Source organism: Dromiciops gliroides, chromosome 6 (assembly GCF_019393635.1).
Source record: "Dromiciops gliroides isolate mDroGli1 chromosome 6, mDroGli1.pri, whole genome shotgun sequence".
In the NCBI taxonomy this organism is placed as follows: Eukaryota; Metazoa; Chordata; class Mammalia; order Microbiotheria; family Microbiotheriidae; genus Dromiciops; species Dromiciops gliroides.
In genome coordinates, this window is record NC_057866.1 from 263,153,400 (window position 1) to 263,431,158 (window position 277,759).

Genomic DNA, 277,759 nt, shown 5'->3' on the forward strand with positions numbered 1-277,759 from the left:
AAAAAAAGAAAGAAAAAAAATGTTCCAAATCACTAATAATTAGAGAAATTCAAATTTCAAAACTCTAAGATTCTAACTTATACCCATCAAACTGGCAAAGTTGACCAAAAAGGAAAATGACAAATTTGGAGGGGCTGTGGGAAAACAGGTATATTAATGTACTCTTGCTGAAGGCATGGACTAATCCAACCTTTCTGGAGAGCAATTTAGAACTATGCCCCCAAAACTATTAATCTAGGCACACCCACCCTTTGACCCAGAAATACTGCTACTAGGTCTATAACCCCAAGAGATCAAAAAAAGAAAAAAGGTCATGTGTGTGTGTGTGTGTGTGTGTGTGAGAGAGAGAGAGAGAGAGAGAGAGAGAGAGAGAGAGAGAGAGAGAGAGCGAACTCTTTGTGTGATTTTGTAATGGCAAAGACTTGGAGATTGAGGGAGTGCCCATTAATTGGAGAATGACTGAACAAGTTATGGTATATGTACCTGATGGGTATTTTGATGTAAGAAATGATGAAGGGGATGGTATCATAACCTAACCAGGAGAATAATTTATACAATTTCAATATTATAAAGACAAACAACTTTGAAAGACTTGAGAACTGAGCAACCCAATGACTCAACCATAGTTCCAGAGAACAAATGATGAAACATGCTATCAGTCCCCAGATGGAGAGCTGGTGGGCTCAGAATGAAGTTTGGGACTCTTTTTTTTTCTTCTTTGGGACAAGGTCAGTGTTGTTTTGCTTGACTATACATATTTGCAATGTTTTCCCCCCTTGCTTTCTCACTGGAAGAAGGAAGGAGATAGGGAGATAATGTGGACGTAAAAATAAAATAAAGTTGAACTAAAAAAAAAAGAAAATGAGACTGTTGGACTGAAGAAAAAACAACTGAGAAACTAGTTTCTACCAAAAACATGTGGTTTTGATTTTGTTGTTTTGTTTTTTAACCCTTGGCTTGTGAAGCTTATTCAATACCTTAGGGAGGACATCAGTTATAGGAGGTCACAGGACTTGGATCTAGAAGAGCCATTAGAGGTCATCTAGCCCAAGAGCTTCATTTTATAGTCCCAAAGAGGGTTGGTGACTTGCCCATAGTTGCATAAGGAGCAAGTTGTTGTTGTTGCTGCTGCTGCTGCTGCTGCTGTTGTTGTTGTTGTAGCACAGCTGGGATCCCCATGCAGGTCCTCTGGCTCTACACTCCATGATCTTTGTTTTCTTTTCTTTTTCTTTTACTCAAGATTATGTTGTTAAATATTCCCTCATATAGGGGTAGTAGATCAGGAGAATTTTGATTGATCTGATAAGTCCCCCAATTAGCTGTACAATATCGAATTAGTTATTTAACTTCCATCTGCTTCAGTTTCCCCATCTATCTATAAGTCAAGAGAATAATAGCATCTACCTCTCAGGACTGTGGTGAAGATCAAACAAGATAATATATGTAAAGCACTTTTGCAAACCTTAAAGGGTTATGTGTTGTTGTTGCTTTCAGTCCTGTCTGACTCTCCATGACCCCATTTGGGGTTTTCTTGGCAAAGATACTAGACAAGTTTGCCATTTCCTTCTCTAGATCATTTTATAGATGAGAAGATTGAGGCAAACAGGGTTGAGTGACTTGCCCAGGGTGACAAAGCTAGGAAGTGTCAGACCGGATTTGAGCTCAGAAAGATGAGTCTTCCTGATTCCAAACCTGGCACTCTATCCACTGTACCACTTAGCTGTCTCAAAGTGGGACAGATAGATAGACAGATAGATAGATAGATAGATAGATAGATAGATAGATAGATAGATAGATAGATAGATAGATAGACAGACATATACATGTGTATATACACATGTGTACATAGATAGATGTGTGTATATTTATATAGAGACATACATACATGTAAATTATATGTGTAGTATATATATACGTACACATACATAGCATATATATATGCTAGCTATTCTTGCTATGACACTATATCCCACTGTTCCCTGTACTATACTGCAGAACCTCTTCATAATCTGGCCTCAAGTTATGTTACCTGAAAGGTATCCCCATTACAACCTGCCTGACAAGTGGTTGACCAACCTTGGCTAGAAGACCCCCAGGAAGGAGAACCCAACACCTGCCATGGCATCTCCATTGCATTGTGGGATGGCTGCAGTTGTTAGGAAGCTTTTGCTAAGATTCCAGCCCAAATTTATCTTTTTCTACCTTCTATCCATTATTAATTAGGATAATGCCATTGAACGAGATGACTGCTGGGAGTAGGAATGATGGGGACTTGGAGGGAAATGACCACTCCGTCCTCCAGTTTGTGATAAAGGAAAAGGAGATTTGGGCATGGAGTTTCAAAGTGTTCAGAAGGAAGATAAGTAGGATCCCATGGAGGAAGGAACTTTGAGGGAAATCAGCATAGAAGAGATAGAAAATGCTCAAGAATGAAATTCAGAAAACACAAAGGGGAGGGCAGCTAGGTGGCGCAGTGGATAGAGCACTGGCCCTGGAGTCAGGAGGACCTGAGTTCAAATCCAGCCTCAGACACTTAACACACACTTACTAGCTGTGTGACCCTGGGCAAGTCACTTAACCCCAATTGCCTCACTAAAAAAAAAAAAAAAACCTTGCCCTCAGCAAAATTCAAAGTCCAAGTCCTTTCATACAAAGCCACAGCACATATTCCATGGGATTGTCCCCACTACATTTACTTATGAGAGGTATCTTGCTGGAGGAGCATCTTTTAGGTTACTTTTTACTCTATCACATCACACATACAATAAGCACAGTAGAGTGTTGTATGCTCTGCAACTTTCAGTCAGTTATGTGACTGTGAAAATGTAGTAAGCTATAAAATACTGTTTGTGAAAGCAGCTAGCTCTCTTCTTATACCTTTATCCAGGATATGCCTGATATATGTGTAGATAATTTTCATAAAGATGTTATAAAGAGGAGAAAGGCAAACAAGTTAATAGGCATTGCTATTCTCTCAATTACTTTTCTCTGTAATAGGCTCTGTTATTTTTCCTAAGTATTTGGTAGTCTACATACTACTCCTTTTTAATTAAATACAACAATAATAGTAACATGAAAAAAATGGAATTAGTCAGAAAAGAAACAATATGGATACACACGGAACTCACCAACCAACTTTGGTTTTTAAATGAATTGTTCAGAAAATGAAAACATGTAAGAGCATGATATTAAAATAATGTGAGGAATGCCAAAGGTCAGCATGCACTGAGACTGGTAAGGGAGGCCAAGGACAACAACAATGGATTTGGGGCTCTATGTTGGAGGAAAAAACAGAGAATCAAAGAAGGGATAGGATCAGGAAGTTGAGATGAGCAGAGCATTCTAGGCATGGGGTACAGCCAGGGGAAACATCTAGACTTGAGAGATTATCTTTTTTTTTTTTAATCATATTATTTTCTAGTTACATGTAGAGATAGATTTCCACATTTGTTTTTATAAGATTTCTAGTTTCAAATGTTTCTCCCTCCCCCCTCCCCAAGACAGCAAGCAATCTGACATCAGTCATATATGTACAAGAGGGACAGCAAGGAGGCTGGTGTCACTGGATCTTAGGGTAGCCTTGTCAGGGGGAGAGTTGTAAGAAGACTGGAAAGATAGGGTGGGAGAACAGCTTATGAAGGGCTTTGAACATCAGAGGATTTTATATTAGATTCTGGAGGTGAGAGGAAGCCAGTGGAGTTTATTGGGTAGGGGGAATGACATGGTTAGACATGCTTTAAGAAGATCTCTGACATCTGAGTGGAAGATGGCTTGGAATGGGGAGAGACTAGTGGCAAGGTAATGATGAGCTACAGAATGTCCAGAGGAGGCAATCAAGATGCTAAAGTTCATGTCATATAATGGTTGGCTGAAGGATTTAGGCTTGTTTAGCCTGGGAAAGAAAAGACTTGAAGGGGGTTTGGAGGGGTGGAATCATTTGGGGAGAGGAATCCCATAACTGTCTTTAAGAGTTATGGGGGGGGGGCAGCTAGGTGGCGCAGTGGATAGAGCACTGGCCCTGGATTCAGGAGTACCTGAATTCAAATTTGGCCTCAGACCCTTGACATTGACTAGCTGTGTGACCCTGGGCAAGTCACTTAACCCCAACTGCCTCACCAAAAAAAAAAAAAAAAAGAGTTGGGGGTGCAGCTAGCACCGGCCCTGGATTCAGGAGGACCTGAGTTCAAATCCGACCTCAGACACTTGCCATTTATTAGCTATGTGACTGGGCAAGCCATTTAACCCTCATTTCCCCACAAAAGAAAAAAAAAGTTATGGGGGAAATTGATGGGGGCTTGGGATAGGGGTTCTTAGGAATTCCTCTTTAAAGAGTTACACCCAGGGGCAGCTAGGTGGGGCAGTGGATAGAGCACTGGCCCTAGATTCAGGAGGGCCTGAGTTCAAATCTGACCTCAGACACTCAACACTTACTAGCTGTGTGACCCTGGGCAAGTCACTTAACCCCACTTGCCTCACCAAAAAAAAAAAAATAGAGTTACACCCTCTTTCACACAAATCCAATTAGAATAAAATAATAGTTTATTTAGGGGAAAGGAAACCAAGAGAGAAGTCCTTGGACTTCTCATGGCAAGAAGGCATGGCACAGAGGCATGGCTCTCTGAGATACCTTTCTCCTCGAGCTGGAGATAGGCAGATACTTTTTTTTTTTTCAGTGAGGCAATTGGGGTTAAGTGACTTGCCCAGGGTCACACAACTAGTAAAGTGTCAAGTGTCTGAGGCCGGATTTGAACTCAGGTACTCCTGACTCCAGGGCCAGTGCTCTATCCACTGCGCCACCTAGCTGCCCCCTAGACAGATACTTTTATAGAAGATTGATAGTGGTCCCATGAGGTGATCATCTGATTGTGGAAAGTTCTCTTTTTGGGGAGGACTATCCCCCACTGGTGGTGGCTGGGGGAAGTTGGATAAGGGGCAGCTCCAGATCTCTCAAGCCATCTCTCTCCCCCTCTCACCACAAAGGCAGCAGCCACATCTAATCTTATCTCCCTGAGGGGTAGGGGAGACTGGAATGAAGGGTGGTGGTCCTGGAGTTATCTCAGTTCAGATCTAGGGCCACTCATCTCTTTTGGTGTGTCTGTCCTTTGATTTAGTTTCTCTAGGAGAAGGTTCTTTAATTTCCCCCAGAAAACTTCTGAGGTATCCCAGGCCCATAAAATGATTTGTAGGGTGGTCATATAGAGGAAGAACAGGACTTGTTCCATTGGGCCCAGCAAGAAGAATAAGGATGAAAGTTGAAAAGAAACTAATTTAGGCTCAATGTAAAGGAGAATGTCCTAACAATTACAGTTGTGCAGAAGTGGAATGGATTACCTAGAAAGGTCAACCAAGGTCTTCAAACAAACAGGCTGAATGGCTGCTTGTTGGCTATATGATAGTGGGGATTCCAATCCGCATGGGAAGGACTTGAAAACCGCCAAGGTTCCTTCTAACTTTCAAATTCTGAGCCTGTGAATCATACTGGATTCCAAAGCTGCCCTCTTTTTTTTTTTTTTTAATCTAGGGGACTTCTAAACTAGAGTATTTGGGATAGATCGTTCTTTTGTAGTTATTAGAAAGATCAGGGGGAAATATTTCTGGGCTTTGTATTCAGCAGACGTTGGGGAGCCAGGAGAAAATGGAGGCTGTGCTCAAGTGTTATATTCATTGGCCAATAATGGTTCATTGACTAATAATAGAGAAGATTCTGCCAGATGAATAAGTATATAAGGCACTTTCAAAGGGTTTATTATCTCTTTTGAATACTAGGGTCCCAGGAAATGAGTCCATGATTTCTTAATAGTTGTTGCTCTATGAGTGGAAAAAATAATTGCCTCTTAAGTCTTGCCTTCCTTGTCTCCAGGCATAACTGTTCCAATAAACACTGCACATTCTGAGAACCTCAGGACAAAAGCCATCATTTCAATGGATATTTCTCTTTAGGAATTAGACAACCTGTTTCCGGTGTTAAGTGAATTAGATGCAAAAATAAGTAAGGTTTGTAATGGCGAAAGGGTTTAGGGTCCTTAGGTATTCCTCTATAAAGAATTGTATTCTCTGAGCATGGTCCAATTAGGATTAAGATGGTCTTCTTTTGGCACTAGAGAAAGTGACTGAAGGGTGAGTCAAAGTCTTCACCCCCAGAAGAAGGTGAATTGAAAATTATGTAGGAGGCAAAAAAGGGGTTAACAGAAAAACCAAGACCCAAGCTCTAATTTAGATCTGAGCTCTAAAAGGGATTCAGACCCCAGGTAATGGATAACTTAAGACTAGAGTCTTCATTAATACAAGTCAGGGTCTAGGTTCCTAGTTACCCACATTAATCAGCACCCATAACAAGAACATAAAGAGTCAGGTCATAGAGACCTTAACCATAACAATGATACATTGACAGGGCATAGAAATTCAACTGATATGAGGGGATGCCCATCAATTGGGGAATGGCTGGACAAGTTGTGGTATATGAATACAATGGAATACTACTGTGCTGTAAGAAATGATGAGCAGGAGGAGTTCAGAGAAACCTGGAGGGTCTTGCGTGAGCTGATGATGAGTGAGATGAGCAGAACCAGAAGAACATTGTACATAGTATCATCAATATTGAGTGTTGACCTACTGTGATGGACTAGATTCTTCTCACCAATGCAATGGTACAGAAGAGTTCCAGGGAACTCATGATAGAAGAGGATCTCCAAATCCAAGGGAAAAAGAAAAAAAAAAAGAACTGTGGAGTATAGATGCTGATTGAACCATACTATTTCTTTTGTTTTGGGTGCTGTTGTTTTTTTTTTTTTTCTATTTTGAGGTTTTGCATTACTGCCCTGATTTTTTCTCTTATAACAGGATTAATGCAGAAATAGGATTAATGTTATTATGGATATATATGTGTGTGTATATATATATATAGATATAGATATAACCTATATCAGATTACCTGCTGTCTAGGGGAGGGGGGAGGGAGGGGAAGGAGAGAGAAAAATCTGAAATTGTAAAACTTGTATAAACAAAAGTTGAGAACTATCTTTACATGTAACGGAAAAAATAAAATACCTTATATGTAAAAAAATAAAAAAAGAAGAAATTCAACTGATAAATGAAAATATTTTGAAACTGGACATGGGAATCAGAAAGAGACATGCACAGAAAAGGCCAAATTTGTCCTGATTCACCTTATGACGTGTAAACCCCAAAACACACCTCCACAGAAAAAGGTACCTGCCTCAGGGGTTGGTTTAGGACCCCAGGAACTCCAAATTAGGATAAGCCCTCCCCTGTACCTCCCTAAGGTGGAGATTATTATAATGAGACTGATAATTTATCCATACTATAAATATAACTATCTTTTCTTTCCTTATTCGAGAGATACCTTTCTATATGTCTTTTGGTTCTCTCCCTGTGGTCAACAGTCTTTCAATAAAACTTGGGAAACTGAGTCACTGAGTCTTGTAATTCTTTTGGGATGACTCGAGAACAATTTGACCCTAATTCCATCCCACATCATTAAAACATCCTCCTCCCAGAACAGAAGGAAGGCAAAAGCTTTTATAGAGGATAGATGGAGTGACCACCTGAAAATAGAAAGTTCCTTTTTTGGGGTGGGGTGGGGAAAGCCTGGATGCTTGTCATACTCCTGAGAGTCTAGGGGCATTTTTTTGAAATGATGGTTCTGACCTCAGGGGTTATCTCTGTCTCCTAGCTCTGGTCCGGTCGTAGCCACACCTAACTGCTTTCCCTTCTATAGAATTTTATCTCTCCTTACTTCTTTGGTGTGTCGGTCTTGATATCTAGTCGGTCAATCTAAACTTTGATTCCTTCGTGTGTCTTTCGGGTTATCTGGTCATCTTTGGTTTTGCTTCTCACAGGAGGAACTTCTTCTGGGTTATCCTAAGCCCCATGTCAGGCTGGTAGGTTTTATATTTCCTTCCATGCAACAAACAGTAGACTCCAAACAAGTTGGTACATTCATAAGAAAAGCACCATTCATTTCACAACAGAGTAAAATTACTACTTGGTTGAAATGAGGGTGAAATTCATAAAGCAATTCTGATTCCCAAATGTGATTGTATTTGAAAAAAAAAAGTCATTTAATGACTAGCTGAGTTCTTATCTCCAAGATGGAAACTATTACCAAAAAAAAAAAGTCCTCTTAATTTTCCAGAACAATCTATTTTTATTTGTTTTGTTTTGTTTTTTTAGTGAGGCAACTGGGGTTAAGTGACTTGCCCAGGGTTACACAGCTAGTAAGTGTTAAGTGTCTGAGGCCGGATTTCAACTCAGGTACTCCTGAATCCAGGGCGGGTGCTTTATCCACTGCCACCTAGCCGCCCCCAGGTTTGGTTTTTAAAAATAGATTGTTAGGGGCAGCTAGGTGGCGCAGTGGATAAAGCACCGGCCCTGGATTCAGGAGTACCTGAGTTGAAATCCGGCCTCAGACACTTAACACTTACTAGCTGTGTAACCCTGGGCAAGTCACTTAACCCCATTGCCCTGTTAAAAAAAAAACAAAAACAAACCTGAATGCCCTAGATCACTCCTCAGTTTAAAAAATATTTCTGTCTTCCCATCCTCCCATCAATGAAGCAGAATGTTGCTTTTCCTAAAAAACTAAAGAAATTTCTCAAGGCATTATGGTTAATATGAGGATTCTTCATAAAAAATGGGTATTGTGGGCAGCTAGGTGGCACAGTGGATAGAGCACTGGCCCTGGATTCAGGAGGACCTGAGTTCAAATCCAACCTCAGACACTTGATACTTACTAGCTGTGTGACCCTGGGCAAGTCACTTAACCCTCATTGCCCCACCCCACCCCCCAAAATGGGTATTGTAAAAACAAACAAAAAATTCCTCATAGCCCTGCAAAAAAATAAAAATAAAAACAAAAATGGGTATTGTATCCATCTGATTGTTATGGGACCCACCTCCAGTATGAGGTATGGCAGGACATGACCCCAGTATTCTGATAAGCAATAATATCAAGGTCTTCAAGATGATATATAAGACATGGATGGGTGCTGCATACCTTACAGAGGCCACATTATCCCCAAATCCCCTCCCTGTTGTTGCATTTCCCTCTAAATTCTTTATAATGCCCTTCTCTCCCTTTTGTCTGATAAAGATACAAAGCACCATGTCTTCTCTTACTCTAGCCAGACAGTCAGGAAGGTGATCTATTCCCCCGTCGGTCATATATTCCTCTCCTAATAAATCTATTTTTATTTTATAAGATTCATGATGAGCCTCCAGTTCTTTGGGTGAGCTAGACCCCCAATCCAGGTCACAAGTCCCCCCAAACATGGTAACTTCTATATTACAGTGGTAGTACCCCTTCTGGACTCACTCCAATTTACAGGCAAAGGTAGGGTCCCTGAAAGGGAGAGTGATATTCTCAGGGTTTTAGGGGTAATCCTCTGGGGTTCAACCCCTAACACTGAGCTCACATTGCTATATTTTTCATTTGGAGGCGTCATGGTACTGTGGAAAGGATACTGAACATGTAGTTGAAAGGCCCATGTTCCGAGCTAGCTCTGTGACCCTGGACAAGTCATTTAACATCCTTGTACACAGTTTTCCCATCTCTGAGCAACTAACAGGGCGACTCAACTCTCAAATGGCATAGAGAGGACAGTTGATATAAAATATTCTCCCCAAAAATCTGGGATACAGTCACCCATAAATCCATACAGAGTTGAGAGGTGGGGCAGAGAGTGGATACACTCAGAGTACAATGACATCAAGGTTCTCATGTGGCGAGCGTATGTGGCCATGGTAATACACAACCTTAGAACTGCAGGGCCCCAATGTCCTTTTCCTCTCCTCATGGAGTCCACTATGGGGCATGCCTTGAGAGTGGGCAGACTGCTTTGCTGCTAGGCTGGGCCGGCTCTTCACATTGCATCCTCTAGATTTACTCTTCAATGGGAATGTGCAGTCTCCACCCTACCCCATCCCACACCTTAGCCCAGTGTTATTGTGAAAGGGTAGAAATTCAGCCCAAGATTAGCAGGAGTCTCTCCAGTTCTGTTCCCCCAGGGACTGGGCTAAGAGGTTTATGTCACCTTGGGCAGTTATAACCACTCCTTCTCTCGTATTCTTTCTGGTTCTGAACTGGGTTCCCTCACTGAGAGACCTTAACCTAAATTCATTTTTTCTTTAAATTTTGAACTTAAACACCAAAAGAGGAACATTTTGACATGTGTGGAAGAATATAGAAGATTTTGAATGAGACTGTGACTCTTGATTTAACTATATGATAAAGTCTACATGGTACTTTCTTTCTTTCTTTTTTTTGGTGGGGCAATGAGGGCTAAGTGACTTGTCCAGGGTCACACAGCTAGTAAGTGTCAAGTGTCTAAGGTCGAATTTGAACTCAGGTCCAGTGCTTTATCCACTGCGCCACCTAGCTGCCCACTACACAGTACTTTCAAAGCTATACTACTTGTTTGAGCTTCCTTATAAATTTCCTTCTGTTCACTTCTGTGCATTTAAAAAAAAGTTTCCTACCTTTCCCCCCCTTTTTGGCATCATTACTGTTAATCTCCCCTCCTCTCCAACTCTACCTCTCCCTTTAAGATCTAGAAAAAAAGAGGGGGGGGGAACCCTTGAAACAAACAAGGACAGTCAAGTAAAAAAAAAAATCCACACAGAAGCAATGCCCAGGAATCTATGTCACAGCTGCTGGTGTCCATCATCCCTGGAGAAGAGAGTTATATGCTTTCTCATAAGTCCCCTGGAGACATGATTGGCCATTTTCTTGATCAGAGTTCTTAGGACTTTCAAAATTGTTTTTCTCTACAGCATGTGGTCCAAAATTATCCAATCTGCAAGAAAGACCACTGAGGCAAAACTCTGAGCCATTAACCAATGATTAAAGGGGCCATGCCCCTTCAGTGAATGGAACCTCAGATCTTCCTCATGATTTGAGATGCCCCCTGGTCTCCAGGGTGGACCAAAAGTCACAAAGGGATTTCAATATTTAGTAACTTTTTAGATCTTGCTTGATTTCTTCTGTTTTCATTTAGCTCTTGAAGAAAGTCCATTTTTGTTGTTGTTGTTGTTCCCTTTTAGTCCTTACTTGATGTTGGCAGTTACTCTTTCCTTTGGGGGATTTTTATATTTTCAAAATTTTTTATATTGTTTGGTATTTTCTTTGACTTAGTCATCTCCCTGGCTTTAGTTCCTGAATAGGAGCTTTGTGCAGAGCTGGCCTCTACAACCTGCTGTGTTTTGGGGTAAGGTGGATAGCCCTGCTTTGTCTTATCCTACAAATCAGGGTTTGTTGATTATCTAGACTTAAGAAACTAATGGAGAAAATGTTAATAATGATGATTAAACCTAAAAGTGTCATGGGTGTACTTCCCCTACCTCCAGAGAGCTAGTTGTTAAACATTTACTTGGACATCCCAAGGCGTGCCCTTTGAATTTGGAGGCAGAGGACCTGGGTTCAAATCCTGGCTTGGCTACTCAACATCTATGTGGTCTTAAGCAAATTCACTTCCCCTTCTTGGTCCTGGTTTCTTCACCTGTAAAGTGAAGAAAGTGAATGGGGCAGCTAGGTGGCACCATAGTGCACAGAGAACCAGGTCTGGAGTCAGGAAGACTCACCTTCCTGAGTTCAAATCTGGCCTCAGACACTTCCTACCTGTGTGACCCTGGGCAAGTCACTTCACCCTGTTTGCCTCAGTTTCCTCATCTGTAAGATGAACCAGAGAAGGAAATGGCAAACCTGTCCAGTATCTTTGCCAAGAAAACCCCAACTGGGGTCATGAAGAGTCAGACATGACTGAAAAATGACTAAACAACAACAAAATGAAGGTATTGGCTTCAATGTTCTCTGAGATCTCTTCCAACTACACACGTATAATTCTATGACCCCCTCCTTACCTGCAATCCATAGCAGAGGCCACATGTGATCAACTTTTGTTTCCAGGGCATCTCATAAATATAAGCCCATTATAAAAGTTGAACCCCACTTCACTCCTAACCCCCAAAGCACTGCTAAGAGACAAACATGAGATAAAGTTGAGAACACAGGAAAATGATACAGGGCAGGCAAAGAAAAGCTTGACACAATATATAAAGAAAAGTTTTCTTGAGTGCAAGCAAAGCAAGAAAGCAAGAAGGAAGGGAGGGGTGAGAATGACAGAAGGGAGGAAAAGAGGAAGAAGGGGCAGAGAGTGCTGAAGGGAAGTTGGAATCCAGGTCGAGGTTTTGTCTTCACTACTAGCATTTCACTTGTCCTGCCACAAACATTCTCTTTTCTTTCTTTCTTTCTTTTTTGTGGGGCAATGGGGATTAAGTGACTTGCCCAGGGTCACACAGCTAGTAAGTGTCAAGTGTCTGAGACCGGATTTGAACTCAGGTACTCCTGACTCTAGGGCCGATGCTCTATCCACTGCGCCACTTAGCTGCCCCTTTTCAACACTCATTTTTATAAGATTTTGAGTTCCAAATTTTTCTTCCTCCCTTTCCTCCTCTGTCTCCCCAAGATAGCAAGTAATCAGACATAGGCTATACATGTACAATCACATTAAACATATTTCCACATTAGTCATGTTGTGAAATGTGAGAAAATAATTATTAATAATGTATTTCTTGGGGGGACCCAGAGATCAGTCTTTTATCCCCCTCACTCGAGAAAGTCCAGTTCTTGAAGAACTTCAGCAAATCTTGTCTGGGAGAAACCCAAGGGAACAAAAGAAATGGAGACTGATTCTTTTATCTAGCTCAATGAACTGAAGGGATCAAACCACACCTAGATACCTGACTTTGCCTTTGCCCTTCATTGAAGGTCTTTTACATTCTTCCTGAGGTCATCTGTAGAGTTCATTATAATTTAGACCATCCTCAAGTCATGTCAACCAATGGAATTAAATGATACTAACCAATTAGCTTTGATCAATGTATAATGACTGCCTCTATCAAAATAAATAAATACTTCCCAAAACTGGTGCAATAGCAGTTTAATTCATAAAACATAGTTTTAGCCTAAATTTAAAAAAACACAGAAAGAAGAATCATAATAAAAGGAAAAAGCCTCAAGAAAGAAACAACAACAAAAGTTAAAATAGTATGATTCAATCTGCATTCAAATTCCACAGTTCCTTTTTCTGGATGTGGAGAACATTTTCCATCATGAATTCTTTAGAATTGTCTTGGATCATTGTATTGCTGAGAAGAGCCAAGTCTATCACAGTTGATCATCACATGGTGTTGCTATTACTGTTTACAATGTTCTTCTGGTTCTGCTCACTTTACTTAGCATCAGTCCACTTAAGTCTTTACAGGTTTTTCTGAAATCTGCCTGCTCATTATTTCTTATAGCACAATAGTATTCCATTACATTGATATGCCACAGTTTGTTCAGCCATTCCCCAATTGATGGGCATCCCCATAATTTCCAATTCTTTGCCACCACAAAGAGAGCTGCTATAAGTATTTTTGTACATGTGGGTCCTTTTCCCTTTTTTATTCTCTCTTTGGGTTATAGACCTAGTAGTTGTATTACTGGGTCAAAGGGTATGCACAACCCCACAGCCCTTTGAGCATAAAAACTAGCATTAATCGGGGCAGCTAGGTGGCGCAGTGGATAGAGCGCCGGCCCTGGAGTCAGGAGTACCTGAGTTCAAATCCGGCCTCAGACACTTAACACTTACTAGCTGTGTGACCCTGGGCAAGTCACTTAACCCCAATTGCCTCACAAAAACAAAACAAAACAAAACAAAAAAACTAGCATTAATCACCTACTATGTGCCAGACAGTATGCTAAGCACTTTACAGATATTATCTTATTTGATCCTTACAACAACTCAGTAAAGTAGGACCTATTATAATTCCCACTTCACAGTTGACGTAGGTTAAGTGACTTCATCCAGGGACAAACAGCTAGTATATCTGAGGCTGGATTTGAACTCAGATCTTCTTGACTCCAGGCCCAAGAAAAGACTGAAGCTGCAGGGCATTGTGGTCTGCCCCCTCATTAGTATGGAACTGGGGTTTTTTGTTTGTTTGGGTTTTTGTTTTTGTTTTTAGTTTAAGGAGTTAAAACTCACAAAAGAATCAATCAGATAGCTATTTGAAGACTATGAGATGATGAAGTAAGAACTATTAGTTTTGCAATAGGAAAGGAGAGCATTTCTCTCATAAGGGAAAGGTGAGACCCTGAATATCTGGAGGCTCATTTGAGCTACTATCAGTAGTGAATGATTTGGCTGGAGTGGTCAAGAAAAACCAAGCAGGAGAGGAGAGCCCAACAGGAGGTGGACAACAACAACAACAACAACAATTGACAAGAACCCAGCAGGGAGTTGAGAAAGCAACTGACAAGAGCTGAGTGAAGAAATTGGTAATGGGAGAGTCAGTCCTAGTCCTTTAGAAAAAAGGATAAAGGCTGACACTCAAGGCTTCCAAAGGGCTTATTGTTCTCTGCTGCCCCCCCCCCCCCCCCCCCCCCCCCCCCGTGTCAGGGGAAAAAAAAACAGCAGAAAGGGCTTTGCCACCAAGCTGCTATTGGTTGACTGACAGCTGACTGGACCATTGGATTGCCTGAAAGCTGATTGGACAATGTGGAATACAGCTGGAGAGAAGAGAATTTTCAGCTTCCAGGACTGCAGATGTTCCTGAATGGGACCTTCTCCACCTGCTGTCCTGGGTTATGAATTACTCTTGGAAGAAGGAGTTGTCCTCATTCATGTGCCTCTCTTCAAGTTTCTTCCCCATTCATGCTAAGTGCAGATATGGGTGAATGTTACCTAAGTTTACATATGGCCTGGCATGCACTGATTATTCCTTTTACTTAAATGAATTTCTATGATGGATTTAGAAGAGCTAGGTGGTGCAGCGGATAGACTACTGGTCCTAGAGTCAAGGAAGGTTCATCTTCATGAGTTCAAATCTGACTTCAGACACTTAGTAGCTGTGTGACCCTGGACAAAATGCTTAACCCTTTTGGCCTCAGTTTCCTCACCCATAAATTGAATTTTTGCTGTATTCCTATTGTTAAGTGATTTTGCTGAGGATCTAATGGTGTCACCATTATGAATGGCTGGTTGAATGGTAAATAGAAAAACACTGATTGAAGAGCAAGAACTAGGAGAATAGGGAATGTATATTCCATACTTTCCTAGGGTTACCCCTGGGAATCTGAGAGTTTGGGGTTTTTTTGTTTTTTTTTTTAGTGAGGCAATTGGGGTTAAGTGACTTGCTCAGGGTCACACAGCTAGTAAGTGTTAAGTGTCTGAGGCCGGACTTGAACTCAGATACTCCTGACTCCAGGGCCGGTGCTTTATCCACTGAGCCACCTAGCTGCCCCAAATCTGAGAGTTTTAATGATGTGGTGTTGGTTCTTCCCTGGAAACTAAGTCCTGCCAGGTTGATGGAAAGGCTGGGGTGAGCAAGCCAACCCAGAGAGAGAGTGTGAATGGCTCAGGCCCCATTTGTGAGCTCATTTTGTGGGGTTCCATGCCAGGAGCACTCCATGTACCCATTATATTGAGATTTCTCAAGTTTCCTTGAATGACAGTCATGCCATTCTTCAAAGATGGGTGTGGATTTGAAGGGTGGGGATTATCTCTTCATTGTGGCAGATCACAACTCTTCTTTGACACAGAAGATAGAAAAGTTACTGTGGCCAAAGACTCCCTCACCTAGTTGCCAGTTTGCTGGTAACAGGCTCTCCAACTTAGGTACACCAGTCCTCCAACAGCAGATTTAATGATCTTTTGGAGGACCTCTAGACAAAGCCCTTCCAGCTTAAGTATTCCAACCAGTTTCTGATTCAGTCACTTCTATATTACAGAGCCTTGAGGCCCCACCATAGTACTAGAGTGGAGGACTGACTGTCTAGAGCGCCATACCTGTGTTGTGATTTCTTATTTTGATGAGAGGCTGAGGCACATCATCCCAGAGTTCACCAGTTGGTGACATCTTTGGAACTTGTATTTGTGGGTCTGTGTTTTTGGAGGACTACTGAGAGAGGGAAGCTGGAAACTATAATGAGGGGCCATTCTGATTCTCTACCACATGGGGGAAAGATGGGCAGGATCCAATAGAAAGCCCAACCTCTGAGTGTCACCTCCCTTCCTTGTGTTCTTCACAAACCCAGGAGTTGGAGCCACAGGCAACAGGAAATGGAAGCTGGAGAGGCACTCACTGTCTGTCTAATCTTCTCCCCCTATCCCCCCCTGAACCATGACCTCATTTAGGCTTCTCCCTCTGGAGAACCAAACCAGTCCCCAAATCTCTACCCACATTAGCATAATCACACAGATAAAGATGAACAGTTACCTGATTTTCTTTTAAATCAAGAGGAGAATGAAATGATAGCAGTGAGAGGACAGTGAGCAATGGGAGGAGTAGTTCATTTAGATGTGAAGAAGCTGGCACCAATGCCACTGAGAGCTATAGCAGAATCATCTTTTCCTTCAGAGCTAAACCTTTTCCCAAGGGGAGAATTCCTTCACTAGCTATCAAAAATATGAACTTTGGGGCAGCTAGGCGGCAGAGTGGATAGAGCACCAGCCCTGGAGTCAGGAGTACCTGAGTTCAAATCCGGCCTCAGACACTTAACACTTACTAGCTATGTGATCCTGGGCAAGTCACTTAACCCCAATTGCCTCACCAAATAATAATAATAATAAAAACCAAAAAAACCCATTTAGATTGCAATTTTCAAAAAAATTTTCAAAATAAATTTTAAAAAAGGTTGTAATTTTCTCAAAAGTAACAGTGGGCCTCTTAATTGTAACAACTAAAATGTAGGCTCTGTTGGGTAGAGAAGGACTCTGTCAATGTTATCCCAGAGGTCAGTATTTGGTGAAGTGTTTGGAACATGGATTCCTGAGACTATTTTCAGAGGATTTCTGGGAAAAAGAAGACAGAATAAGCAGGCCTTTTGATTCTTCATCTCACAGGAGGAAGTTGAGCAGGGTAGAGAAAGATACCTTAAGTCTTGAGGCTAGCCGTCCTCCCTCCATCCTCTACAACTCATTAAGCTTCAGTCTTATACTATGGAAATTAGAACCTGGGGATCAAAGGCCTCTCTCCCCGCACCCTGGAGACTGAGAATTCATCCCGCTGGTGAGACCATAACATTAATAGGGGGAATTGTTCTTTTCCCTCCATTTGTCTATTAAAGAGGGATATTGTTTTGAAGTTCATATTTTTAGCATTCTTTTTTTTTTTTGGAGGCAATGGGGGTTAAGTGACTTGCCCAGGGTCACACAGCTAGTAAGTGTCAAGTGTCTGAGGTGGGATTTGAACTCAGGTCCTCCTGAATCCAGGGCCGATGCTCTATCCACTGCGCCCCCTAGCTGCCCCGGGGTAGGTATTATTATTACATTCCTCATTTTACAGCTGAGGAAACTGAGGATGGGAGATGTTAAATGATTTGCCCATGAACATGCAGATAGTAAGTGTCTTGAGGCAGGATTTGAACTGAGGTCTTCTAGGTGGCACAGTAGATAGAGCACTGGGCTTAGAGTCAGGAAAACTCATCCTCATGAGTTCAAATCTAGCCTCAGACACTTACTAGCTGTTCAACCCTGAGCAAGTCACTTAACTCTATTTGCCTCAGTTTACTCATCTGTAAAATAAGATGGAGAAGGAAATAGCAGAACACTCCAATGTCTCAGCCAAGAAAATCTCAAATGGGATCACAAAGAGTTGCATACAACTCAACAACAACTTCCTGATTTCAAGTCAGGCCCTCTTTCTATGACACCAAAGATATTTGGGGAGACAGGCTGATGGAATGGAAAGAAATCTCCAATTTGATCCTGAAGACCTGCCTTAGAAACCTGGCTCTGTCATTTACTACCCTGATGATTTTGGATAAGTCTTCAAATTTCTCTTAGACTCAGCTCCTTCTTGCTTAAATTGAAGAGATTAGACTGGATGATCCCTGCCTGAGGTCCCTTTTGTCTCTAAATCTATGATCCTGTAATTGGAGATTGTAAAATCCGGTTGGTTTAATCTTCCACAGATTTATCAAGTAAGTCTTCTCTGCTTGCTTAAAGTCTCTTTTTTAAAAAAAAATATTTTAAATTTATGGAATAAAACAAGCATTTCTATAACAGTATAACAGAAAAGATGATTGCACACAAATCTGTAAGTCAACTATGTGCAATTTGCTATTCCTTTTAAATATACAACAAAATTATCATGTGATTTTTTTTTCTTCCCTCCACCTGTCCTTGATGGCCATCATTCAAGTTTCTGTACAGAAACTATCAACCATAAATGTCTGTGCATCAGTGTCTTTATTTGTTAAAAGAGGCTAACAGTATTTGCTAGTTCTCAGTCTCTGCATATTCACCAAAGCAAAAAGAAAGAAACTCTTTTTATTAGGTGTTCCAAAAGCCTGGGTGATTTAATCACAAATCTATAGCATTATTAATTCAGGGCTAGTAAGGGACTTTAGAAATCATTTAGTCAAAATGAAAAGACTCCATAATTCTCCCCCCCACCCCAATGCCTATGTTATCCTACATTTGAGAGAGAGAGAGAGAGAGAGAGAGAGAATGACCATATAGATACACTTCATCTGAGTAGACTTAAATGGCTGTCCATGGGAGAAATGTGGCTACCAGGGAAGAGCAATGAGAAGGAACAGACTGTTCACTAAAGCAGGCAGACCACAGAGGTTCTAAACAAAATCCTTGAGCTTGCAGCTTTGCTGGATCCATTTGTTATCAGATAAAAAGAATGAGGCTGTAACCACGTAGTAAAATTCAGCTCTTTGTCTTCACCAACCCATACTGGTCTCTCCATTCTCTTCCCCCTCATCCTCTTCTCCCTTTGATCTTGGCTGATGAATGGTACTGTAGACACCTTTAAGGCACACAGGAATTCATTACCATTTCTTTATGGTACCAACACTTCACTTCCTCTTTCCTTTTGCCATCCCAGTCTGATGTTGACTTGGAGGGTTTATGTTTTTCAGTTTCTTTCAAATGCAGACCAGGCGGTAAGACCTGGAACCTTTTAGGACAGCTTAAACTATCACAGAGCACAATGGTTCTGTGTACTTCTTCAAATTGTGCTATGTAAAAAATAATTTATATACTATATTATCATTCATGAATCTTCAAAAAATGACTATATATGTCTAGCTCTGCAGGATATAACTTCATGTTTTCTGGAGACAGTCACAGATTAATGACATCCCTCTGTCTCTGACTTTTGGGATAGAGACTTGGGCTGAAAATTGACTACTGCAGGCATGACTCCATACTAATGCTTAAAGCTTAATTCTGATGGAGAAATCAATCAAGAAAATTACATTGAGTTGTAAGGAAAAAGAAAACTTTGGCTGCATGGTTCTTTATTGTTGATCCACCATAAACTTACTTGCCTCTGGGCTGAAGGCAAAAGACTGTAGATGCCTAAGGGAGGAATAGCTCTGGCCACAAGATATATTAACTATCAAGGAAAGGTAAAAAGGTTACAGAAATCTTCCCTTTGCTTTCTAAAATCCAGATGGCTTCTTTGCCATAAATACCAGATGGCTACCAGGGAAAACCATGGAAAATTGCTTTGCTCTAGCCATTCCAGAATACAATTTGGAGTACCTCCCAGCAAAAATACATTAAACTGTGTATGCCTTTTGACTCAAGAGATACCACTGCTGGGTCTATACCCCAGGGACATCAAAGAAGGAAAGTAACACATATGTACAAAAAATATTCACAGCAGGTCTATTTAGGGGTGAAAAACTGGAAATTGAGGAGGTGCCCATCAGGAACCAATGCAGAGTAAAGTGAACAGAACCAGGAGAACAATTTATACCATAGCAACCACAATGTAAAGACAATCAACTTTGAAAGACTCAGGAACTTTGATCACCACAATGACCAACCATGACTCCAGGGCACTAGTGAAGAAAAACATGTTACCTACCTCCTGATAAGAGAGGTGATGATGGACTCAGTGTTCAGAGTGTAACATATTTTGGGACATGACCAATATGGGAATTTGTTTTGCTTGACAATATCTGTGGTGGGGGGTGGGGAGGGTTATTTTTTCAATGGGGGTGAGGGGAAAGAGTGGAAGGGAGAGAAGGATATTTGAAAAAAATGAATTTAAAAACTAAAATAAACAAATAAAATGAATAAAAAGAAAGAAAACGGATTTGTAAAACAATTCCCTGGAAGCAAAAAAAAAAAAAAAGCTAACATTTATATAGTACTTTTAGGTTTACAGAACACTTTACAAATAGTATCTTGTTTCATCTTCACAACAACCTGGGAGATAGATGCTATTATTATCCCCATTTTACAGATAAGGAAAGTGAATTTCAGAATGGTTGAGTGACTTGACTGGGGTCACACAGCTAGTAAATTCTGAGGCCAAATTTGCACTCAGCTCTTTCTGATTCTAGGACCAATCAATGTTCTGTTCACTCTGGCACCACCTAGTGGTCTGGACATTTTAATTACACATAGGCATTTCCTAAACCCTCATGCAGTGAAGCTAGGCTCTCAACTACCCCTATTTTCCCATTACTCGGCCTGTCAGAATTTACATAAATGGTTATGAATGTTTTCATGATGCTCATCCCTCTCCTGGTTCTCCTCTTACTTGCCTGAGGGCTCCTCAGTTTCTGTTTGATCTTTATCTAGGTCTTGTCCACTAGTTGTGAATATCCCCCAAAGTTCTGTTCTGGACCCTCATCTGCTTCTATACTATCTTCTTTGGTGATCTCAGTAGTTTCTATAATTTATGTAGATGATTCCCAGATTGATATATCTAGCCCTAACCTCTCTTGTAAGCTCCAGCCCCACAACACCAACTGCTTTTTTGACATCTCCAACTAGATGTCCCACAGGCGTCTCAAACTCAATGTGTCCAAAGCAGAATTCATTATTCCACCCCCACCCTTTCCCAACTTTCCTGTTACTCTCAAGGAAGGGGCAGCTGGGTGGCACAGTGAATAGAGCACTGGTCCTGGAGTTAGGAGGACTTGAGTTCAAATACAGCCTCAGACACTTGACACTATCTGTGTGAGCCTGAGCAAGTTATTTAACCCTGATAAACTCAAACATTGGGGGCCATCTCCAGTCATCCTGATGTACATCTTGCCACTGGACACTGACGGCTTTGGAGGAGAGAATGAGGTTGGTGACCTTGCACAGCCTTCCCTCACTTAAACCCAATTCAGTGTAAGTCATGACAACAGACTTGATGGAGGAAGTTAAAAGGGTTAATAGATAACCTATGAACTGTAGCTAAAAAGGGTTAACAGGTAACCTAAAATTTGATCAATAGTAGCTAAAAAGGGTTAACCAACAACCTAAGATCTGAGCTCTAAGACTGGAGCTCTAAAAGGGGCTGATAGATAATCCTTCAACTGTAGCTAAAAGGGTCTAGTAGATAAACTGAGACATGAGTCCTTCTCAATAGTACCTGAAAGGGTTAACAGAGAAACTAAGGTTTGTGTTCTTACGGTAACCAAGAGGGTTTGTCCCTGCCAACCAATACTATCAACAGAAGCTTAGACAGTAACCAGGGACCATTAACCATTAATAGCCATTAATATTCCTAGATGACAGGATACCTAGAAACCAGATGTTAAGTAAAGAGACCCTCTGGGTCTAACAAGTTTAAGCACGTCTTTAGGAATATGTGCAGAAAAGGCCAAATGTGTCCTTATGTTCACCTTATGATGTGTGAACCCCCAAAACACACCTCCAAGGAGAAGGTACCCTCCTCAGAGGTTGTCTTAGGACCCCAGGAAGTCCAAATTAGCATAAGACCTCCCATGTACCTCCTTAAGGAGGAGATTAAGATAATGAGGAGATAACCTGCTTTTTCTCCGTATAAATATAACCATTTTCATCTCCTTATTTAAGACACCTTTGGGTGCTCTCCCTGTGGTCATCACAGTCTGATAATAAAACTTGGGAAACTGAGTCACTGAGTCTTGTAATGCTTTGGGATGCCTCAAGATCAATTCGATCAATTAAATCCATCCCTCCCACATCACACTGATGTTATAGTCCTCTTCAAGAATGAAAGATGAACAACAACTCTCAAGGACACCACCATCTTCACAATCACCCAGGCTCCCAGGTTTTGTGTCACCCATGATTCTTCACTCTTACCTCATACATCCAACCTTCTGTCAAATCATATTTCTACCTTCACAATGTTTCTCTTGAAAGTCCCCTTCTGTCTACTCCTACACTCCAGTTCAGGGCCCTTTCTCCTGGACTATTCTATTGCAAGAGCTTCATCTGCCTACCTGCCTCAAGTCTTTCTGTAAACCAATCTAGCCTCCACTTAGGTGCCAAGGTGATTTTTCCCAAGTGAAGTTTTTTGACAAGTCACCACTCCCTTCCCCCTTGAAATAAACTTCAGGGGCTCCCTATTACTTCCACGATCAAATATAAAATCCTCTGTTTGGCATTTAAAACCTTTTACTATCTGGCCCCTTCCTACCTTTCCAATCATTGTATTCTTTACTCTCTTCCAGTAACACGTAAGACAATCTATTTCTAGACTCCATGCATTTGTACTGGGTCTCTTCCATGCCTCGAATGCTCTTCTTCCTCACCTCTCTGCTTTCCTAACTTCTTTCAAGACCTCTTAAACCCCACCTTTTGCAAGAGGCCTTTCCTGGTCTCTCCCTCTCCAACCCTCTTTCCTTTGAGATTACTTCCCATTTTCATTGTATATTATAATATGTCAGTTATGTCTGACTTTTCTTGACCTCATTTAGGGTTTTCTTGGCAGAGATACTGGAGGGGTTTGCCATTCCCTTCTCCAGCTCACTTTACAGTTGAGGAAACTGAGGCAAACAAGACTTGCTCAGTGTCACATAGCAAGTAAGTGTCTGAGGCCAGATTTGAACTTAAGAAGAGGAGTCTTCCTGACTCCATGCCCAGCACTCTATCTACTGTGCCACCTAGCAGCCCATATATATGTACAGGTGATATAGTAAGGGGATAGATTTAATTGATCAAATTGATCGTGAGGCATCCCAAAGAATTACAAGACTCAGTGACTCAGTTTCCCAAGTTTTATTATCAGACTGTGATGACCACAGGGACACACCAAGCAGAAAAGTGTCTGGAATAGGGAGAGGAAACATGGTTATATTTATAGTGAGAAAAAGTAGGTTATCTCCTCATTATCTTAATCTCCTCCTTCAGGAAATTGTCCCCAGATTCACCTTATGAAGGGTAAACCCCCAAAACACACCTCCACTGAAAAAGGTACCTGCCTCGGAGGTTGGTTTAGGACCCCAGGAACTCCAAATTAGGATAAGCCCTCCCCTGTACCTCCCTAAGGTGAAGATTATTGTCATGAGACTAATAATCAATTTATCCATACTATAATAGAACTTTCCTTTCCTTATTCAAGAGATACCTTTCTATATTTCTTTTGGTTCTCTCCCTGTGTTCACTCACAGTATTGCAATAAAACTTGGGAAACTGAGTCACTGGGTCTTTTTTGTGTGTGTGTGAGGCAATTGGGGTTAAGTGACTTGCCCAGGGTCACACAGCTAGTAAGTGTTAAGTATCTGAGGCTGGATTTGAACTCAGGTCCTCTTGACTTCAGGGCGGTTGCTCTATCCACTGTGCCACCTAGCTGCCCTGAGTCACTGAGTCTTGTAATTCTTTTGGGATGACTCAAGATCAATTTGACCCTAATTCCATCCCACATAACTCTGAGGGTCTTCCTCTTCTCCCCCACCCATTTATCTATTCATTTATTTTCTTTTGACTAGGTAAAAGAGGCCTTGCTTTGCCTCATTTCCTACCTAGTCTTAATCACTAAATGGGCATTGATTGCCTCAGGCAAACTGAGACTTGTGAAAGATCTTAGCTTAAAAAGGCCAAGGTCTCCCACTGCATCAGGGCCATAGCATTGTGGATGGAGCCCTGGCCTTGGAGTCAGGAAGATCTGAGTTCAGATCTCACCTCAGACACTTACTAGCTGTGTGACCCTGGGCAAGTCACTTAACCCCAATTGCCTCAAACATCTGGGGCCATCTCCAGTCATCCTGATATATCTATCTTGCCACTGGACCCAGATGGCTCTGGAGGAGAGTGAGGTTGGTGACCTTCACAGCCCTCCCTCACTTAAATCTAGTTAGCTTGGCCAACTAGATATCACTAGACTGACACAGCTAAGAAGTAAGGGGAGATAAGATTTTATGGCAGGAAAGTCAATTAGGCATGGCTACTACCTGAGCTAGGAGACAGGGATAACTCTAGGGGTCAGGACCATCCTTCTGTTATGGGGAAAGAGGGTGGGGGTTCGGGATAGGGCTAGGGGTAGGGGTTTGGGGTCCTTAGGAATTCCTCTTTAAAGAATGACACCCTCTTGCACACAAAAGCAATTAGAATAAGATAATAGTTTATTTAGGGGCTGGGGAAGGAAAACCAAGAGAGAAATCCTTGGACTTTTCAGGGGGAGAAGGCACAGCACAGAGGCGTGGCTCTGAGATACCTATCTTGAACAGGAGACCAGCAGGTACTTTTATAGAGGGCTGATGGGAGTGATCATCTGACAGTGGAAAGATCCCTAATTGAGGGAGGACCATCCCCCACTTGTGGTGGCTGGGGGAGTTAGGTGAGGGGGAGCTGAGGATCTCAAGCCATCTCTATCCTCCTCAGGCCACAAAGGCAGCAGTCACACCTAATCTTATCTCCCCGAGGGGTGGGGGAGACTGGAATGAAGAGTGGTGGTCCTGGAGCTAGCTCAGTCCCAATCGGGTGCCACTTATCTCTTTAGGTGTGTCTGTCCTTTGGTTTAGTTTCTCAAGGAGAAGGTTCTTTGATGTGCCCCAGAAAACTTCTGGGGTGCTGGGCCCATAACGCTTCCAAAAAAGAATAATCCCTCTCTGTTCTCAGGAATGACAAACTTCCAAGCTTTCCCCCCTCCCCCCAAAGGAACTTTCCATTTTCAGGTGGTCATGCCATCTATCCTCTATAAAAGCTTTTGCCTTCCTTCTGTACTCAGAGGAAGACGTTTCTTAAGCCATCTCCTCCCCTTGAGGCTAAGTCTTCTACTTGCCTCTCGGTCACTTTCTCAAGTGCCCAATAAAGGACCATTTTAATTCTAATTGGACTGTGAGAATGTCATTTTTTTTTTTGAGAATGTCCTCCTTTACCGAGGAATACCTAAGGACCCCCACCTCCCTTTTCCCCTGGCTGTCTCAAGAATATTTCACTTCCAACTTCCCTTTCTGGGTTGTTTTTAATGAAAACTTGAATTTTTCAGTCTTAAAGCTGGTAGGCAGGTAGACAATAGTAACCACTTTTTCTTAACTTTCTGATGACTATGATTCAGTTACAATCCTGACTCAGTTGATTTCCTGAAGAGAAATAACTTGGATTTGTTTAACCTGTTTGGTTAACAAAGTCTTTCCACATCTATTCTCTCACTCGATCCTAACAATTACACTATGGGTAGGCAGGAAGCCTTCCATTATTCCCATTTCTAAGATGAGAACTGTGAGGATCCCAAATTTTCAATGACTAACGCAAATCACCAAGCTATGATCTAATGCACATTGAATACAGGTTTTCTTTAAGTCTCTGACTGGGGAAAGATGTGCCCTTTGGGGGTACAGGTATCACAGTGCTGCAGTTGAAGTTTGATGGGCTCAAATTCCAATGCTGACCCTTTTTAGCTGGATAAGTCACTTCAGCTTTCTCAGCCTCAGCTTCTTTATCTGTGAAATGGGGATAATAACAGAACCCAGTGAGATAACCTGTGCACAGCATGTTGCAAAATGTGTGTAGTAGGGGGCGGCTAGGTGGTGCAGTGGATAAAACACCGGCCCTGGATTCAGGAGTACCTCAGTTCAAATCCGGCCTCAGACACTTGACATTTACTAGCTGTGTGACCCTGGGCAAGTCACTTAACCCCCATTGCCCCGCAAAAAAAAAAAAAATGTGTGTAGTAATAGGGAGAAAGATGTCTATTTCATTAGGATAGGGAATTCCCAAGTCAGGAAACTCCCTCTACCAATGTAAGTTGACACCTTTTGTACAATTTAAAGTGCTGAAGAGTTTGCTCAGGGAATGGTTCTTACTGGTTTCAAGGCTAAATTTTTCTATCCAAGGTCCCACTATCTTTGATATGATCAACAACAATATGTAAATGTGAGCTATCATTATTCATGCACAAGAGCCCAATTCAGCCACCCCCAAAGGAAATTTTACACAGGGATAGGCTCTTCCAGGAAAATGTGTGATTACCCTAATGTGAAAGATAGCTGTGTTCAGAGAACCAAAACCACATATAACCTAGGCCAGTGTGCCCTATGCTGTGGTTCCTTGTCCCAGTTCTTTTTTTCTCTTACATAATTCTTCACTTCAATCAGTCAATTCACAGATACTTATTAAGTTTCTATTCCGTATTACCCTGGCATTGTGCTATTCCCAGGGAAAACAAGGACAAAGAAGGCAACAATTCCTACTCACAAGCAGTTTGCAGTCTATTAAGGCAGACAAAGGCATATACAGAATAAATAGGAAGAGGATGAGTTAATCGATAAGAATTTATTAAGGGGTCTACTCTGTGGATAAATACAAACATATGCAATGTAGTTAAAACAAGCTAGTTCCAGGACAGAAGTATGGGTTGGGGCAATGAGGAAATGTTTCATTTACTTCCTATTTGCCCCCAATAAAGCTTGAGGTTTGCTCCCTCTTCCCACTGGATATATGTAACTGAACTGGTCCTTTCAGTTTCTTCCTCATGATACTCCATCTTTGCCCTGGCTGATGTCAGTGCCTAGAATTCTTCCTGACCTCAACCTCAAAGAGTCCTCCTCGCTTAAGGTTCACAGCTCAGACACAAGTTTTTGCACTGAAGCCTTTCCTGAGCCCTCCAATTACTACAACTGCCCTTCCTTCCTAAACTATTTTACGTTCACATGTTTAATAAAAGTCATATTCATTCATTCATTCATTCATTTGAATATAAGATCCAACCAGTTAGGCACTGTTTCATTCTGTTTTTGGATCTTACTGGCTCAGCGGAGTGCCTAGCACAGAGTAAGCGCTCAATAAATCCATTTATTAGGATACAAAATCCCTGCAGGTAGGGGCTTTTGTTTCGTTTTTGTGCTTGTACCCTCAGCGCCTAGCACAGTGCTTTGCACACGAGAAACGCCTAACAAATACTTGCTGATGGACTGACTGCCTGCAGAAAAGCAGACTCCCAAAGCTTGTGATTTTCCCTTCCCTCCCCCTAAGCCACCTGCAGGAAAAGGGGAGGCCTGGAAGGTGCGGCCTCTCGAATCCCTGAATCTCATTAGCACACACTGCGGGCTCCGAGCGCCGACCCCTCCCCCGGGGCGGGGCCAAGCCAAGTCTGGCCCGGCGCCGGGGTGGGGCCCGCCGCTCAGCCGCTCGCGCCAGTTTCCCCCGGCCCCGCCCCCGAGGCGGAACCAGGGCGGTCTGTGCTGGCGCGAGAGCGCGCGCGTTGGGCCCGCTGCTCAGTCACCGACGCCAGCTCCTCCAAGGCCCCGCCCCCAGACCGATCTGAGGCGGCGCGAGCGCGCGCGCGTTGGGCCCGCCGCTCAGTCGCTCGCGCCAGCTCCGCCCAGGCCCCGTCCCTCCGTCGTAGGCCGCGCCCCCAGCACGGATCTGGGGCGGGGCCAGGGCGGTCCGCACCAGCGCGCGCGCGCGCTGGGCCCGCCGCTCAGTCGCTCGCGCCAGCTACCCCCAGGCCTCGCAGCGCATGTGCCCGGCGTCCTCTGCCTGGCCCTGGATTCCACTCCCTCGCAGTTTCCGCCGCCCCTAGAGCCCGCGCCGGCCCCGCCGCCCATGGCCGGGACCCGCTGGGTACTCGGGGCCCTGCTCCGAGGCTGCGGTTGCAACTGCAGCAGCTGCCGGCGCACGGGCGCCGCCTGCCTGCCGCTCTACACGGCCGCCGGCGCCTTCCCCGCGGGCGTGTCGGGTCGCCGCCGCCTGCTGCTGCTGCTCGGGGCGGCCGCCGCCGCCGCCCAGACGCGGAGCCTGCAGGCCGGCCGCCTAGTGGGGCCGCCGCCCCCGCCGGCTCCGGCCGCTGGTGCCGTGGCCGCGGCCGCCGCCTCCTTCCAGGCCCTGCGCGGGCCCTTGCTAACCCCCGCCGTCCCCGCCGCCGCGCCTCCGCTAGGCCGCGGCTACGGCAAGGTACGCGGCGCGCGCCGGACTGGGCCGGGGAGGAGGGCAAGGGGGAGCGCCGCGGGCCCGGCGTGGGGGAGGGGGCCGCTCTGCGCGCGCACCCCGCTTGCGGCTCCTCCGCCGCCCTCCGCCCGAGCGCGCCGGGTGGGGGCCGCGTGCCGCCTCCCCCCCTCCCCCGAGCGCGGCGCGCGCCCGGCTGCCCGGCGGGGGGCCGAAGGGGGAGGGGCGCGACGAGCTGGGGCGAAGGTCACGGCTGCCCTTCGCGGTCCGAAGGCCCGTGCGGGTGCCGGACCTGTGAAGGACAATGGGCCTCCCGGAAGCTGCCGGTGCTGCCCATCTCTCCGGGACCGGGGGCGAGGAGGGGGGGCGGCGCAGTCCAGCGGGAGCTTTTTGCTAAATTCCGGGTGCAGCCAGACCCGGGGGAGCCTGTCTCCCTTTTCTGGGACTGTGGGAGGGTCCTAAGGCCTTCCCAGGCCCCTCTGACCCCGACGGGGTTGTTATGCCTTAGGATGTGATGCTGCATCCAGCAAGGGACCCCCGGGCATCCAGCCTGACCCCCTGCTTAGGGACGTGGGGTCCCAGGTAGAGCTGGAAAGGACCCCCCCCCCAGGTAGAGCTGGAAGGGACCCCCGGGCATCCAGCCCGACCCCCCCTGCTTAGGGACCCCCAGGCATCCAGCCTGACCCCCTGCTTAGGGACATGGGGTCCCAGGTAGAGCTGGAAAGGACCCCCCCCCAGGTAGAGCTGGGAGGGACCCCCGGGCATCCAGCCCGACCCCCTGCTTAGGGACGTGGGGTCCCAGGTAGAGCTGGAAAGGACCCCCCCCCCAGGTAGAGCTGGGAGGGACCCCCGGGCATCCAGCCCGACCCCCTGCTTAGGGACGTGGGGTCCCAGGTAGAGCTGGAAAGGACCCCCCCCCCCCAGGTAGAGCTGGGAGGGACCCCCGGGCATCCAGCCCGACCCCCCCTGCTTAGGGACATGGGGTCCCAGGTAGAGCTGGAAGGGACCCCCGGGCATCCAGCCCGACCCCCCCTGCTTAGGGACATGGGGTCCTAGGTAGAGCTGGAAGGGACCCCCGGGCATCCAGCCTGACCCCCTGCTTAGGGACGTTGGGTCCCAGGTAGAGCTGGAGGAACTCCAGGCTCCATCTCCCTCATTTTGCAAGTGAGAAAACAGCCCGGTGATTTGCTAAGATCACACAAGTAAGCTGTTGCAGGAAGGATTTGAACCCAGGTCTTCTGACCCTTGGGCCAGTGTTCTGTAGATCAGGTGCCTCCATGACTGAGCTGCTCCAGGTGACCCAACTTGGGAGTGGGCTTCAAACTTGTGTCCTCCCGATTCCAAACTCTTGGCAGGACCGCCATTCAGTGCCCCAGCTTTTGTAGTTCAGGATAACCCCAGAAGCCCAACAGTGGGGAGGCCCAGGGCCTTTGGAAGAGCTGGGTGCTCACCGGTCAGCCTCCTCTGCCAGGCTTGTGATCACCTGGGTCCGAATCTCCTTGGAACTTTGCCTTTGGGTCTTAGTGGGCGGCCTTCCCCCAGCATGCTATTAATTTTCTGTGAAGTCTCCTGTCCTGGTCACTGGCAGTGTCCTTGAGGTCAAGTTCTCTGGCCTCATTATTTTTGTAGAATGGTCTCGTACTTAGTAAGTGCATATTGTCTGTTCACTGATGGTGAGGCCCTGCTGCCTCCCAGCTCCTTTTACGGACAGATTCCCTGACCATCCCTGGCCTTTTGTACCCTCAAGTCTCCCAAAGGTGAGACATTTCTTGTCTGTGCAGGTGTGGCACATTCTTGCCCCTTCTGTGACTCTTAGTCATATTTCCATTAATTTGATGAAGTGGGGGGGGGGGGGGAAAGGGAGGCAGGCAATCAGGGTTAAGTGACTTCCCCAGGGTCACACAGCTAGTAAATATCTGAGGCTGCATTTGAACTCAGGTCCTTCTGCCTCCAGTGCTGGAACTCTATCCACTGCACCACCTATCAGCCCCAGGAATATGGTAAAGCTCTTTATTCCAAAACAGTCTGGAGTGAAGTTCAGGCCATACGTGACTTGGTATGCAGGGAAGGAGGGATTGGTCTTAATCTGCTGCTACTTTGTTTCTTTGATCTTTGGTTTCCAGAAATGTTCCTATAAAAAGGTTACAGAGAAACCTACTGAACATTTTCCTTTGTCTTTGAAGGACTCTAATACCTATTTGGAAGAACTCCCACAACTCCCTGAATATGACTCGGCTCCATCCAAGTTAGAAGGGGAGGAAGATGATGTCTATCTCATTCGAGCCCAAGGATTGCCGTGGTCCTGCACTGTGGACGATGTGCTGAAATTTTTCTCTGGTATATTTTACACCTGTTTTAAAGACAGTTCTGTTTCATTAGCATCTACATGGAGTTTGTACCAGTAAAAAAACCCCCATAAATCTCAAGCATGTATTGGGACATGCTGTTAAGTACTGACATAGCACAGGGGAAGATGGTGTTCTCTTTAATTACACGCATTTATTAAGAATGATCTTGCGTGCTATTTTAGGGAATTAGGATATGACAGAATGCATTTAATGCTCAAACTACATTACATTGGACACTTGTTAAGCGATAGGACGTTTGGAGCCTCCATAGCTCTCTATACAGTGAGGGCATGAGACAGAACTGCCCGTCTTGGGCTTGTTTCTGTTGGCTCGTTTCAAGAGCTTTTGGTCCCTCCTGGCTGGAGGAACATAATTCAACTTTTTTAAAAACACTTCACAAGATGCTTTTTTGGGTGGTTGTTCAGCAGTATCAACGAAGATATCACTGTCTCTGCTGAAACTTGCAAGCGTCCATTTAGATTTCTGATTGAAGGGTGACAGTTTTTACTGTATTGTCTGATTTTTTTTAGAGTTGGTGTTCAAACACACATGGACATGAACACTCGAATACTCACACACACAATTGAAGAGAGTGGTAAACTAGGCCCAAAAGAATGCTTACTGTGTGGAGAGCATGCCATGAAAATACAAGATAATTGCCAAGTAGCATAAAATCCCTTTAAAACGTCCTGCCTCTAAAGTTTTCTTTTGTGTTCAAATCTCTTCATTAGGACCCTAATTTTTCGTTGTCCTCTTAAGGAGAATGTACTGCTTTTAAGAAGGTGCTTCTTAAAAATACTATGATTTAGGGGGCAGCTCGGTGGTGCAGTGGATAAAGCATTGGTCCTGGATTCAGTAGTACCTGAGTTCAAATCTGGCCTCAAACACTTGACACTCACTGTGTGACCCTGAGCAAGTCACTTAACCCCCATTGCCCCACCAAAAAAAAAACCCCACCTTTGATTTTATTGAGTATATTTAACGCTGACATTCATGTAATTGTACTAATTAAACATAAAGAGCTATTCTAACATAGTTTTTATCTTCAAGTTGCCACTTACAAAAATTTTTTTTAAGCTTTTTGGTTTTGGAGACAGTTGGGGTTAAGTGACTTGCCCAGGGTCACACAGCTTGCAGGTGTCTGGGAGGCTGGATTTGAACTTGGGTCCTCCTGATTCCAGGGCTAGTGCTCTATCCTCTGTGCCACCTAGCTGCCCCACTACAAAAAAATTAGTAGATTTCTGGGTCAGAAAGCAAAGTGTTTTACCTGGCTCTCCCTTCCCCTCCTTTGGAGGTGGTTTGCTCAGGTGTGTCTGCTCACCTTGGCTCATTGAGCTCCTCTGAGACTATGAGCACCCCATGGTTCTTTGTACACCTAATGTGGTGTATGGGGGCAGGATGTCAGTCCTCTGACGTCCTGCTGACCACCTGTGCTGGGGCGGGCAGTCTGGCTTCTTGAAGGCCGTGTCAGTGCAGTGTAATCAGCTCTGCTACAGCCTTCCAGAATCTCGGCGCCTTCACCTTGATGGAGATGGGGTGCTTAATAAAGGTTTGATGTTTATTATTTCATTATTATTTGATGTCCAGCAACTTCGTTTGTCTGAGCACTAGAGGGGCACACTCCCCACCCCCACCCTTGGGCAGAAATGGATTCTCTTGACCACAACAATTAATTAAACTGTTTACTAAAGCCAGGTCTTTGGAGTGTGCACTGTTCATGAGACAGAGGCACTAGGTATTTTGGCTAGAACTCAGTTGGGAGTTAGGAGTGTGCATGAGGGATGGGGGGTAGTTCTAGAGATGAAATGAATGGTAGTTTTGTGTTTGGGTTTTTCTCTTAACTTCTCTTTTTTGGTCTCCGTTTTAGACTGTAGAATCCGAAATGGGGAGCATGGGATACATTTCCTCTTAAATAGAGATGGGAAACGCAGGGGAGATGCCTTGGTTGAACTGGAGTCAGAACAGGACGTAAAGAAGGCCTTGGAGAAACACCACCTGTACATGGGTCAGCGTTATGTAGAAGGTAAGGGGGGTCTGGCTCAGCGGGCCCTTGGATCCTGGGGGGGTCTTCACCAGCCCCTGTGTCAGAGGCCACCAGGACATGCGCGATGGTTACCCAGTGAGGCCCAGAAAGGATCAGTATCTTGCCTGGGCTCACAGAAGGAGCCTTTGGGGCAGGCCCCAGAACCAGTGTCATGGTTCTTTTTCTCCGCTTTTACTGTGATCCAGTAGTTGATGATAAAGGCTGAACAGAACAGGAAAGTTTAGCAGAAACTCATAAGAGGACTTATTCTAAATAAACCATTCATTAAAAAAATTTTTTTTTTGGTGAGGCAATTGGGGTTAAGTGACTTGCCCAGGGTCACATAGCTAGTAAGTGTCTGAGGCTGGATTTGAACTCGGGTCCTCCTGACTCCAGGGCCGTTGCTCTATCCACTGCGCCACCTAGCTGCCCCATAACCTTTGATTTTTAATATAGTTATGATGGCTTAACCACTAATTTATTTTGCGGGTCATTTCAGACCAGACCTATAATTGCATTGGTAGAAGGGGACAATCCCTGGTGAGGGAGTTTCCTTCAGGGCGTGTTGGCATCTGCTCTGCTCCTTATTAGAGCTTGTGCCAGGACTTGCCCAGGGTCACATAGTTAGCCTGTATTGGAAGTGGGCCTTGAACCCAGGTATTTCTGACTCTGAAGCTGGCTGTCCTCTAAGCCATTTCTTTTTCCCTTTCATGATGACTTTGGTTTGCTTTCTTGATGCCTTTAGCTTTGTAAAACACTGAGGCTTGAAAATTTTGGAATGTCACCCAAAATATTTCCTTCCCTCTGTTTATTATAGGTGTTTCTAAACACTATTTTGTTTTGGTGGGTTTTTTTTAAGCCCTCTTTGGAATTTTGGGTCAGTCTTAGAGGAGAAATTAACTTGTCATAAGAGTATTTTATTATTTTCCAGTTACACGTAAAGATAGTTTTCAACATTTGTTTTCATAGGATTTTTAGTTCCAAATTTTTCTCCCCCCCCCCCCCAAGACAGAAAGCAATCTGATAGAGGTTATATAGGTACAATTGCATCAAATTTTTTTTTTGAAAGTATCTTGGGGGGGGAGCAATGAGGGCTAAGTGACTTGCCCAGGGTCACACAGCTAGTAAGTGTCAAGTGTCTGAGGCCGGATTCGAACTCAGTCCTCCTGAATCAGGACCGGTGCTTTATCCAGTGCGCCCCCTAGCAGCCCCCTGAGAAATTAACTTGTAAGAGACAAATATTCCTGTCTTGACGACTGTTGAGTTTTGGTTTAGTCTGCTTCTTGAAACTTTAAAGGTGGGTGGATGCCTCTGAATTCCAGAGTAGTGGGAGTTTAGGGGCTGTTTTGGAGTTCTCCGGTGACCTGCTGAGCGCAGACTCAGTGTCCTCTTGCTTTGTAGCTGGTAAATGTTTCTGTGTCTCCTGTTGTTGTTTCCTCTGTAGTTTATGAAATAAACAATGAAGATGTGGACGCCTTAATGAAGAGCCTGCAGGCCAAGTCAAGCCCTGTGGTAAACGACGGAGTGGTGCGTTTGCGAGGACTCCCTTACAGCTGCAGCGAGAAGGACATTGTGGATTTCTTTGCAGGTGCCTGGCGTCCTCACCTTGTGTCTGGGCCCTTGTCTTGCTCCTCACCACCTGCTTTCCCCCTTGGCACTCAGCTGGGCCTTTTTCTAGATGAATAGCTTGTTTTCATGAGGGGAAGTAATTGCTGGGACCGCAGTTGCTTTTGGAATGGTAGCCAGTGTTGTTTTCCTTTGGAATGACTACTTCTCATAAAGCTGTTTGTTTTTCAGTCCCCATTAAGACTTTTCATTCTCTTTGTCCCGCCCCCCCCCCCCCCAATAAAAGCCCTCTTTAACAAAAAAGCACAGTCACACAAAATAACCATACGCCAGCTGTGCCTAAAGTGTGTCTCTAGTCCATGACCCCTCTACCAGAGCTGAAGACATGGTTAGTCAGTGGATCAGGTGTCATCATCAGCTCTTCCAGAGCGGTTTTCCTTTACGCTGCTCTCGTTCTTGGTTCTGGTTCTGCTCAGTTTGCTCTGCATTCATTCATCCTAGTCCTCCTGGGCTTCTTTGGATCGGTCTGTGGCACAGTAACGGACCTCGGTTTGTCCAGCCGTTCCCTGATCGATGGGCCACTGTGTTCTTAGCTTTTGGCTGTAGTGAGAAGTCCTGCTCTAGAGTCTTGGGAACCCAGGGGCCCTCTGTCGATTTGCTCTCTTTGGGTTGTTTGCTTGTTAGGGACATTCCTGGGCCAGAGGGTTTGGCACAGCTTTCCGGGATGGCCAGACAGATTTGCAGCTTTCCTTGTAGTGTTAGGGTGCCTGTCCTCCCACAGTGTCATCCATTGTCATTTCCCTTTTTGGTCCTCTTGGTCAGTTCTCATGGGTGGATAGTGGGGCCTCCTCCTTGTAATTCATGCAGCAGCGTTGTTTCCTGTGGGGGTGGTTTTTCAGTTTGCTTCAATTAGGGTGGAAAGTTTGCTCACCCAAATTCTCATTCACATTTTCACAGGGGTTCTTCCCATTGCTTTAAAACTACTAATAATATGCCACTAAAAATCTTACTTGTTACATTGAGACAGCAGGAGATCTCAGGAGGCACTGGAGAAATGAGTTCCAAAGGTCCATGTAGCACTTGTTAATCTTTAACTACATTTTCTAGAGGAAGTCTGATAGGAAAAGTCGTGATTTGAGAGTGGCCTGTGTTAGGCAGGGAAGGGCTGAGAACACGTGGTGCCTAGCTGTACCTGACATTTTGTAATGCGGCAGGGGCTTGCTCTGTTTTATTTTTACCTTGTGTTTACTCAAGTATTGGGGTTTTGTTGGTTTTGGTATAATATTTCACCCCTCTATTTCCCATGTAAGTCTCCCTTACTCGGTTATCTTGGATTGGGACAGCTGCTGGGTCTCCCTGGCTGTTAACTTGACGGGGGAGAGAGAATGCATAGATAGCATGGAGAGGTGGGAGGGCTTTGAAGTTGGTGAGTCCAGTTTCCTCATTCTAAAAACGCAGGCAAACTCAAGGTTGCAGAGCCATGAGGTGTCAGGCCTAGGGATCAAAGAACAGGTCTTGTGACTCAAGGTCTGAGTTTCCCTGCAGGCCATGCTGGGGGGGGGGGGCCGAGCCCGTAGCCGGTCTGCTTTTAGTTTAAATGATTACTCTTTAGTTATTGCCAAGTGACTCCATAAGCATTTCCACTTAGACTGAACAGGAAAAGGGATTGTACCCACATGAAGCCGTGAGTCTGTCAGGCACAGGCTGATTTTTTTTTAATTCGGCACTTTGGATTCACAGCCATCCTGTCTGTCCTTGTCTCTTTCTAATCTCCCCGTTTTCTTCTGTGCATCCTTTGAAATGCTGTCATGACCCTTTGCTCTTCTTTTTCCTTATTTTGGATGTTGCTGTTGCTTGTCATTCTTCCTCCACTAAAAAAAAATTCTGTAACAAGCGAGCAGAGCCAAGCAAAACTTCTCCCCTTGTGGCAGAAAAGTGGCTGCCCAGCTTATCCAAGTCCCTCCCATAATGATGTCGTGTCCCATTATGGAGGGGTACACATCAGGGGCTTAATAAAGTGTTCATTGAGTGGGCAGATCATTCAGGTCCACAGCTAAAGGCAGTAGTGAGAAGCAAAGTGACTTAGGCTAATTTTTTCCACATAAGTGTGACTTGGGGCAATAGATTGGAATTATTTCTTGGTTCTCAGGTCTGAATATAGTGGACATAACATTCGTCATGGACCACCGAGGGAGAAGGAAAACAGGGGAAGCCTACGTGCAGTTTGAGGAACCAGACATGGCCAACCAAGCTCTGCTGAAACACAAGGAGGAAATTGGGAACCGGTGAGTGAGTGGGGTCACGACCAGTGGGGAGGAGGCCATCCTTCTGTCTTTCCCCAGGACAAGGGCTGGGCTGGCCCCAGACCCTTCCAGGTTTGTTGTTTGTGCCAGTCGGGGAAGCCAGACCGGCTCCGGACAGGTGGGTGGGCAGTGGCTGCGCCTGGGCTGGGGGGAGAGAGGAGGAGCTTATTGGGGCTCAAAGGGTGGTCTCTGCTGGACCTCCACTGAACTGTATTTAAAGAGCTCTTAGAGGGCTGCATTGGGCGGATTCTTCTATTTAATAAACACCTGGGGTTGATTCAGAGGAAGAAAAGGGAACCTCAGGTGTCCAGCCTCCCCAGCTGCTCTGCCGCCTCCTCTCTTCTCTCTCCACGCTGCCCCGCACTGGCCACAGATGCGATCCACCCGCCCACCGGCGCAGCACCCCCCAACCAGCTGTCCACGCACCACCGTGGGGCCTGTCGGGGGCAGGTTGTGTGGCCAGCTCTTGGTCTTCAGTAACATTCAGGCCCCGCTGATGAGATCGTCAGGTTTGGCTGATTCTTTTATTCTTGCTTGTGTTTATGGGGAGTGTTGTCTCAGAAGTCTTTGTGCCTTCACAGCACCAGGACTTCTGGGACACACACCTCTTAAGTAGAATCAAGCAAGAGAGCAAAGAAAAAGGACCTCCCTGTGTCCCCTTCCCAAAGATGTCATCGGGTGTCTACCGGTGTGGTACATGTCTACGTACATACGTGGTGTGTGTATGGTCTTACGCAGGATGTAGATGTGCATTGTAGTATGTGTGTATGTTCATGTGTGGGGTTTACGTACATGCATATGTATAGCCAAGGGTGTCCCAGAAGTCTCAGTTCAGTCTTACTCTACTACAGCCCAAAGCCGCATCCGCTTCGGGGCTGCCAGACTTGACGTGCTGGGGGCTCTGGTCCTGCTGACCTTGCTTGGGGCAGGTCTTTGCCCGTTCTCTGGTGTTCCTCGTCTTCACCCCTCTTGTAGCACCAGGTTCCCCGTGCAGCATATTGAAGTGTACCTGTTTCTGTGGACTTTTGAATCAGGTACATAGAAATCTTCCCGAGCAGAAGGAACGAAGTCCGAACACACGTCGGGTCTCACAAAGGAAAGAAAGCAGCGCCTTCTACAGCCAAGTATGGGATCGAACCAGAACTGAACTTTGAGGAGCACGAAGCGAGTGAGGAGCTGCGGCCGATCACCGCCTTTGAAAACGAGAAGGAAGTGGGTGGGTCTCCACAGCCACACGTGGCTGGGACAAGTTTGTTGCTCATATGCACCTGTGTGCTTTGGTGCTTGGGGGGGGGGGGGTGTTGAAGAGGTTCCCCAACCCTTTGCAGCCTTGGGCTGTTGGCCACCCAGAAGCCCAGGGAAAGTAGTGGACTGATGGTTAGAGCCTTGCCTATGGGCCCAAAGGAGTCTTTCACGGTCTCTTTAGGAGTGAGTATCCCCACTCTCTTGCTGACGAGAGAAGTGCTTAATGACCACTTCACGTCTGACTCTTTCTATCGTCTGTGAGCCAGAAAGAGTTGCCCGGCATTGTCTCTCCTCAGAGCCATCGGCCCTGTTCCCTGTTGTCGACAGTCCCGGAAAGGTGACCCCCAAATGGCGGGCATGTGCCGAGTTCATTGACTCAGCCCGGGAAGGCCTCAAGAAGGTGGTTGAGCCTGACCCGTTCTGGGGGGGCTGTGGCACATCGAGGTGGCCCATGTTTCCTTCTCTCCTCCCCAGTGTCCCTCATCTGCTCATGCGCATAGTGTTTGGGGTTTTTATGGGAAGTCTCCATCCTGGGGCTCCTCTGGCTTTAGGGCTGCGGCCCTGGGATGCTTGGACCTACAGACGCCCAGTTTGGGGTTTATTTTGAAGGGGGGTGGGTGGGCATTGCTGATGTTCATAAGTCCTGACACTGCTCTGGGGGTTTGTCTCCCCCAGAATTACCCAAGGAGGCACCCGAGAAGACTCCCGAGGCTGCTGATTTTGGAACCCCGCCTTCCCAGCATTTTGTTCACATGCGAGGACTACCTTTCCAGGCCAACGCCCAAGACATTATAAATGTATGTGGCAGTAAGCCCTCGTCAGGCCTTCACAGGCGGGAGCGGCAGTGCTTGCTGGGACCTCTGGGCGCGTGTCCTGAAGGACCTGGGGTGGGATGTTGTTTAGTTTTCTCTAGTTGGGAAGTAGGTTTGCCTAGGAGCGGGGGGTGGGGGGGGGTGGGGGGTGCTTTTTCCCCAGGCATTTGTGTTGTCTTTACTGGGGGAGGGGGAGGGGTTGAAGATAAGGAAGACCATGGGGGATCTTTGAACCTTAAGGGAAGTGGAATGACGGAAGGAGAGAGGAAAAGGAGCAGAGGGCCACAGACCAAAGCCTCATGGGATCAGGGCCTGGAGGGGACCCACAGGGCATCTGGAGGGCGAGGAATGAGGGGAAGGCTGGCCTTTGGGGAGAAAGAGGCCACCCCTGGCCTGGGTCCCGGCCGTTTCAGGAGGGTGGGTGGGGATCAAAGCCAGGCCTGGGGCCAGATCGAGCTGAGGTGGTAACGTCCAGGTCAGGGATGTTGGGCACAGGGGGCGGGAGGGTCATGCGTAGGAGTCTAGTAAGACCCAAGCAGGACAAGTGGAGGTGGAGACAGGGACAAGAAGTGACTGTGAGGCTCAGACAAGGATGTGGGGAGAAGAAGAAGCCAGCTTTGACGTGGTGCTTTATAATACCTTCTTTGACCCTCAGAACCACCTCAAGAGCTGGGGCCCAGTCTTGTCCCCGTCGTACAGATGAGCAAACTGAGGCAGCAGGTTAACAGGGAACGCCCGGGGTCGTGTAGCTGGATTTGAACTCAGGTCTTCCTGATTCTAGGCGTGTTGTTCTCTGCACTGCAAGTGATGGGGAGGTCCAAAGCGTGACTACAGCCTGGGTTGTGTCTGTCGCTGTTTGCACTGGGTTCTCCTTTTATGGCTGCTGAAGAGTCGGGCATCATGAGTGGGTTGTGGTCGTCCCCACCGCACCTGAGCCCTGGAGTTTTTCTAGTCAAACCCTCACGTTTCCTTTTCATGGCTGAAGAGACCGGCCGGAGAGGCTGAGGCGATGGACCGTTGTTAGGAAGAAAGCTAGGGGCAGCTGGGGGGCGCAGTGGATGGAGCACTGGCCTTGGATTCAGGAGGACCTGAGTTCAAATCCAGCCTCAGACACTTGACACTAGCTGTGTGACCCTGGGCAAGTCACTGAACCCCAATTGCCTCACCGAAAAAAAAATGTATACAAGGAAGAAGGCTAGTTGATAGCACAGTCCTGTGGATGCTCTCTCCACATGCTGTCCTTCCCCTTCCACCCTGGCCTTTTAGACAAAGAAAACGGAAATCGTGTTCATTTGGTGCGTGTTGTCATTGTTTGGCAGGCCTGTGTGTGGGTGCGTGTTTGCTCCAGGGTCCTGCTTTCTGCTTGTAGTTAGGGAGGGCGGGGGACGCCTTCCTCACTGTTTAACTTGAGGTGGAGGACAGCCTCGAATTTGGGCTTCGAGCACAGGGGCAGGAACGGTGGTGGGCGAGATACTACATGTTAGAAAGAGGAGCGAGTGAGCTAGAAGTAGAATGCGTGGACAGGAGTCACAGGGCCGGCAGGACGGCCGATGGATGCTGGGTGGGTGCACGCCAGCCCTTTGGTGTCCCTTGTCTTTTCCATGCAGTTTTTTGCTCCGCTGAAGCCTGTTAGGATCACCATGGAATACAGCTCCAGCGGGAAGGCCACGGGTGAAGCCGACGTGCACTTCGAGAGCCACGAGGACGCCGTGGCAGCGATGGGCAAGGATCGGTCCCACGTGCGTAAGTGGTGTTCCTGCATGCGCCGCTGGAAAGGGCTGGGCTGCTCAGTGCCTTAGGAGAGGCCCCAGGTTCTTGTTTAGAAAACTGTGCCCTGGGTGATGTGGCACGGAGTGGGTTGTGTTTTCAGAAGCTTCACTTAATGCCTTGGCATACTGCTGTTCAGAATCTTACCCTCAGCTGGTGGAAGGTTTTCTAGCTCTGGAGCTTTACTTCCATTTCTGTGTTGTTGAAAATCTCTGCTTCTTTTATGTCACCGTCATGTCAAAGCAGACCACCCTCCCCAGGCGTCATTCCTGGTTAACAAAGAGCCGTCCCCCCGCTGTGCTAGCGGCGGGTTGTCTGCTTTGTTGGAAGTGGGCCTCACTGTGCCCACGCACAGTGGGAAGGGAAGGAGAGGTCTCCTTGGCTCTCCCACCCAGCCAGGCTTAGTCACCATGCCCATATCCGGTGCTTCCTTTGAAGTCACTGTGGTCACCACTTCCCTGACTGCCTCAGTCTTACCTGTGCTTTCTCGCTGGGCCTAGCAGTGCTGTGTTAGGGTCATGTGTGACATATGTGGACGTGTGTTTTAGCCATTCCCCAGTCTACTTTGTTCTTAGCCCTTTGCTACCCAAAATATTTGGGGGCCTTCTTATCTTTGACCTCCTTGGCATGTATACTGTTTGTGTTATAGATAGGTAGGTATATACTAGGTAATAGGATACGGAAAGTATAGTCATGTTTCATTGTAATTGCTGATAACTTTCCAGATTGGTTGGACTATTTCTGCAGCCCCTCTAATACCATTAACATTTTTGGTAATCTTTGTTAGTCTGCTGAGCGTAGGGTGAAAACAGTTGTTCTGATTTTTATTTCTTTTATTAGAGATTTGGGGTCCTCTTTCACATGGGTAATGGTTCATTCTTTTGAGAACTGTTTGCTCATTTGCTTTTGACCACACTCAACCACTGAGGGGCTGCCTTTAAAGATTTGTTTTGGAACCTAATGGCAGGTGTTCAGATGTCCTTGACGTGAGAGAGTGCTTTAAGACTACAAAGTCATTACCGGATTGGAAAGAATTTCACATACTGTGGTGGTTTTTGACAATACTTTTTTGCATCAGAAAGTTTTCATATTTAATTCTTCACTTTATAAACTTACTAGGTAGACCTTACTGGAGAAGAAAATATTATCATCTGTATTTGTTTGATGAATAAGCCCAGTGGGGCATTATATTGGGTTGCAAAAAGGCTTCTGGGCACATTCACATATGTTAAGTATAGATAGAACAAAGCTGGCTGTTATTAATAGAAATATTTGGTGCTGAGAAGCTAAGGAACAATCACTAACCTCAAGGAGCTGACATTGTATTTAGGGGACGGTGATAAATAAGCTTATAAATATACCCAGAATTAAGTACAATGTATTTCTCGTTCAGGCTTCTTAAAAAGGAAAAAAAATGGAGACAAATTTTAGGAAGGCCTGGGTTGGTGGCTGAGCAGTGGGAGACCCTCACTTATTTGTCTTCCCCTTTTAATCAGTGCTTTATTCTTCTTGTTTTTTGGGTGCTCTTCAGAGCACAGGTATATTGAGCTGTTCCTGAATTCTTGTCCAAAAGGAAAATCGAATTTCCAGGAGCATCATTGAATCCATATAACAAGGTAAATTTAAGATCATCTTGTGTGAGAGTATTTCTTTTTGGTAACATAATCATGACTTGGGAGAGTCCATAAATTTGCAACGAGGTAAAAAGTGTCCTCCTTGATGAGCTGGGAACACCCACCATTGAGAATCAGATCTGGGAGGCATGCTGTTAGGGCAGAACCACATTAGAACACTTTCACAAATGGTTTATTAATGGAAAGAATTCATTGTTATTTGAGGTTTTTATGACCCCATCTTTTGGCTAGAATTTTTTTTTTAAAACCTTGGTGTGCACTGGCCTCTGGGGCTCCGCAAACCGCACAGTGCTCCACCCACTGGTTGTAGCCGTCGCCAGGGTGCTGGCACTTCCCGTCATCACTACTCCCCGATGCCTACATGGGCTTGGCAAAATGATAATGATTGGAAGCCTACTGAGGGCAGTCATGTGACTGTCAGAGCGGCCATCCCATTGGCTGGGGGGCTGCTGGGGTTTGCTGGGAGTGGGGAGGAGAATTCGCCATTCTAGCTGGAAGCTGGAAGGCGACAGGAGCGCTGCTGTGTATTCTCAGCTGATTCCTGGGCAGTGGTATTTTTCAGGTTGTATAATTTCCCTTTCCCCATTTTATTTCCTTTCCCTTGATCCTGTTTGTGTTTTTTTGTTTGTTTGTTTGTTTTGGTGAGGCATTTGGGGTTAAGTGGCTTGCCCAGAGTCACACAGCTAGTAAGTGTTAAGTGTCTGAGGCTGGATTTGAACTCAGGTCCTTCTGAATCCAGGGCCGGTGCTCTGTGCACTGTGCCACCTAGCTGCGTGGCTCCCCCCCTCCCCTTTTTTTTTTCTTAAGTTCGTTCTTGTTAAAATAAATCTTGTTCTGTTTTGAGGGAGGCTGCCGGTCTCCTTCCTTGCCCCAATATTGCAACGAGCTGCTTAGCTAACACTCCCCAATTAAAAATTGGTCCCCACATTACCAAACATTGTTGTGGGGGGTTTGGTTATATACTACATTAACAGTGTGGCTGCAAAATGAATTTTGTCTTGGCAGCCTTGTCATGTTTATGTCATGTCTGTGGATGGATTTGTGATCTCTGTAGTGTGAATGTTTCCCTCACAGATGGAGATTGCAACCATTTTTACCTCTGTGATTCTCATCCATAGTCTTCTATAAAGGATCCATCCCCAACGTTTAGGAAAATGTTGGGCAGAAAAGCCATGTCTCAGGAACTCAGGGAGAGATGGTGGGCAAGTGAAGAAGAACCACAAGTTGGCAGGGCAGGAGTGTCTTCTCAGGCTCCATTGGGACCACCATGGGAGGCTGCGGGGTGTGGTGTGGTGTGGTGCTTGACCACTTCAGGTATAGTCAGTGTTGTGGCCAAGTCTGGGGCGCAAGAGATTTTTGGTCTTGAGATCTATCGAATCTCTTTTTCTCCAAAATTGTATTTTAAGTTGAAGCCTCCCTTTTGGTATTGCTTGCTATGACAGGCTTACGTTTTTGTTAGTATGTGGCAGCTCTTGGAGGGAGGTGCACTGCCCAGTTTTCAGTTTATTAAGTTTTAAGCAGTTTGTTTGCTCCTCAATATGGTCAAGGTACAACGTGTTTTTCTTCTGGTTTTATTTTCAGGATGAAGCAAGAAGCATTTCATTTGCACACCTGTCTCGGACATGGAATCCAGAGTTTTATCAGCAGCTTTGTCTAGGACAACTTTTTGGGTTTTTGGGTTTAATAGCTTTGAAGAAAAATTCCATAGCTGACTGTTTAGGGAAGAGAAGATTCAGTTTGGGATTATGAAATAAACCTCACATTTAAATTTTTGTTTATTACACGTCTAGGATCTGAAAATCTGATCTGTTTTATACGCCCACACAGCTCGATGGGGAGAGAGAACGTAGCTCCACTCCTCTCCATTCTTCTTCAGTTAACCTTGTTTCTATAACTTAGACAAAGGAGAACCCTCACGCAAAGCTCCTGTTTTTGAAGGCGGTGGTCGTAGCAGAGCACTGACTGCAGCCAGACGCTCCCCAAAGCAGGGAATGGGTTCTGAACTTGGGGGAGCCAGGGAGGTCTTTCGGCTTGCTAGAAGCAGCACGGAGGGTGGCCGCCCAAACTGAAGATGTACCTGGTTGTTAGTGGAGGCTGTTTTTTTAATATAAATGTTGTGGTCCCTTAAGCCTTATGATATCTAACATTGGTGCCTGGTGAATTTACAATGGTAATTAAGCAGTGCTATAGATTAAGGGAATCTCAGCTTCATCTTAAAGGTGCCTGAACTTTAAAAACGCACACCCCATGTGGGTTTAGTTTTGAACCAAGTAAAGCAAACAGAGCTCGTAAGTCCAGACTGTGGAGGACAGTGACTTCAGGTGATAGCCAAGCAGGCTGGCCCTCTGTTTGTCTGCTGTCAGCCAGGCAGTACCTCCTGGGCAAGACATGCTTTTGTCGTTCCCTCCCGTCCGTCCGTCCTTCCCTCCGCAGGCACAGGTGCATGCATGCGGTCACAAAATGAGAGGTGCGGCGGTGGCTCCCTTGCGTGAAGTGTGGAAGGGTTGGTAGACAAAGCTGCCCTCTTCTCACACTGGCAGTATTTTCTGGTTTACTGTTTTAAGTAGCTCCTTCGCTTAACCATTCAAAATAGCCGCAGACCCCAAAGTTTTGTGCTTCACCTAAGCTGATGTGCACCTGTCCAGGTGAATCCAAGTGCTGTGTACTTTCCCCTCTCCCTGGCTGCGCCTCTTGTCAGGATGCAGTCATGTAGTTTACCAGGACGTGCAGTCACATGTCTGGAAACGAATTACCCCAGGACTGTGGAGATGGTGTCTGGGAGAGGGGAATCTGTCTTCTCTCACATAATACGTTACCATATGTAATTACCAGCTAAAAATAGCAAATCACTGTACTGTAAAGGTAGTCAATAAATGAAGGCTTATTTCAGGCTGAAGAGTATTTATTCGTGGTGTCTGTGTAGATGCGTTTTGATTTGCGTTTAGCAGCTGAAGAAATAAATGGATGCCCCCTCCCCTCATCAGACACCTTGCTTGTGGTCGCTGTTCCTGGGTGCTCATTACTAAGTGGCATTCATTTTGGAGCTTATGCCCAGAAATGTAGCATGAGTGACTTGTGCTACACCACAAACACGACCCTTACTCAACCTTCCATGCAAAGTCCTGTTTCTGGGGAAGGGATAAGTCAGATTTTCTGAGGTATAGCAAACTGCTGTTTTTCCAAGTGAAGCGGGTAACCTGCTAAGGAGCTTCCTTCACCCCAAGCGGCTGAGTTCTTGAGTTAGAATGTGATGGGAAGAACGTGCTTACCCCACCTTTGGGCAATCCCCATAGCATCTGGTCAAGAATGGGGATTTGGCTACAAATGCCCAGTCATTTGGGGAGCCAATGAGTGTAAGTAGTGGATCTGCTGCACCATTCAACCTTAGAATAATGTAAAATATGGTAACTGGCCCCAGCCCAATGGAAATATACAGGTGCTTAATTGGGTAAAGACAATTCTGTGCCGCTGACATCTATTTATCAAAGGAGGAATAAGGAAAACGCTTAACTCAGAAGAGGGAAATATGCCCAATATTTTTTTCTTCGATATTGAGCAAGGCCTCCTGTGGGATAATGTATTCAAATTCATGAACTGCTATGTGGAAGGTGTAGTAAGCTGGGAGTTGTAACACTCTGATGAGTCTTCAAGACAAGAGGTACCAAACATGATATAATGGGATTGTATAAGTCTAGGGGAGCAAAGACAGTCCCTTCCGGACAGGTCACCTTTAAGGGCTTTGGGTTTATATTAATCTGTTCACAAAAACAAAGTAGCTTTTTATCCCATTTGCCCAAGGGTAAAATGATTATATATGTGAGTGAAGGTAAGTGGAGCGTTTTATCCTGTGACTTTAGGAAAAGAGACAACTCTGTCCAGAACACTGCCATAGTTAATTATAAAATGATTCTGAAAGCTTTCTGGTTAAGGGTGATCTTTCAAGTAGAAAAGGGATAGGAATGTAGCCAAGGAACAAACACCAATCAGGAAACATAATCGCCAAATAAATTTATTTAAGGACAAAATTCTTCTACAGCCTTCAAATTCAAGCAAGTCTAGGGAACACCCTTGAAGCCCACCCAGAACCTACATGAATCCTTGCTGCCAAAAGGAACCCTGAGATCTGACTGAGCCTGTGAGTTAGCTGACTTACAACGGTATTGCTGAGTCTACTAGACCAGAAGTGGAGAAAACCCCTCCCGGGGATTAGGCAATGAGCAGTTTTCATTCACACACACTGGAATATTGAAGGGCCAGCTTCATTCCTCTTCTAATAAGCTTCACTCCAGTTTTTGCAGCAATGACAGCCTCAACAACCTTCACGGCCAGCCCCCCCCAGGGGCCTACTCAGACACTCTGTTACTCTAAGACCATAAATGGCTACTTTTATTAGGAGCATTTGAGATCTTTGGATTTGGGGTCCTCGATCAAGCAGGTAGATCAATGAATGAAGGGAACAAGGGCAATTTGTTTAAAAAAAAGGAATTAAAATTTTTTTAAAGTTTATTTAGTCAGTGCAACTCTGATACACCTAATTGTCAAAATACTGGATTGGGGCGGGGAGGCAGATAGGGACATCAGTAATCCTTGGGTTTGCTTGTGGAGATAAAATTTTTTTCTACAAGAATCAGTTGGAGAGATTTAATCCAGAAGAGATTTTCAGAGTTTAGAAACTCAGAATAAACTGCTTCTGCACATAAAAGCAAGAATTTTCCTTTAGTTGTCAATTCATTTCATAAGGTCTTTTTAATGGGCACTACAGACCCTGCACTGGCAGCAGGTCATCTAATACAAAATGGAGCCAGATTAGACCTGTGGAGGGATGCAGGTCCCCCACCCCCACCACCCCTACGTATGGCAAGCCAACCCTTTATTGGAGATAATCTAACTTGGGGCAATTTGCTGCAAAGTTCAGGGGCTTCAGTCAATTCTGGATCTCCACTAGGCTGAACTAGGTGTCACATTCTGTATTTTAATTCTTCCAAAGAAAGGCAGTATTGCTAGTAATGCTAATCAGTTTGTTTCTTTAAAATATTGTACTAATAACCATCACCCAGATTCCATTAGGGGCTTTATTTAAAAAAAAAAATCAAAACAAAACCTCATTGAATAGATATAGGCCCTGAATGAGGAATTCACTACCTCCTTCTTAGGGCTGACAGATCCCATTCCCAAGAAGCCTAGACAGAAAATCGAGTAGTAATAAACACAAAGGGAGAAAAAAATCCTGGGCCAGTCTTCTCTTCCCTCAGTCATCTCAAATGCCAACCTTACCAAGCGGCACTGTTAGTTTTCTAAGGAATTTTCTTAACCCTCTTTAAAAAAATAACTACTCTTCTCAGACCGCATATCCTTTCTAGAAAATTGGATTTTTTTTTTTTAAAGCATCCCCGGACTAAGTTATTTCTCAAGCGTTCTAATTCCAAGTAGAATGTTCATTCTGCTTCTCAGACTGCAGATGACACAAGATCACCTAAATGCTCTAGCTCTCACAATTGTCCGACACATTTTCTACATGGAAAACATTCCACGCTCTACCTCCTTTCTACCAAGGGTTGCAGGACTACTGTCTCATCGAGCCATCAAATAAAGGGGACCACTAAGGCCAAACTCTTGTGTGCTCTTACAACATGTTTTATGTTTCTAAAACACTGGCCCAGCACAGAGAAAGGGACTCTCAGATCGGCTTGAAGTCACCGTTATTTCAGAGCCATTCACTCTCAGCTGTGAACAAATGAAATATGGGTTGAACCAAGGCTAGTTCTCTATTCCAGCTAAAGTCCTTGTACTTACCCTCCCTACACTTTTCAACTGATGCCTTTTCATTTTACCTTTGTTTCTGAATGGATCCCTCTCTTAGCCCTGGTGAGCGGTCCTCTATAACAAAGCTTAGGAAAGGAAAGCCAACAGTGTGACCTTTCACACTTATAGTCCCCACCTCCGTAAGGACTCCCCATAATTTCCAACCCCAACAGGTGTTGTTGAGGACACTGGAGTCAAATATCCTTTTTATGTGGGACTGGCTTTTTGAAATTAAGAGGTTGGCCGACAGGTGACTCCAGGGGAGGTAAGGATTTGGGGAATAAGATGTAGCCATATTCCTAACTTTATCCTCACTTTACTTTTGCTGTTCTGGCAGAAAGAATTTAGGCCAACAGCAGGAACCTCTTGGTGCTAAAAGTAGATTAAAGAAATCACCACCTTGTGCCAAGTACATTCAGAATATATAACCAGTATCCCTGAGGTCAAGTTCACAGTTTGACAAAGATGATTAGAGAATGGGAAAATGAACTCATCAGCATTTGGTGGTAGAAAAAGTGACCTTTATCATTTGCTCTTCCTTAGACCTGCCAATTCAACAGGTCTAAAGGAAGCTCGGCTGTCATACACGCTAAATCATGTTTCTCTTGTGGTTTGAACAATTCCTTCATGAAGTCACCCTAAGCTAATCCGATCATCTAAAGTAATTTTGTACAATAAATATACTCTTGGAGGGAGGGCCCTCTGGAGGAGACAGGAGAACCGAACTTTTATTTGTCATCACTTTGCGAGGAGGGAAGGCCGTCTGGGGCACTCCTAACACCTACCATCCCTGCCTGGCTTCCATGATTTCAAAGGCTCTTCCTCTCCAAGTCCCGGCTGATTCTAAGGTTTGGCCTGTGGTGCAATACCCTGACCCTTAGCCCAGGTGTACACCAGCCCCAGAAGAAGCAATCATCTGTCCCCATCCTGGTCCCCAGACTTAAGATGGGCTGACCGAGTACTGCTTCAACAGGAGGTCATGACAAGGGTTGCAAACTCGCTCGGGGTGGATGCTGGAAGGAAGCGGCAGCTCGCTGGCTGAGCAGGCCTCGCAGAAGGTGCCGCCGCAATTCTTGCACACGTTCTGAAACGGAGAGAGAGAAGATGGAGTTAAGACAACCAGAAATCAGGAGACAGAGGAATACTCCCAGGGTCCCCGATGCACACTACTGTAGTAGGAAGCACATTAGGGCCAGCTCGGTGGCACAGTGGATAAAGCACCGGCCCTGGAGTCATGAGTACCCCAGTTAAAATCCAGCCTCAGACATTTGACACTTACTAGCTGTGTGACCCTGGGCAAGTCACTTAACCCCAAATGCCCTGCAAGAAAACTAAAAAAGACCTTTATCAGGAAGCACATTACCTGATAGGTCCTGGCTATCCCACTACACTAGTAACTTGCCTTAGTTCCTCATCTGCAAAACGGGGACAACGACAGATGCATGTGCTTACCTGATGGGGCCGCTGGGGAAAGAGTCCTTCATAAACTTTAATATGCCATCTACAGAGGCAGTGTGGAGGAATGGAAAACCAGAGCCAGGGAGACCCAGCTTCAAGTCTTGTCTCTGACATATACTGGATGGTTGTGTGACCCTGGGCAAATCATTTAACCACTTAAAAGAACTGTATTTATTTCATTAAATATTTCCAAATCACATATAAAAAAAGTCTTTTTCTTTTTTGGGGGGCGGGGCAATGAGGGTTAAGTGACTTGCCCAGGGTCACACAGCTAGTAAGTATCAAGTGTCCGAGGCCAGATTTGAACTCAGGTCCTCCTGAATCCAGGGCTGGTGCTTTATTCACTGCACCACCTAGCTGCCCCCTTAACATTCTTCTAAAAAAAAAATTTGAATTTCAAATTCCCTCCCTCCTTCCCACCCCTTGAGATGACAAGTAACAGGACATGCAAATCACTTAACCTCTTAGCTCCCAAATAACTAGGAGTACCAGGTGACCACTGATGGTTCCTATATGGATGAAATGAGATCTGGCCCCAAACCAAGAGAACACCAAAGGTTTTATTTAGATGGTTAGAGGTGTTTAGCATGTTTATAATAAAAGTTGAGCACAGATGGTCCTATCATCTAATTAGTATCAATTTTCCATTATTATTTACACTAATAGCAACAAGCAGTAATACAGTGAAAAGAGGCAGTTAACTTTTTTATCTGGTCTTACACCTACTTATACCTCTCTAGATTAGGGGGATCTAATTATGTTTATCTTCAGCTAATGCTAAAATTAGCTTCCACTTCCTGAGCATACATCAACTAGTGAGGAAGGAAATGTTTGAGTTATCATGATCTGAAACTCAACACCTCCTTCAACGAGTTAAGTGACCCACTGGTGGCAAAACAGGCAACGTCCAAACCAGGATTTAGAATTGTATGTCCTGGCTTTTTCCATAACAATCTACATCTCTTAAAAAAAATATATATCTTTTAAGAAAGAAAATTAAAAAAAAAACTGGGTTATGGTCAGTAGCTGGCCTGAAGACTATTTTTTTGTTTGTTTTTGCGAGACAATGAGGGTTAAGTGACTTGCCCAGGGTCACACAGCTATTAAGTGTCTGAGGCTGGATTTGAACTCAGGTCCTCCTGAATCCAGGGCCAGTGCTTTTATCCACTGCACCACCTAGCTGCCCCCTAGCCTGATCACTTTTAGCAATGACTTAGAGGAAGGCATAGAATGAATTGCTATCAAATTTAAAGACTATCCAAATTTGGAGCTAGGAGGGACAGCAAAGCCAGATTCCCAAAAGACCCAAAGCCTAGAACAAAGGACTGATTATGAGATAAAATTTAATTTTGAATGCCTTCCTGAATCCAATGTAATGAAATCCAACAGAAAGAAATATTAAGTTTAACACTTGGTCCCTGCCCCGCCCCCCCCCCCCAAAAAAACCACCCACCACTCGCTCCTTGTATTAGGGGAACAGTTTGTATGAAAAAGATCTGGGAGTTTTAATGGATTGCAAGGTCAGTGTTGCCCATGATGTTTGAGCCCCCTCCCCCCCAGTAATGTGATCTCATCTGCACGGAGAATAGAGGCATGGGGAGCCAAGTGCTCTGGTGAGACATCTGAAGGGATGTGCTGAGTTCTAGGCTCCAAAGAAAAGACATCAGTGGTTGGAAGAGTATCCAGGTGGGTGACTGATGGGCGAAACACCTTGAGATCACACTGTGTGAAGACTGGATAAAGGAATTGGGGAGTAGGCTTACACGAGGGAAGAGAAGACTCAGGATGGACATTATAGTTGTCATCTGGTATCTTAAGAGGAGATCAGACTGGCTCTTCTTGGCAGAAATTAGAAGGGGTAGAAGGTACCCAGGCACAGACTTTGGCTTAGAGTAAGAAAAATCTCTTAAACGTTAGATCTGTTCAAAAGTAAAGTGGGTTTGGTCAGGAAAACATGAGGTCTCTCTTTTCATTGGAAGATCCCAAGCAGACTCTGGGGAAGCACACATTAGGGGCCCTGGTTGATCCCAGATGTCTTCCCCAAACTCTGAAGTGCAAGCGAGTGAGTCATCAGGGCAAGATGCCCAATCCTCCCTGAGAGGTTATTACCTTGGACATGCTGCCCTCCTCATGGCACAGCTGACACCTCTGTGGCATTACCAACTGGGACGGCTGATCCTAAGACACCAATACGGACAGCTGGTTAGTCATTCTCTAACGTTCCCTGCTCTCCTTCCACCGGCTGTTCCTGCTTTCTGACTGGCCCCTCTACTAAGACTCAGACTAGCCAAGGTGAGATTTACAACAAGGGTGGTTGTAAGGATCAAATGAAAAGCTATGTGGAATGTGCCATAACACATACACCACCATATAAAATGCCAGCTCTCTCTCTCTCTCTCTCTCTCTCTCTTTTTGGGGGGGCAATGAGGGTCAAATGACTTGCCCAGAGTCACACAGCTAGTAAGTGTCAAATGTCTGAGGCCAGATTTGAACTCAGGTCCTCCTGAATCCAGGGTCGGTGCTCTATCCACTGCGTCACCTAGCTGCCCCTCTCCAGCTCATTTTACAGATGAGGAAATTGAGGCAAGTAGAGTTTAGTGACCTGCCCAGGGTTACACAGCTATTGAGTGTCTAGTGAGGCCAGATTTGAACTCATGAAGAGGGGTCTTCATTACTCAAGGCTCGGTGCTCTATCCACCGGGCCACCTAGCTACCCTCCATGTTGTTAATAAATAAATAATATAAACAGAAATGGTAAATATACTAAGAGCGCCAGAGATGCCACCAACACATGACGTCCGCAGGGTTGATGGGCCAGCTGTAACTGGTTAAGTGAGAGGAACGCATCTTGCTTTTGGCTGCAGTCTGTAAGCCTGACTCGGTGCAGCGACACTATGCCCACGGTGGGCTGAAGCCCCGTGTCCGCCTCCCACACCATCTCACTTTCTAGCTGGATCTAGTCCAGCCCGCAGGGGTTGCGAAAGGCTCTCCATGGTCAAGAAAAGAAGGGTTACCTGCTGATCGTCAGAGGGAGGCTGCAGTCTAGAAAGGAAGAAACCCAAAGGGGGAGTCAGTAAAACATCACCCACATCTGGGCAGATGAGAAGAGCTCAGAAATCAAGGACAGACTGTGGTCCCTTCAGGCTGGTGTCTACTGGGCGTCTCGGTCCTAATTTCACCCACAGAGCAGCAGCGTTGGTGGCTCCCTCCGTGGCTAAGACCGACGGGTGGAACGTGGGCCTCTATCTGAGCCGATGGCTGGTTCCCTTTCTATTCCATCCTTCTCTCCCAACAGCAGGACTGGTTTTCTGTTGAACTACGGAACATTAAAGCTGAGAGCGATCTCGGAGACTATTTGATCCAACTCCCTTATTTAAAAATGAGGAAACTGAGGCCCAGAGAGGAGTCATGATCTAGTTAAGGACAAAGAGCCAACTAATGGCAAAGGCAGGATTAGAATCTGGGTCGCCTCACTTGCTTATTTGAGATTGACTGCCTCCTGTTCTCCCCTGAGAGGCCAGTCCCGGGCTCCTACCTCCCATTCAAGGCCCTTGGACAAGTCACCTGCCTTGGATACTGTTTCTCCTGGCAGCAAAAGACATAGAAAATAATGAGAAGAAACACAGTGGATAAGGGAGGAAAGTGAGGAGGGTATCGAAATAATTGGAGAAAAGAGGGAATCTGAGGAGGAAAATTTTATTTAATCTAAAAAAGCTAGCAGCCAATTTTCCTATCACCTGCTTTTCTATTTTCCATCCTAGAAAACATATTTTAACACAAGAAAAACAAGTGTCAATGGATACATAAATAGGATAATTGTACTTTAAAATAAAATTTTCATCCCACTAAATGCTATTTTCTTTGCTTCATGGATAAAAAAAAAAATGCACTGAAACAGTAGACCAACCTTCGTCCTTCCAAAGATCTTTACAGTTCTGGTCATATAGTTCTTGTGTTTATCCTGGCAAGTAGACTCCCAAGTATTTTATATTGGCCACAGTTATTTATTTATTTATTTATTTATTTATTTATTTATTTATTTATTTATTTTTTTGCGGGGCAATGGGGGTTAAGTGACTTGCCCAGGGTCACACAGCTAGTAAGTGTCAAGTGTCTGAGGCCGGATTTGAACTCAGGTACTCCTGAATCCAGGGCCGGTGCTTTATCCACTACGCCACCTAGCTGCCCCCCCACAGTTATTTATTTTTGCGGGGCAATGAGGGTTAAGTGACTTGCCCAGGATCACACAGCTAGTAAGTGTCAAGTATCTGAGGCTGGATTTGAACTCAGGTCCTCCTGAATCCAGGGCTAGTGCCTTATCTACTATACCACCTAGCTGCTCAGATTTTTTTTGTTTGTTTTTTTAGTGAGGCAACTGGGGTTAAGCAACTTGCCCAGGATCACACAGCTAGTAAGTGTCAAGTGTCTGAGGCTGGATTTGAACTCAGGTACTCCTGACTCCAGGGCTGGTGCTCTATCCACTGCGCCACCTAGCTGCCCCATTGCTCTAACAAATACATTATCAAAATAATGAATGATGCATAAATAGAATAATTTTACTTTAAAAAAAATTATCATCCCACTGAATGCTAAGGGGTCATCAAGACCCTTCCCAAGGTTTCCATCAAAAATTCTGTTATCTGACCTCAAAAGAAAGGAAAGCATTTCATCAGCAAAAGATCTAAGACCCCGCTCATCAGTGATTCTGAGTGAGAATGAAATGAGGATGAGCGGGATCTAGGTTTGCTGGGGCAGCTAGAGAACTGGGGCTGGAGTCAGTGCCTTAAATACTTACAGGTTGTGGGACCCAGGGCAAGTCACTTCACCTGCTTGCCTCAGTCTCCCCAACTGTAAAACATGGGGATAATAGCACCTGCCCCCCAGAGTTGATGTGAGCTAGTAGAGTGCCTGACACATAGTAGACCTTTTATAAATGCTGGCTGTTTTTATCATGATTATTACTGAAGTTCTCAATCAGATTGGACCCCAACGTGGATATCCTTATTTTGGGCTTGGCATATACTTTGGGTCCCCTTGGGGGACAGAATAAAGGCCCTTCCAAATTCCTTTTCAATTCTTCAGAGCTGGACATCTAAAGGCTTCCAAAGGCAGTGTGAGATTAAGATTCTGAGGAGGCTCACTTAGGGCTAGTTCTAAGGACCCCCAGAATCAGCCTGGACTCTGGGTACAGCCTGGCGCCTCTGGGCGATCCTCTTCCCACAGGGCTGTTTTCACTCCAGATGACAAGACTATTCTATAGACTAAAGAAAGGACAAGAGAGAGGGGAAAAACACAAACCCTGGGCAAGAATAAGCATCATCTATTCTGTAACTTTGTCCTTTTGCCTTCTTTTTATATTCCTGACTGGCCCATGGGCTCGCAGAAAGCACAACCACAGTTTCTAAGTACAGGACAGTCATGAGAAGCTGGCCCTGCCCTCTCCATCCTCACCCCCCAATACAGAACCCATATGCCTTTTGGTGTCGAAGAAGACGGAAAGCCAAGAGAACAGAGCCATTCTAGAGAGCTGAAGAGAAAGGAGGGAAGGGGGCACATGGTGTCTGACAAGTCACTTCACCTATCTAGTGGGCAACAATGGCAGGCCCTGAGAAGCCCCAAATGCTCCTGCTCAGTTTCAACCCGACACCTACTGAAGGTCCTTGTTGAGCTCTTTGGGGACAGACATAAAAATAAGCCCAGAAGCAAAGTGAGGCGACAAATAAGTTGCCTTCTTGCCTCCTAGAGCAGTCAAGGGGTGTTTGGTATGAGCCCTGAGGCCCAGGGGCAGAAGGGGGATGTCCCGGGGACCAGCTCAAGCCATTCTTGTAAGATTATTATTTATTCCCCGCATCTCCAAAATGATTTTCTGGCCTATAAACATGAACACAAAGGTCAGTTCCTGGTTTATTCCAAGAAGAACTATGAACAGACTCTCCCACCCCCAACCCCCATTAAAGTAGAGTTTTGTAATTTAGTCAATACTTGGTAGGGAGAATTGTGTGGCCTTCTTCCAAGGGCTTTTTTAGTTGATCATTTTCCTCTTGGATTTTATGCTTCCCGTCCTGCCAAAAGAAAATAGCCCAATTTACCAATTAATCAGGACAGTACCCAGTGCTGCTGAAGACCTTTCTTATTTTCCCCATGTGCCCTTAGCCTGAGTATGAATCAAACTAGCTTAGGGCAGAAATCCAACCTCCAAGAATGAGCTCTCCAGAGCAGGGGCCCATCTATACCTTGTGCTCAGCTGTGGCAATATTCTGACAAATTATTCTATCATATTTTGTATCGACTGAGAGCAGGTTCTTTGTTGGTCCCTTTAGATTCAAATAAATTAAAATAATAAAACCCACTTTTAATAAAATACAATAATAAAAATAAAACAAACAATAAAATTAATATATATACATATATATATACATTTTAAAAATAACAAAAATGCTTTCATCCATTTATTTATTTTTGGGTGGGACAATGAGGGTTAAGTGGCTTGCCCAGGGTCACACAGCTAGTAAGTGTCAAGTGTCTGAGGCCGGATTTGAACTCAGGCCCTCCTGAATCCAGAGAGGGAGGCTTTATCCACTGTGCCACCTAGCTGCCCCACTAAAAACACTTTTAAAGGTAACACAGTGCCTACCTCCTATTTCAGAGGAAAGGCTTGGGGATGCAACCACCTCCCTGGTGCCAAAAACTGGAATAAAAGGGCAGGGGTCTTATATGGCTGGCCTTCTTCCCAAGTGAACCCCACTACATACTCAGCAGGCAAAGCAATGTGGGGAAATGCAAAGAGGCTGCGCAAAGACAAGAGATACTTGGGATTAAAGCCCATCTCTGATACTCAGTAGCGATGTGACCATGGGCATTGCATTTTTAAGTCTCTGAGCACTTAGTTTCCTCATTTATAAAATGGAAGGGAAAAAACATTTATCGAGCGCTTACTGTATACAAGGCACTAGACTAAGCACTGGAGACAAAATAAGGAATAGCAAAAAGGGGATAAGAATGTGCAGCCCCTACCCCATAGGGTTATCATGAGGTTCAAATGAGTTAATGTACACAAGGGGCTCTGGAAACCTTAGAGTACTAAATAAATCTCAATAATCATCGGGTGATTAAACAATATTTGTGAAGTCCTTACCATGTGCCAAGGACTATATAACTAGTGGTGCTAGGGAGACAGACAAACATGAAGCATCCACCCTAATGGAGCCTCTTCTGTATTGAGGGAGCAAACATTCACCTGTGAGTATGAATGCAAGGTAATTGACAAAGCAAGGCTGGTTGGGAGGGAAGAAGAGGCAGCAGCACCTGGAGGTAGGCCTCCTTTGATCAGGTAAGAATAATGTTACTATTGCTTTCCATGGCTCTGCCTCCCTTTCAGATTCTTACACTTACATGACTGGGGTTTTCCCCCTTTGATAAATATGAAGGATCAATAATAAAAAGTTCCAATTGGCTTTTTTGCAAAAGAATGGCTACCACAGGTAAGGCTGTGCCCAGGGTTACCTATACCTTTGCCTGCCTTTGGATACAAGGATGTCCAAATATGGATCTATGGTCAAGTATAAATTTTTTTTTTGGGTGAGGCAATTGGGGTTAAGTGACTTGCCCAGGGTCACACAGCTAGTAAGTGTCAAGGGTCTGAGGCCGGATTTGAACTCGGGTCCTCCCAAATCCAGGGCCGGTGCTCTATCCACTGCACCACCTAGCTGCCCCTTTAAAATTATTTTTAATGTATTGTCTTTTCTTTCTTTCTTTTTTTTTTTTTTTGGTGGGGCCATGAGGGTTAAGTGACTTGCCCAGGGTCACACATCTAGTAAGTGTCAAGTGTCTGAGACTGGATTTGAACTCAGGTCCTCCTGAACCCAGGGCCGGTGCTTTATCCACTGTGCCACCTAGCTGCCCCCTTAGCGCCTTTTATCTTGTTACAGATTCTTAAGCAAAATATATTTCTACACTGGTCACCTCACAATCCTTCCCTTCTCTATCAGGAGGTGGGTAGCATACTTAGTCACAAGTCCTCTGGAATCATGGTTAGTCATTATGCTATTCTGAGTTCTGAAGTCTCACAGTTGATCATAATTACAAAATTGCTGTTACTGTATACAATATACTGCTGGTTCTGTTCACTTCACTTTGCATCAGTTCATCCACCCCCTTCATCTTTTTTTCCAGTACAATAATATTCCATCACCTTCATATACCACAACTTGTTCAGCCATTCCCTATAACTGATGGGCACAGCCCTGATTTCCAATTCTTTGTCACCATAAAAAAAGCTGCTATAATTGTTTTTGTGCATCCTTAGAGTTTGTTTTGCTTGGGAATAATCCTTCTCTTAATCTATTCTCCCTTTTAATAACCTTTTTCCCTTCTCCTTTTTCCTCTTGTTACTCCATTGAGTGAAATGTATTTCTGTACACCCAAGAGAGTGTGTGTGTGTGTGTGTGTGTGTGTGTGTGTGTGTGTGTGTGTGTGTGTGTGTTTACCCTTCCCTCTGGTTTGGATGACACCAAGATTCAAATCTCATCCATTCCTCCCACCTCTGTGTTTGGGTGGCCTTCTTACTGGCACATCCTGAGAATTTTTCTTAACTTTCCTCTCTTTCACCCTCATGTATTATTCCTCTCGCTCACTCTTCCCTTTCTGTTAAGATCATAAATGTATAACAGAATCACTCCCAAGCCCTCTGTCTAAATACCTTCCATGACCCTTGATGATGATAGGATTTTGAAGGGTTAAATGTATCATTCCTACATATTGGAATGCAAACAAGTTCATCTTTGTCAGTCACTTGATTGATTGATTGTTCATTAGTTCTTACCATTTTCCTTTGTCCTGACTACTGCGCTTACATTTCAAAGCTTCTATACAAACTCTGGTCTTGTTATCAGGAATTCTTTGATTTCCTCTATTACATGAAAGGTCTATTTTTTTTCCTGTGTGAGATAATACTCAGTTTTGCTAGGTAAGTTACCACTGGTTGTAAGGTTGTATCTTCTGCCTTCTGGAATACTGAACCCTAAGCCCTCCAATCTTCTATAGTGGTGGCTGATAAACTGTGTGATCCTGACAGTGGCTCCTCCAGCTGCTTGCAATATTTCTTCTTTGACCTGGAAGCTCTGGATTTTGACCAGAATATTCTTTTTTTTTTTTTTTGGTTTTTGGGTGAGGCAATGGGGGTTAAGTGACTTGCACAGGGTCACACAGCTAGTAAGTGTCAAGGGTCTGAGGTTGGATTTGAACTCAGGTCCTCCTGAATCCAGGGCCGGTGCTCCATCCACTGCGCCACCTAGCTGCCCCCTAAGTTCTTTTCAAAAATCTTGCTTCATCTCTTCCAAGAATTCGAATTGAATTTGTGCCCAAGCTGTGTTTTCCTCCAAGGCTTTACATGTGAATGTTTTGGAGTCACTCTTTTCTGAGTTTGTATCTTCAGAGTTCCAGTCACTGTAAAAGCTTTTTTGTTTGTTTGTTTGTTTTGTTTTTTTGCGGGGCAATGAGAGTTAAGTGACTTGCCCAGGGTCACATAGCCAGCAAGTGTCAAGTGTCTGAAGCTGGATTTGAACTCAGGTCCTCCTGAATCCAGGGCTGGTGCTTTATCCACCGTATCACCTAGCTGCCCCCTGTAATAGCTTTTTATGGTGGGACTCTTTTTTTTTTTTTCCTGCTCATTCTTCCTGACTTTGGATTTCATGTTAAAGCCAGGCTCTATTCACTTCTGGAGGGAGTGTCCAAGTTTGTCTTCCTGCTGCTTTCTTGGGGTATGGAGTATTGTTATTCCAGTCTCAGGAGAGCTGAGGCTGGGGACCTGCAAGCTCTCAATGGTCCCTATGTGATCTGATCCAGGGCAAAGTCTGATTTCTGTCCCCCTGATCCAAGCTCTACCGGTTCCTGACCTGGGTTTGGGACTGAGCAGAGACCCGTGGGTTTCCTGAGTTTGGCGTTCCAGCAGACTGCTGTTGGACCTGGCCACTGTCTGCCATCTGGAAAGCTCTGTTGGATCAGTAACAGAACCATCAGCTCCCCTTTAATGCAAAATTCCTGCCCTCGTCCTGCAGCAAGAAGCTGGAACTGAAACCTCTGAGGTCTGGAGTCCAAACCACACAGTGGCTGCTTTCTTCCAAACCTGTTCCTTACTCAGTATACAGCCTAAGGCGCCCAACTATTCCTCATTCTGAAATGAGAGCCCTCCCTGGGTCACTGACCCAGAATGCTGCACCTGGGACCCCTCCATGGCTTGCTTCTCTCCATTCTTCGGAATACTCTTTTCTTTTTCTTTTTCTTTCTTTTTTTTTGAGTGAGGCAATTGGGGTTAAGTGACTTGCCCAGGGTCACACAGCTAGTAAGTGTTAAGTGTCTGAGGCCGGATTTGAACCCAGGTACTCCTGACTCCAGGGCCGGTGCTCCATCCACTGTGCCACCTAGCTGCCCCCCCGGAATACTCTTTGTGACACACTCCTGGTCAATTCCCACCCCCTGTGCAGGCAGACCCCTGTTTTCTTATGCCAGCTTGACTTGGGAAAATGACTCACTGATTTTCTTTCTTTTTTGATTTCTTGACAAGGATTTAGTACAATATATTTCTTAGATCTCTCTGGCATAGTAATGGACACTTCTTCCTAACTTATCATGTTTTTAAAATGGGAAACACCTCTGGGAAAGAAAATAAAACACTATAATAATGAAGACACAGGTCTCTAAATGCCCCAGAGGAGCACGTTCACACAGAGCATCACCAGCTTCATGCTGCAGAGATGAAGAGGACCCAGACAGCAATGGAATAATCCTCCATGGAAAGATTCTGAAGGGTGGGCCGAAGAGATGAATAACTTATCTGTGCTCTCTTCAAGCTCAAGGCCGTAAGAGAAAAGTTGGTGACTCTGACTAGGTACACTGCAAGACACCCCCTCCTCTGCCTGGACTCCCCCCAGCCCCACTGAGAGCTTCTTAAAGGCTAAACTGACATGGTTAAAAAGCTAAAAGATGAGGCTGTCGCTACAGGTATTACCATTTTGGGCTCTGCCTTCGGTGGGGTTTTCTCTGGAGCATGCTGACTATCTTGTAGTCTTCTTTCTCTTTCCCGTTTCAGCTCTAGCTCAAGCTGGCTCCTGGCAGAAAAGGAGAGAAAGATTAGGAGGAGAAGACTGGGTTTCTGTAGAAAGAAGATGAACCCATCAACCCCCCCCCAAACCCCTAAAGATTAAATATCTTGTTCACCTAACCAAAAAAAGGAACCCCAAAACTTTTCCCTCTATCTTTTCTTTCTTTTTCTTTTTTTGGTGAGGCAATTGGGGTTAAGTGACTTGCCTAGGGTCACACAGCTGGTAAGTGTTAAGCGTCTGAGGCTGGATTTGAACTCAGGTCCTCCTGAATCCAGGGCCAGAGCTCTATCCACCGTGCCACCTAGCTGCACCTAACTTTTCTACAATGAAAAAGAGACTTCCCTCCCAACATTCACATAGTTTTAAAATGAACACATTTCCCCTTAAAGTGAGAAATTTATCATTTAGAAATGATGTTTTCAGGGTATAGGGAATAAACCAATCAATTCAAGTGTGTGCTAGGATTTAGACTTAAAAAAAATTCTTGGTTTCAAAAAAAAGTGTACTGACTCTTTCTCTCAAATTACAATCAGTACAAAAGACTTGCCATTAGCTGGTTTTGTCTAATCATAGATTCTAGGGAGTAAAAAGTGATGGGAGACACATGACAGTGGATCTGTGAGAAATTGCTATACAAAATTGCTAAATAACAGGAAGCAATAAGACAATTATGAACATAATTTAGTCTTTCTTTAATGATCCAAAAGGCACTCTGGGATCTCTAAGGGCTTCAGGGCTACCAGGGAACATTATCAAGGGGTAGAAAATGGAGAGGATGCTGATGTTACGGTTCCTAAAATGCTCGATAAAAGAGCTTATAACTCAAGGCTATAAAAATACTAGAGAGAACAGGCACGTCATCCGATACAAAAATGTCATAGTTTCACTTTGTAATAAAAATCCTTTTTCTTCGAATTCTTATGAATTAAAAAAAAATGTGTTGTGTTAATGGGTACAACTCAGTCCTTTGAGATTCTTTTTTTGTTTTGTTTTGGTTTTTGTGCAGCAATGAGGGTTAAGTGACTTGCCCAGGGTCACACAGCTAGTATGTGTTAAGAGTCTGAGGCTGGATTTGAACTCAGGTCCTCCTGAATCCAGGGCTGGTGCTTTACCCACTGTGCCACTTAGCTGCCCTTTGAGATTCTTATATTCCCGTCCTTCTAGTGTTAATTTGGCGTCTATAAGCTTTCGAATTATTTTGTTCAATGCATTTCACTATGATTGGTTTCCTTTGTTATCCTGTGTATTTAATTTTTTTGCAATATGAACAATATTCTGAGAAGAGGTCTAGAAGCCTCACCAAGCTCCACCAGTGAGGCTTCACCCCAATGCCAAGTGGGGGGAAAAAAGGTTAAAATCCCTTCTACAATAGCATGTAGGCCTTTTCAGTGACCTATGATAAGAAAATATTGTTCCCATAGCTTCATTTCATATCATTAAGAGAACTTTTTCTTAAAGGAATCGATCCCCAAGACCACCATACGCCAATTATCCCAAGTTAATTATATAGTTCACAACACTGGCCAGAGCCAAAACTGAGACTCCCATTGTATTCCCAAATCTGTCTCTGACACACTTCTGGTTCTAGGAATGTAAATGACTCAGCTTATCTTTTCTTATCTGTCTTTGATGTCCAGTGTTGCTGGCTAGAGGCTGGATGAACAAAGAATGCTGAAGTCTCCTGAACTTGGAGAAAGACCCTCCATCACTCTTCCACCTCCCCGCCCCCCCCCCCCCACCCTGCCTTGCCATTGAGTTCCCAAGGACCACCCTTCCAACCCCATGGCTCCAGAGCCCTCTCTTCACCGCTGCCTGAGGAGCGCCTCCACTTCCAGCTGCAAACTGTTGATCTTGTCCCCAAAGTCCTGCTTGAAAAGGCGGTTGTCCTCCTCGGCAGACTGGCGGCCTCGCTCAGCCTGGCGCAATCTGGGTGTGAGCCACATGAACTTAGATAAAAAACAAAAGCCATGGTGGGGAGGAAGACCAAGCATAGACCACAAAATAAAAAACAACCCAGAGAGAGAAAGGGGGAAGAGAAGAGGAGATAGAAAGAATGGAGAGAGAGATGAGAGAGAAGAGAGGATGGGGGGGAGATAAAGGAGAAAGGGGGAAGAGAAGAAGGGAGAGGGGGAGGGAGAGAAGGAGGGAAGGAGGAGCTAGAGAAGAGGAGATAGGAAAGAATGGAGAGAGGAGAGAGAGAAGGGAAAGACAGAGAGACAGAGACACAGAAGGGAATAAAGCATAAGTTATGGGCAAAAAAGAAAATAAAACAATGGGAAAGACGAAAAAGCATTCTGAAGAAAGCAAGATGTAGGTGAACCAGGCAGAAGAGGAACTGATTTTCCAAGGATTTTTTTATTCTATTACTACATTTTACAGCCATTAGATGATCAACAAGAAAACATCACTTTTAAAAATCCAAAGCAAACCTCAAATACACAGTCAAGTCAAATCTGCAGTTTTCATTTATCTTCTAATAAGGTTCTATGTTACATTTGAGCTTTACAAGCATACGTACGTAGAACTCGCAACATCGGGCGGCCCTCCTTAGACACTCCCCACCCCCACACCCCAATCATCACAACCTGGCTGAACGTCACTGGCCTTTCTATGTCAAAAACACCTACTGGGCTCTGAGATCAAGATATAAAGAAAAGATCTGTCCTTTTTCCACTGAGGAGGAAAACCCTCTTTTCACCCTTGGAGAGTACACACAAGCCTGGCCTCTCTGGGCCCTCCCTCGGCTACGACTTTGTACCCATAGGGCCCTGACTCAGGAGAGACGGCAGAGCGCCCCCACGAAGACCAACTGAGCAGAATGCCCCTGACCTAGGAAGGTTCAAGTGATAACATCACAAACGACAGACTTCTCCCTCCTTGCCTCCACCCCCCCAAATACACTATATATCTCAAACTGAGGCTAATTTAAATTCACCACCACAAAAGGCTGATGAGGACAACTGAGGAAATGAGTGTCACTGTAAGTAAAATTACAGGGATGAAATGAAACAAATTCAAGACCAAAGGCTCTCTCCCCTAGAGGGTCCTTCCCTGTCAATACGCTTGACCACAAGTTTATATGCCCATGGGATAACCTGTGAAAAGGTATGGGCCAAAACATTAGGGCATAAAAAAGCCTTCTCCCAATCCCCAAAGGGAGGTGGAGTGCTCCCAGTGAGGACCTCTTTTGTATTCTAGCAGTGTAAATCTCTCACTTTGCATTCAGCAAAACCAAGCTAAGGAAAAAATGTCACCAATGCTTTTTGAAGGAATAAAATGCTTATGCAAAGCCTGCCCCCCAACTCAAACCACATTTCTTAAAGCAATTTATTTATAGGATTATTTACAAGCTAAATCCAAGAAAGAGCCTTGGTCTGTGGTCTCTTTTTAACATTAGAAATTAGAGACCTGTTAATGTTCCTTCTGGAAACCTACTAGGGATGGGGAGCATTCTCCAGCCTCTACCCCTATTCCCAAGTTAATAAATTTTAAAAAATGCAATTGTGTTAAAACTCTGCAATTCCTTTAACTCCTTCCTGTGTTAACATCTGAAATGTTTGCCTAAGACGTAAATGATCTTTTGTTAGCTTGCCAGGAGCCCCAGTAAATTCCTATGTCGATTAGGTGACAAACTCAAGAAAGCCAAAAAGTTAGAAATATTTGACTGAAAGGCAGCGATGTCATTTCCCCCTATGATCTGCCGGCTACTCTGAGACAAGGACTGGAGGCTTAATGGCCCTCCGTGAGGCTACAAGGGTCCTCCTGACCACAGGAGAAATCACAGAGAGAGTGTGCAGCCTGTCCCTTTCCTAGAAGGGGAGGGTTCTAAGTACAATAGCCCCTCTGTGGGATTCCTGAAGAAAGGAAAAACTGCTGTAACTTCTAGAGGGGAGAGAGGTAGAAGGTATGCAAAGGTAAGAAGGGCCTTATTGAAATTTCCGTGGTTCATGTTACTCTAAGACACCTAAGCTGTTATAGCTTGTCTCTATACATTGTAAAGGAATGTTATGGATGCTTTCGGGTTTTTTTAAGTCACTAAGGCAAAAGAGTCGCGAGCAGTCTTAGTTATGGAGGACAGGACCGTGGTGAGATATCTTAGTCTTACTCGATTAAACGTGATGAACAAAAAGCGAAAGCGTGAGGATTTAGGACACGCACACACATACGCACACACACACAACTAGTCCCAGGAACACTCAAGGCTCCAAATTCTCCTTCTCTTATTTCACGACAAACGATGTGATGAGAGAACCGAGAAGATGAGTCTCCTGCACCCTGACATGAACACTGCACCTAGGGTCTGATACCTTCAGAGGCTGTGATGCCAGTGATATATGCATCAACAGTATACGTACAGCCTCCAATTCCTTATGCCTTATTTTATTGTTGTTTTTTTTTAATGGTGTGTTTATTTACTGGCCAACTCGGATGTCGTTTAACAAAGTTTATTGATAAGTAATCAGGGAACTTATACCAAATTTTCTAGTTCTGGAAAAAAAAAAAGAGAGAGAGAAAGAAAACCCAACCCAAAAGATTTTTAAAAATTCAACAAATCCCAAGTCAAGTTTGGATGACATTTTTACACAGGAGCTCCAAGTTGAAACTTATAACAAATTCTCCAATTTCCCTCTTTTGCAACTAAGTTGTGTCGTGAGAGTTGTGAGGTGACCAGCTGCAAAATCCCTAATAATGCTTTGGAATCAGCTTACTGGCTGCACAATTTAAGGTTTTTGCCTGTTTCACCAAATCCTTTTCGCTGGATTAGGAAGAAATCATAATGAAAATGGAAGAGAAAAGGGAATATGAAAACGGACAAAAAAAAGGAAAAGAAGAGAAAAGAGCAAGTCAGCTTAGCGTTAGGAGATGGAAACTTTCTTGTTATTCAGCTTTATTTGCTACATACCAGACCAAAACTGATTGCATGCAATAATCCATGGCTATAAGACACTAAAAAACCAATCTGGTTAAAAATCACATCCAGAAGCATGTCGGCAGTCTGCATTCAATTCCAAAGGGCTTTCTTAACCTTCATGCCACTTACATTACGTGCATCAGACTTCTCTACCAATTTGGAACTATTCAATCAATTACCAATGCTACCTATATCGGTAATCTCCCCAAGTGGGGATAAGCAAGGCAACCCACCAGAGCATGGAAAAGAAAATGTTAGAATTTCTATTTTTTTTTTTAAATTTAAAAGGACCAAAACCCCCAAAAAACCCAAAGCAAATACTTTACAAACATTTACTATATTGATGACACTAGTGACCCTACTTAGTTTTGTTTTGTTTTTTTTAAAGTGAGGCAATTGGGGTTAAGTGACTTGCCCAGGGTCATACAGCTAGTAAGTGTTAAGTGTCTGAGGCCGAATTTGAACTCAGGTCCTCCTGACTCCAGGGCCGGTGCTCTATCCACTGCACTACCTAGTTGCCCCTTTCTCTACTTAGTTTTTATGTCGTGTTTCATGCATAGTATAAAAGGCAGCAGGTAGCAAGAGTGAGATTTCCACATGCAAAAGGGATTGGTAGTGGTTCATTTATTTGACTACGGTGTACTGTGGCATACAATAAGACATTTTACAATGTGAGAGTTGATTCACTCCTAAAGACTACAGATATTGTTACTTCTCTTTAAGAATAAAATGGCAGTCTGAATGGTTAGTCTGAAAAAAAAAACTGCTGAGAGTGATAACTTGAGAGAAATTGAGGTAACTTCCTGTCACAGCTGGAGAGCAGCTGAAGACTACAGAAAAAAGAAGACGGAAGTATTTTCTTTCCTCATAAAACTATATTTACCTTTGTCTTTCTCACATGATGAAAAGGATTATTAAAGAATTTTGTTTATTTAGAATCTTGAGTGAAATGAATGGTAGAACTGTGTTTCAAAAAGGAAGAGAAACTATTTCCAGCAGTTAAAGTAATGGTTAGAAGTCACACTAGCTGTGATTATTCTCACAGCCAAAACATTGTAAATATTTATGCCTTTGTGGTGATTACCTATGTAATAAATTATATAGACAGTGTTAATATTTATTTAATTCTGAGAAACGGGTTTTTATATAGAGAGATATACAACTGTTTATGGGGAAAGAAGTTTCTCCAGTTTGTTAAATTAATAAGGCCCTAAACTAATTATTAATTGATGGAATTATTACAATTTAGTGATGAATTTCGTATCAGGTGGTAAGGAGTCAGGAACTAAAAGGTTCCTGACCCCATAAAAACCCTATAGGATTTTTGGTATCAGACATATTATGAGAACAATAATGATTAGGCAAGAAGTCAGCCAAAAATATCAAAATTATAAAGATTATTTGAATTACAGATTTATATCCATTATTATTAACAATAATAATATTCACTCTAAGGGAATATTGTGCCTTGAGATATTAGTGATTGATAGAATGAAGCTATAATGATTGTGATTAGAAAAATGCTTAAAAACTAAGCTCTGTGGTTAAAATGTGTCACCTATAAAAAAAAACTTCATAGATGCATACTTAAAGATGAAAGAAACTGAATTCTCTAACCAGTTTGCAAGCCTCCCCCCCCCCGAAAGAATGGATTTTGAAATCATTTGTTAAAAATCAAAAATAAATGTCATATCTTCCAATTAGCTTGTGAAAGTAAATGATTGACAGGAGGGGGTGACAGAAATTAACTAGCTAAATTTCAACTAAAGCTTGTATATGATTGGTAGATTATATCATAAAAATCAGCATCAGCTTAAGACATAGTTCTTCCATTTGAATCTATGTATGTTTTCGAGGTGTGTCTTTTTTTTTTCTAGGCATGACAGCCATTACTTTTTTTTTAAGTAAAAAAAATTTTTTATGACAGTCATTAAAACCATAAGTTGAACTAGAACCAAACTATCAAACTGCTACATATCATAGTGTTAAACTAAGATTTTCTATTCAACATATTTAACCACATTGCTCTAGCTAAATTATATGGACATCAATAGTTTTGTTTTTTTGGTTTTTTTTAGTGAGGCAATTGGGGTTAAGTGACTTGCCCAGGGTCACACAGCTAGTAAGTGTTAAGTGTCTGAGGCCGGATTTGAACTCAGGTACTCCTGACTCCAGGGCTGGTGCTCTATCCACTGCGCCACCTAGCTGCCCCTGACATCAATATTTTTAGTGAGAACAAATAAGGCTTTTTCTATCATTCATGTTTAATTCAGCTTTATCTTATTCTTTTAAAGTTTCTTTTTTGTATGTTTATAAAGTATATATTTGTATAATGGTACATATGTAATTGTATATTTACAAATAAGCAAACATATAATTGAGGAGGTATCCACAAAATTTAAAAAAACTTATTTTTATCAGAACTATTTGGAGACCACTGCTCTAGGGTTCAAGGTGGTGAACGTTTTATTAAAAGAAATGTAAAGAATATTTAATGGTCAGCTTTTTCGCAGTATCATTGCTTAACAATGCCAACATATCTCAGTATTATAGAGATGCGGATTTAGCTCATGGGCCAAAGAGTCAGATAAAGTGAGGTTCACTGGGGGGCAGCTAGGTGGCGCAGTGGATAAAGCACCGGCCTTGGATTCAGGAGTACCTGAGTTCAAATCCGGCCTCAGACACTTGATACATACTAGCTGTGTGACCCTGGGCAAGTCACTTAACCCCCATTGCCCCACCAAAAAAAAAAAAAAAGTGAGGTTCTTGAGGTGAATCATTTAAACTAAGCTGCAGAAGAACTGCTCATTGACATTAGGAAAGGGAGTTTCCTCATGGGAAGCCCCCTATATGGATAAAAATAAACAGGTATATTTGCAAACTCCATGGAAAAAGATTCATTTTCATCACTGTTATAAGCTTTGGTCCCTTGAAACAAGTATAACTAAGTGAAATTCATCACACTGATTAATCTTGCTATTAACCATATTGTACAGAACACCCACAGATACATGTTTCTTAAGAATCTTTTTACGAAAATATCTTGGAAAAAGCACCAATAAACTTTAGGCTTGTTATCTTAACTTGCTTCCTTTGGTTTAATTATTTGACAAATACATGACTTATCAACCAATCAGAATTCTCACATTTAAAAGGATCTCGTGTTACTTTGTCTAACTTTCTGGGAAAACAATGGCTGAGCCAGGCCTTTATTTTAAGTACACAACCTCCATTAACCTGACCAGCGATGCCAGGATATTTTGTTAAAGAAAAATCACTTTTACCTCTGTTCCAGTTGTTTAATGGTAGCAGCCATCTGATTGGTCTTCTCCTCCAAACGACTGTTCAATTCGCTTTTTTGTTTGACTCCCAAATCTGAACTCTGTTAATTAAAAAGAATTGAAAAAAAAAAGCTCAATGGAAAGTAAAACCCCCAAAAAAGTCTTTGGGACTGAACAATTACATGACAAGTAGAAACCAGGCCTCTTCTTATGGGTGGTAAGTTCCCTATGGGAGATGTTAAATGGTCAATCAAATATAGACTGAAATACTGATAGAAATCACATTTTGCCGTAGCATAGGAGTGGAAACAAAAAAGAAGATACATATTAACTGGGGAATGGCTAAACAAACATGAATGCAAAAGGGTATTACTGCAACATAAACAATTACAAAGAAGCATGAGGAAACTTTTATGAACTGATGGAGAGTGGTGAAAGAAGAATCAAGAATCTATATCCGGGGCAGCTAGGTGGTGCAGTGGATAAAGCAGGATTCAGGAGGACCTGAGTTCAAGTTCAGCTCAGACACTTGACACTTACTAGCTGTGCGGCCCTGGGCAAGTCACTTAACCCTCATTGCCCCAACCCCCACAAAAAAAATCTATATCCGTGATGAGTCCAACAATAGAATGCAAAGAATAAATTTTTTTAATTGTCATTATAATGACCAACTTTGACCCTAGGCAAGAGGAAAAAAATGTACTTCTCCTATTTTTAGCAGTGAGGGACAAACTGTGTGAAACATTACACAAATTGTTGAGTTGTTTTGGTTGTTTTTCTCAAGTGCTTTTTTCTTGCTTTATTACAAGCGATGGCACTTTGGGGAAGGTTAGACAGAGGTCTACATGGAAATAAAGGCAAAATGTAAACAAAATAAATTAAAAAGAAAAACCAAAGCAATAAAAAAAGATCTATTAAGCAACTAACACATTGTGTGCCTATTTTGTGCTGGTTGGCTTTCCTAGGCAGGGGAGAAATGGGGTAATTAGGTACACGGTGAACTGGTGAAGGGATCAGCAACTGAGAGGATCAGTTAAGAAGGTGGGACCTGGGCTAGGTCTTGAACCTTGAAGGAGAATAGGGAAGCACATTGTAGGTATGGGGGAGAGCCAGGCCAAAGAGCCAGGTGGAGCTCTGTGGATAAAGAATATAGCAAGAAGGCCAGACTGGTTGGCTCACACTGTACATGTACCATAAGGCAGGTCCAGAAGACTAGGAACGGTCTGTGTTTAATCCAGAGGCATCAGGAAGTGCCACTAGAGTTTAATGAGGAGGAGGACATCCATCGATGGTCAGAGCTATACTTTAGGAAAAGCAGTGTGGCGGCTGTGCAGTAGATGAAACCTGAGACACGGAATCTAATGAAGCGGTAGTCACAGTGGCCCAGCAAAGAGGCTGTAGAGGGCGTGCACCAGGGTGGCGGCTTTATGAAGGATGAGAAGGGGACAGATGTGAGAGATTCTGTGGAGGACGGAGGGAAGCAGCAGCAAACACCAGAAGGGGCTGGACAGGGTTTTCCTATCTGCATTTAGAAAGCGGTCACTACAGGACTCTGAGAATTTCTCTAAGGGGCTGGCAGGCCTCCGAGCGGAATCCAGGGTTCCCTTCATGACTCATAACAAGCACTCAGACCCTGAGCTTCGAGTACGATCTCTAGGGACGACGGTTTCTGTACTGTAAGGAATTAATTGTGATCTGGGGTTTTCATAACCCTATCTTTGCTCCGTTATGGAAAAGCCCAAGAGAAGATGGGGGTGTACTTTGGGAGATAACTGAACAAACAAGAGGAACTCTGACCACAGGGAACATTTATTGAAAGTAGTAACTAAGCCTCCCCGGTAGCCCCCCATGCCCACGTGGGCCAGATTATAATGGGGACAGCCCATGTGGGTGTGCTGAGCCAACTGGAGACTCAGCATGGCTAAGAACCGCCCCTTCCTGTGGGAAAGGCAGGCAGAGGCAGCTAGAGGCAGAGGGAGAGGGGAGTTGTTCTGAGGAGAGTGTTCTGAGAGAAACGGGGAAGGAAGGTAGACAATTAGAGGAGCTGCTGGTGTTTGACCTTCGGACAAAAACAGAAGAGACTGCAAGCTCATTCTCCTTAGAGCTACAGATTTCGGGGGTTGGCGAGTTTGTGTTTTTGAGGCAAAGCTAGCTCTTTGGGGCTGGCTGGGCTGGAGGCAGGTTTGGGGTGCCTGGGGCCTTTTTACCCCTGAGATTTTATACATTGTTCCCAGCTCTATTAACCTCACTTGTGTTTTAAATTTTTTCCCATTAATAAACCTGTTTTGTTTTTGAAAGAGGCTGTTTCTTTTCTTACCCCAATACTATTGTCGAGCTGCCCAATTAACTTTTCCCATACTAAATTTGGCCCTTACAGTACCTCTGAGGGTCCCTCCCTCACCTGCAGCTTAAAGGAAAGCTCATGTTTCAGGGCTCTGAGATCATCCAGCTGCTGCCTCAGAGACACGAGGGCATCTTGCTTCTCGCACACATCTTTCTCGAGCATCTTCATGGCCAACTCCATCTCCTGTCGCATGCTGATCTGCACCTCCAATTCTTTTTCCACGTCCTGCCCGGAAAGCAAAGGAGTTAACTAATCCTGAAGCAAATAACAGGGCAAAGTAATCAAACAGGTCCATTGCAGGTAGAGGGAGAACCAAAATCCTCAAAGAATGAGCGTGAGATCATGGAGTAAGAACCCTACCTGCACGAGGCATTCATCTTACCACAGACAAATGGAATCCAAAGCACCTGCTAGCTACAAGTTGGTAGCACTCAAGCACATGGCCAAAGGAGATCTATTTTTAAAAATAATTTTCATTCTTGGTAGTGTCCCCAGTAAGACTCTCCCAGCTCATTTCATTCCTCTGACCTAACTCTAAAACCATGTTGTCATGATGCTTTCTCAGACCCCCAGCCCTCTCAAACTTCAAGCTTTCTTTCTGCTTTTTCACATTAAAGCTTAACTTGGGAGCCACTGGAGGCGATGACTTCTCGCCCTGGCTAGATGGGAAACTCTAAACACAAGGATGGGGTGTGAATCATATCCTGCAGTTCTAGGCATTTGCTAAGGACTCGGCAGGTATCTGCTGAATACAAATGAACTGACAGATTAAAAAAACCTATATGTACTGCATTAGGGGCTATGTTTTCTGAGAACTGAGTATATCCTGATGAATAAGAATGGTTGTTCTGGTTAACTGAAAAACCTTTATCAACTATGGACAAGAGCCACGCAAAATTGAGCTGTCTCTATCTTTTGGTACAAATTTTTGCATATGTACATGGATATTCTGTCTGTATATCAACATATTATATCTACATTTATATCCATATCTATATGTAGAGACACACACACGGTATCCCCTCAATATTTAGTGAGGTTTTAAGCTATTAGAAGCTACAAAAAAGTTAGGCATAACTAAAAGTTGTAGGTATAAGTTTAATTAAAATATTATTATTAAACTATATTAAATACCGATTCTTAGTTGATATAATATGTTAAATATATAAGTATAATTAAAAGCTACAAGTAAAAGCTATACAGTAAGACTTTTGGGGGACACTATGTATATGTGTTTATACACATGTTTGTATATATACACATATCTGTGTGTGTATATATATATATATACACACATACACATATAACACACACAAATATATATACGTGTATGTATATGTATATATACATGTATGTATGTATGTATGAAAAACAGGAAATCAGCATTTTTAACCATCTGTCTTTCAGGTCCTATGCTAAGCACCGTACTATGATTATCTCATTTGGTTTTCACAATATCCTGGGAGGTTGGTGCTATTTTTATCCTCATTTTTACAGAGGAGGGAACTGAGGCAAAAAGAGATTAAGCACCTTGTCAAAATGCTATCTTCTTTTAAAAATGAGTCTTCTGCAGACTTTAATAGAGGTAGAAAAAAACAATTTTTTTTAGTGAAATAAAAGTATTATTTAAGTTTTATGGCTATTAATTTTGATGTTATCAATATGAATATCACAAGAGATTTTTAAAATCAATAATGAAAAATCTTATGTCATTCTTATCACATAGTTAAGAACTGTGTATTATAAAATACAACAGACTTTTTATACATATATAACTATGATAATAATATAACTGATTAAATAAAATTTAAATTTCATTAAAAAAAATAACCTGCCCATGTCCCACAGTTAGAGTGCAAAGACCTGATATGAACTTGGTTCTTCCTGACTCAAGGTACAACACTCTATCCACTATGCCAACACTATGCTATGTATACACTATATCTTACTTTTGTTGCAAAATACAAATGTGTGTAGAGATAGCTAGGCAGACCAAACAGATAGATACCTATAGACAGATATATAAATTGTTTTTTATATAGGTCAAGGATTCTTAACTTCTCCGGCAGTCTGGTGAAGCCTATGGGCCCCTTCTCAGAATAATGTTGTTAAGTGCATAAAATAAAATACACAGGATTACAAAAGAAACCAAATATACTGAAATAGAATTGGATAATATATGCTATATATCATATAGATGAATGTACATAAAGTTCTTGGGTATAAACATATTTGCATATATATATGTATATATATATAGATACACTAATATATAACATTTAGAGTCATTAGATAGACCTATTAATGTACATTACAACCAGATTTTCTTCTCCATTTTTTATTGAAGTAGAAAAAGGGCAAAACCCAAGAAATAGTCTATAAAAACAGGATACAGGGATGACTTCCTGGGTTTGGGTCTGTCCAAGAGAACTCTGGGTAAGCTGTCAGACATGAACACAAGGCTAAAAGTCTAGCAATCAAGTTTAGTTTACCAAACGTAATTGTGTCTCCTCTTTTAGATGTTTTCTGGCTTCACTCAGTGCCTGCCCATCTGCAGTTCTCTCTTGCTTGGTGACCTTGAAATAATAATAATAATAATAATAATAATAATAATAATAAATGAACCAGTAGACTTTAAAAGAATAACAAGTGTTCAGAACCTTCAATTAATAACCCAATGCATGCAGACTGGGGTTGCCGTTCCAATGGTGACAAAGATCAAATTCAGATATGTGAGACATTTTAGGGCAAGGCTTTTTGAAACTTTTTTGTATTATTGATGCCTCCCCCTCTTTTTTGGAAGTCTGGTCAAGTCTATGGCTCTCTTCTGAGAATGATATTTTAAAATACATAACATAAAATACATAGTAATATAAAGGAAACCAATTATATGGAAATACAGTTCTCAAAACATTTTTTTTACAAAAGTTCACAGTTAAGAACCCCCCTTTTAGGGTCTAGTAAATTGATGTTATTTGATATTTAAGAGATGAAGAGTTTTTGTGCCATTCTGAGATCATAAGATAGTTTTGTGAAAATAAAAACAAGTTTCCAAATCAGGCTTCAAAAGCAGAGAACATGAAGTAGACTCAAGATGCACTCGGCAACCCCTCATTTATCCACCTGACAGCATTACTGTCTACCTAGAACACAGGAGAGCCAAGAAAGCTGTCCCTTCCTGCTACTTTCTCTCTCTCTCTCTGTCTGTCTCTCTCTCTTGTGGGGCAATGAGGGTTAAGTGACTTGCCCAGAGTCACACAGCTAGTAAGTGTCAAGTGTCTGAGGCCGAATTTGAACTCAGGTCCTCCTGAACCCAGGGCCAGTGCTTTGTCTACTGCGCCACCTAGCTGCCCCCTTTTGCTTTTTCTTTAAACAAATATTTTTGCTCAGCACTTACTTATTCATTACTTAATCACAAAACAAGTTTGGTTTGATGCTTTTCTACAGTATAAATAGAGAATTTGGGAAGTAGAATATATTTTTATTATAATGAATTTATAACATATAATTAATATATACAATATAATAGATAATGTACATATAGGGCAAGGATAATGAATATATAACACATAATTAAAGTAGTAAGAAATTACTGCAAATATTTAATGGAGATACAGAAGAGAAAAAGAGGACAAAAATGATAAAAATCTGGGCCCTTTTAGAGGCAAATTGCTCCACAATAGCAATTGACGATTTTTTTTTTTGCATCACTGATAGTTTAGATATAGTTTTGTGTGTGTTTGTTTGTTTGTTTTTCTTTTTCTTTTTTTTTGTGAGGCAACTGGGGTTAAGTGACTTGCCCAGGGTCACACAGCTAGTAAGTGTCAAGTATCTGAGGCCGGATTTTGAACTCAGGTACTCCTGACTCCAGGGCCGGTGCTTTATCCACTGTGCCACCTAGCTGCCCCTAGGTATAGTCTTATTCTTCATCAGCATAGTCTACTCCTCACTCAACATTTCTTAAGTGCTTAATATGTTTCAGGAATGGTGCTAAGCCCTTCCAAGGAAGCATAAGGCTTTTCTTCTACTTCATGCATGTGTTCTTCATTCTACTTGGATTATCCAAGGTTAGGATTCTACGGACATTTTACAGGTACCACAGGACTCACCTTTCTATTGGATTCCAATATGTACGAACTTTCCTCTTTGACACGTTCCATTTCCTCTTGGAGTGTGATGATCCTGTTGTTGGCAACTGCCAGCTGTGAAGAAAATCCGACAATTTGATGGTACTCCTGAAACCTTAAATGCCTCAGAGCATCATCTATTTAACCATTTATCACTGATAGGACTCCCGGAGTTTCAAATTAGGCTATATTCAAGATAGTCTATGGATTTAATTTTCTACTCACAACTGGTATCAATCACGTATCCCTTTCCTACCAAACTTCACATCACCTAATGACTTAGATAGTCGGAAGCCAGGTTCCCTGCTGTTAGCTTAATTCGCTTTGCTTTGGAGTTATGTTCATGTTTGCTAGGTAGTAACAGCTAGGTGCTATTCTTAGTTCCACTTAACACAAAAACAAGGCTTCTATACCAAATGTGTCAACAATGTCTAAGAAGTTCAAGTGGAAAAAGAATGGAATGATATGGGGAGGTAATTTTGTTCACTATAAAGAATGGGAGAAAAATGAGTTTCAACCCCATTAGGAACTTTTAAAGGGAAGTTACTAGAATATATGACTTAAAAGTAGCATTTAGGGGGCTGCTAGGTGGCGCAGTGGATAAGTACTGGCCCTGGATTCAGGAGGACCTGAGTTCAAATCCGGCCTCAGACCCTTGACCCTTACTAGTTGTGTGACCCTGGGCAAGTCACTTAACCCCCATTGCCTCACCAAAAAATAAAAATAAAATAAAAGTAGCATTTAGAATTTCAAAGAAAATGATGAAAAGGAATAATGAAAGGGGTCTAACATTACCATATAACAAACTAAAAAATAAAGCAGCATCCATGAGGACTATCCGGTATTGGATTAAAAAAATAGAGCAATGAAAATGACTAGGTAAGTAAGCAAAGACAAATGGTCATAGCAGAGCAATATCCAATAAATCTAAGAACACAAATCACTAAAGCAAATATTCACTTGACAAGAACTCCTAGAAATCTGTAAAGGATTTAGGAGGCAAATAGAGTTAGACCAGTAACTTACACTACATAGTATGATAATCTCCAAATGGATAAACAACCTCTGGGTAAAATATTACATAAATAATTCAAAGAAGAATGGAAGGAGATAATTTTTGCAAACAAATTTAGGTGAAGAATTCATAATAACGATACAAAGGAAATCACAACTTTAAAAGATCTGCACAAAGAAAATTAAGGCAACTAAAATAAGAGGAAAAAGGCCTTTCCTACAACATCTCTGGTAAAAGTTTGATTACCAAGACCTAAAGAGAAAGAGAAACTTATTAAAACCCAGAGCCATTACCAAGAGTTAAGCAGTCCAAGGCTACATAGACAAAGAAGTTTCAAAGAATTTCTGTCAAATTATAAGCAACCATAATACAAACACATAAAAACTATTCCTATCATTTAACTAATGAGAGAAATGGAAGAATAAAGCAATTCTGAGATTTTACCTCATGAGATTATAGATTTAGAAATGGAAGGGACATCAGAGATTGCCTGATCCAAACTGTTTATCTTACAGATGAAGAAACTGAGGCTCAGAGAAGAAAGGTAACTTCTCCAAGGTCACACAGGAACTATGTGGCAGAATTGGGATTTGAACCTAGGTCATTCGATTCCAAATACCACACTCTTTCAATTATACTACCTCACACCTATCAAATAGACTAAAAAAAAAAAAAGACAACAAAAGCCAGTGATGGAGGGGGAAGGAGAGTCTATGAATTGGTCCAAACATTAAGGAAAAAAAAAAGAAAAAAATATGCATACCCTTTGACCCAGTAATATCCCTACTTAGAACATAATGCAAATATGCCAGTGAAAGTAAGATCCCATGCAGACTTTAAAATAATGTAAATGAAAAGCAATACAAAAAGGTTGCTCTACTCAGCTTAAATACAATTATCAATATTCCAGAGGATGGTTGATGAAATACCCTACCCTCTTCTTGATAGAGGCATGGCAGACAGCTGGGGTAGAATGCTGCCTGGCCTGTCAGATGGCTTTATTTTTATTTTTTAAGTAGCAATAAAAGGAAAAAGATGAATAAAATTACTTTTTAAAGGTTTAAATTTGAAATTTAAAATGATTTAATTTCATTGAAATTCATCCAACTAAAACAGATGTGGGGAGAAATGAGGATTTTAGAAATCCCTTTTAAACCTCTTATAAAATAATGTTAAGATGTATTCTTTTTTTTTTTTTTTTTGCAGGGCAATGAGGGTTAAATGACTTGCCCAGGGTCACACAGCTAGTAAGTGTCAAGTGTCTGAGGGTGGATTTGAACTCAGGTCCTCCTGAATCAAGGGCCAGTGCTTTATGCACTGCGCCACCTAGCTGCCCCCAGATGTATTCATATTAAACAAAATGAATCATTCTAAGAGAGAAACACTAATACCAGCACTGCTTACTCTATTTTCTGTTGATTTCATTGCAAATAAATCTGTAATTTGAGATTTGGGACTATGCATATCTTGGATACTTGGAATGTTGTAGATATAAGCACTTAGCCTCATGGGTTATATAAAAATTGTTTTCTGAAATATCTATAAAGAATTTTCTAGAAATCCTTTGAACTCCTACAAATGCGTCTTGTCACAACTAAGATGTCTATGAAAAGTTAATACAAATATTCTCATATTACATAATTATAGTTCATGTCACAAGATCCTATCTTAGATCACAGACTTATATCTAAAGGGGCCAATAGTGGTCCCTAAAGACCAATATTTTTCTTTTGCAGAGGAAGACACTAAGGCCCTGAGAGATTAAGTGACCAAATCACATAGGAACTTTCAAGTCATAATAACCACACTATTCTGCCCGTCAAGAAAGTGTGCACAATTAACCCATTTTCGGGTTTTTTTTTTTTTTTTGGTGGGGCAATGGGGATTAAGTGACTTGCCCAGGGTCACACAGCTAGTAAGTGTCAAGTATCTGAGGCCAGATTTGAACTTAGGTACTCCTGAATCCAAGGTTGTTGCTTTATCCATTGTACCATCTAGCTGCCCCCAATTAACCCATTTTCTTTGCAGAGGTGGTCAACTACAGATGATGAACACCGCATATTTCCACTATTAAAGGAAAAAAGGCAGGAGGGAGGAAGGAATAAGCAATTATTAAGTGCTACCTGTGTGCCAGGTACTGTGCTAAGCACTTTACAAATATCTCATCTGAAGGGAGGGGGGAAGGACGTATTTGTAAATGAAGGTTATGTGAAAACGAAGGCAGTTACTGATGAAAATTAAAGATAAAATTTAAGAAGAGTGTTTAATTAGTCAATCCCTACATCAGTCTAAGGAAACCCATTTCTAGAATATTACCAGGGTGGAGGAGATCTGGAGAAGGAAGAGGGGTCTGGGGGAGAGTCCAAATGGAGGGTGAGGTAAGAGAAATGAAGCAAAGCAAATGAGGAGATTCTTGTAGGAGTCTTGAAGGCTACTCCCTATAATTAGAATGGGGACAGGGATAGAGCCCAGAACTTCACTGATACTGAATGCTTTCAGATGAGAAAAATCTCCTTTACCAACCTAAGTCCACATTCTCTGTGACCTGTAGGCTCAAGACAATTTCAGAGTCCACTGAAGGGTTAACTGCCCGGTGTAAAAAAGCCAATATAGGTGAGTCAGGATTTGAACTTGGGTCTTCTTGGCTCCAAGGCCAACCGGTTATCCACTATGCATGCTGCCTCTCTTCTACCTTTTTTTTGGGGGGGGGCAATGAGGGTTAAGTGACTTGCCCAGGGTCGCACAGCTAGTTAAGTGTCAAGTGTCTGAGGTCACATTTGAACTCAGGTCCTCCTGAATCCAGGGCCGGTGCTTTATCCACTGTGCCACCTAGCTGCCGCCTCTCTTCTACTTTAGAGTATAAGGTATATGCCTTCTAAAATGAAACCTAGTCTCCGAGTTCATATAGAAAATGTACCCTAGTGAGAACATACTTTTGGTAGAAAACCATATTCAGCTAAATTTGATTAATGAAGTAATAGTGTCATGAACCCCAGAATGTCATGGTTGGCATAGATCTCAGAGGTCATATGGTCCAACCCGCATCTGAATATGTTCTCTATGTTATACTAGACAAAGGGTCAACTTGAGCTGATTGAATTTCATTGAAATTCATCTAGCTAGAATGAGTGAGGTAGGGGATGGGAAGTAAAGTCACCTTTTAGAAGCAGGATCATAAAAAAGTTATTTGGGCATTACTCATATAAAATATTCAGAAAATCCTCTAATAATGTCTTAGGAGTAATTTATAGCCCAGGCCTGATTTTCAAGTAAAAAGAAAACTAAAATTAGAGGGGAAAAACCACTTTCTTTTCCCCTTGCTTGTTTATTTTAGGGACAGACGGGAAGTTGTGCCTAAGACACACTGATGCAGAATGACACAGCATACTGTCTAGCATCATTTTTAAAGGCATGATTAAGCACAGAGTCTATCCTACTTATCGCTGAAGACACTACATCCATAAGCAAAGGGCAGCGACACACCAATTGGCCACTCCACACCCAGAACCTCCATGGGACAAAGGAATCCAAAGCGTTTGGACAGCTGGGGATAACCCACATTCTCTGCTCAGGTGTTCTTTCCACGAGGGCCTTAGGACACCCGTCACTCATGATAGGACGCGGCTGCTGAAGAAACTGTACTGGGAATAGGCAGCAAGACTGAAGAAACTGAGGCCAGAAAGGACCCGTGCCAGCCATCTAAAGCAAGCCGTACCCGAAAGAATGCCTGAGAGGTGGTCAGTCATCCAGCCTCTAAGAGGAAGGACCCTCCAAGGGCTGGGCAGCCCACAGGGCAGCTCTAATTCTTAGGAAGCTCATTCTAAGCTATTCTATCACGTCTAAACTGGCCCCTTTGTTCTTGGCTCTCGGGGCCAAACAAAATGAGCCGAAGCCATCTTCCACTTGAGGGACCTTCAAATCCTTAAGACAACTATCATATCTCTCCATGAATCTTCTCTTCTTCCAGCTAAGCGTCCTCAGTTCCTTCTACTCATCCTTCCTGTTACTGTTCAGTCGTGTGTAACTCTCCATGACCCCATTTGGGGTTTTCTTGGCAAAGACACTGGAGGGGTTGGCCATTTCCTTCTCCAGCTCATTTTATAGATGAAGAAATGGAGGCAAACAGGGGGAAGTGACTTGCCCAGGGTCACACAGCTAGTAAGGGTCTGAGGCTGGATTTGAACTCATGAGGATTTGTCTTCCTGATTCAAAACCCAGTACTCTGCCCATATGATACGAACTCAAGTTTGGGGGCAGCTAGGTGGCGGTGTGGATAAAGCACTGGCTCTGTATTCAGAAGGACCTGAGTTCAAATTCGCCCTCAGACACTTTAAACTTACTACTAGCTGTGTGACCCTGGGCAAGTTACTTAATCTTCATTGCCCTGCAAAAACCCCCAAAAAACCAACAAAAATCCCCTGACACACAGTACTGAACAGCGTCCTCAAGATGAGGTTTGTCCAGGTCAGAGTGCCGTGGCTGATCACCTCCCTCTTCCTGGAAGCTGACCCTTTAAATGCAGACTGAATTAACCTTTTTAGCTGGCACATCACGCCGCTGACTCACAAGGCTTGCAGTCCACTCAAACTCCCAGTCTGGTTGGTTTTTTTCCAGATAAGCCGCTTCCTAATTATGTCTCTCTTGTACCTGTGAAGCTGATTTTCTGGGCACACAAGTGCATTTATCCCTACTGAATTTCATCCCATTACATTTAGTCCAATGTTCTGGGTCACCAAGATCTTTCCGAATTCTGAAGGTCATTCTCCTTAGCAAAGAAAACAGAAGCGAGACAAGGATCGAGGACCTTGGCTGTCTCTCTCTCTGTCGTGGGCTAGCACTGTCCTATCTACACCAAAGATCCCATCCTTTCCATGGCCCTCATCCCCCACCCCTCCCAAATACAGGCTAAAGAAAAGACCCCCCCCCAGGGCAATGAGGGTTAAGTGACTTGCCCAGGGTCACACAGCCAGTTAAGTATCTGAGGCTGAATTTGAACTCAGGTCCTCCGGAATCCAAGGCTAGTGCTTTATCCACGGCGCCACCTAGCTGCCCCCTAAAGAAAAGATTTTGTTGTCATCCTGTCCCTCACCAGTCCCAGCTCATTGTTAGCTTGGCCCATGACACTGTTTTAATGGAACAATCCATGCTCATATTCGTCCTTTGTTACCTGATCTGGATTCCATTTCCTGAACCATTTCTTTTGTTTGTTTTTATTTTTTTTGTGAGGCAATGAGAGTTAAGTGACTTGCCCAGGGTCACACAGCTAGTTAAGTGTCTGAGGCCGGTGCTTTATCCACTGCACCACCTAGCTGCCCCCTCTGTACCATTTCTTTTTCAGAATATAAGTTGTTTAGTAGCTTCCTGTGCATCCACATGGGTTTATTCAAGCATGTTCTCTTTTTTCCTCAATGAAACAGACTCATTTTGTATTTTCAAAAGATCCTCTTGAGCATCACTTTCCAACTTTCTCTGCAAAAGTTTCACCCCTGGGATCCTATTGATTCTTCGCTTAGACCCTCTGAAATCTGCTTTCCCCAAAGCTAGGTTGAACACCAGACTATGGATTTCCCCTCCTCTATCAAAAATTCTAGGAGACTATGGTCACTTCATCACAAGGATCCCACTGCTTCTATCTCAGCAATCACTTCTTCCATAGTAGTGAGAGTCAAACTCAAAAGAGAAGTTTCCCTTCTCGGTTCCTTCATCTTTGAAGACTGAATTTGTTAGTAAGGCAAGTCAGGACATTTTTAGCTGCTTTGCATGAGAACTCCATATATACCAAGGTTCCCCTATCATGTCACTTTGAAAAGCCTGTTATTCAGTTCCTAAATTGCTCACCTCTTTCACTGTTCTGTCCAGGTAGCCTATAGTATAATCCGATAGTATATAGTAAAAGCCTATAATATAATATAATATAATATAATATAATATAATATAATATAATATAATATAATATAATATAATATAATATAATATAATATAATATAATATAATATAATGTTTTTCTTTCTCCCTCTACTGGCTTTCACGTAAATGCTCTTCACCTCCCCTCTGGTCTCTGGGATTTCTCTGAACATGCCTTCTTAAAATACAATGCTATCTACCACTATCTTTCCTTTCAGCCATCTCTGTTTCCTTTGAATAAGGTTATTATATTCATTCAGAACCATATTCAAACCAGGGTTTTCAGCTGTCCAAATCCTAGTGATCCCTCTGAGGTCATACAGGCCTCCTTGCATTAGAACCATTTGCTCAATGTTTAAACTATGGGCATTTGTATGAACATTTTTTTTGGTGGGGGGGGAAATGGGGGTTAAGTGACTTGCCTGGGGTCACACAGCTAGTAAGTGTCAAGTGTCTGAGGCCGGATTTGAACTCAGGTCCTCCTGAATCCAGGGCCAGTGCTCTATCCACTGTGCCACCTAGCTGCCCCTGTATGAACATTTGAGGCTAAAGGTTCTGTTCTTGGCTTCTGTCTCTTGCAAACATTTCCATTAGCTTTCTTGTTCCTTTCTTCCTGCATTGCAGCTATGCCCCATAGTATCAGGCTGGGGGCTATACAAAAGCAATCTTTTTCCTTTCCTATCCTTAAAGCCATTTTGATAAAATCTGTAAGATTCCAGAAAAATGCACTCTTTTAAAAAAATCAATAATGAGTTAGAACATTTTTTTAATATGGTTATTAGATAACTGATTATTTCATTTGAAAACTTCATATCTTTTGATCATCTATCAACTGAGGAATGGCTCTTATTTTAAGAAATTTGACTCACTTCTCTACGTGTTTGAGCAATGAGGCCTCTCAGACAAACTTGCTTCAAATTTATCTCTTTTTGTTTTAAAAATGCACTCTTGGGGCAGCTAGGTGGCGCAGTGGATAGAGCATTGTCCCTGAGTTCAAATCCAGCCTCAGACACTTGAGACTTACTAGCTGTGTGACCCTGGGCATGTCACTTAACCCCAATTGCCTCACTAAAATTAAAAAAAAAAATGCACTCTTGCCATAGCCATCTCTAGGTAAAAACATGCCATCCCTACATCTTAGGGCACAAATCCCATTCTCTGACACCGTTTCAGAGTCACTTCCCCACACTGATTTTTCTCTCCTTCCCTTCAATGGGAAAGAGTAAGGAAAACACAGCCTGTGCCTCTATGGTCTTTATTTTCTTGCCCAAGGCTTTATAATCTTTGTCAATACTTTTTATGTTTATCGACTCATTCTGGCAGTATCTTTTATGCCCTCATCAGGCATCACCAGTTGTTATTGATTTTGATCACTCTTGGGATGTTCTCGGCTATGTCACAGATATATACTCTGGGAAGAGAACAGAGTTCTCTGCTTGTTGCCCCCGGGTCTACACAAATCGCTGCAGCAGGATCTAGGCCCCAGTAATGACAGCTCCTTACTAGATAACCCACCTCCTTCCTCAGAGTCTATGACTCCACTACATAATTCTCTGGATAACAATGGCCTTATTCCTCCAAGGACATCCAGCGCTCTCCTCCTACACTAAAAAGAGCCTCAGGTTGGCTTTTAAGATCAAAGTGTACAGTGAACACTTCTTTCTTTCTTGCCTCAGGATAACATTCTTCCACTTTCCTTTTTTTTTTCTTTTTTCTTTTTTGGTGAGGCAATTGGGGTTAAGTGACTTGCCCAGGGTCACACAGCTAGTAAGTGTTAAGTGTCTGAGGCCAGATTTGAACTCAGGTCCTCCTGTCTCCAGGGCCAGTGCTCTATCCACTGAGCCACCTAGCTGCCCCTCTTCCACTTTCCAACTCAAAGAAAAGTCCAAGTCTTCTAACCTTCAAATGAAGACTCCCCACCCCCACCCCCACCCCCACCCCCCAACACACTTGGGACACTGAGTAGTCCATTGACTGTGGCAGAAAAACAGACACTGTACACAATCCAGTCAATACACAGTTTCTCCCTCCCTCCACCATATTGGTTAAGATTTTCAGCCTTTGCTTGTTTGTTTCTTCTGGTGCAGGGCAATGAGGGTTAAGTGACTTGCCCAGGGTCACACAGCTAGTAAGTGTCAAGTGGCTGAGGCTGGATTTGAACTCAGGTTCTCCTGAATTCAGGGCCAGTGCTCTATCCACTGCACCACCTAGCTGCCCCCAATTTGCTATACTTTTAATTAATCCACATATCTTTTTGTACTTACTTTGCCTTTTCTTGACAACTAGCTTATATTTTTACTTCTTGAACCTTCCTCCTTAATCAACCTTGATTTCCATTAAAGATCCTCATCAGAACTTAATGAATCAAAGCTCATTAAGCTCTGATTTTGCTCCTCTCTCATAAGCCCCCAAAATGGAATCTAGACCAGTATCTGCACTGGGAGACTGTTCTAATTCTCTCCCAAATCAACCTCTAGCCTCCTCCATTAGTCCTTCAAAATCATCTACACAATTTCCTTCTCATTTTTGAAAACATATTCTTCATTGGAGAAAACTGCCTTTTCTTTACAATACAGTGGAAGAATACAAGTTCGGATTTCCTTGATGACGGGTTTGCTCGACCAGATAAAGAGCCAGTATTTTCTGGCATGCCTGTTCCCCTGTGTAACCCCTAGGACTTAAAAGAACATTTCAGAAGATAAGACCAGCCTGGAAGCGACTCAGTGACTGAAGAACGGGGGAAACGCATTCACTCAACAGGTTTGAATGCTGTGATTAGCAATAGTATAACATGTCTCTTAAATTCTCTGCACAACAAAAGCTCCTGAACCCAGAAGTTCTAAGGCTCCTCAGAAGCCTCTAATTTAAGTTCTTCTAGGAAGGAAAACAAGGCTAAATGCAGAATTTGCAACTGGCCAGGAGGAGACGATGGAGCAAAACCAATTTCCCTGCTTCTGCCTGGTTGAAGGCAAGAGGGGGAGGAGGAGAGGGTTGGGGAAGGTTTTCCCTCTTGCTATGTTTACATGTTTATTTTTATAAAGATAAAATTATAATAAAAAAGTTTCAGTGCTTAAAATGTATTTAGTTTATAGTAAACTGCTTTCCACTTTAATTTTTCCTCCTCAGGAAAATAAAAATCGAACCTGTAATGTTAACTATATGCTAGTTTGATATTTGTTTGGAAAGTTTTAGGAAGTTTCAAGAAAAACTGCAAACCACGCTCTTTTCTTCTTCTGTTAGGGAAGTGAAAAACTGAGAAGGAGCTTCATTTTTTCCAGTGACTTCGGTGAGCTTTTGTTCTTAATCTGTTTCCTTCTTTCTCCCCCAACAAATCATAAAGACCTAATGAAGAAATCATTGCTCCCCAAAATAGTTTGACATTTCATTTGATAATTCTTCCAAATTCCTAAGCCCAGAAGCAGGGAACTTTGCATTTGAAATATGTTTCCTGACGTTTTAATAAAAAACAAAAAAACAAAAAAACTTTGGGACTAGCCAAAGTCTTGACTCAGTCTTCAAAATGACTACCAGGCATGTTTTTATTCAGGCTTGGAAAGTACCTTTTAAATCCCCCTTCTGCATAAAAGCACCCACAAAATCAGGCATATGTATGAGCTTTTTGCTGAATTTTTCCCTCCAGTTCATACTGTTACAGCTGAGTGTACTTCTCTATTGCTATTTGCACTGAAGGAAAGATGGTACCCACAACACTGTCAAGTTTGGTGCATGGCACGGGTTTGGGTTGATCCACCTGAATACCCTTTCCTGATCTCACTGGGCAGCTCCAAGTTATCTCACCAAAGAGTTCTAATAATAAAGCCAGGCGGGGCAGCCAGGTGGTGCAGTGGATAAAGCACCGGTCCTGGAGTCTGGAGGACCTCAAATCCAGCCTCAGACACTTGACATTTACTAGCTGTGTGACCCTGGGCAAGTCACTTAACCCCCATTGCCTCCAAAACAACAACAACAACAACAACAACAATAATAATAATAATAATAATAACAATAATAAATAAGATAATAAAACCAGGCAAGAGAGCATGTTTAGAGAGTGCTCTGAGGTTGCAAAGTACTTTCATTACATTATCTCAGTGGATCCTGACCCATGAGCTGGGGGTTTTAATTATCCCCAGTTTACAGATGAGGCTTTCAGAGAGGTTCAAATCATTTTATCCCATGTATATCTGATGTGGCATGGTTAAGAGAAGCTTCTAAGGTTTTCTTTGCTGGGTGTGTGGGGTTAATGATTAAGTGATAGGAAAAATCTTCTAAAGTTCAATGCCAACTACTCTTATTACTCATGTAATAAGAGTCTGACCAAAAGTACTGACTCAGCATAAACGATGTTCGATCAATCCTGCATGAAAGTCAATAAATGACCAGCCTCTCTCTCATTGGCACGAACTCAGCATCCTCATAAACACAATGAGCAGTGTCCTCCACCTGATCAGCCACTGTGCACAAAGTCATGGACAAGAGTCCATGAATATAGGGCAGCTAGATGGCGCAGTGGATAGAGCACTGGCCCTGGATTCAGGAGGACCTGAGTTCAAATCCAGCCTCAGACACGTGACACTTACTAGCTGTGTGACCCTGGGCAAGTCACTTAACCCCAATTGCCTCACTAAAAAAAAAAAGAAAAAGAAAAAGAAGAGTCCATGAATGTTTTCTTAGATTGAAAAATTAAGACTGGATGGGGCTCTGGAGGGCAAGTTTCCTTTCCAAGTTCCAAAACTCAAAAGTCTCGACCAAAGGAGAGTGAGTCTAACTTGGATCCAAGAGGAATCACTTGTGCCTGGTAAGCACTGCACACCCAGGGCCAACCACCCCAGGAATGCCCCACCACACCTACCTCTTCAGTCAGCTTAGTGTTAGACTTCTCTAAAGCATCCACTTTGGCCTGAAGGTTGTTTACTGTTGCGCTGTCAAACAGGAAAGATAAAACAAGGCACATCTGAAAAATGGTCATCGTAAACCAGCAAACACAACTTTATCATTCAACGCCAAACAAACATTCCACCGAAGTCTACTACAATACAACCAACCCGTGTTAAGGAAGAACGGTCACAAGGTCATTAATAAGATCTTGTTTACATTTTGCACCATCATCATTTCTTAGCTTGAGCTAAGAGTAGTAATGATTATTTGTGAGAAATCTGTCTTTACAGATAATATTCTGTAAGAAACCCTAGTGGAGAAATTCAGGTCGCTCAATATTGGGACATAATGAAAGTTGAAAAGGAGGTGCTGGGCTAACTTAACAAATTATTGTCCTTTCATTCAACATGAATTCAACAAATATGATGACTATGAATATCACTGTGCATAGTAATAAGAGTGATCAATAAGAGGTTGGTTGGACCCTACCCTCACAGGGAATATAATTTAGTAGAGAGACACAAGGAAACTCCATCAGGACTCTGATTACTGTGATAACTGATCTGACTGAAGACAGCTGGTTTCTGTCCCCTCCCCCACCTACCTTTCCCCTTTCCCATCTCTTATCCCACCTCCAACAGCCACTTTAGGTTTTAACAAAAGCATGCCAAATACTCTTATCAGCCCTCCTTCCCCCCAAGATCCAACCAACCACTCCATTCAGCATTCATTAAATCGAGTTTGTATTTAGAACTGATGGTGGCCCATCTATATAGTTTTACAAAGCACCAAGTGCTTGAGGTGTATACCCATGGGGAACACTACCGGCAAAATTGCTGGATTAGATGGTTACTCTAATCCATAAGTAAAGATGGAGGACTGCAAAGGACAAAGAGACAAAGTAATTGACCCAAAGGTGAAGAAGAATTGTGTATAAATCCTCAGGAGGCTAAGCTACTGACTGACCCACTGAAAGAAAAGGCTTCTCTTCCTTGGTCAACTGCTTAAGTCATACACCTTTACAGTCTTCATCATCCCTTAAAAACACCAGGTGAACCACATATTGATAAACCTAGAGTTGGGGTGAAACAATAATGCCAGGGGCACTTGGTTCCACAGTGATTGTAAAAAAAAAAAAAAAAAGACCAACCCAACGACAAGCACTTACTAAATACCTACCATATGCCAGGCGCTGAGGATTTAAAGGAAACAGTCCCCCCAAGCCCAGCACCGGAGCCCCTATCTATCTCCCATTGCCTTTTTTAGGAGGAGGGCAACCATTTAATCCAGATTATTAAATCACCTTATCATAGTTCCGGGTACACAGTAGGTGCTTAATAAATGTTTGTTGATTAAATTGACCTGCTTATGAAAAATACTTAATAAATTCTTTGTAATATTTAACCACCAAGGGGGGGGGGCGCCAAGAAAGACTCCACTGGGCTGAGTTGGGGGTCTATTCCAGGTACTGCTGAATCACATTTTAATCAAGGGCCCTTTGGGAAGATTACCAATGATTGTGAGATGCTTTTGGATAAAGCACCTTTAAATGGGGCACAGTCTGTCTCTAGAACCTTTCAGCCAATTATGTTCCTTTTCCCTCTGTTCCCCCTTCCCTCCATTAAAATTTAGCTTATGGTAACATTATTTATTCATTATTTACTTCAAATGTCTGTTGAGTTCTTCCACATAGTTCTTCTGGTCCAAAATAGCAGTAATTTGGCCATCTCTGGGAAAGAAAGAAATGAAAATTACCCAATAACATAATAAATATTACATATAAAATAAATACTTAATACAAGAGAGATGATTCCCCTCCTGACTCACACAAAAAAAATGAGGATCATGATGCAGAGACAGGTTCAGAAAAGGGAGCTGGGTTCCCAGATGCAATGAATGCCCTTTTGGGTTCACAGCTGGGCAGCCTGGTGTCCTGCCTACATGCCTCAGCACGGGGTCAGCAGCAAGACCTAGATTCAAGTCCAGTCTCTGATGCGTACTGGCTGTGTGACCACGGCTAGTTATGGAAAAGATGAAAGGGAGTGTCCACGATTCATCAAATCTTTCTATAGTTTGAGAAATGTGAACCACGTGGGTTCTTGGTTGGTATGAAGGAGATATTCTTTAATTCTTTAGCTGAATCGCTTCCTCCCTACAGATATGGACTTCCATTCTTTTTTTTTTTTTTAAGTGAGGCAATTGGGGTTAAGTGACTTGCCCAGGGTCACACAGCTAGTAAGTGTTAAGTGTCTGAGGCCACATTTGAACTCAGGTACTCCTGACTCCAGGGCCGGTGCTTTATCCACTGCACCACCTAGCTGCCCCCATGGACTTCCATTCTAACAGCCACAAGACTCGATTTAGTGACAGTCCATTTCCCACTTGTAACAGGGTCTATTCCATTCTGCCCATCAATCAATCCACAAACATTTAGTAAATACCTACTATGTGCTAAATACTGTTAGGCACTCAAGATACAACAGGGTTATGGGACTTTGAGGTCATCATTTACTGTAATGACATAATGGTTGTCGTTTTTCTAATCCAGGAGGACCAAAATGACATCACTATGTCAGGGTCCAGGAGCAGTGTGTCTGACTGTGGCTGGTCAGACTGATAAGAGCTCAGAATGCTCTACCACAGGTGGGACACAAATAGTCCCTATGACATCTGGAGTGGAGATGGCTCTGAATTCAAACATCTCATGTTTCCAATATTTGCATGTTGTTTCTACCATACATACACCTAAGTCGTGACAGTTTAAAAATTAATGGATTTGAGGATTGGTTCAAATTTTGGCTTTGACATGTACAACCCATAATGTCCCTTAAATTTGAACTCAGGTCCTCCTGAATCCAGGGCCGGTGCTCTATCCACTGCACCACCTAGCTGCCCCAAAACAGATCTTTTTCTTAAGACCTAAGTATTCCAATATGTACAAAAGTAGACACATCCAGATTTTAATCTAGAGAAAATGGAGCATCACAAGACTGTCCAAAAATACAGCATGACCATTATAGAATTTCAGAACAGAAAAGTCATCCTTCCTCCTCAGTTTAAAGATGAAAACCAGAGAAGGGAAATGACTTATGCAAGGTCACACAAGGGTCAGAATGAGAACCCAGCTCTCCAGACTCTTGTATGAAGTGGGCTTTTCCACTATGAGAGAAAGGCCTCTTAGCTCTAACAGGGAATACCACACTAAAACAGCTATCATCACCAGGGTGAAAAACTTCTGTGTAACTGTTCCACATCTGTTAACTTATGATCTGAACACAGTGTGTCTATTTTTGGTCTATTTCTATGCCGCAGAATTCATATTTGAACATAAATTTAAGGAAGCCCAATAGTAAGATCAAATAATAGACTTTTACTAGTCGTATTTGGCTTTAATAACAAGAGGAAAGGGCACTGTCTTCTGAGACTGAGAAGTAGCTACAACCCACTGAGTGAACAAATCCTTTGAAGTAAGTGGTTCTCTAAGTGTGGTCCAGAGACTCCAGGCCTTTTCAAAGACTCCTAAAAGTCAAAACTATTTCCATAATAATCCTAAAACACTTCCATTTCTAATGCGGTCAATATCAATAGCTATAACCCACAAAAGCTCTTTGGGAGGGGGAGGTTCCTAAGAGAGTAAAGGGGTCCCTGAGACCACAAAGTTTGAAAAGACTGCGTTAAGCAAACAACATCGTTTAAAAAGAGAGTTCAACCAGGGTTGCCCTTTCCACGTCCACCATTTTGAAACTGATCTTCATAATGGACTCCCAACAACAACAATTAAGAACAGGAAAAAGAAACCGACTTTTCCTTGTACTACTTACCCTTCACTACCTTTAGTGCTGTTCCCATCCTTGAGATACATTGAAAAATCTATAACTCCAACCTACAAGAATAATTTCCAAGATTTAATGTGGAATTAGAGCTTCCCCTCCCCTGTCCTAACAAGGCCTGATATTGTAAAACATCAGATTCTAAGCATTCATTCATTCATTGATTCATTTTCATTCACTCAATCAAAAATTAAATACCTACTCTACAAAATTAGGCTAGAAATTAGACTAGGTAGGAGGTATGTAAAGACAAAAAGGAGGCTCTACCTGCTCTCAGAGAGCTTATATTTTATTGGGAGAAAAACCAGGAACATGTTAGATCTAGGTAAGCAACTGGGGGGGGGGAATTTGACACCTTTACTGAGCCTCCAGGGAACACAGGGGTTCTGGGAAGTAGCAGCAAGGAGGGACTACACATTCCTGAAAAAAGGGATGGCCCAAGCAAAGCCAGAGACAGAAGATGGCACACCTTGTACCAGCGTAACCAGGAATGACATTTACAGTAAGCTCAGAAAGGTAGACAAGGAGAGCCAGATCCTGAGAGTCAGAAGTGTATCCTTGGGCAATGGAGTGTCATAATGTGGTTGCCTTGTGGAGGACAGATGGTAGAGGGGAAGCTCTGAAGCAAGGACACCAATTAAGAGGCTTTCAGTCCTCCAGGGGACAGGTGATAAGCACCTGAACCATGTTATGGCCTAGCATTAAAACCGTCTACTTAATTTATCCAGTTCCATCCTTTTCTTTCTTTCTTTCTTTTTTTTTTTTAAAAGTAAAGCAATTGGGGTTAAGTGACTTGCCCAGGGTCACACAGCTAGTAAGTGTTAAGTGTCTGAGGCCGGATTTGAACTCAGGTACTCCCGACTCCAGGGCCAGTGCTCTATCCACTTCGTCATCTAGCTGCCCGATCCTTTTCTGATAATATATACTTGTATCTATCAATAAACATCATGATACTTGAAGAAGAAAAAAGTTGGACTGAGGAGGGTTGGAATTTTGTTTGCTACAGAAGCAACTTCTCTAAGTAAACATTATGGTTGAAAAAAGAGAGAGACAAGGACAAGTGGGAAGAATTTGAGCTTTGCTCGGCATTTCTCTTAGCCCACTTCTCCCCAAACCCACCCCCATTCCACATTCTTTAAGATTCTCATTTTCTTTCATCCCGCTTCCTTCTATTTAATTCGGGTCGGAGAGGTATCCGGGTCTTCACTTTTAAATGCCACCCCTTTTCCCTCCTCCCTTCTCCAGCCCTGAATTTTCCTTCCCTTGAGTAAAACTTGACAGTGATTCATTGCCAGCCTTTTATTCAGCAGAGGGGAAGATTTATGGCGATGCAGTGTCAATTAGGAGAGAGAAGACCATCTATCAGACACTGGCTTTTGGAAAGCATTAAAACAACCCTACCTACCTACGCTCTGTGCAAGGTCCCTTATCTCTTATATTCACAATAGAATTAATCAAAGCACTCCTAACTGACTCGTTTATAGGACTCTTCTTTAATTTGGTTGGTGGAATCAGGCTGACCTAGATGCTGAGAGCATCGTTTAACCCAGAACGACTTGTCGGCTGCCTGCAGCTGCATACCTGGGAGTCCAGATCTTCTCCTTTCATGCAGAAGTTAGCATCAATGACATTCAGACCCACTAACAAACCGGCGATGATCGCCCCTTCCTCTTCCATCATCAGGGCATTGGGCTCATAGAATTCACTGCAAGACAAATCCAGGAGAAGGCTCATATACAGAAACTTCTTTTTTTTTTTTTTGCGGGGCAATGGGGGTTAAGTGACTTGCCCAGGGTCACACAGCCAGTAAGTGTCAAGTGTCTGAGGCCAGATTTGAATTCAGGAACTCCTGAATCCAGGGCTGGTGCTTTATCCACTGTGCCACCTAGCCGCCCCCATAAACTTCACAAGAACCCTGTAACCTTAATGAAATCGGAGGTCAAAGAAAGTACGGTATTGAATCAGAACACTTAATTTCACCTAATTGTTTTATTTGTGCAGAGATCATATGAACTGAACTACAACTGATTTTTCCCTCCATTTCTTTTGCTTGGTGATCCCCTCTTAGCAAGTGGAGAAATATCTGAAAGGCAAGCAATCCCCACCCCCAAAATGGGTAAGAACAAAGGATGTAGCTGAGCTCTAAGCTTGTATAAACAAACTGCTCCCTCCACCAGTGAAGGGGAGAGTTATTTTCACTCTGTATATTGAAGGAAAGCTGAAGCCTCCTGGCTCTGTGAGCATTCTCTTCTTGCAATAACTCTCCTCCAAACCTGGGGGATCCACCAGAGTCAGCATTGTTGCTTTCAAAAGCTAAGAAATCTTGGCTCCGTCTTAGCTAACTAATATCACTGTTAGGCCACTGTATGGAGACTTCATTTTTTGTTTTCATGAGACACGGAGAGAGCAGAGAAACGTGGCCAAGCCAAGAACCCTGAGCAGAGGTGACCTTGCTTGGGAATGCCCCAAAGTTAAGGCACCGATCCCTGTTCTGCCCCAACGGGTGATCTCCTCTAGGGCCCACATTCAGCTTCTGAATTCCTTATCCACTTACGATATGTACTGTAATGATTGGAATGACGCCACCTGCTGGAGGCTTACTGTAGAAGAGTTCCGCCCATGAAGTGAAGGTCTTTGAGGGCAAGACCAGGAGTCTTTTCTTTGGCATTAGGAAGTGACGCGGGCTAGTGGGAGGAGGAAGGAAGAGACTGGCGCTCGGGCTCACTCTCTTTCCTGAGGACGCTGGTGAAGAGCGGGGCTAGAAATGTGCTCTCCCTTTAATAGATAGGAATCTAGGCCTCTCTCTCTTTACCAAATTCTTATTCTTCTTAATAAATGCTTAAAAGTCTAACTCTTGCTAAAGCTTATAATTTATTGGCGACCACTCATTAGATATTTTAGACAGTTTAGCTAGAATTTTAGCCCTTAACAGAACCATATATACCACTATCAACAATTTTGTACTAGTTAAGTCTTTCCTCCCCAATTATACAGTAAGGTTTTTTGTTTTTTGTTTGTTTGGGGTTTTTTTTTTGCAAAGACTATGAAAGGTCATTTAAAAAAATTCCTCAGTGAGTAACACACAGAAAGCCTTTGTATAAATATCTGCTGACTCAGCTGGAGGAGAATGATCCCAGGTGAATGAAGGAGTAGAAAGGGTATGGGAAAAGCTCCCCTCTGGAGGAAGGCAGGGTGGTGGTGAATGGCCTTGGATTTTTCCAAGCTTGGCTGAATTTTCTCTAGCAAAGATGGTGCTTGGTAGTGGTGACAGCGAAGAAGAAGCACATCTAAGCCGGGGGATCCACCAGGCCCTGAGCTCAATGTGTACCTGTAGCCTAAATAGTACTCATACTCCTCTAACACTCTCTCAGCTGCCTGGCTTTCTCCTATTCTGCAAAGTCTATGAGTCCCTGCCAAGAGCCACCAATACAATGCACGGCTCAAAAGCCTTCTTTGTTCTAAGGTGAGACATCTGGGCTGAATGACTTTGGGTTTTCTTTTTTTAAGTCTTATTTTTACTGACACCTTTTTTTTATACAACCTTCACTTAAAAATAGGTCCCTCCCCCTATTCCCTAGCCCATAAGCCATCCCTTATGAGGGATAAAGACAGGGGTTGGACAGACTGTTGATTTCACTCGCATATGGAATACCCAGATGAGGGAGGGAAGGAGGGAGGGAAAAGGGAGGGAGGGAGAGAGAAAGGGAGGGGGAGAGAGAGAAAGGGAGGGACAGAGGGAGTGAAGAAGGGAGGGACAGAGGGAGTGAAGAAGGGAGGGACAGAGGGAAGGAAGAAGGGAGGGAAGAAAAGAGAAAGAATGAATAAAAGAAATGAATAAAGAATAAAAAAGGGAAAAAGGCAGTTTAATAAAATCACTCAGCACATCCACCATATCTGACAACACATGCTACACATGCAGAGTGCCCCGACTCTGCCAAGAAGGGAAGGAGGTGCATTTTCTCAACTCTGGGCCAAGGTGGGTCATTTTAATCACAAAGCATTCTGTTCCATTTGAGGCTGAATGCCTCGCTGTCTCAAGGTCTGCACTGACAAATGCCAGGCACACCGTGAGTGGAAAATACAAACCCATGTCTCTCAGGTAAGAAGATCCCCCCCAAGGAGCAAAGCTCTCCAAAATGTGGCGCTCACCTGAGAAGCTCCTTCTTATTGATCAGGGCTTTCATATATTCCGAGAGCTTCTTCTGCATTAACGCCAAGCGGAGCCAGGCTCTCCCTCTGCCCACAGGTGTCCTAAAAGACAGGTAAAAGCAAGGTGAGAAGGATGTTACCATTCACAGTCACCTGGGAGCCTGACTTCAGTAACTGCAGCCAGAAACCTCTGTGGGGCGGTATTCTATCTCACGCAGAGCTAAGTGTCACAGTGCATAGAGCGCTGGCTCTGGAGTTGGCAGGACCCGAGGTCAAATTTTACCTCAGACACTTACTAGCTGTGCGACCCTGGGCAAGTCACTTAACTAACCCCAATTGCCTTAAACATCCAGGGCTATGGCCAGTCATCCTGATATCTATCTTGCCACTGGACTCAGATGGCCCTGGGAGAGAGAGTGAGGTAGGTGACCTTGCACAGCCCTGCCTCACTTAAATCCAATTCACTGCAAGTCATGACACCACCTCCTGATGTCATGGTTCTCTTTGAGAACAAAAGATCAACAACGCCACCACCAACTTCACTCCGTAGTTTCCACCAAATGGACTAGAGAATAGGTGATCAACAATATCTCCCAGGCCGTCAGCCCCAAACCCCCAGAAAATCAAATCAAATCTAATTTTATGAGCCATTCCCCCATAACAAGTCCTAGTGGATATTTTAAAAAATTGTCACTTTTTATTATTGTGACATGAACTAATATCAAGAAATGAACATACTTCTCTACGCAAAGAAAAAAGGGTACCCCCACTATAATTTTGTGTTTTAAATTTAACACATTAGTTCCAACACCTCCCCTCCTTGTCTGACACCTTCAGAATGTCTTTCTGCTATGTTCTGATTATTTTATTTATTTTTGTTTGTTTGTTTGTTTTGGGGTTTTTTTGGTGAGGCAATTGGGGTTAAGTGACTCGCTCAGGGTCACACAGCTAGTGAGTGTCAAGTGTCTGAGTCTGGATTTGAACTCAGGTCCTCCTGAATCCAGGGCGGTGGTCTATCCACTGTGCCACCTAACTGCCCCAGTTCTGATTATTTTAAAACAAGATTCATCAATGTTCTTTTTTCTTTTCAAATGTAGAGTCACTATCACTGATCCAAACAAATCTAAAATCTGCCTTGTAAACAAGTGTAGGCAGGCAGGCAGGCACACACACACACACACACACACACACACACACACACACACACACACACACACACCCCTCTCTCAAAAGCAGGTTCATACACTGGCCCTTTCTACCTAAAAATGTCTCCTCTTGCACTTCAGAATCCAATACTTGTCACCCCATGGCTTCTAGGAGTCACAACTGGTCACTAAATTAATAATTTGTGTTCTTAAGTCCTTTGCGGCCTTTACAATAGTGCAGTCTTCTGGTTCTGCCTCAGTTCACTCTGCATCAGCTCATTAAAGTCTTCTTAAGTTTCTCTGAATGCACCTCTTTCATCATTCCTTACAGTGCAATAATGTGCCATTACATTCATAAACCACCATTTGTCTCCAAAGGACGGGCACCTCCTTAGCCTAAAGTTCTTGGACACAACAAAAAGTGTTACTACAGATATTTTTGGACATGTGGGTCCTTTCTCTTTTCTTTTTTTTTCTTTTCTTCTCTCTCTCTTTTTTTTGGGGGGGGGTGTGAGGCAATTGGGGTTAAGTGACTTGCCCAGGGTCACACAGCTAGTAAGTGTCAAGTGTCTGAGGCTGGATTTGAACTCAGGTCCTCCTGAATCCAGGGCCAGTGCTCTATCCACTGTGCCACCTAGCTGCCCCCCTTTTATTTCTTTGGGATAAAACCCTACTTCTATACTGTGTGGTGGTTTTTTGGGTACAACTCCAAATTGTTTTACAAGGATGGCTAAACCACTTCACAGTTCTTTCTACAAGGCACAGGTGTGCCTGTTTTGTCAAGGCCCCTCCAATAACTGCCATCTTCTGTTTTTGATCATTTTAATCAATCGGATAGATGTGAGGTCAAACCTCAGAACTGTCTTAATGCATAGTTCTCTCATTACTAGAGATTTGGGGCATTACTGTCTACAGCTGGTCATAGCTAGATCCCCCCACCCCTCACCCTTTTGAAAACTGCCTGTTCATACTCTATGACCATTTATCTTTTGGGAATGGATTCTGTTTTTATATAACTCCATGTATGTTTAAACCTCAATTTGAGGTATTTTCTACAAAGAGGTTTCCCTCTCATTTTCGCTGCATTTTATTTCTGGGAAAACTTTCCAGTTTTCACAAAATTGTCCATTAAATCTCCTGTGAACATCTCTACCCCTTATTTGGTCAGAAACTCTCTCTATTGTTATGAAAAGTGTCTTCTTTCCTTCTCCTCTAATTTGTTTATTATCATAAAGATAATGACTTTTTATATCTAGATCATGTGTCTGCTTGGAATTTATTCTATTATATGATTTGAGATGAAGGTCTAGACCTGCTTCCTGACGCAGCTTTTCAGCTTTGTGGGTGTTCTATGAGCATTTTTCCTCAATAATCATAATCCTTGACTTGACTGTTTGATTGCTTCTGGGTCTCATGTCCCTGATCTGCTCTCATGATCAATTTGTCCAACTTTTTAACTGGTACCAAAAAGTTTCGATGATTACTAATGTAATGCGAGTTCAAGATCTGGTAGGTACTGTGCTTTGTCAAAACATTTTACAAGTACTGATATTATTACACGATTTCAATTTATTTCGTTATTAATATGGTCTGTTATAGTCATAGTTTACCTAACAGTGAATCAAACCTGCATTTGTGGGGTGACATTGGCCGGGGATTCCCTCATAATCCTGACTCACTCTGGCAGACGGTCTACAGAGAATGGACACTTGTCACTTCTTCTATCAGACTGTCAGTATTTTACCATATTTAGCCTCTCCCAGCTGTATTGCCCTTTCTGGGTTTGCCTTGACTCACATTTGCATTCCGAGTTTTCTACTAGTTCTGCTCTTTGACCAAATTGGTAGGCATCTTTGGTGAAAAGGGCATAGGTAGTTTAATAATTGTTCAAGAATAATTCCAGATTGCTCTCCAAAATGGTTGGATCATGGTTTTTCTTTTCTTTTCTTTTTTTTTTTGTGGAGCAATGGGGGTTAAGTGACTTGCCCAGGGTCAAGTGTCTGAGGTGAGATTTGAACTCAGGTACTCCTGAATCCAGGGCCATTGCTTTATCCACTGCGCCACCTAGCTGCCCCAGATCATTGTTTTCTTCTGCTTATTCATATTTTCTGTCTCAGTTGATTGGGGGTTTTTGTACATGGTCCAATCCTGTCTAGAACGCATCTGTTTATTTTTGCGGGGCAATGAGGGTTAAGTGACTTGCCTAGGGTCACACAGCTGGTAATTGTCAAGTGTCTGAATCCAGATTTGAACTCAGGTCCTCCTGAATACAGGGCCAGTGCTTTATCCACTGCGCCACCCAGCAGCCCCCCCCCCCCCAACTCTTGAATGTGCTATCCAAGACTTGTTTAGGCCTGCCTCCTCTGTAGTAAGGAGGCTACTGCTTCTCTGGATAGGATGGCTGGTATTAGGCTCCACTCTCTGCCTCGATCCCCGGCTTCTGAATCAATCTCTTGGTTGTCCATTGTGGGTTCTAGTCTCAACTGGGCTTTGTCTTCTGGCATGATCCATACTGGGAGTCAGTTCTAGTTCCTTGTCAGGGGTCAGTGAAATCATAGACATCGTGCTGGTCTCAGGCCCCCTGCTTCCCATCCTTATCCTCTACCCTCCTCAACCCCAACTGCAGCATCCAATGAATGAGCTGGTGCTGTCTTCTCCTTGGCTCTCGGTGCCTAAAAGAGCAATGCACAGCCAGGCTCAGCGTTGCTTGCCACTGACTGAACTATGGGGCCTGGCTCTGATCCGTGCTGACATTCTGACAGACCAGGGCACCTCAGGTCACTGATGACCAGTGCTCACGTGGGGATGGGGCCCCATGTTCAGGGGCTGGCTGGCGGGCCACAGGTCCATTTGCAAGAGGTTTTACTGGTACCCCTGGCTCAGGTCCTCTCTACCTCCTGGAACTCCCTCATTTACTTGAAGGAGGGCTGACTCCTTGGTGCTGTGGCTCTCTTGGGATCCACTGGTCTTTTGAGGGGGAAGTTTTGCAGTAGATGCTCCAGCTTCTCTTTCTTCTCAGATTTCTTTATGCTAGAGTCTTTCTGGACTCTTCCTTCAGATATTTCCTGGGGAGATCTTGCCAGGGAGTCCATCCAGGAGAAAATTTTAGGTGCTATTTCTCGGAATGACCTGGCATTTTTTTTTTAACTACAATTTTTCTCAACTCTCTGCTGTCAATTCTTAGCCATATTCCTTATTCTTCTCATTAGCCAGAAAATCACCACCACAATTCCAATTTCCCTGAAGCTCACTGTTTCTCTTCAACAATCTACCCTCAAAATAGAAAGGTATGGAAGGTTTGACATGAAGAGACTCCATCTGAGCTAGAATGTCTGTTGTTACTTTTGCATATTACCCATCCCTCCCCTCAAGTGGCTAGTCACCCTTATGTGGGAGTGGTGATTACCAGATACCGTCTCACTTCCCAGGGAAGCAGGAACTCCATCTTTTACTTACTTAAGACCTGGAAGATCTTTGACGCTGGCTGTTATCTCTCCGGCTTCAGGAACAAGCTTTTCCACCAGCTCCAGTGGGCCCCAGAAGGATTTATTTTGTCCAAGAAAAGTCTTCTTGGCTAAGGCAAATAAACAGACAAAAAATAGTTTCTTTTTTAAACATGTGCCTTTTGCCGCAAATACTGTTCTCAGAGAGCTAACCCAAAGATGGAGGTAATTTTCTAAAATGACTCACGTTATTTACATCCGAGGCACGGGGTGAAGGTTAATGCAGACATTCAGTAATTTATTTGTATGGGAAGTGGGGGAAGGAAGAAGGGAGAGGTTGAGAGAGAGAGAGACAAAGATATGAAAATACAATCTATAACTGCAAGGAAGGTTTGGAATCAATAAGATCCAAATTCAAATCTGGCTTCAAGACACTTGTAAGCTTACAAGTCACTTAGCCCTGTCTGCCTCAGTTTCTTCATTTGTAAAATGGGGATAGTAGCAGCACTTACCTCCCCAGGTGGTTGAGAGGATCAAATGAAGTAATATTGGAAAAGCACTTAGTACATTGTCTGCCACATACTAAGTACCAAATAAATGTCAGCTGTTATTATTATTGCAATGATTACTTGGTCTAAGCCAATTTTAGGCCACCATCCTACTCGTCTCCTTTTACACTTTCAGTCATTTCCAATATTTCATTTACTATCTCGAGTCTTCTTAGTCCTGCCACCCTAAATAATCAACAGTGACTCTCTTTCCTAGTAATTACATCTACAAATCCTTTCTACTTATGACTCATAAGTTATCAAACAAGCTTCCTTTTTATTTTGCATTTTAGTTTGGAAATCAAGTCATTTTTCCCCTTTTTTTTCTTTCCTTTCTTTCTTTCTTTCCTTCCTTTCTTTCCTTTCTTTCCTTCTTTCCTTCTTTCCTTCTTTCCTTCTTTCCTTTCTTTCCTTCTTTCCTTCTTTCCTTCTTTCCTTCTTTCCTTCTTTCCTTCTTTCCTTCTTTCCTTCTTTCCTTCTTTCCTTCTTTCCTTCTTTCCTTCTTTCTTTCTTTTTGCAGGGCAATGATGGTTAAGTGACTTGCCCAGGGTCACACAGCTAGTAAATGTCAAGTGTCTGAGGCCAGATTTGAACTCAGGTCCTCCTGAATCCAAGACCAGTGCTTTATCCACTGTGCCATCTAGCTGCCCTTCCTTTTTTTTTCTTAATAGTATTTTATTTTAAAATCAATTCACTTTTTTTTTTTTTTTTTAGTGAGGCAATTGGGGTTAAGTGACTTGCCCAGGGTCACACAGCTAGTAAGTGTGTGTTAAGTGTCTGAGGCCGGATTTGAACTCAGGTACTCCTGACTCCAGGGCCAGTGCTCTATCCACTGCGCCACCTAGCTGCCCCGTCAATTCACTTTTAAGCAACAAAATAAAACTTTTTGGGTTACGATGGCTTTTCCAAAAATGATTATTTATTAATTTTAAATATATTTTTAAAAGTCTATTTTGAGTGGGGCAGCTAGGTGGGCACAGTGGATAGAGCAATGGCCCTGGATTCAGGAGGACCTGAGTTCAAATCCAGCCTCAGACACATGACACTTACTAGCTGTGTGACCCTGGGCAAGTCACTTAACCCCAATTGCTTCACCAAAAAAAAAAAAAATTTATTTTGAGTTCCAATTTCTCTCCCTCCCTTCAGGCTCTCCCCAACCCACCCTCTGAGAAGGCAAGCAATACAGTATCAATTATACATGTGAAATCAAGGCAACAAAAAATTTTAAAAGAATTTATGGCTTTGGAAGGAACATTTCTGCTAAGGCATCTATTTTCTGTTTTTAGAGGATGCACTAATAATTTAGAACACCATTAAACAATCCATCATTTTGAAAGACACATTATTTATTGAGTTATTAATGTTTGATGACTTTAGAAGTAGAAACTAAAATCCTTTAAAAGTTTGGTTTCCTCCTCTATTTGCTAACAGATGAATAATTTTCTAGGATTTGGATATATTTTAACTTGACACATTATATTAAGAAGCAGGACAGGTCAGAACAAAGGGCACCAACCTTGGGAGTATGAGGACATGCATTTGTATCATGGCTTCACTGGAGGTCTCTTTCAGCCCTGAGTCTCTGATCTCATAAAAATCTTTATTCTATTACTGCAGAATAAAATGTGGTTGTGAGTTCCATGATATAGCAAATACTCAGGACCAAATGCATTTTTAAGTGTACACTACCCTTTCATTAAGCTGTAGCCTATTGGTGCTGGGGGTCACTGGCCTGAAGTAGCCAAAGATGGCCCCAGCACACTCCTGTGTACAGCTCTAGTGCCACCCAGATGTGAGAAGAAGCTGGTCTGGGGCCTGTGAGTCTTGGGCTGACCACGATGTGGTTACTGTTTAACTACAGGACTGGAAGATGTCAGTGATCACCCTGTCTAATCTCCTCATTTTATACATGAGGAAATGCAGTCGGAAAGAGGAAGCAACTTGATTGGAGCAGCAAGGTGCAGGGCTCGGTCTGCAGGTGAGAGGTCCCACTGCCTCTCTGGACACAGCATCTTTTAACTGTTCAAGTCTCTGAAATCCTCGCTGTGCCACAAACTAAGGACACCTTTAACGATGCAGAAGCAAGTCCTTACCCAATGGCCAAGAACTTTCTGATGGCCTTTAACTGAGACATCTGAACAGAGGAGATTCGTTTCTTTGAGCACTAAATTTGTCAGCACTCAAGAGAAATCAAACCTATTAATAATACTAGCTAGGACTGCTATGGGCACCTAGGTGGTGCAGTGAATAGAGCACTGGACCTGGAATCAGGAAGAATGGAATTCAAACCTGGCCTCAGATACTAGCTGCGTGACCCTGGGCAAGTCATTTCACCCTGTTTGCCTCAGTTTCCTTATCTGTAAAATGAGCTGGAGAAGGAGAGGGCAAACCACCCCAGTATCCTTGCCCAGAAAACCCCAAAGGGGGTCACAAAGTGTTGGACACAATTGAAAACGAAAAGGATTTCTTTAGCATTTTAAGGCTTGCAAATCCCTTTACATACATCATATCATTTCATCATGACAATAATCCTGTAAAAGAGGTGCTATTATTCTTATCCCCATTTTACAGATGAGGAAACTGAGTCACAGAGCAGTTAAATGACTTGCCCAGGGTCACATAGCTTGGAAGTGTTTGAGCAGGATTTGAATTCAGGTTTTCTCCTGACTCCAAGTCTAGCCATTTATCCACCACATACCTTATGGGAATGAGGCTACAGAAAGAACACTGGATTTAGGGTCAGAAGATGTCAGTTCAAATCCTAACATCGACTGCTGACTAAATGTGTGACCTTGGTAGGTAAGTCATCACACCTCCTCTGGGTTTTAGCTTACCATCTGTAAAAAGAGGAAGCTGGACTAGGTGTTGTCCCTTCTAGCCCCTAAATCCTATTATAGAATGTTCCCCTGGTTGATTTTATGCAGCTGAGAGAAGGCTTCATGCCCCTGAGCTCAGGTCTCCTGGGGATGAAGCTGTCTCTCCAGCATTAATTTATATATATATATATATATGTACAATAAACTATATATATATATATATAGACATACACACACACATATATATACATTATATATATATTTCACACACATTCAAACACATAAATACATATACACACAGGGGTGGGGGGAGGAGAGAGACAGAGAGAGAGAGAGAGAGAGAGAGAGAGAGAGAGAGAGAGAGAGAGAGAGCACGCGCGTGAGTGTGTGCCACAGCGTGAGTGCGAGTGCGAGCACACAACCCCATAGGAAAGCTGCTGGTGGAAGGAGCTTCCCGGCTCCCCTCAGTGCCCACTTGGCTGCCTTTACAGCACACAGCCCCTCCCTCTCTGTGGGAGGCCCTACCTTTTAAGCCATGCTTCAGACAGTGTTCCATGACCACAAAGAACTGCTGGAGAGGGGCGTAGTCGGAGTCCAGGGTCCTCCCCAGGTTCAGCGCCGACTCGATCAGCCCCTTGATACTCAGCTTGGCCATGTTCATCAGGTTCATTCGCTCGTTAGCCATCAGATAATTGGGATCTGTAACCAAAAGGAGGGAGAGGGGACTCAGCTCACAAGTCACGACAAGCCAGATCCTGGGGTCCACTCTAGTGAACACCCACTGTAAAATGGCCACACGTGAGGTGAGGGTTGCTAAAGACATACACATGACATCCATTTCCCTCCTTCACGTTTTCTCATAATGTTCTGACGCCTTTAACCAAAACAATGTCTTGGCCATCAGTCACCTCGATAGGGCACAGGCCCCTGTTCTGGGCTGGGCTCTCCCAGGTCAGTCCCCAGCTAGTTTATGTTTGATATCAGAAAGAAATGAGACGCTCACTCAAACAACAGTGAACAAAAGATTTATTTTGTCACGGCAAGAAAACGGTATCAAGCAAGGATGCGCAGCAGGGACAATGCATGACCATTAGCTAAGTCTAACCCCTTTGCCTGAGTCGTCCGGCCCTAATCCTTGTGCTTTCCCTGGCTTGGCTACCTCCAATTCATCCTGTCTGCATCTTGTTTGTATGTGGCTGTTTGTACGCTGTCTCTCCCATTAGACTGTGAATTCCTACATAGCCTTCTGGCTTCCTGTCCCTCCAAAGGTTAGAACAGTGTCCGGGATATAGTAGGCACCTAATAAATGTTTACTGACTTCACCGGTGTGCCAAGCATCAGGGTGAGCCTGGGGCTCCCACCCTCTCAACCAAGAAGGGCTGTCCACAGCCTGAACCTTTTAGTCTGGGGCCAATCAAGTCTCACGGTCTGTTTCAGACCCTGGTAAGGAAAACTGGTCTCATTTACATGGGAAAAGGCGTAGGCCCCATGAGAGAGGAGCCCTGATTATCCCCATTTTATAGATGAGGCTAGGAGATCGGGGGACTTTGTCAGTCACACAGAACTCGGGCTTTCCCTCTAAATGATTTTACCTGCTATCAGTTTTCTCCCACAGATCATGACCTAAATGAACAATTACTAAACGTCTACGATGTACAATCCTGCTCTTCATCAGAGGGAGGCGACGCTGAGCTCTCAGACGCGATGGAAGGCTTCGGCTACCTCTGGTAGGCGCCATCAAGTGGGATGGGCTCTGAAGCCCCTCCTGGCCTTAGACTGGGCCTCCTGTCTTAGGACCAGCCCAGCCACGGATCGGGGCAGGCAGCGCAGGGTGAGCATTTGCTCCCTAGTGGAGGACCAACGAAGCAAGCACAAACAGCCTGCCCTCTGTCCTGCGCAGCTACCTTCTAACCCCTCAGGGACCAAGGTAGAATGGCAGCTCTGCGCAAAGAGGATACTAAGAATCACTCGGTTTTCATACCAGCCACAACCACTCACTCAATTCCACTGCCTGATGACCGGGAAATTGCTCGTGTGCTGGAGAAAGTGAAGCAATCCAAGCACCTGCTCTGTGTCGGGCACTGTGATACAAACAGAGGAAGAGGATGGTCCCTGCCCTCAAAGAGCTTCCAGTCCAAGCACAGCAATAGGAGCACTCTTGGAGCTCCTACCAACCAGGCAGAGACTCAAAGAATGAAACAACCTCTACTTCCAAGGAGTTGGCACTTCTTGGGGGAGGAGGGGGACACAACAAGAAGCTCACACCTAAGGACACAGAGAACAAAAACTAATTTCAAATGAAGTTGTCAAATCCACAGCTGTTAAGGGAAGGAGGGAGGCTGCATCTTAAAGGTCAGGGGATGGGGGTGCATCCCAGTATGGGGGACGGCCACCGAAAAGGCCTGGCGATGAGAGACTGAGAAAAGAAGGGAGGGAGAAGGCCGCTTTGGCTGGATTGCAAAGTATGGGAAGGACAGCGATTTCCAGTAAGTCGAGGAAGCTGGACTGGGGATAGGTCGTGAAGGGCTTTGACAGCTAAAGAGGAGTGAAAAATCACGCTGGCAGTGGTACAGAGGGTGGGCCAGGATGGGGAGAGCCTTGAGGGAAGGAGACCACTTAGGAGGCTGTAGAAATCATTAATCCAGGGAGGCTAAGAGCCTAGACTAAGACTAAGCTAGCAGATGCAGAGGGAAGGGGTTGGATGAGATGTTATGGAGGGATGAAAAGCAAGTCTTAGCAAATGAATGAATAGGGAGCAAGAAGGGGACCTAAAGAGGAAAATGGATGGCCTCATACGGACCCATAAAGGAGTTAGTGGGATTGGTTTCATTATGCCTATGAGACTGTAAGAGTCTTGTTTTGCTTGCTTTCTCAGTGGGAAGGAGGAGAAGGTAATGGAGAAAGGGAAAAATGTTTTTTAATTGAATTTTTTACAAAACTACACTTGGGAAGGATTCTTCAACAGGATGGCAATCATATAAGACAAAAAGGACATGAAATAACACTTTTTCACAGACAAAATCAACATAGATAGACTACCAAAAGAAAAGAAAAAAATACCTTTTCATCAAGTCTCTAAAAAAGTCTGATAACTGGGGGCAGCTAGGTGGCACAGTGGATAAAGCACTAGCCCTAGATTCAGGAGGACCCAAGTTCAAATCCGACCCCTGACACTTGACATTTACTAGCTGTGTGACCCTGGGCAAGTCACTTAACTCTCACTGCCCCACAAAAAAAAAAAAAGGAAAAAAAAAAGAATTACAAAAGACTAACAACAACCACATGAAATGCTGTCACAGATTATTAGAAAGGTAAATTGAAACGACTCAGAGATTTTACCTTACATGCAGCAAAACACAAAGTGACCCAAAACCAGGAACAATGTGAGAAGACATGTGAGAGTAGACTATGAGTGGAGCTTTTAAATACTCCATTCAATCTGGAAACCACTTTGGAGAAAAGTTACCCAACTGTTCATAACTTTTGACTCAGCAATCCCATGACTGTGGATATATACTCCAAGGAGGTTTAAAAAAAAAACCCAAACCATAAAGGTCACGAAGTTCTCCAAAATATTAATAGCAATGCATTTTGTGGCAGGAAAAACTAGAAGCAAATGCCACCTATTAACCAACTAATACATGAAATTAACAGATTATTTTACTGTAAGAAATTGGAAACATGAGGAATCCAGAGAAACATGGGAAAATTTGTAAGAAGTGACACAGAACAAAATGAGCAAACCCAGGATACACAATGCTCAAAAATATAAATAACTCACTAAAAGCCAGTTAGCTCTAGGAAACTGACAAAGCAGCCCCCAAATGACAGAGTGGGCAGAAGAAGAGCTTAGTTTTCATACAACTATCCCCAGCAAAGATGGAAAAGACAAATACATTGATTAATGATTAAGAAATCCAAGAGAAGGGGCAGCTAGGTGGTGGAGTAGATAGAGCACTGGCCCTGGAGTCAGGAGTACCTGAGTTCAAATCTAACCTCAGACACCTGACACTTACTAGCTGTGTGACCCTGGGCAAGTCATTTAACCCCAATTGCCTCACCAAAACAAACAAACAAAAAACCCCAACCCCCCCCAAAAAAAACCCAAAACAAAAAAGAAATCCAAGAGAAAAAGGTCAGTAAGCACATTTTTTTCTAGCTCAGATCCACAGAAACAGAGCCAGAAGACAGTCCATATCGGAGGAAAGGGTCTTGACCAGAAAACCTAGATCCAGGAGAACAATACAAGGAAAACTCCTGGTCCATGAATCTGGAACCAGTTGAATCTGGAAATCTAGAGACTGCAGCTATGAACTCAGAGAAGGAATTCACCCAAAAAAGCCCTGCCAGGCAGATTTCGGAAAAACCTGGAAAGACTTACATGAACCGATGCTGAGTAAAGTGAGTAGAAACAGGAGAACATTATACACAGTAACAGCAACGTTGTGTGATTAACTGTGTTACTTAGCTCTTCTCAGCAATACAACTGATCCATAGTAATTTCAAAAGACTTATGATGGAAAATGCTCTCCATATCCAGAAAAGGAACTATGGAATCTGAAGGCATATCAAAGCACACTATTTTCACTTTGTTAATATTTTTTCTGTCTTGTTTTCCCCTTATGTTCCAATTCTTCTTTTACAACATGACATCTAGAAATATGTATGGCATGATTGTATATATATATAAAACATATCTGACTGCTTGCTGTCTTGGAAAGGGGGGAGGGAGAAAAATTTGGATCTCAAAATATTAACAAAAATGAAAGTTGAAAACAATCTTTAACTGTAATTATAAAATAAAATAAAATACTACCCCATCCCACCCCACCTCGCAAAAAGCCCTGTAGAGAATGATACAGGGAAGACTCCCAGCAAGTGGACCCAGGACTGGCTAATGAAATCAGACTTGGGCCTTCAGCCAGACCTTTGCCTTAGGGCTCAGAAAGTGTCAGTCAATAAGTATTTAAGTACTAGACCTACTATGTGCCAGGCAACAGGGATACAAAGAAAGGCCAAAGACAGTCCAGCCCCTGCTCTCAAGGAGCTCACAATCTAAAGGGTGAGACAATATGCAAACAAGCATTAGATGATAAATAGGAAAGAACGAACAGGGGGAAGACACTAGAATTATATTATTTTGTTTTTATTTTTGTTGGGCAATGAGGGTTAAGTGACTTGCCCAGAGTCACACAGCTAGTAAGTGCTAAATGTCTGAGGCTGGATTTGAACTCAGGCCCTCCTGAATCCAGACAGGGTGGCTTTATCTACTGTGCCACCTAGCCCCAAGACACTAGAATTAAGAGGGATTGGGGAAGGTTTTTTATAGAAGGCTGGGATTTCAGCTGGGATTTAAGGGAAGCCTGGAGGCCAGAGTCACTGGATCCAAGAGTGGATAGGAGGGGGATGGGAGGGCTGAAGTGTAAGAAGACTGAAGAGGTAAGACAGGGAAATTAGGCTATGAAGGGCTTATTTTTGATCATGGATATGAAAGGGCCTCCAAGATCAACAGGAGCAGGGCCCTGGCCCAAGGCACCAAGAAATCTCTACGCAGAACTGGGGTTTAAGAAGCAGAGGAAGTCCCAAACCAAGCTCCATATACAAGTGAAAAGGAAAGTGCTCTAGAGTTTTATCTTTCTTCCAATGATGCCACAAGATAAGTTCTCCCATTGAAACATTCTCATCACCTCCCATTTGCTCCAAGAAGGAAGTGGGTGGAGAAAAACCCAGCCCAAGGGCTTTGAAGGAATACTGGTCAAGCAACAGGAGCAGAATGGCCTTTCTGAAAAGGACATTCCAGCATCAGCTGGAACACTTCTGTGAAATACCATGGTTTCTTGGCCCTTTCGTGTAGAAATCGGACCAAAGTCTGATAAATGTTAACAGCTGCAAAGGGGCCAAAGTCTCCAAAGGGTGTCAACCTCTAAATTCCTCAAGCAGATCAAGGATCTGCTCCTTCATGTAACATATATGACAAAGCTCAGCAGAACCAAATAAGAGGCCAGCCAAATCCTATATCATTATGTGCTGGTTCCATGCTCACGGTCCCTCATCTGACAAGAGAAGTCGATGCATCCTTTCATTTCTTCTTTGGAGGCAGGTTGGGCAATTTTAATTTTATAACATTAAATTCCTATTTTTTTTTGTTCTTTTCATTTATATTGTTGTACTGATGGTGTATGGGTCCCTAGGTGGTGTAGTTGATAGAATGCCAAGCCTGGAGTCAAGGATCTCGCATTCAAATCCAGCCTCAAACACTTAGTAGCCATGTGACCCTGGGCAAGTCATTGAACCCCATTTGCCTCCTTTTCCTCATCTGTAAAATGAGCTGGACAAGAGCAAACCACTTCAGTATCTCTGCCAAGAAAACCCCAAATGGGTTGTGGAGAATCTGATATTATTAAAACAACTCAACAACAACAACAAAAGGTTTATTGACTTTTTATTGACTAAACATATGGTTTGGAACTTTTAAAAAAATATGGTTAACATGCTAATGACTTTCTTAATGCTGCCAAATTCAACTTGATCATAGTGAATAATCTTTTTCGATATACTGCAAGAGTTTGCCAGGATTTTTTTTTAATTTTAAAAATGTGCATGAATGAAAGATGGTCTAAAAGTTCTTTTTGCTTCCCTGACTTATTAGAATACTATCTGAGGATCATCTGCAGAAATACTGTTCTTTAAAAATTTGTCAGAATTCTCCTGTAAATCTCTCTGGAGATTTTTTGTGCTACAGTTTCTCCCAGACAGTGGAGGGCAAGGCAGACAGGGAAGATGCCCGTAGTGACAGTGATGGCCAACAACACATCCTTCAGCTGGGTGGGATTACTTTGAGAACCAGGAACTGGAAGATTTGGGGGAACTGCTGAGCTTCTAGTTTGAGGGCAGTTCCTGGCTTTATATTGACTATAGCGTGATGTAAATGCATTATACACACACACACCGAATACAGTTGCATGTCAGTTTACACACATGTATATATGTGCAAACACACATGTAGAACATATACACACATACATGCACACACCTATACCTGCATGTGTATATGTAAACAGACATGTGAATATGTCTACACATATACTCATATATATATCTATAGCTATTTATAGATATAGCCTATATCTACGTCAATAAACAGATATGTAGTTAGCCCTTCCACATTGTGATTTTCTCCATTGTGGTTTTGATATACCACAGGTCAGCCTAAGGAGATTTTGCAGAAGCCACAGACAACACAGAGCCTATGAATAAATACTTGCTTAACCCAAGTTTTACAATATGGTACTGTAAACACCTCATAAAAAAAAAGGAAAAAAGTTCAGACTTCTCTGGTACAAAAGGAAGGCCAAGCATTATTATGTGAATTTTTCAGATTGTGGGGGTGCTGCACCCCTAATGCAGTGATGTGAAAGGGATGACTATAGATGGGGTGGGTAGTTGGGAGAGACGGGGAGGGAAAGAGTGTTTCACCCTCTGATCCGGAGACCAGCCTTTGGACCGCAGCTCATATCCCAACAGCTGCCCATGACTCTGCAGCGCTTGGACAGACTTCCCGTAGAAAGACCAGGGAAAACTGTATTAGAGCCAGACTGACAGGAGAGGGAATGCCCCCAAGTCCAGCTGCCATGGTGTCCTCTGCCATACCTACTCCTATACCACAAGTCCCCCAATCCCCAGTGAACAACAGTGAGCCACAATGAATGACCAGAAGGCTTTAAACACACACACACACACACACACACACACACACACACACACACACACACACACACACACCATCTTTCCCTCAAGATAAAAATTTGGGAATCTTTGTTCTTGACCAATTTGTAAAAACAGAGTTCTCATTTTCAATCTATTGACCGAAGCATTATTATCATTAAATAAATGTGTTATATACATTTGTATATATACATGGTCTTCAACTATTGTGCTAAACAATCTTTGGACCAATTATTATTCCTATAATATCTATTAATTTGGAGTATAATCGTATTATGGGGGTAGGGTTTATCTTCAGTGTTTCTGGATGGGAAAAAAATGGCTTCTCTGCCCATCATTTAAAAATTTATATATGGAACATCTTAGTGCAGTTCTAACTTTAATGGCTGAGATGAGCTTTTAGGTTAATTTGTGTAGGAAATGAACTCATAATAGGAAGTAGCTTATTAATTCTTATGTCTTCTAGTCCAACATTTTCAGTACATCTACAGATGGGCCTGGGGAACTTGCCACAGAGGGGACAGACAGCCTTGAAGCCAGCCAGTGAACAGGGGGTAGAATTCTTTGAAGTGAGAACAATGGGTATGAGATGCCTCCTTAAATGCCCAGCAACCCATTAATTGAGAACAGTGGGAGTGATGTGGCTAGCTAAATCATTAGAGCAATTCCCCTAAAATAAGGAAAACAGTTTGTACAAAGTTCTTTTAAAAGACTGACATGATCTCTCTCCATGTAGCCTAGTTGCTGATCACAAAAATTCTCCCCCACGGACTCTGCATGTGAAAGCTGTGTTACTTACATTTTAAAAGTGATATTTTAAAAATGAAAAATGAGCAGTAGTTCTTAGAGCCAGTTTTAAATAGCTCTTCTAAGAGAAGCATTCATGGATCAGTTTCCATCCCATGCCTAAAACTCTAATTTTAGAGTTCTTTGTTTTTAAGGAAGATTTGAATTTTCATTACATTATTTAGATCAGGGGTCCACATGCATGGATCCAATACAGTCAAGATAGAGAAAAAAAAATCAGCTTTATTCTCCCTAACCTCCAACTGAAATGTAGTATTTCCTTGGGTTATAAATTGTGAAAATGTAATTAAATATTTATACTATGCACATACACAAATACGGAAATACACACATACATATGTATATGTATATGTATGTATATTTGTTGTTTTTTAAAAGCAATTGATCAATGTATACCAGGAATACAGGGATGCTTCAATATTAGAAAAACTATAATTGACCATAGAAATAAAAGAAAAACATATGATTACATCAATAGATGCAAAAAAAGCTTTTAACAAAGTACAGCACCTATTTCTACTAAAAACACAAGAAAGCATAGGAATAAGTGAAGCTTTTCCTAAAATGATATTTTGTTTGTTTAGTCAATTTTCAGTCCAGCTCAACTCTTCATGATCCCATTTGGGGTTTTCTTATCAAGGATACTGCAGTGATTTGTCATTTCCTTCTCCAGATCACTTTTACAGATGAGGAAACTGAGGTAAATGGAGGTAAGTGACTTGCCCAGGGTCACTAACTATCTCAAGCTGTATTTGAACTCAGGTCTTTTTGACTCCAGGCTTAGAGCTCTATCTACTGCACCATCTAGCTGCCCCCAAATGGTAAATAATATCTATCTAAAACCAAGGCAAGCTTAATCTCTAATGTCCTTTCCAGTAAGATCAGGGGTGAAGAAAGGATATCCATTATAACCACCATTATTCAATATTATACTAGAAATGCTAGCGATAGCAATGTGACAAGAAAAAGAAATTAGAACAGGCAATGAGAAGATAAAACTATCATTCTTTGTAGCCCCTATGAGGGTATACTTAAAGAATCCTGAAGAGTAAACTAAAAAAAAACTAGTTGAAACAATTAAATTTAGGAAAGTTGCAAAAATGATATAAATCATTAGCATTTCTGTATATTACCAACAAAACCCAGAGGAAGAGACAGAGAAAGAAATTCCATTTAAAATACCTGCAGACAGTATAAAATACTTCAGAGTCTACCATTCAAGACACAGAGACAGACTATATGAACACCATTACAAAACACTTTTCACACAAATAAAGACAGAACCAAACAACTGGAGAAATATTATTTGCTCAAGGGTAGGCTGGTCCAATATAATAAAAATTACAATGTTAATTAAATTAATTTATTTATTTGGTGACATACCAATCAAACGAAAGAATTATTTTATAGAGCCAGAAAAAAATAATAACAAAATTTATCTAAAAGAACAAAACGTCAAGAAAAATTCAAGAGATCAGTGATTGGCTAACATGACAGAAAAGAAAAATGACAAATGCTAGAAGGAATGGTGGAGTTGTGAACTGGTCCAACCATTATGGAGAACAATTTGGAGAGAGATTTCCTTACAATGAACCCATAAGGTTGATTATTGCAACAACAGTAATAGATGATTTTTATATGGTACCTTAAACCTGACAAAGAATTTCTTCACAACAGTCCAGCAAAATAAGTACCATATGTTTTGCCATCATCATCATCATCAATCAAGCATTAATTAAGCATCATCCATCAACTGGAGAACAATTTGGAACTATGCCCAAAGTTCCAAACCATGCAGAAACTGTGCATACTCACTGACTGGCTGAATAAGCTGTGGTATATGATTGTGATGGAATACTATTCTACTGTAAGAAAAGATAAGGGACATCATTTCAGAAAATCCTAGGAAGGCTAATTTGAACGGATGCAAACTGAAGTAAGCAGAACCAAAGAACATTGTACATAGTAACATCAATATTGTAACAATGATCAACTGTGAAAGATTTAGCTACTCTCAACACCATGACATGACAATTCCACAACATTCATGATATAAAATGCTCTCCATGTCCATGGAAAGAACTGATTAACTCTGAGTGCAGATTTAAGCATATTTTCTTTCATGTTCTTTTTCTTTTCTTTTTTCAACATGGCTAATGTGGAAATGTTTTACACTTCACATGGGTATCATATTACTGGCCTTCTCAATGAGTGTGGGAGCTCCTGAAGGAAGGCACAGAATTTGGAACTGAAAATAATTTTTTAAAAATTGGGGGGCGGTTAGGTGGTGCAGTGGATAAAGCACTGGCCCTGGATTCAGGAGGACCCGAGTTCAAGTTCAGCCTCAGACACTTGACACTTATTAGCTGTGTGACCCTGGGCAAGTCACTTAATCCCAATTGCCCCCCGCCCTCACACACACACACACACACACACACACGTAATTGACCAGAGCTATGACAAAGACTAAAATTTCGTTTTGTACTTCCTTAAAAAGAAAAGACCACCTGGACTGAGGCGGGTTCTCCGCCCCCCCCCTCCCCCCCGCCGCCTCCTTTTGATAGGTTGTTGCTCATTCCATTTCCTTTTCTTAAATTATTTAGTATGTTCTGAAAATTATTTTTCTTTTTCGATTTTACTTTATTAATGCTTTTATTTTGTTACATTTATTTTCCTCTCCTATCTTTAATGAGCTTTTATCAATTTTGTTTTGATTTCACACAGAACTAACTTTTAATTCTATCACTTCTATAGACTTTTTCTAATTTACATATTTCTCCTCTCCTTAAAAAATGTTCACATTTGTTTTTATTTGGAGTTTGATGTGGCCTTGTATTTTTTTCCTAATTTTTATATTAATTCTTGTTCAATTTTGTTAATGTATATTCTCAGGGATATACTTTTTCTTCTGAGGATTGTTTTAGTTGTTATAGAAATTTCTGTAGGATGTGTCACTGTTATTCTCTCATATAGTTATTAATTGTAATTATCACTTTTTTTCCATCCGCTAAGGATGTCATCATTAAGTCACCATCTTCTGTCTTTTGCTTGTGTTCCTTAAATTAATTGTCATTTTATTGCTTTCTGATCTATGGATAGCAGGAGTTTTTTTTGTACTTTTAAATTTATTTTAAATTTAATTTTATTTACTTTCTTAAGTGTAAAATTTCTTCACTCCAGCACATGCTCTCCTTTTGCAAAGCTACTATATAGTGCTCAGTAATGTGTACATTCTTTAATGTTTTCATTCAGAATATTTCAGGCTCTATATTCTTCAAACATTTAAGTTCTATATACTCTTTTGTTTGACTTTCTGTTATATTTACAGATCTCTGAGAGGAACATTGAAGTTTCTTTCAATTACTGTTATAACCTATATCTTCTTCGGTCATTCAGATAACTTTTTCATGCTAGATTTTTTACATGTAATTTGGTATATTTGTTTAGTACTGATATTGGTTTACTGTGTATGGTTCTTTTAAATATAAGATTTTCCTATAGTATAGAAATTATCTTGATTGATACCGTAAATTTTTACTTTTGGCTTTGCCAAAGAGCACAACTGCAATTCTTACTTGTTTAGAATCATCTGATACATGATCAATTTTGTTTCCTCTTCTCCTTTTGACTGTTTTTACTTTTTAGATATTTTTGTATTATATACAACAAATTGGTGGGTTTTGTTTTATTATCCAGACTATTGCTTTCTTAAATTTTACTGGATTATTTAATCTATTTATATTCATGGATATGGCTGTTAGGCTTCTATTTCTTCCCACTTATTTATTTAGTAGTTTTTAAAAATCCCCTTCTTTTAAGTCAGTACAATCAGAATACCATTAAGGTCCCTGCACCATCTAGCCACCTCCTATTTTCTGCATTTAAAACTTTATTTAAGGGGGTGGCTAGGTGGCGCAGTGGATAAAGCACCGGCCCTGGATTCAGGAGTACCTGAGTTCAAATCTGGCCTCAAACACTTGGCACTTACTAGCTGTGTGACCCTGGGCAAGTCACTTAACCCCCACTGCCCCCCCCAAGTTCATTCGATTTTAAAACTTTATTAAAAAAAACAAAAAGCAAAAACAAACAAAACAAACAAAAAACAAAAAAAAACCCTTTATTTTCAGGAGGGGTCCGTATCACTAGACTGGCAGCTAGAGGGGTTCAGGACATAAAACCACCCCGCTCTATAGGCAGAAATCCAGCCTGGCATAGTAGACAAAGGGATGGCCTCAGAGGCCGGGAGGCCCAGGGTTCCACAAATACCAGCCATTTCAGGGCCCTTGGAAAATACTCTAAGAGTAAGTCTATGAGCTACCACACTGGGCCTTTCCTACTCAGATGAAATCAAAGACCAACACTGTCACCCCCCCTCCCCAGTAATTTTGTTGTGACGCTTCTCTTTCTGAAGAGGAGTTTGACCAGAATTCCCGGCCTAACGTTAAAACGGGGGCAGCTAGGTGGCACAGTGGTTAGCGTGCCGGGCCTGGAATCAGGAAGACTCATCTTCCTGAGTTCAAATCCTGCCTCAGACGCTTCCTAGCTGTGAGACCCTGGGCACGGTGCTTAACCCTGTTTGCCTCAGTTTCCTTATCTATAAAATGAGCTGGAGAAGGAAACGGCAAACCCTCCAGTACCTTTGCTGAGAAAACCCCAAACGGGTCAGGAAGAGCCAGACGCGACTGAAACAACTGAACGCCAACAACAAATGCTAAAATTGGCTCTAGAAAAACAGAAAAGTTGTGGCATTTTAGTTGCATGGGGAGGATTTTTTCCCCACAGGACGGCAAGCAGAGGAAACACTCAAGGGAATTAACGCAATGAAAGTTCAAGAAGCCGCCCGCGCCACCTGACAGACATTTCAAGAGATGGGCCAAACCTAGGAATTTGGGTCATTTCCTAGGTCGTCATCACAACTGATCAATGATGCTATAGTGAATGACTCATCAACTTTCTCTAGAAACACCGACAAGGGAAGTGACTTTATGGAGTTTTTAAGGGCCTTTCCTGGAAATCTGCTACAGGAATAGGTCCTTGAGAAATGAGGAAATTAATGCATCCCTTCCAAGTCACTGTAATTGCTCATGGAGACACTTGCTTTTGTTATGAGATAAAGGCAGCAGAGGAGTGAGGCTGCTGCATGAGGTTTCCTTCAACAGGAATCTGCTTGAATGGGGAGCAGAGGGATAAGAACCACAATCTTTTTGTAATATTTTGACTGCCCAACAATATAGGGATTCAACACCGCCCCCCCCCCCCCGCCCAGACTATCTAGTGGCATAATGAAATAAAGCTCCCAACTACAGAAGAAGAAGCATAATATAATAGACCATGCCAAGGACACAGCAGTTCTAACAACTAATTGTTGTCCTTGGATGTGAGATACTTGCAGTCTGACCTGATGAGTTATTTCAACGCCACTGAAAAGGGGCCCTCTTTTAACATTGTAAAGGTATTGGTCACCTCCCCTCATCTCCCACCCTCAAACAAGAAGCGGCTTCTCGTTCTGATAACAAACCGTGCTAGCCGCACACCAAATGCTCCTCCAGAAGTTCTCCCTTTCCTTTCTCCCTTCTCCGTCCCTGCTGCAGAAGGCTGCTAACTGGCCGAATACTCCAAGTGAGCCTGACAAGCTTCAAGAGATGGAAGCTCTCTTGTCCTCTGGATATTAGCAAAGGTCAAGGTCGGTTCTGTGCAGGGCCATTGAGTTACATCCATGCCCCTGTGGACCGGCTCAATCCAAGTTCTGTGGTGCCAAGGGCTGGGAAGCACAACGGAGGGAATTATCTGTCGGTACTTAGAAACCGTTACACAAAGATACACAAAGACTGTTTTACACTAAGCTTCACAGTTACTCTAGATGAAAACCATCTCTCAACCTGTTTTCCATTAAAAACCCTGTGATTCTTCTAATAAGTTAAGATACAGGGTAACACCTGGAGTCAGACAGATCTGAGTTCAAATTTAGCCGCAGACACTTACTAGCTGGGTGACCCTGGTCAGGTTGTGTTTGCTTCATCTGTGAAATGGGGATAATAATATCATGTACCCTCCAGGGTTGTTGTAAGGATCAAAGGAGGTTATATTTATAATAAAGCACTTTACTAATCTTAAAGCAATTGTGTGTGTATACATGTATATACATACATGCATATACACATGGTAATGTTATTAGCCAAATCTATCATAATTCAAAGATGCAAATAATACCAGTGTTAGAAAAAAAACTTTCTAAAGGAGTCAGCCAAAAGTGCCTCTAATAGTAGTGAATTCCGGGGCAGCTAAGGTGGCACAGTGGATAAAGCACCAGCCCTGGATTCAGGAGGATCCGAGTTTAAATCTGACCTTAGACCCTTGATACTTACTAGCTGTGTGACCCTGGGAGAGTCATTTAACCCTGTTTGTCTCAGTTTCCTCATCTGTAAAATGACCTGGAGAAGGAAATGGCCAACCACTCCAGTATCTTTGCCAAGAAAACCCCAAAAGGGGTCACGAAGAGTAAGACACGCTTGAAATAATCCAACAACCTTTCTGTGTGTGTCTCTGATGGAGCTTTTGATTATTGTGCCCCTCATCCCATTTCCCCCCATAAGCATTGCTTTTTTTTGGGGGGGGGGCGGGGCAATGAGGATTAAGTGACTCGCCCAGGGTCACACAGCTAGTAAGTGTCAAGTGTCTGAGGCCACATTTGAACTCAGGTACTCCTGACTCCAGGGCCGGTGCTCTATCCACTGTGCCACCTAGCTGCCCCATTTGCATTGCTTTTTGAGAATGCATGTCACAGTTACAGCAGAACTGACTGTAATAATAAAGTGTAAACAGCAATAAGACTTTAGGGATGTGCTGTATTAGACAAAGAGGAAGTTTTCACAGAAGCCCAAAAAGAAAGAAAAAGGAAAAAAAAGCATCTCCAAGTGAAACTAGACTTTAAAGGGAAAGGAAGTCCCGGTACTGTATTACCCACAAACATTCTGCTGGCTGAGGTAGCTTAAACTTCTCCCAGCTCTTGAGAACTTTATGGGCTCAACAGAGTGGAAAGCGATGAGGTCAAATCCCTGATGTCCTTTCTGAGAAGGCAGAGAACAACCCAAACCCATTTCGATTTATGGATGAGAACTTATTCTGAAATGATACAAGCTAATAATATGCTGCCCTTTTTTACACCAAGGACAAAGTCAGCGGGACACTTGTACCGAGTCGGTTTTTTGTCGACCCATTCACACTCTGGCCCCTTTAGTCCTTGTCTTCCGTGAGACTGATTCTATTCATCAATCGATTTATAGCTAGATAGCTAGGTATCTTAGATAGATCAATCAATAGATGGATGGATGAGGAAGGAAGGAGGGAGGGAAGAAGGGAATGAGGGAAGGAAGAAAGATTTGGTGGTGGGGGGAGGATAATAGGGATATCTTTACCAAAATAGATCAGCCAACTTAAATTCTCCACCTACAATGCCCTCTGCAGTCCTCTCCACTCACAGAACAAACACCACTTTAGCTTAGATGTTCATTACTTTTCCCATGACAACAGCTTCCTGATTCCCTGCCTCACTTCTTTCCCCTCTACAATCCATTCTCCACAAACCTACTAAAGCTATATTCCTTAAGTCTAGGTAGAACCACCTCATTCAAGAAGCTGCTGTGGTTCCCTATGACCTCGACTGTAAAAGACAAACTTTGGAGCTTGGCATTCAAAGCCCTTTGCCTTGACTGAACTTTTATACATTACTCCCTTTCGTGCGTGTCCATTCTAACTGGCCTTGGCTACTGGCTTTCCCTCACACGTGACATTCCATTTCCCACCTCATGCTTTTGCATAAGCTGCCCCTGCTTCCCTGCCCCCATCCCGTCACTAGCTGCTGGGGCCAGCCCTGCTCTCCAAAACCACCTTATGTTTATAGGAAATATATGATGATGATTACTGCTGGTGTTCAGTCATTTTTTTTTTCCAGTTGTGTCCTACTTTCTGCAATCTCATCTGGGGTTGACAAGAGATACTGGAGCGACTTGCCATTTCCTTCTCCAGCTCATTTTATAGATGAGGAAATTGAGGCACACAGGGTGAAGTGACTTGTCCAGGGTCACACAGCCACTAAGTGTCTAGGGCCGAATTTGAGCTCAGGACTCCAGGTCTGACACTGTGCCACCTGGCTACCTCTACTCTCCCCTAACTACCTTATGTTTATATGAAATGAACCGATTTTTATACATTATAAACACTGAAGTCCAATGAAAATAAGCTATGGTCATTCCCATGATTGAAAGTTCCTTGAGGACAGGCCTGTCTTTTTCATTCCTTATTTCTGCAGTGACTGTATCTATTTCTTTAAAAACTATGTATTGGGGGCGGCTAGGTGGCGCAGTGGATAGAGCACCGGCCCCAGAGCCAGGAGGACCTGAGTTCAAATCCGGTCTCAGGCACTTGACACTTAGTGGCTGTGTGACCCTGGGCAAGTCACTTAACCCTAATTGCCCCCAAACCCCCCCCCAATTAAAAACTACGTATTGGCCCCAAGTTTCACAAGAAAGCAAACATCCATCTTTTCCAAAGAAACCTTTCATGGTGAGAGTGTTGCTACACTATCACAAAAGGTCACCCAGAGGCGCATGATAGCTGTGGGCTGGCTGCAACATCTCACCAATGAGGACTGAAGAAGAATAGTTAACAGTATCACTCTTCACGATGATAACAATAGATACCATTTTTATACAGCTTTTGAAACTTTACAAAGATCTCATTTTATCCTCACAACAGCAATGGAAGGTAGGGGGTTAAGTGACTTGCCCAGGATCACACAGCTAGTAAGGGTCAAGTGTCTGAGGCTGGATTTGAACTCAAGTCCTCCTGAATCCAGGGCCGGTGCTCTATCTACTGCTGCCCTGGTAGGTACTACTGATACACCCACTACAATGCCAGATAGCTGCAGCAGTCTTTCTGGATTTCAAGTAATCAGACAGTATCCCAAAAGTCTTGGTGCAGTTTATATATATATATATATATATATATATATATATATATATATATATATATATATATATATATACACACACACACATATACACATATATACATGCTATTTAAGCTATATATATATATATATAAACATCTGTAACACATTTATATGTAAACTATAAAAGTTATATGAGCTTAAAGCTTCACTAAGACTTTTGGGACACTGAATTTATTTTCATCAAGTTTTTGTCTTATTACCATGGACAAATGAAAGCTCATGGCTTAACATTGGCAAGATCAGTTGGGTTTCCCCCCCTTCATTTCTGCTGTCATCTGTCAAATTTATAATTGTCATGAAGGAAAAAAAGTAAACCCCAAAATGGAGAATGAAACATACATTTCTAGTCATGGACCACTTAGGAATTGTTTTGCTTAACTATTCATATCCATTCCAAAGGGTTTCTTTTCTTTTTTTAAATGAAGGGGATGGGAAGAAGAGAAAAATGCTTGCTAATTTAAAAAATTAAGGATAAAATGGAAAACTCCTTCAAACACAATTAAGCTACTTAGCAGACAACAATACACATGTGAATACTGTTCCCTGTGATTTTGTGCACATCACGCTTTTATTCACAAAAATCATTTAAACCAGGAAAGTAATAAACGGGTAGAATGAAATCATTACCGTCTAAGCTAATTTGCCTCAAAATGAAGGGTTCACCAACTTTACAATGGCTTGGAGGACATGAATTCCAATTTTCTAAATTCTTCCCTCAAGGCCTGGTTTCTTTTCCAATTTAATGTTGTTCAACATAATTCAGATTCAAGAGTTTGAAGCAGAGGGAGGAGAGGCTCACAGGTCGCAACTTGCTGTCCTTAATTAAGGATTTTCCATGTACGTGTATGTCATTTTAGGCTACTCTCCATATACATAACTCTCTTTGCATTAAATCAAACAGGTTAAGCTTTCAAGACCCAAATAAGTCATGACCAAGTATTCCTCCCGTTTCTGAATTAGCTGGTGCATCAAAGACTTCCATAAAAGTTAACAATTTGGGGCAGCTAGGTGGCGCAGTGGATAGAGCACCAGCCCTGAATTCAGGAGGACCCGAGTTCAAATCTGCCCTCGGACACTTGACATTTACTAGCTGTGTGACCCCGGGCAAGTCACTTAACCCCAAATGCCTCACCAAAAAAAAAAAATAAATTAAGAATTCACACATTTATGAGTTACTAAACACCAATAAAAACAGCACTTACTGAGACTTTAAATGTCACATCTCTTCCAACATGAGGAATCCCCCTACTTTTTATGATTGTTAAAAATTATAATAATCACAGAGTTATAAAATTTTGGTGGTCATCTAGTCCAGTCTCTTTGGCCCAGAGAGGAGATAAGATGCAAGGATGGGCTTCAATGGAGGAATGAGTCTAGCTCTTCTCTCATTATATACCCTGAGGTGAAAGAGGAACTGGGCTATAGAATCAAGGCAGCAATGAGCTGGGAGAGGTGGAGGGAAGGCCTAGCCTTACTTTAGACCAGGTGGAGATGATTAGTTTAAATCAAGAAAATTGTTCATTCCTGCTCTCATTAAACGGAACTTGTCCATCTAGTTAATGAAAAACTACTGTAAACAATTATGGGGGTTACAAGATTTTCATTTTACATCTCAGCAGGTGGATGGCATTCAGGCCCAGAGTCTGATTTGAGGTATGATCATTCTATGTTACATTAGATACTTTCTCCATCATGGTCACCAAGGGCAGGGCAGAAGTCCAAAGTTGTCTTCATGGTGGTGATTATTCTGACTTAATAATCCCTCTTATGACTAACAGAAAGCCATCTAAATTAGGGATTATGAGACAGATAGATCAAGAAAGTATTGTATCATTTTACCAAGATTTTTGCATAGAATTTGACAGGATCTCTCATGTTGTTCTTCTGAAGACAGTGTAATTAGATAAATTTGGAACAGGAGATTGGATGGACCCAAAGAGTGTTCATGCCCTCCAATCAGAGGGACCACAGGGGTGAAGGGTAAAGATGAGGTGTGAGTTCCAGGGCAGATGAGATTTTAAAGGAATAAGTGGTTTCTGGGTGGGGCATGATATAGAGAAGAGTAGTCTGGTGGGAAATGAAGAGATGGCTGTCCTGGGTGATCTCCTTAATTGGAAGTTTTAGGAGGCACTCTCTTGCTCTGCCCCTCCAATCAGAGGTGCGCTCCTTAAAACATCAAAATACAGACTCGAAAGTCTCTCACTGGACATCGCCTGGTAATGAGTACACTCCCATTTGTTTGTTTGTTTTTGTTTTTTTGTGGGGCATTGGGGGTTAAGTAACTTGCCCAGGCTCACCCAGCTAGTAAGTGTCAAGTGTCTGAGGTTGGATTTGAACTCAGGTCCTCCTGAATCCAGGGCCCTGGTGCTTTATCCACTGCCCCACCTAGCTGCCCCACTCCCATTTGTTTTTGATTTTACTGTTAAGAAAGACCTAGGGGGCAGCTAGGTGGTACAGTGGATAAAGCACCAGGGCCCTGGATTCAGGAGGACCTGAGTTCAAATCCAACCTCAGGCACTTGACACCTACTAGCTGGGTGACCCTGGGCAAGTCACTTAACACTCACTGCGGGGGGCCCCCCCCCTCCAAAAAAGGGAAAGACCTAGGAACATCTTTGGTCAAAGTAATTTATTTCCAGAAGACTGGCCTGCTCTGGGATTGTTCTTCTCACCTTCATTTAGTGCTTTCAGGGACTGTGGATTGAAAGTTAGAAGGCATCTACTTAAAGCTTCCTTGGGAGAAGGTTGTGAGAGAAGGAACAAGTGAAGGGAGGAGGACTTCAGAAAAATAAGAAGGAAAATGACATCATGTTCATAACAACAACAACAATACTCATATAGCACTTACTATGTGCCAGCCACTGTGCTAAGCATTTTGTAATTTTAAGCTCATTTGATTGATATGAGGTTGGGACATATCAAGGCATATGGGACTATTTTTTTGTTGTTTTTTGGCGGGGCAATGATGGTTAAGTGACTTGCCCAAGGTCATACAGCTAGTAAGTGTCAAGTGTCTGAAGCCGGATTTGAATTCAGGTCCTCCTGAATCCAGGGCAAGTGCTTTATCCACTGTGCCACCTAGTTGCCCCTGGAATATGGGACCATTAAAATTTAAACTGTCTGACTAGCTAAAGGATGGACACACCTTGAGAAGAAAGGGAGATAAGCCCATTAGGCATGGCTGCTGCCTGATCAGCGCCAAGGGACAGAGATAACTCCAGAAGTCAGGACCACTACTCCTCACTCAAGCTTTCCCCACCCCCAAAGGGAACTTTCCATTGTCAGGTGGTCACCCCAACTGTCCACTATCTATAAGAGCTTTTGCCTTTCTTCTGTTCGAGGAGACAGGTATCTTAGAGAATCACATCTCTGAACCATGTCCCCTTGAGAAGTCTTTCTCTCTTGGTTACTTTCTCTAGCACCTAAATAAAAGATTTTATTCTAAATGAACTATGTACGAGAGAGTGTAATTATTTTTTCTTTCTTTTTTTTGCAGGGCAATGAGGGTTAAGTGACTTGCCCAGGGTCACATAGCTAGTGTCAAGTGTCTGAGGCTGGATTTGAAACTCAGGTCCTTCTGAATCTAGGGCTGGTGCTTTATCCACTGTGCAACCTAGCTACCCCCTGAGGGTGTAATTCTTTAAAGAGGAATACCTAAGAAGCCCACCACCTATTTCCCCCATGACTTGGTCCTCACATCAATCAGGGAAAGTTGGTGCTATTATAAGTTCCATTTTATAGAAAAGGAAACTGATGCAAATAGGGGTTAAGTGATTTGCCCAGAGGGGACACAGCTAGCAAATGTCTGAGGCTGTACTTGAACTCGGTCTGCCAGGCTCCCAAACCAGCCAGCCTCTATTCACTTCTCCTGGCTGCCTCTTTTTCTGTTCTTAGTATAAGGAAACATTCATGTGTGCTAGCAAAGTCATCAAAAAACAAAACCCTTAAATTAAGAACAGAGATGAGAGATTCTTTTGGAGCACCAAAGGTCGGTGAGACCCTATTTACCAGGTATCTTTAAAATCTTAATGAAAAGGGTTTTGCAAAAGTTGAGAACTATCTTTACATGTAACGGAAAAAATAAAATACCTTATATGTTAAACAAAAAAAAAAGAAAAGGGTTTTGAACTACAAAGGATGGGGAAGGGAGAAAACTGCCTATGTACATCTCCCCCACCCCCACCCCCATAGCCAGAGAGGAGGAGCCTTAGGGAAGGAAGAACAGCAGGTGAGCCAAGAGAAAAAACTCAAGAAAGGAGCTAGTAGAGTAAATCCCTCGGCCTCAAATGTTTATATATAGATGCTCAAATTTAAAGCAACAACAACAAAACCCCAGAAGACCAAAGACAAGGAGGCAATTTTATTCTCCTAGGTATTGCTGACTTGTAGTTGAAGGGTATGCGTAATTCAGAAGAGTAAGTAAAAGAGAAGTAGGGGTGGGGTAGCATGGTATACTAAGAATGTGTATTTTCCCCCTCAATCAACTTTCCCAGTTGCCAATCTGCCTCAACCCCAAGCCCCCTACTTCCTTGCCACCTGATCTTTGCAGAACTCCCTCCCCCACCCAGAGGCTTGGCCCCCTGACATTCAAGAATTACCCTATGCAATTCCTCTGCCTGTGAGTTCGTGCTATTAGATAGATAATACATATTACATAGTCAATAAACCTACAATAATCCTCCAGGGACAAGAAAGAAGTCAAGGCTTGGGAGGGAAGGATAATGAAGGGAAATTGGGTGAAGGAGAAACAGAAGCTACTTTGGGAAAAAGATCATGTTATGTCATAGCTGACATGAAACAGTAATGATGGGTGACTTATGGGAGGAAATCTGGATTGAGAAAGCATGGTGGGAGGGGCAGCTAGGTGGCACAGTGGATAAAGCACCAGTCCTGAACTCAGGAGGACCTAAGTTCAAATCCAGCCTCAGACACTTGACACTAGCTGTGTGACCCTGGGCAAGTCACTTAACCCTCATTGCCCCGCAAAAAAAAAAAAAAGGAAGGAAGGAAGGAAGGAAGGAAGGAAGGAAGGAAGGAAGGAAGGAAGGAAGGAAGGAAGGAAGGAAGGAAGGAAGGAAGGAAGGAAGGAAGGAAGGAAGGAAGGAAGGAAGGAAGGAAGGAAGGAAGAAAGAAAGAAAGAAAGAAAGAAAGAAAGAAAGAAAGAAAGAAAGAAAGAAAGAAAGAAAGAAAGAGAAAGCATGGTGGAGAGAGTTTGGGTGAAGGTCATGGGGGAAGGAACAGAAGCGATTTTGTCATTGGTATACACTACAGGCCACCTAGAAAAGAAAGTGAATAGATGAAGAATTGGCACAGAGGTATAACCTAGCAGGCATAGGAGGCCTCAATTATCTAGTCATTTTGCTGAATTCTCTGTGGGTAAAAGGCATGTCATTGCTTGACTTGCCTTAGTGATAACTGTATCCAACCAAAGGTGGTTGTTGCTATTCAGTCGTTTCTGTTGTGTCTGACTCTTTGAGACCCCATAGAGGGTTTTCTTGGCAGAGATACTGGAGTGGTTTGCCATTTCCTTCTCAGCTCATTTTACAGATGAGAAAACTGAGGCAAGCACGATTAAGTGACTTGCTGAGGGTCACACAGCTAGAAAGTGTCTGAGGCCAGATTTGAAGTCACAAAGATAAGTCTTCCTGACTCCAGGCCCTCTGCCCTACCCACTGTGCCACCTTGCTACCCAATAAAAATAATACTACCATGTAAATTCATTTCTGGATTCAGTGCAATCCCAACCACAGAGGATTACCCTATAGAACTTTAGCAAGAAAATTCACCTGGAGAAATAAATGGTTTAAAAAAAAAATCTCAGAAAAAATGCAAAACAGAGAGCAAGAAGGGGACCTGACACTACCAGATCTCAAGCTACATCACGAAGCAGAACTCATCACAACTATTTGGTACTAACTTTCTTTCTGTTCTTTAAAATAGAAAAGCTGATCCGTGGAAGAGATCGGCTACACAAGACCCAGAAGCAAACAAAGTAGCATGTTCTCAAAAATTCAAGCTGAGCTGGGGTCTCATCCATTCCAGAGTTTTCTCCAGAGGCCAACCATCATCTATGCCTGCCTGTCCAAACTGTGCCCTCCCAGAAGTTCACCAAAAGGTTCCTTGCAGCATGCTAGATGCCTGCCTCCCTTCCTTCCTTCCTTCGCTCCCCTCCCCTCCCCTCCCTCCCTTCCTTCCTTCCTCCCTCCATTCCTTCACTCCCTCCCTTCCTCCCTTCCTTCCTCCCCTCCCTCCCTCCCTCCCATCACTGTCACTACTCCTCTTTGCCTTGAGAATAACAAGAAATGTTCATTATACTAAAACAAGACCAGGTATTCAGAGCATGAATACAAGAAAATGGCACTCATAGGAATGCCAGAGATCAGAGTGAGCTGGCAAAGAAGCCAGTCCACCTCCTTGATCTTGACGGCTAAGAGACATCTTGTAAAAGAGCTGGTAAAAAAAAAAAAAGGGGGGGGAGCAGCTAGATGGCACACTGGCCCTGGATTCAGGAGGACCTGAATTCAAATCCGGCCTCAGACACCTGACACTTACTAGCTGTGTGACCTTGGGCAAGTCACTTAACCCTCATTGCCCCATACATACACACACACAAAAAGAGCTGGTAAGATGACATTCTGTTCTACTAAGTCAAATGCTTTCTTGTAATAAACAAACAAGAAGCACAATGGGACCTTATGTCCTTGATACCTTTTAGGTCATTGTGAATAGGTAAAGATGTGGTCCATTATTGAATATCACTTTCAAAAATCTACATATTCCATATTAATGCACTTATCAAGAAGGCCTTCAACTGACATATAGACCCTTATGAAGACTGTGCAAAGATGGGAAAGGAGGTGCGAGTGGGTAATTATTGTTCTCTTGGTCGGGTGCGAGATTTTTTGGTGTCTTCCCTATCTTCCTCTCCTCTTCCTTTTTTTTTTATCAGCCCCTGAGGGACCCCACAATTTTATCACCTCTAGCTTTCACCTTCTCCATATACATACGTGGCAGAATCCAGCTGCTCTCCCCATCTTTGTTCCCTTTGTGACATTTAGGCCAACTCTGAGTACAGCTGGGATTATAATACTAGGGTCTAACTGTGGTGGTTCCACCAGGCTACATAGAAAAAAGCTTATGAACGTGATCTTTGCCAATCGTTTCCATTTTCCTTCCATTTAAAGTCTTATTTTTATCCTTGGAGTGACACTGCTTAGTGGATACCTTGACACGCTTAAAAAAATTTTTTTGGACATGTTTTCTTTAATCTTTCATCTGTTTCTCTCAACTTCATTTGAAATGATGCTGCTCAGAACACTCTACTTTCATTCTGGGAGTTTACAAATGAGTTTATATTGTTACCTAATGTTTCCACTGACAGCCCTTCTCTCCATTTGGTAATTAAGTCAGATGTTTACAATCAAAATGCTTTCTGGGCTCTTGGCTCCTTGGTATAGACAGTCATTTTACACTGGTTAAACTTCTGGATGAAATCAATATAGTCAGAATAACTCATTTCTGTGGTCCCTTTCTCATTTTAGAACTTCAATTCATTAATATTTCTTCATGTATTTCATTCATTCTGATTTTAGCTCTAATTAGTCAATGGCCTGACCATACTCAAGGACAATTCCCAAATTAATAACAAGCCTTTGCCTTCTCAATAGTTGGAGAAGGGCTGGGAGAGAATTTGGAATTCAGAATTTAGAAAAATGAATGTTACATATAATTTTTTTTTTAAAGTGAGGCAATTGGGGTTAAGTGACTTGCCCAGGGTCATATAGCTAGTAAGTGTTAAGTGTCTGAGGCCGGATTTGAACTCAGGTACTCCTGACTCCAGGGCCAGTGCTTTATCCACTGCGCCACCTACCTGCCCCATAATTAATTTAAAAAAAAAATGAATAAGCCTTTTCCTATCCATCAAAAAAGGAATCAATTTTGTTTTTTTACAGTTTTACTCTGTGCTTGCTAGGTTCTGTGCTAACCAATCACACTGAGTTTGTGATAATGATAAAGAGGCAAAAAGTTTCTATACTACCTATATGTCTGGCCTTTTTATTCTTTTTTCTGAATACATTTTTTTGGGGGCGGGGCAATGAGGTTAAGTGACTTGCCCAGGGTCACAGAGCTAGTAAGTGTCAAGTGTCTGAGGTCAAATTCAAACTCAGGTCCTCCTGAATCCAGGGCCAATGTTTTACCCACTGTGCCACCTAGCTGTCCCAAACAATACACTTTTTTTTTTTTGGTGAGGCAATTGGGGTTAAGTGACTTGCCCAGGGTCACACAGCTAGTGTCAAGTGTCTGAGGTTGGATTTGAACTCAGGTCTTCCTGAATCCAGGCCTGGTGCTCTATCCACTGCACCACCTAGGTGCCTCCAAACAATACACTTTTTTTTTTTTAGTGAGACAACTGGGGTTAAGTGACTTGCCCAGGGTCACACAGCTAGTAAGTGTGTGTTAAGTGTCTGAGGTCATATTTGAACTCAGGTACTCCTGACTCCAGGGCCGGTGCTCTATCCACTGCGCCACCTAGCTGCCCCATAAAACAATACACTTTTCAAAATACACCTCCCCATTCTTACCTTTTCCCACCATTGCAATGAGGTCATCAACACTCCGATTCTATTAATTTGGCCTGGAGGTTTCTTTTCAAATTATTCAAAAGATTTCTCTATTACCCCATCCTTAGCTACTGATAGCAGAATGTAAAAATCTGCAATTACTTTCATTGAAGGTATCTTTGAAAACAGGTGATAATCAAATATTCCATAAAATAATATTTCTTGTGCATTTTGGGGGACATCATGAAACCTACTGTGCCAAATCTTTTGCTTCTTCAACGAGGACTCGTGAGTCTTCTACTCCCTTAGCTACAAATCCTTTCTTTATTCTGGTTTCATTAATAACAATATTGTCAAAATGTGTATGAATTGGCACCTCCAACAACACAACTCCTTGTTGGTCACAGGACAGAGATCTCACTTCTAGAATACCAAAAATCCAACTGAATTTGACTGACCCTCTAACAACCGTGTGACCCATCACCCTCTGACCCCTTCATGCCAGGATACCAGCTTATTTATTTTGGGGTTTTTTTTTTTTTTAATATGTGAGGCAATTGGGGTTAAGTGACTTGCCCAGGGTCACACAGCTAGTAAGTGTTAAGTGTCTGAGGCTGGATTTGAACTCAGGTCCTCCTGAATCCAGGGCCAGTGCTCTATCCACTGTGCCACCTAGCTGCCCCATACCACCTTATTTGTAGAGGTCAAAGGATGTGTGGCCCAAAGGCCACACAAGATAAAGAGGTTGGTTTTTTTTGTTGTTGTTTGTTTTTTAATTTTGTTTGTTTCATGGGTTGCGGTGACCGAGAAAAATTTATCAATTGACTAGCCAACTGGCAATGGGCCTCTTTGTAGGATGGTCCTCGGGAAACAGATTTGGTCTATTATCAAGGACACACATAAAGCCTTTCAGGAATGGCAGAACTTGCTAGTCTACTTTCTGCTAAATATAGCCTTCCAAGAACCAAAGGTCATCCCATCATGATAAGGGGACAAATGAGGCCTTTGTAGATGTACCACGGTGCACCTTAGGACACCAACAGGGAGGATAAAGAACAACTTTTTGATAAAAACTGCTGAGAAAAAGAGAAAGCAGTCAACATGTCACATCACATGCTGCAATAAGCTCTAAAAGGATACACGACCTAGATATAAAAGGTCGTATCAAATATATCATTCACAAAGACAGACTGAAGAGAGTTCTTGCCAAATAAATGATGGAGGATCATAAAAGATAAAATAGACCATTTTGAATACATAAAACTGAAAAGCTTTTGCACAAGCAAAATCAATAGTTAAGAGCTAAAAGGGAAACAAACATAGTTTTTCTGATAAAGGTTTGATAGCCAAACTATGTCAGGGATTGATTGAAATACATAAGAATAAGAGCTATTCCCTAAAAGATAAATGATCAAAGGATACAAATAAGCCATTCATAAAAAAGGGCAAACTATCAAGAAGCATTTTTTAAAAAAAATGCTCCAAATCACTAAAAATAAAGTAAATTAAAATAATTTTGAGGTTCAACCTCACACCCATCAGATTGGTGAATATGACAGAAATAGAAAACAGCATTTGTTGGAGGGAATCTAGGACAACAGGCACCCCAATACATTGTTGGTGGAGCTTAGAGATGATATACACGCATTCTCCAAAAGCACTTTGGAACTATATCCCCAAAGTCACTACAGTGTGTATACTCTACTCCACTTCTAAGTCTATATCCCAAAGATAATGGAGGCAGAAAGAACCCATGGGCATAAAATTTTCATAGCAGTACTTTAATTTTATATATAGAGAACAGGAAAAAATATGGGTGCCCATCTATTAAGGAGAGATTAAACAAACTGTGGTAAATGAGTATAACTATATTATTGTGCCATGCAAAATGATAAAATACATGAATTCAGAGAAATCTGGGAAGACGTTTATGAACTGATACAGTGAACTAAGTATAAACAAGAGAACAATTTATACAACTATAAGGATGCAAAGGAAAATATCTTTCAAAGAATCAGATCAATCCAACGGCCAGTTGTGACTTCAGAAGCATGCTTCCCCCTCCTGTTGGGGCACAAGACATAGTGGTGGTGCAGAATTAGACATACTAGTCAGAGACAGACAATATGTGATTTTCTCTTGCTTCACTATATCCCTTTGTTCCAAAGGTGGAAAATTATCAAGAGACAAAAGAAAAGAGCTTCAGTAAAGTCATGTTGCTTCATCAGGAAGAGGTCACATGCCCTGTGACTATACATGTTTGTGAGGGGTTTTTGTCTCTCACTTTCTCAATTGGTGGGAAGGAGGAGGAAGGGGAAAGGAGAGAACAAAGACATGAAAATAAAACTTAATTTAAAAAAAAGAAACAGGTTTTGTTAGACAAACCTCATTGGCTTTTCTTGACAGGATTTCTAAATCAGTAGAAAAGGTAAATCTAACTGTACAGTTTGCCTAGATTTTTGCCGAGCACTTGGAAATACCTCACGTTATTCTTGTGAAGATGGAAAGCTGTGGGTTAGACAATAATACGATGAAATGGATTCAGAACTGGTTGGAGGGCAGATCTCAAGAGTCACCATTTGTGGGTCTCTGGTAGAATACCCCAGTAATCTGTGCTTTGCTTTGCATTCTTTTCAGTTTTAATCCATGACCTGGAAGAAGGCATGGATACCATGCTCATTCAATGTTGAGGTAACACAAAGGTGGGAGGGTGAGCTAACATGCTGAGTCAGGAACCCAAAGAGTCTAAGACACTGGACAGAATCCAATAAGATGAAATTGAATAGGGATGTATATGTGTGTATGTGTGTATATATGTATGTATTTAGGATTAAAAAATTTTAATTTGACCTGTACAAGATGTGGGAGGCATGGTCAAACAGGCAGTTCTTTGGGAAACAACCTGGGGGTTTTCATGTGAAGAGCAAGCTCACTGAGCTAGCCAACACAATCCTGGGCAACATTAAGAGGGGGCACAGTGTTCAAGAAAAAGGAGGTGAAAGTCCTGCTTATTCTTGATCAGGACAAGCATCTCCTGGAGTCTTGTCTTCAGCTCTGGGTGGCACCACATAAGAAAAACATACAGATGCGGGAGAATTCAGAAGGAAGCAATCAGGATGTCAAGCCTTGAGTCTGCCCTTCAAGTGTCAGCTGAAGGAATGGGGGATGTTGATCATGGAGAAGAGAAGAGTTGGGGGATCTAAAGGGCTCTTTTGTAGAAAAGAAATGAGACTTCTTCTGTCTGGCCATAGGGGACAGAATTAGGAGCAATGAAGTCTTTTTTTTTTTTTTTTGGTGGGCAATGAGGGTTAAGTGACTTGCTCAGGGTCACACAGCTAGTAAGTGTCACGTGTCTGAGGCCAGATTTGAACTCAGGTCCTCCTGAATCCAGGGCCTGTGCTTTATCCACTGCTCTACCCAGCTGCCCCCCAGGAGCAATGAAGTCTTAAAGAAAGAAATTTAGTCTGGAGCCATCTGGAAGTAGAATGGGTTGCCTTGAGAAATAGGGGGTTGTGTGGGTATAAAAACATATATGGTAGCTTTTTGTAATAACAAAAAACTGGAAACTAAAGAGGTACCAACCTACTGGGGAAACAGCTACCCAAATTGTGGTATATAAATGTAATGGAATATTATTGTGCCACCAGAAATGGTCTGGAGAAAACTTGGAAGAATTATATGAACCGATGCAGAATAAAGTAAGCAGAACCAGAAGAACAATCTATACATTATTAAGGGAAAAAAAACCACTCTGAAAGACTTGAGAAGTCCAATCAGCACAATGACAAAGCAGGATTCCAGAAGCCTGACAATAAAAGCGTGCTCCTTGGCCTCCCCAAAAGAGAGGGGATGGGACTCAAGATGCAGAACAAGATATATGTAATTGGCCAAAGCGAGGATTTGTGTTGCCTAACTATGCAGATTTATGAAGATTCCCCCCCTTTGTTTAGTTGGCAGGGAAAGGAAAGAGAAATAAATGCTTGTTAATCAAAATAAATTAAATTTCTATTGGAGGGAGATGGTGGATTTGCCCTCCTTGTGGATTTTCAAGCAGAGGTTAGATGACTACTTGTTGCGTGTGTTATTGTCAGAACTCCTCTTATGCATGGGTTGGAATAAATGACCACTGATTGATGTCCCTTCTTACTCTCAAAGTCTGTGAAGTTACCTAGTCTCTCTCCTCCCCCCTTTTTTTTTTAAATGAGGAAACCGAGGCCCAAAGCAGCTAAACTACTTGCCCAAGATCATATAACTAGAGAATGGTTGAATGGAGGCCCGAGGACTTCCAAATCTAGTACTTTTCCCACTGTATAACACAGCAAACACTACTTTTGTGATTTGTATATGCACTGACTTTCATACTGGATGAGAAGTAAGGAAAAACCATCTAACAATGGTCAACGTTTAGATAGATTCTTTTGGCTTTTAGGGCATCATTTTTTTAAATTAATTTTTCCATCAAAGTTGTTTTGGGCAATTTGTTTATTACATTAAAGCATGAGATTAAACTGAGAGAAAAAATTAGTCAATGTATCCTATTTTGCCTTTATGAAACATACTAACGGTTCACTTTAACATTTCATCAAGAACAGATCTCAAAAGATACACCGAGGGGGGCAGCTAGATGGCGCAGTGGTAAAGTACTGGCCCTGGATTCAGGAGGACCTGAGTTCAAATCCGGCCCCAGACACTTGACACTTACTAGCTGTGTGACCCTGGGCAAGTCACTTAACCCTCACTGCCCTGCAAAAAACAACAAAAAAAAAGCAAAACAAAAAGATACACCGAGAGAGAGAGTTTCAGACTTGAATGAAGAGGTGGAGTGCGAGGCCCTGTGGACAACTGGGATATATGGTTAAATGGGAGGTTCAGCCAAGTACACTCTAGATCTAATCTTCCTACTGGGTGACCAAGCAAAGGAACAGTTCTGGAGAGCCTAATACCATGGGAGACACAAAGAAGCATCGACACAGGAGCTATGGGAAAGGAGCTGATGGTCTAGAGAAGACAAAGCTAACCCTTATAAAACTAGGAAGTACTGAATTGTGAGGCAGCAATAATGATCTGTTGCTGTTCAGTCATTTCAGTTGTATCTGATTCTTTGGGACCCCCACTGGGGTTTTCCTGACAGAGACGAGAGTGTTTGCCATTCCCTTCTCCGGCTCATTTTACAAGTAAGGAAACAGAGGTAAACAGGGTTAAATGACTTGCCCAGGGTCACCCAGCTAGTAGATGTCTGAGGCTGGATTTGAACTTAGGAAGAGAAATCTTCCTGACCCCGGGCCAGCACTCTAGCCACTGCACCACCTAGCTGACACGTATACAGAGTCATGCATTATCTCATTTCATCCTCATAGGCTGAGAGCACCAATTCATAGATAAGGAAACTGAGGCAGAGAGCAGCTGAGTGGTTTGCCCAGGGTGACAGAGCGAGTGAGTTTCTGAATCAGAATCTCAATGTGGGTTTTACTGACTAGGCCCAGTGCTGCACCCAGTAAGCCACCTCACTGCTTCATCTACAGGCTTCTAAAAAACAGATCCCCATGGCCTAGAATAGGGAGAGATGGTTTAATGGAGGACATGGAACTTAGGGTGGACCTCGAATGATGGAACGGGCAATGGGAAGGCATGCCAGAGGGGGGGAATGGCACAAACAAGACAAATGATGGGCATGAGCACCGCACGTGTGGAAAGACCAGCTTGATTGGAGCAGAGGATTTGCGCTGGGGCATCTTTAGAGAAAAGGCTGCCAGGGCAGAGTGACTTCAGCTTCTCGAGCAATGACGTGAAGGGTGGAGCTGAACTCCAGGCATCTTATTTCTCTGTACTGCTTAGAGTCTCAGAAGGAATTAAATTTCAAGATCTGTCGGTTCTTGTGATCACCCCTTAATGTGCCACCCAAATGCCAAGATTTAAATTTCTTGAGGGCAGAGGCCTCTCTTCTTCCATTCTGCCTTTGGATTGTTACTACTTATCTTACCACGGATGGGCCTTGCACATAATTATTCGTTTGAATGGCTTGATAAAAAAAAATATATGATTTTCACTTGGACGATGAACAAATTTGCAAATTAGGATCACAGATGGAGAGCGGGAAGGGCGCTCCAGAGGTTATCTAGTCTAACCTCATTTAATGAAGGAGGGAAAGTGACTTGCCCAAGGTCACACAGGTGATCACGGTCCAAGGAGAAAAGGGCCAAAGAAAAATGGGAAGGAAAGGGTTTCATCTTAGGTTCCTGAGGCCGTATCCTTTTAAGGAGAGGATCTGGGCAAATATTCCAAAAGAGATGTTTCCCATGGGTCTTAAGGCCTCTCTTGGAAGCAGGAGCCCAAAGATAAGACCGAGCAGGTTAGGAAAGAACCCTGTGACCCAATCAGGCCGGCAGCATGTGTGTGAACAGCTCCACTGCCACTGGAAGCAACACCTAAGATGGGGGGTGCCCCCCCACTAGAAGATGAGAACAACAGCTGGAAAGATGTTGGCTGTGGCACGCACCTTCTGTATCGCCACGTATTTGCTCCACCAACTCTGTCAAATCCTCCCAAGAGTCTTTGCAAACGGCAAAAAGAAAGGAAAAGAAAGATAAAATGTCATGCAAGCTGGGATCCAAAGAAAATCGCTTTTAAAATAAAGGAGAAAAAAAAAGTCACAGCCTGAAATTGGAAACTGAAATTGCAAGAAAAACTCTTAGGACTCAAAGTTCATTCTACATCCCAAGCACCACTTGTCTTCTCAAGGGCTGAGAGTTTAATTTAATGAGTCACATAGATCGAGCAGTTAAGGTTATGAGTTGTATATTCCACATCTGAGATCAACGGTTCTTGATTTAAGGGTTAACAAAAGAAAGGCTGCATTATTTTACCTAAAAAGAAAAATCAGGACAGACAACTATGTTTGTTTGGTTTAAGATTGTCCATTAATTTAGAAGATGACCTTCAGTCATCAATCCGTCTCAGTTTTACCAGAGAGGTGGAAAAATGTGGGCCACAATAGATTTGGAGCTTGGGCCTGACACTGCAAAGTGGGAAACCCCAGACCGTTCCCCCCCAAAAGCCCACATCTCCCCCACAAAAACAAAAAACAAAGAAAAGACAACATGTTTTAGAGGCAAAATACAGGCTTTACCATCGATCAGTCTAATGAATAATTAAATGAGATAGTTATAAAAGTGCTGAGCACAGTACCTTGCACATAGTAGGTCCTATATGAATACCAATTTCCTTCCCTTCCCTAATCCATAATTTTCTTTCAACCAAAGGACAGTCTTTCCAGTTTAAGTAAGGCTAGAAAGTATGCTGTATTTATTCCTACTTTGGCATAGAAAGCATTCAGTGCCACAAAGGAACAAGTCTTGAGAAAGGAAAGCTTTTATTTCCCCCCAAAATGCAAAGTAATATAATAGCTAACATTAACATAGCACTTACTGTGTGTCAGGCACTGGGCCAAGAGCTTGGCAATTATCTCATTTGACCTTCACAACAACCCTGGGAGGTAGGACTATTATTATCCCCATTTCATAGCTAAGGAAACTGAGGCAAACAGATTAAGTGACTTGCCAAGGGTTTTACAGCTAGTAAGTGACATTTGAATTCAGGTCTTCCTGACTGTAGACCTTGCAGCCCTGGTACCATAGGTCCGTGTGTGTGTGTGTGTGTGTGTGTGTGTGTGTGTGTGTGTGTGTGTGTGAGGCAATTGGGGTTAAGTGACTTGCCCAGGGTCACACAGCTAGTAAGTGTGTAAAGTGTCTGAGACCGGATTTGAACTCAGTTCCTCCTGAATCCAGGGCCAGTGCTCTATCCACTGCACCACCTAGCTGCCCTGCATAGGTTCTTTTTGTATCCTGAACGCCTCTGGCTGTCTGGGGAATTCTACAAACCTCTTCTCAGAATAATGCAAAATGTATAAAATGTAACTAAATATTTATTTAAAAGACTGGATTTCCCCAAAGTCTTAGTGCAGTTTTAAGTTTGATAAGCTTAAAGCCGCGTTAAGACTTTTGGGATGCTCAGCATATACATATAAATCATAAACCAAAAGGCACAGTTAGGAGAGAAAGATGGTTGGTTATCCAAATAAAAAGAAATTAAGCATCCCTGATCACTGGTTCTTGACCATCTCTGGAATCTAAAAGAAATTAGCCCCCACAGCATAAATGAACATGTTAATTCTCAAAAGGCCACAATACCCCCACCCTGAACACTGCAGATTTTGTTTTTATAGACTTTCCCAGAACAAAGGGGAAGTTTCTAAAATAAGAAATAGAAAATAAAGGGTTAAAAAACCAGGAAGTAAACCTTTCTCCAACACTGGCCAGGCTGGGGGCCTCTTGGGCCAGGAATGGAGCCAACCTTAGCTTGTCACTCAGCAGTTATTTTGCTGAAAAGCTTCTTTTCCTTCTTTTGCTAAAGGGGTAGGGGAAAGGGAAATATTTGGACATGAAGGAAAGACACCACTATGTTTGCTTATTTCAACAAACAAGGATATGAGTCTGACTCAAGCCCTAGCTTGGGAGAGAGAGGTAACACTTGAACTCAGCAAGTGATCTGACTCCACCACAGCCTCCTTCTCTTTTAGGGGAACTGAACCAACACTGAATCAGGAGTTATTTCAATCCGGTAATGGTCTGCTTACTGAAAGCAGACCTAGACTGAAGTTCCTGCCTCTGACATATAAACTGGTTGTGTGACCCTAGACAAGTCACTTGACTTTTCAGGGCTTGAGGCTACTCTTCTAAAGTATAAAGTTACAGAGAAGGGACCAATCAGCCTCAGGAGAGGGAATTTCCTACACCAATGACATCACAGGTCTAACCCCTCTCCCAATCCTCCTTAGTGGACCTGGAAGTTAGGTTGTACCTGGGAACCTCTAATGCAAGGCCCAAGACTGGAGTCTATTCTAGAGAATATGCACATAAAATAAATTCTAAATTCTGATTACAACTAGAGTAAGAGGCCAGGGAATCGGGTCCTATAGTGTAGAACAGAGAACTTCAGAAACTGTCTATTTGGGGGAAGGACACAGAGTTCAGAATAGGAGGGCGGGCAAGGGCCGGAGCATCGACCATATGCATCTGCGATCCCAGAACCACTGGCTTAGTGGGCAGAGCACAAGACTACAAATCAGAAAAGTAGAATTCAATCCCTAGTTTTTTACTTTCCCAATCAAAAAAATCGCATTTCCCCGTGCAGAAGTGCAACAATCACACTATTCACTCACAATCTGCAGTTTTTAAAAAGTACTTTCCTACGTGGGCCCTCCCTAGGATGTTACAAGAATTAACAAGTATGCTTGGCAAAGAATTAGGTTGTGATGCCGAGTCACCCTGAGCTGCCTCTTCTCCCCCTCCTCACACAATCGCCCTTCTCTTCATTTTTATGCCAGTCTCTGGTGCAGAAAGAGACCCTTCTTCTCAAAGAAGCTGAGCCCTCTTCATGTGAGCTGGGTTCCGTCTTCTCCAGTCTCTTCTAGCACCTGAGCTTCTCAAACACGCCCTTCATCCCTCTCATCTTCATTATCCCTTTGTCTCTTGGCTCATTCTCTGCTGTCTACACCCATGTCTGAGTCTGCCATCTTGGGCCTCAACCATGCTCTTCCTTCTTCTAATCTTCATTTCTCCCTTGTCTCCTGGGTCATTCTCTGTTGTCTACATCCACATCCGAGTCTCTGCCATTGTGAGGAGAAAACAAACTCCCTTGCCCCCTCCCATCCATCCACCCCCTCTATTTTCTATATTCACAGGGGCACAAGGACAAACTGAGATAGCAGGTGAAGCCTGCAAATGATCATGGGGGTAATAATAGCACCTACTTCCCAGCAGGCTCAGAGGAGATGATGTTTGTGAAAAGGGCTTTGCAGACTGTAAAACACTCCACTGGGGCACCTAGGTGGCACAGTAGATAAAGCACTGGCCTTGGATTCGGGACGACCTAAGTTCAAATCCAGCCTCAGAGACTTGACACTTAAGTAGCTGTGTGACCCTGGGCAAGTCACTTAACCTTCACTGCCCTGCAAAAAAAAAAAAACTAACAAAAAAACCCACTCCATCGATGATGCCCCCCAGGGGTCATCTTTCATCTCTTCCATAGCCCGTCTCCTTAGGAACGCTTCCTGTTCTGGAGGCCTCCACTTCATTTCTTCTCAGCCCTCAGCCATCTGGCCCCCAACCCCATCACTCCCATCTAAGTGCTCTCTGCCTAGCTCCCATCAGGGCTCAATGTTCCTTCTTTTGGCCACTGTTCGCCTCCCTTTTCACTTTCGGCCTTAATGTGACCCTGCTTGCTCTCGCTTCCCCATTTGTCAGCCGGCTCCTTCCCAGTCTCTTGTCTCAGACTGACATCCAAGTCACCCCCCTCTAACTGTGGGTGCCCCCGAGTCTCTCTATCGGAGGCTCTCCTCTTTCCATGTTCCCTTTGGAGATGTCACCAGCAGCCGTGGATATCATCTTCATCTCTATCTCAATGACTCCGAAATCATCCATCTTTAGTCTCCTGGGCTCCAAACGCACCCTTAGACGCTTTGAACTGGCCTGTCCCGTGAGACTTGATCTCAAACACAGCATGTTCCACCCCTCTCCCCAGCTTCCCCATTTCTGCTGAGGCATCCGCATCCTTCTAGTCACCCAGGTTCCTAACTGTGGAGTCCAACCCAAGTCCTGCCCCTGCTTCATCCACACACCAAAGCCTGTGGAGGTCTTCTGGGGTCTCCCAAGACTCACCTCTACCCTCTTCTCTCTCAACTCACACAGCTGCCAGCCTGGCTCTGATCCTCTTCACCTCCGACCTAATCACTTCCTCCTTGCCTAGTCTCCCCTTCCCAATACAGCCTCCACACCCAGCTGCGAGGGATTTTCCCTCAAGCCCAAGTCTGAACATGTCACTCCCTTTATTCAATAAAAATTTCAGGGTCAAATGCAAAGTCCTCTGTCTGGCACTGGGAGCCCTTCAGAGCCTGGCTTCCAACCCACCCCTTTTCCGTACTTGTCACAAATCATTGCCCTTTGTGCCTTGTACAATCCAAACTGGGCTTTCCCACACACTCCTGGCCACTGCCAATCGCCACACCCATCCAATGAGAGGACACAAGTCATACCCTCATGCCTATAATTCATGCCACCCTCTCCTTCCTTACCTCTGCCACCTGGAAGCCTGACTTTCTTGCAATGTTCAACTCAAATTTCACCTTCCATGTGAGAACTCTGCTAACTCCCCCATTTGCTAGTGCCCCCACCCCAATTATTTTGTGCTTTCTGTGTTTTTATATACTTATGCACCTGTATTTCTGTCTCCCTCACAGCACGGACAGTCCTAGAGACCAGGGTCTGAGCCTTATCACCCGAAAGCTCAGCAGAGTGCTTGACACATAGTAGGTCTATAATAAATGGCTGCTGATTGGCCAACTGAGCCCTGCTAGGCCTGGTACATGAAAGATTGTATTTGCTGTAGTCAGAGAGTGAAGTCACCATCTAACATTCCCCCAACGTGTATGGTGAGGAATGCTTAGTATGCAACCCCTGAAAACTCAGGTGATAAGAAGGAAAGGAGTATTTGCTAGGAAATGTCTCACCTGGCCAATTCACTCTGAAGGCAGGAAAGAAGATGTAGCTCGAACAATCCTCATATGATTTAATTAAAACATCACGTAAGAAGACAATTATTTTAGCAGACCAATTTACCTTTCTAACTTATTTTACCTTTTTGGGAGGGAGGGAAGAGGACAAGGAAAGAGACCTGGGATTTCATTGGCACAGAAAATGTCCAGTGAGTAACGATTCTCTCTAGTGATAAAGGAGGACCTTTCTCTCCAACTCTGAGCCTGGGGGGCTGTGGGTTAAGTGAGCAGTCAAGTAGGCACACAACCAGTATGTGACTTAGGGAGGACTTGAGCCTGGGTCCATCTGGCAATGAGACCAGCTTCTCTGCTTCTCAGGCTTTATTTAAGCTTTATTAATGGGGAGGGGGGGGGCAATGAGGGTTAAGTGACTTGCCCAGGGTCATACAGCTAGTGTCAAGTGTCTGAGGTCAAATTTGAACTCAGGTCCTCCCGAATCCAGGGCTGCTGCTTTATCCACTGCGCCACCTAGCTGTCACCAAAATTCTTACACAAACATACAGTCACTGATAGTGGAAGAAAGCAGTCTAAGAGTTGGTACAAAAAAAAAAAGAGTTGGCACAGCTACTTGGATAACAATTAAAAATAAAAGCTATGGCTAATTTAAAAAAATGATTGGAGAGACAGATCCCCCTTTTTTTCCTCATAGGGAAGTGTAGATGAGGAAACTCCATCAGAGCAGATCGTTTTGGGAAAGTTGCCTAGGTCACTGAGAGATAAAGTGACTTACCCAGAGACCCCAGAGTCTGCTGTAACTCTTTCTAAGCCCATCAATCCATATGCAGCTATAACAGTTGCTTAGAAAATAACAGCACAAGAGAAATGGTCATTCCCACAATGGAGCTAAAGAGGCTTATGAGGATGGCTGAATTGAATTGAATGCCAAGGCTAATGGGTCCATTATGCATCAATTACACGGCACTGGTGCCCACTTTGATCATGATGATTCCTAAGGAAAAAAACCAATTTCTCGTAGTCCAAAGAGCCAGGAATACAAGAGAAACAACAAGACGGAAAATAGGTGGATTGTGAACTGGCTGAACGAGCAAGCGGGCAGTAATGGTCAATGCTGACTTGGAAGGAGGTCTCTAGGAGAGTGTCCCAAGGGATCTGGGGGCATGGCGCAAAGCCATTTAAGATTTCTAATAAGAAAATTTAAAATTCTTCTAATGACCAAGATGTCGATGGCATACTCACAAAGTGTTCAGATGACACAAAGCTGGTAGGGATAGCTAACCCAACTAGATGAAAATCAGGATCTGTGAGAAATGAATATTTCTCTCTGATATTTAATAATTAAATATGGGACTCTCTCTCTCTTAGAGATTTACCCAAGCCAAAATCTAATCAGACAGTAAAAGAAATTCTAATTTTAGGCTAATAGGTGTGTTACTGCTCATTATATTTGCTCAGATAGGTCTGGGGAAGTGTTTATTCTTCCAATGATCAAGACAGGGGATATGGAAATTGGTGTCTCTTTGACCAAGATTTGAGCTACCTAAGTCCTGTACCCCAATATAGCCCACCTCCCATTTGATTAACCAATAAGAGGTGCTTAGGTATCCCTCAGGAACACCTCCTCTTCGAAGGGCATATAAACTCTGACCCCACCACTATTTTTTTTTTTGAGGGGCAATTGGGGTTAAGTGACTTGCCCAGGGTCACACAGCTAGTAAGTGTTAAGTGTCTGAGGCCGGATTTGAACTCAGGTACTTCTGAATCCAGGGCCGGTGCTCTATCCACTGCGCCATCTAGCTGCCCCATGACCCCACCACTATTAACAGTCTTTGGTCTAAGAGAGATCACCAAATGACCATCCTTTTATTAATAATCTGTTGGCCTCATTAATGAAATGATTAAAATTACCCAGAAACTATGCCTCTCATACTTTTTAATCATCACAGATACCAAAAGATCACGAAAAGCCAATGTCCTGGGCTAAATCTAATGAAAACTTTGACATGGCTAACTGTACTGAGGTACAAAAAGAAATTCAATTTCACAAGTTCAAAATGGGGGATACCCTTAGGTGCTCATGTGAAAAAGATCTGGGGTTTTAGGTCAACCACAAACTCAACAGGAATCAATAGCGTAATATGACATCCAAGAAAGCTACACGAGGAGAGGCAGGGTATCCGGGGCCAGTGCAAAATCATTCCTTGTACGCTGCCCTGTTTAGCACACATCTAGATGACTATATTCAATTCTGAGGAGGGCAATGATAATCTGGACTGCATCCAGATGCGGGCAACCGGGGTGGTGAAAGGTACCACATCGTATATTTAGGCTGGGCAAGGATCCTTGGAGGAGAGAGGGGTGAAAGGGAACTGCAAGGAGATGGGGTTGTATTTGTCCTACTTGGACCTGGGGAAAGAAGCAAGAGCAAATGGTTGGCAGCGGCAAGGAGGCAAATTTAGCCTTGAGGTAATAACGAACTTTTAGACTATTGGACATCTCACCATTAGAGGTCAAGGAAAGGCACCCACTTGTATTCTAATTCGAGCTGGACCAAATGGCCTCTGGGCAAAACGAACTCTAAAACTCTGTAATTACCTCATTAAAAACAACAACCGGGGTGGCTAGGTGGCAGTGGATAAAGCACCGGCCCTGGATTTAGGAGTACCTGAGTTCAAATCCGGCCTCAGACATTTGATACTTACTAGCTGTGTGACCCTGGGCAAGTCACTTAACCCCCATTGCCCCGCAAAAAACCAAAACAAACCAAAACAAAAAAAACCCAACAACCAAGTCTTCTTGCCCTCCTCCCAAAGGGCCTATGATAGAAATCAAATCACTGGCATCTGATTTCAAAATAAAAGCCCAGGGCCCAATAAAATCAGCACCCTTACTTTGCAGACAGCCATGCACCAAACTGCCTTAACATAAACAAAAGGGGGGGCACGGGACTTTTTTCTGTAGATCATGTCCAGTGTATCATATATAGCTGTTGTTTGCATGTTATTTCCCCAATTGGACAATTAAGTTCTTTGAGGGCAGGGACTGTCTTTTGTCTTTCTCTGTATCCCCAGAACTTAGCACAGTGCCTGTTGCATGTAGGTTTGTTGACTGACTGGCAGATCTATGCTCCTTACAACCTCTGATCTTAATCAAGTCCCTTGGATGCTGTAGTCTCAGTTTCCTCATCTGTAAAAGGAAGGAGTTGGTCTAGACTGAAGCCTCCTTCCAGCTCAAGAGCTATGAGCCATGATTCTGTGAATGAAAATACCACAGGCCAGTGTGAAGTGGAGCACTTGCCTTTTCCTATCATCCTTTCCTCACTGGTCCTAGGAATGAAAAGAAATAAGAGGAAACAAGCATTTACTGATCTCCTACTATGTGCTAAGGACTTGCGCTGGGACTCCACCTTATCATTAACTTCCTCTCAGATTGGAGGGTAGAGTCATGAACTCCACACCTCTATTTTGGGAGAGAGCTCAGCTCAGACATCTCATTTATCATCAGGCTGCTTTACTTTGGGGCTCCCATCCTACCTCCCCAATAATACCAAGCCTCCTCCCTTCAGCTTCCTTATGTGTTGTTATCTGCTATTAGACTACCACCTTCTTGAATCATACACTATCTTTTTTTTCTTTAATTTTAAAAATTTTCAAATTTTTTGGGTCTTTTTTCATACTTGTATCACTAACACATAGTAGGACTTTAATAAAAGTTTATTGACTAATAATAAGAATAAAATAAGAATAAGAATAAAAGAAAGTACTATGTGCCAGGCACAGTGCTAAGCCCTTTACAATTTTTTTTTTTTGAGGCAATTGGGGTTAAGTGACTTGCCTAGGGCCACAGAGGTAGTAAGTGTTAAGTGTCTGAGGCCGGATTTGAGCTCAGGTCCTCCTGACTCCAGGGCTGGTGCTCTATCCACTGTGCCACCTAGCTGCCCCAGTCCTTTACAATTATTATTTAATTTGATCCTCACAAGTCATGAAGAAATTGAGGCAGTTAGGTGACTTGCCCAGGGTTACACAGGTAGAAGTGTCTGAGGTCAGATTTAAACTCATGGCCCAATGCTCTATTCACTGCGCCACCTAGCCGGCGATAAGGAAGAACTCCATGAAATGTGTGTACTTAATTGAGGCTCATTTCACATTTCAGTATCACTGTCTGATGGCAGGTGGTGATAAATCCTATTCTTTCCTCCTTGAGGCTTCTCCCAAAATTATAAGAATCAGAACATGCTACATGTTAAGCTGATCTGTACTGCAGCAAAGCCTGTGCTAAGTCCCTGGCACTAGCTGCCTCACAGAAAAGGTCAAAAGATGCAAGAGAAACAAGATATCCCACAATTAGGTGACCTCAGACTTTTAAATGCTTCAGAAATGAGCATACCCAGTCATCAGATCTAGAGTTACACAAACTGGATTTCCCTGTGAATGTCATAGCTCCCGACAGAGCACAATTCACAGGGTCAAAGAAAAGCATCTACATTAACACCAAAGGGAAAAAAACACAAAGGTACTTCTATAAATAACACTGTTAACACAGCAAACAGCTGGATGGCTCAAAATTACGCCCGTGGTACATCACCTAACCAGGGACAGGGAATGCCCCAATATTTCTGAGGACGGAAGGAGAACAAACAGAGACAAAAGACTCTCAAGCTTAATAACGACGTTTTGTTGGTTTTTTTTTAAACCAAGCAAATGCCCAATTGAGGCCTAAGCCAGGTTTTTGCCTCTTTCTGACTGACAGTGAACAGGCGCCCATTCAATTCAATCCCACCATCATTTAAGGGCTAGGTCTTCATCCAGGGCACTGACACTGAGGCTGTCCCCCAGGGCTCTGCTCCTTTTCCTTCACACACTTAATACTTACTAGCTGTGTGACCCTGGGCAAGTCACTTAACCCCAATTGCTTCACTACAAAAAAAAAAAAAAAGTCCAAAATCCAGCTTACATTCCCAAACCCGTTCTTCTTCCTAACTTCTCCATTAGAATGGAAGGTGCCACCATGCTCCTAGTCACTCAGGCTTACAACGTAGGGGTCAGCCTCTACCCCCCTCCCATATCCAATCAGTCGTCAAATCCTGTTAATTCTACCTTCACATCTCCTCCTGTATATGTCCCCTTCTTCCTGACACGGCCACCATCCATCTTCAAGTCTTACCCCATTCTAGTTCACCTTCCAAACCCATCTTTTCCAAGTGACCATGTCAACATCTTGCACTTACTAGCTGTGTGACTCTGGGAAGTCACTTAACCCCAAATTGCCTTAAACATCCAGTGTCACCTCCAGTTGTCCTGATGTCGATCTTGCCACTGGACCCAGATGGCTCTGGAGGAGAGAGGGAGGTTGGTGACCTTTGCACTGCCCTCCCTCACTTAAACCCAACTTACTGCAAGTCACGACATCACCCCGATGTCGTGGTCCTCTTCAAGAATGAAGGACCACCAACATCATCTTACTTAGGTGGCTCCCTATTATCTCCATGATCTAATATACAGTTCTGTGTTTGGCTTCAAAGCCCTTTATATTCGGAACCCTTCACACCTTTCCAGTACTTAACTCCTCTCTATGTTCTCTAAGATCCAGTGACACTGACCTCCTTGCTGCTCCACACACGAGCCCCTCCATCTCCAGACTCAGTGTTCTGCACATGCTATTTATTCCCCATGCCTGGATTCACTCCTCCTCGTCTCTCCCTCCTTTCCCTGGCCTCTTTCAAATCCCACCTTCACAAAAGGCCCTTCTCAGGCCTCCTTAATCTTGGTAGCTTCCTTCTAAAACTATCTCCTATTTATCCTGCCTAGACGGTGTTTATAGTTATCAGTCCCATGAAAACCGGAAGGGGGAGTTTTTTCTGGTTTGTATGAAAGGTAGTGAGGCCTCTGTGAGGTTCTTGGGGCTGCAACCTAATTCAGTAAAAGTGGGGCTGTCATTAAAGTTCTAGGTTCTGATATGCAAAAGATGCATTGGCTAAGTGAGTGACTTTGGGCAAGTCTCTGAACTCTATCAGACTTCAGTTTCCTGGAGAGGACTGGACAAGGTGATAGCCAATGACCCTCCCAGCTCTTGTTCTATGACCAAAGTAAAGAGCTGGGGGCCTTTTTAGAAGTTCCCTCCTTTCAAGGAGCTTCCAACCCAACTGGCAAAGAGGAACAAATGTCTCAGCTGAAAAATAGCAGTGACAGACACCGGAGCTCTGTCCCTGAGAGTGTCACTATGTTCACAGCAGGATAAGACAGTGACATAGCTTACAGTCGCTGAATGGGATGAACATGAAAGGAACATGACTGCAAAGACATTCTTTGGAAAATTCTGGTTTTAATTACACTGTGACTCCCTGAAACATGCTGCCAAAACCCTATGACTAAACAGCGGGTGCCCTTAGAGGCCCATTACCCTATTTAGGAATGATGGAGGCAGAGAGGACGGGGGAGCCTGACCTATATATCACCGCAGGATTTACAAAGCATTCTACATGCTACTTTTGTTGTTGTCCCACTCTTCATGACCCCATTTGGGTCACAGAGGGGTTTTCCATTTCCTTCTCCAGCTCATTTTACAGATGAGAAAACTGAGGCCAAGAGGGTTGAGTGACTTGTCCAGCTAGGAACTATCTGAGGCCAGATTTGAACTCAGAAAGATGAGTCTTCCTGACTCCGGGCCCATTCCACCACCTGGCTGCCTCACACATTATTTTCAAAGCATTCTACATGCATCATTACATTTGGCACTCCTAAGAGTGCTGCGAGCCAAGTACCCTAAGTACTAGTTTAGGAATGAGGAAGTGGGTCTGAGAAAGCTGAACTGATTTGCACCCGATCCCCTAACAAGCCTCTGAGTTGGCTCTTCCCCATGGCAAGTCCAGCATTTTCTCTACGACACCAAGGTGCCTCTGAAAACAAATTACACTTGTACACACTCGTTTCCTGTCAGAGTAAAATTCAAGGAAAAGGACAACTTCATCAAGTCCATCAGTGTGTTTATAAGACAACACACTAAATAATAATGATGATAATAAGCTAAATATGGAAGTGGTTTGCATGACTGCACATGTAGAATCAATATCCAATTGCTTGCCTTTTCTGGGGGGAGTGGGAAGGAGGGAAAGAATTTGGAACTCAAAATTGTTTAAAAAGTAATGCTAAAATTGATTTTATATGTAATTAGAAAAAATAAAATGTAAAACAATTTTAAATAAGGTAGTGTTTACATAGCACTTAAGGTTTTCTATGTTATCTCATCTGATCCTTATCACAAACCCTGAGAGGTAGGTACTGTTATTACCAGAGGCTGAAAGAGGTTCCAGGGTACAGAGCTATTAAGTGTCTGGGGCCACATTTGAACTCATATCTTTTTTTTTTTGGGGGGGGGCAGGGCAATGAGGGTTAAGTGACTTGCCCAGGGTCACACAGCTAGTAAGTGTCAAATGTCTGAGGCCAGATTTGAACTCAGGTCCTCCTGAATCTGGGGCCCTGGTGCTTTATCCACTGTACCACCTAGCTGCCCCCAAACTTATATCTTTCTGATCCTAAGTTCCAGGCTCTAGCTGATATCATTTATATACTGATACATACATTGCGTGCATGCGTGTATATATACACATATAAATATATATTATACACACCCATATATAGAAACAAAAATAAAGCAGGCCCTGTTCTCAAGGACCTTATATTAAATAAACTAGTCCAATTTTTTGATCATCTAATGAAAACACACTTTGCTGCCTTAAAGAGAGATGTAGAGAAGCCATCTTATAGTTTCATTTTAAATGAGAAAGTTAATAATGCCTCTTATGACAAAATACCCTCAACAAGGACATAGGTGACCTACTTAGTTGGAGAAAACTTCGGGGATATTGAAGGCTTTTCCTTTTTTTTTTTTTTAAAGGATTTTCTTAAAGCAGTCAAAGATACCTGCTGGCCTTGTTTTAACTTAGAAAACCACAAATTAACATTATCTTAGTTGTATTGTATTTTAAATTTATTTTGTTAAACATTTCTCAATGACATTTTAATCTGGTTCACACCTCTGTCTTAAAAGTTAAATGACTAAAACTGGAGGTTTACACACCAAAGGGTGGGGAAAAGCATCAGGTTGTACCCCTGGCTTTACAAAGAAAGGTCTAATTCTAAGTCCTCCTTTTTCCACACACACACACACACACACACACACACACACACACACACACACACACACACACACACACACACACACACACACAGCTGAAGACTGAAAGGAAGGGCCCTAGGACAAGCCCAGGTTTTTCTTAAGTGGCCTGACCATCAAAGCCACAAGTATCTCTGTCAATGAGCAAACTGGGAGGAATGGGGAGTAGAGAGAAGAGTGGCCAATTGTAAGTGTCTCTTCACACATCACTGGAGCTTGATCTAAGAAGGGTTTTTTAGGTTTTGAAGCGGGGATCCTCCCAGAATCCTCCTGTACGCTGCCCTCAGGCTTACTCTGAACAGCGCTAGCGGCCATTAGACATGCCAGCAGCCTGACACCAGGAACCAATCTCACTGCAGATAAGGTGGCACCTGTCTGTCAAACTCTCCCGTCCTGGTTGGCAGCCCGGGAATCACCTTGGGAAACTTAGGGAAGGACAAAGGTGACCTTCTCCCGACCGGCCCTGCCCCAGAAACAATCTTCTTGAGATATCGCCAAGAATCATAAGGTTCTGCTTGTGCCCCATTCCTTTTCCTCTTCCTCCCTTTAAATACAGATTACCAAGATGTTGGGTAGATTTGAATTCCCAGGGTATTTTTTCTCTCAAGAATCCAGTCCAAGGAACAAATAGCTACATAAAAGCCCGCTGGGTTTCCGGTCCCAGGCCAAGTCACTCCTCTGCGTTTCCCCATCCACGAAGAAGGGGGGGGGTGGGGAACAACAAGCTATCCAACATAAATAAAGCCACAACATATCCCAAATGCCAAGCGTTGGTCTAGTTGGAAGAAAGTTCTATATACGTAGAGCAGACCCCGTGGCTTATTTGCTTTATTCACCGAGTTGTTTCTTTAACAATTCACTTAAAGCATCCTTTAAACAGCTGGATTCTCCCCATAGAAGCTGGCCTGTATTGTGGCAGCCATGGTTTACTCACAGCATTACAACCCCACCGTGTACTCGCTCTACAGCTGGGCCAGGCTGTCTTTCTTGCTGTTTGTTCCTCACACCAAATCCTCAGGGTCTCTGCACAGCACGTCCCCCCACCCTTCCCTGGATGCAGTATCAGTCAGTCAGTATGTATTAAGTGTCTACTTTGGGTCAGGCACTGTGCTAAGTGTTGGGGGAATTCAAAGAAAGGCAAAAGACAGGTATTCCCTTTCCACCTCTTAGAACCTCAAATAACATCTCTTTCCTCGTACCCCTCATTGCTACAATTGCCTCCTGGACCCCTACTTGCAAAAATCTACCTTACCTCTTATATAGTTTGCATTTATATATGTGTGTGTGTGTATGTGTATGCATACACACATACACACATCATCTGCTACAAAAGAATTTAAGATCTTTGAAGAGTCTTTGTTATCTTTACATCCCCCCAATGGAGGGGACAGACCTGAGCTCAAACCCAGCCTCAGACACTTACTTGCTCTGTGACCCTGAGCAAGTCACTTAACCTGTCTGCCTCAGTTTCCTAATCTGAAAAATAAGAGAAAATAATAGCACAAAGGTCGGCTAGGTGGCTCAGCTTCCTGAGTTCAAATCTGGTTTCAGACATTAGATGTGCAACCCTGGGCAAGTCACTTAATCTTGTTGCCTTCTGTAAAATAAACTGGAGAAGAAAATGGCAAACCACTCCAGTATCTTTGCCAAGAAGACTCCAGATGTGAGGACCAAATCTTGTACAGGGATTAGCATAGTGTCTGCCACAAAGTAAGTGCTGGATAAATATTAGTCATTACTATTATTGATGCCTAGCACCATGACTGATCTACAGAGTAGGCATCTACTAAATGCTTAAGATGGTGCACAAAGCTGCAAATCTCCGTTACGTACAGCTCCCTTTTCCTATTATAAATTCAGCAAGTGAATTCAAAGCCATCCTGATGATTTCACACTTACTTTACTAACTCATGGAATGTCAATAATAGCGAGTCAGTGAATCTATTTGCTCAACTGTATGACAAGGAATTCAAATGCTTTACTCTGGTTATGGGTGAGAGAGTGAAGGCCAAGTGTTGTCAATTCCAACCTTGACTTGCCGCTCACCAGCCGGGTAATAATAATCACTCACTAATTGCCAGTCATTTACTGTTTTGGCCCTCCACTATGTAAAAAGGGCTTTGGCTAAAATAAACTCTTAAAATCCTAGACTTCAGGTTGCAGGTGTTTTCAATTTTATGCCCTTTCTTTGGAATGCAACAAGCAGGAAAATGAATTGAGCACATCAGTGTCTATTCTGAATGGGGCAAAAGGCCATACATATCATAGGGTCAATGGGAGCAGCAAACTAACAATAAAATACGTATTATTAAAAATTCTCATCCTTTCTTACTGGCATCACCATCTTCTTCCCCCAGGCCTGGATGACTCATGATTTCCATTTCATCAACTAGAACTTCCCGGACTGTTCTAACACTATCCTTTTTTATTATGATACCAATGCCTAGCCTCAGGCCTGACACTGGGGGGCAGGTCCTCTGGATAATTGTGTGTCTTATAATCTTGCTGTGGTTTTATTATCTCATTTCCTTAGGAATTTTAGGTAACTTAAGTTTTTTAACATATAAAGAAGGAAAGAAAAAGATGGAGAGAAGGAAAAGGGAAAGGGGGGAGAATCAATAGAAAATGGTAGACTAGCTAGCAAGGCCTGGGTTCAAGTTCTCAGTTCCTTGCTTCCTCCCTTCCCCAACAACTCTACTGAGTTGCAGAACAACCACTGATAGACACTGGTGCAAATTAATACATCTCATCCAGGCTTATTTGTTCAAACTTCTTCATTAAACTGAGCAAGTCTTTGAGAGCAAGGGCTGATTTTCTGAGAATTATAAAATTGGGGGCTAGGAAAGACTCCAGACCATCTCATTTTAAAACAAGGAAACTAGTCAAGAAGGATGAAGATGGTTTATCCAAGGTCACTCAACTTCATGTCAGAGCTAAGGCTGAAATACAGGTTTTCTGGCTTATTCTGTCTGGGACCACCCACAATGAATGGAAACTCCAAAGAACCAGATTTAGTTAGCTCCATTTCAGGACAGCTAGCCTCCTCACAATTACAGCTGTCCCCATGGTGGAATCAATTGCCTTCAACAAGTAGTGGCTTCCCCCTCCTAGTAGAGTTGTCGGGGAAGGGAGGAGGCAAGAAACTGAGAATTTGAACCCAGACCTTGCTAACTAGTGATCATGTGAAGATTTTTTTTTCCAGTAGACACTGGACTAGAATTTCTGAGATTCTTTGACCACAAACCCAATCAATATTCTTTCTTTCTTTTTTTTTTGGCTGGGAAATGAGGGCTAAGTGACTTGCCCAGGGTCACACAGCTAATAAGTGTCAATTGTCTGAGGGCAGATTTGAACTCAGGTCCTCCTGAATCTAAGGCTGGTGCTTTATCTATTGCACCACCTAGCTGCACCACCACCTCCCCCCCCCCCCCCCCCCGTGTTCTTTTTTTTTTTTTGCAGGGCAATGGGGGTTAAGTGACTTGCCCAGGGTCACACAGCTAGTGTCACGTGTCTGAGGCCGGATTTGAACTCAGGTATTCCTGAATCCAGGGTCGGTGCTTTATCCACTGTGCCACCTCGCTGCCCCACAATGTTCTTTTTAATCCATGTTCCTCACTGGTAAGACTCACCAATATTCCACCATGTTTGGCCTCTTCGGGGCATTGTTTACTCTTCCCGTTCACTTTCACTCCTTTCTACACAGGTTAAGTGTGACATGACATGCTCATAGTGGGCAATGACTCCATAATTAAACTGAATCCCATGACCCATCATCATATAACGTGTTAAAAATGGCACAGATTTTGCATGCACCTCAACAAAGGGATGCTGTGGCCAGCATCACTGACTTTATTCAATAGACAATAATTTAAGCAAATAATCAACTCAACATGTAACATTTCTAAAACCATTCTGCTTAGGTCTGTGTTACTAACAGTAACGCGGAGGGCTTTTTGAACATTAGAGAAACATACAAAGTGGTGTACTTAGGAAGATCATACAGGGCATTCATGCAAAGAATGAATTTAAGAAGGGAGGAGACCAGAGTCATGGAGAACAGTTGGAGAGTCAGTCACTGAATAATTAAGGCAAGAACCAACAAAGGCGTAAACTCGAGCAGTATGGTGGGATATTAGAGAAAGGAGAGCCAAAGTTGACACTAAGGTTTCAAGTGTGGGGAACTGGGGAGAAGATGGCATCATTCACCAGCAGAGCTGGGTCTGGGAGGAAGAGGAAGAGAAGAGGTTCAGTGTGAGGAATGCTGAGTTTGGCGTGTTAGTGGGACATCCGAGTAAAGACACAGCCAATGGGAAACAAAAGACTGAGGAAGACTGAGGGTCACAGCTAGAAAGACAGACGTGGCGATCAACATTAAGGTGATTAAGGTGCTACTGAGTGAATGGATGACAATACCAAGGTGGAAACTGTAGAAAGAAGAAGGGGGCCAAGAAAAGAGTCTTAGGGAACGCCTACATTTAAAGGGAATGAGGAACTAGTGAAGGATAAATATGGTACCTGACTGGTAACACTAACCTCCTTCTGACTTCTGAATGGAACCAAGAATACAAAAATAGATTTTTCTCTTTTGAAAAGAAACACAATTACCATTAGTGATACCAAGATGTTTCAGGATTTCATTCTTTACAGCATCTCCCAGGAATTTGAAGAAAAAAAACACCACCTTTTTTTTCTCTCAACATACAAATTGCCAATTAGAACTAAAGGACTAACTAATCGAGTTATTAACTAAATCATGCTAGCTGAGGTTTTCATTTGCTAACAGAAAAGCTCATAGGACCATATGAAGGATGAATGAAAAAGCATTTATTAAGCACTTTCTACGTTTTGTATTAAGTGCTGGGGACACACATAGAAAAGGGAGACAGTCCATGGTCTCCGGGAGCTCCCATTTTCATGGGGGGATGAGACAGAGGGAAGGTGGCAGTTACAAGGCAGATGAAAGGTCCCATGGTTCTTGGGCACAGTGGGTAAGCAGCCGGCCATGCCTCTTCTTTGAACGTCATTTCCACTGATAACATGCTATCTATTTCCATGAGGGTGGTGACTGTGGTCAGTGAGAACTCTTTTCTGGGTCTTCAGTAGCTGTGGTTGAAGCACCCACCATTACTGCCAAGCCCCATCCCCACCAGGGTCCTGAGTGACACGGCTACCTCGCCCACGACGGTTGGGTTTACCTGCCCATCGGTTGTAGTTGGTTTGTGGTGTCAAGGAAGGTGGGCCCCTTCTCCTCAGTCCCTTCAAGGGATGGCTCAGGGCCCGGGAGGCACTGCTATTCATTCCCAAGGCTCTTGGGCTATCTCCTCTGGGGTCTGAAGGGAGATGGTGCCGTTGGTCTGACTCAGTAGGCACAGCTGGACAGGCTTGCCACTGGTGGGGATGGACAGGCCTTCCTCCAAAGGAGCTGCTTCCTGGTATCCTACATCTAGAGCTGGAAGGAACCTCAGAGGTCATCTAGTCTAACTGAGGCCCAGAGAGGTTAAAGAGTCTTGACCAGGTAGTCCAGTGATAGAGCCAGGATTTGAACCCAGATCTTCTGATTATAAAACCAAGGCTCTTTGCCCACTGTATTGCTGACTCTTCAAGGTAGAGGAAAGGTATAGAAAAACACCCAGAGTATCATTCACTTTATCTTAGTTACCAGGATTTCTTTTTGTTCTTTCCCAATCCCTACATCATATTGCTCTGGTTGACAAAATCTTACTCTGAGGAATCTAAGTGAAAATAAGGGTTGAACTAGCAAAAAAAAAAAAAAAGTCATTAAAAACTTCATAAATTCATGTTGAACATCTACTTGGCTTTATCTCTGCAACTGATTTATTACTGTAATTACTGTATGGCTTTTTAAGGACCCAAATTGCCTTTTTCCACATTCATAAAAACAAACAACAAAAGTAACAACAACCAAAAAAAAAAAAAAGATCACAGAATATTTGGTGATGTCAAACAAGCCAGAGATCCAGATTCAAATGTAATTAATATTTAACAAAACAAATCAAAATAAAGAATATAAATAAAAATACATAAAAAATACAATGAAACATAAATAACATTACATTTTAAAATTAAGTCAACATGCTGCCCAAAGGGATCCTTGTATAGATCAATTAGTGGCCCCTCCCCTTTCTATGAACTTGACACCAGTTTCAGAAAAATCACCAATTGTTATTTCTACCCTGAAATTATAATTTATTCCTATGTTAAAAAAAAACCCCAATTATATTATTTTTCTCATGGACACATTGAAATGAAATCTGTTTAATTAGGAACATACATAATAATGTGATCAATTGGACATATTTCAAGTTTCTCCTCTAGGTGGTAAGAATTGATACCAAGAGAGACTTGGCTATTATGCATATAAGGTCCTTGGCAGAGATCACCAGGACCCAAGGAGAAAAGGTTGGGATTTCATTGCTTCTAGTGGAAGGCTTGGGCTGGAGAAAGCAGGATCTTGGGAGGAAACAGCCGGTTGAGGCTATGGTGTCAAAGAGAACAGGGTTGGAACTGCAGATCAGGGTTTAAGACACAAAAATGATGGGCACCTGGCGAGGTCTCTGAAAGAGACCAGTGAAAATATCTTTGCTTGAAGACTCGTAGATCTGATCAAAAGGGCTTTCACTTGAAAATGAAGCAGAAGGAAAACCTTCCCCATAACAGTTTCTGAACAAGATACCACAGGGATCAGCAGGCATGAGATGGGAAGAAATATGAATGGCGGAGGCCGGGAATTCACAGAAGACAATATCCAGGAAAAGGGGCAGATATAATACTCATGGCCTCAGATTTCTATACGCATTCATGTAGAGAATACAAATGCGTATAGAAATCTGAGGGCATGCGTACTATTGGCAATAAAAGCACCAAACTGGTATAAAAAAAAAGTTGGTTATAAACCTGGTGGAAAAAAAAGATCTGATAAAACTTTATGAGAGAGACCAATATTACCTCATAGGCATAACTGCGAGCCGGCAGGATCAGACGCGCACCTGGAATACTGCAATGGACGGCAGACCTTGTTCAAAAGGCGCAAATCAGAGAAAATGAACAGGACTATTATGTTGCCCGGGGGGGGGGGGGGCACACAGAGATGTGGCCTTCTGGGGGGAGGGTAATCGCAAAACGTCCCATCCAGAAGGATTGGAATTAGGGGCAAAATTCTAGGAGCAGCTGGTGTGCCAGGGGATTTGAATGATGGAACTTCCATAGTAAGCCTGTCTCTGCTAAAAAGAGAGCAGACGAAGAGTCGGTGATGGATTGCTTCCCCCTTCTCCAAAGAATGACCAGGGATATTGGCTATCCCAGATGCCACTGATTGTATAAAGACTGTGGTGGGAACTTTGGCAGAAATAAGGACACCTCCTTGGAGGCTGCAACAGACAAGAAAGGAAAAGCCAGGCAGAGGCCAATGCCCTCTAGAGCGGGAAAAGCAGACTTCAGGAATCAGGGGAAGGCCTGAAAGATGTCAAGAAGGGCAATCCCAGGCAGCATGCAAACAGGGAAGCATGGAATACCTTAACAGCAGCCCTCAGAGACCTTCTACTCCTACCCGACCAAGGACCCCTGGAGGCTTTTCAGCGGGGAGGAAGGAACTCCATACCTCCCCAAAGCGGCCCAAGGTATCCTGGGACAACTGTAAGCATTAGGAAGCACTTCCTTTAATCAAGCAGGAAGCTGCCCCTTAGCGGTTTCCTCTTTAAATCAGTCTTCAGGAGCTAAAGAGAAGACTTGTTCTCCAGGCACGGGACAACCCTTCCAATACTTTCACACAGCCATCGGGGTCCAACTTCTGTTCAAGGCTAAATATCACCTCACGGCACTACCACTAGCCAAGACATGACCTTGAACTTGAGATAGCTGGCCAGGATGACCCATGAGGAATGCCCTTTTGGGACATGGCATTTTATTTTATTTTTTTTTGCAGGGCAATGAGGGTTAAATGACTTGCCCAGGATCACACAGCTAGGTAAGTGTCACGTGTCTGAGGCTGGATTTGAACTCAGGTCCTCCTGAATCCAAGGCCAGTGCTTTATCCACTGCGCCACCTAGCTGCCCCAAGGGACATGGCATTTTAAAAGGGCACTGCCAGGTTGGAGTGTGTCCAGAGGGTCACCAGGATGGTAAGGGACATGAAACTCTCATAGGAGGAAAAGTTAAAAGGAACTAGGGACATTTTGCAGATGACAAAAATAAGATGTCAGGGCAGGACAGCAGGCAGAGGTTATATGGGGGTGGTATAAAATTTGTTCTATTCAGTCTGAGGGCACACTTGCAATGGTGAGCAGGCAACAAAGAGTAAGGTACCTTGATAATGCCAACAGCACTTTAATAAATGCTTCCCAAAATACCTGTTGTTCTTCGTAGTACCTCCCGAGGTAGGTGCTGTCATTATTTTTTTTTGGTAAGGCAATTGGGGTTAAGTGCCTTGCCCAGGGTCACACAGCTAGGTAAGTGTCACGTGTCTGAGGCTGGATTTGAACTCAGGTACTCCTGAATCCAGGGCTGGTACTTTATCCACTGTGCCACCCAGCTGCCCCAGGTGCTATTATTATTACTGTTACTCCCATTTTAAGGAAGAGAAAAAAGAGGCTGAGAAGGATTAGAAGATGTGCCCAAGGTCACACAGTTAGTACACGCCAGACGCAGGCAGACAAAGGAAGTATCATTGGCAGGACAGAAGAAAAGGGCAGAATTTATCAAGTCAGCAATGGATTTGAGTTGAGGATAGGTCTCACTTCCACTTAGTCAATCAACAGTTTAGTAAGTGCTTACTCCATGCCCCAAGCACTCAGTCCCTCCCAATGGATCTTAAGGCGCACAGTCCAAAGTCCAACAAACAAGCAAGAATGCAGAGTGTAAATGGAAGGTAAGATAGTGCAGGGATGTGAGGGCTAAGTCCCGGAGAAGGTCAGGGGAAGTTGGGAGAACACCCCAGGTTCGGGGGAGACAGCCAAGGAAAAGCCAGACAGGAGCGCTGGGGTGGAGGTGGCTGGTGGAGCTGGGTTAGACAGTATGTGGAAGGGCGTCAAGTGTGAGAAGATTCGACAGGAAGGAAAGAGCCGGAGGGAGCGTTTTCTATTGATCGCAGTGCAGGCAGCAGGGCGCCACTGGAGGTGGCTACCAAACAGCACAAAATCACGGGCCAAACTCCCATGTATAACAGCCGCTTCCATCTCCATAGTGCGGCACGCCTCACAAAACCCTTTACCTACTTGTGAAGAATGGTTCTTCCCATTGCACAAATGACGAAATGGAATCAAGAGGTTCAGTGGAAAGAATGAGAGATCCTGGCTCGGCTACTTACCGCTTGGGCGACCTGGGCAAGTCATCTGACCTTTCTGGGCCTCCGTTTCCCTGTCCGTCAAATGAGGGGAAGTGTCCTTTCCTGGCTCTAAACCCAGAGCCCTAAGACTTCTCCAAGATCACACGTCTAGGAGTATAATTAAGGTTTCACAAATTCCACACCCTCTGCTAACTAAACAAAAACAATTTCCCCCAGATGCATCAATGCAGCCCTGTTCAAATTTGCTCCTACTAATCAATCAACTCTCTGTGCCTGGTTGGGTCCGCTAACATTAACTTTTAAAAACACAAGCCAGGGGGGCGGCTAGGTGGCGCAGTGGATAAAGCACCGGCCCTGGATTCAGGAGTACCTGAGTTCAAATCCGACCTCAGACACTTGACACTTACTAGCTGTGTGACCCTGGGCAAGTCACTTAACCCCCATTGCCCCACAAAAAAACAAAACAAACAAAAAAAAACAAAACACAAGCCAGGACGCCCTCATCCCAGGCCCTGTTCCAACTGCCAGGGCTGAGAACATCCCCACGATTTAGGAATAGCGTTAGGCCAACGAGAAAGGCTAAATAAACCATGCTCCATCCAAAGCCTCTAAGTCCCACTTATCAGATGTCCCTTCTCTATCACATCTGCACCATTTTGGCTATTTGTGTTTTTCCTCATCATCATTTCCCTTCATTTCTCTGTTTTATATGAAATCAAGGCTTCCTTTCCTATATTTAATAAGGCAAAAATTCCAGTTTCCCTATGGTTTATCCTCTTAGGGTACGCCACCCTGCCCTACATGTCATTATCCATTCTCTTCACTTTCTTCTTCATCAGCTACTACTCCTGTAATTCAGAGCTCAGCTATCTGTAGCTGTGACATGTTCTTCTGGTGATGGGGGGTGTTTCCACAGATCTGTCCATGAGAAATCAAACAGTCCCACTGTGAACACATCACCTATATTGACTCTCCAAAATATTTTCCAAAGGCAAACAATGGTCACTAAATAAATAGTATTCTGCAGTAAACATTCAATAATGACAGATGACTGCCTAATGAGCCCCAAATTAGTCAGTCCAGATTGGAGACACTGGAACAAAAAGTCAGCGAGTAATCTGCTGAAAATATAATAAGAACAAACACTCAAAAGAGAGCTGAGTTTTCAGGTCTCCTGAAATACGGTACAGTGATAATGGCCTTGGATTTAGACTTAGAAGTCCTAGGTTCAAATCCTGGCAATGCCCCTACTATTTTAGGCAAATTCACTTCACCTCTGGGCCTCAGTTTCCTTATCTATAAAAATAAGGTTGGTTGACTAGATCAGAATTATCAAACACATGCCTGACAATACTCCTGGGTGTGACCTGAATCAGATTAAAATGTGACTGGGAAAGTTAACAATTTTTTTTTTAATGTAGATAATATAACATTTTAAAACTAAGTCTCCGTGCAGCCTGCAGGGGTCCTTACTTAGGTACCCCCTTAGAAGCCTAAGTTCCTATGACCATGGACTGAGTAGCTGACCTTAGGAAGTCTCTTTAAGTCCCAAATCCTACGACTCAATGAATCTGCAGTTTGTCTAACTCTGTAAAGGTCATCTTGGTCCCTTTCCAAAAGTGCAATTATTTTCCCCCCCAAATCTCTGGATACTGTGGCTACCAAGCGCCCTAGAATTTTGTGGGATTTCAAAGTGGATAATGAACAATTCTGACATTTCTGGGAATAGGACAACCTTCTAAAATACCTACAAGAGCTTAAGATGATGAAGACAGGCTATGCTGACGGCAGCAAGGCACGCGTGGGACAGTGGAGATTATAGTGGTAGAAAAAAATCATCAGGAAAACCAGGGTCAAGTCATCTGACTCAAGAAGTCAGAGTCAACTAAATTTAGGCCTGAATAGGGGAGTAGATGCCAACGTGCATTGGGAGCGGGTGTTTCTTCCCTCTGGGGAATTCTTTACACCAAAAAAAAAAAAAAAATCAAGTCTGTACCGCCCCCCCCCCAATTCCAAAATTAGCCATGACATTTTCCTCAAAAAATGTCGACTAGGGTTTGAAATCTCTTAAAAAAAAACAAAACAAACCCCAGTGTGGAGTAAGTAAGGGAAGGACTCTCTAAGGCTTACCCTCTTCTTACTCTTTGGCCTCGCAGCACTTTATACCAGGAAAGATCAAAATATCAAAGGGAATAATGTTAGAAATGAATTTTCTACTTAGGTCAGCAAATCTTGTTTCCCGGTTTCTATAGTGTTAGGTGTGATTTGTAAGGAGATTAACAAGGGAAATTCAAATCAGTTCTCTACTAGAGGAAGGAGCCTAGGGGGGCAGAATACCTGTTTATAAAGGCTTCCAAAGAATGGGAAACAGGAAGGCAGAGAGGACGGAGAGCTGGCGGAAAGCCAGGAAGCCCTGGCTTTGAGTTCTAGAAGCCATTTAACCCCTCGGTGTTTTAGGGTACTCTCCAATACTTTTAAGTTGCAGAAGGGGTGCCAACCTGCATTGGTATAGGGAGTTTCCCCGTCTGGGAGATACCAATGAAATCTCTAGTCCAGTCCCTATGCCTAGCCTTCCAAAAGTTAGAAGCCCAAATAAACAAACCAGTGGTGACCTCCCACCGGGGGCATTTTTAGCAGAAATTATGGTAACTATATCTGATGAAAGTAAAATTGCTCAGAGGCACCCCATTATTGATCATGATGCACGATCACCTTCATTAATCGACCTTAACACATAAAATCATTGTTTTGTATTTTTTCACTCCATCATCACTATACTTAACCCTCCACAGAAAACTGCTTTCTCATCTAATTAGATCCCATCAGGCAGAGCACTGATTCTGATGTAAAATCTAGGCTATTGATTTAATAGGAATTAAAGGCAGAGTCTCAAAGTCGCCTTTCTAGACTTCTGTTCGCCTCACTCAAGAGTTACCGAGGAGACCGATTGAAATGGAGGCTCCTTCCCCTCCCACCAAGTGTCTGTCCTCTTAATTTATCCTGTGGAAGGCTAGTCTTTGTGGTACTGACACCATACTGGGTCTAGCCCCTCTCTACAAATCTCTGATCGCTAAGTAGCATTTAATATGTGAGATATTTATCAGCGTTGCTCCAGGATGATAAACGTGGATGTTAAAAGCCCTAAACAGGCACCAGCTTAGAAAGAGAAGTCCCACCGGGAAAAGGAAAAACAAAATTCCAGTAAAAAAAAAAAAATGTTAATTACAGGGTGGGGGAGGGGAGTTAGAATGGAAAAAAAAATTCAAATGCGGAAGGTTGAGCTCTTTTTCCTCCGGCTTTTCCCCTCCACACCTCCTTCATCTCTACAACAATGGGGGTGGAGGAGGGTGCTGGGGAGCAGGGGGGCAGGGGCTGGGGCCATACCTTCATGGGTAGGTTCTGGGTCTGGTGTAAGGGAGATGTCATCAAGCTCCCTGAGGCATAGCCACTCTCCATCCATAGACACCCGAAATTTGCAAAGGTAGATGGTCTCCATGGCCGCCTGGGTGATCTTGTCTGTGGTGGGGGTTGGCATATCGGTCGGAGGTGTCAGAGCAGACATGATGACTCAGCTGGGACCACAACACACACAGAGGAAAAATAAAAAATAAAAAAAAAAACCACCCCCCACCAAAAAACTCCCCCAACCAACCGCACCCAAATTGGAAGCTCACTAGAGGAGAGCTTGTAGGTGGAGGGAAGAAAGAAGGATCACCCGGGAGTTTAAGGACAGACAACTGGGGATAAACAACGCCCGCTGGCTGGCTGGCCCCGACCACCGAGCGAAAGAAAAGGATGCTCGTCCCCCCCGCCTGCCTGCCTCCCTCCCGGATCCCGAGGATGGCGGGCCGGGCTCCGATCCCGCTGGGCCGCGGCCCCCCTGGCCGGCTTCAGGAATCTGGCCTCGGCTCGGGACGGAGAAAACCCGCCCCGATGGGTAAGGAGAGGGCGGCCCCCGAAAGGCTCTGGCGTTCCTTCGGCCTCCGAAAAAGAGTCCCGGGCTCTGGGGTCAGGGTGGGCCTCTGCTCCTGGGGGCCCGGGCACCGGGAGTGCGCAGCAGCGGCGGCAGCGGCGGCCGGGCAGCGAGCAAGGGTGTTGACCAAGATGGCTGACTAATGAGCTGGCCTGAAAATCCAGGCTCATGTGACCGGCGGCTGCTCCAAGGCAGGATAAGCGCCTCCCAGGATGCGGGAAGGATGGAGATGCTGATGAGGCAGGATGCTGCTCTCCACCTCCTCCTCCTCCTCCTCCTCCTCCCCCTCCAGGACGGGAGCAGAGGGGGCGGGATTCCAAATATGGAGGGAATCGGGCGGCATCTATTTAAAAACCACAGAGAATGCGCCCGGGGCGAGCTGAGCAGAGTTTCCACTCTCTCCTGCCTATTTCTGTCTCCACTAACTTCCTTTGACCGGCTGCGGCAGAAGAGGCACCCAGAACGAAAGGAAAAAGGAAGGAAAACTCTCTGGGGCATCAGCACCGGCCACTTAAAACCCCCGATCCTTCCCACGTTTAAGAAGAATGACTGAATTCAAGGAACCATCCGAGAAGGGTGGGAGACGCAAGGCCGCAGCAGGGTTCTTGCTAGAAGGCTTCTGAGTTTAAGAAAGAGTATTTTTAGCTAAGATTTGTAAAATGGGTTGTTACTTTTAAGATACTGTTCTATTTCACAGTGGGCATTTGAACCATCCGCTGTTGGAAGGAAAGGGATTTCCAGGCCTTGGGAGGGTCCCATAAATGTGGGTTGTCATTACCCCCACCTACAAGATTAAAGGCTACATACAAGCCAGGCTGGCTAAGACTACCCCCCCAAACCTTGCTGACTGAGGATGCACAATAGGGCCTGCTTTTCTAAGGAACCTTTTTTTCTTTTTCTTTTTTTTTGGTAGGGCAATGAGGGTTAAGTGACTTTTCCAGGGTCACAAAGTACTTTATCCACTGCATCACCTAGCTGCCCCCCTAGGTAGCCTTTTAATTAAATGAAGTTATTACTGTATAAAATAATATACAATTATAGAATATCCCGATAGGGGTAGGGGGGAGAGCTCAGGACACTCAAATCTCTTCCCTTTAACTTACATTATGATTTTGTCTCTCCTAACTTCCTTTTATGAGCTGCCTGAGCCTGCCTTCCTAGAGAAGGCATGGGGAAAAACCCTAGTGCTTTCTTTAGAGGGCATTAAGCAATAGCCCTTTAAAACAGTCCCCATATCCCCCACACTCTACTCACTTTAAGAGGAGGCCTATATTGGGGCAACTAGGTGGTGCAATGGATAGAGCACCCGCCCTGGAGTCAGGAGGACCTGAGTTCAAATCTGAACTCAGACACTTGACACTAGCTGTGTGACCCTTGGGCAAGTCACTTAACCCCAACTGCTTCACCAAAAAAGAGGAGGTATATAGTAGGTATTTAATAAATGTCTACAAACCTTAAAGTGCTATGAGAATTACTATTATCATTTCCCACTTGCAAAGTAGAGGCAAAAGAACAGTGGACAGGGACAGAGAGAGAAGACCAGGGTTCAAAATCTACTATTGCTACTATCTGTGGGACTTTGAATAAGTCAATTACCCAGGCTGAGCATCCCATTCCTCATCTGTGAAAAGACACTGAACTAAATGACCTCGGTGCTCCCAGTAACATCTAAAATGCAAAGTCTAAACTTCAATAGAGCAGGAAAGCCACATTTAAAGAAACCCAGCTGTGAATTCTTATGCAAACTGCAAAACACAAAAACAAAACTGTTTGCCTTGGTTGTTATAGTAGAGCCTTATCCAACTCCTCCTGACCCTATTTGAGGGTTTCCTTGGCAAAGATAGGAGTGGTTTGCTATCTCCTTCTCCAGCTCATTTTACAGATAAGGTAAGTGAGGCAAACAGAGTTAAGGGGTTTTCCCAGGGTCACACAACTAGGAAGTGTCTGAGGCCAGATTTGAACTCAGAAAAAGTGGTCTATCCACCGTGCCACCCAAACCTTTCGCTATCTTTCTCCAAAAAAAAAAAAAAAATATTTATTTATCTACCCCCCCCCTTTTTTTTTTCAGGGCAATGAGGGTTAAGCGACTTGCCCAGGGTCACACAGCTGGTAAGTGTCAAGTGTCTGAGGCTGGATTTGATCTCAGGTCCTCCTGAATCCAAGGCCAGTGCTTTATCCACTATAGCACCACCTAGCTACCCTCCTATCTTTCTTTAAAAACAACAACAAACCACCAAGATCAGGTTTTCAAGCATCTGGGCATGCTTCACTGAGCAGTCTGGTACTTGGCCTAACGAGATGCTAACTATAGTGTTCATAGAGATTCACTTGCAGTCAAATTAAAGGAATAAGAAAGGGGGAAATACATATTTAGGCATTTTTACACACCAGCTTACTTCTCTTAATTTGTAAAATCCTCCTAAAATTCTTAGACATAAAATAAAATTTTATGTTTTGTTTGGAAAATATAAGGGGAATCATTATCATCGTCATTTGACTGAATCTTCTGGGGCTAGAGAGGGCTTTTTTTTAGTGTGTGTGTCTCACACACACACACACACACACACACACACACACACACCCCTCTCTAGCAATCTGCTGAAGCCTATAGACCCCTGAGGACATACCATCTTTAAATGTATGACATGAAATACACAAGATTACAAAGCAAACTAATTATAAACACAGTTGTCAAAATATGTGTACTTATGTGTCTGTGTGTATACATATAGAAATAAGCATACATATACGTATGTATATAGAAAACAAAAAGCAGGGTAGCAATATCAGGTTAAAAACACCTGATCTCAGAGTTTTCAGTCCTACACTGACCCTGGCAGGGAAATAAATGTAGGTGAGACATGGAATCCATAGAAAATCAGTGTCCGTATAAAGGGGAGTTCTCATGATGAATATTGAGGTCCACAAATCCTACTTCCCTCCAAACTTTCCTGAAGTCCTAAACGAAATCACAAGTCGACAAGCATTTAGGAAGCACCCACCAAGTACCAGCCACCATGCGAAGTACTTGGAGATATAAAGAAAAGCCAAAGATGGTCCTGCTCAACAACCTCAGTCTTGTCTTGGCAACGCCCATCTTTTCCGCAAACCAAAATCACACATCTTCAACAAAGGCTCATGAGACTGAGAGCTGGGAGGGACCTTGGAATATATATAATGCAATTCACTCAATTTTCAGGGGTGGAAATTGAGGCCCAGAAAGGTCAAGTTTTTGTTGTTCAGTCATTTTCAGTTGTGTCTGGCTCTCTGTGACCCCATATGGGGGTTTCCTTGGCAAGGATGCTGGAATGTTTTGCCATTTCCTTCTCCAGCTCATTTTATAGGTGAGGAAACTGAGGCAAAATGGGTCAAGTGACTTGCCCAGGGTCATCCAGCTAGTAAGTTTCTGAGGCTGGGTTTGAACTCAGGATGATGACACTTCCTGACTCTAGGTCTGGTATTTCTATCTACTGCACCACGGGGCAGCCTTGAACCCAAGTGCTCTGATTCCAAACTTTCTTCCTAGTATACCAATAGTTCAGATCCCTCTATTTATGAATGGATCCTCCAATTTAAAACAACAACAAAAGTACAGTAGCAATACTTTGGCAATGTGGAAATAGCCACTCTGAATGAATAAAAAGTTTGACTATTTTTAAAAAGGTTTTTAAAAATCTTTTAAGAGTGGCAGAGTTTATTAATTAAGTTGCTTCAAAATGTATATATCTTCAAGATGTATATAACCTTCACAAATGATAGAGAAATACCTTAGATTTAAATTCACTCTACCTTATAAGTAAGTAGGCTTGAAATTTTTACTCCCATTTTTTTTTTTTTTTAGTGAGGCAATTGGGGTTAAGTGACTTGCCCAGGGTCACACAGCTAGTAAGTGTTAAGTGTCTGAGGTCGGATTTGAACTCAGGTACTCCTGACTCCAGGGCCAGTGTTTTATCCACTGCTCCACCTAGCTGCCCCAACTCCCATTTTACCATAGAAAAACCCCTGTATGGAGTTGATAAGAATATTACGACTAGATTGTCCTAAGAATATTGACAGATTTATAAAGTATATTTTGCAAGGTATTTTCTTTTAATAATAACCCATTTTCATATATATATATATGCACACACACACATATATGTGCACATATATATGTGTGTGTGTGTGTGTATAGATACTTGATTAAACCAGTAACTCCAAATAGCTTAGTTAACAGTATAAATTCTTAGTTACAGTACTTCAAAACACATGGTCAGCAGACCAACAGCTTACAAGAAAGATTTTATTAATTTCAACTGTCTGATAGTACACTTTCAATCCTAGAAAGGAGTCATTCATCTTTTACATAAGGATGAGTATGTATTACCCACCCCAATGCTGATGAAAATCCCTCTAGGACTTATTCAATATGCTTTGATGATAGAGGATACATTTACTGTCCTCTAACAGCAGGTCCCTTCCTTTCTTAGCTAGGCTGGTTCTGGGCTAACAGGACCACAGAGACCCCATCACTAGGCCTCTACTCAAAGCCTTTCACACAGGAATCGCCCCTAAAAGACCAAGAGACACCTTCCTACTAGGCGAGGAACACTGAAATGAGAAACTACATAAAACTCAAGTTTGTTTGTTTGTTTTTAAAGCAAGCATTTTTAGTCAAACAGGGAATAATACGGTAACTGTCACTCTTACCTATTTCTTTAAGGCAGAGAGCCATCTTTTCCCAATTTCTTTAAACTAGATTTTCTTTGCTGTGAACTTAGCAAGAGTATTTAAACACACAATACATGGTGTAACACCCAAGTAGCCCGTACTAGAGCTGAAGCTGGAGACCCCTGTCTCCCGAGGCAGGGCCTAGGCGGCACAAGCTTCCACTACTAAATGGATGCCATCCATTTGGAGCCTCTACAAGGGAGGAGCCAGACCAGCTCAGGCCAACACTTAAATGGAGCCACTAGGAGACAGAGGCAGAGGCCAGGGAGGGATTCCTGTGTAAGGCAGAGCACAGCCAAGCTACCCTTAGCACAAATGCCAAAACTTTTGGGAGGCGGCCAAAGCAATCCTTGGGGGAAACAACCTCCCTCTCATCAACAAAACAGAGAGGTAACAAATCACCGATAGGGCTAGCAACCAAAAAGATTAGAAAAGCAACAAATCAAAATCCATAATGAAACACGACATAAAACATTCTGAAACATGAGGAGATAAAACTGGCAACAACAAAAAAAATTAACTTGGTAAGCAAAACTAGGGCCTGTTTAAAAAAGAATAAACAATTAGGCAAGCTGATTAAAGGAGGAAAACCAAATCGCCAATGTCAAAAAATGCCAAAATTTGCAACAAATGAAGAATAAGTAAAGTATTCAAAACTATCTTGCTCAGTATATGTGGGGGCAGCTAGATGGTGCAGTGGATAGAGCACCGGCCCTGGAGTCAGGAGCACCTGAGTTCAAATCCGGCCTCAGACACGTAACACTTACTAGCTGTGTGACCCTGGGCAAGTCACTTAACCCCAATTGCCTCACCCCCAAAAAAAAAAAAAAAAATATATATATATATATATATATATGTGTGTGAAGATAACTGATCAACTAAATTCACAAATATACTGATTACCCAAATTAACAGAGTAAGAAATAGAGAATACAAATAACCTTATTTCAGAAAAGGAAATTCCTGTGGAAAAAACAAAACCCAGGGCCAGATAGATATACAATTCGATTAATTCTATCAAACATTCAAAAACCAACCAATACCAATATTTTAAGATTTGCTTGCAAAAACAGCAAAAGAATCCTATGGAAACTTCTTCTAAGATACAGTATGGCAGCCGAGAAGAGAGGCAAATACATGTAATCCCGGTCCAACTACTGGGGAGACTGAGGCTGGTAAATTTCTTTTGCTCAGGAATTCCAAGCTGCAGAGGGTTATGTGTAGTTCAGAATCAATATGGTGATTTCATATTGAGTTCCTGGCAGGGATTGGGAATGGGGGAGGGGGGCAAGAACCAGTTTGTTTAGGAAGGGGCAAAAAGCCCAGGTCAGAAAGAAAGCAAGTCAAAGTTCCCCTGCCTATCAGTAGCAGTCCTGGGTCCATTAGGATATTGGGAGACCCGGTCTTTAAATATCGCACGCAAACCAGGGAGAAATAAAGAAGAAAAAGACCAATCTCTAATGAATATTGATACAAAAATATTTAGCAAGATGTTAACAAGAGGATAAAATATATTTTATAAGATTATATGTTAAGACCAGGATAGATTTATACACCAGGAATGCAAGGTAAGTTTTATATTAGGAAAACTATAAACATAATATAAAATCACAATTAGATCAATAGAAGCAGAAAAACTTTTGATAAAATATATCAATCTTTTATATAAAAACACTAAAAAAAGTCTACGTATAGAAGTTTCATTCCTTAATTGGTAATAATAATAATAATAGAGCTAGCATTCTCTGTAATGGAGAAATGCTAAAGGTCTTTCCAATAAGGGCAAAGCAAGTGTTTCCACTGTTGACACTATTATTTTGTGTAAGTCTAGAAAAGCTAGCTAATAGCAATAAGACAAGGAAAAGAAACTGATGTCATAACCACAGGGAAAGAGGAAAGACAATTACAGAGTTTATGGCTGACATGGTGATTTACTAAGAGATTTTTAGAGATTTGATTTACAAATTAACCAAAACAGGATTAAAAAAACCCCTACAAATATCAGACTTTCTATAAAATACCAACAAAACCCAAAGAAAGAAATGTCATTCAAAATAACCAGAGAATGTATAAAATGTTAGAGAATTTGGTTAACAGAATGAAAATTATATAAACACAAGTACAAAACGCCCTATAGAAATAAAGACTTAAATTACTAGAGTGTTATTAAGCACTTGTGGTTAGTCAGTGACAATATAATAAAGATGAAAATACTATCCTACTTTCATTCAGTATCATATGGTTTATTTTATAGAGCTAGACAAAATTACAATGAAATTCATCTGGAAGACAAGGTCAAGACTCTTAAGAGAAAACATTAAACAAAGGGAGAGTCCTCTGGACCTAGTGGTACCAAATCTCAAAGTACCTACAAAGCACAATTAATCAAATGATTATTACTATTTGCAAAATAAGAGGTCTATCAATGGAACAAGTCAGCATAGGAGCAGTGTTGGATGGGGTAAGAACTCACTATTCAGCAACAGCTGGGAAAACTTAAAAAATACTCCAGGATAGATAAAGTTTACACCAAGATTTCATAATATATACTGAGATAAGCTCCCAATGGATACATGAGCTAGATATCAAAGGTCACGTAATAAAAATCTGTGGAACAAGGGGAAAAAAAGACCTTTCATAATTATGGATAAGGAAAGAGATCATGACCAGAGAAAGGACAGAAAAGTTCACAGAAAATAAAATGGCCAGTTCTGATTACATAACACAGAAAAGATTTTGCACAAATGAAATTAATAGTTAAAATCAGAAGAGAAACAGTTAACTGGGGAAAATTTTTTCTTTTTTTCTTTTTTTGCGGGGCAATGGGGGTTAAGTGACTTCCCCAGGGTCACACAGCTAGTAAGTGTCAAGTGTCTGAGGCTGGATTTGAACTCAGGTACTCCTAAATCCAGGGCTGGTGCTTTATCCACTGCACCACCTAGCTGCCCCCGGGAAAAATTTTTAAAGAGAAACTTTTTTTGATATGGGTCTGACACCAGACACATAAAGAACTGATTTAAAGATAAAAGCCATTTCCCAGCAGATAAATAATCACAGGCTATAAACAGATAATTCTTAAAATGAGACATTGATGTGATCAAAACCATATAGAAAAGTGCTCCGGATCTCTAATTACTAGAAAAATATAAACTGAAACAAACCCGAAGTTTTATATCACACCTATCAGAATGGCAAAGACATTGGAAAATGATCATTTTTGGAGGGGCTACAGGAAGACCAGTACTCTGGTGCCCCATTTATAGAGCTGTTTACTGGTCCAGCCATTCTGGAAAAATCTGGAACTGTACCCCAAAAGTCACTAAATCATATATACCCTTTGACCAAATGATACCACTACTAGGCCTATGCCCCAAAGAAACCAAAGAAGGAGGGAACAATCTGTGTATACAAAAATATTTACAGCAGCATTTTTTTGTTATAGCAAAGAAATGAATATAAAGCAAGTGTCCCTCAACTGGGGAATGACTGAACAAATTATTACTTATAAATGTATGAAATACAGTTGTGCTGTAGGAAGTGATCGTAGGGATGGGGGTGATTTCAGAGAAACCTGGGAAAACCTGTATGATCTGAGGCAGAATGAAATGAGCAGAACCAGGAGAACAGTATATACAGTAACAGCAACACTGTGTGATGATCAACTATGTTTGATTTAGCTCTTCTTAGCAACACAATGATCCAAGACAAGTCCAAAAGACGCATGATTCCAAATGCTCTCCACATCCAGAGAAAGAACTATGAAGTCCGAATACATATTGAAGCATACTATTTTAACTTTGGGGGCTTTTGGGGGGGGCTTTTTCCTTTAGTTCTATTTCTTCTTTCACAACATGATTAATGAGGAAATATGCTTAATATGATTGCACATGTATAACCTATGTCAGACTGCTTGTCATCAGAGGGGATGGGAAAGAGGAAGAAAAATTTGGAAAGCAAAATCTTATTAAAAAATTAATGTTTAGGGGCGGCTAGGTGGCGCAGTGGATAAAGCACCGGCCCTGGATTCAGGAGTACCTGAGTTCAAATCCGGCCTCAGACACTTAACACTTACTAGCTGTGTGACCCTGGGCAAGTCACTTAACCCCAATTGCCTCACCAAAAAAAAAAAAAATATATATATATATATATGTATATATATATATATATGTGAAGATAACTGATCAACTAAATTCACAAATATACTGATTACCCAAATTAACAGAGTAAGAAATAGAGAATACAAATAACCTTATTTCAGAAAAGGAAATTCCTGTGGAAAAAACAAAACCCAGGGCCAGATAGATATACAATTCAATTAATTCTATCAAACATTCAAAACCCAACCAATACCAATATTTTAAGATTTGCTTGCAAAAACAGCAAAAGAATCCTATGGAAACTTCTTCTAAGATACAGTATGGCAGCCGAGAAGAGAGGCAAATACATGTAATCCCGGTCCAACTACTGGGGAGACCGAGGCTGGTAAATTTCTTTTGCTCAGCCTTAAGTTACAGTGTAGTACTGTTGACATGTTATGAGTATAAGCACATTATAAGAAGATGGGAAATGTCATCCCTCAACATATAGTGCAAATTTCCTTCATCCAAATAAGGGAGTTCTTCCAACTTTAATAGAATAAGAACTTGGGGGCAGCTAGGTAGTGCAAGTAGATAAAGCACAGGCCCTGGATTCAGGAGGACCTGACACTTGACACTTACCAGCTGTGTGACCCTGGGCAAGTCACTTAACCCTCACTGCCCCAGGCAAAAAAAGAACTTGTCAAATATACTCCCTTATCACTTCTATCTCTTAAAATCATTAGCTGGTGTCCAAGGCTCAGCCCCAAAGCCACTTAATGCAAGGGGTCTTTCTTAATCCCTCTAGCTGTTGGTATTCCACTGGCCACCCCCAATTATACTGATTTTATACTCAAATATGGACTTGTCTCCCTGACAGACTGTAAATTCCCTGAGGGCAGGCAGGCCCTGCTCCATTTTTGGCTTCCTATCCCCAGCAGCTGAACAGTGTTGGGCTCATAGTAGGCATTTAACAAATGTCTGTTGCCTAATAAGGCAGAATATAAGAAAATGTTCGCAGAGGAGCACAAGATTATTATCTCATGTACTTTATGTAAGCTGAGGGCTAAGAGTGCCAGCTATTCACACTTTTTTGTTGATGCTTACTCTCCTAGAGCTGGGGTGCATGGTTAAATTCTAGCGCCCAGACTTTTTTATGTAAATAATTTTCCAAAAAAAAAAAAAAGAGGGGGAGGCCCTATTACTGGATATTTATAAAAGAAAAATGCTTAGTATTTCAGAGACAGCACAAAGAGGCTGCATAATCACTGATCAATCGCTGATGCCCCAAAATACAAAACCCATGAAGGAACACAATTGTTTTGTGGCTTTTTAAGAGAAAATGCTCTGAACATTGGAGGAGAAATAATTTTAGAGTGCTGAGGAAAGTTTTTGTTTGTTTGTTTTATACAAAAGCAGACACAGTTTGGGTCTACCCAGGGAATTGTATTATATTTGGGGAGGGGGTGAAGCAATTGGGGTTAAGTGACTTGCCCAGGGTCACACAGCTAGTAAGTGTCAAGTGTCGGAGGGCAAATTTGAACCCAGGTCCTCCTGACTCCAGGGCTGGTGCTCTAAACACTGCGCCACCTAGCTACCGTACTTTATTTATTCTTTCAAAAGAAAAGCACTTATTGACTATTCAATCCTCAACTAAATACAGTGTAAATATGAGGAAATCTCAAGGGGGAAGGTGCTGGTAGTAGGGGGTGGGGGACCTCAAAAGGCCTCCCAAGGAAGGTGAGATTTAAACTGATTTTTTTTTTTTGGTGGGGCAGTGAGGGTTAAGTGACTTGCCCAGGGTCACACAGCTAGTAAGTGTCAAGTGTATGAGGCCGGATTTGAACTCAGGTCCTCCTGAATCCAGGGCCGGCACTTTATCCACTGTGCCACTTAGCTGCCCCTAAACTGATTTTTGAAGGAAGTCAAAAGTTAAAGGTTAAGGAGGGAGGCCCTTCCAAGCATTGAGGGAAGCTAGGTACACACAAAGCTCTGACCAAAAGTCTTGTTTGAGGATCATGAAAAAAGCCAACTTAGGGAGATCAAAGAAATGTAAAAAGACTGGAAGGGAAAGAAGGGCTCAGGCCGGGAAAGGCTTTTAAAAGCCAGAGGCTTTGTTTTTTCCTTTGATCCAGGGTGTAATAGGGAGCCCCAGGAGTTTACAGGGGGCTGAGCTCACAGGAACATCTTAGCATTTCCATGGGGGATGGCAAGGCTGTGATCCCTGATGGGAAGAGGAATGAAATCTTACTTTTAAATAGAACTCCAGGGTAAAACAGGGCTTTACCTAGCCTATGCCCAAAGTCAGAGTATGGGTCAGGGTGGGACTTTGGGGATAGGGTAGGTAAAGCCCTATGTAACCCCGAAGGTCTACCTAAAAGTAGGATTTCATTACCACGTTCCACTATCCTCCATGGGGTTGGTAAAATGCTCCTAAGAGCTTCCTAGAATTAACCCATTGGCATTCAATCACACCTCAATTCAGCTCCGATTCCCCCCCTCCCCAATCTACCTGGCTCTCCAGGGAGGGGGCATTACTTCACATAGTGGTCTGCCCTAGAAGCTTCACCTCAAATCTGGTTGCTTATTTTCTTTTATCTATCCACAATCCTTTGCAGCAGGCACTCAATAATTATTACTTGACTAAGCTTTCCTTCTTAAATAGACCCGGGTTGATGACTAACCACAGTTGTCTTAAAATAGCAACGAACATTTTAACTTAAGCCCTCATCCGTGGCCAGGCACTGGGAGCACAAACACCACACGAGCAAAGAGGCCGGTCCTACCCTCTGCAGAGGAGATGAGGGACGTCCCCGGCCTTGAGTCTGGGGGGAAGTGAGGATGGAGCTGGGTGCAGGGGAGGGGGGGCCCTGCTGGAAAGCAGAGGATGAGTGGAACCCTCTCCAAAAGGGGGGAAAGCCCAAAGAGTGAGTGCCAGTCATCATGAAGTGGGTGAGGCTGGGGCCCCTCAGGAAATGGTGGTTTGCTCTGATCAAGGCAAACAACCCTCCAGTCAAGAAGTACTTATTAACTCAACTGGAATCAGTGGATTATAGCTTCATTCTGAGCAAAACTGGCTAACAAAGCCTAAGAACTCAGCTGACATGCCCTAGAGGAGAGGGGTGCAGGCCAGTTAGCCCACCCTTATGACTCCTGAGGAGGAGAAAGAAGAGGAGAGACAGGAAGATAAGCTTTTCAGCTTTTTTTTTTTTTTTTTTTTTGGTGAGGCAATTGGGGTTAAGTGACTTGCCCAGGGTCACACAGCTACTAAGTGTCAAGTGTCTGAGGCTGGATTTGAACTCAGGTCCTCCTGAATCCAGGGCTGGTGCTCTATCCACTGTGCCACCTAGCTGCCCCTCAGCTTTTTTAATGTGTTATCTTCTTGCTTTAGATCATAAGCTCCCTGAGGGCAAGAACTGTCCTTTGCTTGTCTTTGTATCCCAGGAGCTTAGCACAGTAACCGGCACATTCTTTTCTGTCATTTTTCAGTCGTGTCTGACCCCCCCCCCCCCATTTAGGTTTTTCTTGGCAAAGACAAAAGAGTGGTTTGCCATTTCCTTTACCAGTTCATTTTACAGACGAGGAAACCAAGGCAAACAGGGTTAAGCGACTTGCTCAGAGTCACATAGCTAGGAGGTGCCTGAAGCTGCTTTCGAACTCATGAAGATGAGTTCCTGACTTCAAGCCTGGAGCTCTAGCCACTGTACCACCTTGCTGCCCTGCCTGGTACACAGCAGGTGCCTAATAAATGTTTAATGACTGACTGAAACTACTGCCCCTTACCTTTCCACTTCAAGTCCCTTAGGGGAAAAGTCCAGAAGTACACCTCCTACGGCTTTTTCCAGAAGTCTTTGGGTCCTCCCAACATGTACAACAGTCTGAAGAGGTTATCTTTAAAACCAGTTATTTTCAGCACCAGGAATGCAAAACTGTGGTGGGTGGGTAAGGGAAAAGGGTAACACAAGCCAGAGGGACACAGGTGTCAGCTCCCGAGTCTTTAGGAACGAAGGACAGTGTTCCCAGACAAAGAATTCCATGTAAATGCATTTATGTGAGGCAAAACACACAAACCAATTCTGAATCCACTGGTTTTACGCTGGATGGCCCCACAACTCCAGGGGCTTCCCGTACGTATGCTGACCACAGCATCCCAGGTTAGCACTGGTATGATCAGGAAGCAGGCCCAGGCACCCCCTGACCCCCATAGCCACAGAGGGCAGCATTGAGCTCACATTCTCAACCCAGCTCCCAATGACGTTTGAGAGCAGAGTAAATAGAAGAGAGGGGTTGTGGCCCCAAGTGAGCGGAGATCAAGAGAGGAGTCCTGGTCTGAGAACACAGGGCATTAACCTGTGTTTAAGTCCTACCCCTGACACATCCTGGATGAGTGAGGAGGGGCAAATCATTGTGGGGAGGGGTAGCGCGGAGAACAGGGAATTGTCTCAGAAGGTAGGTCTGTTAGAGAACAGGTCCTGGCAGGATTTTCTGAATTTGGAGGTTCTCCTAAACCAATTGAAATTATAGGCCTGGACCCCCTCCCTCCCCAACACTATACACGTGTGTTAGTATATGCATGTGTGTATAGACATAGGTGTGTGCATACACGTCTGTGTGGGTCACACATATATACATATGCATATGTACATATAGTCACACAATGTAATCTATATGGAGCATATATACACACATATATAAACATGCACATCTACGATATATAGATACAGATATGTACCCATTCACATGTGTATAATCTAGGTGGAGCTCATGCACATATACTCTCTATACACAGACATGTATGTATAAAACACATACATACATGTATATACTTAGACATGCACACGTTCATCATCTATATGGAGTATATAAACATGTACTATACACATGTACATGTATGTGTCATACACACGGACTCACATATATAATCTGTGTAGGGTTCAAACCTATCCATTTTGGCCTCATTTTTATCATGTTCTAGTTCTAGCTGAGTTAGCAGCCTGAAGATTTTTACTATGCCAACTGAAAAGTCACCCATTATATAACAAAATAGTGGAGTCAAACCAAAAATGAAAAACAGTCCAAATTTAGAAAGACACTTCCCCTTCAGAATACGCCTACCCCGGCTCTGTTGCTACAATGTCAACAGAGAATGGGTATCAGAAACTGACGTGGTATGTCCCATGTCTTTATTACACAATTTAGAGAAGGCCAGTGCTGCACCATAACCTTGATTCCTTCCTTCAAGATTAAACTTTAGCACTGAATAAATTTTTTAAAAACCTCAAACTCAAAAGGTTAATTCAAAAACATTCACTTCTCTCCCCTCCCAGAGCTAACACGGTCTATTGATCTCCCTGCCTTGAGTCCAAAGGTTAACTTGGGATCCATGAACTTTTCAAAAAATACATTCTAAATGCATTTTCATAGAATTTATTTCCTTTTTAATCCCATTTATTTTACGTATTTAATTTATATATTTTTTTTGGTGAGGCAGTTGGGGTAAAGTGACTTGCCCAGGGTCACACAGCTAGTAAGTGTCAAGTATCTAAGGCCAGATTTGAATTCAGGTCTTCCTGAATCCAAGGTCAGTTGCTCTATCCACTGTGCCACCTCGCTGCCCCTATTTTTGTATTTTAAATCATTTTTCTGATAGCAGGCTTCACCAGACCACCAAAGGGGTCCAACAATACCAAAAAAGTAAAGGACACCCCCCCCCCCAAATCCAAAACCATCCTGCACTCTGCAGGCCAAATTAATTTCCCCAAACATGGGACGAGGTCACTCCTGCTCTGTCAGTGCCACATGTATCTGGGAATAAATATAAAATATGGTCACTCAAAGCCCTTTACAAGCTAGTCTCTTCTTACCTTTCCAGTATTCCTACATTCTCCTCCTGCTCCCTGTTGCAGGCACATGACCCTCCATTGCCCACCTACGCCCCTTTGCCCCGGCTGGCCCATAATTTTATACTTATAGCTTGTATGCACACAGTTGTTGACATGGGTGTCCCCCAATAGAATAGCAGGTTCTTGAGAGCCTTTGGGGGGGGGGGCTTTCTCCTATCCCCAGGCCTTAGCAAAGTGCCTTGCCGGACATATAGTAAGCATCTCAGTAAACGTAAGCTCATGGGCTGAGCCCCATCCTACCAGGAACCAGGATTCCGATTCTTTGCACTCCCTTCTGGCCCGAGCTCCTTGCGCCTCTTGTTTCAGAGATTCCTCGGGTCCTGACACTATCTGATCATCTCCCTAACTTTGGACTGGCTGATCCCCTGGATCGGATAAATGCTTGACTGACTCATTTATATTCACCCAGCAGGCATCTCTGGGCTCTTGATTCACCAGCTCACAAACATCTCCACATGCAGAAAAGATCTCAATTTATCCAACCCCTAATAGGCTGAGGTCGGCCCTGAGCATGATGCCGGGCACACAGTAGGTGCTTATTCATGAGTGACTGAGAAAGAACAGGTTTGTGAAATCACAAGGTAGTCACATTAATCACTGCTCTACAAAGAGCAGACTGAATGGCCAAGGGCTGTAAAATCACACATCTTATTAAATCAATATGCTTTAAGAACTCTGATCGATGCAATGACCGACCACTTCTTCAGAGGAACAATGATGAATCCCACTGCCCGCTACCTGGCAGGACTGGAGAGGCAGATTGAGATACTAATGCACTTTTGAATGTGGCCCAATGTATGGATCTGTTTTGCTGGAGAGTTTGCCTATTTGTTACAAGAGAGGGTGTTTTTTGTTTGGGGGATTTTTTTTGCGGGGCAATCAGGGTTAAGTGACTTGCCCAGGGTCACACTGCTAGTAAGTGTCAAGTATCTTGACACTGGATTTGAATTCAGGTCCGGTGCTTTATCCACTGCTCCACCTAACTGCCCCCTGTTAATAGTTCTTAAGGGGCTCAGAGGACCTAGGTTCAAATAATAATGCACTGTCCAGTGCCTATGTAAACAGATAAAGCACTTTAACTACCCCCTTTGGGTCTCAGCTTCCTTTACCTGTAAAATGAGGTGGTTGGACCAGATCAGAGGTGTCAACTTGGATGGAAACATGGGCCCCATCCTGACTTAGAAAACCTCATGATTATCGATCTCTTTATTTATTAATACATCGGCTCATTACCCTCAGAGAGGGACGACATGTAATTCTGGTTCGGGATGTGTCTGAAACCTCTGGAGGAGACTCTCATTTCTGTGATTCCAGGTGGAAAGAACATTGACGGGGGTGAGGGGGAACCAGAGTCCCAGTTCTTCCACTTAACTTGTCCTAGGTCAAGGCTTTGATCAAGTTGCCCCCTTCCTAGTTTTTTCTATTTCCTCCTCAGTAACGTGATGGCTGGTCCGAGATCCTTCCAGGCTATGAATGTTCTGATTCTGCTGCTGGAGGACAGGACAAAGGCCACGGTGAGACTAGTTTTGTAGGTGCCACTCCAAACATCTAGTGTCGGGGAAATGGGAAGATAACAGGCAGATGGCATGGGTACCCTCTTGTCTCTAATCCCCCAAGGGAGACCCACCTTCATAGAATGATTTTCCAGAAATCAGAAGAGGGAATGGGAAGAGGGAATAGGGAACCTCCAGGTGCTGACATTACTCCTAGGGATGAGACCTAGGAGCAAATCTGGCTTGACAAATTGTAGGAACACAAGATGGTGAGCTGGAAAAGTCCCTAGAAGTCAAGTCCTACGCTCTCATTTGAAAGATATGGAAACTTGGGCGCAGAGACAGGGTCCTAGCTCACACAGGAGAGCCTGGGTTCCTCGTCCTTCCGACTGCCAACACAAGGTTCTTCTCTGGTCCATGGAGTCACCCGACAGAAGGAGTTTTTGAAAGATTCTAAGTATAGCAGCCCACAGAGATTTTGGAGATTTTGTATTAGCCCTCTGAAGCCCAGCAGAGCACAGGTTTTTTGTATTTACAGCACATCACTGATTTAGGGGGACTGGAGATGTGATGGAGGGTAAAACCATCAAGGCCACACTCCCAGAGATGATGGCTACTGTCTCCCTCCCCTTTTACCTCCAGTAAGTACACAAGGTACACATGTGGTTGGCGGAAGGTCATGATGCCGCCTCTGCTGTTCTCATACAAGATTCATTTTGTTGAGTTATTTTTAGGCCCTGCTAAACAATCAAAATAAAGCCACTCCAAAGGCATACCTGAGATTCTTCACTTTTGGACTGGTCAAGCTCTAAGCTAAAAAGCAATTTGCTCCCTCATTCCCCCAACATGCGGACATTACTTATGTAGGGCACATTTACTAGGTAGGCAATTCTCTTAAGTCACAGAGATCACATCTGTGGGCAAAAGAAACGCCCTCTACTCCCTGAAAAAACCCTATGAATTTTATACTTTGGACAATAACAAAAGGAAGGGTTCGTGATAGAAAAACCCATTCCTGGAGCAGCTAGGTGGCGCAATGGATAGAGTACTGGCTCTTGATTCAGGAGGACCTGAGTTCAAATTTGACCTCAGACACTTGACACTTACTGGCTTTGTGACCCTGGGCAAGTCACTTAACTAACCCTCATTGCCCTGCCAAAAAACCCATTCCTGGGCGATGTGCCTAGATACCAAATGCATACCATGTGTAGAAAAAGCACATTTTTCATGGAACTATTTCAGTGCTGATAACTGTATTCCAGTTCGTTGATAAGTTAATAACTGGCTCCCTTTATAATCCAAAGTATTTTATTTTATGTATCCAAAACCATTATTCAGAGAAGGGGTCTAGGGGCAGCTAGGTGGTGCAGTGGATAAAGCACTGGCCCTGGATTCAGGAGGACCTGAGTTCAAATCCGACCTCAGATACTTAACACTTAACTAGCTGTGTGACCCTAGGCAAGTCACTTAACCCCAATTGCCTCACCAAAAAAACAAAACAAACAGAGAAGGGGTCTATCAGCTTCTCGGGACCTCCAAAGGGATCCAGGACCCCCCCAAAAGTGGAAGAACCCTAGGATTACAAGGTTACTTTTCTAAGCAGACCCTGCAGAGAACAAGGAGTGTACCAGAGTAAAAAAAATAAATCTCAATACCAAAATTCGATTGAATTTAAAAAACTGTGGATTTAGTATCCAGTGTCCTGAGCAAAACACTGCAAACCACAAGAATGCAAATACAAAGAAAGGCTTGGCCTCTAGGGGATCCCACTTCCTTAGGGCTTACAATTGTTGGGATTCAATCATTTTTCCCCCCAATCATTCAATTCTTCTGGGGTTTTCTAGTCTTAAGATCCTGGAGTGGTTTTTTGCCATTTCCTTCTCCAGCTCACTTTACAGATGAGGAAACTGAGGCAAACAGGGTGAAGTGACTTAGCCAGGATCACACAGCTAAGTGTCTCAAAGCCAGATTTGAATTCAGGAAGATGAGTCTTCCTGACTCCAATAGTTTGGGGCAAATACCACCCAAATCTTTCACTTTCCCAATCTACTCAAACCTTCCTTTATATCTGTACATGCTATTTGTCGTAAGTACATAGCCCGGGGCAGCTAGGTGGCGCAATGGATAGAGCACCGGCCCTGAAGTCGGGAGGACCTGAGTTTAAATGCGGCCTCAGACACTTAACACTTACTAGCTGTGTGACTCTGGGCAAGTCACTTAACCCCGATTGCCTCACCAAAAAAAAAAAAGTACATAGCTCTCTGGGGACAGGGGAGGTTTTTGTTTTGTATCCCCAAAGTCAAACATGCCTGGCCCATCAAAGGCATTTAATAAGGTCCTGTTAATTGATCTATGCATTTAACCCATCCGGGCAGGGCCCGAGTCAGGATACTACAAAATGACCATCTGTAACAAGGGTACCCAAAGCCCTCTGAAGCACACAGATACATGACCCAAGTCCGTGAAACTCAGCATTTCAGCCCTGAAATCTGCTGCCTCGACACTCTGAGCAGGCCAATATTCAATTTACCTTCCCCCCACCCCATCCTCTTCCTTTTAACTGTCCCCCCGGGCCTAGCCTTAGGAAACTTGACCAGCTGGCTGGCTCCTGTTGCCCTAATAAGGAGATTTCACTGGCAACAAATGGGGGGAATTGCCACGTTTGAAAGGCCCAATCAGGTGCTGCCCGGGCATGCAGGAAGAATACAGGAATTTGGTTCTCAAAGGCTGCAGCTGCTAGCAAGAGAGCTGGCAACTTGGGGTGTGTGTGTGTGGGGGGGGATCAGATTCCTACAGGAAAGGCTGCCCTTTTCCCCTTGCTTGCAAAGCCAAACTGTGCAAGGGCTTGTGGGGGCAAGCCTAGTAGCCCAGGGCGCAGCGGAAGGGAGGGGAGGGCAGAAACGCCTGCTCCCCTCCCCCCAGTAGCAGCAATGGCCACAGGCTAGAGCAGGACCGGGAAAACCAGAGAGGGCAGTTTCTGGATTTGGCTGAGCAGAGTGCTTGAGAGAGGCCAGGGTGCTTGAGAATGAAGAAAGTTCTGGAAAGACTTAAGGATTCTTAGAGAAAGATTTATTACAGGGTCGTGCCATAGCTGAAAACCTAAAGCTAGGGGGTGTTAATATGAATATATGGATCACCTGGATTTGATGGAGGTACCTTATTATCCAAGGAGTTTTATGAAACCTTGGATTAATAGGAGCAAAATGTCATTCAAGCAAACTCCAAACAGAATCCAGATGGCTAGCAGATAAAAGACCCTACCTAGTGACTTCTTTTCCCTCAGGATAGTAAGTCCCTATCTTATGGTAACATCTGGGTGACCTCATCCTTGCCAAACCCATTTTTGGAATCCTGTAGTCTTAGCATGGTGCTTCTGTATTCCCTCCATACTTGTTATAACTGAAATGGTTAAACTGCTTTTTGCTTCTAGGTTGATTTCTGTTTCATACTTTTGAAACTGACTACGCCCTGTAATCAGTGGCCTAAAACCTTATATACCCTCAGAAACGGGGAGTCCCCTGAACTTCTCTCTTAGGAGGGAAGTCCCCACATGATCATATATCGTGTTATCTTTCTTCTTGGGAAAATAAAATGTTAAATTGATAGATATGTTTTTCTGTCTGTCTCTGATTTGTAAGAGAAATTAAACATTATTTCTCTGATCTATTTGTAGGAGACAGGCAGATACAAAAGCTATATTTTAATATTCAGCAGGGGCAAGGGAGTCAGTGCTTGTCAACCCTGCTCTTGCCCAAAGTTGCTAGGGCAATGACAACTCCAAAGGGAATAATGGGAAGTATTTGTTCAGTAGCCCCCCAGCCCTTCCCAATGCATTACCTTTGCTGGAGAAGGGAAGGAGGCTAATGAATGGGTAGCTTCCATTCCTTTCTGCCTTAGATATTTTCCGGGGTGGGTATAATATTAATAAAGTCTCTCTCACACCCAGATGCTATCGTGAGTGGCAGTGAGGGAAATGAAGAGCCTCCTTTCCTACGTTTGGAGGAACAAAGAGAGCAGCACATAAACTCTTATTTTAGAGTTTTGCTTTGTTTTCTGGAAAATTCCAGATAGGAGGCAGGGGCAAGAGAAAAGAGAAATTGACCCTGTAGGGGTCAGATCCCAGGATTAAGTCCAAATTGTGTGAGCCCTGGGGGTCCTAGGCCAAAGGGGTGGCATCTTGGGGCCCCTCCAGTATGTCACCCATGACCTTTGCTTAGACGATGGTCCAGCAAAGGTGCCCAAGAAAGACCATGGGAAGGGAACCATGATGGAGCAGCATCATGGAAACCCACAAACTGTGGGGGTGCCCCATGGCACGATCCTGAGCCCCCTTCTCTACACCATCTCCCCTGATGATCTCAGCTGTTTCCATAGATTCAATGCTCATCTCTATGCAGATGTTACCCACATCTGCCTCTCAAACCCTAATCCCTCCATTCTCAAATCAACTGCCTTCTGGATATATCCAACAGCACTTCTAGAGGCATCTCAAAGTCAACGCGTCCAAAACACTCTTTGCCCCAAAGCTCTCTCATCTTCCAAACTTCCCTAGTCACATTCCCCACTCCCCCTTCAGAGCCTTGGTGCCGTCTTCAGTGCCATCCCCAACTCATTCCCCATTTCCAATCTGTCTGCCGGGGCCCCTCACTTCCCTCTATTCATACAACTACCACTTGGGTGCAGGGGCCTCATGACCTCATGGATGAACTATTACCTGCTAGCTGCTCTTCCAGCCTCAAGAGTCTCCCTACTCCAAGCCATCCTTCCCATAGCTGCCAAAGTTCTTTTCCTCCATTTGAAGTCTATGGCTCCCTACTACCTACCTCCTAACCTCCAGGATTAAATAGAAAAATCCTGTTTAATGTTTAAGATCCTTCACAACCAGCTCCCGGCCCCCTTCTTAAAGCTGCTCCACTCTGCCCTTCCCATACAATCCAGTGACTCTGGCCTCTGCAGCCCCAGCTGCAGGACAGATTCTTTCAAGTCTCTAATGCCACCTTCTACAACAGGTCTTTCTCACCAGCCTTCCTTCTTCTTTTTTTTTTTTTTTTAGTGAGGCAATTGGGGTTAAGTGACTTGCCCAGGGTAACACAGCTAGTTAAGTGTTAAGTGTCTGAGGCCGGATTTGAACTCAGGTACTCCTGACTCCAGGGCCGGTGCTCCATCCACTGCACCATCTAGCTGCCCCCAGCCTTCCTTCTTAATTACCTGCCATTTAAACCGTATATAACGGGAACTTTAGAAAGACTGGATCTTAGGGGACAGGGGCTATGGTTTGTTTTGGTTTTGTTTTTCTGCCATTTGTAACCGGAGTTAAGCTTAGGACAGTGCCAAGGTCCAAACTAAGCATTTCTTAAATGCTTGCTGATCGAGGAGAGATTGGTACATATACAGTTATCCCTTCCATATCACGACTCTCCCCTCAGCAGTGTCCATATATCAAGGGTGGGCATAAGAAATTAAATGGGAATTTTGGAGGAGTTTTTCCAGAAGCCACAGACACCACAGAAAAAAGCGATTAGAAACTCAGAAATGCATAAAATATATGTACAGTATTGTATGCTATCAACATAACTTCTCTTATAATACCATAATAATTCAGACTTTTCTGGTAAGAAGGGAGGGTCAGAACGTTTTATGTGGACTTTCCTGATCTCAGCCCGGAGATGTGCACAATTTTTGCCCTGTGTGTACAACAAAATCCAACTTTACTCCTGACAACAGCAGTCCTCAAACTTTATGGTCTAAGGACCCCCTTTATATACTTAAAACTCCCCCCACGAGCTTGTTTATGTGGTTTATGTCTATGGACATTTACTCTATTAGAAATGACAATGTTTTATTATAAAAAGTTTTGGGGGCAGCTAGGTGGTGCAGTGGATAAAGCACTGGCCCTGGATTCAGGAGGACCTGAGTTCAAATCCGACCTCAGACACTTGACACTTACTAGCTGTGTGACCCTGGGCAAGTCACTTAACCCCCATTGTCCCACCAAAAAAAAAAAAAAGTTTTGACCTGGATTAGCCGCCTCACGGCCTTGCAGCAAAGCCCCAGATGTGTACCCTCCACTCCAGCATCCGCCAAAGCTGTCCTTTTTTGTAGGCCTCTCCCTTCCTCCCTGGACCTGCGAGGCCTGGGCTAGCCAGAATAGAACAGTAAGATGGTTATGGGTCATCCTATCAGGCACCTGCAATGACCTCTGAGACACTGCACAATGCCAAGGGAGCTCACCCCAGTGACTTAGCAGTACAGAGGTTAGCTTCCATTGAATAATAGCCATTCATGAATAATCAGGCATCGAGGTGGCTCGGTGGCTAGGGTGAAGGATGGGGCTGAGTTCAAAGTCAGCCTCAGACACTCACTAGCTGTGTGACCCTGGGCAAGTCAGTTAACCTCTGTTTATCTGAAGCCACTGGAGAAGGGAATGGTTAAGTAGTCCAGTATCTTTGCCAAGAAAACCCTGTGGACGATATGGTCTGTGGGGTCATGAAGACTTGGCCATGACTCAACAAATTCAGTAATTATTAAGTACGGGCACTGCTGGGTGCTAGGATTCCAACGCAGAAAACACATAGTCTGTCCCTCCAGGAGTTTACAATCCAATGGGGAGATGAAACATGAGATAAAACAGTGTAAGCATGAGCAGAGGTAACCTGAGGTGAGGGAGGAGGGAGAGGGGTGAGGGAGAAGAGGAGGAGGAGGGAGGAAGGGAAAGAGAGTAGGAGAGAGAGAAAGAAGGAAGACAGAGAGGGAGAGAAGGGAGAGTCAGAGAAAGATAAGAGAGGGAGAGAGAGACTAACTTTTCTGGGGTCGGGGAAGGCTGTTTAATGGTACTTGTGGTTTAAGACAAGACTTGAGAGAAGAGGAGACGAAGGGGGACAGCCTGTGTGTGAACAGAGGGGGGTAGGAAGTGTAAGACAGTGGCACGTCTGGTTCCGATGAAAAGGGAGTAATGGAAATATCGCCGGGAAGGGAGGGAGGCAGATTGCAGAAGCCCTCAAACACCGAGCGCAGGAATCTGTTTCAGTCTTAGGGACCCTTTCCTTGTTTAGCTTATTAGATCAGTCTGTTTGGCAAGCTGGGGCGCTCTTGGAACTCCCACGGTACTAACTGTACTACGCACTTGGCACATGCCACTGGTATTATGACATACACAAAGATCAAACTGTGCTTGTCTGATGAGGCTCAATCTTGGGGGCTTCCTGTAAGCTCACCTCTCTCTGGGTTATGCCGCACCCCTAGGGTGTCTTCTGGGGGGGGGGGGCATCCAAGGTCTGTTCTGCGCTCCCATGTCAGCACCCAGTTTAGCAAAACAATGAATTTATTATTTCGCATGGCAGAAAATGCCCAAAGCAAAGTGCTTTGCCCTTGAGTTTTCGGGTTAGCAGTCCGAGTCTCAGCTGTCTTTGTATATCCGTGCCCCTGCCCACAACATGCTTCTAACAAGTGTCTGTCGAATTGGGAGCTTTCAGTTGGCAGTGGGGAGACTTGGGAATCTCTTTTTAAATTTCTCTGCAAGCAAATGTGGACGTGTGACCTGTGATTTCACTGAGAAGGAATCTTCCGATGAGGAGACTGCCAGCTGAGAAGTCGGAGTAGGGCCCGGGGTCTGTATGCGAGTCCGCGGTGGGTGGGGCTGGAAGCCGGGTCCCCCACACCGCCCCCAGCGCACCGCACTGCCTGCTCGGGAGGCCCACGGGTCCCTGTCTGTGCCCGGCTTCCAGGGCAGCGCTCAAGCCCACTAGGCCCCACTGGCGGCCCGTGGGCCGGCTCGGGAACCGAGCCCAGGGGCAATCTCAGCCTTCAGGAGGTCGCCGGGGGGGGGGGGGGCGTCTTAATCACCTTCCGCTGTTGAGCGGCTTTTCAATGGGGGATGAACGCATGCCCCTATTTTTAGGAAAGAACTTTAATCCGGACGGACACAAGGAAACCGGGCAGGAGGGATGACTTTGGAGGAAAGCAAACTTGGGTGCGGGAGGGAGGGCGGTAGAGATGCCAGGCGGGGAGCCCCGCCTGGGTGGGGGGGCCTCCCGCGGAGGGGCGGGTGGGCTGCTCCCGGCTCCACCCCCCGGGAAGGGAGGCACTAAGCCGGGACAGCCCGCCTTTCGTGCTGGCTCATGGACACCTGGGGGGGGGGCGTGTATCGGGGACGGGGAGGCTCCAGCCCCACCTAGGAAGGGGTGCTGGGGGAGTGGTCTGGAGGAGGGTGGCCCCAGCTCCGGCTCAGCGCGGGGACGTGTCCCCAGTCCTCATCTTAGGAAGGGGCGCCGAACGTTGGGGGCGGGGGTTCGGCCTCGTCCGGCCCAAGTGCAGGCGGGGGACTAGAGGGTGCACCCCAAAGGGCGGCGGCGGCACGTGGGGGAGCGGCGCGAGACGAGGGAAGATGACCCCCCCTCCCCCCGTCCCCTCCCGTCCCATACTCACGGGGCTTGGAGCCGCCGGGCGCCGGGGAGCTCAGCAGCAGGAAGGGCAGGGGCGAGCCCGGGGACGGCGGCGTCCTCCAGCCCCGTGGCGGGGGCTGTGGATGCAGGGGCGGCTGGTGGGGGGGCCGCGCCCCCGGGCCCGCGCCGCCATCGCCCGGGTACAACAGGAAGAAGGGCGCGGGCTCGGGCGAGCCGGGCTCGGGGCTGCTGCCGGCCGGGGACTGCTGTGGCTCCCCAGCGCCCTCGGCCGCCGCCTGAGCAGGAGCAGGAGCAGGAGCTGGAGGCTCAGCCATCGCGGCCGCCCTGAGCGCCGGCCCACCCCGACCAGCCCAGCCCAGCCCAGCCCAGCCCCGGGCGAGCGAGCAAGCGAGCCACGGAGCGAGCGGCCCGGCCTCCCCCACCGGGGGGCGGGGCGGGGCGGGGGAAAGAGGCGGGGGGAAGGGAAGGGGGGAAAAGAAGGGGAAGGCGAGGAGGGGAGGGGAAGGGGGGAAAAGGAGCGGGGAGGAGAGGAGGGGAAAAAGGAGGGGGAGAAGAGGCAAGGGGAAAGGGGAGAGGGGGAAAAGGAGAGGGGAGGAGAGGAATGGGGGATGGGAGGAGGGGGAGGAGGGGGAGGAGGGGGAGGAGGGGGAGGAGGGGGAAGAGGGGGAAGAGGGGGAGGAGAGAGGAGGAAAGGGGGGGAAAAGGAGGGAGGAGCTACTACTCCTACCCCGCCCAGAGGCTTCTCCGCCCCCGAGGCCTGGCCCCGCCCGCCCGGAGTAATGGGGGAAGGAGGGAGGGGACCCCCTCCCGAGAGAGCTGACTTGGACCTGCAGCAATCCAGCTGTTCTCACCCCTCCTCCTGTTGCCCCCTTTTCTTCTACCCTACCCTCTCCCCCCTTGCCCTTCTATCCCCTCCTTTCCTCCCTTCGAGCTCCTCCCCTCCCTTTCTCTAGAAGAAATACGCCCCGCCCCCCACGTGGGGTGGGGTCTCCTTCCTCCCTCTTTGCCTCGAAGTCCCCCGACTCCAGGTTTAGGAAAGCCTGCGTCCCACTCTTTATAACACCCACCTTTGGGCTTTACACCTAATCTAATAATTCCTTCTGCTTGAAGGAGCGGGAAGGGCAGGTCCTTGATTTAGGCCACGCGAAAACCTCCCCCCAGTGGGGTTTCGTTTTTAGTGAACACCCTTCACCTGGGGATTGGGAAGTCCGTCCTTCTGCAAGGTAAAGGTGGTGTCCTCCCGTCCCCCGCTTTTGTTCTGGGATGTCATGTGCTCGGCCTGGGCTCTGGCCATTGTTCTCCCCCAGGTGGGGGTGTATACTACCCTGGTCAGTTACGTTACAAGTAATTGATTTATTTTCAAGTCAGCTGGCATTTATTAAGCGCTGTGGATGCGCGAGTCTCTGTGCTAAACTCTGGGAGTTGGGGGGAGAAAGGCAAAAACAGGATTTAAATATTTGTATCATTGTTTACTGACACGTGATGCCACGTTATTAATCCAGGCTTTGCCTCAAATAGTATCCCTCTGAAGATCTCATCTTTTGCCAGTTACTCGGGCTTTAAACGTGCCTGACTTTTTTTTTGGGGGGGGGCGCTGTGGGGAGGAAGAGGGATTCTGTCCAAGATAAAAGATGTCAGTTCGGAATAGTGGAAAAAAACGCTATCAATCACGTTGGCTACAACCTCCCCACTCTCGGGTGCTTTCCTTTAAAATGCTTTTTATATTGTTGCAGCCTCAAAGTGGAGGGAGGCAGTATAGCCTTCTCTGGAGAATGAATACAAAATGTCCAAATACACTTCCTGTTTCAAAGACAACCAGATCACCCAGACTTCTCTCAAATCTATAAGCAATGATGATTAATCGTTGCAGGTGGTGTTCTGCTGATGATGCCCAATGTCCTGATGACCCAGGGCAGTGGAATCCACCGAAGGATTGAAAGGAAGCCTGATGTAGAGGGAGTGCAGAAGAGCGGAGTTCAATTACTAAGTCAGACCTTGGCCGGCTGTGTAACCCTGGACAAGTCACTTGACCACCCTGCCTCAGCTTCTTCATTTGTAAAATAAAGAGATTGGACTCGATGACCCTTCCTGTCCTAAAGTCTAGAATTAATAATCCATGACCGGATCCTGACCAAATATATAGCTTTCAAAAACTCTTCATGGGGGCAGCTAGATGGCGCAGTGGATAGAGCACCGGCCCTGGATTCAGGAGTACCTGAGTTCAAATTCGGCCACAGACACTTAACACTTACTAGCTGTGTGACCCTGGGCAAGTCACTTAACCCCAATTGCCCCGCAAAAAACAAACAAACAAACAAAAAAACCCCAAAAAAACCTCTTCATGACCTGAAGGCTCCCTTCCTGCCTCATGCCTTACTCTCCTCCGAGGAAGCTTAAGGGTAGTGGCTCTGGCCTCCCCACTAGTCTTCAGGAACTATTTGCCAAAGATTTCTTCGATAAAAAGCCAGATATCCAAGATATATAGGGAATTGATAGAACTATATGAGAATAAAGACACGCCCTCCATCTCCATCTGTTGCTCATTAGGGTGTTTTTTGTTTTGTTTTGTTTTGTTTTGTTTTTTCCTGAGAAACTGAAGAAGACAGGGAAAATAAAAATGGAAAAATATCTTCCTATAAAGTTATTTTCCCTTTATCTTGGCAAAATTTTGGGGAATAAACTTTAAATTACCATTTTGAGAGAAACTGATGTGGCACTGTATTTTCAGACAAAAAAATTCATGTTATAGACAAATTTTGAGGCACAGATGAGCTGGATATAGCAGATTATTATTACATTATTACATATATAATATATGTAATGTAAAATTATAACATACATTATAATTTATGATATAATATACATAAACAGGAAAGCTGATTATTAAATTTTCAGTGTAGATGCCTCAAAAATCAGTAGATGGCTATAAATCAACCAGTTTTATTGACAATAAACTTTTTTTTTATTTAATGGTAAGCCCTCTTTATAGATTTTAAGCTCCTTGAGGGCAGGGACTGTCTTTTACCCCTTTTTGTATCCCTAGCACTTAGCCCACTGCCAGGCACATAGTAATTGTTTAATAAATGTTGATGGGTTGGTTGATTATCTCCACTTAAGAAAGTGAAGAGAAAATTTTAATGGTGCAGTTTAAATTTAGAACTATGTTCTAAGAAAGAGCTGGTTGTTAATTAGCAGTATACCACTAGTTTGAAGTAACATATTTTGCACAATCAAAATATTGTAAATAACTATCCATGTCTTTGTTTATTGCTAATTGTAGATATCAGTTGGCCACTACCCCCTGCCTCTATTATCTCATTCTGGGACCTCACTTCACCAGCCTACCCCTGATGGCAGACCTGGGACTCCTTACAAGGGAAAGCTGCTATAAATCTCAAGTTCTAGGAATAAATCTGATAGGTAGATGCTCATACTGCTGCAGTTCCTGAGCCCCTATCAGTGTGTTGTTCATCAACAAATCAGCCTGATAACTCATTCAACTCTTTTTAAAAATTGTTTTCTCTGCATTTGACAATTTTAGCCAAAAAAAGAAAACAATATACAAAGCAGAACAGAAAGATGTTTGTGTACAAAACCACATATCTCTGTAACAGGTAATTTGTTTTTTGAAAAGTATATGATAGGAGCAGCTAGGTGGTGCAATGGATAGAGCACCGGCCCTGGATTCAGGAGGACCTGAGTTCAAATCCAGCCTCAGACACTTGACACTTACTGGTTGTGTGACCCTGGGCAAGTCACTTAACCCCCATTGCCTCAAAAACTTTTTTAAAAAGAAAAAAAGAAAAGTATATGATACATTTAAGATGTTACTTTCAAAACTATTCTACTTGTATGTGATTCTTTTTGAACTTCCTTCTGTTCTCTCTTGTGCATATTCTTTTTAGTAATTTAATTATCCTTTTTTTGGTCAATGTTATTACCAGCTCTCTTCCCTTCACTTTACTCCCCTTCCCATTTGAAAAAAAAAGAAAATAAAACCCAAGCAATAAGTACATTGGTCTTGCCCTACATGTATATCTCATTCTGCAACTTACATCCTCTGTCACCTTTCTGCCATGAAGTAGGTAGCAGGTGGAAATTAAGTTTAGAACATCTGGAGAGAAGTGGGGTCATGAAGAGTCAGACAGAGATCATTTTATAGATGAGGAAACTGAGGCAAACAGGGTGAGGCGACTTGCCCAGGGTCACACAGCTATTAAGAGTCTGAGGTCAGATTTGAATTCAGTTCCTTCGGACGCCAGATCCAGCACTAACCACTGGGCAGCCTAGTTCCCTACCTTTGCAGAGAAGTGTCAGGAAGGTTGTGTTCTGTAGCAATTCTTTGGGGCCATTTGACAGCATTCAGGCAGGCAGGCAGTATTTATGAAGTGCCTAAGCACAATTTTGATTGTTTGTTCTTTCCATTTACATTGTTTTAGTTATTGTATATGTTTTCCTGGGTCTCTTCTATAAGAAAAGTAATCATGACATTCACTTACCATAATTTGTATAGCCATTTCCCAATCAATGGGCATCTATTTTGTTTCCAGTTCTTTGCTACTATAAACAGTGTTGCTATAAATACTTTGAAATGTGTTCTTTTCTTTTTGTTTCTTTTCTTCTTTTTTTTTTCCTGTCTTTTGCCTAACAGTTCAATCTCAGAATCCAAGGGACATTTTAGTCACTTAATAGAATTCCAAACTGCTTTTCAGAATGGCTGGACCGATTCATAGTTCCACCATCAGTGCATAAATATGCCCATCTTTCTACAATGCCTCCGTCAATGACTATTCTCATCTTTTCTCATCTTTGCCAATTTACCAGATGTGAGGTGACACCTTAGAGTTATTTGCTGAGTATTTCCCTTATAAATAGTGAGTTGGAGTATTTTTTTTTGTGGCAATGGGGGTTAAGTGACTTGCCCAGGGTCACACAGCTAGTAAGTGTCAAGTGTCTGAGGCCGGATTTGAACTCCGGTCCTCCTGACTCCAGGGATGGTGCTCTATCCACTTGGCGTATTCTTGAATGTGGTTATGAATAGTTTACAATTTTTTTGAGAAGTTTGTTCCTTTTCTGTCACCAGTTATCTACTGGGGACTGGCTTTTGGCCTCATTTCTACTGGTCACCTATCTTAGATATCACATATGTTTAACACAAAGATATTTTCCCAGTCAACACTTTCCCTTATCTTTGTCCTGCAAAAAGCATTTCAGTTCTGGGTAATTGTAATTAACTATTTTATCTTCTATGCTTGCCTCTATCCCTTGTTTGGTTAAGAATTCGCCCCCTCATCAGCACTGACAACGTTCTGAAGCACCTGAAATTTTTACAGTTAGGAGAACAGAGGTTAAATGAACTGGACAGGGTTATAAAATCAGAGTGAGACAGTAGTGAGAACATGCTTCTTCCTAAGTGAAACTTGAGCTAAGCAAAAGCTGCTTCATGAGTGAAATAAGGACTCGAAGCAGAATGTTGGGGAAAGCTTCAACAACCCTACCTAAGGAATTCTATTCTTTTCTCTACACATACTCTTTCCCAAGGAATTTACATAGAAACTCTATAAGGAGAGGTAAATATATAACCTGAGTTAACTACTTCTTTTTTTTTTTTTTTTTGGCGAGGCAATGGGGGTTAAGTGACTTGCCCAGGGTCACACAGCTAGTAAGTGTCAAGTTTCTGAGGCCAGATTTGAACTCAGGTACTCCTGAATCCACAGCCGGTGCTCTATCCACTGTGCCACCTAGCTGACCCCAGCTAACTACTTCTTACCAGAGAAAATGATTAGTCAGGGTGCAGATGGGTATATAGACATTAGTTTACTATAGTGTTTGAAAGTATGTTGGTTTTGGGGGCAGCTAGGTGGTGGAGTAGATAATGCACTGGCCCTGGCTTCAGGAGGACATGAGTTCAAATCTGGCCTCAGACACTTGACACTAGCTGTGTGACCCTGGGTAAATCACTTAATCCTGCATTGCCCTGCCCCCCCCAGGTGTATTGGTTTCTTCAAACTTCAAAAAGGAGTTGTTTGTATGTATCCATCCATTTATCTATACTTTGTCATTAAGTGGAAGTGTGATGAGGCAAGAAAGTCAGTCGGATTTGGATTTTAAGATCCAAAGGCAAAGATGTCACTAAACTATTTCTTTAAAAGATGTATTGAGGGGGCAGCTAGGTGGTGCAGTAGATAAAGCACTGGCACTGGATTCGGGAAGACCTGAGTTCAAATTCGGCCTCAGACATTTGACACTTACTAGCTGGGTGACCCTGGGCAAGTCACTTAACCCCCATTGCCCCACCAAAAAAACCCCAAAACAAACAAACCAGTGAATAACAGCTCTTCTCAGCAATACAATGATCTAAAACAATTCCAAAGGACTCATGATGAAAAATGCTCTCCACCTCCAGAGAAAGAACTGATGGAATCTGAATGCAGATTGAAGCAGACTGGGTTTTTTTTTTCCTTGTATTTTTTGTCTGTGTTTTCTTTTACAATATGACTAATAAAGAAATATGTTAACCTTTATCAAACTGCTTACCTTCTCAATGATAGGGGAGGGGAAGGAGGGTGGGAGAGCATTTGAAACTCAAAATTGTAAGAAAGGTAAAAAATAATTTTTACATGTAATTGGGAAAAATTTTAGAATTAAAAATGTAAATGTAATTGGGAAATATTTGACAAAATAAAAATAAAGAGAAGAAAAGAAAACAAATTCAACTGCTTTTTATGTTGGAGGAAGCAAAAACTTTGAAAAGAAATGTGTTATTTCTTTTTGAAATTGAATTGATAATTATCCTCTCCATGCTGCTTTTACTGAAAGAATGTAATGGACTATAATTAAAAACAAAACTAATTGCTCCAATTTTAATAGCTAACATTTTATTCTAGAGTGTTCTGCAGTTCCATCTGGGTATATGCTTTTGTTTTGTTTTGAGGGGCAATGAGGGTTAAGTGACTTGTCCAGGGTTACACAACTAAATCAGTGTCAAGTGTCTGAGGCTGGATTTGAACTCAGGTCCTTCTAATCCAGGGCAGGTGCTCTATCCACTGCACAACCTAGTTGCCCCTATGTTTTTGGTACTGTCAACAAGACACCTGCTTTTCTGAGACCCTATGGGAAAAGTAGGGATGGATATTTGGAGATATTTTAGTCAGCACTAGGGAGGATGAGGAATTTCATGTTCTTTTTTTTTTGCAGGGCAATGAGGGTTAAGTGACTTGTCCAGGGTCACACAACTAATCAGTGTCAAGTGTCTGAGGCTGGATTTGAACTCAGGTCCTCCTGAATCCAGGGCTGGTACTTTATCCACTGCTCCACCTATCTGCCCTCGGCTCATGTTCTTTCATCAAAAGTCCCTCAATGAGGGGGGCAGCTAGGTGGCGCAGTGGATAGAGTACCGGCCCTGGATTCAGATGGACCTGAGTTCAAATCCGGCCTCAGACACTTAACACTTACTAGCTGTTTGACCCTGGGCAAGTCACTTAACCCCAATTGCCTCACCAAAAAAAAAAAAAGTACCTCAATGAGACGATGAGAAGAATATCAGACTAGAATTTCTGATCCACCTACCCCTACAAAGTAATTAGTCCTGTAATTTTAACTAAAAATTTTAAGTTGTCTGGCACCACTATTCTCCCAGTCATTCAGGCTAAAAAACTCGGGCATCCTTGACTCTGATTTCTCCTTGACACCTCATCTTATCAGTTTCCAAGTTTTGTTTATTCCTACCTCCATGATAAAAATGTTTAAATTTCTCTATTTACGCATAATATGTTGTCCCTTTCATATATGAAGAATTCAGTTGCTCAAAGGGGAAGAAAAAGAACTTTTGTGTAAGTAAAAGTTATCAAATCCACTTGGGAAGGAACATAATCTCTCAGATAAAATGTAAAAGACAGGCATAGACTGAGGGGCAACATACAGAGAACTGACCCTGTAATGACTGGAATGACGCCACCTGCTGGAGACTTACTGTAGAAAAGTTCCGCCATGAAAGGAAGGTCTTTGAGGGCAAGAACATGTGTCTTTTCTTTGGCGTGAGGAAGTGACGTTTGCTAGTGGGAGGAAGAAGGAAGAGCTGGGCTCTCTGACTCACGCTCTTTCCTTTGGACTCTGGTGGAGAGCTGAGCTAGAAATGTGCTCTCCCTTTAATAGATAGATGAATGTAGGCCTTTCTCTCTCTTTACCAAATTCTTATTCTCCTTAATAAATGCTTAAAAGTCTAACTCTTGCTAAAGCTTTTAATTTATTGGTGACCACTCATTAGATATTTTAGACAGTTTAGCTAGAATTTTAGCCCTTAATACTCTCAGAAGAATGTATCAAAAGGACTTTTTTTGAAGGAAGAGATGCCTGGGGTAACAATGGCTGGGGGGGACTGTGGTTCTTCAGCTCATTCCCACGTGACTACTTTTAGAGTTGTAAAGGTTATAACTGACAAAGTTATAAATCAAACAACTATTTGGAGACTATGGGAAGAGTCAACTGAGTTTCATAACTTACTGAAAGGCAGATTTAAACATTTTTACCTCATTTTGCCTAACAATGGGTCACTGACCATCAGGAGGCTCTGATCTAAGGCATTGGTGTACCAAAAAATCCAGCTTGGGAGAAGGCTATGGGGAAAATGAGCAGGAAAATATAAGACAATAACACAAGATAAATACAAGACACAAAGGTAGCTGGAAGCCTACCAATCAGGAGAGAAACACTGTTTTGTTGATTGGCTGATGAAAGGCTGGAAGCTCACTGGAAGAGAGCTGAATTCTAGAGGTGTTTGAATTCATTACAATATAGTCCCATTTACAGCAAGAGAGAGGGGACCCTCTAAAAGGAGTCTGAATGCTTTGCCCTTTCTGGTTTGAGAAAGAGAAACAGAAGGGGGAAAACACTATGTCTACTTTGCTATAAGAAGAGGCTTGGAACTCAAAAGCACAATCCTGTTGAGGGAAAAGCTGAATGAACTTGTCTGCATTGCCCAGAGAGCCAACCAGAGGACTTAAGAGCTGACTGGAGAAAGCTGAATCCCACACTATTTACAGATCAAAGGAGTTTGGCAGTTCTCTGGATTAAGGAAACAGCTTGTCACTGAAAGGACAAAAATCCCAAACCCAAAACACCTTGCTTTTTTATTTTTTAGTGAGGCAATTGGGGTTAAGTGACTTGCCCAGGGTCACACAGCTAGTAAGTGTTAAGTGTCTGAGGCCAGATTTGAACTCAGGTACTCCTGACTCCAGGGCCGGTGCTCTATCTACTGTGCCACCTAGCTGCCACAACACATTATTTTTTTAAGAGTGGTTATGAGAGGAAATGTTAAAATTTTGTTTTTACATATATTTTGGAAAATAAAATTCTATTCAGAATAAAAAAAAATGAGTGGTTATGAACAAAAAGAGCCCCTCACCGTTCCATTGGCTTGAGAGCAGAGAGGTTTTGTGTAGCCAGAGAGTGGTGAGGATCAGAAGTTGAGTAGATTAGGAGAGAATCATCTTTCTGTGGCTAGATTGTTACTGAAGGGACTAAGGACATCAAGGCCTGCAGTCTGGAATTACAAGTTGCCCCAAACACTTTTTTCTCCACTCACAGTGTCTCCCTGCTAGGTAAATATAATGCCTTTATCTCCACGATTGTGGCCCAGGTTTATGGGTGGACTATGATGTTCTAAATATTCCTGAATTTGAGTAGAAAATATAATAAAAAAGGAAAATATTGGATGTTGGAGGAGATGTGGGAAGTGGTAAACAGATGGATCCAACCATTCTGGAGAACAATTTGGAACTGTGCCCAAAGGGCCATAAAACCGTGCATACCTTTGGTTCAGCAATCCCACTGCTAGGTTTATATCCCAAAGACATCCCCAGAAAGAGAAAAGGACCTCTCTGTACAAAAATATTTCTAGCAGCTATTTTTGTGGTGGCTAAAAATTGGAAATCAAAGGTATGCCCGTCAACTGGGGAATGGCTAAACAAGCTGTGGTATATGAATGGTGATGGAAGATGTACTATAAGAAATGACAAGCAGGATTTCATAAAGAACTGGTAAGACTCGTATGAACTGATGTATAGTGAAATGAACAGAACCAGGAGAACATCATGCACGGTGTCATCAATATTGTTCAATGAAGAACTATGAAGGACTTAACTATTCTCAGCAATACAATGATCCAAGACAATCCCAAAGGACTGATGACGAAACATACTATCCACCTCCTAAGAAAGAACTGAGATTGACTGAACACAGACTGAAGCAGGCTATTTTTCACTTTCTTTCATTTTTTTCTTTTATTCAAATTTTCTTATACAAAATGACTAACAGGGTAATGTTTTAATAACTGCATATGTATAACCTATATCTGATTACCTACCACCTCAGGGAGGGGGCAGGGACACGGGAAGGAAGGAGGGATAGAATTTGGAACTCAAAACTTTAAATAAAAAATGCTTATTTTAAAAAAATATTCCTGAATTTGACTTATGCTGAGTAGCTGTTAGTTTATGGTAATTCTTGCTTTTGCTTCCTTCCTCTCCAGGCTACACCAGGACTTTCTCAGACCTTGTGGTCTTCTCCTCTGATGGGATGGCTCCTTCCAGTACCTCCCGTTAAGGAGGTCTGCCTCCAGGTTAGTATCTCCTTCTTCTCCAGGTTGACTTCCTTAACACTGGGCTGGATATCTTTGTTCTCCTCCCCTCCCCTCAATCTAGCTTCCTTTTATTTGTTTTTTTGTTTGTTTGTGTTTTTTTTTTTGCGGGGCAATGGGGGTTAAAGTGACTTGCCCAAGGTCACACAGCTAGTAAGCGTCAAGGGTCTGAGGCCGGATTTGAACTCAGGAACTCCTGAATCCAGGGACGGTGCTTTATCCACTGCGCCACCTAGCCGCCCTGGCTTCCTTTTATATGTAGTCTTCCTCCATTAGAATATAAGCTGTTTGAGGCCAGATACTATCTTGTGTTTTTTTTTTTTCCTTCTACTCCCAGGACCCAAGGCATCCTGCTTGGTACATAGTAAGCACTTAATAAATGCCAATAGTTGACTTATAGTCAAGTAAATGCTCGAGAGTCAAGGGCGTCATGATGTTGTGCATAGTGCCTAGCACATAGGTGCTTACTGAAATATTATGTAAATGAGAAACACATAGAAGCTATACTAGTGAATGTTCTTCAGTCATTTCAGTTGCATTTGACTCTTTGTGACCCCACTTGGAGTTTTCTTTTGTTTTGGTGAGGCAATTGGGGTTAAGTGACTTGCCCAAGGTCACACAGCTAGTTAAGTGTCAAGTGTCTGAGGCCAGATTTGAACTCAGGTCCTCCTAAATCCAGGGCCAGTACTCTATCCACTGCGCCACCTAGCTGCCCTGGAGTTTTCTTGACAAAGATACTGGAGTGGTCAGCCATTTCCACCTTCAGCAAATTTTATAGATGAAGAAATGGAGGCCAACAGGCCTCCTTGCCCAGAATCACACAGCTAGTATGTGCCTGAGACCACATTTGAACTCAGGTCTTCTTGACTCCAGGTCTGCTGATCTATTCACTGAGCCACCTAGCTGTTATCGCTAACATTTTCTCAGAATTTTAGTCAGTGATATGGTGGCTATTCCTCTCTGGGAACCCTAGGCATGTGGGCATAAGGGAAGCTTGTGTTGGGCAAACCAGCCGAGAAAATAAGTGAGGATGATAATTATGAGGATGGCCGTGCCTCAAGCAGATGCTGTACTATGAATACTTATTTCAGAACATAAGCTTCCTATGTGTTCTATAGATTTTTTCTTGGATTTTTAATTAGGGAAGCAGGATAGTAGAGTAGAAAGAGCATCGAACTTGGAATTAAAAGACCGGGGTTCAAACCCAACTTTTCTACCACTTAATAGGTATTTGAGGCTTTTCATTTCTCAAAATCTTATAAATTCAGGATATCAGAGCTGGAAGAAGTTTTGAAAGTCAACTTGTCCAACTCCTTTATTTTACAAATTAAGAAATTTAGTCTGAAATAGAACCTTTAGATGACCTATTCAAATTCACATAGATAGTTTAGTGGTATGGATCCAAACCAAGAACTATGACTCAATCAATCAATTCATTGATAAACATTTATTGAGTATTCGCAAAGTACTAAGACACTAAGATAGGATGTGTAGATAGAAATGAAAGCAACATCACTCCCCACCTCAGCGAGTTCATGTTCTTATGCTGTTTCTTCATTTGAAAAAAGAGAAGACGGGGATAATTAAACCTTGCAAGATTCTAAGGAGTGTGATTTGCCACATTCATGGAAAACTGCTGCACAAAATACAAGTTCATAAAAGCAGTGAAAGCAAAATATGTGAAATTGAATAGAGAAGGGTCATCTCTGGAATAGAATGAGAGAAAACTGGGATGAGGTAGGACACTTCAAAAGTGTGTGTGTGTGTGTTTATCTTTTTGTTTTGTTTTTGTGGGGCAAAGAGGGTTAAGTGACTTGCCCAGGGTCACTCAGCTAATAAGTGTCAAGTGTCTGAGGCCAGATTTGAACTCAGGTCCTCCTGAATCCAGGGCTGGTGCTTTATCCACTGCACCACCTAGCTGCCCCCAAGTGTGTGTTTTAATAAGAAGGTTTAAGGGCAGAAGAAGGGTATTCCAGGCATGGGGAACAGACTGAACAAAGGCAGGAAATTGTGAAGGTGTTTGGTAGAGAAGGGATAGCAATTATTCTAATTTGGTAGGAATGTAGTAAATGTAGGAGTACAGAATTAAGTCAGGAAATGTCAGGCAATACCAGATTTGGGGGGGGGGGGAGGGAGATCTTAAGTGCTCAGAAAAGGGATCTACAAATTGACTCATTGGGTGACAAGTGACTTAACCAGATCTCTACTTAAGGGAGGGAGATTAGTTTGTTAGTCTCATGAAGGATGACTTGGATAGGAAGGAGAGGAGGTGGGAAGATCTATTGGGTGGGTACTGCAGTAACAGGGTGATGACAGAGGAAGTACAGAGGAGCATGTGTGAGAGATGGTAGAGTTGGAATGGATGGGAGGAGGTAACTATTTGGCTAGGAAAACAGAGAGAAAACATTCTGTACTTGGGAGTTTGGATAAATGGTGGTGCCACTTACAGAAATCTCGAAGTGAGGAAGAAGAGCAGGTTTTCTGTGAAAGACACCCACTTTGGATGTGTTGGGTTGGAGTTGTTGCTAAGAGACTTCCTAGAGGGAATCAGAGCAAAGGAGACTTGCATGGTATGGAGGGAACTCTTATTGAGCTATAAGTCTCTTCTGAATCTGTGATTTGGAGACAGGGCAGGAAGAATACATCTAGGCATTAAATTATACAAGGAAATCACCCATGGAACAATGGAAATAAGTAAGATTAAAAGAACAAGTTATAGGTAGGAGGAAAAAACCAGGAGATTGTAAATGGAGATGCCATACTCCTCATTCTAAACTGCCCATCTCCAAATAGCTCAGTGAAGAAGGAAATTAAAACAAGTGCTTAATGCAGCCCATTCTAAACAAAATGAAAACTTTCCATTTTTAATTCCTACTAGATTAATTCCACTCTAAGTCCCGTTATGTTTTCTAAATTCCATATAAAACGAGTATTTCCCTAGAGAGAGCCAGCATCTGGCTAGGCATTTTTTTCTAGTATGCAATAAAAGCACAATTCCTTTCCTTGAAATTAATATCACCAATATGACCATATTGCTGTCCCTATGGGCTTAGGAAGCAGCTCATTATTCAGGGGAAGCTTGGAATGGGGCACACCTCATGAAGTATTGATCCTGTGCCCTGGCCACTTCCAGGAAAATGGCAGGGCTGAAGGACTTGTATCCCCTTGTTTTCCTCTGAACTGGAAAGACCCCCAACTCAGTGGACCTTAAAAAGGAAGTGACTCAATTCCTTTTCTCCTTTCTACCCAACCCAGTAGGGACCTGTTCCAAAGCTTTCCTCTGTTTATTTAAAGATTACATTTTACATTGCTTTTCACCTAGTCTCTCTATAAGCAGGTGCCAAGATAAAAATACAGTTAACCTAAATGCATGATTGATCTGTACACATTTCCTCTGTTTAAGAACTGTGCTGAATGAATTTATGGGTCTCTTTATAAGGCATCAGGAGCCTTCAAGACCTTTTAGGAACTTTTACTCAAAGGCGCTAGGAAAGGAGCTTGAAAGAACAATGCATAAGCCTCTGCAGGACCCTAGAGAACTTTCCAGAATTGGGAAGCTAGACAAATGCGCCAATTGTATCCTACTTTATTTGCTGAAGACAGCAAATGTTTAACTGAGGGAAAAGAATGTGGCAGGCATTGGATTGGAGTATGGCTCTGTGGCATGCTGATACTGTGCCCTGGCTGCTTCCAGGAAAACAGGCCAACTGGCAACAACAGGAGTTTCTACAAGGTAAGGAAGACCACTAACAAGGGAAAAGCTGGCCTGGCCTGCTAGAAGACATGAATCTGGAAGGAATTGTTTGGACAATGCAGAGCTAATGTGAAATGTAAAAGGCCCTGTTCAGGAGACCAACAAACTGAATCATATCTTGATGTATCAACCTTCTGTGAGAGTATTACTGTACTTACTATTTCCTTTTTAAAAAATTCTTTAGGGGGCAGCTAGGTGGAGCAGTGGATAGAGCAATGGCCCTGTAGTCAGGAGGACCTTAGTTCTAATCCGACCTCAGACATTTGACACTTACTAGCTGTGTGACCCAGGGCAAGTCACTTAACCCCAATTGCCCCTCACACACACACACACACACACACACACAAATTCTTTAATATGCACTTATCTGTCTTTGTGCTTAGCATTTCTTTTGCATAGAAAAAATAAATAGCAATCCCCAAAATCTGATATTTTATATTAAGTACCTTTCTACTCCCCACCATTTTGCGGGTGACTTTAGATTTGAGCTGAACCTAAACTTCAAGTAATTTTCCCAGGGGCTTTGAGGTATGGAATATAAAGGATCAAAAAGTATGAGAAAAGGTTAGTCCCTTTCATTGAAGGCCAGAATTAAATCTAGTCACTGTGTACATGGATCCAGAGCAGAGGAGATCCTTAGTGGAAAAGGCCCCGGCTTCGGGGACCCAATAATGGTTCTTACTGTTACACAGATGCTAATTAGTGTTAATGCACTTATCTCTTATGGAATAAAACAGAACATCCAGTTTGTGAATCTTGTCATCGGTCTTTTTTTTCCTCTTTTTTGTGACTTTACAAACTTTGATCTTTGTAGTTACTAGAACGAAAATCAACCCATTTAAGCCAAAACCAAGTTCTAATAATTTTTCTCAATGATGAAAACCCAAAGGCCAAAATAAGAAAAACTTCAAAGAGAATCATTTATTTTCAAAGATACACTATAAATCTAATATGATTCTGGGCACCATCTACAGTGTGGACAATGCTACTATGTACATTTCCATTCTGAGAAGTAATTACATTTCATTGGTTTATATATCCTGAGAGGCCCTAGTAAGGAGCTCTAGGCTTTAAAGAGACTAGCGGCTGGTGTGGTATGTGGTGTGTGTGTGTGTGTGTGTGTGTGTGTGTGTGTGTGTGTGTGTGTGTGAGTGAAGCTGACACCTAAGAAGGAGGGGGTCAAGGTTTCTCTGACTCTGGGTAAATCTCTAAAACAGTGCTTAAGTGGAGACCTAAATCTGCTTCATGTCTATGGTGTCTTCAAAATGTGGATAAAATGATGCCTTCTAGAAATGTTACTTTATAATGTGGGAATCCTGTTCTATTATATGGGGAGAGCAACTTCAGTTGAGATATGAGATCAAAAGCCATCTTGTAAAAAAAAAAAAACAACCTATCTGCTGAATATCCTTTCCATGCTATTGTTAATTAAACTTTTGTTAAACATCTTATGGTTCAGGAGGGTCTCATTTCATTCTTTTTTTTTTTTTTTTTTGGCAGGGCAATGGGGGTTAAGCGACTTGCCCAGGGTCACACAGCTAGTAAGTGTCAAGTGTCTGAGGCCGGATTTGAACTCAGGTCCTCCTGAATCCAAGGCCAATGCTTTATCCACTGCGCCACCTAGCTGCCCCTCATTTCATTCTTATTCCAAACCAAAACCAGTAAGCCTACCTGAATCAGGGCTAGTTGGAAACACACTTTCTCCCCTTTACTGAAAGTCTAAGGGCAAGAAAACATGCACAAAGGGAGAGGCCTCCAAAAGAGGAATATATAGTCACTTCTAGAAATGCAGAAAAGCAAAACTATTAGACACATCCTTTAATAACCACAACACAATCAAGATTATACGGAAGGATATTTTAAAAAAGGATTCCAAATCAAATGAAGCCTAATTCAATCTTTTTTTTGGGCAGGGCAATGAGGGTTAAGTGACTTGTCCAAGGTCACACAGCTAGTGTCAAGTGTCTGAGGCCAGATTTGAACTCAGGTTCTCCTGAATCCAGGGCCGGTGCTTTATCCACTACGCCACCTAGCTGCCCCCCTAATTCAATCTTAAAGAATTGGTAGAATAAAGAAAATCATAAAAAATTGATAATTTTATCAAAGAAAGTTTATAACATTGAAACAATATGTCAAGCTTTTGGGAAGCATCCAAAGAAGTCCTTAATGGAAAGTTTACAGCTCTCAACACTTTCATTAACCAAAGAGAGAAAGAATAGATAAATGAACTGTGCATACAACTAATGCCAAGACCGGACAAAACTAGGATCTCAGATAAAGCAACAGCAAATATAGACATGGTTAGAAGAGCAAAGAAGCTACATTAAATGAAAAAACATAAAGAGATCATATTGGTGCTTAACACATATACACAGAATGGGCACAGTATCGACGTAATTTAAGGAAAAGTTAATTGAATTACAGGGAGAAAAGAATGGCAAAGCTATAATAATTGGGGATATCAGTGTGTCCCTTTCAGACCTAGACAAATCTAACCAAAAGAAAAATAAGAAGTATATTAATAGAATTTTAGAAATGTAGTTCTATCTCTTAGAATTACTGATTGAGAACAGAAAAGATTATTCACCCATCCTGCAATGGAACTTTCTTTCACGTGTTGACTTTTACAGTTAGAGAGTGAGTTTTCTGAGATTGGGTACTGTCTGTCTTGTTTTTCCCATTTATATACTTAGTGCTTAGCACATAGTAAATTTTTTTTTTTTTTTTGCAGGGCAATGGGGGCTAAGTGACTTGCCCAGGGTCACATAGCTAGTAAATGTCAAGTGTCTGAGACCAGATTTGAACTCAGGTCCTCCTGAACCCAGGGCCAGTGCTTTATCCACTGCGCCACCTAGCTGCCCCCATAGTAAATATTTAATAAATGCCTTTTCATTCATTCACCCATTTAGGATCTAAGATTATAATGCAGTATGAATGAGACTTTGATATAGAGGATATACATGGGATCAGAAATTCCTGGATATAAAGCATCTTCTATTTCTTCAGGGAGTAAGGCTAAGCAGTTAGCATTACCTTCTCTTCCTATACAGATAATATAGGTCAAGTCAAAGCTGCAAATATCAGATATAGAACTAAGTAATATTCTCATCGCCCTCTATTTTTTTATTCATTTGGATTTGCTTTATCATGTCTTGGTTTCTCATAAGGTCACTAGCTTCCATTTGTTCAATCCTAATTCTTTTTTTTTTTTGTTTGTTTGGTTTTGTGGGGCAATGGGGGTTAAGTGACTTGCCCAGGGTCACACAGCTAGTAAGTGCCAATTGTCTGAGGTCGGATTTGAACTCGGGAACTCCTGAATCCAGGGCTGGTGCTTTATCCACTGCGCCATCTAGCTGACCCCTCAATCCTAATTCTTAGGCAATTATTTTCATCAGAGAGCTTTTATACCTCCTTTTCCATTTGGCCTATTTGGCTTTTCAAGCTGTTGACTTTTTTCTCATGTCTTTCCTGCATCACCCTCATTTCTCTTTCCATTTTTTCCTTTACCTAAGTTTATCTTCAAAGTCCTTTTTGAGCACCTCTATAGCCTGAAACCAATTCATATTTTTCTTGGAAGCTTTAGATATAGGGGCCCTGATGTTGACATCTTCCTCTGAGGGTGCCCCTTGATCTTCCTTGTCACTGAAGAAACTTTCTATGGGCCTCACCTTTCTGTCTGCTCATCTTGCCTTTTAGCTCCTTAAAGTGGGGCACTGTTTCCAGGCTGCAGTATCCCAAGCTTCAGAAGTCCCAGGTGGTATGATTTAAGGAGGATCAGGTTCTTCACTCGCCAGGCCTGTTTCCTGGTCCGTAGATGACCCGATTAACTTGCTAATCAACCAGCTTTGTGTGTTGTGGTTGTCAGCTCTGACAAGCCTGGGCCCCTCCCCCACCCGGGCCACTGATACTCAAGTCTACCTCCTGGTTCTCAGCAGGGGTGAAAAACCCAAGTTCTGCTTCAGCACCAGCATAGACCCCGGTAGTTTTGCCCCTCCCAAAGGCTCAGCCCTCTCACCAGACTGTGAGCTTAGTTCCAGATGACACTGGCGCTTCAACTGATTCAGAGACTCTGGGGGTCTCCTTCTCTGGTGAGACCTCCCTGGGACTGGATCTGTGTCAGGGTGACTATGGGGTTGGGCTCTACTCCTGTCTCAGCACAGCAGCTCTCTCCTTCTGACCTTCCAAGCAGTTCTTGGTTAGAAGATGATTTCAGCACATTCTTCTATGGGTTTTGCTGCTCCAGGCATTGTTTTTTGGAGCGATTATGTCATGAGTTCGAGAGCTCACTGCCTTTCCTCTGCCATCTTGGCTCCACCCTAAGTCATATTCTCAAGATGTGTAATTTGAAGCTTTCTTTACCTCAGACACTTATTACCTGTGTGACTCTGGGCAAGTCACTTAACCCCAATTACTTTAAAATATCCAAGGCCATCTCCAGTCATCCTTATATTTTGCCACTGGACCCAAATGGCTCTGGAGGAGAGTGAGGTTGGTGACCTTCCACAGCCCTCCCTAACTTAAATCCAATTCACTGCAAGTCATGTCATCCCTCGGATGTCTGGTCTTTTTTGAGAATGAAGGACAAACACCAACCATCAGAAAACACACATTCGCACATTCATAAAAAATGGAAAGTTGGTAGGAAGAAGCTGGGTTAAAATACTTTTCTGTAGAAAACTTGAAAGGAATTGCATACAAGTCGTCTTTTATTAACCACGATGTCCCCTTTCTAAATGTACTAGAAGATGGTACAGAAAATTCTGTATGAGGTTTAAAGTTAAAGGATTCTCCTAAGGTTTGGACATTGTAAACTGGATATCCCATAGGCATCTCAAAATCAACTTCTCTCTCTCTAAACTCCCCTCTTCCCAATTTCCCTATTTATGTTCAGGGAGCCACCACTATTCTTTCAGGTTTGCAGGCTTATAGTCATCTTTAACTCTTCCCTGTCTCAACCTACATATCCAACCGCCAATCTTTGTCAGATCTATCTCTACATTTCTCTTATCCACCCTATGTGGTCCCTCATCACCTCTCAGCTGGACTATTTCAGTAACTTCCTGATTGGCCTTTCTGCTTCAAGTCTCTTTTCTTTCCTGTCCATCCTCCACACAGTTGCCAAAGGAATACTTCTATTTATTTAACCCTTTGTTTCTTTGGGGTAATGAGAGTTAAGTGACTTGCCCAGGGTCACATAGCTAGTGTCAAGTGTCTGAAGCTAGATTTGAACTCAGGTCCTCCTGAATCCAGGGCCGGTGCTCTATCCACTGCACCACCTAGCTGTCCCAGCACATTACTTTCAAAGCTTTTCTGCTTTTGTTTCCTATTGATCTTCATTCTGTTCAGAGAGCTTATATTATGAAGAGACAGCACTATATAAATATAACCAGAATAAATTTAAATAGGAAGGTACAAATAAATACAAAGTACTTAAAAAGTTATTCTGGGAGGGGGAATACTAGTAGCTGGGAGGAGGGGAGTGGAGATCAGGAAAGGTTTCTTGTATAACGTGGCATCTGGGTGGCATCTTGAAGGGAGAGATCATGCTCTGAGGCAGAGGTAAGGGTGAACATTGCAGAATTGGGGAAAGCCAATGAAAAGGCACGGAAATGGGAGATGAAGGCCAGTTTGGCTAGACTGCAGAGTATAGGGAGGAGAGGAATAGTAATACCCACAGAGGATGGAAAAGTAGGTTGGAGTTAGGATGTAAAGGGCTGTAAAAGCTCAACAGCGTTACTTCTATTGGGCTCTGAAGACGACCAGCACCGTCATGAGCGGAATGTCTTTACTTGCAAGTGAATTGAATTTAAAAAAGGCAGAGCCGTGCAGAGTCATCATCTGCACTCTCCTCCAGTCAGGCTCCAACAACAAGCAAGAGAAAGGTCAGGAGGACTGGTGGTGGCCCAGCCAATAGGGAGCTACTCACTGATTAAAGGGAAGGCACGGTCAGATCCAGGCAGGAAAATCATTGTGGCAGCACTACAGAAGACGGACTAGAATGAGGAGCGGGCCTAAGTCAGGAAGACCAATTAGGATGGGGACTCCTTGGGCAGAGGAGAGGCTACAGGATGACAACAGGGCTCTGAACCTGGGACACTACAACAATCTGGTCCCTCAGATTAGAAAGAGTAGTTTAGTGATTTGGGGAGAAAGATGAATTTTGTTTTATACATGTTGAGTTTTTGATGTCTCTGGATACCCAGTTTGAAATGTCCAATGGGCAGCTGGTGATGTGGGATTGAAGCTGAAGAGAGATCTGCGAGTCATCTGCATGAACCCATGCATGGGAGCTGCTAAGAATACTGAGGGTGTGTAAAGTGAGAGAAGGGGCTCAGGAGAAAGCCTTGGGGGACACTTGAGAGTTATGAAGTTATACATGGATGATGATCCAGCAAAGAACAAAGAATGGTCAGATCTGTGGAAGAAGCATGGGAGAACACGATGTGGATGCTGAGCCAGAAATCTGAAAGAACAGGTATCATGAAAACCTAGGGAAAATTTCTAGGAGGAAAGGATGACCCAACAGTCAAACTGAACAGCAAAATCAGGAAGGATGATTTAAAAAACCAAAAAAACAGATTTGATTAAGAGATCACTGGTGGGGCAGCTAGGTGGTGCAGTGGATAAAGCACCAGTCCTGGATTCAGGAGGACCTGAGTTCAAATCTGACCTCAGACATTTGACACTTACTAGCTGTGTGACCCCGGGCAAATCACTTAACCCTCACTGCCTGGGGGGGGGAAAAGGATTACTTGTGGGAAATGGTGAGATCCTGGGTATGATCATCTCTATGTATGGCTGAAGTAGAATGAAAAAATGTCAAAGGATTTAAAATCTTGAGGAATTTAAGGGAGCATCAGCATGAATGTTGAAGTTTCCTAGGAGCTAGCTGTCCCCCACCTTGTTCTAACCCCATCTTCTGCAGCACATGCTGCCCTTCACCCAGTTTTATCTCCCACCCCAACAGGAACACTGGTCTCAAGGGGGAGTAGGTGAAGGGGCAATCAGTGCTGCAGAACATGGCTGATTAGTGTAGTCTGAGGAAAATCAGGCCTTGGTGAGAAGGCAAGCAGATGGAACAAAGAGATCCAGAACGAATATGTGTGTTCACTATGGAATAGGGTCAAAAAGGGTTGGAGTGAGACATGAACAGGATAGGGCTGGGTTGAGAATGATAGTTAGAATAAGGTGGGGGCTGGGGGGAGCTTGCTCTTAGGCAATGGGAATTATAATGCTCAAAGTCTGGAAGGAGTAAAGTTGCCACACAAGGACCAGGGTGCATGGCTTTAGTTGTTCCTTCTAGGCCCCCAGGCTGGATGGTGGGCGCAGGGAAGGGCTGGACAATTTCTCAGTTTATTTGGCTGGTGGAGGATGCTATGTTTATATATATATATATATATATATATATATATATATATATATGGGACTTTGTCATTCATTTCTCCTATAATTCTGTATTTTTTTCCAGAACAGTTAGACAAATTAAGTTTCACTAGCACCTGTTTCTCTCAAAGCACCTTCAATATTGAATATTTTAGCTTCTTACCATTTTTGGCAATTTGATAGACATAAGGTGATACCATAATAGTGTTTAATTGATCTTTTATTAACTTTATGTATTCAACTAATTTAACTTCAAACAAACAATTCTCATTCCTACCACATTCAAGGTACTAGGGATAAAAAGACAAACTTCAAAAGGTCTTTGCCCACACAAAGCTTGCCTTCTGCCTCCTGGGAAGAGGGGGTTATTATGTACACAAAATAAGTACAAGTAAATTTACGAAAGCACCTACTATGTGACAGGCATTGTACTAAGAGCTTTACAAATTTCTCATTTGATACTCACAACTGAGGCAGTGTGTGTGTGTGTGTGTGTGTGTGTGTGTGTGTGTAGCTGGTGCTATTATTATACCCGCCTCCCCCCATTTTACACTTGAGGACAATGGCAGAGACTAAGTAACCTGCTTTGGCTTACAAAGTCAGTGCAATTTGAAGTTAGATTTGAACTCAGGTCTTCCTCAGCCTGGGCATAGCACTCTTTATCGCACCACTAGGATCAGGGAAGTTTCCATTGAAGAAGTGACTAATACCTTGTAGGAAGATAAAGATTCCAAGAGATGAGGAAGGCATGCACTCCAGGAATGAGATTTCTTATGCAAATAGACAAGGAAGTATGGATGTTGAGTTCAGGAGGTAAACCAAGTAGGGCCAGGAGAACAACAGTATGAAAAAGAGTTGGAAAGGAAGGGAAGCAATAGATTGTGGAGGGCCTTGCATGGACCTGAGTTTTACTTTTTCCCAAAAGCAACAGGGAGCAAAAGAAAGTTTTTGAACGGTGGAGTGACCTTATGTAGTAATGAATGAAGAGAGTCAGCCACTGATTAGATGTGGAGCACGGGCATCCCTGGGTGCTTGGTGGCACTCTCAATAGAAATCTTGTCAGAAGCAATAGATGAGGATTGTTTTGGACAAAGTTTGAGATACCTATCGGATGTCCAGGAGATATTTAGGGCTAGATATGTAGATTTGGGAATATGCATGGAAAAACAGAATGCTTGAACCCATGGGAACAGAGATCAGTAGGGGGGAAGAGAGAATACACAGAGAAAAGAATTCAGGGCAAGACCACACCAGCTGTTAGATGGGACGAAAACCAGGCACAAGAACCTGAAATGAGACAATGAACTTGAAGGTTACCAAGGACAAGGATAAAGGATGCTTCAAAGATGGGGCAGATCTAATTATGGCTACTGACGGTGAGAAAAGACCAGAGAGAAAACAGGAGAGCAGGAATACTAAAGATAAAGAGCACAAGCAGAAGGGTTTGTGTTGGCAAGGACCAGCTCTGCCTCAAAGACAAATAAAAAGGGGGGGGGGGAGATGTAAAGGGACTTAGGAGGAGGAGGAGGAACCTTATGACAGATGGCTGATTTTTTCAGTAAAGTGGTTTCACATCTACTGAAAAACAGGTGGGTTTGAGAAGGTACTGAGGCCTTGTGATTAAGGTTTGGAGTGAGAAGATACAGATTAAGGAATAAAGAGCACGGGATTGGAAGTGTAAAGAGAGTCAAAGGTGCAGTACAATGTTACTGAATGAACTATAGGGTTAAGAAAAGAACAAAGTGAGGCCAGAAGTGAGCTGAAGGACCAGGAGGTATGCCAGGGGCATGGCAGATCACAGGGAGCCTGAAGAATAGATTTTGCAAGATCCTCCAGAGCCATCTGGGTCCAGTGGCAAGATACAGATCAAGACAACTGAAGATGGCCCCAGATGCAGTGGGAAACGCTGGCCTTTTAAAGTAAAGGTCCTTCCCAGTTCCCAGTTGGCCTGAGGCAATGCCCATTCAAAGATTAAGGCCAGGGAAGAAATGAGGCCAAGAATGGCCTCACAGAATAGATTTAGGAGAAATAAGACAAAGGGAGAGAAAATTATTAGAAGGGAAATCAAAATCATGGAGGTGCTGGCAGTTATGGGTGAGATCTAAGGTAGGACCATACCTGTGGATGGCTGAAGTAAAGATACAATTCACACAAGTTAAGGATGATGATGAAATCCAGGCTGGAGGAATGTGTCCTCAGGTCAGACAAGGGTTTGGGGGTGCAGGAAGACCAGGGGCAGACTGACAGCATATTCCTGCAAAGTTCTAAAATCTAACAAGTTAATGTTATGAAATGCCATGAGCTCAGTGAAACAATCTAACTAGATCCTGAATGTTTTTTCTACCTTATTAGAAAACCTGAATAATGGACTTTTCTTCATTGCCCTTCATTTACAATACTAGACGCTTCTTTAAAGTCCTTTAATAGAAGTTTTGGCTGAGATAAGGACTACAACACAACTGACTTCAGTTCATCTCACTGCATTCTTTCTCTTATTACCCAACCCCCTAATTCTCCACATCCCCCCTTGTGTGTTGGGAGGGAAGAATGGCACAGAATAAAGAACACTGGATTTAAAGCTAGAGGTCAGGAGTTGGTATCCCAGCTCAGCCATTTATTACCTGTGGGATTCTAGGCAGGCCCCATAATTTCTCTATGTTTCAGTTTCTTGATTTCCAAAAACGAGGTGGCTGGACTAGATATCCTGAGGGCCCTTGCAGCTATAAATCTGGGATCTTATGACCTTCTTCCCAAACTCTTTTCTGAGCATGTAGTGATTTCATTCACATGCAGCAATTTTCTTTTATCCTCACATTTCCCCTCTTAAAAACATCCCAAATCAACTCAAATTAAAATCATTAGCAACTATTATCATTTATGCCCCATCTATGTTATTCAGGTTAATGGATAATAGTAGAACATTTCAATCAAGTCAGAACCCCCATTTAATAGGTAAGCTCTGTAACCTTGCAAATAAAAGCCCACTTTCCTTCCTTTACCCCTCAATTCTCAAGCCTCTGAAGTACAAGAGCACTACAGTAAGTCTAATCACCTTCCTTCTACTCATTACACATTTACTTGCCCAAGGTGAGTAGTTATTTGCAAAATGTACAGCTTTTGGAGCCTCCTGATTTTAAGCAGATACTTTGCAAAACTAGTTCATAAATTATGCTGCTGCTTATTTTAAAAATGAAAGTATGTCTGAGCTATCTCTTCGAGACCTATTTCAGGGTTAGTCCTAGGTAAAGCTATTATATAAGCACAGTTTTCAGTACCACCCTAGCTGAAGTATCCTCATTCTGTCCTGGCTCCAGAAAAAGGGAATCTGATATAATTAGATTGACAATAAAGGGAACCTGCTTTCCAAGGCTACTTGCATTTTAAGACACAGGATGTCTGGAGAAGGAAAAAATTATCCCAAAGAAGCGAAGTGGTGGAATTTTAGGCATGGCAATAAATTGATGGGGAGATTTTTTGTAGGGCTGAGATTGTTCCCTATTAAGGGGAACATTAAATAAATGGCCAGGTAACCACTTATGGACAAGACACAGGAAAACCCGACAAATCCCTTGCCCATGCATAAAAACATAACGCCCCGTTGCCTTCAATCTCATCCCCTGCTCAAAGCCGGATGGGGACTATTGGCCCTGCGGCAACAACCTGGTACAAACGACACCCCAGCCCTTCACAAAACACCCTGAATCGGTTTCTTTCCTGGAAACAACAACGTACTTTCCGACCAGAAACTGACCGGGCAGCTGGAGTAAAAGAGAACACACGGGAGCCAGCTCTAGCGGGGGGAGGGGTTTATTGTCGGCCGGGAAGCCGGGGGCTACTTCAGCCGGATGCTCTTCTTCACGCCGGCGCGGATGCCCGACGGCTCCCCACAGTACTTGCGCTCCTCGGTGAGGGGCGCGGGCACCTGGCCGCGCCTGCGGATCTTGGCCCTGCGGAACTTCTCCCGGTGCTTCACCCGGGGGTTCCTGTCTATCTTCTTCCTCCTGGGCGTCAGCCCCTTGTTCTTGGCCATCTGGTAGCTGATGGCCCGCTTGGCGCCGGGCTCGGCGTCCTCGTCCTCGTCCTCGTCCTCGTGGGGAGCCTTCCTCTTTGCCTCGAGCCTCTCCCGCGCCTCCCGGCCGGAGCGGGGCTCCGGGGGCCGCCTCCGCCCGGGCCCGGGCCGCTCCAGCGCGCCCAGGAGGCGGCGGTAGGCCAGCAGGCGCTCGATGACCGGGTGGCCGCGCACGGGCGCGCGCCGGGCCTTGAGCACCAGGTAGAAGCTGACGTGGGCGCAGTAGAGCAGGCACAGGCGGTGCTTGGCCCGCAGGCGGCGGCCGGCGGGCTGCCCCGGGCCCGGCTCGTCCCGCGCCTCCCGCAGCTTGGCCTTCAGGTCGCCCAGCAGCTCCAGCAGCTCCGGGGCCTCCCTGCGCAGCAGCCGCAGCTGCTCCTGGGCCGGCAGCCGGCCCAGGTCCTGGGCCACGCGGGTCGGGGCCTCTGCGGGCGGCGGCCCGGCCTCCGGGCCGAAGGCCTGCACCCAGCTCAGGCCCACGTCGTCCTCGGCCAGGGCCTGGGCCAGGCGGCGCTGGATGAGCCGCGCCTCCCGCTCCTCCTCGCGCTCCTCCTCCTCCTCCTGCTGCTGGCTCTGCCGCCCCCGGCCCTTGGAGGCGCCGTAGTCCGTGTCGTAGTAGAGCTGCTTCCTCTGGCCCCACGACAGGCTGGGGTCGGCGTCCGGGTCCTCGGCCTCGCTGCACACCGAGGAGCCGCCGACGCTGCCGCCGTCCCCCTCCTCGTCCTCCTCGTCCGGCACGTCCAGGCCTAGCACCTCCTCCTCCTCCTCGGGGTCCTCGGCCCCACTCTCCCCGTCGCTCCACGAGGGAGCCAGAGCCGCCTGCGACCGCGCCTCATGGAAGGCATCTACCTGGTCCTGGTAGTAACTGGGGTCCCCCGGGGAGGGCGGCGGTCCCGGCTCTTCCTCCTCCTCCTCCGCTACCTGGGCCCGAGCGGCCCGGCGGAGGCCGGCCCCGCGCTTCCGAGCTTTGCCCACCATCGCGGCAGCGCCTCCTGACCGGATCGTGTCTCAAGAGCTGCCGGCCCCGCGCTTCTAGCACCGCGCGGCGCTGGAACCGGATGTCCGGGAGCAACCCCGCTTCTCTTCCGGTTCCCAGAATGCCTCGGCGCACGAGCGCCTACGGCACTTCCGTTAACAGCCGTTTTGACGTCACCTCCGTCCACGTACTCTTGAGCGCCACGACTTCCGGCGTGCTTTCAACCGTGCTCCACACGGGCAAGGTGGGGAAGCTGCGTCGGCTTCCTGCACGAGCGCGCGCAGTCCCGTCAGGAGTGTGGGGCATCGCGAGAGCCCGGGTCTGCGTAGCGGCGGGGAGAACAACAAGGGAGAGGGAGAGGAGGCGCTTCCGCCTCCTGCTGGGAGCATCATTGGGCCGTTAGGCTGTCCGTCAGCGAGCTGCCGCCGGGGGCCCCGCGGGCTTCTGGGAAAGCCACGGGCCGGTGATTTCTCTCCGTAGGAAGGAGCAGCGCCCTCTGCCGACTCAGACCTGCTGTCTGAGGGGCGGCCCGGGAGCCTGGAAGGGCTCGCCAGATGAGGAACGGCGCCTGCGCCTGGCGGTTCACCAGTAGTCAGTCAGCATACGTTTATTATGAGCCTCCTGTGTGCTAAAGCACCAGACGTACCAGAAGCGCCAATGACAGCTCCTGCCCTCAGGGAGCTTACAGTCTAATGGGGGAAAAACGACCAGGAAACAGCCATGGACCGGTATGCGCAGGAACTAACCCGAGGGAGGGCGCTAGAACCACGGGGCCTTCCCGTACAAGGCGGGATTTGAACCCAGACTCTTCCGCCTTTCTTACCAGGCCCGGGGCGGCTGCAGAGATGGATTGACCTGCTTAGGGCGATCCACGGTCCGGCAGGACTCGAACTCGCTCCCCTGTACCAAGTTTTGAGGCCAGTTTTCCGTCTGCCCGCTCCCCATTTATACTTTTTACAATTCCGATCTTGACTCCAAAAAACCTCTTTCACAAAATAGAACAGAAAGGAAGACTGTATTTGAAGCTCCTGATCTCTATTGCTTACACCTTTCTTTTATAGTATCCAGGGTGGCTCCAAAAGACTTGGTGGAGTTTGAAGCTTTAGTATCCTAAAAAAGACTTAAAGTCGCTGAAAGTTTTTAGTAGTTTAGAAGTCTTGTTGTTGAGACCCTTTGTGACCCAGTTTGGGCTTTACTTGGCAGAGATCCCGGAGCGGGTTGCCATTTCCTTCTCATTTTACAGGTGAGGAAACTGAGGCCAACAGGATGAAGCTAAAAAACAAAAACAAAAGTCTACGTTCAGTTTTATGTTTTAATAGCTTAAAAAATAGTAAAAAGATCTTAAAAATTTTAATAGCTTAAAAGTCAGTTCAGTTGTAAGCTTTAATAACACTTAAAGCTGCACTGCCTTGGGACATGCTATGTTTTCACCACATATATCAGTCATCTCCTTATTTTCCCAGTCTCAATCCTGGTCTTGTTCCTGCTGACCTCATTTCAGTTTTCTACTCCCATCCCCAAGCTCTATTCACTGTGAAACAGTGAAGTGGATGGTCTCACACACTGTTATAACAGCTGTAAGGGCTCTCCTTGGAGAAAAGACTCTGTCTAGGACTGCTATATTTGTAAAATTTTCTCATCTCTCCCCATTTCCCCCTACCTTTGAACTGGGGATGTTTTCTTATTTTGATAATAAACTCTGCCACTTGCATTCCAAATATTCCTCCCTTTCCCCTTCATCCTCCTCTTTCTCTTTTTAAAAGAATTTTTATTTGGAATTTTCATTTTCCCAAATTACATGTAAAAACAAATTTTGACATAAATTAAAAAAAAAACTTTGTATTCCAAATTCTCTTCCTCCCCCACCCCCAAGAACTCAAGCAATTCAATATAAGTTCATCCTCCTTTTTCTCTACCCTTCACTCTCCTATGAAGTGATTTGTCTTTCTATCCTTAATTGCTGCTGATTGGTTGTGTAGTTTAAGCCGATTCCTTAACATTCTGATGAATCTCAGTTTGGCCTCTTGGTTTTGTTTTTGTTTTTTTTTCCCTGGGGAAATGAAGGTTAAGTGACTTGCCCAGGGTCACACAGCTAGTAAGTGTCACATGTCTGAGGTCGGATTTGAACTCAGGTCCTCTTTAATCCAAGGCCAGTGCTTTATCCACTTCGCCACCTAGCTGCCCCCTCAGTTTGGCCTCTTGTCTTTGACCCACAGTCACTAATCCCTGATAATGGGTTTGCCTATTCCAAGCTGTTGAGAATCCTCCAAACTATTGATCTATTAATTTGCAAATTCAGTGACCCCCTATTCAGACCTTTCCTACACCATATAACACTATCCATCCTCCCATTCTGCTAGCCACCTTCTTTTCCCTAGATTTTTACAAGTTTTCTTTTTAGTTTTTCACTCCCATCACTGACAGATACTTCTCAGTATCTTTTGTAGGATCATCATCCATGATACATGCCCTATGTGTGTGTATACCCAAAGGCTCTATCCTGGGCTCTCTTCACTCTCCTTTCATGACTTCATCTGTGTTCTTGGATTCAATATTATCTATATGTAGATGGCTCCTGGCTTTATGCAAATAGCCCCCGTCCCTTCTGAATTTCATTCCTGCATCACCAACCGATTATTGAATACTGTACAGCTCCAACTCAACATATCCATAATGGCAAACCACCCCACTTCTCTATTCCTGTTGAGGATGCCCCCATCATAACCTTGGTGCCATCCTCAACTCTTTCTACTCCATGATCCCATCATGCCAAGATTTGCTGAGTCTTCTTGATTCTAGCTCTGCAGTATTTTAGATCTGCTTCCTGTCTGTATGGCCACTAGCCTATGATCATCTCTCACTGAGTTATAGCAATAGCCTGCTCATTGGTCTCTCTGTCTTCAGTTTCTCTCCACTCCAATTCATTTTTCTTGTATCACATGTGTGACCACACAACTCTAATGCTCAAGAATATCCAGTCTTGTTGCCTCTAAAATTTAATAAAACTCCCGTTTCACAATCTTGTTTGAGCTTACTTTATTTTTATTATTTTATATTTTACTGTCCAAAAAACTAGACTGGGCAGGAACTGTTTTGTTTTTATCTTTGTATCTTTAGTGCCTGGCACAAGTCAGGCTTGTTCCAGCCCTAATGTGCATGTGTTAAATAAAATTGAATGTTTTAAATACTTTAAAGTCTTTGTAAGGTAAATCCTGGAAATGTTTCCAGTGGTTTGGGGGCAAATTTTTAAAAAATAGCTTTTACTACTGAAGAATTGATATTGCACATTAATCCCTTTATATGCTCTTCCTATCTCCCATTCATCTAACCAAATTCCCTTACTTGCTGTTCTCACACATGACATCCCTTCTGTCTCTGTGTCCTTAGCACAGTGCCTGGCACAAATGTTTTTTTGATTCATTAGCAATGAGGATCAAATAAATAGATTGTCTTTCTTTAATACTGTGAGTCCTATGGACTTTTCAGGTCCAGAGGGAGTCGGCTTTCCAGTGATCCCGAGTTCTTTCTCTGACTTTGGGGAGGGGGCAAGTTTAACTCTGTGATGGCATTGTTAATCTGGACTGACTGGGGCACCTGGGAAAGATGGGACTCATCATAGCGGCTGGTTGGTTGACTCTCTAGAGACTAGCAATCCTTAATGTTCCCATTTGATGAGGGGTGGTTGAGGCTTAATTATAGGGCAGCATCATAAATCTGGAGGATTGTATAGATCCCTTGGGGGGAAAGCAAGGGCCCATTACAGATAGAAAGCTTGCTCCAGACTTGTTGACTGACTACTGAGTGCTGAGAATGCAAATACTAATAAAAAGGACAGTTCTTGTCCTGAAGGAGTGTGCATTCTAATGGGGGAGGAGAAGGCAGCAGTGAGGGGACAAGGCAGGTGCTGAGGAGATGAAGAAGTCCTGAATGAGGAATGAGGCCAGGAGTGAAGTGAGCTTGGCCTGCACATTATCAAATGGTGATTTGGGCTAGGGACTCAACAAACAAGGAGAGGGGACTTCAGAGTAGTGGCATCATTAGGATGGGAAGTTGCTGGCTAGGGTAGGGAAAGAAGTCCAGAGAATGAGGAAAGAAGTGGAAGGAAAAGGAATTTTCTTGACTTTGTGTGTAGATAGGTATGAGTCCTTTCTGTATTTATTTTATGTAATTTGTTTAATTCTGCATTCTTTTCACAGTGCTTAGCACAGTGGCTAGCATATAGGTACTTAATAAATATTTGCGGATTGATTTATTCTTTATTTTACGTAAGAAGTTTGCTTTAATAAATTTATTCCCATGACTTCTTGGCTTGGTGCTTGCAAGGAATCTGAGAACACCTAGACAAGAGCTACAAAAGAGCCAAATCTAGATGTTCCCAGGGACCGTACTCTCTGGGTGTTGACATGATCCATGATAGTATTGTTCCAAGATACACAGTCATTCTGTCTTTGACTGACACGTGGGTTATATTTTAATGCCATTTCTTAGTGCAAGATAAGGACAAAAAAAGAAGTCCCCCTCCTGTTCTCTCCTGGTTGCTGTCACCATCTCCTCGATATGTTAACTGTTCTGTCTTCGGTTCTTTCTGTTTTGAGCCTTCCCCTCCTCACCCTAATACTGGATCTTTTGGGGACAGACAGACTATTTTCTAAGTTACTCGAATAGAAAAGGGAGAGGGAGGAGGCACTTGCTACAGAACCAGAAACATTGCTTGGATATAATGTCATGAGTCAGTCCAATTTCAATGATTAAATTTGATCAACTGCAAGACCAAATCCAATAAAAAGTACAGGAATTGGTAAGAAATGACTGACCAATGTCCTTAAAACATCGCTACCCATAAACATATGTAATCATTCTTTTATAAACAATAATGTTTGTAACATTTCTTTTTTAGAGAGTGTGCCTATTGCTAAGTTTAAAAAAAGAATTGGACCCTAAGAGTTATCCTGTGTGTGTGTGTGTTGCGGGGTACAAACTGGATTATGAAATTGGTTTTCTTTGATATCAGCGAACTTTAAGAGGAGTTGAAGCCCCCTTCCCAATCTCCCCTTTTCCTTTTCCTTTCTTCGGCGTGTACTACACATTCAGTGCCAGCATGTCAGAGCAACAAGCTTAGACACTATGACTTCTTGTGCTCTTTCTTATGGGTAAATTTTACATAGCAGTGAATATGGAGTGGTTGAGTTAGAGATCACGTAGTCCAAGCAATCAGAGTCAGAGCCAAGACTAGAACCCGGGTCTCATGACTCCCCTCCACTGCTCAGCCAACCTGTTCCCCTCTCTACCATGCACTCTCACATCTTGTCTGAAGAGCTTTCATCTTGGGCTTCAGTCTCTGATCACAGATAGTCATTATGATGACAACAGTATATTACAATCCAGTCATGTTCTGTGAACTTCCCATTATTCCCTCATTGCTGTAGTCCGATCTCTTCTGGAACTGACCACTTGGAAGCCCTGAGGCCTTGAATCAGATGCCTGCATAGTTAAAGTCTAGAGGGAGATGCTTGTGGTTGCTTGTGGCTCAATCCCTGGTTATAACCCATTGTCCTAATTAGCCATAGTTGTGCCCTGTTTGCTGAATGTCTTGTTTCTCTTTCTGTAGACCTGTAATGGCCTGGGTGGTCAGGCAGTAGTTCAGGGCTAATGGTCTCTTCACTCTCAGTGAACTCAGCAGTTTTCTGATGTTGTCTAAACTCCCTCTCTTATTTACAAATACAGTAAGAGGTTTAATAAAAACTTGTCACTCATATATCTAGCCCATTACTGTTCAGTGTGACTCATCTTAGTCATGGGAGGAAGACATCAGATAGGCCTACAGTACAGTGCAGAGGTCATATGACTTCTGATACTCTATTTCCTGGTGTCTAATTACTGTGTGTCCCTACATGTTCCACATTAGGCCTTTCTGGCCATCAATTAACAACCAGGATCCCTTCTCTGATGCTTTCTTTTCATGGCTATTGCTGCTGCTTTTCCTTGACAGCCTCGTCTTCCTCCCTTGCACTTGGAGTAATGCATGCAACAGTTTATTCCTTTTTTTTCCAGTTTTTCACTGCTTTATAATTTTAATTTTTATAGACATATTTAGTTTTAATATTAGTTTCATTTCTAATATAGTCTTTTTCTCCTATTCAGTGAACCCTCTATTGTAAGAAAGGAGAAGGGGCAGCTAGATGGTGCAGTGGATAGAGCACTGGCCCTGGAGTCAGGAGTACCTGAGTTCAAATCCGGCCTGAGACACTTAACATTTGCTAGCTGTGTGACCCTGGGCAAGTCACTTAACCCCAATTGTCTCACTAAAAAAAAAAAAAAAAAGAAAGGAGAAGAAAAATCAGTTCAGCAAAACCACATCAACTGAGTCTGAAAATATATACAGTATTCAACATGCATTGTTCCCCCATCTTGTAATAATATACAATAAACCTGAGGAAACACGAACTTTTCATTATACAAAGAAAGACATAAAAGAGAATTTTAGATGAAATGGAAATTGGTCTTTAAGAGGGGTTACTCTGTTCTCTTTCTGTCTCTTTTCTCTCACCTTCTGTCTCTCTGTGTCTGTCTCTGCCTCCACCCCCTCTATCCCCACCTTTCACCACTCTCTTTTCCATTCCTCCCTCCTTATTTTTAGAGCGTTTTACCTGAGACCCAGGCAGTCTCTCTCAGACTTCCAGCAAGGGGTAGAGGGGAAAGATCTTTGATGCGCCACCTCCAAGCAGCAATGTCAATTCTAAGGGAATGTCAGGGAGAGCATGGGCTTTCTTAGGCCCTGGCTGTCTAAAAAAAAAAAATAACTTTAGGAACAATTTATTACAAAAGATCATTGGGTCATAAGATTTTAGAACTGAAAGGCACCTTTAAGATATGAAAACAGATCTTACACATTTACTTGAAGATAAATGACAGTAAGTTGCTGTTATTAAGGTATTTTTGGAGAACACATAAATTGACCCTTGTCCTCAAAAGACTAAACTGGTTTTAATACTTGGTAAATTTATTAAATTGAATTGCTGGTCAGGCACTCAATACCCTTCAGAGGATTTCTTTTTTTGTTCATAAAACAAGCGAATTAAATCCTGAGGTTTGTTTTCCTCATAATCTAGTAGTTAATTACCCTTTGATAAAATCAAGGTGCTTTTTACCTTATTAATGTAAATGGTGGCTCTTTAAGGGTTTGTATATGAAGGCACAGACTAGGAATTAGGGCTCTGTTCTCCTGGTCTGGTTCTTTCCCCTTGAAGGCATACATTTAGAAAGGAAATATTCAGAAAATAAGGTAATTCTGCTGTACTATACAATAAACAGTAAGGTTAGGGATGCATCATAAGCTAACTTGCCAGACAGTTTACATTTTATAACTGTTTTCAAATTGATATGTGTCTGTCTGACTTAGTGACTAGAAATTCCATAACTAGAAAGTATTTTGAAATTATTATATCAAATAATATCATGTTATTTAAATTTTTTTTTAATTTTTGTGGGGCAGTGAGGGTTAAGAGACTTACCCAGAGTCACATAGCTAGTGTCAAGTGTCTGAATCTGGATTTGAACCCAGGTCCTCCTGAATCCATGGCCTGTGCTTTATCCACTGCGCCACCTAGCTGTCCCCCAAATAATATCATGTTAAATGAACAAATACCTTAAACAATATCCAGCAGTGAGTTTTGCTTTCTCTTACCTGAAGGGAGATTATATTCTAGAGACTATTTATAAAAAACAATATATAGAAGAGTAAATAGCCAGCTAATATTGGAAATTTTGTTTTTGTTTTCTGAATTCAATTTTATTTTATTTTCAGTTTCAAATTCTCCCCCTCCTGTGTTCTCCCCCACCCACTGAGAAGGAGAAATGTTTCAAATGATTCAATACTTGTCATCAGACATTAACTGGTGATAAAAATCCTACCATGTCATGTGGCAAAGTATTTTGTGTATTACTCATCTGGTTCAGGATGGTTATTTTTACAAAGCTCACATTGGCTTTCTTTAAGAAGGGTTTTATTCTCATTAGTTGACATCAGCCAAATCAGAAACATCTATTGGAATGTTAGGAGATTAGTGAGGCTATTAGAATATTTGCCAGTCAAATACATTTCATACAACCCTAACAGACATTTTTCCAAGCTTAACTTTGCCAGTATAGAAAGAGTAGTTCATTCTTCTATTCCATTCTTGGTTCTTCGATACTCATGCCCAACATTTTTTCTTTGCATAGATGTACCGTTGGTTTTCTTAGCAGATTGATGCAGCTGCAGTCTTTTTTGTCTCAGTCTTAGGTGGTGTCTACAGGGTTTAGCCCCATGATTACGATTGTGGCAGCAGCTCTGGCCCAGCACGTGTTCCCCTTACCTCTCCCGATACTTGTAAGCCAAAAGCAAATATGGAACCCCCGAGTCCACAGAGGCACTCAGTATAAAGTGTCTATGCCTTGCTTTTTTTTTTTCCCCAAACAATCCCCTAGACTTTAGCATTTCAGATGGGAGGAAAACTATTGGTCTCTTTAAGACTTCTAGTTCCTCTGGAATTCACAGTTTATACCAGCCTGACAAATTCTCATCCTGATCATCAGACCATTCCCCACCTACATGTTTTGGCAGTGGGAGATACCATAATTATACTCTTTTAGTATCATGATGAAAACTTTCCCAATCTCTCCTCTAATTTTTGGTCCCCTCCCTAAATAAAAGCCCTCTTTTGTAATTAGTCACATAACAAAAATGCACACACTGGCTGTATCTAAAAATGTTTGACTCATTTTATACCTCTAGTCTGTTGCTTGTCTGCTAGGAGATGGAATTCATCAGCAGTCTTCTGGAGTTGTGGTTAGTCGTGGATGAGAAATGTTAAGTTTTTCACAATTGTTTTCCTTTACAAAAATGCAATTGTATCATTGTTCTGTCCACTGTACATCAGTTTACATACATCTCCCAATGTTTCTCTGAATCCATTCCTTTTATCATTTCTTATGGCACAATAATATTCCATTATATTCACATACTAATTTGTTAAACACAATTGATTAAATTTGTTAAACTCAATCCCTCAATTGATGAGTACCCACTTTATTTCTAGGTTTTTGCTACAACAAAAAATGCTTCTCTCTCTCTGTTTCTCATCATCTTTTCTTTTTTCTTTTATTTCCTAGTAGTGATAGCCTAGTAGTAGCCTAGTAGTGATACTGTTGTGTCAAAGCAGATAGAACTGGACATGGAATCAGGAAGACCTGAGTTCAAATCCTACCTCAAGCACTTACTAGCAGTATGACATTGATAAAGTCACCAAAACACTGCTTGCTTCAGTTTCCCCATCTGTAGAATGGGGATAGTGATAACTCCTCCTTCTCAGGGTTGCTAGAATCCAGTGAGATTTGTAAAGCCCTTTACAAAACTAAAATAACCGTATCAATGCTGTTTATTATTATTGTGCCAAAGGAGATGTACAACTTAGTCACTCTTTGGGTATGGTTACGATTCGATGACTTCACAGTTGGGCCAGTGGCGAATCATGTGCTTGTCCTCCCACTTAGAACAAATGACATTTCCCCCTTTTTCCATCTTTGCCAGTCTGATGGGCGGGTGTGAAGTGGACAGCTGTGCCCACTCAGCATGTGCCCGTAGAGGTTCTCCTTCCCCTTAGGATTTCTACCCAGTCTTTTTTCAAATGTTATATAAAAAGAAAAGTTTGGTTTTTTTATGGTTATTTGGAAGAAAAGTGCCTTGTAAACATTAGCTCATTTTGCCCTCACAACAATCCTGGGAGATAGGGTCTGTTATTGTCCCCATCCTATAGATGAGGAAACCAGGGCTGATGTAGGTGAAAGCAGGGCTTCTTCAACTTTATCCACTCACGACCCCTTTTCCCTGACAGATTTTTACATGACCCTGGGTATATAGGCATATAAAATAGGTATATATGTAGTCTTTTACTGTTGCCACAACCCACAGTTTAAGAAGGTTGCATTAAAGGACTTACCCAGGAGTCATACAACTAGGGAATGTCTGAGATTGGATTTGAACTCAGATCTTCCTGACTCTAGGCCCAGCACTCTATTCACTGGGGGAGAGGGAGAGAGAGAGAGAGAGAGAGGGAGAGGGAGAGGGAGAGAGAAAGAGAAAGAGAAAGAAAATGGAAGTTACATGAGTCTCGAATAAAAAGCTATTGATTTATCTAACATTTAGTATGAGGCTGAAAAATGTCAAGGTAGCCAGGAATGGGTCTGACCCCAGGCAACTCCTACCTGGTTCTGTTCCCTAGCCCATATAACCTGTATCTAGATATAGATATATAGTGAAGATGTATGTATCCATGTATTTATCTATCTAGGCTTGTCTAGATAGATAGGTTGTCTGGGAAAGAAGGCCAGATATGTCTATGTCTATAAGCTTTATCATATTTTAGTGAACCCCAACCAAGGACAAAAGGGAGAGGGGAGGGATTGCATTACATAGGTTTTTCTGTGTTCCTCCACCCCTAGCACTTGACCCTTTGGGGATTTCACTCCTCTGGTAGTGTGTGCAAAAAATATAGTAGGTTATAAGAGATTTTGTAAATGGGAAAGAGGTTGGGGTTTTTTTTAAATCTTTTTCTTTGCTGACTATCTGCCTCTCAATTTGTCCTTTATGCTAAGAGTAGTCACTGGAAACTTTGTTTTTAGGGTTAATAACAGACAGCCATTGATTTAGGTGGCTTTTTTATAGTCACAGAAACTCTCTGTATTATTTTTAGGTGCAAGAGAGAAAGAGGAAGAGATGAAGTGCAATTTTTCACATCTGTTTGATTTTAAACTAGAAACCACTTTGAGACTACTGCCATTTCCAAGTTTCTTTGTTGCAAGGTGCTGGCTCTTAAAAAATAAGAAAAGTGCTTCACAAGTACAATATTGGTAAATATTTTAAGTGCTTAATCAAACAAAGTAAATGTCTCTGTGGAAATGTGGGAGAAATAGGACAAACTCTTGAAGCTATTAATTTATAGTGGTTCAGATGTATCGTTCTTACTTTGAAAGGAGTGTGAATTTTGCCTCTGCTTGCTTTCACAAACCAGTGGCCAATTCAAAAGTATATTATAATCATTTTAAAAATGAGAGTCGGGGGCAGCTAGGTGGCACAGTGGATAAAGCACCAGCCCTGGATTCAGGAGGACCTGAGTTCAAATCCGGCCTCAGACACTTGACACTTACTAGCTGTGTGATCCTGGGCAAGTCACTTAGCCCCCATTGCCATGCCAAAAAAAAAAAAAATGAGAGTCATATTTGAATCTTATCTTGTTCCATACCATGTAAACATTAAGCATACAAGTATGTGTTTACTAATGCTCATAAGTGTATTAGTGCTTAATAAATTAGATTCAGTGAACTCGCTGTGCTCAGTCTTTTTTTTTTTTTTTTTTTTGGTGAGGCAATTGGGGTTAAGTGACTTGCCCAGGGTCACACAGCTAGTAAGTGTCAAGTGTCTGAGACTGGATTTTGAACTCAGGTCCTCCTGAATCCAGGGCCGATGCTTTACCACTGCGCCATCTAGCTGCCCCCGCTGTGCTCAGTCTTAAAACAAGATCAAGGGGCAGCTAGGTGGCCCAGTGGATAGAGCACTGGCTCTGGAGTCAGGAGTACCTGAGTTCAAATCCGGCCTCAGACACATAACACTTACTAGCTGTGTGACCCTGGGCAAGTCACTTGACCCCAATTGCCTCACTTAAAAAAAAAACTGTAAAAAAAAAAACAACAAAAAAAAAAACCAAGATCAGAATATTATTGATCGTTTCTTTGAAAAAATATACCTGAATATTGGATATCAAAGGAGATGATTTAGATTGTGATGCAATCCCTCCCCGCTCCCTTTTGTCCTTGGTTTGGGGTGCACTAAAATATGGTAAATCTTATAGACATAGACATATCTGGCCTTCATCCCCAGACAACCTATCTATCTAGACAAGCCTAGATAGATACATGGACACATACACCTTCACTATACATCTATATCTAGATATACAAACATTTCGAAGAGAAATAATTAGTAGGCAGCCACAGTTTTTGATATGAAAGCTGGAGAGAAGTTCTTGGTAGATCAATCAAGAGGAAATTAAACACTTTTCAAGAAAAAAGTAAGCACAGCTTAGTGCTTAGCATAAGTCAATGAGAGTCTGCCCACAAAATCAATTAAATGATATAAGACAACTCATTAAACCACCCTCCTTCTCTAACTGCATTCATTATAAGTTTATTTGCATGTGCCCTGAACATACTTACTGTGTTCATGCCTCCCTGGTTTATGCTGAGGGTGAGGCAACTGGGTCAGAACTTAAAGGTTATCATTGTGGCTGCGGCTCCTAAGCCTGCCATCCTGTTGCTTCAGGTGGTGGTGGTGGGCGGCAAATACTCTTTGAGTATAGATGGAAGAGATACATAATATGCCAATTTATATTATATATTGGTGATGGAGAGAATTTAAGACTACCCTATTTGAATCAACTTATAATGTTAATTATTTTTTATATGTACCCACAAAATAGCTGCTTTTTAAACTGCTGAAATAATACGAAAAAGCAAAGCATTATTTTTTATTACCTCTAGAAGGACTTTATGTTGATGCACATGTGTTCTATGAACTGGAGGGGAGGGAGGGCCTCGAAGTGTATGAGATACCTATGGCCTTTTTCTACTAGCATATTAGCATAATGAGTCAATCAGATAGTTTAATGACCACTGTGGAAATCTTGGACACAAGAGAAAGGAAAGTATGGGGTGATGGGCAGGGATTGATGGATAGATAAGGGCACTGACTAAGGAGGGGATCCTGAGCTGGGGCTCTCTATATCCGTACAGTTATCGCCTCCAACCCCAAATGAAGCCAGGAGGAGAAAACATGTTCTCCTCATTGGGCCTTTTGTGCTATGATCTGTTCTGATCAGAAGCCAACTGAGAAGCCTTTCCTCGCAATATGATGAGGCCCCGAAATGGTCATCGAGTACCCTTGAATACCCCAAAGTTGTGTGGGGGAATGCATCAAGCTAAGCATTTGAGTGTGCTCAGGAGGGCAGAGTTCTCATGGGCTAGAGTCTGTTATCCAAAGTTTCCCCTTGACCTCTTTCCAAACCCTTTGAGAGTGGGCCTCTAGTGCCTAGCACAGTGCCTATTATACAGCAGGTATTTCATAAATGCTTGTTGATTGATATCTTCCTTCTGTTGATGATCTTCTCTTTATCCTGTTATAGCCAGTTGGTACACAGGTGTTTGTTGTTGCTCTCTCCCATTAGACTGTGAGCTTCTCAAGGGCCTGAAGGCAAGAATTGTCTTTGGCCTTTCTCTTTATCCCCAGCTTATCCTAGTGCCTGAACACAGTAGGCACTTAAGCAATATTTATTGACTCAGTAACTGCTATCATAACACCTACCAAGCTGGATCCACGAAGTCTTTCAATTCCCCATCAAAATGTTTACAGGTCATGTTATCATACTTGGGGTTTTTGTTGTTGTTGTTGTTTTTGTGAAGCATTTGGGGTTAAGTGACTTGCCCAGGGTCACACAACTAGTAATTGTTAAGTGTCTGAGGTTGGATTTGAACTCAGGTCCTCCTGAATCCAGGGTGGGTGCTCTATCCACTGCACTACCTAGCTGCCCCATGTCATCATACTTTTGCAATAATCCAATTAGATTTAACTGGGGAAAGAAATCATCAATTGTAATATATGATAATAATAACAGCTTAATTTTATAGAGAGTTTACTATGTGCCAGGCATTGTGTTAAGTGCTTTACAGTTATTATCTCTTTGACCCTCATGATGATCCAGAGGGGGACGTATTATTATAATCAGCGTCACACATCTAGTAAATGTCTGATGTCAGTTTTGAACTCAGGTCTTTCTCAGCATAGGTTTTTCTATCCACTGTGCTGCCTAGCTGCACCTATTTATAAATTATTTCAATATAGCAACAATAAATGGACATTGTAAATGCTAGACTGGTGCCCTTGAAATATTATAAGAACTAGGGAGAGGTCTTCAGTATTCTGGGTAAATTATCTCTGGGAGATTTATAAGAAATGGATGAGATTTGAATAATGGAATTACCTACTCATTTAAGCATGTCAAGAAATATAAAGTAAAAATAATAATAGCTGACATGAGATGTTAAAGTTTGTGAAGTATTTTACAAATACAATTTCATTTCATCCTCACAACTCTGTGAGCAGGTATCACAGGCATTATCTTCTTTTTACAGAGGGGAAAAATAAGGCCTGAGAAACTCAGTGACTAATTTCCAGCCACACACCTAGTAAATGTCACAGGCTGCATTTGAATCTAGGTCTTTCTTGGGCCCAAATCCAATAATCTGTCTACTGTGCCATGCTGTATATAATACAGACTGAATACATATGTAGTGTTCCACTTAAGTCATTTTCTGGTTCATGGCTGACTGTTCAAATAATGAACTGAACCTCCATCCAATGGTTTCCTTTGCTGTTAGACGTATTAGGGACACATGAATCCCATGGCAAAAGCATTTAATTAAACGGGAAGCGACACAAATAACAAGCAAGTGAACATTCTCTGTACCCATATACAGAGGGGTGCAAATCTCCAGCACTGGGGTACCCTAGTCCAATTCCTCTTCATTTCCTCTAATTGTCTAGTGTAAGGGGAGGACACAGGGGTGGCTATTTAGCATGTAGTCTAGTCTGCTTTTTGGAGCTTTTCCCAGGAGTCATTTGGGGCAGGATGAAGAATGGCTGACAGTTTTCACCTTGGCTCTATAATCCCTGTCCTCCCAATGCTAACAGATACACTGACTGTTGTCCCGTGTGGCCCCTTTTTCTTTTTCTCTCCCCAACTATAGCTCCATGTCTAGTCACCCCTATTCATTCAACTCTATGACTTTCACAGCCTTCTTTGAAAACCTGCCTCTAGAACCTTCTTCTAGAACTTCTCATGATTAGTCTCCTTGCCTAGTGATTAGGCAGGTTTTCCCATGCATGGCCAACTGAGAAGTTTATTAGAATTATTTTCTAAACAAGCATCATACTTGGAACTTATCTTGTTCTATATCCTATAAAACATTAACTATATAAGTATTTAACAGTGCTTATAAGTGTATTGGTGCTTAATAATCCAAGCATTGTGGGAAATGAAGTCCTAACTCGACCTCCCCCATATATACAACGGAGGGAACATAGAGTAAATTAGTATTGTATCAGATTTATCCGGGAAGGCTTCCTAGGAGGTACAAGCCTCATCTTGGAGGGCGTTGTGATTGGATAGGCACGGAAGAAGACAGGCATTCTAGGTGAAGAAAATGGTGAGGACAGAGATGTGGCATTGGAAATTAGATGATGGGACACAGCAGAAGGCAAGTAGGGTTGATTTGCTTGGGCCAGATTTGGAAATGAGAAACTGATGAGATTTAGGGAGCATGAGTGGCGTGAACTTCCTTATGGGTTTTGGTTGGATGTGACAGGTAATGGTAGGGAAAGGAGTTCCCTGGTAAGAAATGGTGCTTGAGGCTGATCTTTCTTGCAGCTAAAGAGACTCAGACAAGGATAAGGCTTTTATACACAAAAGTTTCTGCATTAGCCGTTCATTTGAATTATTCATGCCACTTGGTCCATCCATTAGGATAATGACAAGTCAGCATGTTGTATAGGATGGGAAAACAAAGACTACCAAAATCTGGGAAGATAGTGATCAGACAGATTTGTGTTTATAACACCTAAACTCTCAGACTCAATGAAAGCTTGGCCACAGTGACAAGCACAGAAACAATGCCATGCTGCCTTGTGGAGGGCCTTCCCTGAGGGTGGGCAGAGTAGTCAAGTCGCCCATGTGTGAATGCCTTGGTGCTTCAAAAGCTAACTGCTAAAAAGCATGTCCTTGCTCCACCCCCAAACCTCTTAATGCCTTAAATCCGACCAGTTCAACCTGTCTCTTTAGGTTCAGGCTTTGCTGGATGGTTAAAGCAAATCAACATGTCAACAAACCTTCCTTAAGCATCCTGCCCTATGCCAATCACTGGGGGTGCACAGAAAGGCAAAAGACAGTGTCTCCTCTCAAGGAGTTCCCATTCTAATGGGCGATGGGCAAACAGCTGTGTGCAGGCACGATATAGGCAGGATAAGTGGAAGGTAATCTCAAATTAACAAGCACAAACGCCTCTGAGAGGAGTAATTCTTTAAGCTGAAGAAATAATCAAAGACCACTGAGATTTTTAAAATGGTGGGACCATTGAATGAACTAGCGAAGGTAGGCAGAAGAGCATACTGGGTGATGACTTGGATAATTACACATTCCGAGTTCTAATCATAGACTTGTGGGCTAACCTGGGAACCTGAGCAACCCTTGTGACATGTTTATATAGGCAAACCTTTTTAATTCTAAGCAGCTGAATTATGGATGAACCTCTGGAACATAACCTCTTTGAAAAGGGGGGGATTCGTAGATAGTTTAGTGGTCATTATAAATGGTTGGAAGTCGAATATGTTGTCTGAGCAACTGTTATGTGTGTTGAATAACAGTTTTATGAAAACAACTGCAGGTGTGAGTTTATTTAAGAGCAGACCACAACACAGGTGCTGCTGTCCTCATAAATATTCAGCCACAAAATGAAACTTTAAAAAGCCTATTTGGAAAATAGGTGGGAAAAAGGCAGTTTAGCTTTGAGGATGATATGACCGTCTTCAGTTAATCTTTGTGTCTCTGTTTTTAATGAATCAATGTTTAACTTAAGGAGTCTGGGATAGAATTCCCCCTTCTGAAGTAATTTCCACCCCCATTTGTTGCTTGTATGGGATCTAAAAGTAGGTTTCAGATTCACTCCAGTGACTGAATAGAAAATAATCTTTGGTAAAGCCTTGACCTAAGAACTGATATAGTATATAAAATGTAATTATGGTATAATATTGAATAACAGTTTCTCATGCAGCTGTGGCGTGGTGTGTTCAGGAAACCTGCATTAGAATCCTGAATCTACCACTAACTAACTGTATGACCTTGGACCCATCATTTCACTTCTCCCAGCATCAGTTCTTTCATCTGGAAAATGAAGGCACTGGATCAGAAGATCTCTGAAGTCTCTTCCAGCTACAAAATTCTACAATTTTATAGCCAGTAAAACAAATAAACAAAAAATGATGAGAAACAGGACTGGGTAATAGTCCTTATTTTAAGGGATATGAGTATCACTGTTGCAGATTTACCAATAATTCCTTTGTTGGGTCCAGGGACCGGGGAGTTTACCCTCTCCTTCTCCATTAATGGGACCCTCTCAGATACATACCCAGACTCTGTTCAGTGCTGGGGGAACCTGTCCACCTAAAAGATGGGCCAGGCTCTTTTTCTTGCATTCTTTGGCTCTTTATATACCCTGACCCTGGAGCCCTGGGAAAATTACTTATAGTTTAGGTTTTGCCTCATGTCTAAGGTCTCTGCAAAGGGGGTAGTGATGTCAGAAAGGTGCTCTGTGTACAATGTAGATCAGGTATGGGGCAGCTACTTATTTCCTCTACTCATAAGAAACAATAAACAAAAAGGACTCATAAGAATCCATTGATTAAATAAGCAGGATGTTGGGACTTTAAACCAAAATGTGGCACAGTTTGCAGGCTTGCTGAATAGGCCTTGGACATTTCAGGGCAGTTCTGAGTCAAACAAGCTTCCCTCCAGATCTGGGTCTTGGACAAGCAGGGCTAGAGGTTGAGCTCCCCTCCCTTGGTTGGGGGTCGTCTTCTCTGGTGCAGAACTTTCCCTTGCAGTTAGTTATCTCTGACCAAGTGAGCAGCACCTCCTGACCTGAATGACCTGATGCTCTTTCTTAGTTGTATAATAGAGCACATCACAGTTTCTTTTAGTCATTAAAATGAGGAAATTTGTGGGAGTCACTCTCAAGGCTTTATCTCATGTAAGATATTTTCATCTGTGTGCTAGAGTTTGACTTTGGCTAAGAGTCATAAGTGACATGGAAAAAGGAAAGCTAGAGAAAGAAAACCTTTTTACCTTTGCTATTAATGCAACTTTAATGTAAGGAGGTAGGGCTATCATATTTCTGAGGTCCTTTCAAACTCTCTGATTGTATAGTTCAGCAATATGTAGCTTGAGTCAACTTTGCACCTAGCAGATGAATTGTTAGAAGCCTTCGGCACTGCTTGGAATCAGAGGAGGAGGATTTGGGGTTTGCCTGACAAACGCCCAGCCTACAATAGACCTAGTCTGGGGTTTGCATTTTCAGGTAGCCCACGTCACCTCTGACAACAGAGTCCAGCCTTCTCAATTCCGGATGGAGTATGGAAGTAAAAGAGATTTGGAAAATAGAATTGAATCCATTTGGAAGTAACCAAATCACTCCCTTTCGCTAACAGACTATTCCGTGATTCTCGGTTATTTTTCAAAGCAGTGCAGGAGAGTTGGTCCCCTTGAAGCTTCTGCCATGTTGTTGTCCCGACTGTTCCCTGAGATCCCAGTGCTGTCTTTGTCCCCTTTCCCTACAAACCTCTACTGTCCAAACTGTGATGGGTTTTGGTGAGAAGTAGTGGTTAAGGAGGGTGTCTTGTATTTGGTGTCTTGGTGTCTTGTCTAGGAGTCATGTTCTGGTGTTGTTGGTGATGCCTCCTTCAAGCACTTCCTTCATCCCTCCTCTGAGAAGTCCTTTAGAGGACAGGTTGTATCTGAAAGGCATCTATGTATGTATGTGTATATCTACATGCGTGTATGTCTATGTGTGGTTATGGTTGTCTATACATATACATATAGTAATTTGAATAGGAGGGTAAGATACCAACAACTAAGGGGATCCTGGATGTTTCTCATAAGAAATGGTGCACAAAATGCACCTTCAAAGAAATTAAAATCTAGAAGAGGAAGTATAGTCTGTGTAGACAAAGACAAGTGTAAGGGGGTCATTGGGGGTCCTTGATTAAAAAATAAATCTGTGTGTTTCCTCATCTGTAAAATTGAACATGTTGATCTTTTAAAGTCTCTTCTAACTCTAAATCTATGATCTTATAATTTAAATTAGATTTCAGGGTTTGGACCTTTGCCTGAAGCAGGTAAGTCACTTGCTCAGTTGGGCTCAAATGGTATTTAATTCAATTCAACAAACAACAGCAATAACAATAAAATAACAAAGTGTATTCCTTGTATAGAACACATTTTATTTTTTAGTCAATCAACAAGCAAATATTGACTCCACTATGCGTCAGGCTCTATGCTAAGTCCTAGGGATACAAAGAAAGGCAACCCCGCCTCCTCCGCTCCATGCCCTCAAGGAACTCGCGTTATAACGGAGAATATCCGAATAACTATGGACACAGACGATGTCTACAGAGGAGCTGGAAGGTAATTTCAGAGGGAAGCCACTAGCAGCGAGAGCACCAAGAAAGGCCTGCAGAAGATGGGATTTTAGATTTTTTTTTTAATTTAAAAATTTTATTCAATAAACAAGCTTATTTTCTCTTCCTTCCATCTCCTTTCCCCTCCCCCCCTCTTGGGGAAAAAAACAACAAACCAAACCAAACCTTTGTAACAGCTGTGAACAGTGAATAAAAACAAATTCCCCCATCAGCCATGTCCAGAAATGTGTGTTTCATTTTACACTTCAAATCCATCCCTCTCTCAGTGGGTGGGGAGCATTCTTTGTCATCAGGCCTCTGGAATCATGATTATTTGAGTATGGTACTTTCATAGGGATATGAATGCTGAAGCCCATAGCCTTATTCTTGCGGCTGAGACTATGGAGGCAACAGTGGATGTGGTTTGGGATGACACCAGCATGTCAGAGGACAGGAACAGAACCACCAGGGATTGTAAACAGCTACTGTCAAAGATTGAAAGTTTTGGGCTGACAAGTTGTCAAATAAACAGTCACATCATGCCAAGTATGTGGCCTCTTGATCCTAGGCTGGCCTACTGCCCTGAAATGCTGTAATTACGTCTTTGCTCTTGATTTTGGCTCTGGAAGAAACCCTACAATCCACCTTGCCTATTTGTTTGGGTTTTTTTTGTGAGGCAATGAGGGTTAAGTGACTTGCCCAGGGTCACACAGCTAGTAAGTGTCAAGTGTCTGAGCTCGGATTTGAATTCAGGTCCTCCTGAATCCAGGGCCAGTGCTCTATCCACAGCGCCACCCAGCTGCCCCCAAAGTATAATTTTTCAAAAGTATTTTATCCAGTATTACATAGTTAACCATTATTTATTCAATACTTCAGTATCCCATTATTGTGTTGGTTGAGGTGCTTCCTCTACAACATAGATAGTGCTCCCTTTATACCTTAATAAAGTATCTTTTGGATTGCTATGGCTGAAAAATTTATCATTCTCTGTACTCTTTCTGAACTTTGTCCTTCAAACGAGTGTCATGTAGTCCCTGAAAGCCTTGGCTGCTTAGCAGGACCAGGAAGGCCATGGGCTTTGCTGACATGGTTTTAGACACCTCAGAGTTATTTCTGGACTCCACTGAGGAATCAGAGGAGCTCTCAAGTGAGGAATTTTTCTCATATAATCCATATAATAACCTATTTCCTTTCTCATCTTCCTCAGTTCCTAAAGTTAAAAAAAAAAACCTCCCCTTTTTCCTCAGTTTTTTCCTTTTTTGTTATTTTGTATTTGACAAACATCATCAAACACGAACATTTTCATATACATAGAAGACCCCTTTCCCCTTCCTCCAAATGGATTTTGGCATGTTGATTAAAGGTATAGAACCCTGAACTGAGCATTCTGAGTTCAACAATCCTTCTTATTTGGGATTCTTTTTCATCTTGCTTGTGCTTTACTCCTATGCAATAGATGTATTAAAATATTACAGTAAATGGTATCCTCTTGGGACTGCTATGTGTGAAGTTACTTTTAGCAGAGCATCAAACTTCTTTGCGAAGAAGCACTTGGGTTTCAGTAGTCCAACCACACTTGCCCCTGTTTCTAGTTTGGGTTGTTATTTTAGGAAAACAGAAGCTCTATTATTTGCACATCCCTTATAGCTTTGACACCTTCAAACTGCCCTGTAATCTCAAGTCTTTCAAAAGACAGAGGAGGCAAGATGAAGAGGTCCTTGTTCTTCTGTGGTCTTCTGGCTGGGCTTTGTGGGGTTATTCTTGTGACCGGTAGGTACTTCTGTGTGGTGTCATATTTCTAACATGCTTATAATTCATATGCAATGATCCTTAAAACAGATATGTGTGTGTAATATATATATATATATAAAAAATACTGATCTTATAGACTTTATCTTGTGAATGAAGTAGACTAGAGAGACAACTCCAATTTCATGGATTCCATGGGATTCTAGTCGGAAAGGACCTTGGAAATCATCATATCTTACTCATTTACATATTGAAGTGGTTACACTTGATGATCTAGAAAGCTCCTTTTAGCCTCTGATCCTATGACCTATCACAAAATTTGACATTCTTTAGCACAATTCTTTATTATTTTAAATTAAAAAAGAATATACCAAGATTATAGTAATATAACATATTGTTATGTCATACTATACTAGTTAGTAATAATTAATATTACAATAGAATATTAACATATAATTATATCATACCAGATTATTTAAACCCTATATAATATATTATACATGCTATTATATTGATATATAATGCTACAATAATCATATGTGTGTATATATATATGCATGAAGATGAACAGAATCATATATATATTACACACACACACACACACACACACACACACGATTCTGTTAATCTTCTTCATGTATTTGCTTGCCCAGTGCAACCTGGAGAATATGAATGTAGTCAGGCTTTGATTCCAGATAATTCTATAGGAAATCCCCTCTTTTTACACTAAAGAAATCTCTATGTGATTTCTTAGCAGTGGGTGACGACACACATGCACTTTCCAAATAGGTTTTCTGGGAAATTAAGACAATATTTATTTCTTATATGCATAGACTTAGTTACCTCTAAAATGTATTTATGTATTAAGGGCCATGAGATTCTTAAGAGCAGGGGTTCCCTTTTACTTTTCTCTGTATCCCCAATACTTAGTACAATGCCTGGCCCATAGTAGGTGATTAATACATGTTTATTGCTTAACTAATATTGAATGGGGGTATGGAAAGCTTGTACTGTAAGTCAAAGGGGATAGAAATAGAAAAAAATGAACAACTTTTGATAGACAGTATTAAATAATTTTTCCAGAAATGGAAAGGAATTGTATCAAATAGAAATAATATTACTTGTGTATGATTAAATTCTTCCTAATATTGATTCTATTGATTTTACCTTGGGGAAGAAGTAGATTAGAGAGACAACTATAATTTCATGGATTTCACAGGGTTTGTAGTTGGAAAGTCTTGGAGATCATTGCATTTTACTTATCTATAAATTAAAGTTATTAGACTTTATGATCTAGAAATTCCCTTTCAACTTCAGATCCTATGAAATCTTTATCATAAAATTTGACACTTTTTAGCACAATCCTTTATTGTTATAAATCAGAGGTTATAAATTTCTAGTATAAAAAATGTTGGTGGTAAGACGATTATCTCTTGGCTAGTGTCTAAATAGAGAATAGTTTTTTTACTTTTTAAAGCAAGTTCATTAAAGTTAGGCTCATATATCTGCTGTTAACTCTGATTATTTATTCAAATTGACGTCTCTGGTTCATGACAGCAATTATTGCCAGTACTTGAATTTCTCAAATCTTTGTGAATTGGAATTCTCTTAAATTTCTTGCCAGTGATACAGAGGCTCAATTCGCGTCTTCAAGATTCTTACTTGAGCTAAGATGATTATCCTTGTTATAATGGAACAACAGATTGCATTTGCTAATTAATGATTTTTAAAATAGGTCTCTGTATTGACAATAGTCAAAACAAATAGGTTTTAGAAAAATGTTTAGGAGAAAACAGGAAGTAAAAGAAATGACATTACTTTTAGATATTTTAGGAAAATCAGGGGTTGGGACCCATGGTTTTATCTACGTGGGGGGCTCCTAGTGTGGAAACTCCCTCTGCTGTTGCAAAGTGTCAGTTCGTCTTGCCTGGGGAACTAAGTGGTTAAATGACCAGCTCAGGACCACAAAGCCAGGATGTATAGAGGGGGCAGACCTCAAACTCAGGTCTTCCTGACTTCAAGACTTCTCCACCAACCATTGTGTCAACCCGCCTTTTTCTGGGTCTTTCATTTTTTATACCTTTATTCAGAATTGGTTTCATAACATTTCTTCACTTGAAGTCAAGAAAAACTGAATTTGAATCCCTACTCAGACAGTGCTGAGCTGTATGATCTTGGGCAAATCCCTTAATTCCTCCTAGCCTTAGTTTCCTCACCAGTAAAATGGTGAGAATAATATGTCCTACCTCTCCTAGTTCTTGAGTGGATCAAACAAGACCATATGTGCAAGATGCTTTGAGTTACCTTAAGCAGCTATATGAATGGTAGGTATTATTATTTTAATGATTTAATGTTTTACCAAAAACAATGATATAACAGTGATTGTAAATACTTCAGACATTTAGGCATTAAAGAACTAGATGAAAGCAAATAACAATTTATCATAAAAATGATTGACCAATAGACAAAATCCTTTCCTCTTCCCTGCCTTATCTCTCTTCCCTTTTCCCTTTCTTCTATTGGCTTTTTGAGATGGGGCTATATCCTCATTCTCTTACTAAGATGCACATGCTTAACCCTTTATCATATTGGTGGTAGGATAGGAGGATTTTCTCAGCATTAGGATACATACATACATACAAACATATATACACATACAAATATGTATATGTATATGCACATAAAAATAAACAGTGTTCTTCTTTCAGATGTACTCAGCTTACTAATTACTCCCAGGAAATAGCATACTCATATGGTATAACAATATAACAATATGTTACAGTATAGCAGAATAATTTTATACATATTTAAAAGGGCATGATAAGCTATTAAATGTACATATTTTTCTTTTTTTGTTTTGGGTTTTTGGGGTTTTTTTGCGGGGCAATGGGGGTTAAGTGACTTGCCCAGCCAGGGTCACACAGCTGCTAAGTGTCAAGTGTCTGAAGCCAGATTTGAACTCAGGTACTCCTGAATCCAGGGCCGGTGCTTTATCCACTGCGCCACCTAGCTGCCCCCTTACATATTTTTCTTAAAGCGACTCTGTCCTAGGATTTCAAATGAATAAAAGTTAAAATACAGATATACAAAATTTCCAAATAATCAACCAAATTCTCCCAGTCTCTAAATTATTCCTTGGTGCTTCTGTTGGAGTTTTAGGAGTCACAAGGACTCTTTTAGGTCATGAGAATACATACATTTACAACAGAACTTTAGTGGTCTAAGGACCTAATGTACACCCAAATGTAGACCTATTACTTCAATAACTTAAAAAAACCCTATTATTTCATAGACATAGGTAACTCCCCCATAAACTCATATTAAAATCTTTCTCAGCCTTAGCAGTTTGTCTTTATGATTAACTTTATGTCTAAAAAACCAACCCCCTCATTACTTGGTGGTCAGTCTTCTCTGTGGATTAAAGAAGGGCAGGAGGATGGATGGAAGGATCTTAGCATTTTTATCTTGGAGAAAAGAAGACTTAGGGGGAATTCCTCAAGGAATTTACAATCTGGTTGGGTGGGCAAAGCTGACACATCTGAAAGGCTGGAAGGCATTCAAATGCTCACTTGTGAAGTAATGATAAAGAAGTTTACCGAGGGAGATTGGTGTGGCCTGGAGTAGGGAGTAATGGAGGAAGTGGTGCTTCAGAAGATGGAGAGGATTTGGATGGAGGAAGGCTTCCAGATTCACAGACAGACAGATGACGGAGGTGAATACTGAATGTATGGAAGGCTATAAAGCCCAAGTTCACTGGAGCAGAGAGAGGATTTGTACTGGAGAATAGTAAGAGCAAAGACTGGAAAGGTAGGGTGGGTTTTTACTGATCTCGTGGGAGAAATATTGGTTATTCATCATTGACCCCAGAGTCTGGGTTCTTTGACTAACTTAAAGTGACTATTGACAAAACGGTTCTTTGCCTGGCAGTGAGCTGATGGGATCCTCTTTGCCTTGGCTCACTTGGACCAAACCTAGAAGACTTCTGATTCTTGTCATGGTAGAGGACTCAGTTGCTTTTCTTCAATATAATTCCTCGGATTCCCTACCCCTGCCAACTTTCCCCCCAAAAGAACATCCTTGGTTTTCCTACCCAGAAACATTTTATTTCATGGTTAGCTTTCCTAGGTTCAAGCAAAGAGTAGGGGGAGTAATCCCAAACTAATCAGGAATCATTTCATTCTTTATCTTAGAATCCCTAGCACCTAGCACATTGCCTGTCAAATAGCAGGGATCAATAAATGCTTATTGATTGATTGTGTGACCAGTTCCTTCTTCCATTTGCAGGGTATCTAAATCAACTCAATGGCAGATGTTCATGAGATTTGTTTCTTTTTCTCTTTGTTTTCCCTTCTTCTATTTTCTACTTCTAGCTCAGTATGAAGATGAAGAGGAAGAGAGAATTCTTGTTGACAACAAGTGTAAATGTGTACGAGTGACTTCCAGGCTAGTTCCTTCTAAAGATGATCCAAATGAGAAGGTTTTGGAGAGAAACATTCGACTCATGTATGTAATTTCCCACATCTTAAGTGAGATAATGTTAAATTAATAATTATAAATAATTAATGTATAATGTAAATAATTAAATGAGAGCAATAATTGTAAAACCCATAGAATAGTGTCTGGAACATTGTAAGTGCTATGTAAACATTAGCCATTATTATTATTATCATTAGCTTTCCTTTCTACTTTTTGTCTTTTTTATTTATTTTATTTTACTTTATTAATTTTTTTGTGGGGCAATGAGGGTTAAGTGACTTGCCTAGGGTCACACAGCTAGTAAGTGTCAAGTGTCCGAAGCTGGATTTGAACTCAGGTCCTCCTGAATCCAGGGCTAGCGCTTTATCCATTGTGCCACCTAGCTGCCCCCATTACTTTATACTTTTTGGCAAGGGGAGGAGGATCAGAGGGTCAGGAGAGAAAGCGTGACCTACTGGATTGAGTATGGGTCTTAGGATAAAAAAAAATCCAAACTTAACTCTCTGTTCTGGTGCTTACTAATTTATTAATCATGGTCTTTAATTGACAATGTAGAACAAAGGGCTGGGAATTATTGGTCAGTTGTGTCTTCCTCTTCATGACCTCCTTTGGGGTTTTCTTGGCAGAGATAATGCAGTGGCTTGCCATGTCCTTCTCCAGCTCATTTTACAGACGAGGAAACTGAGGTAGATAGGGTTAAGTGACTTGCTCAGGATCACATAGCTAATAAGTGTCTGAGACTGGATTTGAACTAAGGAAGATAAGTCTTTCTGACTGTAGGCTTGATACTCTAGCCACTGTGCCACCTAATAGGGTTAATATCTAGGCTAGGAGTTCCCCACATTTTTCGATCCCTATACCCCTTGTCTTTCACTAAAGCTCTCCATTCTCTCTGTTCAGTATCATTGAAAAGAAATTCTAGCATTTACCATGCATATGCACACAAGAAATAAAATAGATTAATTTCAATAGGATAATGAAGTTATTTATCAAATATCCCCTGTTCCCATTGATACCCTTTTTGCATTACCCCCGGTTGGAGATCCCTGATTTGGGACTGAGCCCAAGAACAGAAGTTCTAGCCCAGGAGACCCAATATGCTCCTGTTTCCATAATATCCCCTAAAACTAGATAGTCTTGTGTCTGTGATAGGTGAGTCCCGGAGAAAGGAGAACAGAAAGCTACTGTGTTAATGATTTGAAAGCCTCTGGGCTCATCGCCAAATAACACAGGGAAAGACGTTTTCTCCCATCACAGCTCAGTCTAATAGGCAACTGAAAGCTCTGATCTGGTCCAGTCAATCTGTCTGTTCTGCCCACACAAAGTTAATTCAACCTGAACTAAAGTTTTCAGTGGTTTGTGTGCAGTGCCAACTGAAACTTTAGAATGATGCCTTGTGAAAACTGGCGATGTGGCATTGTGCTGTGCATAAGCCAGTGAAAGTTCTGGCTCTCACCCAAACATGTGCCTGCATTTATCTTGCTGGTTAGATCAGATTGGAGCCCAAAGTTCCCTCTGACCTGGTCTTCCTTTTGTATAATCCTTCAGATGTTTCATATCACATGCAAGGCCAGGACATGTGGTGTCATGCTTTTGTAACCTGAGCCACAACGCACATTGATATGGAACCCTCTCCTCACTGTTGATGATTGCATGGTGAGTGGGGCAGAGTTGATAAGAATGAGAGTGGAAAAGAGAGAGGAAGCAAGAGCAAGCTAGAGAGAGGGAGAAGAGAATGAAAGAAGAGAAAGAATAAAGGAGAGAGAGGAGGGGAGAGAGACAGGAAAAGAGAGAGAGAGAGAAAGAGACAGACAGACAGACACACACAGATTCTGGTTCTTCTGGCTTCTAATTTGGAGAGAGAAGATATAAAATGCCAGCCTTTCATTAAGTATTGAAAAGAGAAAAAGACTCTGGGAAGAAGCTGATATGAATAAGAATGCAGCCAATTTTTTGAGCATGAAGATTTTTACTAACTAGACTGTAAACACTATGAGGACAGGGAATATATGAATATGTATTTGCTGAATTGAATTTGTTGTTGATTCCTAGCCAGGTATATCCTGACATAGACACTTTCAGGTGGGAGGCAGTAGTTTTTCCTCCAGAAACACAGGTCTTGACTGACTCCAAATATGGCATTCTTTTTGCTGCACTATAGATAGTTGGTCACACATTCAAATTTGAGAGTACCACCATATTTTGTCATAGTGAATGTGCTCCTACATGATGCTTTAATTTGTGCAATTATCACTTCTGGATCTGCCAAAATAAAATTTCACTTTCTTGATACTTTATGTTGTGATTACTTAAGTGAGATTTAAAACATCGATATTTTATTTTTCCCAAATTAAATGTAAAAACAAATTTGAACATTCATTTAAAAAAATCGAGTTTCAAATTCTCTCCTCTCCTCCCCTCCTACCTTATTAAGATCGCAAACAATTTGATGTAGGTTATACATGTGTAGTCAAGCAAAACTAATCTCTATATTAGTCACGTTGTGAAAGAAAATGCAGACCAACCCTCTCCTCACCCCCAGGAAAAATAAAGTAAAAAAGTATGCTTTGATCTGTGTTCAGACTCCATCAGTTCTTTCTCTGGAGGGGAATAGCATTTTTCACCATAATTCCTTTGGAATTGTCTTAGATTGCTGAGAATAGTTGCCACTCACAGTTTATCATCATACAATATTGCTGTTTCTGTGTACAATGTTCTGGTTCTGCTCATTTCACTTTGCATCAATTCGTATAAGTCTTTCCAGGCTTTTCTGAGAGTATCCTACTCCTTCTTTCTTTCTTTCTTTTAAAAAAAAATTATTTATTTATTTTTTTTGGCGAGGCATTTGGGGTTAAGTGACTTGCCCAGGCTCACACAGCTAGTAAGTATCAAGTGTCTGAGGCCAGATTTGAACTCAGGTCCTCCCAAATCCAGGACTGGTGCTCTATCCACTGTGCCATCTAGCTGTCCCCTACTTCTTATTTCTTATAACACAATAATATTCCCTCATAATCACATACCACAATTTGGTCAGTCATTACCCAATTGATAGGCATAACTTCAATTTCCAATTCTTTGGCACCACTTAAAGAGCTGATATAAACATTTTTGTGCATATAGATCCTTTTCCTTTTTTGTCTCTTTGGGATAGACCTTATACTGGTATAGCTGGGTCAAAGGGTATGCATGGTTTTATAGCCCTTTAGTCATAGTTCCAAATTGCTCCACAGTCTTGTTGAATCATTTCACAACTTCATCAACAATGCATTAATGTCTCAATTTTCTACATCATCCCCAACATTTGTCATTTTCCTTTTATGGCATATTAGCAAATCTAATAGGTGTGGGGTGGTATGACAGAGTTGTTTTAATCTGCATTTCTCTAATCAGTAGTGATTTAGAGCATTTTTTCATATGACTATACATCACTTTGATTGCTTTGTCTGAAAAGTGCCTGTTTATATCCTTTGACCATTTAACAGTTGGGGAATCTCTCTTTCTCTCTTTCTCTCTCTCTCTGACTCAATTCTCTATATATTTGAGAAATAAGGACTTTATCAGAGAAGCTTGCTATAATTTTTTTCACATTTATGATTACTAACTTGTATTTCCCTCCATCCCAACCCTGTCCATCCTCAAAAGTGTTTTTCTCCTTCCCCAATTTACCCTGCCTTCAATTAACTGCCTCCCCCGCCATCCCCTTCCTCTACTACTTTCCTGCAGGGTAAGAGGGATTTCTATACTCAGCTGAATGTGTATGTTACACTCTGATCCAATTCTGATGAGAGTAAGGTTCACACACTTTCCCCACCTCCCTTATTCCCCCCTTTGTAAAAGCTCTTTTGCATCTCTTTTATGTGAGATAATTTACCCCATTCTACTCCTCTGTTTCCATGTCTTCCAGTGCATTCCTCTTTATCATCACTTAATTTTATTTTTTCAGATAAGCATCCCATTATATTCAACTCACACCCATCCCCTTTTTCTATGTACACTCCTAACTGAGAAAGTTTAGCAGTTACATTTATCATCATCCCATATAGGAATGTAAACAGTTTAAACTTTTTGAATCCCTTATGATTTCTCTTTCCTATTTACTTTTTTTCCCTGGGGCAATGAGAGTTAAGTGACTTGCCCAGGGTCACACAACTAATAAGTGTCAAGTGTCTGAGGCCAAATTTTAACTGAGGTCCTCCTGAATCCAGAACCAGTGCTTTATCTACTTCGTCACCTAGCTGCCCCTTCCTGTTTATTTTTTTATGCTTCTCTGGAGTGTTGTATTTGAATTTCAGATTTTATATTCAGCTTTGGTCTTTTCATCAGGAATACTTGGAAGTTTTCTATTTCATTGAATATCTATTTTTCCCCTTGAAGGATTATACATAGTTTTGCTTGATTTTTTTTTTTTTGGTTGTTTACTCATTTTTCCTACCTATCTCTTGACTTTTAAATTTACATTAAAATTATATTAAAGTTAGGCTCTGATTCCAGGGTGGAGGGAATACTGTCCCAAACTTTAGGGTTTTTTTTGTGGAGCTAGTTCTTGGGGGGGGCGGTCTGTAAGCTTTCAGTTGTTCCAAGGTGGTATGACCTAAGGAGAGGTGTTTTTACTACTCTCCTTGCCTGTGCTCTGGTCTGTGAATGACCACAAGCACTCTTTTCTTACCTGGAATGGTGATGAGAGTCCTCACTCCCTTGGGGTCTTAGACTCTGGTGTGCTAGTGCTCCTCCTCTCCCTGGGACTGTGATTCAGGACTACGACTGGGATCCAAATATGGGCAATACAACCGAGTTCTGCACCCAGTGCCTGCAAAGAGACCCCTGTAATCTTCTGACCAGTTGTCTGGCTCCCTTACCATCTGTAGGCTGAGAGCTCTGGAAGTGGCCACTGCCACCCCTGACTCAGTCACTCCAAAAGCCTTCTGTTAGTTTGGTAGGGTGCAGTCTGCACTCTACTCTTATCCCAGGGTGATGGACCTTTCCTGCTGACCTTCTAAGTTGTATTGGGCTGGGAAATTGCTTCACCCCAGTCTTTTATGGGTTCTGCCACTCCAGAATTTGTTTTGAGGCACTATTTAAAATTGTTTGGAGGGGAATGTGGGGGAACTCAGGCAAGTCCCTCCTTTTTCCCCACCACCTGGGCTCTGCCCCCTGATCACTTTTAAAACCTTTCTAACAAGGTATAAATGTGGCATTTGAATGAGACATAGAAGCTAATGCAGTATAAGTGTCAGACAGACCTATTTGATTGGTGGATCAGGAAAGTACGGAATTCATCATGTGAGCTCCTTTACATCACTCCAGTCACCATCACTTTAGATTACCCTGTAGGCTGCCCATAGTGGGTCTGGATGCTAAACAACAGATGCATATCTTCCCAATAACAGTGACTTTGGACAATTTCCCTCCTTCTTCTTTAGAGTACCTCTGAAGAACAGAGAGAACATCTCTGATCCCACTTCTCCTGTGAGAACCCGCTTCATATACCGGCTGTCTGACCTGTAAGAGCTTTTCCTTTATATTCATTTAGAAGTTGAAGTTGGTGAAAAAGAATTATGTAATACAAAATTCATAGCATGGTTTTTGGAAAAAAAAGGTTGACATACAGGTAATGCAAACACAACAGTCCCTCTCTCTGCCTTGTTTATAATACATTCATGTGTCCTTATCCCAGAGAAGAATACCGCCTGAAGTAAACCCTTATGGCTCCCTCACTGTGGAGGTGGAGAGAGCTGCTGGCGGTGACAAAAGTGCAAATATGAGTATCTGAAAATGTTGACTGCAAACAAACTGTAGGCATAATTGTATATTTTTTTTTTCTGAAAACTGTATAACCTACTGGGCATGGTGGTGCATGCCTGTAATTCCCGTTACTTCCTGGGGAGGCTGAAACTGGTGGATCACTCAAATGTCAGAGTTCTGAGCTGCAGTAGGGCTAAAACCAATCAGATGTCCACACAAAGTGAGGCATCAACATGGCAGACCCTGGCGAGTCTGGAGCTGCCATGCTGCTTAAGGAGGGCAAACTGGCCTGAGTCAGAAATGGAGCAGGTGAAAGCTCCCATACAGATCAGGACTGGCAACATAATTGTGAGTGGCTGCTTCACTTCCAACCTCAGGGAGGTAGGAAGACCCAGTCTCAAGAAAAATTTTATTTTATTTTTAATGTATTTTTAAAAACCACATATCCTAAGATATTTAATAGGTAGTGTCATTTTATTTGGCTTTGAGTTTCTCTGAATGTGTTCTGAGAGTGGCTCATTCAAAATGTACCTAAACTATTCAGTTCATTCAATTTAGTGGGGGAAAAATAAATCAAGTTAGTTCCTTGGTGGCTTGTAGACAAAGAAAGAAGATTACTGAATTTTTATTTTCCATTTTTTTGGGTATTTTGAAGACATAGGCATAGATGAAATGGTGATGCTAAATAAATGCCTAGCACAGTGACTGGCACATGCTTGGTACTTAAGAAATGCTTGTAGCTTAATTAAATAAATCCCAGATTGGCTCTACTTCATCACAATGATGCAGAAATTTGGAAGTTTGCCTTCTGCTAATCATAGGTTTCGGCTCTCAGTTGTAGGATCCAATAGAACTTGGATGGGAACATTCATTTAGGAGCAGCCACAAATGACTACTTACCTTCCCTCAGTGGCCAGTGTTTAATGCATGTATTTACTTTTCAGCTGTAAAAAGTGTGACCCCACCGAAGTGGAGCTGGGCAATGAGGTGGTCACTGCCAGCCAGAGCAGTAGCTGTGATGAAAGCAGTGAGACCTGTTACACTTACGACAGAAACAAGTGCTACACGTCTACTGCCTCTCTTTATCTGGGAGGGGAGACCCGAATGGTGACAACATCGCTGAACCCAGAGTCCTGCTACGCCGACTAATTGACAGCCTCCACTGACCGAAATATGCACCTCCTGGCATAGAGCTCTCTGCTTCTCCCTCAAAACAACATTTTCATGATCAGCAAGCACATGGCCATTTCTTGTCCTATTTTTCTTTCTAGGTAAAAGCAAAAATTGTAACTTAATGAAAAAACCTAATTAATATTAAAACATTGAAATCCCTGCATTGCCATCTGTTATGGGAAATATCTTGTGTCTTGCTTTCATCCAGGGTCTGCACTGGATAATGCAGAATTGTCTTCTTCTTTTTGAGTAAAAAATATTTGAAGGATCCTCAAGTTATTTTTAAAATTCTGGTCTGAAATAATCCATGTTGTGACTAATTAATCTTTAAGCAATATGTATTTCTAGAAATGTGTCCTCTAGCATTGTTTTAAAAATTAAATCATTTCAGAAGCATCAGCCTGTGTGAAGCTTATCTTTTAGGGAAGAAAAAAATTTTTTGTTTTTGTTTTTGTTTTTTTGGTGGGGCAGTGAGGGTTAAGTGACTTGCCCAGGGTCACACAGCTGGTAAGTGTCAAGTGTCTGAGGCCGGATTTGAACTCAGGTCCTCCTGACTCCAGGGCCCGTGCTCTGTCCACTGCGCCACCTAGCTGCCCAGAAAAAAATTTTTAGCTTCTTCTTTAATCTCTACCATATCACACTCAGCTTTCACCACCCAGCTTTTCCTTGGAGACCTACAATGAGGAGGAATTTAGCAGCCACTGAAGAAGCTTCCCCCACTTGTGGACAGCTTTAATTATTAGGAAGATTTTCCTGACATTAAGCCTAAATTAGACATTTTGTAATTTCTACAAAAAAGTAGAAGCAAAAAAAAAATGTAGGCAGATGGTGATGCTGTGGATAGCACTTGGGCCTAGAGTCGGGAAGACTTGAGTTCAAGTCTGATCTCAGACACTTACTAGCTTTGTGACCCTGGGCAGATCACTCAACCTCTATTAGATTCAGTTTCCTCAGCTGTCATTGGAGATAATAACAGCACCTACGTCCCAGAGTTGTTGTGAGAATCGAACGAGATAATATTTGTAAAAGTGCCTAGAATAGTGCCTGGCACACAGTAGGCATTTTACGAATGGTTATTCCCTTCCTTTTTCTCTTCCTTTTTTCTCCCTCTGCAGTCAAACAGAACTAATCCCTTCCCTCCTCCCCATGACAGCCTTACCAAGAATAAATGAACGTATACTTTATCATAACACCTAAACACATAAGTAGGGTTTTGCCTGTGGCAAAATGTTGCATCTCCTTTCCTATTTGTATGTTGCCTTTTATTTTTTATCATGGGTTCCTAATACATAGTAGAAACTTAAAAAATTCTTGTTGATTGATTGATGCCTTTTGATTCAATTAGAGGCTTGTAAGAAGTTGCGTTTGATCTCATGTTTGGAAAACTGTTACTCAGTGAAAATGTATCTTTTTTTTCAGGGAAATGAGGGTTAAATGACTTGCCCAGGGTCACACAGCTAGTAAGTGTCAAGTGTCTGAGGCCGGATTTGAACTCAGGTCCTCCTGAATCCAGGGCCGGTGCTTTATCCACTGTGCCACCTAGCTGCCCCAAAAATGTATCTTTAAACTTAGGGAAAGGAATTCAGACTTCGTGTGTGTTGGTAGGTATCCCTGATTCCACTCGAATCAGGGACACCTACCAGCAACAATAGCCTATTCTGACTCACATCCTGACTTACATAAGCCTATACAAAGATAGGTATGTTGGCACAGACCTTTAATTCCTGCTAATGGAGAGGCTCAGGCTAGTGGATCACTTGAGCTAAGGGGCTCTGAGCTGCAGTAAGGCTAAAATGTGATTGGATGCCCACACCAGGTGTGGCATCAAGAAGGCGAGTCCCTAAGAGTGGGGAGCCACCAGGCTGCCTGAAAAGGGGTGAATTGGCCCAGGTTGGAAATGGAGCAGGTCAAAGCTTACGTGGAATCAACAGTGGGGTGAGGCCCTAGAGAGGTTGCTGTGTTTTCTTCCAGCATGGGTGAGATAGGGAGACCCAGTCTCAAAAGAAACAAAAAAGGATCCTTATACCTTTAACCATAAATAGACGGTCATTGATAACTTTGGCTTCCAGGTGGTCCCATTAGGACCTTGTTGACACATGGACATAAAAATTCTCTCTCTCTCCACACACACATACATACATACATATACACATATGCGTGTATATGTTTATATATATGTATATTTGTGTGTATGTGTATGTGTATATATATATATATATATATGCAGAAGCCCAACTCTGTGAAGACACTGGCACCTAAAACCGACATGTCCCAAACTGAGTTTATTGTCTGATTCTCCAGACTTGCTCCTAGTTTGGCCACTGACTTCATCATTTTTCAGGTTGGAAACCTTGATGTTATCAATCAATCAATCAATCAATCATCAATGAATAAAAATTTACTTTTATTTTCTCCCTCACCAATTTCTCCCTACAATCACGGAGTGTTGAAGGTACCTCAGTAGCTGATAGGGACATTCTATACACAAAACAAATCTCTATTCTATCATACCCAACAAGTTAACATTAGCCCTTTGCTTGAAGATCCTCATGGAGGGAGAATCCATTGTCTCCGAGGGGGCTTCACCTACTCGTGGCCAGCTCTAATCGTTAGGAAGATTTTCCTCATGTCGAGTCTAAATCTGACATTTTTTGCTGCTTCCACTCCTGGCCCTTTGTTTTGCTCTCTCAGGCCATATGGAACAAGACCAGTTCCTCTTTCATACAATAACCTTGCACATATTTGAACAGAGCTATCATGTTTTCTTTGAGTCTCTTTGTCTCAAGATTAAACATCCCAATTTCCTGCCACTGATCCTTATATGACCCAGATTCATGGTCCTCCACCATCCTGTTGGAAGCATAGCTTCCAAAGGTGGTGCAGGGGCAACTAAGTAGCGAAGTGGATAGAACACTGGCCCTGGATTCAGGAGGACCTGAGTTCAAATCCGGCTTCAGACACTTGACATTTACTAGCTGTGTGACCCGGGCAAGTCAATTAAAAAAAGGAATGATCAACAGAGGGAAGGCACTAGAATTAAGAGGGATTGAGGGGCAGCTAGGTGGCACAGTGGATAGAGCATCAACCCTGGATTCAGGAGGACCTGAGTTCAAATGTGACCTCAGACACTTGACACTTAGTTGTGTGACCCTGGGCAAGTCACTTAACCCCAATTGCCTCACCATAAAAACAAACAAACAAAACAAAAGAAGAGGGATTGAGAGACTTCCTGAAGAAGGCAGGATTTTAGCAGGGACTTGAAGAAATCCCAGGGAGCCAAGAGACAGATGCAAGGAGGGAGAAACTTCCAGGTATAAGGTCAGAGTTGGGGGGGGGCAGTGGATTAAGGACAAAAGATGGAAAGGTAGGAAAGGGCCAGACTGTGCCTTCTTCAAATGCTTACTGAATGGTTTCACCCTTGAACACGTGCCCGAAGAGTATCCAGTGCTCACTGCTATGTGTTCTTTGAGCCAAAAGATGAGGAAGAATACTTGACTGAACACTGCTCCCCAACACTTGTGACATTTGAATATAAACATCCCTTTTGGTGTCTCTCCAGGCTGCACTCCTGGACTTTCCCCATCCAGCTCTAGGAACTTCTTTAACCTGGAAACTCACTCCATCCCTACCTGTGGAAGTATCCTCAGGCCCTGGAGCCTCTTCTTCTGATTGGCTGGTTCCTCCATCTTAAGGAGACCAGCTATGTCTTCATTTCTCTCCAAAATGGACTCCTGTTTCCTCAAGACTTCCTTTACATTGCCCTTGTGCGGGGTTCCTTCCTTCAAGATAAATTTTTTGGGGAGAAAGAACTAGCCCTCTGGGGTGATCAGAAAAGTCTTGATGGAGAAGGTGGAACAATTTGAAGTCAATAAAGGATAATCTTGTATCAGTAAAGAAAAATAAGATATTGATAAAGAAAGACCTAAGAAAGCTAGGTGGCACAATGGATAGAACTCTGGCCCTGGAGTCAGGAGGACCTGAGTTCAAATCCAGCCCCATATACATACTAGCTGACCCTGGGCAAGTCACTTAACCCTATTTACCTCAGTTTTCTCACCTGTAAAATTAGCTGGAGAAGGAAATGGCAAACTGATCCAGTATTTTTGCCAAGAAAACCCCAAAAATGGGGTCATGAAGAGTCATACCTGCTTGAACGACAAAAAAGATCTGATATCTATCACATAAGATGTCCCATCAGTCAGCTCAGTGATGGACTGTTTGGTTATAATTCAAGCCCTGACTCCAAAGGCCCAGGACCTGATGAAGGGCAGAGCCACTCTCTCCTCCCCGTCATTGAATCCTTTAACAACACAGGCCTAATGCTGCTTTCTGGGTCTTATTGGTTACAAATAGAGAAGTGGAGAAAAATTTTAGGAGGCAGCTCCTAAATGCTGGAAAGAGAAGAAAGAAGTTAAGGAGCTTCCATGTTTGGTCCATGAGGCAAAAAAAAAAAAAAAAAGAATCTCATTGTGAAATAAGTCGTGGTTAGTCATTACCCCAACAAACCTACTTTCTGATGAATGTCAGCTATGGCAGTTGACCTGAGTCACCATGAAACCTTTTGTGGCCCTGTAAAGAAGGAAGGAACAGGGCTATTATTATTCAAGTTGCAATTTCTTTTCCTCTTTCTGGTCTCCAGAGATGAACTTGGATCTAAAGGCCAAGGTTACATAGTTTTGGGCAGCAGGAGCTATTTCTTGAGGGGCAGGTGTAGTGGGGGAGAGGGAAATAAAAGCTACCCAAAGGGCCTGCAAGTCAAGTGAGCCTTGAACACTTAGAATCACTGATTTTTTTTTTTTTGCGGGGTAATGAGGGTTAAGTGACTTGCCCAGGGTCACACAGCTAGTCAATGTCAAGTGTCTGAACCCAGATTTGAACTCAGGTCCTCCTGAATCCAGGGCCGGTACTCTATCCACTGCACCATCTAGCTACCTCCAGAATCACTGAATTTAAAGCTGAATAGGACCTTGGAGATAATTCAGCTCAGTGTCTTCATTTTGTAGGTAGGAAAATGAGGAAACAATGTCAGACATGAAGTGATTTGCTCAAGGTTTTATAGCTAGCTAATCAATGGCTTGTGGTAGCTAGGTGGCATATGGAATAGAGTGCCAGGCATAGAGTCAAGAAGACTCATTTTCATGAGTTCAAATCTAGCCTCAGACACTAGCAGTGTGACCCTGGGAAAGTCACTTAATCCTGTTTGTCTTAGTTTTCTCATGTGTAAAATGAGCTGGAGAGGGAAGTGGTAAACCACTCCAGTATCTTTGCTAAGAAAATCCCAAATGGGGTCACAAAGAGTCAGACATGATTGAAATGACCTAATAACAAAGTCAATGAGTCGGAATCAGAACTCAGATCTCTTGATTTTTAGCTGCCCCCACTCCTGTGTTTTTGAAAATGACAGTGACTCACCAACAAGACAGGGACTCTAACAGTCCTGACAGTTTTACCAACAGAATTATTAGGAGAGTGCTAAACTGTGGTGAAATGTAGAATTCCTAATTATCAGTATTATAAATGTCTTTATTTTTCTGATGAGTTAAGTATCAGCCTACTAGCAGATTGTAACAAGAATTGAGTTGTAACTGTATCCTCTATAGTTTGTTTTGCTGATATATGCTTATGAATGTTCTTTGTTTAGCATTTCTTTTGTGTAGAGGAATAAATTACCTGTCCCAAACTACCTCTCTCACTCCAAACTTTGGGGAGACAGAGACATAAGTAATTGCTTTTCAAAAGGGACACAGTGAGCTGCCAATTTGAAGGAGCTTACAGGTTCAGTGGTCATTGGTGTGGCCCCTTCTAAGTCCCTTCTACTCAAGCCTTGAACAGTTTTTCCATTGGGTGAGTGACTTTATGAGCTGAAGAGTATGACAAGGAGGACCTGATCCCCTCTAATTAGAGGTAGGATCCCCCAGCATCAAACCCAGTTCAAACTGAATGCTTGAATATAGAACAGATGGACAGCATCCCAGCACCTGTGGGGCCCAGTAGCAGTTCTCTTAAAACTAGAATTCATTTCTTCTTTTTTACATTACTGTCACTTTTGCTTCTCCCTATCATTCCCTACCCCCCAGTTAAAAAACAACAACCTTCCTTTATAATGACACTGTCAGTAGTTTACTATCATATCAGACCCCCCCCCAAAAAAAAAACCCAAACTGGACCAGTGAAGCATCTCAGTTTCTCTTGAGAGTTTCAGAGGGTAGATCATCAAGGGAAGTAACATCCTTGCTCAGATGGAGGTGGATAAATGACCATGTGGACCCCATGTTTTTGTTTTTGTTTTTACGGGTCAATGAGGGTTAAGTGACTTGCCCAGGGTCACACAGCTAGTAAGTGTCAAGTGTCTGAGGCCGGATTTGAACTCAGGTTCTCCTGAATCCAGGGCTGGTGCTTTATCCACTATAGCGCCACCTAGCTGCCCCCATCCCCGTGGTTTTAAAATTTTGTTGATATCTCCCTCTACATACATAATTGTGGGAATGCTAGTACCCCTCAGAGATATCATATTAGAATGTGAGTTTCTTAAGAGCAAGGACTGTTTTTGTCTTTTAAAAAAATTTAAATTAAATTAAATTAAATTAAATTTTGTTTTTGCCTTTTTTGTATCCTTGGTATTTAGCATAGTGCCTAATACATAATGGGTACTGAATAACTGCTCATTGACTTGATTTGATTGACACCATATGCCCTCTGCTGCCCCTAACAACCAGGTTGATGTCCTTATGAGAACAGTGGAAGTTGAGGAATAGGAGTAGCACCAGTCTGGATACGGGGGCTGGTATGATGTGTTGCAATAGGTGCAAGACCAGAAGATTCTCCTAATCAAGGAAGAGGCAGCAAATTTCTGTTCAATTGTGCTTCTTGTGTCCATGAAAGTACTCCTCTCTGAAAGATCAAGATGGCACTATCCCTTGTGATTCTGGACCCGTCTCTGACTAAAAATTGATTATATTGGTCCCTTTACCTTATCTCAGTATAGAAGGTTTGTTTTCACTGAAGTCGGTATATTTTTGAGGTGTGGCATTATACAGGTAATTAAGTATCAAAGCCCTCACAGAACATATCTTCTCTTTCCTTTTTACCTACCCCTCTGCATCTTTGCTTCTGATCAGAGCACCCCTTTCACTATATGTCATAGTGATGACTGATGGATTTTCCACCTTCCATAACACCCAGGCAGCTTGCCTTGTTGAATGCTTGAATGGGCTCTGAAACAGCTTCATCATCATGCACATGATGATTGGGGTGGGTTGTCCTACCTCCTAGGAGGTGTATACTCAGTGACTGGATTCCACCCTATGGAGGGGGAAGGATCTCTAGTCCCATCATTTTTTGGTTCCATCTTCCAGGAAACCTTACTCAATAAGGGCAGACTACTTTAAGACATAGTCCAGATGCTCATCTTATGTCCTTCCTTATTCCACTCTCTGCATGGAGTCATTCAGGTGTCAAGGTCTGTACTCTCTCAGGGAGCTCCGAGTACCCTGGAGAAATGGTTCTTCTTTCTTCCATGATGGTTTAGACAAGTCCTGTTCAGGAAGGGTTTGAGGGACCATGGGCTGAATTGATAGGGTGGAGGATGTGTGACTGACTTTCTGATCACTTAGGGGAAGCGAATCCATCTCTGCATAACTATAGTAATTATTAATTTACCTGGAACAAAAGGAATCTTATTTGACTTCATGGTATTTTTAGTCCCTGGATGAAGGCAAGGGCTTATTTAGCTCCTCTGGAAAAAGTCGGCAGACCTATAACAGAAGCCTCTAAAGGGGAAAAGATTTAGTATAATACCTCTCTCATAGGGCTCCCAGGGAGGGACAAAGAATACTGAATATTTCCTGAGTATGGGGTGAGTCATGGTATGAACTTAGTTCACTTGGACATAGGCTACATGCAAGAGGCTGATGATGACCCCTTATCTATTTTACTACAGACAACCCTGACCCATGATAAGAATTGGTGACTGCTGGAAGTATCATCGTTTGTTTTCTCATTTTACGAATCACCCTTTGACATCGGGAGACCCACTTTGGACTGTGGAGCTTTGGTATTACCCACCACAGAACCAGACTGTTAAGATTTTGGACATCACCCTTCCCAATGGGATAGGCAAAGCATGAGACCCCTGGGAAGATACGCGAACTGATGCAGAGTGAGGGGAGTTGAGCCAGAAGAACAACAGACACAATGACAACAATCTGAATTCAAACAACTTTGAAAGACCTAGGAGCTATGATCAGTCCAATGACCAGCCATGATGCCGGAGAACTGAAGATGAAAGACCTCACGTGTGCGCATACATGTAGGTATCTGTGTATCTCTGTGTGTTTATACGCATATATGTAGATACACACATTTGCTTACACATCTGGATCTATCTTCAATGTGGCCAATTTGATTTCAAACATGGCAATTTCATTTGCTTGATCATACATGTTTATATCAGGGGTTTTGTTTTTCTCTCTGCCTCAATTTGGGGGGAGGGAAGAGGCAGGATAGAGAGAAAGTAGATTTTTGTTGATTGAAAAAAAAATAACAAACAAGGCAAGGAAGCTGTTCCTAAGACTTGATTAATCGGGGGTGGGGGTGGTGGCTTCAGACATTGACACAGCTTTTTGGTCATCAAAGAACATACAAAAACACCAGAAGAGTCAGTGTTCCTCAAACTCGGTACAGCTGCTGGCAAGCACCAGGACATGAAGCAGGCCCGTTTTAATGGGGGCAAAGAGGTGTCCAGTGCATGGGACATTGACTTGGGTATGTGCTGGAGCAAATGGCCGTGGGTGACTGGGGGGAACAATAAGAGTACTGGATGCCAGGGAACATTCCCAAAGAAGGGAATAGTGGACATGAAAGCTGTGACTAGCAGTCCTAGCTCTTGGGATAAATTCCATTAGGGGAAGGGGGATGCAATGGTTCAGAGCACAACCTGGCTGTCAGTGATGACAATTGGGGGCAGCCCATTACAGAGATGATCTTTTTTTTTACATTTTTTTTACATTTGCAAAAAATGTGTAATTTTATTCAATCAGTTTTCATATTCTAGATCCTTGAGGGATACAGCATCACTCGGATCCTGTGTCCAATGGCTTTGGCAGGAAGATTGCTTCTGAACTTGGCCCGAACCATTCCACTATTACCATGAGCCCGAGTAACTTTCCCCCAGATCACTCTTGTTCTGTTGGGTTTCCCACCAGGAGTCACTGTGTTATTTTTTGCCTTGTATACATAAGTGCATCTCTTGCCCAAATAGAATTCAGTTTCATCCCGAGCATAGACTCCTTCAATTTTCAAAAGAGCTGTATGTTCCCTCTGGTTGTGCAGGCCTTGCTTGTAGCCAGCAAAAATGGCCTTGGACCACAGTCTTCCAGACATTTTGCTGTTCTAGAAGTCCTGTTTCCAGGAGGCCTCCGACGCTCCAAGATGGAGGAAAAAGGAAGTCAGAGATGATCTTTCTTAAGGGAGTTGTGGGGGAAGGTAACCCTGGAGTAGGACATCATGACAATGGGTCTCTGAGGAGTGGAGGACTAAGGCATGTGGTGCTGCCACTGAGGGAAGGAGGCACCCCTGAGAAATGCTACCTCTTATACTGGTCAGCACCTTGGACAAAGCCCCATTTGCTCCGTTTTAGTTACAGCTCTGGTGGACCTGAAGACAAACATTGATTAGTTCAGTTTTGCTTAGGCCTGGCCCTGGTGAGGGATGCTGGTATTTAAGAATGATGATGATGATTCTGGACATCTGCAGAGTAGACAATATTTAATGTTTCATTGATCTCAACAGTGCTGGGAGGTGGGTCCTTTTTGGGTTTGGATGTGATTTCACTGGTACAGGGAACTTGTGATGAAGAAATTCCCTGTTATCAATGCAGATCACACCACCTGCCATTCATGCTAGAAAATCACCTAAAGCACAGAGTTTAAATGACTTGCCCATGGTCCCATAACTGGAATGGCTCAGAAACTGGATTTGAACCCAAGTCTTCCTAACTCTAGGGAAGGATTTTGCTCCCTGCACATAATAAGTACTTAAAATACTTGTTCATTTGTCTTGTCTCATGGGGTATGTGATATTTGTATTATTCCCATTTTATAGGAGAGCAAACTGAGGCTTGGAAAAATAAAGTGGTAAGACTATGGTAAAAAGGCTAGTGGATATCAGAGGCAGTATTCAAACCCAGGTCTCTCTAAGTCTGGTCCTCTTTCTCTTGCACCATGGTATCTCTTTCCAGAAGTATAGAATCTTGAGATATACTGCAACAGAAACAGTTTATAAAGTAATTTTTCAAGTTCTCTCTGCCCTGTCATGATTCCCATCTTTGCTAACAGTCAGTCAATCAATTACACAGTCAACAAGCATTTATTAAGCACCTACTACATATCAGGCACTATGATAAGCACTGGGGGTTCAAAGTAAAAAAAAAAACAGCCTCTGCTCTCAGTGAGCTTACAGTTAATGAAAGAGACAACATGCAAACGACTAAGTATGGACATGCAATATATAGGATAAATTGGAGAATAATCAACATAAGGAAGTAACTAGAATTAAGGAATATTAGAAGAGGCTTACTGTAGGAGATGAGATTTTACCTAGACAGCTAGGTGGTACAGTCAGCAGGACCTAAAATAAAATCCAGCCTCAGACATTTATTCGTTGTGTGACCTTGGACAAGTCACAACCCCTGTCTGCTTCAGTTTCCACATTTCTAAAATAGGGATAATAATGGTGGCTTCTTCTCAGGGCTGTTGTGATAATACAGTGAATTAACATGTATGTAAAGTGATTTGGGGCAGCTAGATGGCACAGTGGATAGAGCACTGGCCTTGGAGTCAGGAGTACATGAGTTCAAATCTGGCCTCAGACACTTAACACTTACTAGCTGTGTGACCCTGGGCAAGTCACTTAACCCCAATTGCCTCACTAAAAAAACCCAAAAAGCCAAAAAAACAAAAACCAAAAAAAAACAAAAACAAAAACCCATGTATGTAAAGTGATTTGCAAACAAATCATTATATAAATGGTAGCTGCTGTTACCACCACCATCACCACCATCGTCATCGTTGTTGTTTGTTCCTGTTATCTGGCACTTGAAGGAAGAAAGGAAACTGAGGAGGAAGAGATGAAGAAGGAGAGGGTTCCAGGCCTGATGGGAGAAATCCAGGAGAGTGCACAGAGTTGGAGGATGGAGTGTCCTGTGCCAGGAATAGCAAGGAGGCTGCAGAGTGTGTTGGGAGTAAATAGGATGTAGGAAGATGGGAAAGAGAGAAGACATCCAGGTTATGGAAGGGTTTTGGATGCCAGAGGGAATGCTGTGGGCCATGAGGTTTACAAACAGCCTCTTATGCTGCTACTACTACCAGAGAGGAAAAAGTTTCATGGTAACTTAGGGATTTGTTCTTGTGAGGGCTGCCATTGACTGGACTTTCAAAAACATGCTGCCACACATATTTATACTGAATTTTAAAGTGCACTAGTGCTTTTCTTGCAATAACCCAATGAGGAGGATGATGCAGGGAAATGACTTGCTTGAAATCCAGGTATCTTGCCTCCAGGTCCAGTGCTCTTTTGTTTTTTTTGGGTGGGGCAATGAGGGTTAAATGACTTGCCCAGGGTCACACAGCTAGTAAGTGTCAAGTGTCTGAGCTTGGATTTGAACTCAGGTCCTCCTGAATCCAGGGCCAGTGCTTTATCCACTGGGCCACCTAGCTCCCCCCCACCCTAAGTGCTATTTTTGATATACCAGGTTGCCTTCCCTCCAAGAATGCAAAAAAGAGAAGAGCATGCCTACACTCTTTTTCACATTTTCTTGAAAGAAGAAAAAATATTGTGGAAGTTTTTTTCAGGTTATTTCAAAGATTAATGTGATTGTTTAATTGTATAAGTATAAAAGACTATTTTATGGAGAACTCATACAAGGAGGGCACTCACATCGTGGTCAAAAATAGGTACAAGGACACTCTCAGGATCTCTCTGAAGAATTGTGAAATTGATTGCGTGACATGGGAGATCCTGGCACAGGACCACCCAGCATGGCATGTGTGCCATGCTCGATGAGCAAAGAAGACTTGTAGTAGTTCAAAAGGAATGTGAGATACACAAATTTAGAGATATCTTCACTCCAAATGTTCATGTGGAATATTTCTGCCCAGCCTGTGGTAGAGCCTTCTGAGCTCATCTTGGTCTGATTAGCCACAGTCGGACACACTGTCCCTTAACCCTAACATAGTGATGTCATTTTGGTCCTCTTTGAGAATGGAAAATAACCCCAACCAACAACAGTATAAACAAAAGTAACACTAAGAGACAGCCAGACTCAGATTAATTGCAATGGCTAATCTTGGTCCCTGAGAAGAGATGAAAGAGATTTCCTTCCTCTGGGTAGAGAGGTGGTGATGGTGGGGAAAGTTATGAGTGCAGAATATTCTATCCGCTTTCAGATATGGTGGTAGTGTCATTTGGTTCACTGAACTATTTTTCTTGGTCACAAGGGAATGTTCAATAGTGTTGGTGGTGGGTATACTGGAAAATATACAATGGAGTAAAAAAAGGGGCATCCATAAATGAAAAAAAAAAAGATTAATAGGATCCTATTTTCTAACTATGCATACGTACATCATAGCAACTTACTTGGACTCTTATGTGGTCACACATATGTTGATTTTTTTGTTGAAGTAAAAAATGTTTATAATAAAAGATTTAAAAATATCATTTGGGGGGCAGCTAGGTGGCACAGTGGATGGAGCACCAGTCCTGGAGTCAGGAGGACCTGAGTTCAAATCTGGCCTCAGACACTTGACACTTACTGGCTGTGTGACCCTGGGCAAGTCACTTAACCCCAATTGCCTCAACCAAAAAAAATATCACTTGGTAAAGAAATGCTAGAAAAAAAGGAAAAATTGTGAAGGAGAACATTATTTTATTTTCTTGGTGTAATACTTGGTGATATGTAACAATTAATGCAGGGCAGGTTGCTCCTAGGGAATAAACCTTAGGATCATCTATTCAGAGCTGAAAGCAGGGGTGCTGGTGACACCATAGAGACCTACTTGAAATGTTCATTAAATTTTTAGTGTGCACATTTACATACCAGAAATTGGTCAAAAACAACCAATCAGGGCTTGCCTTATTACTTTGTTGATTGTCTAGAATAAAGAAAGTGATTGAGAAAACAGTAATGAAAATTAACCTTAAGTGATTTGAGCATATATTTTTTTCTTCCTCAGAGAGCCAGTTGTTAAACATTTACTGTCACACCCCTGGCCTTTAAGGGACCTTCACAGTCAACTAGTTCCACCATTTTACAGTGGAGAAATCTGAGGCTCAGAGAGATTAAGAGATTTGCACAGGGTCACACAGTTAATAAGTGACTGAAGCAAAATTTGAATCTAGTTCTTCCAGCCTACAAAGTCATGACTCTTTCTATTGCCTCACTTTACCAATGTCTTTCTGTGCATCTGGTGATCAAAAGACCCCACACAGTGTAGCCTAACATATGAAGCTGTAGAGAATATAATAATATATAATATAGTATATACTAATTCAGCCTCAGATTCCAAGGAATCTCACTTTGATCAATGGCAGTTCTTACCTAAAGAATATCATATGGTTTGAAAGAAGATTGTCAATTGATCAATTAATCAATCAATCTTTATTGAGCACCAACTATGTGCAAGACACCATATATATAACAAGTACAAGACAAAATCCCTGCCCCCAAAGAGGTTACAATTTTAGTGCTGTACAAATGCAAAGGTGGAAACACGGATGTTTCCAGGATAAAATGGCATTTCCCAATCTCACAAATCTAATATTATGCTCTTACAAGAGGTGCAGGAGGAACAAGCATTTATTAAGCACCCACTGTGGCAGACACTGTGCTAAGTGTTTTACACATATGCTCTTACCTGAGCCTGTCTAGAGAAATGTAGGCAGGTTAGTTGTTTTTCTTCTGATGACTAACTTTTTTCAGGATCATTTTAAATATTAAAACAACTTTTTAACTCAGATAACGCTTGTTCTTTGGTAATTCACATGTTTCCATAGCACTTTTAGGTAAGAAGGATCTTGTCCATGGTTCAAAGTGCCATCAATCTCAAAATCCACAACATCTAAATAAAATTACATCTAAATGTCTATTGGACATCAAACTTTTATGTAACTAGCAGAATAAGACAGGGTGCCTGGGAATAACTGTTCTACACAAAGAAAGCCCATCTTGTATCATAATCTGATCCCCGCAGAGCCATTTATTCTGTGACAAGGTGTTATCTGAGTTGTCTCAGACAGTGTTTCCCAAACTGTACACTCCAGAATCCTGAAGACTGTGAGTAGGTTGGAGAGGACATCTCTGAAGATTGTGACCTTGCATTCTGGATGTCCAGTTCCCCAAATGGCAGCCTCTTTAATCTTTCATTTCCTTTCCCAACTAAACCTTCCTTGCTTCCAAAGAAGGGGCTTTATTCACCATGCCACATTGTCTCTCTTGCCACAAAGAGGACTTTAAATTAGAGAGAAATAGGAAAAAATCCCGACAAAGACCCAAATCAGAAAAAAAGTAAAAAGTGCACAGATCAGACTAGACTGAGCAGAGAATTCCACACTCAAATGTAAAGTTCCCAAGGATTCCAATTCTTGCAGAAGCAAACTGTTTTTCAAATGTTGCATCTTCAGAAACATGGGAGGTATCAGCAAGCAAAGAAAGAGTACCGAGGACAAGTAAGATGGGCTTCTCTAAGCCTTGAAGGCCGGCTGTGCCCCTGAAATTTGTCATGTGAGTACAAGATTCAGCCATCCCTGGAAAACCACACTGGGCTTCTGCAAATAGCCTGACTGGCTAGGGATTTCCCCCAGCACCATCAAAGCTGCTGTGACTAGGAGACTTGGGGTGTTGGTCACCAGATATGTTCCGACCCTAAAGAAGTCTTAGCAATGCAAAGTTAGTTTGGGAGCCACAGCTGGGAGATGCCATTTGTCTTCCCTCAGGGGGTCTGAAGCAGCAGGCAGTCTGGCATCTGAGGCTCTGCATTTCTTGGAATCTCTCTTGGAAGAGATGGAAAGGAAAGAGGCTTCTCTGAGGAGATGAGTGGGTTCATATCAGGACCACTAAGCTGCTCCCCGGTTGCCAGTCCAGGCAGTGAGCTGCTGGGCTGGGCAGAGCTCACTGCTGGCTCTCCATCCGCTGCACCTAGTCTTCTCTTGCCAAGCGGAGTTCCCGTGTTGGAAGTGACGTGCTTTTCTAGTTTGGAGTGGAGGCATGGCACATGTTGGACACTAGGCACCCCTTTCTGCTTCGTGCGACCCTCACTTCTTCCCCCTTCACTCTGGATGTTTTCTGGCTTGGGGCTTTCTTCAGGAGCCTCGAGCTCCTCAGGAATAAGGTTACTGGTTCTTTCATTGAACTGGTCTGTGCCAAAGATTTTTGCCAGGACGTTGTTCCCATCTCCTCGAAGGATACCTTTGCGGCAGGGCGTGTTTGCTTGCAAGGAGTCGGCTTCAGAAAAAGCCACACTTCCTACCTGGCCTACTTCACTCCTTTTGGAACACGGCATGCTTTTTTTCAACATGACTGTGTCATCCCTGAAAGGATCTGGATTCTCGCCTTTCTCAGGTAGATTTTTCTCCGAATTGTTTCCTTGATTGGATTGGATGCCTATGGGGTAGTTGATGTGCCTAGCGTGCTTAGTGTGACTGCTCTCGGTATATACTGCATTTCTCTCTCCATGTTCCCCTGAAATGAGACCAAAGGGTGGAGAGTAGTCCAGTGGCAAAAGGGGGCTGGCTTTGAGCCCTGTGGGGTCACCAGCACAGCAGAGGTTTCTTTGTCTGGCTGGGGGATGTGAATTTGCTTCTCCTTGATTTATTGGACTGATTTGAGTCACAGATTCTGGGACAGCAAGCTGTCCCTTCTCGGGTAAATTTACCCTGTTAATTTGCTCACCGTCATAGTTGAGGCTCTCTGCTTCTTGGTATGTTGGGTTTCCTCTAAGCCCAGATGGAAAGCTGCTGGAGGGGAGTCGATTTTCTCTTTGACTCAGGACACTTGCTGTGGATTTGTGTGAATTGGTGGCTAGACCCCAGGAATTTCTACTGTAATATGGCGTTCTTCCTCTCTTTGCTGGGACATAATTCTTTTGGTCCCACGATCCCCAAGATGGAGATGGTATACTCTCTTCCTGTTCAAAGGCATTAGGAGGATAATAATACCCATTGTTTTCTCCTGGTGGTGTTAGAGGAGGAGCCATGTTATAAGATGGAACATGCTCTTCTGGGTGCCAGGGATAATATTCACTATAAGGTGAATCTCTTTGTCTTGGTAAGTTATTTGTGGACTGTTGGAGGTATCCCTTTGGCTCAGATGGATGACTTGGGGCATACAGGTATTTTTCACGGTACTTGACTTGATTTTCTTTGAAGCTAGATTCCTTCCCCCATGCATCAGGTCCTCGGTAAAACTCATCACCTGTTGGGTCAATTGGATCTTCTTCATTATAAGTTGATGGATGTCTCTGACCTGAAGGGTTATTCAGGGGAGGTGATGGGTTTCCTGGTTGACCTGCTGTCCTGGAAGTACCAGGAAAGTCATCTTGCTCATCCCACACATTACCTCTAGAATAAGGAGAGTTCCCCCGGGGATCATAGGGAAGGTATTCAGGGTAGGGGACATTTCCTCTTACTTCAAAGGCTGGATAAAGTAAAGGTTCTTCTTGCTTCATAGGCTCGTCCTCAAAAATTGGAGATCTTTGTTGGGGGTTCCATGTATTGCTTCCAGGAAAAAAGGACTCTCTTGGAGGATAGGGGCCTTCCTCAGTATATGTAGGGTGGTGGGTTCCAGATTTTGTTTCTGGTGGGTTAATTACAGTATCAGATGGACCCTTTCTTGGTTCAGAAAACATTCCCTTGGGAAAATTTGATGTTTGAATACTAGCTGGAAATCTCCTGGAATCTACTCTTGGATAATAAGAATTTTCATGTTGGTCAACTGAATTGACACTTGGTACTGGGGGGTTGCCCTCTGGAGGAGGTATTTTATAATTTGATTTGTTAGTTTCATAACCTTGTGAGTTTCTCCAGGTGCTGGTTGGAACCGTTGTAGGAAAGGTTGTTCTTTCTCTCTGGGTCATTGGATTCTCTTTTGGGTTTTGAGTCTGCTCATCATTATGGACAGTGCCATGATTGGGATCTGCTGACCCACCATTTGTTTCTTCAGGGTGTTTGGTTGGACCTTGGGGTTTTCTTCTGTTATTTACTGGATTCGATACATGATTGGGAGAATTGCTTTTAGAAATGGAAGGATCAACTTTTCGGTAAGCTGTGTTTCCTGGGCGAGCAATTTGTTTGCTTACATAGGCTAAATTATGCCATTGGTAGGTCCTTTGATTTGGATAATTTCTATAAAAAGGGCCATTCAGTCTAGGTACTGAAGGGAGTCCTGTTTGGCTCCATTGTCTGCTCACAGGAAAACCTCGAAAATTAGGGTTTGGAGAATTTTCAAAAACATTTGGCTGATTTGGGATCTGGGGGACCTGAACTCCTGGTCCCTCATGGCCTGAGACATTAACAGTAGGAGCCAAGTTAATCCCAGGATGTACTCCTTGGTTATTCCCAGGGTTCTGATCTTGAGCTTCTTTCCCTGTTGGGCTGGTCTCATTTCCCCCTTGATTCCCTCCTGGGCTAGGTACAGTTGGTTGAGTTGAATTGTTCTCAGGGACTGTGACATTGGCTGGGGGAGCTGAAGTTGTGCTCTCCACTTTGGGTGGATCCTCCTCTTTGGGCTTTTCAAAATCTTGTTCAAACATCTCTTCTGAATAATATGGGGGCCGCCCTCCAAATCCTTGATATCCAAAATAGCCAAAATAAGGATTCTGTAGGGAGAAAGAAGTAAATCAGGGATTTCTCTCTTGATCAATGACATTTCTTTGGAAATTTCCAACATGAAGCGGGAATCCCATCAGTCACATTATCTCCAAATAGAGTTAATATCATGTTAGCTTTGAATACTGCTCTCAAGAACAATCTTTTTTTTTTCTTATATTAAGTATCTAGGTACCATGGCATAGTAACTAATGAACCATCCCAAAAGTCAGCAAGATCTAGGTTCAAATTTTGTCCCTGACATGTACTGACTATGTAACCCTGGCCAAATCACTTAACCTCTCGGTGTTCTAGGTAATTCTCTAAGATTGTAGTTGCAGATGAATATTGACTTTCATTGACAGAAGTAATTTCCTCACTTCTAAGTTCCTTATGTCAGTGAAATAATACATTCAGTAACTATATAGAACTGAAATCCCTTATAAAGCCCTCAAAGTAGATAGGCATTCAGAGAAAGCCAGTTGGCCAAAATCATTTGGAACGCTTAAAGCATCTTCCCCAATGGGCCATGGGCCATGTTAAGGCCAATCTCAAGCAGAATTATGAAGTAGGCAGAATTTGCCTTTGCATTCTCAGGACACCTCCCTTTCATAGCATCTTCCCATATCTTTCAGGTTCCAATTCCTACCCCACCCCAAATCTACAGTTGGGAGAGGAGCAGTTACTACTAACTGACATCTTAGCATCAATTTCTCAATTGTTACCTTTCCTGAGGGTGTTTGCTGTCTAAATCTTACTCCTGTTTGTCTCCTGTTGGAGGAGTTCTAAGCACTGATGAGCATCGATGGGGTTAGTATTCCTGTAAACAAGGAACCTTCCTGAGTCCCTACAATTGCATCCTATAGGCAGCTGCCTACTCAGTGTAAGATTTGCCCTGATTTATGCATGCGTTTGGTCAGAGGGTATTACTGTTTGCTGTTAATGTAACTCTTGGTGTTTTCAGTAGGAAATAGATTCATAAACTCACAGAATCCCAGAATATGAGTCCTAGAAGGATCTTTAAGTTCATCTGCTCCAATAGATGAGGCTGGACTCATGGCCAGAGGACTTCCCTTTACCCATTGTAATAGAAATAGCCAGAACAAGAAATGTGGTCTCCTTGTTTACACACATTTGATCTTAGCCAGAGGGCTCAGCTATAATCACATCTATAACTGTAGATACTTTTTTGGGGGGGATGGAGAGAATTATTCTCATTTTATAGGTAGAAAAAAGAGACAGACAAGTGAGATGACATATCTAAGGTCACAGAAGAAATCATGGGGTGGAACAAAGAGCATGCTCTCGATTTCCAAACCTGGCCCCAGCATGTCCTGAGGTCTTTCTGCTATAAGAATAAAAGCAACAATAATCATAACAAAAATACAATAATAGCTATCACTGATATAGCACTTCCTATGTACCAGGCACTTTCTAAATAGGATCTCATTGGATCCTCACAGCAAACCTGTGAAGTAGTTACTATTATTAAACCCATTTTAGAGTTGGAGAAACTAATCAGGCATTAGTTAAGTGACTTGCCCAGGGTCACACTGCTAGATAAATGTCTGAGGCTGGATTTGAACTTAGGCCTTCCTGACTCCTGGCCTCGTGCTTCGTCCTTTGCACCACCTTGCTATTTGTATTAGGTTCTTTCTTCGACTGCTCTGGACGCAGTATTCTTGTTTAAACACAACTATGAGGAAATAGTTCAGGACATTGTGCTTTACAAACTCTAAAGCCTGTGATAGAGGTAGGACGTGAGTCATTATACCCATTTTAAAGATGAGGAAACTGAAACTCAGAGAAACGAAGTAGTTGACCATAAAGTTGTCAGTTGGCACAGCTGGCACTGGACCGCAGCCAGGCCTTCAGAGATCACATCCAGCACACCTGCTATTATAATAGACCTCTTCTTTATATTAAAAAAAATTTTTTTTTGGTGAGGCAATTGGGGTTAAGTGACTTGCCCAGGGTCACACAGCTAGTAAGTGTTAAGTGTCTGAAGCCGGATTTGAACTCAGGTCCTCCTGAATCCAGGGCCAGTGCTCTATCCACTGTGCCACCTAGCTGCCCCAACCTCATCTTTATCTTAACCAACTGTGGTAGGGGACATTTCATAATGGGATTTTTAGAAGGGACTTGCTGCTATCTCCTCTTTCTCTCTCACTCATCTATCTATCTATCGAAACATTTATCTATCTATCTATCTATCTATCTATCTATCTATCTATCTATCTATCTATCTATCTACACACCTATCCATCCATCCACCCATCCATCCATCCATCCATCCATCTATCTATCTATCTATCTATCTATCTATCTATCTATCTATCTATCTATCTATCTATCTATCTATATGTCTATCTATCTTTCTACCTACCTACCTACCTATCTATCCATCCATCCATCCATCTGTTTACCCATAGACAAGTTATCAAGTCAATAAATGTTTATCTACATCTATCATCTATCTATTTATCTATCCATCCTGATTTTGATTACATTAAATTAAAAAGGTTTTGTACAAACAGAAGCAATGCATCCAAAATTAGAAGGGAAGCAGAAATCTGGGAAACAATTTTTATAACCAGTACTTCTGATAAAGGCCTCATTTCTAAAATATATCAGGAACTAAATCATATTTATAAGAATCCAAGTCATTCCCCAATTGAGAAATGGTCAAAGGATGAACAGGCAGTTCTCTGATGAAGAAATCAAAGCTATCTATTGCCATATGAAAAAATGCTCTAAATCACTATTGATTAGAGAAATGCAAATTAAAACAACTCTGAGGTACCACCTGACACCTATCAGATTGGCTAATATGACAAAAAAGGAAAATAATAAATGTTGGAGAAGCTGTGGAAAAATTGCAACACTAATGGAACATTCTGGATAGCAATTTGGAATTATGCCCAAAGGGCTATAAAGCTGTGCATACCCTTTGACCCAGCAATACCACTATTGGGCCTTTTCCCCAAAGATATCATAAAAAGGGAAAAGGACCCACATGTACATAAATATTTATAGCTGCTCTTTTTGTGGTGGCAAGGAATTGGAAATTGAGGGGCTGCCCATCAATTGGGGAATGACTGAATAAGTTGTGGTACATGAATGTAATGGAATTCTATTGTGCTGTAAGAAACGAAGAGCAGGCAGATTTCAGAGAAACCTGGAAGGACTTGCATGAACTGGTGATGAGTGAGATGAGCAGAACAAGAAGAACATTGTACACAATATCATCAACATCATGTGTTGATCAACTGTGATAGACTTGATTCTTCTCAGCAATACAACGGTATAAGATAGTTCCAAAGGACTCATGATGGAAAAGGCTCTCCAAATCCAGAAAAAAAGAACTGTGGAATATGGATGCAGACTGGACCATACTATTTCATTTATCTATCCATCAAAGTATCTATCTTTCCATTATCTGTCTATCCATATATCTATCAAATATCTACCCACGTACCTTCCTGTTCATGCATCCATCCATCTATCCATCCATGTATCTCTCCTTTTCCATCTATCCATCACTTATCTATACATCCATCATCTATCTTCGTCATCTTCTTCTTCATCATCATCTACCTTTATCTATGGTACAGTGGATGCGGGTAGAATCACAACTATCTTGGGGGTAATCAGGGCTTCATGGTGATAAAATTTAGAGGGCTCAAATACCACTTGTTCATCAGATGGAAAAAAGCTCCCTGAGATTAGCATCTAGTTGGCAAGCTTAATTAATTAAAATAGGAATCTACTAGATGGCATCCCTCCTTTACCCAGAAGCTGAATGATAGGTGAAATTCTCCCCTGCCTGGCCACATCTTACTTCTGTGCTTGCAATGAGACTCCTTGCCCTTGGACCCAACCTGATCTGGGGTCTCTGTGGACCAGTGTCCAGTAATTTTGGTTCCCCCCTCCTCCATAAGGTGGTGTACTTGGGTCTCTTGCCCTCATGTGGCCTTCCATCTCTGACAAATCTTCCTAGGCCACCATTTTTCTCAACTATAGATTTTTTCCAACTCTTTCATTTGTTTTCCAATCAATGGAAATCCATTTTCTATTGCTCCTAACTCCTCCCTAATCTAAATGAGAAGGAAAAACAAACAAACCCTGTTCCAAATGTGTATTCAGGTATACATTTTTTTTTTTTTTTTAGTGAGGCAATTGGGGTTAAGTGACTTGCCCAGGGTCACACAGCTAGTAAGTGTTAAGTGTCTGAGGCCGGATTTGAACTCAGGTACTCCTGACTCCAGGGCCGGTGCTCTATCCACTGCGCCATCTAGCTGCCCCCAGATATACATTTTAAAGGTGTAAAATGAAAGGGGTTTGACTAGCTGGCCTTTAAAGTACCTTCCCGCTCAGATCTATGATCCTGTGCTCTGAGATCTCTCCTTCCCCTTTCCACCCTCCCAAAGCCTCCTTCAAATGTCTTTGTCCTAAAAAAGTCAATTTGAGGTGCCTGCTGTATTGCTTCAGTTCCCCGCAGTGTTTCATGGTGCTTGGCTCAGGGACTGTCTTTGCTAGTAGTGGCGCAGGCTTCAGTGACACCTTCAGAAGCCCTGTTCCCACAGATCTAATGGAACGAAATATTTCAAGGAGGTAAATCAGGCAGATAGGGTAACGTAGGAAGCAATCCCATAAGTTCATAGAACTTGTACCTGTCTACATTGCTCAGGCCCTAGCAGAGGCCCAGCTATAGTAATTTACTTTTAAATTTGAGTAATGATGATCTGTGGGTCTCTTGTCCCATAGACCATTAGTCTGGCATTTGATGATTCTCAGAAGACTTGGATTGTAATTCTCACTCAATCATTAATTCAGTGTGTAACCTTAGATAAGTTAGGTCTCCGTTTTCTCTTTGTAAAATGGGGAGAGTGGATGAGTTGACTTCAGCGGTTGCTTCTAATTCTGAAAACTATGATCCTAAATCATCCTGGGTTCCTTTGACTGTTTCCAGTGTTATTAGACCAAGAAAATAGATTTTGGTTTTCTCTTCTCCTATCATCCAATTTCCTTTAAGCTTTGGGCACAAAGGCTGATGTTTGTTGGATGGACTCAATGGGTATGGAGTGGCAAACGGTTATTTCTAGAGATGGTCTATGGCTGGAATTCTACTTACCCCGCCTTCCTCATTGCTGACTGGTGGACGTCCATACCCCGGGGGCACACGCTGAAAGGGGCAAAACAGGATTAACTCAACAGAGATATTCAAAGCAGACCAAAGAGAACCACTGGCACATTCCTGGCACTGACCACTTTTGAAGGAATTTGTACTGTGTCTCTGCGATAGCCTCAAGCTGTGGACTTAGGGGTGAACAATTTCATCAGGCATCATTAACTCTCATGTTCTTGGATTACTCAAATTTATCTTATCTGACACTGTCCAACAATCACAATAATGTGTAATCAGGAACTGGCCAACAGGTCCAATCCTGACTAAGCATACACAAAGTCTTTGGCTGCTAAGAACTGCATTGATCTAGGGAACTTCAGATGAGAAAACTCCCCCTACCAAGGTAGACTGGTATCTATACTGCCACTTATAGTCTTAGAGCACTGGCAAGTTAAATGATTTTCCCATGATGGCAGTGGTGGGACTTAAATTTAGATTTTCCTGACTCCAAGTCCATTGACTAGGGCATATTGCTTTGTGCTTAACTAATGCTTTGTAAATGGAATTAAAATGAGGACAACCATATCACCTACGTCACAGGAGTGTTGGGAGAATCAAATGAGAAAACATAGTTTAACAGTTCCCTAAACAGCAAATTAACATTTCCTAAAAGTAGGAAATGTCATTTTGTCAACTTTAAATCATGATCTAAATGTAAGTTATTATTTGAATGGCGCTTTTCACTTTTTAAAGTGAGCCAGAAAGAACATGGGACTTGGAGTCAGTAGCAAGTCATCAATTCTCTGGATCTCAGTTTCCCCATCTATAAAATGAAGACCGCAGGCAGCTAGGTGGTACAGTGGATAAAGCACTGGCCCTGGATTCAGGAAGACCTGAGTTCAAATCCAGCCTCAGACACTTGACCCTTACTAGCTGTGTGACCCTGGGCAAGTCACTTGACCCTCATTGCCCCCTCAAAAAAAAAAAAACTAAAATGAAGACCAATAAGAATAATAATTCTAAGGCCTATAAAACATTCATACATGTATATGATCCCATTTGATCCTCACAACCACCCTGTGAGCTTGGTGTTATTGTCTTCGTTTTCCAGATGAGGTAAACTGAGGCTGACACTGATGAAGGGCCTTGCCCAGGCTCACACAGGAAGTGACTGAGGCAAGATTTCAATTCTGGTCTTCCTAACTCCTGGTTTGGTGCTCTAGTCACTGCCAGGTCAATACCTCCAACAATATGACCATTGACTCAATTTATTGGCAGGTGCTGGTCTAGGTGCAACAAATTTTTGCATCTCATGAGTGTAAAGTCCTTGGGTTCTGCCTGGTGTTATCTGAATCCCTGAAAGGAATCAGAAACAGCACTGGAGTCTCATTTTACAGGTGTCAGATCCCCATCCTCTGATCCAGAGAATGGATTGTGGGCCACCTTCTTCCTGTGACCATCCCCCTCCACACATAAAGATGCACGCACACACAGTCACATATGCACACATACATACACATCCAGTCTCTAGGAGAGGATCAAATGATGGAGATTAAAAGGCTCTCTTCTTTGTGGGTGACAATAATTGTGGGAGGTGTGAGCTCAAGTGAATGACTTGTTGCATAACTGCCCAGCAAACCTATCCTTAGTCACCACCATGGGAATTACCTTGGGTTGAGACAAAGATCCTGAACCAAACTGTGCAATATTGTTTCTTTTCTGGGAACACAACATGGGGAAAACCTGGCAAATTCCCACAGTCCTTGGAGGTGTTCTACCTAGATAAGAGTGAATCATCCCAGTGCCATCCTTATAGAATATTTTGCCTGAAACAGACTTTCTCTCTGTGCCTTTAGTATACTTAAGTATAACAAACACTGAAAGAAGAAAAACTGAATAAATTCTTACTCCGTGAAATGGGTGGTTTGGTGGTGACGGAAAGCCTCCTGGATTATACATCTGTAAGTGAGAAAAACCAGCGCCAAGGTTTATTAAAAAAATCATATTGATCTATCCCTTATTTTCTTTTTCTTTCTTTCTTTCTTTTTTCCAGGGCGATGAGGGTTAAGTGACTTGCCCAGGGTCACACAGCTAGTAAGTGTCAAGTGTCTGAGGCCGAATTTACACTCAGGTCCTCCTGAATCCGGGGTCGGTGCTTTATCCACTGTGCCACCTAGCTGCCCCTGATCTATCCCTTATTGAATTACTTTTTGACAAGTGGCCAACAAGTTTCTTTTGTTGAACTTATTATTCTTTCTATTACATTTACTGGGTTTCATGATTTCAAGGCATATTTTAAAACTCCCATGACCCCAAATCAAATTAGAATGGGAGGAATCACAATTTTTTTTGTATTTTAATTTGAACATTTTCAAACTGAAGGTTATTGGAAATCTATCTCAACATTATTTTTGCAAAATGGTTTTTATGGTAATTTATTAATGTATGTACATAGTCAAATATATAATTCTATATTATAATGTTTCTAATATGTATTTAGAAATATATTTGCATATTTCTGATATAGAATTCCATATTCTAATATATTGTATTTCTAACATAATTATTCTAATATATAATTCTATATTTGAATGTATATTATATTTCTACATTTCTAATATATAAACCCTTATTCTAATATGTTATATATTTCTCATGTATAATTCTATATACTAAAATATATTTCAATATATAATTCTTTACTCTAATAGGTAGATTTTTAATATATAATCCAATGTTCTAATAGATTATCTTTATATATTTCTAAATATAATCCTATATTTTAATACATAATATATTTCTAATATATAATTTTGTATTCTAATATAATTCTGTTATATTTCAAACATATAATTCTATATTCTAATATGTGTTATACGTTTCTAATACATAATTCCATATTTGAACATATTTCTAACATATAATTCTATATTGGAATATATTTATATATTTCTAATATACAATTCTATATTCTAATATAATTCAATATATAATTCTATAGTTTAATGTGATATTTCTAATGTATAATTTTTCTTTCTTTCTTTCTTTCTTTCTTTCTTTCTTTCTTTCTTTCTTTCTTTCTTTCTTTCTTTCTTTCTTTCTTTCTTCCTTCCTTCCTTCCTTCCTTCCCTTCTTTTTTCTTTTTATTTATTTATTTTTTTGCGGGTCAATGACTTGCCCAAAGTCACACAGCTAGTAAGTGTCAAGTCTCTGATGCTGGATTTGAACTCACATCCTCCTCAATCCAGGGCCAGTGCTTTACCCACTGCACTACCTAGCTGCCCCCTCTAATGTATAATTCTATGTTCTAATCTATATATTTCTGACATAATTCTATATTCTTAAATACTTTATACAGTGCTTAAATTCTAATATATAATTTTATATTCTAATATATTATCCTTTACATGTCAAATATTTACTTCTATATTCCAATACATTAAATATTTTTATATTTTCAAAAAGCAATTCAATATTTTAATATATTTGTAACATACATTATATATTTTTACATATATGATATGTTTATATATTGATCAATAGTATATTTATCTACAATTTTTCTTTGGGGTGATAGGGGTCATTACCCATAAAATAACAAAATCTTAGACTTCCAAGGAACTGTAGATTCCATCTATTCCAACCTATGTGTGAGCAAGGCCCTTCTATGATATTCCTGGTGATGGATCATCCATCCTTCTGTGTTAGAGGATTCCCTACCTTCTGAGGCAGCCAGTTCCATCTGGACAGTTTCTAATGACTCTATCAAACCCAAATCAGACTCCTGTCTGTCATTTAAAATGATTCACAGCCTGTCGTGTGCCTCTGTTTCAAGTCTTTGAGCTTATTACTCACTCCACATAAGCTACATGCAGCCATACTGGCCTCTTTTCCTTTCTTTACATCAACATTCCAGCGCCTCTCTCCCAGCCTGATGCAGGCTGTCTCCCATGCCTGGAGGCCTCTCTCCTCACCAACACATGTGGCCAAGAAAACTCATCTGTCCCACTCTGTAGGGCACTGATGCCCTGTCTAGTCTTCCTGTGTCATCACACTACCGTGGCCCCCCATCCCCATCCAATGTTGGCTCTGTTGCGTGGTTTTCTCAGGTGGATTCGGTGGCTCTGTCTGTCCCCTCTGTCCAGAATGCTTTTCTCATCTCTCATTTACTATCTACTTCACACATATTTCGTGCATGATTGGTTATTTGCATATTTTCTCCCCCATCAGAATTTTTTTTTTGCCTTTGTGTTCCTAGTACTTAGTATGGTATCATATCATAAGTGCTTAATATGTTTGTTGACCGATTGGCTGACTGACTCTAAGTGTTCAAGACAACTCTCAAGATTACAAATTTCAGGGAAAGTGATGTTCTGCAGTGGAAGAGGGGATTTCCTCATCTGGGAGTGCTGTCTCCCTCTATCAGAACGTGAGCTCCTTTTCTGTTTACATTCCCAGGGCTTTGCACATAAAATACTCATTCATTTGTTCATTGAATCTTGTCCCTATCCCTGGTAAACTTTATACCGTGTCTACATAACAGTAACTCCCATTTACCTGGTGCTTTAGGGTTTACAAAGCACTTACAACTCAGTGAGGTTGATATTGTGAGAATCATTAGCCCCACTTTACAGATAAGGAAACTGATGCTCCACTGAGCCTTGCCTAAAGTCACATACTAAGTACTAGAGCCTTCGTCTGAACTCAGTTTTCTCCTGACCCTAAGGCCCTGGCTCTTCCTCCTCCATCCTGTTGTTTTTACTTGTCAGTTTGATTGGCTGAAAGTTCTGGAACTCTCCCCTTTGTTTTTTTAATTTACAGGGTGCCAGGTATCTGACTTCACTGGGGATTTTTGGATAAATTGTGGATTATCCTAAGAGGGTCATATTTATATTAGGGTGCATGAACTGTCTGAGAAGCTCATATTAACTTTAAAGGCAAAAAGCTAATCATTCTTAATAAATATTTTTAAAAATGGGACTCACCTGTGGAAACTGCCAGGGTGGCTGGTGAAAAGGAAACATACCATTACCAAATGTTGGGTATTGCTGGAGAAAGAGTTTGAAAGAAAGAAAAGGGTTAAATGGTTAAAGAAAGACAACATCAATGAATCTATATCTACCTGTCTTCTATTCATTTACTGATTTGTTTATGTTTATTTATCTCTCTACCTGACATCTATTCATTTACTTTTTTATCTGTTTCTTTTTCTATTACTTGCCATATTTATTTATCTATCTATCTATTCATTAACTCACATATTTATCTATCATCTATCTATTTATTCACCTGTCATCTATTTTTATGTTTCATTTGTTTGCTTATCTATTTATTCATTTACCTAGCTATCATTTATTTTTTCACTAATCTCTTTCTTTATCTATCATCTATCACTATTTATTTTGCTTGTCTTTATCCTCTCTCTCTCTCATCTTTCTATCCATCTGTCTGTCTTTCTGTCTGTCTGTCTATCTATCTATCCACCCATCCATCTATTCATCCAGCTACCATCTAGCTATCATCTATTTAACAATTTAATCAACCACTCCAATCTCCTACAGTCTTAGAGGCAGCTAGGTGGTGCTGTACCTGGAGTTAGGAAAACATGAGTTTGAATGTAGCCTCAGACATTTGCTGGCTGTGTGACCCTGGACAAGTTATTTCACCTGTCTGCCTCAGTTTCCTTGATTATAAAATGGGGATTATAATAGGACCTGCCTTTCAGGTTTGTTGTGAGGATCAAGGGAAATAATGTTTGAAAAGTGCCTGGCATGGTGCCTGGCACAAAGTAGGTACTTAAATCTTTATTTTCTTTCATTCATCCTAGAGAGTTTCCCTGGGGGAATGGGAGGTAAGGTAACTTGTTCAAGGTCACATAATCAGTATGTGTCAGAGTCAGGATTTGAATTCAGGTCTTCCTGATTATTCACTATGTGATACTATGAGTAGGGAGGCCCATAGTCCACCTAAATCATCATTTTAGCCCCTACCTCCCAATCTCTTTACTTCGATTTCCTGCCTTCAGTCAGGACCCCACTTCAGTGGTCTGCCATGTTATCCTCCATGCCTTGCATATTGAACATATAAGGCATAATTCTAGGCCTAATGGCTTTAGCCCATAGGATTTTTAGAATTATGGGGACATAGATCACACTGGCAAACTCCCTTATGTCACTAGTGAGGAAACTGAGTCACAGATCATTCAAGCAGCTTGCTAGAGGTCACACAGCAGACTCAGCAGCTAAGGTGTCTGAACTTTCAGTCCACTGTCCATATCCAATATGATGGGTGAATCTACAGCTTAAAAAATTAATTTTCCTCATCAATAAAAATTCACTTTCTCTCTCTCTTAGCTTTCCCTCTCTCCACTGAGAAAGAAAGAGCAAAACCTTTATTGCAAACCTAGATAGATCATCAAGCAAGACAAATTCCTGCATGATTCTGGTTGTTTATTTTTTAAAAGGATAGAGCAGCATCTTTGAATTACTACTATTTCGCTCGAGTAACATGATTCTAAAAGGTGAATGGTTTGACTTGTTGAATAAATAAGTGACTTCAGCACTACTTCCAGCAGAGTAGAAAATAAAGGACACATTTAGAATAGGTGGCACAGTGGATAGAGTGCCGGGCCTAGAGTCAGGAAAACTTGAGTTCAAATCCAGCTTCAAACACTTTCTAACTTTGTGTCCCTTGGCAAGTCACTTCACCCTGTGTGTCTCAGTTTCCTCATCTGTAAAAATGAGCTAGAGAAGGAAACCACTCCTTTATCTCTGCCTAGAAAACCCCAAATGGGGTCACAAAGACTGAACACGACTGAAATGACTGAACCCTCAGGGGATAGAACTCTGATCCTGGAGCCAGGAGAATCTGAGTTCAAATCCTGCCTTAGACACTAACTAGTTGTGTGACTCTGGGCAAATGACTTCAAGTCTCTCATTCTTAACTTCCTCGTCTGTAAAATGGAGGCAATAATAGCACCTACCTCCCAGAGTTGTTGGGAAGATCAAATGGTATATAAAGCACCTTGCAAGCCTATATAAATGCTATTAATAATAATAATTACTATTTAAAGATGTGACAATCTACTTCTACCCACATTCTGTAGTTTGATGAGCTTTGTCTAGAAGGAGTATTGGAGTAAATGGGGGCAATCACATTTCCTCACTCCCTCTAAGGTTCTCTTTTACAATTGATTGATAATCCAAGTAAACCAACATTAACTGTAGGCTGTTCGTCCTCTTCTTTGGGCCGAGGAGGGCCCTCGGGGGGATTTTTCACAGGTGGCTTGGGCGTGAGCTTCATTGTCGGTGGTTGGGTAGGGGTTGGGTGTTCCTGGCCCTCCCCTGCCTTCATCTGTGGCCTTGGTAAATTCGGTGGCATGGGGAATGGGGAATGGGGTGGCTTCTGAGGAAGCCACGTGTTGGGTGGTGGCTGGGGCCACATCGGCATCTGGATCTGTGGAAACTGCTGGGCAAGCCGTATGTTGTATCCATACAGAGGACCGAGGTGTGCCATCTGGAAGGGAGACAACAAACGTGAAGGGGTGGGAGGGATGTGGTGCTGAAGATGGAGATTCTCAACAGCTACATCATGACACCTAACACCACAGAGAACAAATCCCCCTCCCCTGGTGTCAGCACCCTAAACCTGAACAGGGAAAGAGGATACCAGAAAACCTCACGCCTTCAGCTGGGCTCTGACACTTGCAGGACACTGCCACATGAGAGTTTCATTTCAAAAAATAGAAAAAGAAAGAAGGAGGGCAGGGGGAGAATGAGAGATTTTCTGTTTTGGTTGGTGGTTCTGTGAGGCTGTGTAATTAGGATTGCATGAGGAATTTGTGCTGAGTTAATATTATATGATGGGATGTCCACAAAATATTGTTGTTGTTTGTCCTTCATTCTCAAAGAGGACTGAGACATCGACATGGGGAGGTGATGTCAAGATTTGCTCTGAATTGGATTTAAATGAGGGAGGGCTGTGCAAAGTCACCAACCTTGTTCTCTCCTCCAGAGCTATCTGGGTCCAGACAACTGGAGATGGCCCTGGATGTTTAAGGTAATTGGGGTTAAGTGACTAGCCCAGCTAGCCAGTGTCTGAGGTGTGATTTGAACTCAGGTCCTCTTGATTCCAGAGCCAGTGCTCTATCCACTGTGCCACCTAGCTGCCTCCTATAGAATATAGATCAAGGACGACGACGAGGAGAAAGGCAATAAATGGGAAGAAATTAAAGGCTGGGTAAATGGTATTTTTTTTTCTTAAATTAAACTTGTTTTTTCATTGGTAATGAAATGACAATAAAGTGACTAAAAACCAAACCAAAACAATCCAACAACAGGAAAAAGAGGAGCAGAGGCTGAGTTCCTGGAGAATCCATCAACTTGCCATCTGACTTGCAACTGCTAGACTTAAAGAGTTTTCTTGGTTATTATTAGATGTTATTAGGGTCATGTAGCCATGATGTGTCAGGGGCAGGACTGGAATCCATCTCTTCCTGACTCAGAGGCAAGATCTCTATTCACTACACCATGTTGGATGCCTCTCTGGCCAAGGATCAGGTCTCTCTATTCTCTTTGTGTGGTGTCTACTTTAATAAGTGTTTATGGATTGTGAGAAAGAAGGGTAGGAAGCTAGGAAAAAGTAAAATAAGTCACTGGGGGAGTGGAGTAAAGTAAATCTTTTCTGACCCTTGTACAGAGCAGCTTCGTCCCAAAGTACCAACATGCAAGGAGGCATATTTTATCACTTTTGTCTTTTGTCATTTTTCTGCACTCTTTTCAGTCTTCTCACCCTGTGTCATGTGGTGCCACAGAGGTCCTGCCCTTTTCCCTTGCATCCTTTTGTTTTTTCTACCCCTTTGCTCTCTTCCTGCAGGTGACTTATTAAGACTGCTCTCCATATATCTAACTTGGGAAGATTGAACTCCTTCCCAGCTCCCAATCTAATTTGCCCCAGGGGTAAGAGTTCTTAGTTGCAACTTGGTGTTGGTGTATCTATTGTGTTACTATTAAAACAGGTGGGCACAGGGCAGCTAGGTGGCACAGTGGATAGAGCACCGGCCCTGGATTCAGATGGACCTGAGTTCAAATCTGGCTTCAGACACTTAACACTCACTAGCTGTGTGACCCTGGGCAAGTCACTTAACCCCAATTGCCTCACCAAAAAAAAAAAGACACCCCCCCCAAAAAAAAAAACCAGGTGGGCAGGCAGGGAAAAACTTTCCTAGAGAAGAATGTGAAC

General features: G+C 42.7%; 6 protein-coding genes across 22 annotated transcripts; 2 read left to right on the forward strand and 4 right to left on the reverse strand.

Annotated features, from left to right (window-relative positions):
* Nucleotides 1-27,623: 27,623 nt before the first annotated feature.
* GRSF1 (G-rich RNA sequence binding factor 1) lies at nucleotides 27,624-44,712 on the forward strand. Of its 2 annotated transcripts, none has more exons than XM_043971060.1 (10): nucleotides 27,624-28,127; nucleotides 30,302-30,455; nucleotides 32,334-32,489; nucleotides 33,934-34,077; nucleotides 36,205-36,340; nucleotides 37,393-37,574; nucleotides 38,279-38,400; nucleotides 40,023-40,158; nucleotides 41,714-41,798; nucleotides 43,398-44,712. In XM_043971060.1, the coding sequence occupies exons 1-9, from the start codon at nucleotides 27,780-27,782 to the stop codon at nucleotides 41,782-41,784; spliced, it is 1,449 nt and encodes a 482-aa protein (XP_043826995.1). In that variant the 5' UTR covers nucleotides 27,624-27,779; the 3' UTR covers nucleotides 41,785-41,798; nucleotides 43,398-44,712. The 2 variants fall into 2 exon arrangements, with proteins under 2 accessions (XP_043826995.1, XP_043826993.1); XM_043971058.1 differs by lacking the exon at nucleotides 27,624-28,127 and adding an exon at nucleotides 29,736-29,875.
* A 1,087-nt stretch (nucleotides 44,713-45,799) lies between these two features.
* On the reverse strand, nucleotides 45,800-186,626 carry RUFY3 (RUN and FYVE domain containing 3). Of its 16 annotated transcripts, none has more exons than XM_043971164.1 (20): nucleotides 161,529-161,658; nucleotides 161,093-161,280; nucleotides 135,166-135,219; nucleotides 103,093-103,266; nucleotides 99,217-99,334; nucleotides 94,616-94,717; nucleotides 92,048-92,171; nucleotides 90,458-90,519; nucleotides 88,300-88,365; nucleotides 86,611-86,680; nucleotides 74,822-74,914; nucleotides 73,205-73,288; nucleotides 70,770-70,937; nucleotides 68,372-68,469; nucleotides 61,982-62,101; nucleotides 60,082-60,181; nucleotides 55,059-55,138; nucleotides 52,091-52,118; nucleotides 51,186-51,254; nucleotides 45,800-48,702 (listed from the first exon to the last, which is right to left on the reverse strand). In XM_043971164.1, exons 2-20 carry the CDS (start codon nucleotides 161,268-161,270, stop codon nucleotides 48,559-48,561), a joined length of 1,932 nt encoding a protein of 643 aa, XP_043827099.1. In that variant the 5' UTR covers nucleotides 161,271-161,280; nucleotides 161,529-161,658; the 3' UTR covers nucleotides 45,800-48,558. The 16 variants fall into 16 exon arrangements, 13 of the variants coding, with proteins under 13 accessions (XP_043827099.1, XP_043827100.1, XP_043827097.1 ...); XM_043971165.1 differs by having other exon boundaries at nucleotides 161,525-161,657; XM_043971162.1 differs by lacking the exon at nucleotides 161,529-161,658 and adding an exon at nucleotides 161,383-161,510.
* A 25,203-nt stretch (nucleotides 186,627-211,829) lies between these two features.
* UTP3 (UTP3 small subunit processome component) lies at nucleotides 211,830-213,206 on the reverse strand. The gene has a single exon (XM_043972390.1). It carries the CDS (start codon nucleotides 213,080-213,082, stop codon nucleotides 211,871-211,873), a length of 1,212 nt encoding a protein of 403 aa, XP_043828325.1. The 5' UTR covers nucleotides 213,083-213,206; the 3' UTR covers nucleotides 211,830-211,870.
* A 20,802-nt stretch (nucleotides 213,207-234,008) lies between these two features.
* On the forward strand, nucleotides 234,009-245,928 carry JCHAIN (joining chain of multimeric IgA and IgM). The gene is made up of 4 exons (XM_043971534.1): nucleotides 234,009-234,165; nucleotides 238,515-238,647; nucleotides 244,041-244,121; nucleotides 245,307-245,928. Exons 1-4 carry the CDS (start codon nucleotides 234,102-234,104, stop codon nucleotides 245,509-245,511), a joined length of 483 nt encoding a protein of 160 aa, XP_043827469.1. The 5' UTR covers nucleotides 234,009-234,101; the 3' UTR covers nucleotides 245,512-245,928.
* An 8,592-nt stretch (nucleotides 245,929-254,520) lies between these two features.
* LOC122732442 (60S ribosomal protein L35a-like) lies at nucleotides 254,521-254,964 on the reverse strand. Its single transcript, XM_043972587.1, has one exon. The coding sequence runs from the start codon at nucleotides 254,914-254,916 to the stop codon at nucleotides 254,584-254,586; it is 333 nt and encodes a 110-aa protein (XP_043828522.1). The 5' UTR covers nucleotides 254,917-254,964; the 3' UTR covers nucleotides 254,521-254,583.
* A 5,555-nt stretch (nucleotides 254,965-260,519) lies between these two features.
* ENAM (enamelin) lies at nucleotides 260,520-273,558 on the reverse strand. Its single transcript, XM_043972357.1, has 3 exons — nucleotides 273,505-273,558; nucleotides 268,526-268,576; nucleotides 260,520-263,402 (listed from the first exon to the last, which is right to left on the reverse strand). Exons 1-3 carry the CDS (start codon nucleotides 273,541-273,543, stop codon nucleotides 260,520-260,522), a joined length of 2,973 nt encoding a protein of 990 aa, XP_043828292.1. The 5' UTR covers nucleotides 273,544-273,558.
* Between the last annotated feature and the right edge of the window lie 4,201 nt (nucleotides 273,559-277,759).

Bases quoted from the DNA above. Each gene is read 5' to 3' on its own strand.
- GRSF1 (XM_043971060.1), top strand. From the start codon at position 27,780: ATGGCCGGGACCCGCTGGGTACTCGGGGCCCTGCTCCGAGGCTGCGGT. The intron at 28,128-30,301 runs GTACGCGGCGCG...TTGTCTTTGAAG, and splicing joins TAGGCCGCGGCTACGGCAAG to GACTCTAATACCTATTTGGA. The intron at 32,490-33,933 runs GTAAGGGGGGTC...TTTCCTCTGTAG, and splicing joins GGGTCAGCGTTATGTAGAAG to TTTATGAAATAAACAATGAA.
- RUFY3 (XM_043971159.1), bottom strand. From the start codon at position 186,579: ATGGCTGAGCCTCCAGCTCCTGCTCCTGCTCCTGCTCAGGCGGCGGCC. The intron at 103,267-135,165 runs GTGCGTGCCACA...TTTTGGTTACAG, and splicing joins AATACGTGGCGATACAGAAG to ATCCCAATTATCTGATGGCT. The intron at 62,102-68,371 runs GTAAAAGTGATT...GCTCACACCCAG, and splicing joins ATTAAACAACTGGAACAGAG to ATTGCGCCAGGCTGAGCGAG.
- UTP3 (XM_043972390.1), bottom strand. From the start codon at position 213,082: ATGGTGGGCAAAGCTCGGAAGCGCGGGGCCGGCCTCCGCCGGGCCGCT.
- JCHAIN (XM_043971534.1), top strand. From the start codon at position 234,102: ATGAAGAGGTCCTTGTTCTTCTGTGGTCTTCTGGCTGGGCTTTGTGGG. The intron at 234,166-238,514 runs GTAGGTACTTCT...TTCTACTTCTAG, and splicing joins TGGGGTTATTCTTGTGACCG to CTCAGTATGAAGATGAAGAG. The intron at 238,648-244,040 runs GTATGTAATTTC...CTTCTTCTTTAG, and splicing joins GAGAGAAACATTCGACTCAT to AGTACCTCTGAAGAACAGAG.
- LOC122732442 (XM_043972587.1), bottom strand. From the start codon at position 254,916: ATGTCTGGAAGACTGTGGTCCAAGGCCATTTTTGCTGGCTACAAGCAA.
- ENAM (XM_043972357.1), bottom strand. From the start codon at position 273,543: ATGTTTCCTTTTCACCAGCCACCCTGGCAGTTTCCACAG. The intron at 268,577-273,504 runs GTGAGTCCCATT...TGCCCCTTTCAG, and splicing joins CACCCTGGCAGTTTCCACAG to CGTGTGCCCCCGGGGTATGG. The intron at 263,403-268,525 runs GTAAGTAGAATT...TTCTCCCTACAG, and splicing joins TCAGCAATGAGGAAGGCGGG to AATCCTTATTTTGGCTATTT.